The sequence below is a fragment of the Mixophyes fleayi genome, chromosome 5 (assembly GCF_038048845.1).
Source record: "Mixophyes fleayi isolate aMixFle1 chromosome 5, aMixFle1.hap1, whole genome shotgun sequence".
NCBI classification, from domain to species: domain Eukaryota; kingdom Metazoa; phylum Chordata; class Amphibia; order Anura; family Limnodynastidae; genus Mixophyes; species Mixophyes fleayi.
In genome coordinates this window covers 103,867,109-104,150,959 of record NC_134406.1, presented here as the reverse complement: position 1 = coordinate 104,150,959, position 283,851 = coordinate 103,867,109, and the positions used below count along the sequence as shown (strand labels likewise).

Here is a 283,851-nt window from a genome sequence, read left to right as displayed (position 1 = left end):
CTCCTGAGTTTTAAAAATCAGATACAACAAGCTGCTTGCTAGCAGTGTGTACAGTAAACACGTCACTGTTACACTGTCTGACTATATAGCTGCAGGACCCCGTGGCTGTCAAAAGTTTATAAACAGATAAAAGTTGTTGTTTTTTTTTAAAAAAAAGCGTGGGGTTTCCCCATCCGAGCACTATTAACCCTAGTGCTGCCAACCTACAACTGGTTGTGTGAAAATCGGGAAAAAATTTGCTTGGGGTCCCCCCGATTTTCATTCAACCAGCACTAGGCAAACCAGCCTGGGGTGGGTGGCACTATAGCAGGGGGACATGCAGCAGTGGTCCCTCTGCCATAATGACAACCAACCCCAGGCTGTTCAGCACTGGGCTGGATTCCCTATGGAGTGGGGTCTGCTGAAAGAAACGAGCGGGCCCCCCCTCTAGGAATAACCAGCCCAGTGCTAAAAGCACTAGGGCACTCCCTACCCCTGTGTGCTGTGAGTAGTAGGGTAATAACAGCGTAATTTATGTGAAAAAAAAACGGACGTAATTTTATTTTGTGGATGCTGATGCTGTCTATAGGGAATACCCATGAGAGTGTGGGAAATCCCCATAGATTATAAATAGACCTCGCGGCTGGATTCTATACATTAGCGTCGGTCTGCATGCACACTGTACAAGCAGAAGTTTGCGTTGTCTGTAAACTGGGTTTATTTATTTTTCAAGCATGTTCCAGATTTGGATTACAAATATGGGGTCTCTCCTGGGCTGAAGAAAAGAAAACTGTAAGCAACAAAGGGCCTTTTTGGCCAAGAAGAACAGAAGATATTTACATGGGACTTTGGAATTACAAATTATTTTGGGCTTTATAAGCAGGGACTTTGGTTTGGTCATGGTTCAAACATTTTGGGATTAAAAACCGCTGACAAAAAAGGAAGAAATCAGATTGGTAAATATTTTGGGGTTTATTATTTTTAATAAATGTATGTTGTATGAATGAGGGTGTTTAGTGTATTTATTGGGGTTTTATTATTTTTATTAAAAGTGTGTGGTTGTAAACAGGGTGTTGTGGTTTTGTAAACATTTTGTATTGTGGAACTACAGGTCTCAGCCAGACATGGGTGTCAGGGCATGATGGCACTTGTGGTTTTCCAAGTGCCAGCATGCCATGGGTATGCTGATGCTTGTAGTTATACAAGCATCAGCATGCCCAGAGTGTTTAGGGCACCCTGGCATGGCTGAGAATTGCGGTTCCACAACCCTACTACCCATAGCCCACGGGGGTAGGTAGAGCCGTAGTGCTTTCAGCACTGGGTTGATTATTCCTAGAGGGGGGGCAAGTTCGTTTTTTCGGCAGACTCCACCACTGCCGCATGTCCCCCTTCTATGGTGCCACGCACCCCAAGCTGGTTTGCCTAGTGCTGGTTGAGTGAAAATTGGGGGGACCCCACTAAAATTTTTCCCCGATTTTCACTCATCCAGCAGTAAGCTGGCAGCACTAGGGTTAATAGTGCTTGGATAGGTGGACCCCACGCTTTTTTTAAAAAAAAACTTTTATCTGTTTTTAAACTTTTAACATCTGCGGGAACCTGCGGCTGTACAGACAGGCAGTGTAACCGTGATGGGTTTACTATACACGCTGCTAGCAAGCAGCGTGTTGTTTCTGGGATTTTTAATCTAAACACAGGAGAGTTAGCTAAACACAGGAGTGTTTGACATTGCAGCAAATCGCCAGAGGTGACCAGCGACTTTTAAGATCAGAGTAAAAATCGCAGTTTAATACATCTGGCACTTCAGGGACTAAAATCTCGGGTTATCACCTGTGATTTGCCGCGATTTTAACTTGCTGAAAAAATCGGACCTTGATACATTTACCCCCAGGAGGCAAACAAAAACCTGTTTTGTTGCCTAATACATGGCATTTTTTTTAAATGTTACTATTTTTGAGTATTTTAAATTTTAGTCATTTACATAAAATGTGATGTCGTACATGTTTCAAGTAACAATTGTTTTTCTATTTATTTTAACACTGACAAAAATATTTTGATTATGCTAAAACTAGTTGATGCTAATGTAACAATGTAAACTTCATAAAAATAAATGCTGAAAAAACAAAATTGAGAAATTTTGAGCTGTTTTTGTTCCAACATTAACGTTTATATAATTTACACACATTTAAGTCTATTTTACAATGACCACCTCAGACTTAACAACATTGGGCCTGATTTATAGAAGAACACAAGTGATAAGCGTAGCTTGCTAATGAAAGCCACACTCAAGTGTGTGCATGCATACCCCATATTTAGGGTTGAACATACGTCCAAGTCTGAATGAGTAGCAGTTGCATCTGCTTCAGAGCAGACAAACCTCCCACACACTTACGTCCAACTTGCTAACATGCACAAGAATGTTTTATGTTATGCAATTGCTGAGCATAAGTTAAGCTTAAGTAAGCTAGATTTACAGCAGGAATAATTTGTCTAGATGCGAACAAAAAAAATCTCTATATTTTTGTTTTATCTTTGCTTCAACACACTTGGCAAATTCTAATCTATGACGGAGCAACTACTAAAGTCTCAATCAGTGGCTGTGAATCATTTGCAAACCTCTGATAATAAGTGGCTCACTAGGTTGGGTGTTCGTCGTTATGATCATTTGCTACCTACACCTGCCCCTAACCACCTGATAAAGCCCTATTTAGGGGTATCTGTGACTACGTCCCAGTCAGAATCCATACACCCTCTTGACCTCACTACACTACCCTAATTACCACCTGTTATACAACTACCCCTTGACCAACATTGTTGTGTGACAGGATCATTTAGCTTATGAGTCACTTTTACCTTTGCAGGCTGGCTGGGCCGACTGCAAATGTAGACTTAACCTCATGTGTCAAACTCCCATTGTCCAATAGATTGTAAGCTTGCGAGCAGGGCCTTCTCACCTCTTTGTCTGTTTTACCCAGTTTGTTTATTAGTTTACTATGTTTATCCCCAATTGTAAAGCGCTACGGAATATGTTGGCGCTATATAAATAAATGATGATGATGATGATGGTGATACACATTTGCTCGAACACGCCCTTACTGTACATTGCCTATGATAGAAGATTCCTTCCCTCTTCAAACATAAGGAATTATAAGTGTCAAAAAGTCACAGGTCTGAAAAGCTGTAATTACATATGTTCATTTTCTCAGCGTGCACAGTGCGACAAAATGTAAGATACGTTACGCAAATTGGCACATGCCTCACACTGAATCAGGCCCATTGTGAGCAACATTGATCAAAGGCTGCAAAGACCTGGCTGAAAATACTGCCCCCACCACCACTATTAAATGGAGGTGGGGGCAGGTGGATAGAAAAGAGCTTGTTCTCTCCTTTACCAAATATCTAGCTTCAAGGCAGTGTTATGTCTTTCTCTTTGCTAACCATGCTTCATACAACTGCTTTATAATTATGTTCTTTCCTTTATTTTGTTGTTTGTGATCTCACCTTCAACCCATACTTTCCCATGTATGCTCCTTTCATCATCAACATTTATTTATATAGCACCAGCAAATTCCATAGCACTTTACAATTAGGAACAACTACACTACAGGGTAATACATACAGACAGAGGTGAGGGGCCTGCTCGCAAGCTTACAATCGATGGAACAATGGGAGTTTGATACACAAGAGTAAGTGCTACATCAGATTGCATATTTTTCAGCTAGGTTGCAAAGGTAAAAAGTAATGAGTGGGCTGTATGATCAGTCATATGGCAATGTTAGTCAGAGGTTTCTCTTCTTGTGTTAGCTGTGTAGAAGGTGGTAATAGGATAACCTAGGGAGATTAAGATGGTGGTTGAGGAATATCATAAGCTTGTCTGAAGAGATGGATTTTCAGAGAACGCTTGAAGGTTTGAAGACTAGAGGAAAGTCTTATTGTGAGAAGGAGGGAATTCCACAAAGTGGGTGCAGCCCGAAAAAAGTTCTGTAAACGGGAATGGGAGGATGTGATGAGAGTGGAAGAGAGACGCAGATGTTGTGCAGAACGGAGGTGTCGAGTTGGGAGATATTTTGAGACAAACTAGGAGATGTATTCGGTGCAATGTTGTTGGTGGCCTTATATGTTAGTAGAAGAATTTTATATTGGATTTCTTGAAAACTGACAATGGCTCAGCAGAGGAAGAACAATTTGCAAGGAAGATCAATCTAGCTGCTGCATGCAAAATAGATTATAGGGGTTTGAGTCTGATTTTTGGAAGACCACTAAGGAGGGAATTGCAATAGTCAATGGGGGAGATGATGAGTGCATGAATTACAGTTTTTGCAGTGTCTTGCATGAGATATGTACATATTCTCGAAATTTCTTTTCGATGTATGTAACATGATTTAGATATAGAGTTGATGTGGGGAACAAAAGACAGTTCTGAGTCAAGGATTACATCTAGGCAGCGAGCTTGCAGGGTGGGATTTATGGTCATGTTATCAACAGAAATAGAGATGTCAGGCAGGAAGCTTCTGTTTTTGGGTGGGAATATTATTAATTCTATTTTTGAAAGATTGAGTTTGAGTTAGTGAGAGGACATCCAAGACGAAATGACAGAAAGACAGTCAGTAACACGATTCAACACAGATGGTGAGAGATCAGGAGAGGATAGATAAATTTTTGTATCATCCACATAGATATGATACTGAAATCCAAAGGAGCTTATTAGCTTTCCAAGAGAAGTGGTGTAGATAGAGAATAGTAGAGGACCTAAGACTGAACCTTGTGGTATTCCAACTGAAAAAGGAAGCGGAGTGAAGGAGGACCCAGAGAAATTAACAGAGCAATTAGATAGTTAGAATTAGAACCAGAATAGGACAGTGCCTTCAAGACCTAGGGATTGTAGTGTTTGTATGAGGAGAGAGTGGTCAACAGTGTAAAATGCAGCAGAGAGATTCAGGAGAATTAGAAGAGAGTAATGGCCTGTAGTTTATGCTGTGATCAAATCATTGACAACCATGGTCAGCACAGTCTCTGTGGAGTGTTGAGAGTGAAAGCCTAATTGAAGAGGATCCAATAGGTTGTTTGCTGTAAGAAAGTGTGTAAGGCGAGAGTAGGCAATTCTCACAAGCAGCCTGGAGGGGCATGTGAGCCGAGAGATGGGGCAATAATTTGAGAGAGCATTTGGGTCAGAATTTTGTTTTTTCAGAATAGGACTAATCACTGTGTGCTTGAATATTGATGTAAAGATACCAGTAGAGAGAGAGAGAGAGAGAGAGAGAGAGAGATTACAGATTTTAGTTAGAGGTGGAATGAGCACAGGAGACAGAGACTTATCAATTTATGAGGGTATGTGATCAAGGGGACAGGAGGTAGAGTAGGAAGATGAGAAGAGAGTAGAAACTTCCTCTTCATTTCTGGGATTGAATGAAGAGAGGGTGTCAGAGCTTGCTACAAAGGAATTAAGCTGATTGCTTGACGAGGGAGAAGATACCATTTCAAGTCCGATCTTCTCAATCTTGTCCTTTAAATAGGAAGCAAGATCCTGGGCACTGATGGTAGCCAGAGGGTTTGGGGTGGGAGGGTTTAGAAGAGACTAAAATGTGGCATGTGGGGTTAGAAGCCTGAGCATTATTGAGAGATTAGAAGTATGTTTTGTTTTGCAGTTGTGGAGGGCTTACGTGTCTGGGGCCGTCGTCGTTCCTCGGGCGGCGGCAGTCCCCTCGGTTCAGCCGGGACGGTGAACCGATCAGGGCTCACATCCCGGCCATTTGAAAGTGAAGAACGGCGGCGGGCCAATCCGGACCCGCCACGTCATCGCATGGCGTCACGTCGACGCTACGTGATGACGTTAGCGCGGGGCTGACTATTTAAGTCAGCGCGCGCGCCGCCATCTTTAGTTCGTCGGCGGAGAGAGAAGCAGCAGGACGTGTCGCGGAGAGCTGCGGGATCAAGATCAGAAGAGAAGAAGCCAGCGGAGACCAGCAGTGGAAGCAGAGAGCCCTTGTCAGGGCTAAGAGCACCTCTGCTGCCTGAAGACCGGCGTGATCAAGACCAGAAGCCGGCGGCAGAGCGTGAAGGCAGCGGCAGAAGGGGAAGGAGTCCAGGAGAAGCTCCCCGAAGACAGCACCAGGTAAGGCCCTTGCCAGGCAACCTCTCTCCCGGGCCCACGCCCGCAGCACACCTGATAGAGTCGGGCACTAGGCCCGTGGCCACGGTCGGGCACAAGGCCCGTGCAGCATTGTATTAGGGGCACAAGGCCCAGGGAACTGGGCAATAGGCCCTTGTTGAGTAGTGGGCCAGTAGGCCATAATAGTTGATAAAGGGGCACAGGGCCCTGTTAGTTAAAGAAGGGGGGCGCAGAGCCCCAAAGTGTAAAAGGGCACAAGGCCCTTAGATAGTTAGATAGGAGGGGCCACAGGGCCTGGTTAGGGGGTTGATAACCCATAAGTTGTAGAAGGGCACAAGGCCCTAGGTGGTGTGTTAAAGGCGTGAGAGCCTTGTGAGCAAAGGCGCGGTCCTGTGTGAGGTGAGCACACGGAGTTAGGAGGTACAGTAGAGCGGAGGCTCCTGTGGTGCTGTAGCAACCGGCTGGTGGGCTAACAGCGGTGTGCTCTGGTGAGTAGCGTGTAAAGTACTGTATACTGTATTTATTCTGTCTGTGCGGCGAGTATTGTTTGTATTACGGTATTTTGGGGTGTGCTACATAATTGTGTCCAGGGGAAAGACGTCAGGCCCCCATTAAAGGTAGGCTCTTGTTCCTGTGTTTTCCTGTACTAACCCGTGCTGTGGGGACAAGTGTAGTTACCAGTGTACACATAGTCAGGGAAGAACACACATAGCTTTCCCGTCCCTTAGGTCCCTGGGGTCGCACTGGTTTCCAGAAGGGGTGACTGAGTGAGTCAGTAGCAGTGCAGCACAGCTCAACGCAGTTCCAGGGGGCTTCCCGTGGTTCAGGTTGAGAGTCCAAGTCCTCAGTTCCGTGCAGGTTACCTGGCGGTTCCGGAGTGGGATGCGTGTTCGATATCTGGGTGCAGGCAGTCTGGCGGTTCAGTTTGATCGGCTGTTCCGGGCGGCAGTTTGTACGCAGGTTAGTACGCTCTTCCAGTGAGCCTCAGTCGGGCCTCGTGCAGCCGGTCCTTAGGATCCGTGGGTGACCCCATAGCAAGAAGGCAGCTTCTTGGTACGGCCTGGGTGAGGAGGTTAGGAACCGCCCTCCGGTATAGTCCGTGAACACCGGCTGGTGTTCCCCGTAGTGTGTAGCGAGCAGTTCCGTTAGTGCACCACACCTAGTTAGTCATAGTTGTTTGACTTAGTTGCGTTGCCGGCCATTAGAGTGTTGTTAGGGTCGGGTCGCTGTTGTAGTCAGTTTAGCGTTTGTGGGTGTACACCTGGTTAAGTGCGTATTGTCGCTAACCAATAACGATTGTCGAACCTCGATTTGTGTTTCCAAGATTTATTCGCAAAAAGTAGTATATGTTCAAGCGAAGCGATAATAAAAACAGCCATTACTTATCGCAGGCGCTCTGGATCCAGTGTGCAGTCATTCATTCCTCAATGTCTGCACACTAGATGAGAAGCTGCTGCTTATATGCACACAGAAATACAGTAATACAATGGAGATGGTATAGCTTGCTTCTATTGGTCCAGGTTTCAGGAAGGTCCAAGGGGTTGTCATCATTGGCTAGTTCATACTAAAGAATCCAAAGGAGGGGGTCATCTCTCCAGGGGGTATGCTCTGCTCTTCCCGCCAAGATTCCTTAGTCTTAAGTAGTTCATAATTCCCTATCATTCATAACTTGTGTATGCACTCTGCGATTCCTTCGCAGAGTGAACCAAACAGTAGCAAATGTTAAGAGGTTTATTATGATACCACACATGATATGATTCCTTCAACCTGTTCCATATATTTCACTAATGTGCATATAACGTATAATATATAACATAAATACTACTATATTTCGACATAAATGACTATGTGTTGCAACTACCATTAATGTGTACTATTTTACAAGTATGCGTGTTTGTGCGAATGTATGGTAAAAGACCAAATACTGCTGCTGCCACGTGTTGCAGCTGCGTACCCCCTTCCACGCCGTAGCGTGCCCTTATACATCGTAGCGTACCGTAAGCATCTTTTCAGACAAAGACAACCAAGTTTGCTCGTTTTTAATTGAAATTACTTTATCCAATTTGCTGACTTCGACAGCTCCACCCTTTGATAGTGTAATAAACTATCACCCAATCACCGTTTCAAGTTCAGGATTATACAATACTTCTTCACAGACCATGATCTCGGTATCTGGTACCACCCTTTCAGTCTCTTACTCTGTGTTACTCCTATGAGACCATTTTCCACACTTCAACACAGTAGGAACACATTTGACAAATAAACCAATTGCTAAGATGACACCCAGTATAAGGAGAAGGAGCTTATCTACACTAGCAACCATTTCCTGTACCCACTCCCCCAGACCAGAGAACCATTTCACAGGGTTCAACCATGAGAACCAACCTGCCACCTTTTCCCCAACCTCATATAACGAAGAATTATGGTTCTTTCGAAATTCCCATTTCAGTTGCAAAATTTCATCCATCTTCCGGTCTATAACCTCTTTAGGGTCATCCGTATAATTGGTGATGTACATGCAACATTTGACACCGGACTGGGTGGCCAGTGTCACACAGTACCCACCAGTAATAGAGGTGAGATAATTTAGTACCAGTCTATGTTGCACCAACTCCTTCTTGTACGCTTGTAGCTCCCTTCCAGTATACCTGAAAGTGTCATCATACATCTCGGTGATATTATCTATTAATTTAGCTAGGTCTTGGATATATTTAAAGTTTAATGTTCCCCGAGCGGTCCTGGTGAGATCTAGGGCTACCATAACTTGGAAACCAGCAGTTTCACTAATCAATTTTGTAGCTATGGGTTCCTCACCAGGAATCATATTTCTCTTGCCACGGTGTTCATACTGTGTGTGTGTGTACGTATGATGGTGATGTAGTCTTGTGAATACCAACCATTTCTTCATGAGTAATAGTCATGATTTCAGGAACTAGTTTAGCTAAGAAACACAAGCCCTTGGAACTCGGAGTCACCCAGGAATAAGATTTCCTTCCACAAACAAAGTACACATCATCAGGGAGAACATAAGGAACAGTATGCCCATTAATTATATCACACAGAGTTTTGATAAAACTACCCATGCCTAGTGTCTCCATTTGCTCCAGACACGTGTCGGCATGGATGACATTCTTACAATTATCTATAGAGACTTTTCCAATGGCTACTTTCTTATGTTTGGTTATACGCCCTAGTTTGTGACTTCCATCAACATTCCTGCCTATTGGTGAACTTGTGAGTCTCCCTCTAAAATGAGTGTGGCGAGCCATTGTCTGATCTGATGGGTCAGCTTCCCAATTCTCCAGACGTTTTGCATGAGAGATATTTAGGCACAGCAAAGATCTGTCTATGGAGTATTGTCGAAGCGTCAGACTAGGGGACCTAGTGTTATTGTACCTCCCATCTATGGGCCTCCCACCCCTCAATTCGAGTACTTCGGATATGTTTAGAGGGAATGGCACTAGTCCTATATTATGCTGCCCTTGCGGCACGTGAGAGCACACCCAACACTCGGTTTGGTTTAGCACCTTACCCACCAGGGAGTGATAATCCTCCAAAGGATGCCCGCCTATATTCAGAGTACTGGGGGACTGGCATCGTTGGATGCATCTCTCTTCAACTAGGGAGTCGCAAAACTTGCAGATACAATACTTATCAGACAATAGCCCCTCACACTGCCTCCGAGTTCCTGAGCTAGCAGACCTTTTCATAACCCCCGGACCAAGCTTGATAATGGGCTGCTCTGAGTATTCTAATAACTTTTCCTCTGCCTCCATTTCATCCGCATCACTACCAGAACTCTCCTCCGTCCTCCATCCTCCTTCACAAAAATAGAATGTCCTAGAAAGAGTAAAAACAAGGAAACTCCTGGAACAAAAGAAAAACAAAAACCGCCACTCCATCACTGGAAAGATAGTTCTGGGGCAACGTCTCTGGTTCAGGTGTCTCGACTGCAGGCTTTAGGTCTCCCGGAACAGACTCACAAGTGACAGATCTATGTTGTCGGTCTCAGTTTTATCTTGCACTTTCTCCGGATTATGGACTCTCCTGCAGTGGGTGGAATGGACCCAAGTGTCTCTCTCTGCAACCTTCAGTGATGTAGTACTGGTCAGCAGCACTTGGTACGGGCCTTCCCAACGGTCTGTTAAACAACCTGAACGTAAGAAATTGCGGATCATAACATAGTCTCCAGGTTCAACATCATGACAGTTCGTTTCTGGCATACCAGGTGACAGCATTTTTAGTTTTTGCTGCTTTAGCTGTCTACTCATTCTTATAAGATATTGTACAGTCACTTCATTATTACACTTCAAGTCGTCTTGTGGACTCACGATCAAATGAGGTTGTCGTCCGAACAGTATCTCAAAGGGGGACAGATTAAGAGGAGGTCTAGGAGTGGTCCGAATGCTATGGAGGACCAATGGCAAAGCCTCAGGCCATGCCAACCCAGTTTCAGCCTTTACCTTACCAAGCTTGTTCTTTATAGTACCATTTACTCTTACCACTGGCTTGTGGTCGGTAAGGGGTGTGAAGTCTGCTACCGATTCCCATGAGTTCACATATTGAATTAGAACAGACCCATTGTGGGGTTGAAAGGATTGCAAACAGTCATGTAAGGCTTAGGAGAAAATACTGGGGCTGTCAATGAACCCCTGGGGTAGTCTGGTCCATGTGTATTGCATTACCCGGTAGGAGAATGCAAAAAGGTATTGGCAGTCAGGGTGAAGAGGGACTGAGAAGAAAGCAGAACATAGATCAATGACAGTAAAGTGACTAGCAGACGGTGGAATCTGCATGAGGATGACAGCTGGATTCGGCACTACGGGGAATTGGCTCTCAACAACTTTATTAATTCCCCTTAAGTCCTGGACTAATCTATAGCCCCTCCCCCCACTCTTCTTCACAGGGAAAATGGGACTATTTGCAGTACTGGCTGTACGAATTAAAATCCCTTGTTGTAACAGCCTCTCAATAACAGGATATACCCCTAGTTCCACCTCCGGTTTTAATGGATACTGTAGGATTTTTGGAGCTATCCTACCACTTTTTAGATTGACCATGACAGGGGCTACGTTTGCCATCATTCCAGTGTCCTGTCCATCTCTGGTCCATAGTGAACCTGGTATTTCCAGCAACATCCCCTTTACCTGAGATGGACTTTGTTCTATACCAGGAGAGTGTAACATTAACCTTTGAGGGGTGTCCAATATATCCTGCACCTCATGTGCGATCTTCTCCGGTATATCTAAGAACACACCATCTGAAGTACAGTATATGACACATCCCATTTTACATAACAAGTCTCTTCCCAGCAAGTTAGTAGGAGCCGCCGCAGCCAAGAGAAACTAATGCTTGGTATGCAGGGGCCCGATAGTAACTTCAGCGGGTTTAGTTAGTGGATAATGCAACACTTTTCCCATTACCCCCATGGCTGGAATAGTTTTATTGGTCACCTGTAGATTGAAAGGAGAGTTTATCACAGATCGGGCCGCCCCTGTATCTACAAGAAAGGTTTGTTTCCTACCAGCTACGTCAACTATCATTGTTGGTTCTTTCATCTGACTCTCAGTTAACCTCACTGGCTGTATACTACAGGTATTACCTGACCCCTAGCGCTGACTATTGCTTTCCCGCGCAGCATTTGCTGCTATAACATGCGCAGGTAACTGTGTGTTCTCCTGCCTATGTGTGGTTCTCCGTGGAGGATACCTATATGATTCCCTAACCATATGTGTATCATGTCTGGCTTTTTTACAATCTCTTGTGAAATGGCCTTCTTCGTTACACTTGAAACATCTGATTATTCTATATTTCTTATTGTATGCTGGTGGTTGTGTATGCATCCCCTCTAGAGCCTGTATACTTACCGTCATTAACCTATCACTTTTCTCTTCCTTTTTCCTAAAAAGGTTTTTGTCATGCTCCACAGCAGACTCCCTAAGAGAATCTACTGTGATGCCTCTCCAATTAGGTAATGTGGTTTGTACTCTCGTCTTTAAATTTTCTCTAAGGCCATCCATTAATACTCCTACAGCTACCTCTCTGTGATGTGGGTCCTCACCTATGTTGGATATCCCAGTAAACCGTGTTATCGCTGCTATAGCTCTAGCAAAGTAATCTGAGGCTGTTTCACTATCCTTTTGTTTTATGGTGAAAATCTTACTCCAATTTACTACTACTGGAAAATAGATGGCTAAATGTTTGACAATTTGTTCTATATTTTCTTGGTTAATCTCACCAGTCAAGGTATCATCTTCATCCAACAAACAATCTTTAATAAATTTTTGTATGTCAGTATGGGGAGGAAGACACGCCCTCAACACTACACGCCAATCCTTATCGGTTGGTTCGTGTGCATTTCCTAAGTCTTTAACAAATTTCTGACACTTTGCGAACTCTTTTCTAGGATCTGGGAATTCAGTCATAATGGAACGTAATTCTGATCTAGTCCAGGGACAATGCATTGTAACATTTCTTAAAGGAACTACACCATCCTTATCCGGTTTCCCATTGGGAACTGATATTGTGCGGACTGGGTATGCACCCACTGGTTCACTGGTTTCAGAAGTCACTACCGGATCTGCTGTTTCAAGATTTAGAACGCTATCACTCCTAGTGATTACACTACTCTCACCTATCTCAGCCATTGCTCCTTTCCCATACTTACGCTGAACCTCTAGCATATTAACAGCATGACCATTGGCCGAAATCACAGTGGGTTCATCTTCATCTTCTGATACACTTGTTTTAAACTAGCTTAAAACAGGATACAACTTAGCAATTTTCCTTTTTTCAGTTTTAATAACGGCTGTACTTATCGCTCCCGTCACATAAGGTGGCGGGGGCGCGCTTGCGCTGCGTTCGCCACGCTTCTCAACGGCTACTTCCGCCGTGCGCGTGCTTTTCGCCACGCCTACTTCCGCTGTGCGTTCGCTGCTCTGCCACGTGTTACCTTACATTTGCCACAATTTTAAACAATCATTATTTCTATTTCTCTTTTTCCTTAACTTAATCAACCATACTTTATCTTTTACAGTATTTAGTACCTCTGCATTAAAACTCCCTATTGTTGGGAAAGGCCTATCACAATCTTTGGTCATCTTTACCCACGTGTCGCAATACGCAGTTGCGTATGCACCATATTTCTTACACATGAGAAATGTCGCTGAACCAATAGGCCCTTCCTTAGGCAGTACACTGGCCATCTCTAGCGTATGCTTAGCACCCATGTTGAACAACACCAATCTACACGGAACACAGACACACCGCAATGCTCTGTTCCTTCCGGCCAACAATACTCTTCTATGTGGAACACAGACACACCGCAATGCTCTGTTCTTTCCACCCAACAATTTCAAACCTGTTGCTACAATCACCGCTAGAGATCTCTAATGCCCGGTGAACGTATTTCCAAATAGCCGCGTCCACTCGCTTACTCTTGTTCCGAACAAGAATCCCTAGCACAGAAATAGTTCCTCGATAGCCCGGCTATCTCAAATTCCTATTGAGTTTATTATCGCTGGGAGCGCAAGTTGATAAAATCAACCTGCCTTTCCAGTATAATTCCTCCTAGCTGCTTCACCAATTCGCACTAACGGTGCGGTTAGATCACACTGCCTACCAAACCTTGCGATCTATTGGTAGCGCTTTGCGAAAATCCAGTTTTCGCATTCGGTATACCTGCCCTGTATACCGTCCTTCAGTTGGGCAATCCGCCTCGTCAGACAGCAACTGAGCACAATGAATAGTAAAACAGTGTATCTACGTTACAAAATCACACACTATACACCTTTTCTGCGCAGAAAATCAAAAGTTCCCAACAACAGTAATAATGTCTCAGAGGTTTTCACAAGTAATTATACTATACACATATAATAACTATCAAAACGGTTGTTTAACCACGTGGCAAATCTTCCGGAAGTTCGCGTACGCACAGCAGGAAATACACATACGCTAAGCAATGCAATACAGTTAAAACGCACAATGACAGTAAAGAGAAACAGTTTTCTCTTTTGTCCCTAGGTTCTAGTTAGCGTGCCCTAGACAATGCAAAATGGACATTCGGTTTCACAACACAGAGTAAAATTCAGGTTTTGAACACATTGCGTTCTTACCCGTTTATGACGCGTCTCCACCCTTTGTTGAGGAACCGAAATCCGTTGGTCTTGCGTATCATCGGCAACAAAACCTCCAAAGCTGACGAGCCCCCAAATTGTTAAGTGCGTATTGTCGCTAACCAATAACGATTGTCGAACCTCGATTTGTGTTTCCAACGCACAAAGATTTATTTGCAAAAAGTAGTATAATATGTTCAAGCGAAGCGATAATAAATACAGCCGTTACTTATCGCAGGCACTCTGGATCCAGTATGCAGTCATTCAATCCTGAAGTCTGGGGACAAGATGTCTGCACACTAGATGAGAAGCTGCTGCTTATATGCACACAGAAATACAGTAATACAATGGAGATGGTATAGCTTGCTTCTATTGGTCCAGGTTTCAGGAAGGTACAAGGGGTTGTCATCATTGGCTAGTTCATACTAAAGAATCCAAAGGAGGGGGTCATCTCTCCAGGGGGTATGCTCTGCTCTTCCCGCCAAGATTCCTTAGTCTTAAGTAGTTCATAATTCCCTATCATTCATAACTTGTGTATGCACTCTGCGATTCCTTCGCAGAGTGAACCAAAGCAAATGTTAAGAGGTTTATTATGATACCACACATGATATGATTCCTTCAACCTGTTCCATATATTTCACTAATGTGCATATAACTTATAATATATAACATAAATACTACTATATTTCGACATAAATGACTATGAGTTGCAACTACCATTAATGTGTACTATTTTACAAGTATGCGTGTTTGTGCGAATGTATGGTAAAAGACCAAATACTGCTGCTGCCACGTGTTGCAGCTGCGTACGCCCTTCCACGCCGTAGCATGCCCTTATACGTCGTAGCGTACCGTACGCATCTTTTCAGACAAAGACAACCAAGTTTGCTCGATTTTAATTGAAATGACTTTATACAATTTTAGCGCAAAGGGAGGCTGTGTGTTCCTTGTCATCTGCAGGTGTCGGGAAGGTGCAGGAGAGCAGGATCGGAAGCGAGAGTGTCCCGGTGAGTATCACGCTCGATTCCCCTTTCGGTTAGGCCCTCACCAGACATTTTGGCGTAGTCGGCAGGATTCGCGTTCGTAATGACTGATCCAAGCCAACCACGCCTCGCGCCAAGCGCAGTCAGCCTAATGTGCTGGCTGTGGGTGCCGCGTTGTCCCACCTATCAAAGTTCGATGAAAAGAATCTTGCTTTCGCTGACTGGCAGGAACGGCTACATGCCACTGCCCGGTTGTATCATATTACCGGCGCCATGAAGGTGGAGCTGGCACTGAATGCCCTGGAAGGAGACGCCAGGAGGACGGTTCTTCTACGACCCAAACCCAATAGGGACACCTTGGACGCGATCTTCAAAATCTTGGAAGAATTGTATGGCGACACCTCCTCTGTGGCAGTGCTGAGAAAGAGGTTCTTCGGGCGTGTGCAGAGGGAGGACGAAAGTCTGACCCAGTTTGGCAACGCTCTCCTAGAACTGGTGAGAGAGCTCTGGAAGAGAGACCCACTGGGGTCGGGCACCATGGGAGACGCGGATGTTCTACTGCGAGACCAATTTGCCATGGGGCTCTGGAACGTGCCGCTCCGGCACATTCTTCTGGACAAAGTGCGGGATAAACCTGGCCTGACGTTCCAGGAAATACAAGCGGAGGCTGTGTCCCGGAATAGGGATAATCATTATGGGCCTTATGCAGTAGCCCCACAGCAGGTCCTTCTCGCCAGTAATCCGTCCGGAGCAGAGGCCCACCCGTTGGAGAGTTGTGTGAAAGACCTAAAGGAAGCTCTGTTGGCCATGAAGGAGGAGGTTGCACAATTGCGGCAGGAAGTCCGCCGGCCGCGGGATCGCCGAGGTGAAGGGGGACCTACAGAAGAACGAAGAAGCGCCCCCAGGTCACAGCAAGGCCCAAGACCAACTGTTCGCTGCTGGAGATGCCAACGCGTTGGACATTATGCCCGTAATTGTCCAGAACCTCCGAACCGGGAACCGTTAAACTAGAGTCCCTCGCGGTGAAGGGGCCACATGCGGGGGAGATGGAGGCAAACCCTAACTTCACCAATTCGGCTGACTTGGTGGGGGAGTGCCCTACGGTAGTAGCCACGTTAGGGGAAAACCACAACAGTGCCTGCTAGACACGGGGTCTCAGGTGACCACTATGTCAGAGCGGTGTTTTCTGGAGAATTATGCTCACTTACAGAAGAGCCGGGCCCAAACGTGGATTAAGCTGACCGCTGCCAACAATCTGCCCATCCCTGTTGTGGGAGTAGTCTGGTTGGACATCTAAGTCTGCGGACAGACCTTGGGAAGAAAGGGCATTCTGGTGGTCGGTGGAAAGGAGCTCCGTCACGGCCCGGTGATTCTGGGAATAACCGCCCTACAGAATTTGGATCAGGCCTTATTCCATGCCAGAGGGCATCGATACTGGAGAGAGTTGGACGTACCCCGGCCTGTGCAGCGGGTTTTCCAGAGGATGGTGCGCCAGTGTGATGAAGAACCGACTGAGACGGGACTGGAGCTCCATGGGTACTTACGGACCAACTACCGACAGACGGTGGAAGTACCCCCTGGTCAGGAGATGCTGCAATATTTGGAGGTGAGGACAAACAGGAGATTGGAGGGAAGAGTGCTGGTGGAACCGGCCGGTTCGGGACTAACGGCGGAAAGACCGCTTGTGGCTCGTGCGCTGGCCAGGGTACATCGAGGAAGGGTACCTGTGCGATTATGCAATGTGCAGGACCATGTCCAGACGATGGGTACAACTGTCGCTCAAGTTATCGCCGTTGAAGCAGAGCAGATTGGAGGTGACCGGCAAATACTTCTCAAACCCGCACCAGAACAGCAAGGGGGCCTGGCGGTGCAGGTGGAATGTGACGATAGCCTGTCCTGCGAGTGGAACGGCAGCACCATTTTGGAACAAATGGATGCCTCCTTGGAAGGGATAGAGCCCGGGGATGTTACCCGGCTACGGCAGATACTATGGGCCAGACAGAAAGTTTTCTCCCGAAGTGAGGAGGATTTTGGGTATACGGAGGAACTGTAGCATAATATCCATACCGGAGACAGTCTGCCCATTAGGAAGAGATATCGGCCGATCCCGCCCAAGTTGTACCAGGAGGTCAAGCTGATGATCAGGCAGATGCTGATAGCTACGTGATTACCGAAAGTAAGAGCTCGTGGGCAGCTTCTATCGTCTTAGTACGGATGAAAGATGGTGCCATCAGGTTCTGTGTGGACTATCGGCGGTTGAATAGTTGTACTGTCCGCGATGCGTATCCGTTGCCCCGGATTGAGGAATCACTAGCTGCGCTAGAGAAGGCAAGATATTTCTCCACTCTGGATCTTGCCAGTGGATACTGGCAAGTGCCAGTGGCTGCAGAGGACCGGCCGAAGACGGCCTTCATCACTCCAATGGGTCTGTTTGAGTTCTGTAGGATGCCTTTTGGTCTCACTAATGCTCCCGCTACCTTCCAACGGTTAATGGAGAGATGTCTGGGAAACCTGAATTTCGACGCTCTTCTGATCTACTTGGATGATATCATCATCTTCGCTTCCACGGTCAAAGAACATCTAGATCGACTCGACGTCGTCCTACAGCGCTTAGAGAAATTCGGCCTGAAGTTGAAGCCGCGAAAGTGTCATCTTCTGAAATCTCGGTTGGAATACCTGGGACATGTCGTGTCCCAGCATGGAGTGAGCCCCACTCCAGACAAGGTGTCTGCGGTGTTGGGCTGGAAGATCCCTCAGACGGTGACGGAATTGAGAGAATTTCTGGGGTTAGTGGGCTACTATCGGAGATTCATCAAAGACTTCGCGAAGGTGGCTGGCCGGCTGCACGACTTGTTGAGGGGAGTTGCCACTACGGCTAAGAATCAAGCCATAGCCTGGGGAGCTGCTCAGGAAAAGGCATTCACACAGCTCAAATAAGACCTGACGACGGCTCCGGTGTTGGTGTACGCTGACTTCGAAAAGCCCTTCATCCTGTATACCAATGGCAGTCTCAAGGGACTGGGGGCCGTGCTAGCACAAGTCCAAGACGGCAGAGAACGGGTCATTGCCTACGGAAGCCAGAGTCTGCGGGATTCAGAGAGGAATCCCGATAATTACAGTTCCTTCAAGCTGGAGTTGCTAGCGGTAGTTTGGGCAGTAACCGAGAAGTTCACGGAATACTTGACCGGCGCTGAGTTCGAAATAGTGACCGACAACAATCCGTTGGATTATCTGGCCACGGCAAAGTTAGGGGCACTGGAACAGCGCTGGATGGCTCGGTTGGCCAAGTTCCGATATAAGATCCGGTATCGACCCGGAAAGGCTAATGGAAATGCGGATGCGTTGTCCCGTTATCCCCTGCAAGGGCCCGAGGGGCCCAGTGAGGAGGACAGGGAAGGGGAAGAGATCCCGGATCTGACCCAGTTGACATCTCCTGTTTGTGCTCTGAGTGTGCCCAAGACGACCGTAGATTGGGCCGAACAACAGGCTCAGGATGCTCCATTGCGGTGTGTCCGCCAATGGAAGCAACATGGACATTGGCCCTCTAGCGAGGAACGGCGTCGACTGTCTGTAGCCGGACGAAGATTATTGCACAGATGGGATCAACTGGCTGTGAGAGAGGGGGTACTAGTCCGTCGAGCCTACCTGGAGCAGGAGCTCCGTCCTGTATGGCAGGTGGTGGTGCCTGAGGCCATGGCGCGAGTCTTGGTACTGGAGGCTCATGAACAAGGTGCCCATCTAGGGGCGGCCAAGACCCATCAATGGCTACGCAGGCAGTACTTCGTACCAGGCGCTAAGGCGTTGGCAGAAGAGGTCTGCCGAGCCTGTCCACGATGTGGGGTAAGTAAGGCTGGTGAGCAGCATGCGCCCGTTCAAACCATCCAAACGGGGCGACCCTTAGAGCTTCTTATGATTGATTACGTCCTGATAGGAGAGTCAAATAGTGGTCATAACTACGCGCTGGTCATGACAGACCACTTTACTAAGTTCACCATCGTCGTGCTCACACAAAACCAGACAGGGGAGGCGGCTACCCACGCCATTGTGGAGCACTTCATTCAGAGATATGGGTGCCCGGAGCGGATTCACTCGGATCAGGGAGCCTGCTTTCAGGGACGCCTCATGGGAGGTCTGTGTGACACCTATGGGGTGCAGCAGTCCCGGACCACTCCTTACCACCCTCAGGGTAATGGCGCCTGTGAAAGGTTCAATCGGACCTTGCGGAAAATGCTCAGAGCATTGGAAGATGGACAGTAAAAACGCTGGCCAGAGTTTGTACAAGACGGTGTAGGTATACAATACCCGGGTACATAGTACCACTGGTTATACCCCATACTTCCTTCTGTTCGGGCGGCCTTGAAGAGAGTGGCGTGATTTGGAGTTGTCTGTCCCGGAAGAAGAGGACAGTTGGACTCCCAGCGGCTGGGTGACAGAGCAGAAGAGGAGGCTGAGGATTGCCGGGGATGTGGTTAGAGGGCAGCTACGGTCCGAAGTCCATCACGGACCAACCAACAGCACGGCTCCTCCCTTCACTGTGGGTCAGCGAGTACTGGTCAGAATAAAGAGGCCAGGGAAGAAGCTCAGCGATCACTGGGAAGTCTTACCATATGTGGTGCAACGGCGGATGGCTCCTGATCTCCCAGTGTATGAAGTGGTTCCTGTGGAAGGGACTGGAAGAGCGTGGGTGCTGCATCGGTATATGTTACGTCCCTGTGGTTTCCTGGATTTGGCTTCCGATGTCCCGGGGAGAAGCGAGTCAGATCCCATCCCTGCCCCGACGGAGGTGGATTGGTGGACGCCAACGATCACAGAGGACTTGATGTTCCGGATTCCACTCCGGTGAACGTGGACCTTCCAACACCGCCGCTTCTACCTAGAAGATCGCAGCGACCGAACTTGGGCCAGCCGGGAGAACGTTATACTGACCCCAATTTCGTGTGGACCAGGGTTTTGTCGGCAGGGACTGCCGAAAATAAACCGGGGGGAAATGTGGAGGGCTTACTTGTCCGTGGCCGTCGTCGTTCCTCGGGCAGAGGCGGTCCCCTCGGTTCAGCCGGGACGGTGAGCCAATCAGGGCTCACCTCCCGTCCATTTGAAAGTGAAGAACGGCGGCGGGCCAATCCGGACCCGCCACGTCATCACGTGGCGTCACGTCGATGCTACGTGATGACGTTAGCGCGGCGCCAACTATTTAAGTCGGCGCACGCCACCATATTTAGTTCGTCGGCGGAGAGAGAAGCAGCAGGACGTGTCGCGGAGAGCTGCGGGATCAAGATCAGAAGAGAAGAAGCCAGCGGAGACCAGCAGTGGAAGCAGAGAGCCCTTGTCAGGGCTAAGAGCACCTCTGCTGCCTGAAGACCGGCGTGATCAAGACCAGAAGCCGGCGGCAGAGCGTGGAAGCAGCAGCAGAAGGGGAAGGAGTCCAGGAGAAGCTCCCCGAAGACAGCACCAGGTAAGGCCCTTGCCAGGCAACCTCTCTCCCGGGCCCACGCCCGCAGCACACCTGATAGAGTCGGGCACTAGGCCCGTGGCCACGGTCGGGCACAAGGCCCGTGCAGCATTGTATTAGGGGCACAAGGCCCAGGAAACTGGGCAATAGGCCCTTGTTGAGTAGTGGGCCAGTAGGCCATAATAGTTGATAAAGGGGCACAGGGCCCTGTTAGTTAAAGAAGGGGGGCGCAGAGCCCCAAAGTGTAAAAGGGCACAAGGCCCTTAGATAGTTAGATAGGAGGGGCCACAGGGCCTGGTTAGGGGGTTGATAACCCATAAGTTGTAGAAGGGCACAAGGCCCTAGGTGGTGTGTTAAAGGCGTGAGAGCCTTGTGAGCAAAGGCGCGGTCCTGTGTGAGTTGAGCACACGGAGTTAGGAGGTACAGTAGAGCGGAGGCTCCTGTGGTGCTGTAGCAACCGGCTGGTGGGCTAACAGTGGTGTGCTCTGGTGAGTAGCGTGTAAAGTACTGTATACTGTATTTATTCTGTCTGTGCGGCGAGTATTGTTTGTATTACGGTATTTTGGGGTGTGCTACATAATTGTGTCCAGGGGAAAGACGTCAGGCCCCCATTAAAGGTAGGCTCTTGTTCCTGTGTTTTCCTGTACTAACCCGTGCTGTGGGGACAAGTGTAGTTACCAGCGTTTAGCGTTTGTGGGTGTACACCTTTAGTCCCATCATTAGCGCAGAGGGAGGCTGTGTGTTCCTAGTCATCTGCAGGTGTCGGGAAGGTGTAGGAGAGCAGGATCGGAAGCGGGAGTATCCCGGTGAGCATCACGCTCAATTCCCCTTTCGGTTAGGCCCTCACCGGAAGGTGTGCCAGGTACTTGAGGCGGGGCTGTTCCTGGTCTCAAGTGCCTGTAGTCCCCCGCTACTTGGCAAGAGCAAAGCGAGGAGGCGCAAGTGAGCTTGGACTGAGAGTGTCCTCGTTCTTTGCCGTTTTCTCGGACAGCTCTTTCCTGATAGGCTCAGGTTAACTCTCCGTTTCTCTTCCTAGGCGATACCAGTGGGTGTACGGAGAACCGAGGTAGGATCCAGTCATCCACGCGAATCGTGGTAGGTTTTCTTAGGTACTAGGAGTTAGTCGCCCTGTGAGGCACATCTCCTCTTCGGACCTTACACAGTGCAGATAGCAGTATATGTGATGAAATCATTAGAAGTGCAAGATTTACGCCAGTGACATTCAATACATTTTTTGTAAATTTTGTGTTACTTACTTCTACGCTGCGTATGAAGAGTCGCTGGAGCCACTTGATCAAAGGCAGTTGCCAGGGTGTGGTGAAAATGAGGAATGAGGAGGAGAATGTAAAAAGTGTGGAGAGCAGGAGATGAAGATAGGTAGAAAGCTGTTGGAAATCAATAGAATAGAATTCAAATTCTTGCGGGTATGAAGAGGCTTGTAAGAGTTTGACAGTGGGGAGGGTAAAGAAGCGAGTAACTAATAAGGTGATGATTTGAGAAGGGGAAAGGAGTGTTAAGAAAATCAGAAATTGCATAGTCTAGAGAAAACAAGAATAAGACAGTGGCCATCCCGATAAGTAGCGGATTCAATCCACTGAGAGAGGTAAAGTTTGGAGGTTAGAATAGAGTAGCATTGGAACGTGGACTAGCAATAGGGATGTTGAAATCACCCATGATGATGGTGGGGATGTCAGAGGATAAAAAAATGAGAGAACCATGTGGAGAAATGTTCAAGAAATTTTTGGTGTGATCCAAGGGGGCGACAGATGACAGCAACATGCATAGAGAATGGGTTAAAAAGTCTCCTCTAAACTGTACTGGCTGATTTAGCTACCCTTATTTTACTCCTTTACTACCATCCCTCTAATATCACATCTATTCCTTCTCACCATCCTACCATGTGTGGGGTGGTAAGCTGCATGGACATGCATGCAGCTTACCAGTATGTATCTGCTTTGTGCTAATAATAGAGGTACTACATGAATGTGTAGTACATAGTACTCCCTGAGACAACCTGCTTAATTCAAGTATCTGTATCCACAAGGTATGCATGGTATATATCCTATATTCTGCATACAATATACTTCTCTGTATCCTGTTATAAATAAACAAACATTACCTAACATCCTTCTCACATCCTGCTGATACCTAGCTTCTGCCAATACCATGCACACATTTTTCAGCCTTCCTCTATCTCCCCCTCTCTCTAACATATTGGCTCTTCACCTACGCTTCACATAATTACTTTTCCTGACTCCTGACTTCAAATGCTCTGTTACTGCACCCTTATTACTGACTAACCTATACAAGTTGGAACTACCTTCTTATTCATATCTCTCTCCCTGGTCATCTCTCTCATCCAGCAACACAATGGGCTTTTATACAATGTACACAAAGATCTTCAAGCTCCCACCACTGAAGTATTCAAATATACTTGGGAATCATACACTTTGCTAATATATTATCGACTAATATTAAACTAACTTAAATATAAACATCCTAACAAAGTGACATGATGCTACCAGGCCGCAATATGGCCATCTAAAACCGCTACTTAAAGTAATTTGGATATAGGAAACAACCTCGAACAGCAATATTGGGTAAAGAAATTGACCTTGTAGATTCGTTGTTGATCATATTTTTTACTTAAACACATCCAATCCCATGCCATTACTGAAACCTGCCTCCCTCTGACACTGCTTCCCCTGCAGCTCTCTCCTATGGATCTCTTTTTCATCCACACTGCTCAAGAAGATGACAATGTGCTACAGTAGGCTTTCACTGTTCCCTGGCTGCACCTTCCATGCCATCCCAACAGAACCCTCTCTCTCCATCTTTAAAGTCCTTACAATATGTCTCCTTTCTCTACTCCCTTTCAGTATTGCTGTCATCTATCTCCCCCAACCCCAATTTCCCAATTCCTCAACAACTTTGCCACCTGGCTGTCTCAGTTCCTTTCCACTAACCTACCCACTCTTACTCTAGAGATTTCAAAATGCCTACTGACAATCTTACTGGCAGAGCTGCCTCTAAACTTAACACACTCACCTCCTACTGTAGTTTCTCCCAGTGGGCGTCATCTCCCTCCCTGGACCCCATGTTTTCCCATCTGAACACCATCTTCAGCTTCTCCAACTCTGCTTCCAACTATCTGAGCATAACCTCATACCTTTTAATCTCACCTTGCCTTCTGCACCCACATCTGTGTGCATACAGCATTAACTAAACACTCTTGACCTGGTCCTCTTCTCACCCCTTACACATTCTCTCATTATCTCCCACCTTAACTACTAACATCCTAAAAAAGCGACATGATGCTATAGGTAGCAAAGTCTCCATAGGTAGAAAACTCTTTCTTTATATACTTACGTGGGAGTTGGCATTTCTTGAATTCCTGTGTCCATACCTTCAGGCTCCCACCTCTGAAATGTTCAAACATACTTGCTAATCATACACCTTACTACTATTTTATCGACTAATATTAAGTAGAGATGTTCACTGACCCCCATGTTCTGGTTTTGGATCTGGATTAACTTCGTGTTTTGGTTTTGGCAAAACCGCCCTTGTGTGGTTTGGTTTTGGTTCCCTATTTTTTTCTAAAATTCCTTTTTTTATTTGCTAAAATCACATAATTTTGCTTTTTGTCTCTACATTATTATTAACCTCAATAACACTAATTTCAAGTCATTTGCAGTCAATTTGGACCATCTGACAGGTCACAATATTATTTACATACACTTTCAAACAAAGACTGCAGTGACCTGGCTGGATGCTAAGCGACAGAGCAGTGACTCAAACACACGGTAGTTCCTAGCCCATCTAGGAAATATTGCCACACAGCAATGTCAGTAAAGAAAAGTGGTGCAAGATGGAAATGTCCTTGGATCATGAAATCAGTTATGGTTCATTTGATCGCTCCACCCGTTCCTTGAATAACTGTGGTAATTCTGCAGCTAATATATGGCGACGAGCGCTGATTTCCCCCCCCCCCCCTTGGATGTGTGCTTTTATCAGACCCAGACCAATCCAAGGTGCCAGACAATGCACTAAAAAGAGCCATTGTAGTTCACAGCATAAAGCAGGTTTAATACATAATGAAATCACGTCACATAATAAATAAACAGGCTGTTTTTCTACCTAATGACAATAAATATACAATAAAAGGTTTCATAAATTGTAACACTATCAGATTCCTTAAAAAGTTCATTTTTTTAGAACACAGACGTAATATAATGAAAGGATCAATTTCTCACAGTGTGTCGTGACATTTTTTGGATAAACATAATTCAGATCCAAATGCTTACACACCCCTTATTACATCTGCGCTATTGATCAATTTTAAAAATTGATATTTTATCATTATACTTTTATATAATTATTTTATCATTTAATTAGACCTACCGAGCACCAATTAGATCTTTTTCTTTGCAGTCTATTCTATAAAAATGTTTGCTAGGAAGTTGCCCACTCTCTAAGATGTTTTCATTTACTTGACCCTGTGAAGCTCAAGGTTGATGGACCTCCATCATAACATTTTGCATAACGCTCACTGATTTTGTAGTGTAATTTTACATTTATTGCAAAAATAGAATCCACTTTTCTTGTCATTCAACCATGGTTCATTGGGGATCATTTCCTCTAATGGGATTGCATTTTTTTTTATAAGACTGTTCTTAATCTTATGGTCTTTTTTTTAAAAAAAAACAAAAAAAAAAACCCAGCAGTTGATTTCTGTGCAGATTTTTAATTTCCTCAAATTTCTTGTTTGCTATTTAAGATTCATAGTTTTTCTCTAGGAATCGTAAACTTAAACTGACTGATTTTCATATATAATCTGATAGTTTAGAGCAATTCCTCTTAATCCATTCCAATTGTCCACTTGGCATGTTGTGTAACCAGTTGTTATGGTAGTTACTCTATGCAGGAATGTGATTATTGCCATCCACCTCCTTCATGAAAGTTTAGTCTTTAATTTACCATTTTCTATATGTATATTTCAAGGTCTAAAATCACAACTTTCAGGTTACTGCTGGTTGCAGTAAATGTTAAATTTAGGTTGTTGTTAATGTAGACTATGAAGGCCTCAAAGTCTTTCCGACGCCCTGTCCAAATGCAAATGCGATATCAATATATTTTTGCTATTTTAGAATATAGCCTAAAAATGGGTTGTTGTCCGAGATCAACAGGTTTGCATAACAGGATGCAAAACGTGTTTCCATCGCAGTCCCTGGCTGTAGCACCTACCTTTGAACCAAAAAATTGAGAATTATACTCGCCATTAATTAATACCTTGATCAGCTTAGTGTAGACAGGAAAAGGTTTGCCCCACCTGGACCCTCTATAAGGCAGCTCCTTCTCTTCCTCAGTGTCTTTTGTGACTTCCCAAGCCATCTTAGAACTTAACTATTAGAACAAGGGTGGAAAAATATAGGACTGTCATGGAATATGTCAAGGAAAGGAAATTAACTGTGAGTATTATTCTCAATTTTCCTTTCCCTACTCCATGGAAGCCCTTACAATGGGATATACCAAAACAGTACAATAGTCGGGAAGGCAATAAAAACTAATACCTTAATGACAGTCAAACAAATAATTTATTTACACTGTTTGCTGGAGAATCTCTCTCCCAAACTGTGTCTCCGTAGAGGCTGAAACATCAAGCAGATAATGCTTAGAAAAGGTGTGCATCAATGACCATCATGCTACCTTACAGATGTCGGTTGCTGATACATGGGTTCTATGCGCCCAGGTGGTCGCTACCACCCTAGTTGAATGTGCCTTCATTATCTCGGGTACCTCACGTCCTTTCCCCTGGTAGGCTTGTGCAATCACTTCTGTAACCCACTTCGCTAACGTGGGTATGGATGGGGCAAGCCCATTGCGAGGACCTTCAGGAAATACAAATAGTTGCTTTATCTTCCTAAGCTTTTCTGTCTTGACAATGTAGGTAGAAATAGCTCTCACCACATCTAGAGTATGAAGTTGTCTCTCCTCACTATTAGTGGGATGAAGGTAGAGAGTAGGTAGTACCAATTCTTGATTGATGTGGAAGGAAGAGACAACCTTGGGTAGATACTCCGGATTCATCCTCAAAATCACTTTATCTTCATATATGTTCAGGAAGGGTTTTTCACACCATAATGCATGTATGTCCCCTAGCCGACGAGCCGATGTGATTGCCACTAGAAAGAGCACTTTCAGAGTGAGCCATTTAAGAGAAATATCCTGCAATGGTTCGAAGGGGTAAGCGCTTAAGGCATCCAGGACAGTATTAAGGTCCTAAGGTGCTAAGAATGGTTTCACTCTTGGTCGTAACCTCTTCAGTGCCTGGAAGAATTGGAAGACAAGATCCTGAGATCAAAGCTTGATATCAAGAAGGATGTTAAGAGCAGATATTTGCACCTTCAATGTAGACAGTGCTAGTCCTTTCAGGAAACCATCTTTAAGAAACTCTAACACATTTGGTACACTAGCGGACATGGGATCTTTTGCAATGTTCTTCGCCCAACAAATTAATTTTTTCCAAATCCTGTAATAATTATAGCGGAATTCTTTTTCCTTGCCTGAATTAGAATGTCTAGTACCTCGTCTGAAACAACTTTGGATTTAAATAGTCGCCTCTCAATCTCCACACCATCAAACCAAGGGAGCCCGGATTTGGTTGCAGAACCGGACCCTGATGTATGAGGTCTGGTCTGACCGGCAACGGCCATGGACGTTCCAGCAGCATCCTCCGTGCTACCATGAACCAAGGGCGACGCGGCCATCCGGGAGGACTGCTATCACCTCTACCCTTTCCTTCCTTATCTTCCTGAGTACCTGAAGGATGACTGGAAAGGGAGGAAACACGTACCCCAGCTTGAAGTTCCACTGTATCAACAGAGCATCTATTCCTAGGGCCGTGTTGTCTCTGTGATGGGAGTAGAAAAGGGGTACCTTGGCATTGCTTCCTGTGGCCATCAGGTCTCTTTCTAGTGCTCCAAATCTGTGTTGTAAGACCTTTGTGCAACTCCCATTCCCCTGGGTGGACTTGGTGTCTGCTTAAATGGTTCGCCACGTGAAAGGCTGAGAGAGATCTCAAATTCGCCTGTGCCCATGTCATCAGAGTGGTTATTTTGGCCAGCATTGCTCTGCTCTTGATGCCACCCTGCTTGTTTATAAAAGCTACTACAATCCTGTTGTCGGAGAATACTCGCAGATGTTTGGCTTGTAAGTAGGACTAGAAGTACTGGACTGTATCCCAGACCGATCTTATCTCCAAGATGTTGGAGAGGTCTCTCTTCATCTAGACAGATGCCCTGTGTGTGTTGCCGACCTTGAGAGGTTGATTTTTGAATCTAGCGACCCCACTGTACAATCCCATTTTGATAAAAGAGCTTTGATTGAAGATCTCTTATATGCCATCTTGCCCATGGAAGGATTCCTATTATTGAGGAAAACATCCCTAGGAGGCAAAGACATGTTCATGCAGAAACTAGACGTTGAATCTGAATTTGATGTGCTAAGGACTGAATTTTGTCCACTCTTTCTTGAGAGAGACAGACCTTGTCCGTTTTTATATTTATTTGTACTCCTAGGAACACAAACTGTTGTGACGGTTTCAGATGGCTTTTTGATACATTAATTAACCAACCGTGCTGTTGCAGAAACTGGATTCCTTGGGATGTAACCTCCAGGGCTGATTCTTCTGACTTTGCCGCAATCAGGATATCATCCAGATACTGCCACAAAGAGACTCTTCTCTCCCTGAGTGCCGCTATGAGGACTATAATGTTCTTGGAGATGTGGAAAGGCCAAAAGGAAGACAAGTAAACTGGACGTGGCATCCTTGAATGCAAAACCTCAGGAATTGCTGGTGATGAATCGTGACCGGGATATGAAAATATGCATCCTTTAAGTCTATCGCCGTCAGAAAATCTCCTGTCTCTACTGCTTTGAGGATTGAGTTGATAGACTTCATCTGAAAGAGTTTTGCTTGCACATAGCAATTCAGAGCTCGTACATCTAGTACCATTCTTAAGTTCTTAAGGCACCCAACGCTTTCTAGACGAGGAACAGTCTGGAATAGAACCCCATGTTTTCCTGATTTGTTGGCACCGACACAATAGCTTCTATCTTGACCAGGCGTTCTAGGCCTTCGTCCAATGCTTGCTGTTCTAAGAAGGACGGGGGACTTCTTGACTGGAAAAATCGGTTTCCTTTTGGCCAGGTATGGAATTCTATGGCATATCCTATGGTGACTATCTCCTGGACCCACCTGTCTTGTGAGGTCCGATTACAAATTTCTACATAGAGTGATATCCTGCCGCCCACTGGGTGTTAGTGGAGACTGGATCAGCAGATAGTCATTGGGTTCTTTGCTGTCCTTGTTTCCCCCTTTTCGGTCTAAAGGGCCAAAAGGACTGTCTTGATGTCTGGAAAATTGTCTGCCAGGCCTATAGGCACGGGCTTCTGTTGCCTTGGAGAGTAAGTGAGGAAACGCCTCCCCTTTTCTGTTCTGTGTTAAACGATTAGCACTACCACTTGCTAGCCTCTGCATCAGATTATCCAGCTTTTCTCCAAACAAGAAATTACCTTCGTATGGAAGCGTTGTCAGATGGCTTTGGATTGGTGATCTGCCGCCCAGGGAAGTAACCAAAGCGCTCTTTTTGCTCAACTGCCAAGGCCATGCTTTTGGAAGACAACACAATCGTATCCAGTGAGGCTTCGCACAATAAATCAATGCTCTTCTGCATAACCTCTTAGGACTTAAGAAGGTACAATCTATTTATTCTATCTTCAAAGTCGGTATGCAACGTGCTGGCCCACAATATTAGGGCTCTTGCTACCAAAGCCATGGCTATCCCAAACTTTAGAGTTATGCCTGAGGAGATGTGTAATTTCCTGAAGGAAGTCTCCATTCTCCTATTCATGGCGCCTTTGAATGGTCCCCCATCATCCCATGGGAGAGTGGTCCTTGAGGATAAGCCGGCTGTGGCTGAATCCACTTTAGGTACTGAACACCATCTCAGCATATCCTCATCCTGGAAAGGGTACATGCGGTTCAGTCTCCCCATGTTAGGATGACTTTTGTCTAAGGCTTGTCATTCCTTAGAGATCAAGGGCTAGATTTACTAAGCTGCGGGTTTGAAAAAGTGGGGATGTTGCCTATGGCAACCAATCAGATTCTAGCTTTCATTTATTTAGTACCTTCTACAAAATGACAGCTAGAATCTGATTGGTTGCTATAGGAAATATCCCCACTTTTTCAAACCCGCAGCTTAGTAAATCTAGCCCCAAGTCTTTAATCACCTTATGTGTATGCAATACTTTAGATTTCACTTGGTGTTCTAAAAACAGTGCATCCTGTGGTTTGACCGAAACTGTAGGTTCCTCAATGCCTAGAGATTTGTTAATATGCTTGAGTAGAACATTTACAGTATCCAAATTAAACATTCTGGGATCCTGTTTCACGTCAGCCTCACCATCTGACTCGGAATCCCAGTCCTGAAGGGAACCGAATGTTTCAGAGGATGGACCTGGCCTCACATCCTCCATCTCTTCTGCTATTGGAATCCTGTCCATCTTTGCCCCCTGCTGTGGGGCCTGAAAATCCTGCATGGCCTTCACCATCCATGAAAAGAACTGTTTGAATTGTTCTGGGCAGCCAGGCTCTTCTATCGTTTCAGGGGTACGTGACACACATAATGGATCAATGCAATCTTTCAGCAATTGGCCATCACAGGCTGCACACACTCGATTCTTAACTTTACATTTTCTTTTTCCCTGCACAAACTCCACAAAGGTACTGTAAACAAATTGAACAAAAGGTACTAAGTAAGCTATTCTAAAAGTACACAAACACCCACTTCTAAGGGCTTACCTTGGGGTGTCCTTCAGCTTTTATGGGACGGGCTCCTGGTCCATAGTGCACTGTATCCAGATAGCTGCATACAACCACCTATACCAAACAATGAGCCTCATATAATGGGAGTCAGCCGCTTTAAAAAGGTGTCTGTCCTGACATCAGAGTGTGTCCATCGCAGGATAATGCTTTCATCTGTAAAGCTTTTCACCTGTCCCCTCAACAGGTGAACAGTTGAATGGGAGTAGCGCTGCACAGCAACCCGGCAACGCACTGTGCATGTGCGCGCGTCCTCCCTGTGTGCACGCCCGACTCGGAAGTCCCAGGCAGCATCCAGACTTCAAAACAGCCCAGCTGAGAACAAACGATACAGTTCCAGCCCATGCCCCGCTGGACTGCACATACAGCCAGCCTCATGAGCAAGGCCACAAACCTCAGGTAAGCTCTCTGAAATAAAATAATAAAATAAAGCAAAGAATTCTACACTGCACTACACTTCTACATACACTTGCTGACACAGAAAAAGAAGACACTGAGAAAGAGGAGGCGCTACCTTATATAGGGTCCAGTAGGGGGGCGAATCTTTTCCTGTCTACACTAAGCTGATCATGGTATTAACCCATTGTAAGGGCTACCATGGAGTAGGGAAATGAAATAATGGTGTTACTGCATATAACTTAATGGCTTACACAAAGAAATCAATTTGTAGGTCATCAAAGTTTTATTCAGTTTTTAGGATTTTCTCTATGCACTCAAACCCCTTTTTGTGATCAATAAACACTTTATAGGGAGGTGACATCACACTCGACAATGGATTTCACTCTAGATGCTAAGGACTTTGGGGTGTATATTATAAATAACTTTTTTGTTTCATAAGTATAGGTTGCAAGAAGAGATCAATATACTCAGATAAGTTTGACACAATAGACACTGGGCTTGATTTATTAAGGATATAAAAGAAAGAAAAATATGTAACACCCCCCTAGTGGTGTTCTAGTAAAACCCTGCACTTCAGTAAATACGGGAGGGGTCACCTTGAGGGTAAGCTAGAAGTTTATAAAAAGTTACATAAACTGGTTAACATGGTGATAACCCAGCCCAGCCTGTGAGACTGAGTGAGAGGAAGGAGGGGCTGTCATTAAGGGAGGATAGAGAAGAGAGCAGGACTGGCCATCTGGCACTTCTGGCAAATGCCAGAAGGGCCGATGGCTATATGGGCCGGCCCGACTCCCTCTGTCTTCTTGGTGGCTGGAGGAACCAGCCACCTCTGCTGCGCGCTCCCCAGTTCCCTCCCCCGTTATACTGTGCAGCCAGTTACACTGGTGAGTTTCCTGTCTTTTTTAATTTGTTTTTTTTTTTTACTGAAGAGGGAAGGGGTGCCGCGATTCTTGGGGGGTGGGGGGGGTAGCGGGGGTGCCGCGATTTTCGGGGGGGGGGGTGCTGCGATTTTCGGGCGGGGTGCCCGCGATTTGCAGGCGGGGGGGTCGCGGGGGTGCCCGCGATTTTCATGGGGGGGGGGGTTCGCGGGGGTGCCGCGATTCTCGGGGGGGAGTCGCGGGGGTGCCGCGATTTTCGGGCGGGGGTGCCCGCGATTTTCAGGGGGGGGGTCGCGGGGGTGCCGCAATTTTCGGGGGTGAGAGCCAAGGGGTGCTGGGAAAGGGGGTGAGAGCCAGGGGGTGCTGGGAAAGGGGGTGAGAGCCAGGGGGTGCTGGGAAAGGGGGTGAGAGCCAGGGGGTGCTTGGAGAGGGGGTGAGAGAGCCGGAGGGGGTGCTGGGAAAGGGGATGAGAGCCAGGGGGTGCTGGGAGAGGGGGTGAGAGAGCTGAAGGGGGTGCTAGGAGAGGGGGTGAGAGAGCTGGAGGGGGTGCTGGGAAAGGGGGTGAGAGCCAGGGGGTGCTGGGAGAGGGGGTGAGAGAGCCGAAGGGGGTGCTGGGAAAGGGGGTGAGAGCCAGGGGGTGCTGGGAGAGGGGGTGAGAGAGCCGAAGGGGGTGCTGGGAAAGGGGGCGAGAGCCAGGGGGTGCTGGGAGAGGGGGTGAGAGAGCCCAAGGGGGTGCTGGGAAAGGGGGTGAGAGAGCTGAAGGGGGTGCTGGGAGAGGGGGTGAGAGAGCGGAAGGGGGTGCTGGGAAAGGGGGTGAGAGCCAGGGGGTGCTGGGAGAGGGGGTGAGAGAGCCGAAGGGGGTGCTGGGAAAGGAGGTGAGAGAGCCAAAGGGGGTGAGAGAGCCAGGGTGGTAGGGGGTGCAGGAAGAGGAGTGAGAGAGCCGGGGGGTAGAGGGTGCAGGAAGACGTGTGAGAGAGCCAGGGGAGTAGGTGGTACAGGAAGATGTGTGAGAGCCAGCGGAGAAGGTGGTGCAGGGGGTTTAGTGAGAGGGACAAAGGAGAAGATGGTGCAGGGGCATAGGTAAAAGAAAGTGTAAAGGGAGAGACATCTTAAGAATGGGAATGTCAGGGATGCAGCCATCATAAAACACAAGTAGTAATGAAGAATGGAAATGCACAGAGGGGACAAGTGTTAAAAAAAATAAAAAATCAAGCCTTCATACTCCATTCACTTATATTTTCTATACCCCCACTCCTAAATTTCTGCTTCGACCACTGCCCTCTATTCCTGCTCCCGACTGCCTGTGTGAGCTGACAGCTGCTGATCCCTCCTCGCCCAGCGCGCCCACTAGGAGAACAGAACACAGGATGCCATAGTCAGGTAAGTTCATATATTTTCTCGTGTGCAATATGTTTTTAACCATCCTTTCTTGAACTGGGGACACTACAGCGTATCCAATAATGTTTAACACTATGTATTGCTCATTATTGCGCTGTAATGTTTTTAGCATATTTATCTGTACAGAGATTTTTAATTAAGAGGAAAAAACATTGCTTGTCATAAATTTTATCTGTAATTGTGTCAATATATCTATTTTTGTTTGCATTGTAAATGATGTATTAACCTGCTCTTGGGACTCACACTCAGTATCTGATATGCTGTAGCAATTTTTATTTGTGAATGAGTTTTTATCTGAGCTTTACTAATGATTTGGGGGCACTACTATGCCATAATATGATTTGTGGGCACTTCTGCATGACCAAATATGAATTGAGGGTAATACTATGTGGCATAATATCACCTTGGGGCACTACGATGTGGCATAATATGAACTGGGCACACTACGGTGTGGCATCATATGAACTTCTGCCAAAGGCAAGTCTTTCATTGTTGAATATGATGGGAGCCCAAAGAAGTTGCTGTATCGGGGCCCAAAATTCCTCTTGTCCGCCCTGCCTGTGAGTCAAGGGGGTAGACGCCTCCAGGTAAATAATCTAAATGTTTCCTATCTAATCAAACTGATGGATCACATCCAATTATTTCTCACCCACCTCCTCTATCCCCCTTAATTTATATACTGTGTTATTTAAAATGAATAGAAAAGACGCATATCCAATTACTGTAGTAAAACAAAAATATTTTTCTCTGACATTTTGCTGTAGATGGAAATACTTTTAATGCGGCCGTGTGGGTTCAACTGATCATTCAATAGTTATGTTTTTTTTAGATATATGTTAGTTTTATTTCATGTGGAATGATTCATGAAAATTCTCCATTACTATTTAATTGAGGGAAAAGGGTACCTGTTACCTATATGTGTGTGTAAGTACTCTGTTCGTTGTTGCTATTTTGTGGGAGATTTGAAAAAAGCAAAACATTGTTTCCTACAGTGGCGTCTGTATAATTGGTGGTATTGCTGTAGTATGGGGTGGCGTGCTGGTGGCAATGTTGTAGTGTGTTTGGTGCTTAGTATTGCTAATAAGTAGGAGAGGGTATTGCTATAATGTGGGGGGTGATGCCAGTTGATGTAATGTGGGGGTTGGTGCCAGTTGCTGTAATGTGGGGGGTGATGCTGGATGCTGTAATGTGGGGGGGGGGGGATGCTGGACGCTGTAATGTGGGGGGTGATGCCGGTTGCTGTAATGTGGGGATGATTGATGTAGTATGAGTGTGTGTGGGGGGTTATTTATTGCTGTAATTTGGGTACTAATAATGTATTGCCATGGTGTTTATTGATGTAATTGGGGTGCTAATAATGTAATGTTGAGGGTCATTAGGTGAAATAAATACACCCCCCACCCCCACACACACACTCATACTACATCATGTTGTACTGCGTCACCATCAGTGTGCAACAATATAGTGCATGGAGCCCACAACACGTGGGCCTGTGTGCTTTAAATGCCAGGGCTGATTTTTAGTCCCAGTCCGGCCCTGGAAGAGAGACACAGGAGTAGAGAGAGAGAGGAGACACAGGAGAGGAGAGATGGTAGCTGGGGATCTGGGGGAGAAAGGGGTGGAAGCTCCAGGATCCCCCAGCATTCCCTGGAAGTCTGAGCGTGGTGACTGAGCCAGGGCAAGGAATGTGTGCCCTGGATGAGGGGGAGAACTCCATGTCACTATAGAGAACCCAAGGAAGAGGGGGACACTTCGCATGGAATAGACCCTGGAGGAGGTAGCTGTAGTGTCAGATCCTGAGGCTGAGAGTACACAGAGTAACGTGTCAGAGCACAGGAGACATCATCCCCGCAGAGGAGGGATGAGCTGCAGTTGAGAGGTACACAGAGTGTGTCAGAGCTGCATGGAGGAGAAGCTGCCTGCCTATTAGCATCCATGTGAGTGCCCTTGCAGAGGAGGGTGATCTGCAGTGAGTATGGAGTGCAAGAGACATGTAAATTATGTTATTTAACATCTGAATAACATTAAGAACTGTGCTGGAGAGAGTGAGGAGCTGTATATATTTTTCTTTATTGCTGTAACCATTATGATTATCGTGCTGGAGAAAGAGGAGTGTAAATAAAGAGTTCAGTTTATCATAGAGATGGTCTGGCGCCCAAATGATTGTGACTTTTATTACACTGCATCAAAGTGACATTACCTGTGTCCCACTAACTACAGAGAAACACCTGCATGTGCAGGGACCCCCTGATCATTTACACCCATGCCCATCAGCTAGCCAGGGCTTGAGAAGGAGGTGCACTGTGTACCCATTGCACCTCATACTACACACAGTGACAGGGGGTTACATAATGGCGCCCAACGTGGGGCTCAAGCACAACAGATGGAGCAAGTGCTTTCAGGACACAGGGACTGAGTGCAGTGTGCCCAGCCGGAGTAACACCCTTGGGACACCATGTCTGACCGTCTCTAGGTGCCAACAGAGACCAAGGGTAATAAGGAGGAGGTGAAGCAAGTTGTTTGCTGAGTAGTTCTGTCCGGGACAGTATATGGAGCAGCAGTGTGCTTGTTGCTGGGACTTGTAGTGCCACTTATCCCAGCTGAGTGGGGAAGCAAAGAGAGGCAGGCTGTGCAAGTGACGTCTGTATATTGCCCTTCCAGAGGATTAGGGGGAGCAAAGAAAGGCAGATCATCCACGTTGGAGAGAAAGGGGGGAAAGGCAACTCCGCTGGTCAAATGCCACCCCTGCATATATTGCTGAGAAGTATTTGTTGGGAGGGGCCCACGAGAGCCACCTGTCTCTTTTTGACCCAGGAGGGGGGAGATATGGGCAAGCCCGGGCAGGTGCTACATTGCTTTGGCATTAAGCCACATTTGAAGGTACATTGGGAAAAAAACAGGACACCTGTGACTCACATGTTTACATCCATTGGGGGTGTTGTGGGGTATGCAATGTGAAATGTGTTTATATTCATACTGCTCTTGTATTGCTATGCTGTGTTCACTTTACATTGTGATTTTGCATGCAAAAGTGATGTAGAAATTGTTTACATGTGTGTGTTTATATGTGAGTTAGGTGTGAGTGAGATTAGCTAGGCAGCCCCACTAGGTGTAGTTTAGGGTGCCCAGCTAATCGGGGGAGAATGTAACACCCCCCTAGTGGTGTTCTAGTAAAACCCTGCACTTCAGTAAATACGGGAGGGGTCACATAGACGGTAAGCTAGAAGTTTATAAAAAGTTACATAAACTGGTTACCATGGTGATAACCCAGCCCAGCCTGTGAGACTGAGTGAGAGGAAGGAGGGGCTGTCATTAAGGGGGATAGAGAAGAGAGACACAGGAGTAGAGAGAGAGAGGAGACACAGGAGAGGAGAGATGGTAGCTGGGGACCTGGGGGAGAAAGGGGTGGAAGCTCCAGGATCCCCCAGCATTCCCTGGAAGTCTGAGCGTGGTGACTGAGCCAGGGCAAGGAATGTGTGCCCTGAATAAGGGGAGAACTCCATGTCACTATAGAGAACCCAAGGAAGAAGGGGACACTTTGCATGGAATAGACCCTGGAGGAGGGCTGCTACAAGAGGCAAGGTAGCTGTAGTGTCAGATCCTGAGGCTGAGAGTACACAGAGTAACGTGTCAGAGCACAGGAGACATCATCCCCGCAGAGGAGGGATGAGCTGCAGTTGAGAGGTACACAGAGTGTGTCAGAGCTGCATGGAGGAGAATCTGCCTGCCTATTAGCATCCATGTGAGTGCCCTTGCAGAGGAGGGTGATCTGCAGTGAGTATGGAGTGCAAGAGACATGTAAATTATTTTATTTAACATCTGAATAACATTAAGAACTGTGCTGGAGAGAGTGAGGAGCTGTATATATTTTTCTTTATTGCTGCAACCATTATGATTATCGTGCTGGAGGAAGAGGAGTGTAAATAAAGAGTTCAGTTTATCATAGAGATAGTCTGGCGCCCAAATGATTGTGACTTTTATTACACTGCATCACAAAGTGACATTACCTGTGTCCCACTAACTACAGAGAAACACCTGCATGTGCAGGGACCCCCTGATCATTTACACCCATGCCATCAGCTAGCCAGGGCTTGAGAAGGAGGTGCACTGTGTACCCTTTGCACCTCATACTACACACAGTGACAGGGGGTTACAAATAGAAAAGAAAAAAAATACTAACTTTGCACCTGGGCAAAACTATGTTACATTAGAGGGGGATCTAAATTTAAAATGTGATGACAGATTTATAGTTGGGGTAGGGAATGTCCTAGATCAACTTTATATTTCAGTGTAAAAAGTATTTGTGAGCTAGAAAAAACAGCCAGTATTTAACTTATGTGCAAAATAAAAAACTAAATTGCACCCCCTGCATTGTTACATGGTTTTACCCAGGAGAAAACTTACTAATTTTTTTCCCCCTACTTTCCTTAATGAATCAGGACCACTATCTCTGACACGATCCATCCTCTAGTGGATTTCTCAGACTTTTATGTATCTTGGGTAAGAAGTAGAAGACAGGTAGTCTTGGATTCCTTATGTAAAAGGTATTCATATTTTGCTTGATTTGAACCCTCTATTTAGGACACAAGCTTTTTTTTTTTTTTTTTTTTTTTTATAAATTTGTCTTTATTAACGGTCATAAAACAGAAATCAGACTGAATTGAGGAATGTTGATACAATGAAAATCAGCACACACATGAAAAAGCAACAACAAACAGTACTTAAAAAAACAAATTAAAAACAAATTTGAACGTGCAGTAGTCAGAGTAAAGCACAAATCATTGATGAGCAGAGGAGTTTTGGGTGCTGATAGAGAATGTGGAAAAAGCAGCATTGGAGAGAAGAGAAGATATAGGAATTCAAGTCAAAGAAGAGAAAAGGACTAAGATCATAGAGAGAGAATAAGCGAGAAGGGAGAAAGAAAAAGGAAAGGGAGGATGGTTTGGCAAGAACTGCCTTGGGAAAGAAGGGGAGAGGGGATGGTAAAGGAGCAGGAGTGGTATGTGCATTGGGAAAAGGTGGAGTGGTATTGGAAATAGGACTTGTTAATGAGGTAAATTCCATGTGGTGAACATGCCATATTCTGGTCATGACAGCATTAAGGAGGAAGGGGGGGGGGGTGGGCTATGCGCTTCCAATCGGCAGCAGCTTGACACATGGTAGCCAAAATAATATGGCAGCTTGCTCTTGTCTGGTAGCCAAGGGAAATCCCAGAGGCTGAAGGAAAAATGTCGGTTCCAATGGGAAGGGAATCTGAGTTATAGCCTCTAACAGGGTTTTAATGTCTTGTCCAAACGAGTTCAATTTTGTGTAGTCCCTCCATATATGAACAAACGTGACCACACCAGCATCTGTCAGAAGACTAGTGGGAACACAGTTCCAATGAAAGAGGAGATTGTAGATATTTTCCTTTACATTGACACAAATTGAGCTACAGTGGCAGTTCCTGGATTTCAGTCCAATCTTAATCGTCGAGAGATTCATCCAGGTCACGCTTCCAAGCTAGTTCATGTGGGTCATGGAGGGAGGGCGGTCGGAGACGTCATTTCAGCATACATAGTGGAGATAAGACCGGGCGTGGAATAGGCATCTTGGCATAGGCACAATGTCTCAATGGTGGTGAAAGGATGGGAAGTCAAACAGGATTTAATCATAGTGTGCAGATTGCATATCTGTAGGTACGGATAGAATGAGTGGGTGGGAAGGCCGAGTGCTGTTTGAATGTCAGAAATTGAGGAAATGTGAGGTTGCGAGAGATTATTTAGGTACCTGACACCTTGGGTGTGCCAAGGAGAGAAGGCAGCCACTAGCAAGCATGGTGGGAACTTGGGGGAATTAAAGGAGGGAACTACTGGGGTTGGATGCAGGGAAAGGCCAACCTGTCTGGAGGTTGAGTCCCAGATAGCCTAGGAGTGTGAGACCATGGGGTGTGCCAAGACTCATGGGACGTTGAGTCTTGGCACATGACTCACTCTTGGGACGTTGAGCCTTTGGGAGTCAGAGAAGGGAAGCAGGAGAGAGCAAGCCAAGATCCTCTGCCTCAAGGGAGATCCAAACCCTAGAGGAAATAAGACCGTTCCACACGACACAGAGCAAGTTGGGCCAAGAAACAGTATTGTGTAAAATTTGAGATACTGAGGCCACCACCCGGGAACACCTTTAAAGAACCCGGAGCCAAAATGCATGGTTGGCGGCCCGCCCAAATAAATTTGGCTGTTTCATGCCGGAGAAATTTGATAACATAGGGAGGAATGCAGATAGGTAAAGGTGCGACTATTTTTGATAAGGTGTGGGGGAAGTTGGCCTGGAAGAGCTGGTGGTGATTTTTTGTGAGGTAAACACCCAAATATCTAAGCTTCTGAGACCACCAGGTAAAAAGGAATCTATGTTCTAGGAGGGAATTTTTGAGTTGCGGAATGTAGAAAGCTAGAGTCTGCAAACTAGATTTCTGTTTTGCACATAAGTTAAATACTGACTGTTTTTTCATGTAGCACACAAATACGTGATAGCTTATCTGTACACTGAAATTTAAAGTTGATATTTGTGTGCTACATGAAAAAAACACTCATTATTTAACTTATGCGCAAAACAGAAATCGAGTTTGCACCCCTTTCATTGTAACATGGTTTTCTCCAGGAGAGTGACATAAGATACATCTTCTTTAAGATCCTTAATGAATCAGGCCCCAGGTGTCTATCTGACACCCTGGCCCAGAGCTGGATTAAGACGCTGGGAGGCCTGGGGCACTTTAGACAGGGGGCCCATATGATATAACATGGTTATCATTTTAGACAAATACACAGGCATTACTGTGTGCACTACAGTTAGGTGCATGCAGCTCTGCCTTCACGAGCAGCACACTGTGAAGCAGGACATACCTCCCAACTGTCGAGACAGTGACCTAAATTCGGGACTGTCCCTCCAGATACAGGACAGTTGGCAGACTGTCCTGTTCTCTCCTACCTGTTCTTGTCACTTTCACCACTTGTGAGTACAAGTTTCTTAACTCACTTGTCTGGATCCTGGAACGTTGACGTTGGATGCCCTATTTGGAAAAATAAATGGGTACATAAAATTTATAAAACTCCAAACAGTCCCGGTGTTAAATAGCACCAATAGATCTATTTCCCTCCAACCAACCCTAACACTAAATAGGTTTATATATTAAATGTGTTTGCCATTTCCCTCCCTCCAAACAGCCTCACCAATAAATGAAGTTACCCCACCACCAACCCACAAATAAAATAGCACCCATTAAATAACTAGCCCCCTCCTGCACTCCCCCATTAAATAGCCTACCTTGCACACTAAATAAAGGGGTGGGGTATGGAATAATGATGGTGATTATTCAGATAAGACTTACCTCAACATCTTCACACCGAAGGACTCCTTCCCGTCAAGCCTATATGAAGACTGGTGTGGCAACCGTCTGGAAGCAATCGCGATGAATGAAGAAGCCGGCGAGAATTTATGACGTCACTGTTATTGCTGCTAAGGGGGTAATGTAAGTATGCGCCTAACAGCAACTAACAGTGTCGCGGATCGGTTGCCACATCAGTCATGGAGCCTCGTCGGGAAGGAGCCCTTCGGTGTGAAGATGTCGGGGCAAGTGTTAGTCAGCATCGATATGCTACCGAAATTAAGACCCCCTTCCCTCACACACTATATTGAAATGCTCCATACACACACACCCCCGCTATATTGACATCTCACACACTCACCCACTATATTGACATCTCTCACACACACACACACACGTAGACACCCGCTATATTCACAGCACACCCGCTATATTGACAGCAGACACACACGCTATATTGACAGCAGACACACACGCTATATTGACAGCAGACACACACGCTATATGGACAGCAGACACACACCACTTACCTTGTTCCGTTGGCGCGTGCTGATCTTCACACCTGGGACTACACCTGTCAAGTGGTGCGTGTCCCATGTGACATCAGGTCATATGATTGGCCACACAAGGGGAGGGAGGGGACGCGGATTCGCAGCCCATGATGGAAGATGGCGGGTCCCAGAGGAGGGACCAGCCACAAAGTATTAGACTTACTGGCCCAAAATAGCCTTTTTTGTGTCCGGCCAAGGTGGTATATGCCCACCGACCCAGTTCGCCCCTGCTAAGAGGACATCATTTACAACCTCTGGCTCCATTATCTAGTTTCTTGTCCCCAATTAAGTACAGGTTCTGACCAAACTGCAGTGCCTTACTGAGGCAGCACAACATCTGTCTCCCATCCAGGGTGCCTACTATCGACATCACGATAACGGGACGCACATATGCTCTTTCATCCAGGCACTACAAAGTCTAGCTATGGTTTGTTACATGTACGAAATGGACAAAGACTTTCTGTACAATTTATGTAAATAAATTTCTTTACAACACCATCATATAAAAAAGCTTTAAAAAAATAAGTATATGAGTACCTCTAATAATTCTTTTAAAGTAGATTCATTCACATTGATTGTTAGCACTTTATGTAATTAATCCCCCTTGTCTCTTGATTGAAGTTCCAGCACCATTTCAGCTCTCAATTTAATATGGAACCATTGTGACTCTTATTGTCATTCCATTGTCACAAGTTATAAATCAGGTTAATAGTGTTTTAAATGCAAAGCAATGAATATACCTACTTACTTGTAACACAGCACAAGACAAGTTTAACAGATATCAGGTTGATTTGTTTTTGGAAAAACAAAACAGGAAGGGACTGGAAATAAACTGAGAAGCTTCATGCACTAGTAACAGGGATTAAGCCAGTATGGCTGCTAAACATTATTTGGGGGAAATGACTATTACATCTTTTTATAGACTAAGTAATTAAGTAAGGCTAGTAGATTGTACAATAAAAATTGAAAAACTAAATAAAATAAATTGTATTACCCAGCTCCAGATAGGGAACATGTCCTTCCTTACACAGTCAAAGTCTGAGTGACAAAAAATCTTGAGCTCCCTCTTGTGGTCATAGTCCATAATTTCTAAATTTGGTTTGTATTACTTTATAACCCTATTGTAAGTCAAAGCACACTTTCTACAGCAGAGGTGTCCAAAACAAGTCATTAAATTCCAGAATTTCTTTAGTCATGCTCAGGTGAATTAGGAGAATTACTGACTCAAGAAAATAGATTAACTCACCTGTACATGATTAAATAAATCCTGTAAACATGAACTGTCAGTCACTTTTGTCAACTGGGTTTGAACACAGATGTTCTACAGGGTTTGCATAAGCATCCCATTTGTTGAAGCGGTGGTAGCATTTTAAATGACCAAAGAGACGGACACAAAACTAATCCCTTGTACAGTTTTAACCACAGCTGTTTTCTCAATTATTTGAACTTCTCTGTTTTCCCAATACCGAACTCCAGTAGAGTGTTCCCTTTACCTCTACGCCATACCACAGCTTGTCAGTGGAGATCAGACAGTGTAAGCCCTCAGCAAGTAGGATATGGTTTCAGTGAAGAGTCAGTATATCTCACTTAAAATTGGTGTTCGTAAGACCTGAAGAAAGTTTAAACTTAGGGGCTCACTGTATGTGAGAGATCACAACTTTATCTAAAATCTTTATTTCCATGATTTTAGAGTGGTGTTTCAACAAAATAAAACACTAAGAAGAATTGTGTCTGCCTGCCTGCCTCATTCCACCATCAAAAATAGCTAAAGGAGGAAATTGGCATCGAAATGCTAATCGTTAAAATTCTTATTATACAAGTTGAAATTTCATGCTCATTTCTCAAACGGAAGCAAGCAATTACTAACAATCATTTGGCACAACCATTAGGATGAGCTGAGATAAAAGAAAGTCCACCAAAGTAAAAACACAGTAAAATACTTCTTAAAAACAGGAGGAATTCTGATGAATCTGCTATAAAAACATTAAATAATCAGTTATGTGCCAATAATTGTTTAAGTGAAGATAACCGATATGCAGCTTTATATGAGAGTTGTGTAGATGGTTATACTTGCCTGGTTCTGTGTGTGCTATTAAAGGATGATGATCATCTTTTATTTATAAGGTGACACAAAAGCTCCACAGTGTTGTATAGAAAGCAAAGTATGAAAACCATATACAGCATCCAGGGCAAAACAAAGCAAATAAAGAGAGGAGAGAAGCGAGATAGGAACAGGGAAGGCCAGTAAGGAGGAGGTTGCAGTATCCAAGGTGGGAAATGATGAGAGAATAGCAGAGAGTTTTGGTGGCATAAAAAGAGAGGAACAGATGTGAGCTATGTTGTAGAGATGAAAGCATGACAATTGGATATGGGGGGTTGAAGTAGAGGAACCAGGAGAGGACAGTGTTAGAAAGACCATTGGTGCGTAGAGTGTACATTTGAAGATGGTGGCCAACTGTGTCAAAGACTGAAGATAGGTCCAGGAGGATAAGTAGGGAGTAATGGCCTTCACACTTGGCAGATAGAATATTGTTCTTTACTGTGGTGTGGACAGTTTCTGTGAAGTGGAGGGGGTGGAATCCTGATTGAGAAGGGAGTTGTCAGAGATATAACTAGCAAGATGGCTGTAGACAAGCTGTTCAAGCAATTTAGAAGTGAAAGGGAAGCGATAGATAAGGCGGTAGCTGGACAGTGTGGTGGGGTAAAAATTAGGTCTTTAAGATAGGCAAGACGAGCAGTTTTGAAGGATGAGGGGAAAATACCAGTGGAGAGGGATAAGTTGAAATAGTGGGCAAGGTGGAAGTAGGCAGTAGCAGAGAAGGATCTAAGGAGGTGGGAGGGATTAGGATGACAGATATTAGAAGAGACTTGAAGGATTGTTTTGCTAGGAAGAGGGCAGAGCTTTCGGAGGAAAGGATGAACTCGAAGTGGAGAAAAACGGTCAGTGAAAGAAATTTCCTCCAGTGGCATTCAGCAGTACATGAACATTTTTTCAGGAACTGTGTAAGTTTAGAGTGCCAAGGTTGGGTGTTGGAGTGATACTGAGGTGAAGGGGCAGGCAAAGTCAAGGGCAGAAGAGACAGATTGGTTGTAGAGGGAGGTTACCAGGTTGGGAGAGGTCAGAGTAGTTAGTGGGGTGAGAAGAGTTTCCACAGAGTAGGAAAATACAGTAGTGTCAAGGGTGTCATGGTTGTGCAGAGTGAGGGAGTGTTTAGGTGACGGAAGAGGTGTGGGAAATGAGATGATGGTCAGAAAGAGGAAATGGAGATGACAGAGAGCAAAGGTGGGAGAAGAAAAGGGCAAGGGAGTGGCTAAGACAAAGGGTGGGGGAGGAGGTCCATTGTGAAAGGTCAAAAAAAAAAAAAAGATTAAAGCACCAGAACCTTGATGGAACCTGGCTCAGAGAGGTTATGAATGGAGAAGTTTAAGCCACCCAGGATGATGGAAAGGAGATTTGGCAAGAGATAGTGGAGGAGCTAGGCCACAAAGTTGACTGAATTGGGAAATGGGGACAGGGGGACCGTAAACAATTGCAGCATGAAGATTAAAAGGGTAGAAGAGCCGGATGGAGTGGACCTTACACATGAGGAATGTGAGGGAAGGCTCAGGATTGATGACATGGTAGGTACACGTAAGGGAAAGGTGGATGCCCACGCTGGTATAAGAACGATCGCCAGGCCTGTCGGTATGAGTGAAGGAAAGACCCCCATAGGAAATCGCAGCAGGGGAAGTGGTGTCAGGAGAGCCAGGTTTCACTGATAGCAAGGAGATTTAGAGAGTTGGATAAGATGAGGTCAGGGACAGCAGGCAATTTTTTGCAAATGGATTCGGCATTCCAAAGGCCACAGGAGAAGATGAGTTTGGCAGGGTTACAGGTGCAAATTGGTGTACATGGTCTGGGACACTGAATGGGGTGGGGTAGAGTATGGGTATTGGACATGAGCAAGGAGGCATGATATGAGGAAAAGGGAACAAGGGGAAGTGGGAGAAGAGAGAAAGAATTAAAGAGGAGACTCTAGCAAGAGAGAAAGGGATGTAATGTAGTGAGCCCTAGGGGCAGGGAGGCAGTAAGGCATAGGGAGGGGAAGTGAGATGTGAAGACAGGTAGCAAAGGAGACAGTGGAATATATCCAACATCAATAAATGGGATGCTTAGCAAACAGTCTGCAGAGAAAGATTTTAGAACAGAGTATCAGAGCAGAGTGGTGAAGCTAAGATACAGCATACATTATTTTATATGGTGCAACACAGGATATAATACCAGATACAGCAAACAGTAACTTATTGTGCAACAATGTGTATGGTACCAGATAGCATACAGTAACTCCTGATGCAACAATGGTATGGGTACTGTACTAGCAAAAAGGATGTAAATAGTCCATGAGGAAATGGGTCGGAGGATGACTAGAACCTAAGAACGGAGGGTGGGGGATTGTCAGTGAGGCAAGATCAAGTCCATGAGGAGTTAGTTTGTAAGGCGAGACCAAGGGTAAGTTTAGGAGGTCCAGGAGAAGCATTGGGATGAGACTAGGTCTCAGAGGTATGAGAGAGGGTAATCCAGGGACATCAGACGAGAATGAAGTCTTGAGAGGGCAGAGGGAATCAGTGAAAGGCTCAGGAGAGGGATGAAGGAAGGAGCCGCAGGAGCTAGCGTCAGGCGAAGGCCATAGGATAAAGGCTGAAGAGTGGCAGAAGGAGTAGGCTAGCAGCAGGAGGATAAAGGAACCTACAGACAACATGGGACCGAAGACTGGCATCAGGAAGTGGCAGCAGCACGGTCTAGGAGGATGGCCTCACAAGGATGTCAGAGAATAGATGCAGGAGGAGGAAAGCATCAATGGAAACCAAGTGCTGGATGCCAACGGAGGCACAGACCATCAGTGAAGGTGCTGCAGAAATCGTAGGTCACCTTTTCAGCATACGGACAGGAGTGGACCCACAGGGACATCTTGAAGTTGCAGGTGGATGAACTGGGCCTGAGCTGCGGCTTCAAGCAGAGAAGGAGGGCCAGGTCATGGATGGGAAAAGTGGCACCAGTGTGACCAGTGAGAACTCCAGGGGACAGACAGAGGGAGGACAAGCAGGTATCAAGTGCAGCCAGCTCGATACAGACAGGAGCAGCTAATACATTACTCACTGACTTCAAAATATATGCTTTTACTAGCAACACTAATAAAATCATGTAAACTGTAAAAGAGTAGCTATTTTGGTGCTACTTCAGAGAGTCTGCTATTGCTCTCCAATAGCAGGAGGGTCCAATAATGAGGCATATATAATAATGTCAATAGGTAGGTTCTAGTTTAAACCCAGTTCTTAGAAAGATAATTGTATTCCAATTTCTACTCTATTTACTCTTGTTCCCACAGTATAATACAGGGAATAATGCAGATCATATTAAAAAAGGATTTCCACCAAGTAATTTAAGATATGTATTCTTATTAATAGGTATTTTTTAGTAACAGTCTTCACATATAAAAGTGTAGAATGCATAATTTTACACGATACATGCATTGCCTGCTTCAGCTGTTTTAGCTATGTTTATATGTGCCTTTCCTATCTATGTATTACTGTATGTGTCTCAAATTTCAGTGTGTTTGTGGGTGTGTGTGTATATACACGTTAATAGTAAGACAGCATGCACGATGTAGGATAGATCACATTACATAAGATGAACAGACAAAGACAACCTTACAAAAATGGAGACCAGACCACATGGCTCTGTTGGCTAATCTTTGTACAGTACATAACTGTCCTATATAACCAGCATATAACCCAATACAAACCATATTAAACTACCAGTATTTAGCAATATTAACACTGAACTCCAACATAATGCAATCTTTGTAAATATCACTTTGCTCCCATATTACAATAAACAGTGTTACAAGTACCATGTATTAACCAACTTACATTGCAAGAAACATCTAATCACTTTCTAAGTACAATAATATGCTTAAACCAACAGTCTATGCAAAACTTTACAGTGAACAACCTAATCACTTTCTGTAAAACATTCCCAAATACATCAATGTAAGTTATTTTACCCAGGTACCATCCAAACCATTTCTCCAGGTTGCCTTACACTGCAGATTCTATATACAATCCATAAATACTTACTTATCCATGGAGTCTCCAAAACAGATGCATCTTTCTGTGTTCAGCAAGTGAAGAGACAAAGAAGCATGTGTTTCTCCTAGTTCACCGGCAAAGGTGGACAGAGTCTCAATACAGGAAGCCTTGGACTAAATACATGTTAATTAAAAATTGACCTAATTAGCTCATATTTCTACAACAGAGTAAGAAGGGGGGGATGAGTACAGATTTGCTGGCCCACTATAGATTTGCGATCACTATTACCACGCCGGTAATACTGCACAGGTACAGTCCATGTCCAAAACCGCAGTGGCCATCATGAGATTAGCTACTGCATGTAATGGAATAAATTATGGTACAAATATAAGTTGGATAAAATATTATTAATGTATCATATGTGTTTAAATTAAGTAGTTCAACTCTTTGCCTTTCTATGTATTCTTTGCAAGGGTTAAATTTTTTCTGTGTGTTTCACAATGAATAGGGGCCTCAATGATCCACAGGATGTTCCAATTGATGGCAGAAGTACTATGTGGACATAAGCTTAGGAAGAGGTCACATATCCCCCTTGACCTTTTGGATATAGGTTTTCTGTTTGATGAAATATCTGTCAAAAGCATTTATAATTGATTTCTTTACTTATATGGTATATTATTTCAAAGTATGTGAAGTGATTAGTGACGTCTGTTAAGAGGGGTGGACTTTTCTGCATATAATCTGTGTGTTTTGTATAGGGTCGGGCAGTCTTATTCTATTGTTAAACTAAGGCTCAATGCATTGCATTATGGAAGAATAAAAGAATTTAGCATTTTTTACACTTACTATTTTTGAATCATTACTACTCTATTATTTTTGGAGGTCCCACCAAGATTATCTGTAAATATCGATCAGCCAACACATCTGGAGGGATACGAACTATATATTCAACTGTGGCCACAAAGGTAATATATTTTTTATCTTTCTGACTATATACTTCTGTCTCCTACTCTCTGGGTTTGCTGAAAAGGTATTTATAGTTATCTCTGTAAGTGTGAAATTGCAAACGTATTTTTTGAATTGTTTATATGTTTGTATAGATGTAGAAGTATAGATTTGGAACCAATTAGAATTTCCGTTTGCTGTTTATTGCTCAGAGACTGTTTTACCTTGTTAACTATCATATGAAAGGTTGCATGTATGTGAGTGTGAAAGGGGTTTTCTTTACGAAACCGTCCGGACAGTTACTAAATTCAAGTATTACTTCTGGTTAACGCTTGAAGGAGGTAAAGATAGCTCCAAGTCACATACTGTAAAACACACAAAAAAAAGTACACTATAAGGGCTTAGATAGCAGTGTGTGTAGCATGTGTGTGATAAGACCAGCATTTATCTGATGAGATAAAGTGTGGTTTCCCTAATAAGGGTTGTAGCCGGTAAACGGGGTGATACATATTAATAGTGGTTGTAGCCCTATTACCATAACGCAGATTGGCTGGAGTATAAAAGAAAAGAATAAGCTGTGTGATGGGACAATATGTAGCCACACAGAAAAAGCCTAATAGGTTGGATATTTCCCATGGAACTCCAGTAGCCATTATGTTCCATAAATATGGAAAAAAGTCTGTTCAATATGTGCACAGTGGGAACTTGCAATGGCAAAATTTAAAGAAATGTTTCCCCTGAAAGTGGATTGGTCCAAAGTTTTTATGATTAAACAGGGTGCAACTGAAGGAGTAAGGGAATATAATGCTAGATTCAGAAGAGAAGTTGTAAATTATTCAGGTGTTTCTGATGTGTTTGCAAAAGCTGATTTTAAAATTAGTTTGACTAGTGATTTTGTGGAGGAGTTAAAAATTAATTTAAAGGTTAGAATTCAAATTCACGACCCTCTCTGGGCTATAAAAGGTATTTATGCTTTAGCTACAATTGCTGCATATCATGAAGATAATATGGTAATTAAAAAGGTTCAAGCAGAAATAAAATTGATGAATTTGCAAATGGAGGCAGCTAAAGCTACAATTCAGGGAGTTAGACCCAAAGCAATGGTGAATGCATATCCTAACAGGAGTAACAGATCACAAGTGATTTGCTATAATTGCCAGGAGAGGGGGCATTTGCTAAGTATTGCAGGAAGCCTAGAAAGGAAAGAGATAATCAGGGGTGGCCAGATCAAATAATCACTTCTCAAGATAATATTGATTGACGGTCTCCAGCAGCTCCTGTGCACATATGTCTAGTATTAAGGACAGATGTAAAGGACCCCACTGTACACATGACAGTTAATGGTAATAAGCATGAATTTCTGATTGATATGGGAGCTGCAAGATCAGTGTTAAAAAATTAAATTGCATTACCAATTACTGACGGAATTGTAAATGCAATAGAAGTCGCTGGACAAGTAATTTCTTTAAAAGAAACAGAGCCAGTTAAAGTCACTTTAGGTCTTATCACAGATAAACATTCTTTTTATTGGCAGCAAATGTTCCTTCTAATTTATTGGGTAGAGATTTGTTGTGTAAATTAGGGTGTTCAATATTTTGTACTCCTGATGGAGTGTTTTTAGACATTCCTAAGAGAAATAGACATGAAGTGCAGATAGCTCTTGACATGGATGCTAATATGCTTTATCATGACACATATGACATTCAGCCCATATGGTGCTACCAACCAGGGCTAAATAAAACGGTAGACAACATGCTAGAAAATATACCTAGTCAGTTATGGACTACAGATGCAAATGAGACTGGAAATGAAGGATAGTCCAATCTCTGTTAAATTGAAACCAAATGTAAGACTTCCCTCATTACCTCAATACCCATTAAGGCCAGAAGCTGGGCAGGGTGTTTTCCCTGTAATACAATCATTATTGCAGCAAAGAGTTTTGATTAAAACCCAAAGTTCTTGTAACAGTCCGATCTATCCGATAAAGAAACGCGGGGGGCAGGCTTTTAGACTAATTCAAGATCTACAGGCCATTAATGCTATAGTTGAACCCCTACATCCAGTTGTTCCAAATCCTGTAACAATTCTTATGCAAATACCAGCAGAACCCCAGGTTTTTTCAGTCATTGATTTAGGTTCTGCCTACTTTTCTATTCCTATACATAGTCAATATCTGTTTGCATTTACTTATCAGGATGAACAGTATACTTGGACTAGAATTCCCCAGGGTTTTGTAAACAGTGGTACTATATTCAGCCAAGCCTTAGCAGCTGATTTAAAGACTTTCAGATTATGCTTATGCACTATGTAGATGATTTGTTGTTATGTTCTGATTCTTTTGAAGCATCGCTTTCAGACACTGGTGAGTTGTTAACTCATTTGGCATATTCAGGGTATAATGTGTCAAAGGGTAAAATGCAGTTGTGCAGTCCACAGGTCCTATACACAGGACACTGTTTAACTAAAGGGAAAATACATTTATCCGCAGATCGCATACAAGCCATTCATAATTTAACTTTGCCATTAAATAAAAGGAAGTTACGTGGGTTTCTTGGATGTTGCGGATTTTGTAGGCATTTTATATCAAACTATTCAAGTTTAACTGCCCCTTTGTATGAACTTACAACTGATGGTGTTAAAGAACCTCTCATTCATACGGATATTACCAAAAGTTGTTTTGAGCAGCTTAAACAAAAACTCTTGATGGCCCCTGAATTGGGTATACCGAATTATGAGTTACCATTCACTTTGTTTTGTCATGAACATTCAGGTCATGCTGCTGGTGTTTTAACACAGCCCCATGGGAATATCTCCAGACCTGTTACATACTGTTGGGGCAGCACGGTGGCTCAGTGGTTAGCACTTCTGCCTCACATGCTGGGGTCATGAGCTGACCCTAGTCTCTCCCTCTCTGTCTGTGTGTGTATGTTAGGGAATTTAGACTGTAAGCTCCAATGGGGCAGGGACTGATGTGAATGAGTTCTATGTACAGTGCTGCGGAATCAGTGGCGCTATATAAATAAATAATGATGATGATGATACTACAGTTAGCAACTTGATCCCATGGCTAGAGGGCTTCCAAATTGTTTAAAATCTGTTGCAGTCACTGCTTTGTTAGTAGACAAATGTGCTGATATAGTTTTGGGAAATCTACTAACAGTACAAGTCCCATATGCAGTGGCTGCACTTTTAAATTGTCATATGACTAGACATGTTACAAATGCCAGACTAACAAAATGGGAATTGATTCTTATGGCACCAAATATTACACTCATCAAGATGCAATGTTTTAAATTCTGCTACTCTGTTGTCTATTGCTTCTGATATTTAATCTTATCAGATTCAAAGGGAGTGGAAGTTATATTTGAATACAGATGGTAATGATTTGGCATTTAGTGAATCAGATGGAGAATACACATAAAAGTGAATGTCAGAATTTTACACATTTTGCTCATGAACCACATGATTGTTTGTATACATGCAGCAAACTACTGTATCACGACCAGATTTAAAAGAAACACCATTGCAAAATCCTGATTTGATTTTCTATGTAGATGGGAATTGTCATAGGAAAAATGACACAGGAGCATTACAGTCAGGATTTGTAATAGTGGATGATATGATTATATATTCTGAAAGTTTATCATCTCCACATTCTGCTCAGATTGCCAATTGACAAGCTTTAATTAATGCTTTTAATTCGGCAGAGGGTAAAACAGTAACTATTTACACAGATAGTAAATATGGGTTTGGTGTTGTTCATGATTATGCTGAAATATGACGACAAAGAAATTTCATCACAGCTAATGGTACACCAGTTGCTCATCATGAAATTGTAAATGAATTACTGCATGCTATTCAGTTACCAAAACAAGTAGCAGTTATTAAATGTCAAGCGCATATGACAGGACATAGTGAGGTAATAAAAGGAAATCACAGAGCTGACTTAGCTGCTAAGAAAACAGCAGAAAGAGACATTGCACAGATCGTTGAAAATACTGAAATTCGAAATGTTGTAATACCTGATCAAACTGAACTAATTGAGATGCAAAAAGGTTATGTTTCACAGGAAAAGGCCCAATGGGACATGGCAGGATGTCAAATTGATAAAGATGGACTGTGGTGCGGGAAGGGAGGTAAGCCTGTAGCTCCCAAAGCACTCTTGCCAGCACTGGCACAAATGAGTCATGGATTAACCCATGCAGGTAAGACCGCTATGAAGAATATAGTTCAAATGTATTGGTATGCACCTGGATTTTCAGTCATAGCTGCCAGATACTGTGCTTCATGTAGTATCTGTCTCCAGAGTAATGCAGGGCAGTAAAAAACCAGTACCTAATCACCTGCCACCAACTGACAGCCAGTTTCAAATAATTCAAATTGATTTTATCCAACTTCCTAAGTGTAGAATGTTAGAATATTTATTAGTATGTGTTGATCAATTTTCTGGTTGGGTTGAAGGTTACACATTTGCAAAAGCCACCGATAATGTTACAGCTAAAAAGATTGTACAAAAATTTGTATGTAGATATGGCATACCACAGGTAATTTCTTCAGATCGAGGTCCTCATTTTATTGGATTTGTTTTTAAGCAAGTGTGTGAATTGCTAGGTATAAAACAACAGCTTCATGTACCGTATCATTCACAAAGTAGTGGGAAAGTTGAGAGATACAATGGAATTATTAAAAATAAACTGTCTAAGATATTCAAGGAAACAGGAATGCAATGGCCTGAAGCATTACCAATAGTTTTACATGCTATCAGATTAACCCCTCGAGGTCCTCTCAATTTATCACCATATGAAATTTTGTTTGGAAAAATTCCTAATTTCACTCTAAACTGCAATACCAGTTAAAGCCAAGTTAATGATGTGACTGATAACTACATTCTATCGTTTACTAACCAGTTGAGACAGATTCAAGCTGCTGTAATAGGCACACAACCAATTCCGATTGACGAAGCCTGTCAATTTGAATCCAGGAGATTGGGTGATAAGAAGTTTCTTAAGATCCGGTTCGTTGACTGATGGGTGGGAGGGTCCATATCTCGTGCTATTAACGACACCAACAGCGATAAAGGTCAAAGAGAAAAGCACTTGGATACACGCTTCCCATTGTAAAAAGCAGTCGATCCGGATCAAGTAAGATAATTATCACCTTTATTCTATAAGTAAGGGATTTTTCTGAGACCATAATAATGTATCAGCCCTTACAAAGGCAAGATGCTCTCCTCTTGATGAAGTCAGGGGATGAAAGTCTTGTGAAGAGGAGAAGACCAGAGAGACTGAAAGAAACTGGTATTCAGAGTTGACTGGTCCTCAACCAAATTTGAAATTATGGTCATTGCTATTTGTTTTAACATTTACCATGTTTGCAATTGGCATTTTTCTTGAACTATATGTTTACAGCCCTGTAAATGGACAACAGAACAATAATGTAACGATTTCTGAAAGGAGAGGTAAAAGAGATACATTACATGTCCGTTGCAAAGATTTATCTCCAACACAAGCATGTATTTGTAAATATTGTGAGCGTCATTTAGAAAAACAATGCATACAATGGTGCTTAGATGATCTAAATTTTTTTTTGTGATCAATATCCAATAGATGTGCTTCATCAATTGATAGGGAAAAAAAACTTAATACCAGTGAGTGCTGGGTTTGTACTCAAGTACCTCGTAGACATCATAATGTTGGTCTTATACCATTTCCCATAAAAGTAAATTAGGTGAAAAGAAATGTGGTAACAAGACAAAAGGAGAGTATAGTACTACCATGCCACCACATATAAAGTTGATAAAATATTATAATGTGATACATGAAAATATAACATGTTATAATAAAACTGCTAATCCTATAGTTCAACAGAAAGGAGTGAATTATAATGTACTGAAAATATATTTAGGAGCAATAAAAGAATGGTTGAGGATTGTACAGTTTAGTTCTTCAATTAAATTTAAGTTGTTAATCAATGTGACATTGAGTGGAAATGTAACTAGGTGGACAATGCATTCTGTTAATCGGACCACTTGTGAATTGGGCTATGAGGCAGCTCATAGTTTAAGGTTTGATATACCATATACACTTCCTGAGAATTTGAATGGAAATAGTTTGCTTTATGCAGTTTAATGTACATGCATAGAAAGTGATGGATTAGGAAGTGGTTGGCTGTGTTGGTTTATGCATAGAAAGTGCAGGAAGTGATCAGATTGTTTAGAGCAGATTGTCCTGGTTGTAACCATGTGTTTAAAAATGGCCGTTGAACTTGAGTGAGGTGTGCAATGCTGTGTCTGTATGGATTCTCCCCTCCCCCTTTACTACACAATGCATTCACATATACATAGCTTAAACATATACACACACACTACACCTTTAGACAATAGTTAGTCAAAACACACAATTACTTATATATGTATATTACAGGCAATAAGAATGATGTATGGCACAAAATCTATATTTTGTGTAAAATATTGTTACGCTGTTTATTGTTCTATAATATAATATAACACTCTAAATGAAGTTATATCTTGTTGTTGTCGTTATTCTTGAAGTCTGTCGATATAAGGGAATATAAGTGATATTTCTTGGGTTAATTTAGAAATACCTTTTGCGAGGAGCTGGTTGACGGTTAAAGTCATATATATATAACGGTATTAAATGGTCATACATACATTTGCCAGAATATTAAGGAGATTGAAACCCAAAAGGAGGTAAAAATCCTTTAACAATTAGTGACGTCTGTTAAGAGGGGTGGACTTTTCTGGATATAATCTGTGTTTTGTATAAGGTTGGACAGTCTTATTCTATTGTTGAACTAAGGCTCAATGCATTGCATTATGGAAGAATAAAATAACTTTGCATTTCTTACACTTACTATTTTTGAATCATTACTACTCTATCACTGCCCAGGTACCAATCACCGCATCTGCAGTCTGCATTTAAAGACACACACATCCATAACGCACTGTTTGCAGTAGTATTTGGTTGGGAGTGCTTGTGCTGTGGCAGCGTTTCCGATGTTGCCGTCTCAAATTCCATTGACCCAAATTCATTCACCAAATATAGTGTTTTACATTGTTAGTACCCATTAACCACTTCATGTCAAATTATCACATTTGCCATGCAGTGTCACTGGTATTTAAAGAAGTGTCAGTAAGGGCTCAAACCAGCAAATTTTGGATGCAAAGGTTTATCTTAGAGCTCATCAGTGCAATATGCAGGTTGTTGGATTTGTAGAGAACCCATAAAAATAAATGCATTAAGTGGCCAGTTGGTGTAAAAAGGATCTAAAATGCCATCTACTAGAAATAAAAACACAAGGTTATGTATCTCCAGTAACAAATAATTTGCAAAGCATTTTCTCACTAACTAGGAGACATGGAGCTCAATTTATTATGTTCTAAAATTTGCCATCAAAGCAATATGTGAATTGCTTTGATGGCTATATACATACACTTTATGAAATTGCCCCATTTTTATAAAAGTTTTTTATGTATAAATACTTTTAGTATGTCTTAAGCTTGATATTATGTTTCAATTGCAATCAATTTATATTTGCACTTTATGTGAAATATTCTGTACCCCCTCTTGTGTATGGTTGTATGATATGGTACATAGTGCAGTACAATTAGTAGGACAATTGTCTATTGTTCCAAATTGGAATAATAACTTTTTTTTTTTTTACTTTTGAAGTTCTGCACATGCGCAAAACTGAGGACATTCATATTGGTGTCCATGGGTAATAAAGTTTTGGATAATCCACGCTTGCGCACCTGATGGAGGTGGATGCGCAAGCGCTATAATGGCGGGATATATAAAAACCAGCATCAGCACACTTCATCAGAATACTGTAGATATGTTTAAGTCTCATGATTGTAAGACGAAATGCATTCAGATTTATTACTTTTTCAAAGGCGCAGGGTTCGGCTCCTTGAAGACTTTCGTTATGGTGAGAACATCGTGGTGCATCATAGCTATGGAGTAGACAGAAAAGCCCTTTTATGTTTTCTACTGTGCAAGTGCATATATTGCATTGTATCTAATAAATTAACTGTTATGTATTAAAAAAGAACAGTAGATACCATGGTGTATGTATCAAATGGAATAAAATGGAGCCAAGTGAAACTGTGCCTATGAGGACATCTGCGGAACGGTGCCAGATAAGTGCTATATGTTTTTATATTTGGTACGCTTATACCATTGGAAGTTGCAGACGCACAATTATCTGTGGAAAATCTTTCACTGGTTTGGTGGTTGTAAGCAGACCTGTCACACTTACTCTCCTTTGTCACCGGGTGTGATATTGAATTACTACACTATATTGGCTTTCCTACATATTTGTTTTTTCATATGACGAGGAGATCAGAAAAGAGTACTCTGCTATAAAGGAGTTACAACTTGATATGTCTGTTGCAAGTGTATATATGGTACACAACTATTTTTATGTAGATCACTATAATATCTACAGTAACACACTGAGGTACCCTGCTATTCCATTGTTATATATACATAACCACATTAAAGACTACCTGCCTAACATTGTGTATGTCCCCCTCATGCTGCCAAATCCACTGACCAGTCGAGACACACTCTCCACAAGACCTCTGAAGGTGTCCTGTGGTATCTGGCAGCAATCCGTTAGCTGGAGATATTTTAAGTCCTATAAGTTGTGAGATGGGGCCTCCATGGGTCATACTGTCTTTTCCAGCACATCCAACAGATCAATCCGATAGAGATCCGAGGAATTTGGAGGCAAAGTCAACACCTTAAACTCTGTCATGTTCCACAAAACACTCCTTAATATTTTAATGTATAGAGATGAAAAAAACCATCCGCGCTAAATAGGATAGCTGCTGCTAATTATACTAAAGATAGAATCCACCTGATTTCTATAATATACTTTACTTTGCTATACGTTATAACATACGGCGCTAAACTTTTGCTCATAAAAACATATATAATGTAAAAGTTCCAAAGTTATCTAGAGTCCATACCATAAATTAATCCAGGAATTGATCAAATAATCCACCTAGATATATTTCCATTGGATTCTCAAGTTCTTCTCCCATATACTGAAAATAAATACCAGAACTTGTAGGGATAAAGTCCTGTCAGGACCATGACCCTGTCGCCTTTTCACTGGTCGTCCTTTATTGAATCACTTCTGGTAGGTACCAACCACTGCATACCGGGAACACCCAACAAGACCTGCTGTTTTGGAGATGCTCTGATTCAGTCTGGTTATCACAATTTGGTTCTTGTCAAAGTCACTCAGATTCTTACACTTGCCCATTGCCTGTTTCCAAAACATCACCTTCAAAAACTGGACTGTTCACTTGTTACCCAATATATCCCACACCTTGTTGAGTACCATTGTAACGAGATAATCAATGTTATTCACTTATCAGTGGTTTTAATGTTGTAGCTGAGCTAAACACTTTTGTTGTGTAAAGTATGCCAGTCATGCAAAAAGTGGTAAGCATTATATACAATAAAGACAAAATAGTGGATATTGCCCTTTGCAACATTTCAAGTCATTTCTGATACCTCCTGTGTGCTATTCCTAACTTTTGATAGAGGTCTGTTGATTTTAGTATTGCACTTTTTAATTTTTCCCACCTCTCCTGCACTTACACATTCACCCATCTCTACGAAATCAGCCTTTTTAAAATCTTTGTATTTGTGTGGTATAAGTCAGTCTTTGTACTAAACCATACTGCTTGATAGAGAATTCTTACAAATGGTTCTGGCACATTTACAGATATTTTGTCACCTAGGATCCAGTGACCAATATTGCATCTTGGTGAAGGAGCTGAAGGGATGCTCCCTGCAAGCAGTTTAGAATGTCCCTACTTCTAGTAGAACTTGCAAAAGACCCTCCCAGTTCACATCAATTAGATTAAAGTCTCCCATGAATATTGCTTCTTCTTTTAATTGCCATTTAAATGACGTCCTGCAGTAGGTTCCTGTCCAGTCCCTCTTTTTGACCTGGTGTTCAATAGATCACCCCAGTACAAATAGCCTTCTCTCCTGTTTCTATGGTCACCCAAAGTATTTTCAGCAATTCTTTGTTTTAAAATATAGTATATGCGCTTTTTTCCCCCCATCACACACTTTGCTACCACTCCTCCAATCTCTTGAGATAATCTTTTTGCAGGCTAAACCTGAATTCCACTGTGTTGGTGGAAAATTGGTATCTTTCTGTAAAGTGCACCAAGAACATATTCGGACCTGTATATACAATTATTTTTAGCCTTGCTAAGGGCAGCAGCTGCACCATTTTAAAACACGCAAAGAACCACTGCTACAAACATAAAATACAACATGTTTATTTCTAAAATTACAAGAAACAGAATCCGTCCCTTATTTGTACAAAAATACCTGAATTACAATTATGGGATAACGCCAGCAAGTTATTTACAGTATTTAGCAATGTATGAATTAAAACGTTCAACACCTTTTGCATTCCCCGATAGCTTATTCCCCATTTTACAGTCCAAAGTTTACATTAGAACATTCATGAGATTAATAACCAGAAATTGAACAGAAGCATCAAGCATACTTCACAGCTCTGTCCCAATAATCACTGGGTTGAAATCACATGAGACTTATTACAAATCTGCAACACTGCTAAATAGTTGCCTACTCTTAGAATTTTCCTTAGAAAATGCCCAAAATTAAAACAAATCGAAGGCTCAGTCAATTCACAAGGCTTGCAATGAACAGGTCGTCTTAAACCCAATACCACTACAAGATTGGTTATAATATATCAAGCAAAAATGATACCACTGAAATCTCATTGGTTCAAACGCCGGGGTATTTAGTGCATAAAGGGTGGGAGTAACAAGCACATTTAAATGGTCAAACAAAATATTCAACACTTAAGACTACTTAAATCATACAGATTTAATTTCCTATTTACCATATTAAAATGCAGTTAAAATGGTTATTTAACTGGACATATTCATTGAATGCTACATGACATTAAGAAACAACTTATTTTAATTTGCTTTTTTAAAAAACATGTCAATCCTGAGCATTTCCATACATTCATTTAAATATAAAAACAGATTAAAGTGACCCATCATGCCATGCTTTCTGGCTGGTAAATAGCTGTGTACTCCCACACCGATAAAATTCACATAACAAAAAATGCCAGCAACAGAGTCCATGCATACTTTTGCACATTTTAAATTAAGAAATAAAATCTGATGAAAATATTGCACAGTACTTACTTTCTAATAAGGAATCAAAACGTTTTCAACATCACTTTATTCATTGAAGAAATGTAATCCCAAATTTTCTGTTTAATCTACGCTAGGAATGATCCCGCCTTTGTTAAATGTTAGTCAATTAGAGTTAATCTGTACCTTTGGCCTGCTTGACATAAAAAAACAAACTAAAATCTGTGCTATAAATATTAGTTTACTTTCGTGTAACATGAAACTATGTATTTACTATATGGTAGCAAATCAGACTCTTCAGGAAGACCCTTAAGACTAACATTTGACCTGTGCTACAAGGCAAGCTGCTGGGAGGGGCATATGAAAATTAACATGATTGGAACCTGAGGAAACGACTAGTATGATAAAAGAATTATAAAACAAAACCAAAAAAAAAAAAGCAATGTCCATATTCCTGGGTGAAAATTTTAGTCCTAACGTCAAATATGCCCCTTTGACCAACCTTCTTAGGAGTAGGCACGATGACGCAATTTATTATGAAAACGACCCCACCAACCGCTGTGCAAAAAGATGCAAGTTGCGTTATCGCAGAGCAGAGGACAGTACCATGACTGCACATTTCAAAGCAAGTCACATAAGGCCCTCCCCACTTCACAAGATCATACATTTAAGTTACCATTTCCAGGGATTTTACGTTTGTCCCTTCCTGGATTACATTTCTGGGTTTCATTTTTCTGACAAACGCTGAAGGATCAATGGCTTTTTGGGCTGCAGAAACAGTCTGAGGCATCAGCAAAGGCAAAACTACAACTACCTTTGTGGTCAACTTGCATGAAAAGTATTTACACAAACACATTGCACAAATTTGCCTCAATACATTAGCGATGTATTGCTTTGAATACAAAATGCAAACAAAACAGACTTTCCCTTACTTGAGGACCACCTATAAAAGCATGGGTCATCCTAATCATGCAAATAGGTTGCTATAAAAAAAAATAATAATCTGGATATATGCATCATTTAAAATGTTTTTATAAGCCAGCCACAATGTAATATGTAATTTAGCCAATAAAATAATCTAAGGCACAGACTGGCTATAATGGCAAACACTGATCCAAGTGCAAAAAAACACCTGCTTCAAAAAAAAGGGACTAAAAATCCATTGGAGGTAATGAAATATTTAAAGTACATATTCCACACTTATTTGCTTAAGCTTCTATTTTTATGGATGAATCTATAGTAAATTAACATTGCCTAATATTTTAATGCAAACAGTTAATATGTTTTAAGATTCACATTTGCATGAGACTCTGCAATATATTAGGACTCCTCCATATGACGTGCTGTAACACATAGCAGCCAGATTGTTTGCTAGCAGTTTAGAAAATAAAAATTAAGTTACCAGTCAATTGGATTCTATGGGCTGCAGCACATTTGTGCACATAGGAGTAAAACAATTGTAGAAAGATATTTTTCTATTTAATGTATTTCAACAGCATTTCACTTTAATCCAGTACTGGCAAAACACTAGTATATAATTAGCAAGAGTTAATAGCTTGCAATAAAGTGTAGAATGGCTTGCAGTTTTACATACATGGAATTTAAAAAAGGACATTAGAAACACTGTGCTAGGACTTAGCACGTGGTCTTACCGAGAATGGTAGAATAGCTATATGTGACATTGACATCATGCTTCTGATGTAAGGTTTCAATAAAAAGTCTGTCTGCCCTATTTAATCAGTCATAACTAAAATACCTTTTTTAACCATATCTCAATCAATTGGCACATTTTAACAATGTGATACTGCATGATTTCTTTGTTCTTTAAAGTGTAGGATTTACTTTGAAATGAAGTGTATGGAATCCATTCAGGGTGGTACATGTATTGAAGATAAAATTGTTGAGTGCTTCAAAATAATTGATTAGAAGAAAAACACATATGGTATGTGGCTAATAATCCTCCTCTTAACTCTGCCCTGTATACTATGAGAGCAAGAAATCCAATACAGGTGCTGTTGAGGCTAAATGAACAGGGCTTGATATATTCCATGGGGTGTAATAATGTTTATAGAAAATATGCTATGAACTGCCCTGGGGAGAAAAAAAAAAAAAAAAAAAAGTCTAGGTAATCTAGTGAGTGGATGAATACAATTTTAATCACTATGAAAATGCATCTTATACCATGCACACATTTTTCCTTTACAATTTTCATCTATGTATCCACTAGTACCTTCTTTATTAACAGGGTACATACAACAGTGGTTATTACTTCACCCTTATGTTGAAAAACCACACCACTTGATATCACAGCTTACAGCTCAGGTTCTGGTACCAGCTAAAGATCTATTCATGCACAGACAGAGCAACACAGCTTCAGAACAAGAATATATATGTTTACACACACACTGGGTTTTACAGAGCTGAAAAAAAATATACATGAAATAACTGGAGTGTTTATACTCCAAGTCCTCCATGCTATATTTCGTTTCTCTGCAGCAGGCTGCCATAACAGCACGAAGGTGCTTAGCGAACAGATTGCACAAAGTGATTTGGGCGACTTGCTTTGTGTGAATTGGTTGATTTACAGGGCCAGAAAGGTCACATCAGCTTCTGTTGTCTCTAGTGGAGTAGCGAGGTAGTACTTCATTTCACATTCCCTCTGCAGGTCTATTAAGTAAACACTATTTTACCTTCATGGCTCATACCAGAGAATTAAAATGTTTGCGTTTAGTGGCCCTTATCCTCCATTCATCTGATCTGATGGAGAGATAACAGTTTGCAAAACATTGTGTGCTACTATATGGTCTGCTAAATATTAAAGGGCATATTCAACTAGGGTTCCAATCCACGTTACCACGGAAAATGCGCACTATTGCCGGTAGTACGGTAGCGCAATAACAGATTTTTGTACGCAACCCTATGGACTGCGAACGAAAACCCACATTGCGGTACCGTGGATTAAGTTAGCGGCCCGTTCCGACGCGATCCCGCGGACCGGAATCGTAATTGAATATGCCACTAAATGTTAATCATCAAGCTGTGTTGCCCTTTATTTAGCTGTTCACTAAACCACCAAATGTTTAGTTTTTTTATTTTCTGTGATTTTTTTTGTAAATATATATTTTGGGTGGTTGATGCTTGACGTTTACTAGCATGTGTTTATACAAATGTATAGTTTCCTGGAGAATAGATCACACTCTGTTTGCAATTGTATGTTCTACATACATTTCAAAGGTTCTGTTAACCACATCAGAATTCAAGTCGCTCCTTGTTGTGTTCTTCAGTGGGTTTACAGGTAGAAATCTTCAGTCAGCTCTAAAGCCAGCAACAGGCCACACAATTCTGTCTGACCACTAGTATCCTTTTCCAATTTGGCTACACAGATCAGGCTGTTAGAACTCTGTTACAAGTCCGCACAGTCTGTGAGCCAGTTAGTGGGGTCAAGAGATGACCGAACGCACAGGGCCAATAGTGGACACTTGCAAACTATTTACAACTAATTTTCACCATCATTCTGAGACATTGCACTCGTTTTGCAGATCTCCATAGGATTCCAGTCTAAATTTCCTGAAATCTACAAATGATTTAAAATGAACTTCTTTGTATGTATATAACTGTTTGGGAAGCTTGAATTTCTTGAAAAGGGTAAGCAAACAGAAATGGTTATTTAAACACATTACATAAGTGTTCCAGAGCCAATATACCAGAAATAAAAGGATTTAAAAGAAGCGTTCCATCCAGTGTCCAGCAAGTCATTTCCACAGACAGCAGACAATTCAAACTCTTTACCGGGGTGTATGTTTTTTTTTTTTTACTATTTGTAATTGGAATTGAGAAAGGCAGGGTCTTAAGACTTCTGGAGCTTTAGTCATCAGATTAAAGAATGTTTGTAGTCTCCGATAATGCAAATGTACAAATTTGTTGGGAGCAGAGACAGCAACATAAGTATTATCTTAATCTATATCCCCCTTAATTTTTACATTTTGAGTGCTTTTTTGATACATGCCAAAAGCCATCTAATTTGATACAAGTTATGGGGGGTACTGTCACCATTTATGGCGATACATTTTATCTACATATTTAATTTATGAAGTGTCAATTTATAGAAAGTATTTGGGCATGACCAAACACTTTTGTACAAAGTTGCTCAAACATATGCACCTGACCAACATTCTGTATATAAGCCTCATATCCAATGTTTTGTCATATTACAATAGTTGGAGGCATAATGTCAAAATCAGACCAAATATCTGTGAAATAGAATCTAAAAATCAACCTAATGATTGAGTATTGGAACAATTCTCTTAAATTGCAACTACAAAATGCAAGTTGCCGAGATTAAAACTTTTAGGGGGAGATTCAATTCAGTGGGAGTTGTCTTCCATGTATTTTACCCACATCTTATGCTGGGAGAGCTATTCAATTATGTGACCTGCGAATCTCGTTGTCCCTGAAAGTAGGACTGGATTTCGTAAATTTTTGCTTGCACCCACCCTAGGAGGCATTAGACAATGATGAATGATATATGAGACAGCTTACCGAATTGAATCGCATCCTTAGTATATAAAGATTGCCAGGATTCCAACATGATTACCAAAATGAGACCTAGCTTTCAGAGCCAGATTACAGGGTGTCAGACAGTTACTTGCCTTTTTAAATGCATGCTTCTAAACCAACGACTTCCCCAGAGCGTTCAGAGGAGACGTCAGGCAGCTCCACAATCCAGTGCTCAGATAGGAAATGTATTCACTTCCTGTGAGCAGCAAAGAGCGCATAGTGGAGCTGTAGAACGAGGTTAGATGTCTCAACAACGAAAGGTAAGCAACATGCTATTGGGAGAGTGCAGTGAGAGAGATACAAGGGTAACTTTTTCAACTTCATGAATGAGGAGTCATTTTAGATTATGGGTCCCTGCTGTTTTAAGCACCCCAGGCCCCCTCAAAGCTTTAATCCAGCTCTGCTAGTTGCCTACATGTACAGCACTGCTCTAAGACACTGAAAATATTCACTTCCCTTATTTCATCTTTGATCTTGTTCAGAAGAATATAGTTTTAATACATTTAGAACTACTAGTCCCTATGAAATAAATTGATTATATGCTTGGCAATCACTAACAGTCACAGCATGCTCATGATCTAGTGCATAATAGAGGCCAACAGCTAAAAAGTACAGTTGCATGAATTAGAATGCCACACTAGTTTTAAAATGCTTAAAGTAAAAATAAAAAATAAGATAAAAATGCATGTTATCTGTTCGCATCCCAAAATACTGGTAACAGATAAGATTAGTTCAATAAACACCTGCTCGTGTTATTTTATACTTTTGTTTGATTTTTTTTTTCCAATGTGCATTACTAAAAAGACAAAAAACACCATTCCCAGACACCACACGAGTCTGTATTTCACATATACATCAAGAAAACGGTGCAACCACTGGAGTCCCAGAATTCATTTTGGAACGTTTTACCCTCTACCCTCAATGACTGTAAAGGAAATTCTACTTATGAGGTCAGATCATAAAAATGGCATTTCATTACAAAATCTAAAAAAAACAAATACATGAAAAATTGTAGCTATGCCGCAAACCTAGTCACAGGAGCTAGTTTAATCCTGGTTGTCTCATCATTCGTTTGATATATTTTTTTACTTCTTAGACTAAACTAAGACAAATGGCATTAACCTGAATCTGTAAGAAATAGCTGATAATGTATTGTAGGCCTTCTCAGCCAAGTGCATAGATGTCTATTCTGTGACCACATTTATAAAGAACACTGTCAGTGTTCAACAAGGCATCACTTCCATCTTACAAAATACTGTATACTACAAATGAATAAAACAAACATAAAATCAAGTTTCTTCATTTTATATGAGGCAAATACATGGAATAAAGAAATGACAATGTGTTCCATAATCTAAAATACAGTGTTTCCAAACTGTAGTTGCATGGTACAGACGATATGTTTCACTGAAGCTTTTTATGGTCGTGAGTGATTCCCAAGTAAATATGCAGCCTTGTATTGTATTCTTCTGTAGCTCTTCTATCAATAGGACATAAAGTGAGAATCCTATAAACCGGTCACTTGTTACATTAAATTCCCATTTCCATCAGATCGTTGTTATAATTTAATATTCCTTTATGGTCTACTCTCCTTAGAGGTGCCTGAAAAACTACATAAAATAAATTGGGGGGGAGAAGTAAACAAAACCCCCAAAATTGTTACTTTATGCAGACATTCTCTGCCCTCCAGCACTAGGCATGTTCTAAAAGAGTATGGCCATTTAGCCTTGTACTGTATTATAAACAGTGACATTTCCTGACAGGCAAGATAGGCTGACTAAGGTAGAGAGAAACTGTAGTTCAAACATTTATGCATAGTTATCACTTACAGACTCAAGCTTATTAGGACAGACATTTAATATCCATTTTGCTTATTGGAGAGTGTGGAAAGAGAAATAGGTCTGCTTCAATCTCCTGATGAGCTTTCCAAAATATGCATGCAGATGACAGGTGCACAAGTCTTGTCAGAAAATTCTTGATTGTTTTCTTCCCCCATAATCCTTTTAAGTTGTAGCATTTCATACTTTCCAGCATACCAAAATGTTGCATGAATTAAAATGCCACACTAGCTTTTTAAAATGCTGTAATCCATATTAAAAAAAAAACAAAAAAAAACAAAAAACAAACAAACACAGGAGTGCAAAAATGTATTAAAAAATATATAAAGTAAACGAACGAGTCTTAATTGTCAAGATTACTCCAGGGCAACAGTCCATATTCCCACCCTCCCGCTTGCTAAACTACATCCAATTCCTACCCAACCTATCCCAGGATTATTGTTCAGGGCTTGTTTCTGGTGAGCAGCCCAGCCCCAAAATAAAACCCGTGGCTGTTTTGCATTTTTATTTCTCAATCTACATACCACCCTATTCCAATTGGAGATGCTAGAACATGGTGGTGCTTGGCAGATCTACAAGAAACTAGCCAAATGTGATGAATTGGCACCAGTTGATTAATCCAGTCAGAAGGTGCTTGTTTAAAAACAAAAAGTCTTTCCCACCCAATATAACCAGGCCCACCCCCATAGTCAATGTTTCCACTTTATCCAAACAGTCTTTTGTCGGAGGTCATAAGGCCACTCTGATGCAGTGGTGTTTAAGCTTGGACGGCAGAACTCCTTTGTTTAGCTGATGGAACTCAACAAGTTGAATTAAATCTGTAAATTTGGTATTTCCATCATCTAGGCTAAAGAACATCTGCCCATCGTCTTCACACTGGAAAGTAAATAAAAATGGATACATTTTAATGTATAGTATATACAATTTTTAATTTATACATCTAACTGGTTTGAATATTTAGTTATGTCAGACATGTGTTTTAGTAAAGTGATGCAGGAAGATTTTGGTCTCAGAGCCTCAAAATCACAAATATGTACTATTGGAGATCCTTAGTCATCTATTACCCAGTTCTCTGCCAGTAACTTTGCTCCATCCCATTCCTCATAAGATGGCACTTTGTTAGTGAGGACAGGATTGCATATGTCAATCACAAGTTGTTTGGTTGCTACCTCCAATAAAATCAGCACACTTTTTTGAAATAGTCTGCTACTGTAAACATTTCAATGAGTTGCTTTGAAGATTGTTTTAGCCCCTCCCACTCCAAAACTATGGGCATTCTGCATGAGTAGGGAATGATTGATTAGAATCAGAGCCTATTGTATTCAAACAAACCTTAAAGGGAAACCCATTACATCAGAACCAATATTAATGTGTAAAGGGAAAAAACAAAACGGATTTACCAACAAATCCCTTTCTTCAAGAGACTGCATGGCAGACAAATATGGGTAATTTTCTTTTCTTGGTTAGGTAGAGACAGGTGTAAAAAAAAAAAAATATATATATATATATATTTTTTTTTTTTAAAAAAAACCACCCCTTGGATGGTATACAAGGTAGCTCCTCTACTTCCTGTGTGTATGTGTGACTTCCAAAGCTTACTTCTGATGAATATACACACACGACAATACAAGCATAAATGGGAAATTGGGCTCCCATGTGCCATGGCGTCTCAAAGAAATTCACAGTAAAAAAAAACAACAGATAGCAGATATGCTACAAATTAAAGATTTATTTGGAAGCTGAACCAAGAACATCTTTTTCATGCAAGTACACAGCCTGTTTCTCCATCTTTGCAGCCTATGAAAACTGACAGATCCCCACATGCGCTGATCATTGGGATTCGCAATCTGACTCCAAAATAAAAATTACTGTAAGAGCATTTCCTAAGGCAGCAATCTGATGTGCCCCAGGTAGGCAGCCCTTCCACAGCTTGCAGCATTACTGTTTCGTCACCAGGATCGCCAAGTTAGAGGCAGGAAAATACACAGGGCAAGAGGAGGCTCTACCGTATATATCCCATCCCAAGGAGGGGGGAAAAAAAATGATCCATCAAGACAATCCTAATACACTGAACAAAGACTGAGTAGCAGGACTGCAATGTTTCTTAAAAAAAAAAAAAAAAAAGTAAGAATTGTGTTCCAGACCACTGTACCATACAATCCATAACAGACTGGTTTAACAGAAGGAAACAGTCACTCTGATACATCAGTGGCAAATAACATAATTCACCAGTTTTCAATGACATTTTGGGATAAAGCCATCCTGATAGGATTGTAATTTTAAACAATTGTTTAGCTACAAAGAAAACTCCATACAGTGAAACAAGCAAGGTTTACAAATGCTGCGCAAAAAAAATATATAAAAAAAATGGAATTTGGATACGGTACAGCTCCAAACCCCCCCACAAAAAAAAAATGCCTACATAGTTTAAACAGTCATAACCAAGACTCAAGCTTGGAGAACTCCAAAACAAGGACTCATGTGATAAGTAGTTTAAGTGAAAGTGTTCGAATTAATCATGTTTATTTGTGCTATTGTGATAAATACTGTACTGTAGGCATTTTGTAGTTTAATACACTCCCTGTCTCTAAGTGGCATTGTTGTTTAAAATGAATGTTTAAAATAAAATTTTAATCATTAAGTATATTCTGCTAACATCTTACAAACAAAAATTGTTGACAGAAGACTAAAAATTGCACTAGAATTCCTTATAGCTGTTTTTCATTAATTAGATTTGACTTTAAAAAATAAATAGAAGTTTATACTCCATGTACAAATTTAAAGAATTTTCTGAAGACAGTGTTTTAAAGCAAACTTTCCTTCTGTAAACATTCGTCACTCATAGGATCTAAAAAGTAGTGCCATCTGTATTAGTAACACAGTTGGACATAACACTCTCCCCGGCCCCTCAGTGTCTGTTCTCGCACCAATCTACAATCAGAACAGAGCTTCTCTGGTCTACACCATTGGAAAATTTCTTACGAAAACGTAATAGCCAGAGGTTCAACCTTACAAACTGTTATACATTTTTGCAATAGCAGATTTTACAGGAATGTTTACTTACTGGTAAAATCTGGAAATGCTTTATTTTCTGGTGGTGACATAGTGTAAGTACAAATGTCTTTGGGTTACTCTGACTGTCTCGAAGTAGAAAAAGGCTGCAAGAGAACAAAGAAAGAAAAGATTCCAGTAATTTAATTGTGTGCCATTACTTACATGCCTCTACACCTACATCTATACACACATTTTTGATGCCAGACATGGTACTAATTGATTGTAATACTATATAAATATATGTGGGTCTACTTACCCATCCACAAGCCCTTGCTGTTTAATGATTGTTTGCGACTCTTCTCTTGATATTCTACCATGGAACCAAGGTTGCGTCCTATGAATTACTAAAGTAAAAAAAATATTAATACTAATAGCAGTAAAATACCTCATATGAAACTTAAAAATGGAAGTCTGCTGTGGATACCTGTGCTAAGCATGGAAGGATGAAGTGGACTTTGGCTACCCAACACATTCATGCGAGAACTGCGCTTCTGTAAGATAAAAGCCAGAAGTCACTTTAGCATTCACTGTATAAAGACAATTCATAAATTGCATTACACTTTAAATTTTGTACTTCTTGACCTTTTAAGAAAATACTACAACATCCTAATATGCAAAAAAATACATGAATACACACTGAAGACTGAATATTTTATAATTAAAAATTGGTCAAATTGGCTTATAAGCCAATGCCTAAGGTTTTGTTGATCTTTGAAGTTTCTGTTAAGATCTTCAAAAAGGAGTAGATCAATCTTGAACCTTGCTCTATTGTTGCTCACATGTCCAATTCTGTCTCCTACCTTGATATCTACCGTAGAGTGGGTCTCTATGGTAGCACTATTGTGCAGGGCTCTGTAGTTCTTTGATGGAGAAACAAAAAAAAAAAAAATCAAACACAAAAAACCCTTGAAGTAAGTAGGCCGATAGCACCTTGTGTAAAGCCCATCCAGGCTTGCATCCTTATATAGCCTCCATGTGGACTAGCAGCATCTGATCACCTTTTTTACCAGGCATATACTGGGGTAGCCAACTTGTTTTACCAGAAATTAGATGCCATAATTTCAAGATCAGGAGGAAAAAAAATCAAGTCATCTGTTTTAGACAACCTTAAGTTCAATCTAATCCATCCCGTATACATTTTTCTAAATTACCCCATATATGCAATGTTCTGGCTATTGCAGCTGTAGGCCTTAATTTTGCCTGTTATATATAGCTTTTTAACTCCTCCAATTGTTCCTGTCCATACCATCCTTAATGGAATTAACATTCTCAAGAGGAATGGTAGGTTTTTTTTTGACAATCTAGCTACTGCTGTCCAGCTTTGTTGAAAGTACTCATTTCCTCCATAGGTCACCAGGGTTTGTGATACACTCCCCAAAGTCTTTTCATGTTAGCGAAATGCTTATCTGAGTACTTCCATTCCCGAAATTATTGATAACTTTATTCAGTGGAAAGATACCTTTTTTCTTACGCCCCTGGAATAAGGTTTCTTGTAAAGACTGACTTAAGAAACATCTTCAATTTCCATAACTGTGAATAGCTTTCAACCAATGCTCCAATAAATCCAGACTAAAATTAAATTCCTCTGAAGAAACAGCTGAGCCTTAATCAGATAAATCAGATGTCTGACGCCACCTGCTGCACACCTGACTCAAATCTCCATGCAACACTAATAAAAGATGTTATCAGATCTGGACTTTGCAGCAAGTGTGTTAGCCAGTGCAGCCTTCATCCAGTTTAACATTTCAAATTATATGAAGGGGAGGCTGCATTCTGCACACTCTTTCAGCAGAACCTTCAGCCAGCTTTTTATCATAGATTTTATCATAGATTCCACTGCCAGTCTGAGTCCGACCTAAAACACTGCTATTTTCCTACGACTGTACTTGGGCTTATACACATACAAATATATATTGCAGCCTCTGTGGAACCGCTTTTCCTCCATGTCCACTTTGTTGCAGAAAAAATAAAATAAAATACAGCCTTCCAATAAACAAAACAGAACTGCTGTGTTCACAAGTGTATTCCTTCCACTGTCAGCATTTGGGTTTCAGTACGGTGAGCTTTTATTCTTGCTCCCACAATGTACCAATCTTAAAAGGTGCAGAGGTGAGGAACTGCAGTCGCCATGTTACAAGAGAAGGCAACACTGAATAATCGGCTGGATGTAATCCTAATGCAGCTTTGTGGCTGCAGGTCCCTAATGGAGTGCAAGGCTTTCCTATTCCTCCTGGCAACAAAGTAAAGCAGATAGGCCCTAGAGGGGTTAGGAGGGGAAAGGAAGAGGAGAAGCCCATTTTATGCAAGACTAATCCATACTGAACTGTATTTTTTGGGAAAGCTACTTCTGAATGAAATACTACTTCTGGAACACAATTTCTGTGGACAGATGAGACGATAGTTGAGTTGTTTGGTCTTGATGTTCAACACCACGTTTAGCTTTTGCCAAACACAGGATATCACCACATCCATCAAGTGCAGGTTCCTTATTTATGTTTAATAAATGACAAATTAAAAGCGGTTATTTTATTTGTCACATTAGATTTTAGGAATTTTTACAGATTTTAAAAAGGAATGCTCTTTCACGATGGCATATATACACTTTTTTCAGTATTTGCATTCAGGACAAAAGTATTGCTAGTGAGATGTAGACCCAATAATCTTGACTAATTTTTCCTTTGGCTTTAACAGACCCCCTTCCCCCCAAATGATTTGTTTGGGCAGAACATGCTCAACAAAACAGGATTCATTTAATGAACAATTTAGAGATTGTGTTAATTTGCGTAACTTACACTCCTAATATTTTGAATGGCAAGTAGTGTGAAGATGTAATGTAACATTTACCCTCCATGCATGACCTTCTTCCACTGCAGCACTTTGTGCTTCCAACGGATTTTCGATAACCCTTCCTGTTTGTCCAGAGAAATCCATGGCAACCAAGCAATTTTCTGAAACACTTCTCTGAAAGAAAATCGCAGGACTTTAAAAAGGTAAATATCTTAGAGTTTTGTTTCTAACTTCTGTACATACATTTTTATTTTATTAGTGTATGGTGTAGCTGCCAGATTAAAACTAAAAATGTCCCACAAAGAGCATAAAAAACAGTAATCAAGTTATGATAAAAGCTGCTGCTTACAATGTCAAAGCAATAACTCATAAGCCATGGATCACTCTTGGTAATCTTTTCAGTATCATACTTTTGCTTTTAACAAACAATAATAATTGATAGAAGAAAATTGAGAACATTGTTACATACAGAGGCCAATTACACATATGTTCTAGTCGCCTATATGGCATAGGTATGAGAGTGCTATGTGAAAAGGTGGACAAAGAAAAACTTAAATTAAACCAGTCTGATCACTGCATCAAGAGTGGCCGTGCACTTAGTTTTGCTGTTCAGCTGAAATAAATAAAAACAGACATTTTTCAACAATGAAGACATAAGTAGTAGTAAGGGGCTATTTGGGGTTCATTCTCCAACATTTACTCCAAACTGTACAAACTGAGGACTGTTTTATTTTGCATAAAGCATAAAATAAAATAGAAAATGCCAAAGCTACTTTTTTGATCACTTTTAAACATGTAAAAAGCATGAAAAGCAGCTGTAACAAATTTTAATTAAAAAAATAAATCTGTTGCATCGGTCACTATGCACAAAGGGGGCGATTCCATTCAGCGTGGTGCGTCTCTGGACACCTCGCACTAGTGTACTGGCTTGAATCTCTGACCATTTATCCCCCACAGGGGTGCAAGGAAAAATGAGTGGAGACTTACTGTAATGGCCAGAAATGTAAGCAGTCAGACATCACAGTGATGTCTAGTGACACATCTTCTGCAACTAAATTCTACCCTATCAAAGGGTCAGCAATATATTGAAAATGGAAAGGAGGCAATTGGAACTCATTACATGGAACACAGTGATGTAACAATTAAATCTTTGTGGACTTACTGGTGCAGAGAAGTTTGTGTGCAAGCTTTTCTGCTGAGGAATTCGATAATTCTGATAAAGAAGCATGCCATACTGTAAAGGGAAAAGATACAATTTAAGTTTAGTGAAAAATAAAAACAAATCATTCTCCTCAACATCTATTCTGGCTTAAATCCATCATAAATGCAGCAGTAAAACTGATCTTCCTCTCACTCCACATCTGCTGCACCTCTCTGCAAATCCCTACACTTCCCGTGTCCTCCAAAATCCAATTCAAATTACTTATCCTTATCTACGAAGCCCAGAACTCCGCCTATTCATATATCTACTTTCAAAGTATTTGTGTGTTACAAGTAGTGTAATAACTCAGTGTTGGTGTGTATACAGGCTAATCGCATATAACAAAAGTGTTTAAGATTTACTTTGCTATCAAGTTTTAAGACTGGCTTCTAGATTCTAAAAGTGTTTTGGCCCTTGCTTTATAAAACTGACTATATGAAAAGTATTATTCACATAAATACCAAGACTTTGTATTCTAACCTAGCTTCTGCAGCTTTGTCAACCCTGGGCTCTAAACAGCATGTTGGATTCAAATAAAAATGCACCAACAGACATTTAGAAATTAAAGTTAATTTTATTAATTGTGCATATTTTACTATAACAAAACCTTTATAAAAAAAATTTGAACATTCAGTACTATAACTCGCTAACTTAAGCTGCTAAGAGGACAGTAACAGGTGGGAAGTTTGGCTGGGGCAGTACACCTGTCAGACAGTTACGCAGGTATCCTAATCCTCCATGGAGCAAATGGGCAAAAGCTTGCTTGATATTGATTTTCAACATGATTAGGACCTCCTGATCCTTCAGGCTGTTTTCTTAAGCAGGTGTTGACAGCAAAGTTACCACAGGATAACAAAGGATGAGGGGAGAGAAAAAATCCAAAAGCTGGGTTACAATGGTGTAAAGACAGAGGATTGACCGATTGAGAGATGGTCAGATTGAATAGGAGCCATCAGTGTCCAGGCGGGTTTCCCTTTTGAGCCAAATTAAGCCGCAGGCTCCACTCCTGGAGGTGGCCTTCCATCAATTAATTTAAGTTTCAGCTTTGCAACTTTACAGCACGTGAAACCTAAAGTGTTGGATTTTCTGGAAGTGGAGGCTTCAAGTACTTTCAGATTTGAGCAGTAAGTATTAAAATTATACACTAAACAAAATATGCTTTGCTTTACCAAATTATACATGCATTGATAACCCCTTTTTAAAATACTAGTTTTATAATATACCATTTTAGGGAGAGAAGGCTGCCAATACCTTGTACATTAATTTCAGCAATGCACTTTAGGTGGGTATTACATGGTTTTAGTGTGACCACCATAAAGCTAATGATTACTTTTAAAAAGTCCTAGTTGCCAATCCAGTATAACTGACAGAGGGTTCAGACCAAGAGAAAAGATGGAGAAGCAAGCACTAGTAACACGTTTGGTTAATTTATTGCACTTAAACCAAATAAAACAAAATGTAATAAAAGGAACATTCTAAGAAACTGAATAGCACAAATAGTCTATTTTAGCAATATTGATCTTTAGGTATTATGGCTATAGAGCATTGTCAAATATCACGATGCTATAATGCAGTTCACAAAAAAGAGCGATGTTAAGGGTGCACTCCCCATTAAACATTAGTTTAACCGAGATGCCACATTACCTTAATGAAGCCCCTCTGCCAGTGCTGTGCTACAGCAGTGCTGGAGCCCTAAGGAACACTGAGCAGTTGCACAGAATTTACCTTTAAATCAGACCAATAGGTAAGCAAGTTTACTCAACCATCCTTTGGACATACTAGCATGGTTAACACAACTAGCCAAAGTTAGGAGCCAATTTACAGAAATGGAGGAGCCCAGGAAAAAACAACTTCAGCGTGCAATCCCTGGGGCTCCATTAAAATGAACGTTTAATGCAGAGTGCGCCTTTAAATATCTAAGCAATGGCAAATTTTTCTGTCAGTATCACAGCAGAATAAATCACATTGACAGGCTCCCACTTACTGCAATAATTTTGAACCATTTTTACACATTTCACCACTTATTTCTATAGTACGCCAACGTACTATAGTATACGTTCAAGTACCTTTAACAGTCTGAATGCAGTCATCCAACATGTCCGGCTTTGTTCATCTTCTGCACATAGAAATCGCAGCTCCTTAACATCTGTTCTGACTCTGTTGGGCTACAGAAATAACAAAAAAACCAAAAGACACAAGATAATTTTTTTCACCCCAACATGAGTATCAGACAATGTTACATACCATTAAAAAAATATTTGTATGTTATATTAAATCCTGTTAACAAACAAGACAAACAATATAGCAATACATTAGACTGTGCTTAAAAAAAACAAAGTGTTTAGATTTGGCCTATATGTTCGGCATCTGCACAGAGATGCTGTACAGAACGATGTCAACAATACTAATGTGCAAGGACCAAGCTGAAGACGCATTGCCAAATAAAACCTAAATGGCACAGCTGCATACTCATGTTCTCTTAGTGCTAAATCTCAACACATCAAAGTAATGATCTTAACAAAACCAAAATTTCTACAGAATAGAAATAATCCAATAGAACACTTGTCTCTTCCTTGTTAATCAGTCTAATCATAATGGAAGAGTCCGAGACAAGAGACCCAGTCAGCTTTACACTGAGATATATTGCATGGAACACGGGCGTGAGAATTCCTCATGTTAGAGATCTCAACAGCTATCTAAATGTTAGGACTATTTTATTACAGTTATGACCATGCTCTACGTCTGTTTACTTTTGACCTGCAACTGAACAGATTTGTGTTAATGTTACATACTTCTAGTAGAGAAAACACCTTATGTGTTTTAGGGGCACTCGAGGATAATGGAAATATATAAAACTTAATCAAATTTTATTAGTATAAATTAAAATAGTATAACTTGAGTTATACTATTTTAATTTATACTATCATAGATTGATTAAGTTTTATATATTTCCATTATCCTCGAGTGCCCCTAAAACACATAAGGTGTTTTCTAGTTGTTTTCTCTACGTATTTGAATTTGTGTAGGGTGCACCTATCTCCAGATGTGAAGCCATTATATTTAAAATTTGAGATTGAGAAACAAGTGATTTCCATCTGGAATTTATAGGATTTTCCTGGTGCGATAGGGAGGTTTGTTGGTATACTTCTAGGAGATACTGCTGCTTTGTTACTGGCACACTGTACTTAAGTCATTTTGCTTGATAAATGTGTTATAGGACTGCCAGTGAAATGGATGAAACGTCATTGGAATACTACATCAGAATTTTTTTTTTTTTTTAATGAATTAGCTTCATTGTTAATTTTTACATGGCATGCCATATTTTGGTGTGCAATGTTTTTCAAACTTTAGAAAGCAAAAACATGAACTATTGAAGAACAGATATTTTAACATGTGCAACTTGGTATATAGCAAGTTACTTATAAGGTAATTTACACGAGAGTTTGATGGTCAGATGTACAGAATTTTTTTTGTTAAAAGACTTCATTGCACTCGAAACATTCAAAATCTTGAAAGGTATGCATGGATTTGTTCTTTACCTTGACACAAAATCCAAAGTCTGTTGGTGAATTATACAGCTTCTTACAAGTTATCAATGAATAAATATTGCTATCTTCTAAGTCTGATATTCCCTGCAAGTGTCTTGGTTCCTGTATAAAACAAATATTCTATATTGAAAAGAGTTTAAGAAACAAAATCACAAGATATTTTCAAAAAGAATCAAAATACATGTAAAATGGCATTGATTAAAATTCTGGCCGAACTACTTGATTTGTTAAGTGGCAACCTATATGCCAGAACTGTAATAGCGTTGTAATTAAAGACTGCTATTAGAACATTATAATATCCTTGATTAAAATGCATTTACTCATTATTACTCCGTTCCAGCTAGGTGGATGATTTCTTGTGGTTGGAGCTGGGAAGGAGCAGCCAATTTAATAAAAAAAAAACAAAAAAAAACATCCTGCACAACAGTGCAACTTCACTGCACAGCATGGTGCCTATCTGGGGATCTGTCTAACCTAGTAAATGCTAAAATCACACAAAACAGAAAATTATCCTTTAAAAGGTCTTTAAGATGGCCAGAATAACCTCAAAGAATGGTTCTATTCCTCCCAGTCATCTTTGTTTTGGATGTTATCCGTTCTGTTTTTCCCCTTGTATGGTTTCTTTGTAGTCTTTAAGTTTGATTACTGAAAGAGCTATATAATGGAACAAAGTGACTCAAATTCAATATATCCAATCAAAAATAAGGAGAAACTATTCCTGCATTGCACCTCTATCCACCTATGGGCACCATATCCAGCCACCCACACCTCACTCAACATTTTGGACAGCATATTTCACTCCATAAGCCAGGATATTGAGCATTAATTGCATATTACAGGAGTGTTACAGCAAGGTGTACATGAATAACGAGCTGTAGATTTTGGGTTATCTAGTCACATATTCACTAAATGTTTGTACATTTTCAGGGCTTCCATTATTAATCTAGTATGTGGTTTTATACAAGAGTACAGGGGTGGACATTACCTTCACTATACAAGCCTAAAAACTGGTACTTCCTTATGTAATATACCTGATCAAAGAAGCAAAGCTACACCATACATTTTTAACAGACACTAAACACACTTTTCCAGCATTAACTAGACTTCATCCTACAAGTCCTCATCAAGTGAAGTCTAGGATCTCCCATCTATTTACACCTAGAAAGCTCCCTCAGCATTGAATGGTGTACAATACGGTTAAACGGATATTGCCATTTAGTGATCTTCCCCAATAAGTAATTTTAGTTCTGAAGGATACCTGAACAGCATTTTGTTGCACAACTTCTACTTCTGGTTGACTTCTCCAAATGTAAAAAGCTGGATGTTTTGCAAAATAAAAAATAAAAAAAAAATAAAAGTCCTCCAGTATTTTAATATCATACACTATCCACACCTTAGGACATCTAATGATTCTGCCAAGTGAGCAAACCTTTAATTTTGTTAAATTTATTTTACCCATAATGGTCAGAACAAACAAGGTGGTCATTTTACTTGAAGAATTAGGACTATTTACACAGCAAGTTGAGACATCTCTATGTACGTGCTGCTCCCCCCTCCATATCCTATCACACCCTCTTCTAGGGATGCTTTTTCCACCCCCTGCTCACTAGCACACACACACCCTCTCCTCTATCACTCCAGTATCTGTGAATGAAGTCAAGGAGGCCCCTCCACATGCCTCCTTGACACCCTTCCACCTTCTTATGTCCGACACTCCCTCTCTGTCAAGGCCTGTTCCCACCTCCTCAACCTATCCCTATCTTCTGATACCTTCCCATCGTCCAAACATGCTCTCATCTCCCCCATAACAAAAATAAAACACAAAACTGTCCCTTGACCCTGCCTTTATCTCCCTCCTTCCCTTTTCAAATTAGAGTGAGAGTGGTAATTAGTCTCTCCTTTCCAATGCCTCAGACTTGAAGACATTTTTAAAGGCACTCATCATCCCACCTCCTAATACCTTATCCTCTACTATAACCGCCACTGGCCCATACGATACCACCCTATGTGTGTCTCTCTCTTCCTTTTAGGAAGCTTTTATGAGCATGACTCTGGTATCCTAATATCACATCACCCTCTGTACCTCTAGACCTGCCTTCCCAACCCAGGCCTACTTCATGCTGGACATTACCTTCACTCTAACCCACTGTCCCATAAATAGCTTGATCAGCATTACTATGTTATCTGCGAGGTCTGATCTTTGTATTATCATGTTTAGTCTAATGTATTTCGTAGTATGGATCGTTGCCATCTATGTATTGTATACTACTGTATGTTTCAAGTACGGCACTGAAGACCATTTGTGGCGCCTTATAAAAATTAATAGTACTTGGGAATCTGTGACTAGATAGAACAGGAACTTCTCAATTTACCCTCAAAAGCTTACCCCAGGATAAGTTTTACACCATGAACCTCCATAAACATGCCCATTCGAACGAGTTGTAGGCTTTACTCTAAAATCTTGCTAGACCCCAACTTTGCCAACATTCAGGTTAAACAGGCAGAATTCTGGAATGAATATGGATAATATCCATGTTAGGTACCAGTTTGTCATGTCTGCTATTGTCTTTATTGGCAAATATGTATCAGATTTAAATCTTCTGTCTCAGCAATAAGATTCAGTCTAGTTTAGAGGTGATATGGGCCAGTCTGATGAAGCTAGTGTAGGTCTTTGCTCATATAGTTCTAACTGCAAAGTACATGAAGGGAGGGAGAACATCACAGATTTCAGGAAAGTAATCTACAAGTACCCCAACCCTTTTCCAATTTCCTCAGTGTTTGCTTTATACTATTTAGAGGGCATCCTATCCAGAGCCTATGTCCTGCAATTATGGAACAGTTTTGCAGACTGGTTAATTTCATCACCATATTACAGATGTGTTCTGGGATGTGTTTAAATCAAATATATTGTGCAGAGACCATTCTAATTTCAGTGGGGTGTATCACCATGCATCCTTACAGGTCCTGTATCCAGGGAATACTTCATTGTTAAGGTTTCTAGCCAACATGCACAGAAACTGCTGTTCCTGTCACAGTGCTTCAACTCCAACTGTCCAGTAGAACTCTCTGCCCTAAAAAGGTCAAGAGTACAATTTAAAGCAATTGCGAGAACATCTCAGCCATAAAAGGGGAAAAAGCCTTAGTTTGAGCCCCAATAATATTAAAATCATGAGGCTTTTCCAGAATATAGCTGGTAGTTTAATCTCAAAGGCTTATTGGGAAAGCAGGAGGAGACTGGAGTCTGGGAAGGTAAGAGGCAGAAAGTCAGCAAAGTGTTCAAGGGATGTCAATTTAAAAAAAGAATTTAAAAAGGATTTGTACCTGTGCCCTCAGCAACTAATTTCTAAAAATTAAAGACCCCCAGGATCTGAAGCGATATAGACAATAGACCATGGTTGGGAGTTCTCTCAAAGACTGAGATGCCTCTAGCATATATGAATATGCCTGGAACAACTGGTTGACCTACTCCTTCTACAGAGCAAGTACAAACTACCAAATGCATCTCTTGCAACAAGATACATGGCTTACAGGAAAAGGCATCTTGTAACATTACAGCACTTTTAAAACTTTTAGATCTTGAAAACGCAAATATTAGTGTCATGGTCAAAAGTTGAAACTACCATCATAAAAACTGAGGCAGCAGATTTTGTGAAAAATATTTCAATTTGCATATACTCCAGAATGTCGTGAAGAGTGATCAGATGAATTGCAATTAATTTCAAAATCCCTCTTTGCCATAACAATGAACTTTATCCCAAAAATATTTCAACTGCATTTCAGCCCTGCCACAAAGGACCAGCTGACATCAGGTCAGTAAGTCTCATTAACACCGGTGAGTGTTGAAGACAAGGCTGGAGATTACTCTCATACTGATTGAGTTAGCACGACAGACTAGAAGCTTTAAAAGAAGGGTGGTGCTTGAAATCATTGTTCTTCCTCTGATAACTAACCATGGTTATCTGCAAGGAAACATGTGCAGTCATTACTTTGTACAAAAAGTGCATCACAGACAAGGATATTGCTGCTAGTAACATTGCACCTAAATCGAATCAAGAACTTTAATGAGAGAGGTTTAATAGTTGTGAGGGAGGCTTCATGGTGCCTAAGAACATCCAGAAAGTGCTAGGACCGTCCTCTAAAGTTTATCACTCATTCGCTTTTTGAATGAACCATGGCAATCTGGGTCAACAGAGCTCAATATAATGGGCCAATTACCAATAAGAAATCAACAAGCCTCCATAGGGCTATCAAGTGATGATCACTACATTAAGCTATGGGATTCCAGGCGTGAAGTAGCTTCATTATGTGAGGTAACAAATCAAGTGGATTCTCACTCTTGCACCATAAACCTGCATGTATAGCCAATATCTTTATCTGAGGCTTTAATGGATATTGTTAAAAAGGTGAGCCTGTTTGATTTCTTGAAAAAAAATCTGTAATGGATGTTTCCAATGAAACCGCTAAAAATAAAATACAAAATTCCGACCTCAAACGAGATTAGCTCTTGATTCCAAAAGCATGTCAATCATTGATTGTTGCAAACTGAGGATATAAGATGTATAATATTTGTTCATCTGGCCCTGGTGTACACCACTTTTACAACAAAGATATGCAGCTGTGAGACGTGTACAGTTGGGTCTACTTTTTCTCTTATTACCATTCCTGGAGATTGAGTTAGGAATTACATGGCTGTTTTCATGCCCACCCTTCCAGAAGTAGGCCCACTTTGTCTGCTGAATCATTCTGATAGTGGACTAATCCTAAGTACATCACAAGTCTGCTCTCCATCATAGTTATGACCTGCCAGGAAAAGTATTTGAAAATATTTAAAAATAAAGAATGGTATTGTATGCATCCGAACCATGACATTAAAGATAGTCTACGAAAAACTGGATCAGTTAGTGCTACAGAAAGTATCACTCCAAGTTGTATGATTTACTGGGGATGGTGCGCACTCCTGCAAAACCTCAAATATACTTTCATAAACTGGTCTTCTAGCTCAGCATTGGAGGTGGGAAAAAAAATTAAATCCTAATGCACCAAATTGGTTTGATTTTAAATGGTATATGTAATTTCAGATATAAGGTATTACAAGATCATTGACATTAATATGCTTACGGAGTAGTTCCAACATGCAATAGGAACAGATTCACATGAAAGTTATACCTTTGATGTTCCTTTTGTGGAACAATAAAGCCCAGATCGTCTCAGACACACAAATAGTTTCTTCCAGGACTTCTTTCCAAGTTCTTTAACATACAAGAAGCCTTGTATTTCTGGACAGCTGCTGGTGTTCAAAAAATTCTAAAAACATAAGATTGAAATTATATACACAAATAGTAACCCGTAATCTAATTCATAAAAGATAAATCACAGAACATTCAAAATAAAGTTTAAAAAATGGGGAATATGACCAGGGTTGTGTGTCTAGTCTTCCTGCTGCCAGAGGTGCCTAGAGATGATGTCCTTAAATTTTATGAACTGCAAGACATTTATAAGTCAATTTACACTACCAAAGATATTGACACTTTAAGTCAGTTAACACTACAAAACATTTATTTAGTTATGACAAACCATTTCATAACACTTCTGAAGAACACTAGCATTTTTAAATACCTTGATTTTTTTATGCTGAAGCTTCAATTTAACATGTATTTTTTTTTTACAAAAATACTTTTCTTCTGCATCTAAGCAAGAAAGGACAAACATTAAAATGCAGGGTACAGGTCAGATATTATAGATATAATCTCCAAATGAGATAAAAAAACTATGGAAATAAACGCAAGCTCATTTACCCAAGCACTGATCCCTTTCCAGCAGGGATTTAAAAACAAAAAATAAAAAAAACTGCAGGAAAGGCTTTTTTTTTGTAACACCCCCCCTGTTAGTCCATAGACAGGCTGGTCAACACTGATTAACATTGGGTGCAAGTCAGTGGCAGATTGGGTGGTTTCCCAGGACCAATTACATACAAGTTGCAATTAGGTATTGCTAGCCAATACTTAGTATTTGTTAAAAAATTAAGCTTTGTGTACAAGAACTAGGAAAGAACCAGCTTGCTTGATGGCTTTCAAATGTAATCTACTTTCCCTGTCTCAGCAACTATGGGGCAGTACCATTATTGACTGAATTCTCCTGTACTGCTGCTATTGAGAGCCCTACCCATCAAAATATATGCAAGACAGGAGCAAGAGGGTGCGTGGTGAGGCACATGGAGGAACCATGCAGCCACTTCTGCAATAAACTTACATGCTGTACATGGTATTATTCTGCCATATACTGTACATTAAATACTTAAACTTTTAATGTACATAGTTTAGTGTAAAATTTTCAAATAGTAAAATTGTTTTTGCTAAATCATGCCTATAGTTATCTTTTTTCCACTGCAATAAAATGCTTTCTGGTTTTAGATTTTACCATGACTATGTAAAATTTGAGATTAAATTTTGCAGTGCAGTCACGGTAACAGTACGTTCAATTAATGGTTTGGCACCAAATATATTAATTTCACGGCACGCTTCAGGAGAAGCTATAGTGACCTCTGTTGACAAAAAAATGGATTTGATACTAGAGATTTCAGAACTTGAGAAAATACAATTCTGAATGGGTGTACGAGTCAGAAGGGGAGACCCCCCCCCCCCCCCCTCAGACTAAGGGGTCCATTTATTGTCCACTGCATATTGCTCACGGTAATCATCTTCTTTTACTAAGGTATTAAATTACATGGATATTTCTTAAAATTGATTAGCTGGAACAGTGGCTTTCATAGGAGCCTGTCCCTGCAATCTATAGTAAAGTGACTGAAATGGCAATCATTTTACAGACAGGTTCTTATGGCCTTGGACAATTTGTGATGGGTAGGAGCACAAAGCCTGCCAGGGAGGGATCCAAAGATCCCTCTCCTGCTCTGCTCTCCCCACAGAATCGAAATGCCAACACCATTCTAAGCAAGGTCACAAGATCAGTACCAATGCACCCCATCATACACAATCAAGGGAAGCTGTTTAATGAGAATATTGAAATTTTCACGTTCTTTCTGGGTCATTAAAATTGCAAGAATTCTGCAGAATTTGTGACTTTCTACATTTGGGATAGTAATTTCATGTGTCTCCAGTGGAATTTGGCTTCAATAAATCACAGTTATCCTACCCCAACCACAACATTAAACAGAGAAGGGTCAGTCTTCTCTGCTCTATTTAAACACTATAAATTGCACAAATTGAATTCCACTGCAATGTATTTGTAAAAACTGCAAAGGTTGTATGGCTGCCTATTCTCGTAACCAATTTGGACATTGGACCCTGCCAAATCTACAACCATTTACAGAAAGTCAATGGAGAAATTCCATGGGCCTGTATTAAGTGTATACAATACACAATAAACAGACATCAGAACATGCCAGTTATATAGTTTACTTTCCTTAGCACATACTTTCTAGTTCTTCCTACGGTCGAGTTGATGTGCCATGGCTCTGAATAGTGTAAGCTACTCCGAGGAATTGGCAGAGGTGTGCAAGCATTTTACATGCCTCAGAATGCTCAGCATCTCTCCAATAACTATAGGATATGTGAAAGCTTGCACACTGCCAGGCCCAGCAAGGAGAGCACATCAAGTTACATGATCATTAGCAAACGCTACCAGAGAATAGATATTTTTAAAAAAATTATTTTAGTGAGTTAGCAATGTGCTGCTTTTCTTATGTGCATTATTACTTTAACATTAAAAGGAACAATGTACCTTGACAGTAAAATATAGCAAATATTCAAAGTCTCCTTACTATTTTACAACCTATATAAAAGCACTTCTTGCAGCCTTATGCTTTTAAAAGTTATCATGAACACCCAGTGCCGGATTAAAGGAAAGGAGGCCCCTGGGCTAAGGGGGCCTCCATTCCCCCGTGAGGGCCCCTCACCCCGTGATCCGAGCTGCACCCCCCTGGCACTTACCTTCTTCCCTGGCGCGCTGTACGCTCTTTACTGAGGAGATCTCGTGAGAGTGAGACTCACGTGATCTCCTCAGTAAGGAGACTACAGATCGCCGGGGAAGTACTGCAATGAAAGTGCTCAGCAGCACTGATCGCGCCGGGGGCGCCCCCGCCCCATCAATACTGCTGCTGAGCACTTTCAAGGGCCCCCTGGATGCCATAGGCCACTGGGCTGTAGCCCAGTTAGCTCTATGGTTAATCCGGTCCTGTGAACACCTCGGTTGCGGTCAGTATAATTTACTGTAGGACTTGCATCATCTCATACATAGATCACTTGTAGTATACCTCCCCACTGACATTTAGATGATTTGGTGGCCAGACCTACCAAGTTTCTTTCTATTCTGCCTTCTTGCTTATTACTCTTTAGGCTACAACACTGAATATATAAAGGCTTGCAACACTGACCTAAAATGTTGTGTTTTAACTATGTAAGCCTGGGCAAATGCCTATCAGGATGAATGTACACATAACCGCAAAGCAATTTGCTTTTCGTTCTAAGAATATTTTGCTGTGAAAAAAAAAGCAATCGACAGGGGATCGGCTGCTAAAATACTGTTCAGATGGTATTAAGCCACCACACAGAAGCAATCTGCCAGTCCTGCAGTTGCTTTATCCAAGTAGGGAGAAAGATAAGATGAAGTAAAAGGGATGTCACTGACAGATTATTGACCTGTTACATTTGTTACATTAACCACTTATTTCCAGACATGTAACTTACACTTTTGTTTGAGAGTCACTATTTAGAAGGCATCATGCAAAAATAAAATCAGACATTTAAATTTGCACAGATAACAGAATTTTAGGTTCTGGTTAAGGTTAACCAATATATATTTTTTTTTACACTTACCTGAGTCCACCCAGATGTTGGGGCTAGGTCCTATTGTTATCTGTATCTCTCATCTGATGTGAAGCCTTGTTGTTCACTTTTCTGCCCTTTCCTATACTACACAATCAACCTATAGCAAGATTTGGATTGGATGATCCCTACAAACTAGCCCACCATTATAGTCTGCAGGGGCTCATACCATTTCAAAATAAGACCATAATGCATAGGATTTAAAAGCCAAGTTGAATGATGACACCCATCGCTATGTGGGGGTCCATCCTTCATCCTGGCAGTGGAGGCTGAAACAATTGGTCATTTACTGTGAATGTTACCGTTCCAGGTTTAGTGGTGACCAACCACATCTGCATGGGTAAAACTGACCAACAAAGAATCAGAACAGTGAACAGATTGTTCACTTAGATTGAAACTTTCAAATCTAAAGCTTTTTAAATTCCAACATTCACATGCTCTAGTTTTCAAAGCCAGAATAAGTCAGTAGCCAGCAGAATGTTCAATGACTAGGGAGAAGACTTAGCTTATGCTCAAACTCAAAAAAGGAAAAAAAAGTGCTAAATGACTGCAAGAAAATATGCATGTAGTGTTGTCAGTGTTGAAATATAGATACGTATGGAACTGGGCAATGCATAGGAATCCCAACTCCGTGCTGAGTTGGGATTTTAAAAATGTGAAAACCTGACAGATAAAGGCAGGATGTATTGTGGCACAGTGTTTAGCATTGCTGTCTCACAGAGCCAGGGTTTGTGGATTCCAACCAAGGCCCTACCTGTGTGGAGTTTGTATGTTCACCCGTAGGAAACCATGCAAAGTCGAACAACATTTGTAGATTAATTGGCGTCTGTCAAAATTTCTAAATTCTTTACCACACACATTTAGTAGGATTAAGCTGCAATTGAACCAGGACTGATGGGAAGGAATCAATACTGTACTGAGCTGCATAGTAGAAATGGCGCTCTACCAACATTTACTGAAATCAAACCTTACCCACAGACAACACATTCTCTCCAAATATTTCTAAATTCTGCTAAGTATGGATACAAATTTGTTGCTGCAACTCAATGTTTGTAGTGGAGCAATACAACTGACCAGTATCATATTATATGGTAACTATTACTTTCTTCTCAAAAAGGATTTAAACTTAAAATGTTAATTGCAAACAGCAAATATTTAAATTAAAAAAACAAAAACAAAAACCCATCTATCATTTTAGCAGAGAGCAAGATGTGCTGTTATCTGCCTCTGTAACCTAGTTATTTTTTTAGACCTCCAGACATTAATAGTGCTATAGCAGCAATTTATCCGCACATAATCACAGCCTTCAAATCTTGATCCCCCTCCCTTTAAATACTTTTAACTGTTACTACAAGCTGTGTCATAGAAAGCAGCCACTGTGTTTAAGTGCTCGCTAAACCTAAAAAATACAACAACTGTACCATTATTTCTTGCACTTAGGTCTACAAATACATTGGACTAAGTTTTGTTACCTGCAATAACTCAGACTGTGGAATGCTACCATTTGATTGTTGACACCAAGCAACCATCTGTTCCGGAAAGAAATTCTGAAAGAAAATACAGTATATTAAAGTCCACAATTGAAGGATGTAAACCTCCATTTACCTGCAGATACACAAGAAAAAAAAAAATTGAGTACAAAATAAAACAGACGTTTAAAAGGAATCTTGGCATATGCGGCATCAGCCTGCAGTTTTAACTTTTTTTTTTTCAACCGGTAACAGCCTATCACCAGAAGATGGTAAATGGACCTTATATTGCAGTAAAACCATCTTTTAATTTGTATTTGCTTGTATGTACCCTTGTTTGCATAAGTGTGCACTTACTTGCTCCTTAAACAGCATGCACTCAAACTTGATTGTTTGAATCACCAGCTTTCTTAGAAATATCAAGATTTTATAAAAAGCAGAACCAGGCTTTGTTTACATAAAGGCAGTAAATACATTAATAGAAAACCCAATTTAGAATAGATTTCTTGATCAAGCCAGGTGGTTTATAAAAACACATTGAATAACTGAAGACAATTATGTTTTTTTTTTTTAAATGGTTAAAAGTGTAAAAATCCACATTAATCCAAAGTCTGGTATAATGGTTTAGGAAAGAGCACACTTTTACAGAATTCATCCTCACCATTCCTCTTTCTATTGGCTCAAATTGTGCTGCACCCTCCACCTTTTAGCCCTGTAGTTTCTGGGCTGTTTGAGATCAGGGACACCAGCTGGTATTGGAAAGTGTTGCTCAATGTACAATCCCTAGTAATATAAATTTGCTCCTGAAAATATTCTTCTTTTCCAAAACTATAAATATACAGAAAAATCCCACCCTGCAAGCTGGATGCCTAGGTTTGATCTTTGACTCGCAACTATTATTTGTAAGATCTGTAATTTGATTTAGATATAGTTGATGTGGGGAACAAACATTCCAGAATATGCACACAAGACACTGCAAAAGCTAATTCATGCACTCCTCTCCAGCATTGACTATTGTAATTCCCTGCTTACTGGTCTTCCCCTAAACAGACTCAAACCCCTATGATCTATTTTGCATGCCTTAGCCAGACGGATTTTCCTTGCAAATCTCTGCTGAGCCACTGTCAGTCTCTACATTGGTTGCCTGTTTTTTCCAAGAACCAATATAAAATACTTCTAACCTACAAAGCCATCAACAAAATGGCACCAACATACATCTCACTTGTCTCAAAATATCTCAACTTGACAGCTCTTTGTTCGGCACAAGATCTACATCTCTTCCACTCATTACTTCCTCCTATTCCCATTTACAGGACTTTTCAAGGTGCACCCTCATACAAGACTTTCCTCTGCTCTACAAACTTGCAAGCGTTCTCTGAAAACCCACCTCTTCAGGGAAGCTTATAATATTCCTCAGCCACCCTTTAAACCTTACTAGGCTACACTATTAACACCCTTTACACAATTCACACAAGACAACAACCCTCTGACCCCAGACCAACATTGCCGTGTGACTGGATAGGGTAACATACAAATCACTTTTTATCTTTGCAATCTGGCTGGACCAATATGCAGTATGTAGATTTAGCCTCATGTATTAGACTCCCATTGTCCCATGGATTGTAAGCTTGCGAGCAGGGTGCTGTTACCTTTGTTTTACCCAGTATTGTATATTACTGTGTATACAACTAGAATTTGGCCTTGTGCCCTACCCCAGCCACACAACTATTGTTCCAGTTTGATTTAGACTGTAAATTCACAATTAGCGCACTTTTATCTATCTTGTTGAGCTACATTCAGCGTAATGGTGAAACAAAGTGAAAATTGCATCTTTGGAACTCTCCTGTGTTTAAAAAGTTAAGCTCCTAATGATCTCCAGAATCACTAGCAAGATCAATACAGACACAGACAGTAATGGTCATTTACAGTATCAGGGAACTGCAGAAGTGCTAGTGTTTCAGAGCAGTAACGGCCATGTTCTGATTTGGACACTACAAATGTTGGGCGGTACATCAAGAGATTTTATTTTGCACTACAAGATATTCTAATGAACGTCAAGGAGCAGAGCCTATGCATTGAAGGATGTTCTCACCATTCTGTTAAACTAGAGTTTTTTTTCATCATTTTCTAAAGTAATGATGGGACGCCCACCATCACTTCCAATACCTTGTGCCCTCTACGTGCAGTTTATTTGGTTTAAAACAATTTTACTTAAAAAAACACTAGAAACGAGCAATTATGACATAAGACTTGTCCATTGACTCCCTCCCCCTTGCCTTATATACATTTCATTAGGGATTTGAGGTAAGAGGAAGAAAATTCATGAGTATAGAACATTTAGGTGACTCATTTGCTCCTGCACGCATGCAAAGTTTCAGGCCAAGTGTGAGTACAAGCATCAAAAAGTTAAAAAAAAAAAAGCGGTCGACAATAGATAGGACTGCTTTCCTTTTCATTCTTGCGGCGATTTTATCAATTTATAACCACTACAGCGTCCTTTTTTTCTTAAACAATCCTTTATTAACTAAAAGTTAAGCCAACCACACATGTCTTTTTGCAATTCAGTTTAGGTAAAAGAATTACATGTAAGTGGCTGAATAATTAAGTTTTCAATGCTTCGCCAAGCAGTCAGATTACAACACGGGCTTGATAAAGCAGTTAGCAGACGACCTCACAGGTTAACCAGATTCAAAGATATGTTTGATTGGAGAGACAGGAAAGAGGCATCCACCAAGGAGCATCTACCACACTAGACTATCAAATATATAAAAAATGTTCACACAGTTCGAGAGTCGCTTATCTAAAAACTCTAGTATCCGTTCTCTCTATTTAATCAGGACAGTGGTGCTTCAAAATCCTCCCAGGTGGTTTATGGTGTCGAATTTACAGACGTGGAAGGTTATGCTGTAGGTAAACAACCACATACAAAACACATCTTTTATTTTGGTGTATTTAGGTGAATATAGTTGAACATATCTAAATCCACTTACCACAGGATTCTTAAAGAACTCATATTTTGCATAATTTTTCCGGAACAGAAACTTGCTTTCATTTGACATCATGGACTGGACATTCACTATGAGTTCATGGTCTTCAAGACATCGCTCTAACAAATAATAAAAAAAAAAAAGTTACCCAGTGTCTGCTGAAGAGTCAGAGCAAAACCTATAAAACATCTGTGTAGGGTACAGTATGAAAGAAGGAAAGCTTGTTGTTGGTGCAAGGTGAAGACATTGCCTGTAGTTGCCAACAATTGATGAAATGTGACATTACAAATTGTACGTTGATTCCTTAAATCTAGCTCTCAACTCTATACCCTCATCACTAAAGGGACACCTTCTAATCAAAAAGGAAAAAGGGTACTTGCACTTAATTTATACTGCACTATACCAAACTATATAAAAAAAAAAAAAAAAGGCCATATCACTGTTCCTACAGAGAGGACCAGACTCATTAAGGAACACAAGTGCCGATACATGCCGTATTTTGCTTAAAATTGCACTACGTGTCCAAAAATGGACCATATGCCAGTGAAAGCAACAATCAATTCAGCTTTGAGCGCAAAAATAATCTTACATCAGCCTACGATTTTAGGAGCAGAACAGGGAGTGGACTGGGTGTATGCATGTAGTCAATAGAGGTGTATTTTATCAAAATATGAACCAAAACCTCATGTTTTAATTTTTCTAACTACATAAAGATATGCAGTGCTACGGACATCTGTCTTTATTTTGTATATACTAAGGGCGTTCCAAGCTCGAGTGCACGCAGCAGCATCCGGATCTAGCTTTAGACATTTCAAAGTAATGCAATTTTCAATCTCATTACTTGCTCAAGCTACAGGTCTGGTGTAAGTGCAGATTACTAGTGATGACTGATGTGTATACATGCTACAACATGTGTTTGCATTCAGGAGCAACTGTAAAAATGCATTTTATGTACAGTGGACAATAAATTGATAAAGTTTTTTCCAACAAAAACAAATTACTTAACAGGTGACCATCATTGAATGCTTACATTTTTCTAGCTGTTTCTTGGGACTTTATATTCCACATATACATTGAACGTATCCTGCAGTGTACTGTCTGTTAGAGCAGAGAGTAGCTAGACCCGTATTTAACAAGACTTCAAGTCTACTTCTAGTTGAAGACGTGTGCATGCCTGATTTACACAAGTTTTTTTTATTTTTTTTAAACAAAAATAAAAACCCCCACAAAAACAGTCATGGCATTAACTGCTGAACATGTTAAAATGTTCTCAGTATTTTTTTTTTTTTTTTATTACAAATAGTAAATGTGTGATCCAGATGTGCAAAAAAGAGTTTACTTTGTCACCATCATTTGCTCAGAAAAACCTGCCCAAAATAGTGTATGCAATATGCAAAATCATTCAGGTTTCTGGTTTGAACTGGGCAGTGCTCCCAACTATCCTCTGTCAACTACCTCTACTCAGTCCAAGTGCTGGAATATCACACAAGCTTTGTACACTAGCACAGTGAACTGTAAAAGGAGATATCCCTTTGTCATACACAAATATTACAAGAAATAGGAGGACTTCTCTCTCCACTGCCCTTCTACACTACAGAAGAGCACTGTTCAGCACAGTTTTCTTTTGAAAAACAATTCAAACAAGATTACTACATCTTTTAATATTTACATTACAGAAACAAAAGGAAAAATAAAGCAATGTGACCTCAAAAACACAGGACAAATGTATCTTCAAACTTAGAGCCAGGGCCATGTTATTATCTAGCAATTTTGTAACCATGTTCTTTCTGCTGGGGTTTTTTTTGTGTGCACACCGATGCATGGTAGGCAACAGCATCATTCCTAATTATAGACAGCATATAAAAGCACAATATGCTAGAATGCCCAAATGACCAACATATTAAAGTAAAGTAGTCTATGCCCCTGCAAACCATGTCACGTTAAACTATTCATGAGATTTCCAATGTACTCACCAAATTGCATAGCATTAATGGTTTATCCAATTCAAGCTGTACTCTAACAGGTAGACTCTCAGAATGTCTGGGAGACTCCTGAATTTCAGGTAGTTCTCCCAAACCCCCTTGGAGAACAAGCCTCTCTTGGATCTTACCCACTTCAATGATGCGAGTTGCATCATTTTAGTCCCACTCACATGGTGAGATTATACGATAGCAGCATTTAGCTGCAGGGTGCAAGACCAAAGTGTCGCACACTGCACTTGTCACTTTACCTCCCTTTCAGAAGAGGTTCTTAAAGCTGGCAAGTGTGTTATAAAACACATTAGAATACATGTTAAGCTAACCAACTCATGCCAAAGTCCTCTCCTCCTGCAATCTCAACGTGATCATTGCTATGCTTTTTAACTGGACTGACTAGGTATCCAATAGTTGCTCTTGCCTGGGCGAGGACTTGCCTTTAAAAGCTGTGTGCAGGTAAGACCAACCGAGTTACAAATCATAGCAATGATAATGTTATTATCAGGTCAGGCTGGTCTGAAATGATCAAATGAACAAAACATAATGACAGCTTAAATGGTATTTGCATGAAGGTGCTTTCTTAAGTCTTTCTTCTAGTTTTATTTTAACACCATTTAATTTTAGTCTGAGGTTCTCCTTAGAATATTCTTAAATTTTAGTTTTTTCGTTGCATGACTAATCTTTTCCCTGCAAATTTCCCACGACCATTCAGTCTATGTTGTAAAAAAAAATAAAAAATTAAAAGTTTAAATGAAATGGGAGAACAAAGTTTAAAAAATATGGATGCAATTCTTTCAATGTTAATACCTTTCATACATTCATAAAAAACACCTGTCAAACTCTAAACGTGCTGTGATATATAAACAGTCTTCTCTTTATACACAAGCAACTCTGCGCACAGCCACAAGCCTGAATCAAATTATCTTTCCAATAAACCTTCCTGACAATCTAGTTAAACACTAAAAAAAAAAAAAATGAAAAACAACTTATGCTGTAGATCTGGTAAGCAGTTGATAGCCCTATTTTCTTTCAAATGGTCATTTTCCTAGTTCTTCTGATGCTACATAGAAATCATAACTATCCTGTGCAAGTCAGTCCATGATTGGATAATATTGTCTACCTATCAGTCTGACATGACATCCATTCTTTAAACTCTAACATGTGTGGAGCCTTCATGCTGGTGATCAGATATAAAAGTGATGAATGTGTCACTGTAAACTTAAAGGTTATCCCCTCTCGTGAACAGACACTCATGAAGCCCCTCAAAAAACACCATGTCACTCATCACTGTTGCATGCAAACAGACAGGCTTACACTATTACATTCAAACAATAGTGGTGGTTAAGAGCAACTACTTATATATGGTCAACGCTTGACATAGAAAATTAAACTGGCACAATAGAGCGAAGGGAAAAAAAAAAAAAACTGATCAAGAATTGTTATACAAATATATTGCAACTTGAATACTGTACTACTGACTGTGTAATGCAGCAGCTGTGGTGACAAATGTCACAATCCTAAAAATGGAACCATGTCAGTAAATTAAAGTATTCTAGATCTTGGTCTTTAGGAGTTTGGTGGCAACGATGGATAACAATCGTTGGCTCAACCAAGTACTAAGATTAAGTAAATACGGATTTAAATGTCAAACATTTTATTATGCAATGTTCACCTTTACTCATCCTGACAATGCCACACAATGCACAGAACCATCTAACACCAGTGGTCAGGGAACAGGGGTAAATTACCCCAAATGGGGTAAAAATTAAATTCCTGGGGGTAATGCTGCCAGTTGGATTATCGACCCCTTTAAATGTGAAATTGCTGTTGTATCAGAAGAGCCTCAAAGGTTGGCAGAGGAACTTCTTGAGTTTCGATGCAATAATGAAGCACGTATTGCATTTGAAAACAAAGCAGATCTGTCATATTTTTGGATGTCAACAGCTGCAAAGGCATTCAAAATTGCACATGAGGAGGCAGTCAAAAAGTTGCTGCCTTTTGTAACAACCTATCTTTGCGAACAAGGATTTTCCACTCTAATGAACATAAAAACAAAGGAGAAATAGATTGGACGCTAGAGACTGTATCCAAATTGTTCTGACCTCAAAATGTCCCAATATTGATGCTCTCGTATAAAAATGAAGCAACATCATTTCTCCAAAACCGGAAGTTTTGAAGTTGAAGCTTTCAAAGAAATTTTTAATAGATTCATTAGAATTTTGAATTCCAATAATATATGATTTCTTTCCTTTCAAATCAAGGGGTAACATCGGCATATCTAAATATATTTTGGGGTAAAAGGTAATAGAGTTCCCTGACCCCTGATCTACACAATATCCCAAGTTATGTGATTCTACATAAATACATAACCCTTCTTAAGATGATTGCTAGTAGATTATTCATACTTGAGTTATATAAATCAGGAGCTCACTTTCCATAAAGTGTTAGAAACCTTGTCATCCCAACCACCGTATTTTTCAGGCCTCTACCAGAGCCCTGAAATTTTTCAAACATGGAACAGATTCTTTGATTCTGTATGCAAGCAGCAATGCTTGCCACAGATTGGATGTTTTTGTATCTCAATCCAGTGGTAGAGGCTCAAGGAGCATCCCATAATTAATTATGGGAACTAAAATATCTACAAACTACAGTAGCTCAGTGCAAAAGCTTATTTTAAACATAGGCAAGTAAAGCGATTCAATTGTCCAAAATGCTGACAATTTCAATGGATAGTGTCAATTTAAGACTATTTTGCTATGGTTATATCCTTCGTATACAGATGGAATCAAAGCAAGTCAGAACGTAAAGAGTGCCTGCCACTAGATTGGATGGTGACTTTAGCTTAACTGGTGCACACTTCATTTTGGGCGATTTCTTTTTATGCTATAGGTCCAATTTAAATTTGCTCCATCTGTACATGTGTCATTTTTGAGTATGTTTTTTTTTTTATAATTCTTTATTTTGAATGGTCAAGCTTTACAAGGCATACAAAATACGAAATCTGAAAGTTACAGTGTGTACATAAAAAGACATTTGCATTGTGACGAAATCCAGGAAAGAAGTCCACAGGGGAACTCGAGATGTAAGCTGACCAATTTTTTAAGTTATTTCTTGCTTTACCTTACATAAAACAGACATTATAAACATAGTTTGGGGGGGGGGGGGGGGGGGGAGGGAAGAAGGAAGACCACAAAAGCTAGGCAGGAGTGCGGTCAGAAAGAAGATAATGAGAATGTGTTAGAAGGTCAAGGGCTGGTAGAGCAGGAACAGGGTTCCGCTCGCCAAACATGGGTCACCACGAGGATATTAAGTGTCAGAGGGGAACGCGCTCTCCGCCATTTGCCATGGAGCCCAAACTTGGCTGAAAGCGTGACCTCTGTCGTGTAAGTGGTAAGTAATCTCTTCCATTGCTGCCACATGCCAGATTAAGGGCCGAAAAAGACGGAGAAGAACTACGCTTCCAGTTGAGGGCAATAAGGGATTTGGCGGCTGTGAGGATGTGTGCTGTCAATTTTTTAGAGAATTTATCAAGATCCGGGGGACGGTAGCAAAGGAGAAAGATCCAAGGGTCCCTCGCAACGGGAGTCTCAAATAAGGTATTGATAAAGCCATGGTTTGAGTTTAGGTTTTGTTTTGGTGACGCATATGTTAATGTCTGCAAAACGGTCCATTTTTCCAGTAATGTTGGAGGAAAGGTTGGAAGTATAAATCCTCTGAAAAAGAGGTTAGTATTTGGACATAAATTAGCAAAATGTTGGTTTAAGGATGCAATACTAGGCCTGGGAATATTCCTGGTGTCAGGCCTGTTGCTAGGCCTTGGTGCATGAGGAGCCAAGCCTGGACCGCTAGTGCCATGAACATACTACTCACACATTCCATCAAATTGCTAAGCCAGGCAGACAATTGGGTGGTATGTGTTTATTAAGAAACAAAATTTGGCCATTAAAATCTATAAATTAGAACATTTAGACATGGGATAAACCCCAATTTCTTGCAAATGCAGCCCATAACCTGAAATCCTGTGATCGGGCTGAATGAGATGTTCTAATATTGAAGAACTGTTTGGTTCAGGTTAGTGAAGTTCATTAGTGACTGGCCAAATGCTGTAATACTATGTGTGTGCAGAGTGGTGAATGTTGGGTATTTTACACATATGGCCAAATTGAACATCGCTCCATTGATCAGAGTGAGCAGTTGGTTTTGACCATGTATAGGCATCTTACAAAAACTTGCGAAAGAATGTAATACACGACAGATATGAAGCCACCATACCAGCTCCAAGAATAGGGGCAGGTGGACTGGGTTGGTATACCTCTCAAACAGGTGTCCTAAGGTGAGCTCAGCAAGGACAGAAGCCTCCAGTGATACACAAAGGGGAATTCAGAGGATTCTCAGTGAAACAGTAATTATACCTCATGCTGTGTAACAGATATCCTATTACCAATTATAAGATACTACACACAGATAGGACTCTTGGATTTAAACAGTCTCATTGTGTATAGTGTGTATAATTTATACACACACATACACAAACATTGTTTTAATATCAATGGCATTGAGTATATTCACACAATTTCAAACGACACATTCATATTCAACAATTTCTGAAAATTAACAATTCAAAAAGTTAAACTTCATTTGCAAAATAAAGCATACCGAATGTATTAGTGGTGGTTAAAACCAAATAATATTAGACTTCTAAATGTATGTCAAGCCAAGGTGTCTGGATACCTTGTGAAAAGCACAATGGTTAGTTAGCGTGAATAGGATGTTGAGCAAAATGTTATGTTCCCTTTTTTAAATTATGCCCCTTATGGTCCAAAAACCAGAGTTTTTCACCTCATCATTTTAAGTTTTCTGGCGAGAAAACAAGATATTTAAATGTATACTGTACAAGTTTCCCCTCCACCGCAATTTTTTTTTTTTTTCCCCCTTTAGTTAGATGTTTTTTTTTGTTTTTTTTTAGCCATTAATTTATGTTTCAACATATTTGCAGATTAGATTATTGGTAGATGTGAAATTATAAAGTTTACCATAATCTCCAGAGGCCGATAGTTGAAGTATGGAAACATGATCACAAAAGAAAACCATTCTAAGGGGGGTATTCAATTGTTAGCGAGAACTGCTAAAATCCCGCGCTCGAAAAATATTACTGTTAATATGGTAATTTACGGAGCTGCGAGCTGAAATCCAGTGAGCTATTATCGTATTAACGGTAATATTTTTCGAGCGCGGGATTTTAGCGGCTCTAGCTAACAATTGAATACCCCCCTAAATCTATTACAGACACTTTAAACAATCACTGAAATCTTCAGCTCAAAAAAAACAAAACAAAAACGCATCTGTGATCATTTTAAATTTTTAACGAGGCAGCACAGCCATGCAAGATTATATAAAATATATGATGTAGTTTGATCTCTAGCAAACAGCAGACTCAATACTGCTTAAAGTGTTATACTGTAGATGTCCTCAATACCTCAGATCAGGGGACTGGCTGGCAGGTTTTAGCTGGGGTGGGGGTGTGAGACTTGGCTCAGCAGCCCAATCAGAACAATCTCATGGAGGGGGTCAGGAAACAATGTAGCCCAGTTACCCAGTCCAGTTTAGCGCACTATGTAACCAGCCCAGGGGGCAGATGCTCCACAGCCCCTGCCTCAGATGATGTAATTATAGGCTTTAAAGCACACCAATTCGATTTAAATACATGGAAAGTTTCAGTATCCACACCTTCATCTATGATGTGAAAATATATAAAGTACAGAACCACTGTGTTCATGGATGTGTGTGTGCTGGAGATAAACAAAAAAGTAGGATTCCACTATATAAATTTCTGTATTGGTACACGGCACAAGTAGGTGACAATTACTAACTTATGGTAACAATTTACATGCAGAATATCTACTGTAATCTAAAATGGCAATAAAAAATATATTATGCCCATACAAAATTGGCATAACAGGCTTCTCTAGGTCATCACTATAATAATCCTGGGCTTTCAGAGAAGCATTTACAAAATCACAAGTGTGGTGTCTAGATAGATCTTTGAAAGTGTTCATCATGGTCACCTACAAGTGTAATCAGTGTCTGACATTTGAAGATAAAATGTGCAGCAACATTACAAAAAAACTACAATATAAAGTAGGCCTAGCAATTGATATAAAATGTAAATGGCAATTAATAAAGCGGTTTCATATGGCTTGATCACCTTCCTTGACAGTTCCCTACCTAATCCTAGGAGAGGGTGGTGCTCCACCAGCGTCCAGCTGTTATCATCCAAACAATGACTTTTGTAAATCAGCAGCTGGCAGAAGTCCCTGGCTGTCATGTCTGCTAGAATCTCCACCATTTTGCTTGTCCCATCTTCACTAAAGACTTTTACAACCTGTAACAAAGGACACACTTAATAGCCTTAAGTTCCATCACAATGCATTAACAATTCTGCCGCTTTGCCTTCTGCCTTACTGATGTCATCATGCAAGGAATATAAAATCACTCCAACAGAATGACTTTAGTTCACAGAATTCTAAAGTTTCAATCACTTCTTTCTGAATCAATTGTTAACTTTTTTTTCCCCCAAATGTTGAATGTTTAAAAGGTTGAATCACAGGTGCCAATATATTTATGGGCAGTTTTTCCGTTTAAACACTTGAATATAAAAAGGTCATAATATTTACATAAGGCTTCAGTGATAGATGGACATTAGTGTAGCCATAGCTATTAGGACATCCATCTCAGTATATAATTGTTAAAATTAGAGAATTTTACAAAAGTGGCAAGTGCAACAATGTTATGTTAGAACACTTACATTTTTATATACAAAACTGTTTAGAATACATGCATTCTAGACACCTGAATAGGGTTAAAATGCAGTATTTAAATGTGCTTTACCCTACATCGACAAAACGGATACTGCTGCAATTTAGTTTATTTTAATCAAGTGTTAGATTTCCCTTTTAACACAAAAATGATACAAGTGCATGACCCGCATGCATTAATGGCACACACAATCCTAGATCACCACTACAGGATTCTACAGTATATCTATTATAACACTGTACATTTACATATATTCACATTTAGGAGCAGGTTGCCTATGTTATGAGAAACCTGCATGCACACATTAAATGCATTCAAATTTTTTGTTTATTTATTTTTAAATATTTTATCATGTACACAAGGATGAATGCACAGATGAGTTTATAAATACTAAAGATGATATCTATGCCATACATAGACAAAATATTCACAGGTGAACATACAAGTGCATAAACCATTTACTCATGCACTCAGGAGTGAAACACAAACTAATGAGGATATCATTAGAATTACTGAATAAGAAAAATCTTACCTCTACTGCACGTAACAGGCAGCAGTCAGGAGAACAAGATGGCATTTTTAAGTCTATATTGCCTCTTGAAATAGTTTTTTTTTCCTTTCTGCCTTCCAAGTCCCTCTTGCAGAATAAAATCTGCACACTCAGGGTAGCCTACACAGTATCAACGGATTACTGTACTGTACCTGTCACGTAGCCAGTCTTACATGGCACTGTTCCTGGGGAAAGGCAGGCAACTCTTCCAGAGCTCCTCTCAAAGGGTTACACAGTCAATCTTTTAGGTAGTGAATCAAACCACATTTTGCAGACCAATCGTAGTTCTCCTCTGACTGATGTAATCATTTCCCACACACTCTTGCAGACTTCCAATTTTTTTTTTTTTCTGAAGCATTTATATAAGAAAAATCCCACCCTAGAGAAAAATCTGTTTTATGACCACCCACATATGTTAATATCCAAAACCCCCCAAGAAAATAAAAAAGTTCAAAGTAGGGAAAAAAAAAAAGCTAAAAAAGGAGGAGGGGAGATTCTCTGCCAAAAGCATGCGTGTACTCTGAATTCTGATTGCTGTGCCAAACTGCTCAAACAATAGCCCTGCCTGGAAGCAGCTGATGTCATCCACATGCAACTTGAGCATTTGAACTTCTGATCTGCTTGATAACTCTTTCCGTTCCTATATAGGATCAGAACACATTCACTGATTTTGCTACAGATTAGGACTTCATACAAGGATGACAAAAGCACTGTAGCTTTCCCCTGCCGTTTCATTATGGACCAGAGCAGGTAGATTAATTTGCCTTCACTGCTTCAAACTGTATATGCATGTGATGTGTTTAACCATTGAGTGCCAGGTTATTCTAGGTTTCTGAAATGTTCATTAAAGCATAATTGACAGAGTAACCTAAAATAAAGATATAACAATGTTAGCAGAAGGTATAGTTGCTATGTCAAGACTTTGAAAAAGGGCACACCACACATCAACTGTAGCAATTAACTGAAACTAGATCATAGGTTTAGTTCTAATGGCCTCCAGTTTCTTTCTGTACAATTTTAGGGAATAGTTCATAGTATAATGCTTTGAATTCTATAAACTTATATTAAGAAAAGATCTTTCTATGGTCCTAAAATCACAAGAATAAAAATGACATCATTCAACTATAGAAATGGATTTGATGTAGGAATCTATTCTGCATTCCCCGTGCAGCTGTATTTCCTGGGGATCTGTAATAGAGAAAAGAAACCCCAATAAAGCTTACGATCTTTAGGAGGCAATGGGAAGTGAGAGGGTGTATCAATCACAAGCTGCAATCTCCTCTATGCCCCTTGTGATTGGTGCTCCTGACTGATTGACACAGATCAGGTTACCTGTCCATCATAAACAAGCTTTTAGAGCTTAAACAAAATGCTTCTTGTGGGGAGACTCTTGCAGTGGCAGCAATATCATTTCCACACAGACTTTGGAAAGTGAAGAGACTGAAACGTACAAGCAGCAATACAAAAGGACTAAGGCATATTATGCTTTATGTTTGACCAGTATGTGTTATTTAGTTCATAAAATGTAGTTGAAAAGCAAACAAAATACTGAACAATTTAACACTATAGGGTGCAATGGAATCTAAAACTATTAAAAGATAACAGCATGTGTATTAGAGTGATGTTAAAATAAAATAAAAAATAAATATGCTAGTGGGCCGGTACTATAATTAGGAGAACTGAGGTGGCAGCCACTGGTTGGGGGCAGCTAAAAATACTGCCATCGAGTGCCATAATGTCACTCGGTCATGGCCAGTGTTGGCACTTCCAGACAAGGCGTCTGCATCATTCTCCTGCACCAAGGCACCTCGTCTGTGCAGCGCATTTACATGAGACGCTGGTCATCTGAAGCAGTCAGTTGTTGCTCCTGAATGTCAATTATGGGCTTTGAGAGTGGCGCTGGGCTACTATGTCACTGCCCAGCGTAATACTCAGACTGAAAAGAGGAGATGCACCACTGTCTAGGGTGGAGGGGGTGTTTCCTAGTGGGTGAGGGGTGCTTACTTGCCATTTAGAAATAAAGTTGCCTTCTCATTAAGGCAAAATGCAGTGTCCATTCTTTGACAACATTATTCAGCATGTTGGAATAGTCTTACAGGCTGAACACTTCGTTTTTTTATTTTCTCTGTAGAAATAAATAGCAAGAGAGACCATGACAAACTATAAAGCGATCGTAAATAAGAGGGTTGTCCATAATAAGTGAATGCTATGGTAAGCAATAATGAAAATCTACCAAAAAGTAAAATAAAAGGTCAAGAAAATAACCTCATCACCTATCACCCCTTCACAAACCATAACTCAGCAGTAGTTTTTTTGCCTAGAACATGCAGAAACAGACATATTTGTTTTGTCACCTCTTGTTGTTAGTCTGGGATAAGCTTTTTAATGGTTTTAGTTCCCAAAGAGCTTGTATATTTTAGTAGTTGTGATAGATTTTTGGATTGCTAAAAAAAAACTGCATACTCAGCAGACCAACTATGTCTGCCTAGTGTGCACTTCATAAAGTGATTTTGTGCTTGGATGTACCTACTTGGCAGCGTTTCTGGAAACTATACTCAAATATTGGCACTTGTGATTGGTAGTACATAAAAAAATTTAAAGTTTGGTTTAATGATACAATGTAAGTGTATACAGACACTTAAACTGCAAGGCAACATTTGAGGTGGATCTGTCAAAGACTGATCAGATCCCTACACCATTATACTGCTGCCATGTCAGGCAGACTATTTGGTATAAGGTTGCGCTACAGAAAGTGGTAGGGCAGTTTTCAAACTGCCTGGCAAGAACTAGTAATGCAGGCGCTTGTTTATAATTATAAATATTGCACAGCTTCAGTGTATGTTACAGTAGTAAGTCAAACTCATTTACATCCAATTTTTAGTAAACCGTGTTTCAACCTCTTTCTTACCACACCCCTTTTGCCATCCTCCTTTATCTAAATATCCTCTGAAAGGTTTTTAAGAGACACCATATCTTTGTAAATATTTAGCATATTTTGTTTTTGTTATATTATTCAGAAATGCAGGAAATTCACTCCACATAAATCGTGCTAGCTCAAGTATCATTGGGAGCACATGCACCAGGCTGTACCAATATCCCTCATTCTCAGAATTTGTTTTGGTTTTGAATCTATTTAGGGGAAAAAAAAAACCCAAAAAAACCACATCATTTTGCACTTTTTTTTGATCCTACAATCTCAACACCGCTAATTCCATGTCATTTGCAGTCAATTTTGACCACCTCACAGGTCACATTATTATTTTCATCCACTTTTGGACAAATACTGCAGCGACCTGGCTGGATGCCAAGAGACAGAGCAATGACTCAAACACACAGCAGTTTCTAGCACATCTAGGACTCATTGGCAAACAACCGTGGCAGAAAAGTGGCTCAAGATTGAGTTGTCCTTGGGCCCTCCCATGCACCCTTATGTTGTATCTTAAAACGGTCATGCACACTTTTAGAAACAAAGCACTTCAGCCACAAGGAGTGGCACTTTTGTGGCTGATGTGCTTGGTTTGTTTGGGCCCCCACAAAACAAGGTAACAATGGCCTTATGGCACCTAAGGTAACAGTGCTGTTAATTAACCCTTATGTAGCAAGATGTCATCATCCTCAGCCTCAACATCCTCATTAGCGACCTCGTCAGCTAGGCAAATATTCCCCTCATCCTGTTGCAATTCCAAAGTGGCATCCTCAATTGGTGCATCAGCGGCTACACTCGGGCTGTTCAGGCACACATCTGCAGAAATGCTGAAAGGGGCCTTTATGGGTACACTATCAGAATGATCACGATTACACATAGAACTCATGGATGGACTCTCCTCCGGGATGTGTCATTTCTGAATCTGAACATACATTTTCCTCTAATGCCTTACTGTTTTCTTCCAGCTCGGCTTTTACACGTAAAGGCACCACTTTGACTTCGAATGACAAGGCCTTGCTTGGTCACGACTGACCTTACAAGAAGATGCCTCAGTGACAGTTGCAGAGCTCGCATTCAGAGAAAGGCGAAGGCCTCATTCTTTCTTTGCCACTGCGTGTGTATGTTGGCAATTTTCTTTTTTTTCTGCAGATAACTGCCTGGCTTACAGCTCTTTTTTTCTTGACCAAGGTAAAAAGGTGTTTTTTTTACATTTTTGTTTCCCCGATTTAAAAACCACTATGTACTTTTACATCGTCTTTACCAGATGTACAGGAATTGCATCATGACTGGTGGCAGCAGCTGCTTGGTGCTCCTGCTCTGTACTGCTGTGAATCCATTTTGATAACACCGTACACTTTGACTGCAAATTTAGAAGAAAAGCCTGCAAGGACTGGTATATTTCTATTTCAGCATTGACAATTAGCAATGGAGCCTTCTTTAACACTGCTACCACCCTCCTCTTTCAATTCTCTAAGTTTGCCTGCCCAACTGTTCTACACTATCCTACCCCTTCTGTATCCCTCTCTCAAATGGCGCTCGATCGCTTTGGAGGGCGGTATTTATAGATTCCAAAACTTGCAAGATCCGACAACATCACAAAGATGTTTTGCCTCATTTTGGAATCCGAAAAAGCGCGAAAATACGGAGCCGACTCGGCTCCCTAACTTCGACTGTGTTTGGTTGCCGAGGAACAGAGCCTGAGCATCTAATTAAAACCCACTTATTGCACAAAACACTAGAAGCTATAAACAGTTTAACAAGAGTATAACCATTATCTTAGACCAATGAGTCAAAGGTTATACCCCGGGTAATTCTGAACATCCTGCCGCATTAAGAGTCTAAGGATTCCTTTCCCTAGCTTTCCAAGAGCTCCTACAATCACCCTTCGCTCCACAGGGCCCTACAAACTGGAAACCCCCTTTTTATATTATAAAATAATTCCTGTGCATCTTCCCTACATTTGATAATTATATGCTGACATAAGTGCACAATGGTGTTCAGGGCACATAAAGCAAACAAATAGTAACTATACATTATAAAAGAAGAAAAAAAAAAAAAAAAAAAAAAAGGAGTGAAATGCAAGCAGAGAACAAGCTGCCTGCATGTGTAACCCAACAGGATCAGAGCAGACCCTCCACCGACAGCCACAAGAACAGCTTCTAGGAATAGTAGAACCAGTCATGTGGATGCATTGAAAGCTGATAACAGAGGAGCCACAAAGGAAAAGAGCGGAAGGGGTGAGTAAACTATCAAGAGGAATAGACAAGGGAGAAAGATGAAGGAACAGAATGGTGGCAGATAGAGGGAATTTAAAGATCTAAAACCAAAGCAAAACCAACAGTGAAAAACTGATGAGTACAGTAAATACATAAAGTCGTGAGAAGAAAACTACAAATTAATAGAGAAAAGTGTTTGGCTGAAGGGACAGGGGCAAGCAAAATTTTAGTTCTGGGGGTCTTAAACTAAACTTTGGCAGTCCTCAATTCCCCCGATCAGGGGCTGACAAATTTTAGCCTGGGGTGGAGAGACTTTGCTCAGCAGCCTATTTGGAACATCTTAAAATAAAATGCAGTTCCCTCAGTGACCCAGCTCAATGTAGGCCCCTATGTGACCAACCCAGGTGGCCACACAACCCCCTAGCCCCTGTGAAGAGATATTTAGGGTCCAATTTAGGAAAGGGAGAAGGGCAATCCTCATCTATTGAAGGATTACTGCCGGCAGTAGACCCTGCTGGAGAAAACTTTTGCAGTGCTTCTCTGCCAAAAATATCCTTATGCAAAGCATGGTGAGGCCCATTTAACAGGGGCAGTGGCAATACAAGTAACAATAGTCTTCCTATTGGAATCTCAAAACACCAAATAGAAGCAGACAGACGACCTCACAGCACTGGGGTCATGTGTTAGATTCCCAAACCAGGCCTTATGTGTCAGGAGTTTGTATTCTCTCCCCATGTTTGCATGGGGTGGGTTTCCTCTAGTTTCTTCCCACACTCCATAAACGTAGGTTGATTGGTTTCTGAAAAAGTTAATCCTAGTCTGTGTGCGTTAGGGAGTTTAGACCAAGATCCATTGAGGCACGGAATAATGTTAAATTCTCTGTACAGTACAACAGATGTTAGGTCTATATAAATAAATGGTGATCATGACAAAGATGATGAACTTAATAGCTAAGGGACTAGGTACTAATAGTGAAACTGAACCTTGCAAATTCTGCACTACAATAGGCCCTAGGGACCCAAACTGAAAATAGGTTTTGTTTGACTAGAAACTACTTTTATTAAATAGCAAGATATTCAATAACATATTGTATAACCCAATTGATTCCCTGTGATCACTACTAGGATCCAGTTGAAGGAATTTGATGGGATTAATGTAGGGACAAAGATCATTCCTTTTAAACGTGTCCAGTACATTTGCTCTGGTTGAAGGGTCTTGTCACTCTCCCATTAAGAGCACCACATACAAAGTCTTATGCAGAGTCACAATCACTTCTCTGCATTATACATTCTGGATATAAAACAATCTCATTGGTCATGAGCAATTAAATATTTTTGGTTCTTTAAATCCAGGCAGAAGGTAAACAACTTGTGCTCCGTTTCTTACCTTGCCCTTGTTTATCAGTCCTGATATATGAACCTACTGATCAATACATCCAAAGACTCCAAAAAGAGCCTCTAAGTGAAAGGCATGTGAAATGTTGCTACAAATAAACTGCTGAAATATAACAAGTTGATTGTAGTGTTAAAGCACTTTCATACAGCAGTTTGATAGAAACTTCACTACCTGTGTACACGCATACCTGCCAGCAGTCCAGATGTTTTGGGGGCCACAAAAACTTACATGGTTTGCTGAGTGGGCGTGGTGTCTGAAGACAGACTGGTATGGATGGGGTCACTCTTGGTTTTAGTAGGTTAGGGCACACTACAATGTTCTGGTTTCCCAAGAGTTATCTTGGCAGGTAGGTTGTTGCAGTGACTATGCACTATCAAAATCTCAGTCTGTGGCTTTATTTGCCTCCACCTGCCCCTCACTTACACAACTCGCACAAATGGGCAGGTTACTGCCCCCACCAAATCAGCACACATCTTGCAATGTTCTGTTCTGCCATGAACATTCCGTTGATTGGCTGCTCTTCAAAAACAGGAGCACATAAGATAGAAAAAGGGTGCAAAAGTTGCGGAAAACTAAGTGAAAGTATAGATTAAAGACAATTGAAAGACAAATTGATTAAAGGGCAGCAAAGTTAAAAAGGTTCAGCAGAAAAAAAAACAACCAACCAAAACCCTCCACAAAACTTAGAATTTTCAATCTGTGGGTGTATATCAGTATACACTTTCCCAAGGTTTTTAGAATGAAGTCTGATTGACATATCACATAACAAAATTGTGTGACTATTGCTCTAGTTATTAAACTTGTCCTACCATGCATGCCACTGTTCCAGAGTTTGGTAGGGGAGATTGTTGGAGTGGTCTGACCTCTTCAACCTTAAGTCTGTGATCTCCAGCATCCTGTATTAAGAAAAGGATTGGCCAATTTTTAAGAGACACTGGAGAACCCAAACATAAAACGGCAGGGACATTAAAATCTGTGCATACATCCTATGAAGACATTGCAAAATAACATGCATAATTTTAAAGCCTTTAGCTTAGGTTCTCAAATCCTGTTAAAGGCACTTTAATAATCTAAAAAGTAAAATTATATTGATCTTTACACTTGTATTCACTTATCAATTTTAGTCTGTAGCCTTCCTTAGCAAAATACAATAAGTTGTGGGAACGCTCATTTTAGCACATAGTAACTTAATACACTATGCTACAGGAAAGGTTTGAGACCAAACACCAAGTTTGGTATTGACTGACCATTGCACTTTTGTCCTCTTTAAGTATTGCTATACAAGTATATGCACACCCGTGTGCATGAGCCTCAACTATAATACGAACTATACAATACAAAATGCATATTAAAACTTACAAATTGATTACAATAGAATGTCAAAGTTGTATGCAATATTTAAACCAGTGGTGGGCAACAAACAGCCCTCACCTGCAGCCCAAGCCCATTCCCGCTTTATGGTCATTTTTGTTATAGCTTGTAACACTTGTTTAAAATGCCCGTTAAATCTTATTTTAAATGTATTTTAACTAATTACTGAAATTAACGTTCAAAAGGGCCTTCCACATATTGACCTTAGAGGGGTGCTCCATGAGGCCCCCACAGTATATCAGATTGCTCATTAACGATTTAAACTCTGTTGCATCAGTGACCATCCCAATAAAAAGCAGCAGTAATCCATGCATACAAAAAAAATAAAAAATCCCCAAACAAGTTTATGCTTTGCAGAGATTGGGGCCAACATAAGGGTATACCATTTTATACAATAACGACATTGAAGGCTGTGTGGTCACTCCGTGATAAGGGAAGAGCTTACCTACCAATCAAACACTAGGATATTACGGTATGACAGAATAGATGGGTTTTTATAGCATACTTCTGAAAACCAAACCAAAAAAAATTTGACCAACTGGCCATGGTAGTGCACACTTCAGACTAGTTGTATTACAGATGTAGTCTGACATGGAAAAGGGAGGAGATTATACAACATGTCTGGGTATAGGTGATTAACAGAGGTATGCATGGATTACAGGAGAAAAATGGTTGAACATTGTGGAGGGCTTTGTAGGCAAGATTTTGCATTTTAAAAATATTCTAGCCTCAAATTCTTTGCTTAAATCAATGTTGCCAAGAAGAAATTAAATACTAGACCATTTAAAGCTCTTTGTGCAGGTTTTGAAAAAAAACTTAAATTGTCTGATCCTTTTGCCTGCTCCTTGTTACAGCCACTTAATTAAGAATATGGCAAACAGATGGAGCCATCACTAAAACAGAAAGTTTTGCCCATTTCTCACATTTGAAGCCCTTATATGAAAATATATTTTATCAGGAGCTATACTCAATTCATCCAAAAACACTGTGAAGGGGATCTCGGAGTGTGCATGGATGACCCTAAGACGCCAGGGGTGATGACATCACCACCCCTGGCCCACACACACACACAAGGTCCACATGTGTGTGGTGAACCACCACACACGTTGCCGCTGGGGTGGCCGGGAGTTTCCGGGTTTGGACTATAAAAGCCAGACCCGGGACTCTCCCCTCAAACTGCTTGCTACTGGACAACGAGTATTATACTACACTAGGGACCTACTACATTAGTATAATCTGTAGTGCAGTGTATCTCTATATGATATATATTTTCTGTAGACAGCCTACACTAAGCTACAGGAAAATATTCTATACTACAGAAACGTTCCCTACACTGCAGATGAAGAATTGCATCCAGGATACAAGAACTTGATAAGTATCATTGATAATATATAGATCTATAAAGCTATGTGTGTCTCTTTGTAATGTGGATTTAACTATTTATATAGAGATGACTGTAGCTATTGTCTGATATCTGTGATCGTCAAATCAATATTATAAATACTGATTCTTATCAAGAATACATATGTAAAGCAAGGATAGCATAAGGAAAAAAGGTGATGAACCTAGGGTTAATTTTATATTGATGTACTATGTTATGTTGAACAACATTCTGATATATGTGTGAACTGTGAATGCAAGCTTTTCTGTGTCAACAGTAAAATACTTTGATTTAAATAGATATGTTGTGAGTATTGGCTATTTATAATGAATATATACTGTGAGATACTTTGTCTAGATACAGTGGTTATTGGATAAATAATTCTGTAAAGTTTGTGTTTAGTGTCATCAAAAGACTGAGTAAGGCAACATTGTGTAAGGAAAAGTGCATAAAAGTTTTATAAACGAGAGCATCAGAGAACAAAATAAGAGGATAGCGTGTGCATGTGAGGCGCAACCACAGGTCCTTTAACAAATACACCTAAGCAAGCGAGCCAGTTTTGTATCCATGTCCAGACTTATTGGCAGATCATGTATCTCGTTGATTTCTCTATATATTATTGGCTGGCCATAGGCATATCTGTGCAATGCTAAAATAGGACCATCTACAACTGCCATGGACAGGGCTCCCATATGCTCCAGTTTTTCCAGGTCCATCATACTGAAAACCTAATTCCTAATCCTTATTTTCCATTAGTTGATATTTCTGATCAGTATTTTTGGAAACTTTACTGCAAACAAAAGCTTGCTCTGTTTCTACTTGAACAGAAAGTGATAGTTTAGTGAAATGATGAACACTTAATTTTTCAACAAATGCATTCAACCTCCTTACAAAACGTAGTTATGTATTCTTGATAACACAATACAACTGTCCCTGTTGGATAAAGTATACTTTGTTCAAAGAGCAGCATTAGATACTATGACTGGTATTGTAGTTTACAGAATCTGTTCAAAGACCCTAAAAGCTTTACCCCTACATTAAAGTGTTGACATTGCATTGCCCCCACCCCCAAAAAAAAAAAAAGTGCTTACAACCATAAACATTTCTTAAAAAAAAACCCAAAAAAAACAAAAAAAAAACCACAATCTTCAGTTTTTGCATCACCAAAAAAAGCGGCGTGGCACTTGGCTGATATTTTACTAAATTATGTAAACTTAGACATTAATGTTAAAAAGTCCTCTATTTGGATACTTTATTAATTGTTGCAATCATTCAAAAGTAGAATTTTTCAGTTTCACTGTACAGCAAACATTTTCCTAGCTTATGGTGGCAAAATCTCAGTCTAAAATGTCAGGCTATTATTTCATGCCCTACAGAAATATCAACATAGAGATGAAAAATAGATGAACACATAAAACAGTGTCCGCTATATGACTTCGATAAACACATTTGCTTTATATTTTAGGCTTCCATGATTAGACACAAAGCATCAGTCATCATATTAAATTATAAATGTCCAACTTATTGGAGCTGTTACTCCATTCCTCTCCCACACTGACTGAACTATGACCGTCTCTCCACCAGGTCCTCACAACAAAGGACCCAATGTGTAAATGGTGCCCTATTTTGGCCCACCTTGCGCTCCTATTACACCAGTTTAGGGGAGGATGTGGCATGGAAGGAGGAATCCAATTTTTATTCTGCTCCACTTGTACATTATGTCCACTTGATTAGTATTTGTACAATCATCTCTCTTCAATCTTCATTCATTTGTACCCGAAACTTCAAATCATTCTAGCGTTCATTTTATTAATTAGGCTGTTTGGGCAATAACCTCTAATGTTTCATGAATGTAGTGGCATTTTTTCTGCTGTGCAATAAAAAAAACCTACAAATATACAAAAGGCTTTTTATGCATTAGATGTGCAAAAATATATATATATATATATATATATTTTATAATATGTGGAAGACTTCTCCACTACAAAAATCACATAAGATATGTTTTTTTTGTTTTAAAGCTGGCTGTAATATTTTAAATGAACCCTGTCTTTACATCGGTGAAATGGTCAAGTAGTGCCTAATTTTATTTGGACAGTCTTTTATTGGTCTCATATGAGGTTGTAGATCTTGAGATACAGGGCAAACATCACATTTTCAAGATTAGAATTGGAATTAGATTATAATTAGAATGAGTGGCGTGAATACCCGTATAAACAGCTGGGGAAGAGTAGTTATGGTAAGACATTCCTGATCTATGCCAGAATGACATAATAAACTTCACATTTGTTCATACCTTTCAATTTAATACTTTTCCCTTCAAACTTCAGACATTAAACTTTAAACACAACTGAACCCTGCACCTTGCCTTTGCATCCTGTCACATCCTTCAATTGTGGGTCAAGAAGCAGACCACTTTCATCTCAAACAAAATAGGATAGATATTACCCTAATTTGCACAGAAGCATAGGAATATATTTAACCAGCGGCCGTTCCTACAAACCGCCGATTCTAGTTTTTCCATCATTTTAAAATGTAATTTTATTAAAGACAAATCCCATCAGATTTGGTCTTCTCCGTTTACAAAAACAAGCCGCTGAGAATCGTCAGTTTGCTGTCTTTGATATATATAAGCCATAATACGTGAGGCTACAACAGAAGCTCAAGGCCAAATGAACAGCCCCCCCAAGTATGCTAAAAAGAAAACTTAAAAAACCAAAACAAAAAAAACACATACTACAATCTACTACTTCTAGGGATATTAGGAGTCACTGAGGCATTCAACTTCTACATATTTCACATTAGGGAGTGAATTATCCATTATATTATGGACCAATCAATGCATAGAATAATTTATACTGAAACAATAAATTGTATGCTGCATGAGTATGCATATTTCAGGATCTTGAAAGCTATACAACAGAAAGTTATAATGAAGTTTTAAATTAATAAATTAAACCTTAAAAAAGTTATAGAAGTGATATGCGAATAAGAGGGTTGAACGTGGACACCACATTTTATGGAATTTAGCCAAATTCCCCTATAATTCAGTGTTTATTAATCGGTCTAGTATGGCGAGGTATCTTGGCAGATGAGACTGCCAAGTGTATGCTAGGTGTCGCAGTCTGCACAGATAAATATAAGCATGTGATTTGCATCTCAATTATTTAGACCACATTCTAAGCAGAGCATGGCATTACCAGTACAAGATAGAAGTTCATAGGACAACTGCACAACTTTAGTCCATATTTTGGATACTTTAGGTCTCAAACCCTTTGGACATGCTCAGCGTGCTCTAGAAACAGGGAACCTATAACAAAAAAAAAAAAATTCCAAACAATCCTCAAGCGAGTTGGCTTTCAAACACCATGGGGCATATTCAATTAGCTTTCCGCTTCGCGGGAGCGCGCCGGAACGGCCCGCGAAGTCAATCCACGGTACTGAAATAACGTGGATTTTCATTCGCAGCCCATAGGGTTGCGCACGAAGTCCTGAAAAGAACTGGGTGGCCACGTGACCTCGGAAGGGAAAGAAGCATTCTGGATACTTGTGGTCAGCAACATAGAGCCCGAGTGCACCCCCAAATACCAGATCAACAGTCCTAGGTAAGCCCTTAAATTAGGGGTGCTTTGTTTTTGGATCATTAGTAAAGTAGTCATTTAGTAATATTTTCCATTGAGCAAGTGAAAGGGAAGAAAGATAATGAGGTCCAGCATCAGGCCTGTGGACTATTCTCTTGTACATCCCCTCACTGAACTCTACCAATTAGCAGAGACCTTTTCTTAAGATCACCATTTGCAGGATGGACGCTGGTTGTACGAATTGCAACATCTTTAAATAGAGGATGCAAGGGAGCTCCAGGGGTGTGTGTCAGTGCTTCTAAAAGCTACTGCCATTGGAGTCACGGCTTCTGGATTACAAGTTTTTCTTGGGATTGCATACTTGTTTGCTCTGCCTGGCTTATTCTATAATCGTAGACTTGCAAACATGTTGGCTCTGATAAACAGCAACTCAGACTCCCGTGGTCCTACACAACCATATCACATTTGGATCGGTTAGGCATTAATCATGGACAGTATTGGAAAGTTTAGCGGTAAACTGGTCTTTATTGGGATCTGTTGGTCTGGCTTATATTCAAATATTTTTATCCTCTTGCCGATTTAGAGAACTTGTATTAGGCAAATCTCTAATAAAGATACTGTTGTATCTTTCCCTGTTTCCTGTCTGCGTGACTTGAGCTAGAAGTCCCAGGGTACACCCTGTGAGTTTAGGATCCAACAACCCGGGTCTTAGCATAGAGCGCTGAGACCTATTGGGAGAAATTCTTCATATGGATGTTCAAGAGAAAATGAGTAGTTGATACTTGTTTATAAGCACTGAGGTTATGCAGAGAAGAATACAATTATTTTGTGTGGATTCTTGGGATACCACTGTCTTTCCAGACTGTCAGGATTCACTAGGATGAGTGGGGTCCTTCTGTTCTGCCTGGGACTTATGGTACTTCACCCAGAGGCACGGAATCTAACAAAGTGGAAGGTTTTCACCAGAGGTTCCCATTTGGGCTTGGCAGCTTCCACCCTGCAGGTCACGGCCCTCTAAGGGAGTTCCCTGTGAGTGGTGATAGAGAACCTAGTACAGAGAAGAATGAAGGCACTAGATAGCCACAAATTAGTAGGATTATTGAGTAATGCTCAGTGATGGTCCACAGAGAGATAGTAGGTGATTTGCAGCAATACGCTTGGAGAGATAGTAGCAATGATCTGCAGTAGTTACCACTAACGAGTGGAGCCGGTAATAGGTGATTGCAGCAGCATGCTTGGAGAGATGACAGCGATAAACTGCAGGAGTTGCCACTAACAAGTGGAGCAGGAAATAGGTGATCTCAGCAACAGAGTGCATTCGGGTTACTGGGTGACAGACACAACTATGATTTCAGCGGCAGAAGAGCTCTGGTGACGTTCTCAGGCAGCAGATACTAACTCTAAGAATAGTCTAGCTGCTTTGTTGCCATCTTGTAACAAGCCAGGTGCCTTGATTCAGAAAATATCGGGGGGAGGGGGGGGGGGGGGGGGGGGGGGAAGGATCCAACAGTCTGCTGCAAGATTGAAGGGTTAAGTGTTTCCCTTCCTACTCATCCTGTTAATACTTTAAGGATATAATGAGCTACAAACCAGGAACAAATTAGGATACATTAGGCAAAGTAATGCTAGTTAATCTAAACAGCCCTTTTGGGTATTCAGGCTTAAAGATAGGAGCTTTATTAATATATATATATATATATATATATATATATATATATATATATATATATATATATATATATATATATATATATATATATAAAGATCAGGATCGTGTGAACCACAATTATCAACGTGACTACGGACATAGCTTGTTAACTCAGGTGATTAATGATTAGTGATTAAGGGTTTGACTAGTTAACAGCTCCCATGTGAATTACGCACTATATAAAGATAGACCATCAAGAGGACAATGCTGAACTTGAGAAAGTTTCATAGATGTATAGTATAATTTTCCTTAGCTCAATGCGTTTTGTTCTCTAAGTCTTGACATTTGATTATAGTCTTTTGCATGTCCTAATTATTTGTCATTTTAATATGTTTTAATTGTGAGCTGATGGGCATCTAAGCAAGCGGACAGGATCCACTACAGCTGTGCACAGACACACTGCTACCACACTATCTAGATCCTATCGAGTTGTGTATGTACACAATACCAAGGAGGACATACAATCTACTTATCAATCATCAGTCAGAAATCTGGAGACCTGCAAGACAAAGGAACCACAAGTTTCCAGTTAACCTAATTTTAAGTGCACAATGTGCCTATTTTATAGTTTATTTATTAGCAAGTCAGAATATACACGAATACTGGTTTCACACTTTTTTTCTACATGTATACCCCATGAAACTATATTTGGACTGTACAGAGTCAATGGGGATTCAATATACGACAGAATCAAGTGGACCTGAGTCACTGAAAGTTATACAAGGGTCAGAATCACAAGAAAGACTCTGTTTCAAAGAATCAAATTGTTGGCGTCATTCTATTTGTGTGATTTTCATGACATGTATTATTGAGACCAACAACAGAATATCATTTAATTTAATTTCATATTAGAAGTATATGTGTATATGTGTATATATATATATATATATATATATATATATATATATATATATATATATATATATATGAGATACGTGCTCAGGCTATTGCGGTACCGTATTACTGGCAATACTGCGCATGTTTTATGGTAACACGCATTACCGCGAACCGGAAAGCTAATTGAATATGCCCCCATAAGTTATATATTTTAGAGATGGGGTAGCAGTTATCAACTGTTCATTCAGCCTGTATACCGGTCAGTTAAGCATGCAGAGCTATACTTAATGCGTTCTATGGGGCATATTCAATTAGCTTTTCAGATCGCGGTAACGCACGTTACCGCGAAACATGCACAGTATTGCCGGTAATACGGTACCGCAATAACAGATTTTTGTACGCAACCCTATGGGCTGCGAACGAAAATCCACATTATTGCGGTGCTGTGGATTGACTTCACGGGCTGTTCCGGCACAATTCCACGAACCAGAAAGCCAATTGAATATGCCCCTATGTGTTCTCTATCCAGCAGGTGAAGTGTAGAGTGTACTTATCCCCTGCCCATTCTATTATATGTCCCTAACCTAGAAATAAGACCAGAGCAGAGCTGCATGGAGTTGAAGCCATTAAAATATTTATAATTTCCAGTTATATGTATGGCACCATCATGTTACACAGAGCTTTCAGAGAATACCGAATCCCTCACATTACTCCCATCCACGGTAACTTGCCCCCTTCTCACAATATGAATTTGTGTGGGGGGGGGGGGGGGGGGGGGGAGACAATTAACCGACCAATAAGTTCTTGGACTGGGGGAGGAAGCCTGAGCACCCCAATGAGCATCTCATAACATGGAAAAATGCTACAAACCCCACAGATGGTGCCCTGGTTGGAATCAAACCCATGGCTGTGCTGTCGTGCAGTGATTCTAACCACTGTGCTGCACACAGTTTGGTCTATTACAACTTTACCCCATAAATACTCTTTGCTATTAAATTCAAGCGGTGAAATGTTCTCATTTGTGTATGAGGGAAAAAGAGGTGGGTCACAAGTGTGCATTTAGCTAGGAATAATATGGACAGCTTGTGTGGTACAAAGTTTTGCTCCAGTACATAGATGTGGTATTAATCCATTTTGTAAGGGGTTGATCTATGCACATCTCAGAAATAATGTGTTGTAGTATTGGCTGCACACTTCTAACATTGCAAACAAATGCAACATTTTATGCAAAACTGACACAATTTTTGCATTTTGGGTACACCAGTTACCTGTAGCTGCACACTGCATGATATAAAGTCAGCAGCATGGCGCATCTATAAAGTGCAGCTACATATTGACTGGTGGATAGTTCCAGCCACTAATTGCCTAGAGTGGAGAATGTTTACACGACAGTACAGCACACTGAGGGACCACAGGATAGGCAAGTTAATTTAAATGGATTGCCCCAGAAGGCTGAGGTCTAATTTTAAGGGCAGGGGATATCATTCTCTGTAGCAATAAAGATTATATTACATTTAACCTGGTGTCTAACTTATTACAACAGATGAGTGGACTGCATTATAAATCCACTAGAGATCTAACGTCTTTTTTTTTTTTGTTGTTTTTTTTTAAATCAGATTACAGTGGGAGGGTTTCTGTATCATCAAGCTACCAGAGATCTGGGGTCTGCTTTCTGCCCTAATCTAAGCTTCCTCTCTAAAGTCCTCATGATATAACCCTACTAGACCACTCCATCTCACACCTTCGCCTCTCACCCCCAACTTATAACTGCCTCACATCCCCACCTTAAAAGACTTCTTCTCCTGCACAGCACCTCACCTCTGGAGTTCTTTACCTAGCAGGCTATCGCCAACTTTAGAGGTAAATACTTCAAATGCTCCCTCAAAACGCACCTCTTGCTTGCCCACCCTTCCTAAACCACCCTCCCACCTCCATTCTAACCTGTTCTTCCTTAACCCATGCCTGTATACTCCTGTTGTCTCACTTTCCTTCCCTCTAGAATGTAAGCCCTCATGAGCAGGGTCCTCTATACCCTATGATTTTTGTCCATCGTTCTATCTTGTATATCCCTGTTATACATTACGCTGAATAGTCTTGTTGTGCCTGCTGCTTGGACCATATGCAGTTATCCTGTATATTGTATACCCGTTTTGATATAGAATTTCATTCTGCTCTTATGTCCAATTTGTACCCATTGTGTGTTGATCTAGGAATACTGCTAAGGGAATATCAATACAAGACTACATTCTTGTACTTTTCACTTGCACTTTTGCCTGTATGGTGCTACATAATCTGACTCCATATAAAACTTTGAATAGGATATTAATTGAATACAATAGTGCTGTTACCTATACATTACTACTTGTATATAAACCATACTTGCCGACTCTCAAGTCTGTGTCCGAGAGCTGCCTGGGGAGGTGGGCGTGTTAGAGATGGGGCTATGCAAATTTTGGCCTTGTGATGCAAGAACGCAAATGCATCATTTTACAGCAGGGTGGGGCCAAATGCCGTTTTGGATCTATTCTGCCCACTTCCTAGTGAAGTGGGCAGATCCAGGAGGCTGCAATACTCTCCCGGGAGACCAACCTGGAATCTGGGAGTCTCCCGGACATTCCAGGAAATCTGACTATAGTATTATGAATGCATACTAGTTTGAGACTGCTTGATTGTTGGGTGAATAGTGCAAACATTAGCCCCTTAGCAGCATCAGACGCGCATGAAAGTCTTCCACCAAGCAAGTTTTATTAGCCGGCTTCAGATGCAGGCCATTCGATATGGAGTAGAGTAGTGTTTCTCAGGGAGCGCCAACAGTGCACGTTTTCCATCTCTGCTGAAGCAGTTTTTCATTACACATTTGAAACAAATGTCACAGGTGCTACTAATTTCACTTGTGAGCTGAAAAACCTGCACTGTTGGGGCTCCCTGAGATCTGGGTTTGTATAACCCTGGTGTAGAGTATACATTCAAGAGGGAAAGATTTGTATTAAAAAATGCTAATATGAGGATTGCAATGTAGGCAGATTAATAACCTCAATAAAATGCTCTGCGATTCTATTGTACACTTTACAATTCAGCCTTTCGCACATATTATATTAGAATACTCTATTAAATATAGGTCACTATAATGGCTACATTGTATAGAGGTCACTATAATATGCTCTACATTCTGTAGGAGTCCCTAGAATGATGTGTATTGTATATAGGTATGGACCATGTTCTGTGTATTGTTTAGAGGTCACTAGAATAGCCTGTGCTTTGTAAAATGGGGCTGGTAGGTGCTGTATTTGATTACAGCTCTGACAAGTTTTTATTTTATTGGCTATATAGAACACAGTAAAAAAAAAAAAAACACGCCTACACTGTAGGTCATGCCCATTTTTCTGTTAGAGCATGCTTGTAGAAAAGTGTGGGGCACTTGATTGAGTTTGCCCCCCAGACTGACAGTTGCCAGCACTTGACTAAATCTAAAAATTAATCCAGGATGGGTGGGATAGGAGGACTATAAGTGCAGTTAATGATTGTTCTAGACCAATCCATAAGCATTCTATCCAGCATAGAGTAAACAGATTTCTAAATATCAATATACACATAAGGTTCCTGTCCTGTTAAATTTATCTTACTCCTTTGGTGTAGACTAAATGCAAGCTTCAGAAAACTACATGTCACAATCAGTGCTATTTTATCCCATAAAAGCAGAAAATTTGGACTAATTATATATGTATATATATATTAATTATAGTCTCCGTTATACAAGATTATACACTGCTTTTTACATAGTGCATGAGTCTTATACCATAGCTAGGATATCTATTTTTACTGTAGTACTGTAGCAAGTTTGGTCCCTTTGTAATTAATTTCAGGTCACTGGCCTGTGTCCCCACTTTTGAAATGCACATAGGAAGGTTTGTCATTTCATTCACAATATATATATATATATATATCACATGTATTCTTTATCTGCTCAGCCAGACTGCACTCTGAATTTGAAGTCCTGAGAATGCCTTTCTCCCCAGCAATATTTCCCAGACCCCCCCCCCACCGCAAAACCTCCATTACTGAATAAGCCAAAACTCCAGAATGTGCCTGTAGATTATATACGCTATGTTGATTATCTTTATGTGAACTTCTTGCAGTATAGCTGATCTGATGGCTTTCACTACATTTTCAATGTGATCTAATACATCTGGCTCATTAAGGTCACATGTCTTTCCCATGCTGCCTGTGTTTTTGATCAATTTGTCTTGATATTAATTTGGCATTTACTTGAGCCAATATATAAAGATATTTGTGTAAAGTTCTGTGATTGATTCATCTGGAGCTTTTAAAGTGGATTTAGTTTGTGTTCCATTAGAAATGGTGCATTTGCAACATAATTTTGGTTGGGATTCAAAACTTCATTTAATTTTAATTATTGAAAGCTATATATCATGACTCTGGGATCAAAGACGAACTGGGGAAATAGAAAACCCCTCTTAGAAATTGCTGCAATAAAGTTTAAGACACGAGTAAAATCAGGATTTTCCAATGTTCTATCTTGTGAATTTTGGATCAGTTTTGATATTTTATGCATATGGGTCCATGCCTTACGTGTCATTAAATGGGACGTTTTGCATTAATTGTATTGGAACGTGGAATTTTGGAAGGTGTGGTAAAGCAGTTGCTAAGAAGGGAGCAAAGTAAATAAATTTGAATGCAATTTTTTTTTTTCAGTATTCTTATACACACACAAAAAAAAAAAAAAAAAAAAACGACAAAATCTGCCAAGAAATGAAGAAAGGGTTCCTCTGTGCCAGACTTTACTTGCCAAAAATATTGTGTGGCAATTAGGGTACTGTACTTCCCAATTTCATGCACCAAGATCTTCAACACAAGAATGACCTCAGCATCTTTATTGAACTCAGTCATTCCACTGCTTCACATCACCCAAGAGCATAAATCAACGGCACAAGAGGGTTTTTCCAGGGAAATCTAGGTCAACACAGCCACCCAGATTGGATCTCCACGTGGGTAGAACTGGCTGAAAGTCAGAAGTGCACATCTTGCCAATTGCTCCAACGAGGGTAATTGTTCATTAGCAAAAAATAAAATGCCCCAGAGCTACATTGACTCTTAAAAAAGGAGTCCAACTTTGCTGATGCCATGATATGCAAATGTTTGGTGTTGGGCACAAAGCTAAACTAATTCCCTTATATGCTATCCTGAAGTCAGCAAACAAAGGGCACTGCATTTAGAAGAAAAGTTCTGACGAGGAACTGGTGCACACACAGAACTAAACAGTTTAGTGCCATCCTTAAAGATACATGAGTGTTGTACAGCCCAGCTTTAAGGGGCTTCAGTATATTCTGTTGTAGAAATTAGATATTAAGTTTAAACCGTGTGTATAATATATAATGGATATGGCTAGATATATAATTTATTATACTTGGCAGTACAAACACACAAAAATTGAATATGAACATGTATTCATTTACAGCAATGTTTCTTATCCTTTGATTCATTGACAATTGACTTAAGCAATTAATGACCACCACATACACCATCTTTGTAAAATCCCAACTCGCATATCAAAGACTACTTAGCAAAAAGCATGTATTTAATACTATCTTCCGCTTACAAGTGTTCCGAAAAACGTCCACATCATTTTCGTGTGTTTTTTAGGGAAGACAATACATGGACATTTGAGTAGCTTTTGACAGAAAGTGTGATGGTCTGGGAGAGTTATTTCCCCTTTTAATGGGTATAGACTTCAAACTGTTTGTATATAATCTGTTAGGTGTAATCCCTACATGTTTTGATAGGCAATAGACTATGGGAAGTGCTATACAGATTACAATGAACTAGAGACTATAGTAAAAAGCAGTAGATAAAAGGATGTTCATTTGGGAAACACTACTATCCTAATGCAGGTCTGACATCAGCACAAGTTAGAGTTCTGAACATTTCCATTATGCCCTTCAAACTGTTGCACACTATTTACAGGATTTGTACCAAATGTGCATCTACTACCCTGCCTTGTGTACATTAGGCATGTACATGCCTTGTGTATCTACTACTGACTGAAGTTAAGGGTCATAATGTACACAAGGCAGTGAGTATGACCATATGGATTTGTATCAAGAATACCCCATTTTCGCTTTGTGGATGTGAGGGGCAGCAAAATAGCCTATATATTTCAATATTCTATATTCAACCTAATACAGAGATACATTTGTGTTACCCCATAAGAGGAAGTGTTACATTATGAAATGAAGAGTATGAATTTAATAAAAGCAGCCCTCTGCAGAACACTCACTCAGCCATGGGGCATTTCAACAAACTCAGTTCTCAATGAGAAACCAGACTAAAAATATTTTCACAGACCAGTAGTGCTTGGTATGAGTAAACTTAAGATTTACCACGTTATTCAGGGTATAAATATGTATATATTTCATACATGACATCTCTCCCGGAATGCCTGGGACACTCAAAAAATTTCAGGTAGGTCTCCCATAATGCCGAGAGCTGGGGGTTCTCCTACATCTGCCCACATCACTAAATTAGAGCTGGCATGTACAGGTGGAGTGGGCGGGGCGTCATGATTTGCGTCATTTTGGCGCCGCCCCCCGTGATTTAATGCTTGTTTGGGGCCTTTTACCACTGTAAAAAAGCCCAAAAACAGGCATTACGACAGCCCCTACACCCCTCCAGTATCTTCCGGCCAACATAAGGTTAACAAGTATGATATTTTTTTGTTATTTTTAATTACACAAAGCACAAACTATGAAAATATTCGCAACAGTCTGAACCCTTTCAATTTGTTGGATGCCTTCTTGAAACGTTAACGGCTATTACTAACCACCCGCAACATGCTGAAGACGGCGAGGAGTTATCTAGTACAGACTTCCATATTGTTTTACCCATAGCTACCTGCGTACTGACAAATACCTCCATCCAAAATTACTAGAAACAGAGGAATGACTCTAATGTAGCTTTAAACTTAAAACATACAGCTACATAAAACAATTACTCTAAGCATATAAAATTTGCCATTTTGATAGGAAATCCAGCAGTGATCACAAGCAACAGTTTCACAAGCAAAGTATATTTATTGCGCAACCTCTGAAAGTTTACCGCATCCCCATTAAGCCCTAAACTGTGCTTTTCTTTTATGTACATCATGAAACAAGTCCTTCAGAAGTTACACAACTAAATACGAAGATGATCAGACCACTACAGAGATGTATGTAGCTCAGAAACAGCCGAGATAGAGACTATACTACAGCATGCATCTCAACTTTCATCAGATTACTATTGTGATCACTCCTGGATAGAAGTACTCAAGGAAAATGTATCCGCAATGGAACATATAACTTATGGTCAACAGACGTATACCACGCTATATTAAAAGTATTCAGGTAAGTGCAAGCTTTCATTCATTACAATATTCATATTTTAATGGCAAATTGATTAAAACTACCAATTACCACCAATTTCAAAATAGTCTCAAATAACCTATATTCATTTTACGTTCTGCAGTCTAACACCTGAAGAATGGGCTTTGATCACTTCAGTCAATTTGATTTATTTATTTCTTTCATATAACAATCTAGTCCTTACAGATTTTAAAAAGGTGCTCTTTCACAATAGCATATATACATTTTTTCAATCGTTGCATTCAGGAAATGCTAGTGAAATGTAGACCTAATAATCTTGACTAGTACAGGAAATTGTACTAAAAGTACCCACAAGCTATAAAACTGAAAATCATAGTTACATGGTCTATCATGGGACACTTCATTTAAAATAAGCTAGACACCAATACATATGCAACGTTATGGTAAACTGGTGATACTTACACACTTTTTGCCGACAGGCTGATTTTGAGGTAAGGATCCCGGTGCAAGTACTGGGGAACCCGCAGGAGTGCAAAGTTCTGGAAATGGATTTGGAATTGCTGGCAAAGATGACGTGCGTGGCTGTTCCTCTTGGAGACGTCTGAAGATAAAGGAAAGACATCGTTTTTAATTATGAAATAAGTGTGTAGTGACCGCTGGCAAGTAATAGTCTAAGCCATTTATACAAATCAAATAAGATATGCATTTATAATTTAAGTGTTCAAGTCTATAAAATGCACTTCTATGTACAAAACTGCCCTCTACATACAATTTGGTTCACAGTTCTGGCAACACTTGAGCACCAATGGTAATGTTAAAGTCATCACAGATTACCATACGCAACCTTGCAAATAACAGTTTTAGAAGTATGGTCATTGCAAGAGTAACAAATTGTAGCGTTACATTTACAACCCAGTCTTGCTCAAGGATTTAATGGTTGCATGCAATCAGGCATTTCTTATCAAGCAGAAAAGAAATGCTAAAATGTTCTGGCTTTATGTCGGAGTTAATCTTGATGAGATGTAAGGGTGGGCAAACTAGCAATAGCAATGAGAAAGATGAACACAACCATGTCAGATATATTAGTTAATTTTTGTCCAAGTAGGTTATTAGGATTATTTATTTTAAGGTTTTTCAACTAGAGTCTGACCACCTAACTTGATTTAATCTTTACCTCCTGCTCATATGTGTTGACTTAGTAGCTAAACACATCTGTTTCCAGAAGATCTTGGTCAAGGCAAAGACTTATCCATCCATGTTATTGTGTAGAGGGTGAGTCTACATGCGACTATCATGATGCCAGAAGAGAAAGACAAGCAGAACACCACAGACCGATAGTGGAAGGAACATGAGCTCCAATTATTAATTGACTTTTATTTATGCAATAAAGTACAGAGAAATGATGCAAGGATCCCATCACACTAATGCAGGAAGACTGATGGCACCTGATCTTTAAACACTGTATACATCAAGCGGGTTTTAATTTGAGAATGGATCTTTGTCACTTGTACCTAAAGGTCTTTTAAAGGAAAGACACATGCTGACCCAAATCTATAAGAACAAGTGCTGGGAACAAAGATGGGTACATAAAGGCACTAAAACCACATTCTGGCTTAGTTAAAACTTCCAAGTACTATGTTATTTTTAAACAAGTCTGCCACTGAAAATCGTTGACCCAGAATGATTTCTATTCAAAGGCTATAGTAAGCATACTTGGCCACTCTTCAGGAATGTCCAGGAGATTCCGAATTCCAGGTAGGTATCCCAGAGTTCTAGGAGAGCAGGCCTTTTGTAGCATCCTGCCACTTCCTAGAGCAATGTGTGATGGTCCAAAAACAGTCCTTTATCTAAAAAAAAACCCGTTTGTTGCCATGTGCACCTGCTCTTTTTACACATGGCAACAACTATGCACGTACCAGCAGTGCAGATCTGGACAATTAAGAGGTATACACACCAGTATCCATGCAAAATTCTTAGCTTTTTCAAAGACAATGTGAAGCAGTTTGCTAAGCAACCTATAGTGTTAATTATTCTGTCTAAAAAAAGGTTGAATGCAGCATCCTTCATGAAAGACACATGTTCTATATATTAAAATCCACATTTCTAAGAAGTTCCTGAAAAGTTTACATATTTATATGAAGATTACTGATGGCTGTTACATGAATCATGTTTTAGTTTTGAAGGTAGTCTCCCTGCCAAGCAGTTTCAGATGATTTTTGGTTTAACTTGTGTGATTAAGATGTGGCGGCAAGTTAACAGTAAACTAACTTTACCGTCAGCGACACTCTTAAATCAGCTGGCATCTGCTTCCACAGCTTAGAATGTCTGTAAGAAGGCACTTTGAACAAAATCTTGCTGCCTTCAAACAAAATTTAGCAGCAGAACAGACTGTTCACCAGGTGAAGTTCCAATGATGGCCTTTGAGATCTGCTTTTGCCAGCCATTCCACAAAATGCAAAGAGCCTTGACTATCAGTCACTTTATTATGCTGTGGGCATGATTTGAGTACTATTTTGATCACTTGAGGCCACAGTCTGCCAGTGAAACATGCAAGATTTTACAGCTAAACGTGGAATAAGGCATCTATAAGTAAATAGTCCAGAAGGATATCAGTATGTCTGACACTGCGTACTCTGAGACTACAGGAAACAGCTCAGACCATCAATGGTGTTTTCTAGATGAAAACTGATGCAAATCTAGAATTTGAATGCTCTTAGGTGCTGACAGATTGAAGCAAAAAGCGAAGGGCACTAGGACGCCACCGAAAAATCTAAAGGCCACACCACTCAGACAGATAGGGGTCAGTTTGCGACACTTATTACAACAAATGTATTACACATCATAGAGACGGTTTAATTCAGTTCTACCAGTCTGTACACCATTGGAGCTAAACTCAAATTTACAACAAGTGGCTGGATGCCTTGCGCCTGTTTCAAATGGTAACGCTCCTAAAAGTCTCACCAAAATGTCAGTAATCCACTATTAGCCTACCTTAGTGTTGTACTTAGATCTGATTCCTAGATGTGATACAATGTCAGTTTGCAATAACTTGGCGAATATATGCTTGGGGGCAGCAAGTACAACATAGCGGGACCCTGGACTGCCTGTGCAGTGGGAAAAGTCACCAACCTCATGTGGCTCCTCCCCCTTGCTACAGAAGTTTGGCTTATTCGAATTGGTTTAAAGCTCTTATATGTATTACCTAGCATGAGTGTAAAACCAGTTGGATAATTATAAATTCCATAAATGCAAATGAGCAGGATAAAAATCATTTGATTGTAAGCTCTGTTTTAGCAGGGTTGAAAGGGACACTTACCCTCTGGTATTGTGCCTTGAAATGGTATACATTATAAATAGCAAATAAGTATCTGTATAGAAGAGTCATTGTAAGCCCCGACAAAAAAGTTTTCCCCCTGAGAAAGGGGTGAAATATCTCCAGAGGGTTTCTTCATCTTCCTCTGGAACTATAGATCAGTAACTCAAATAAGATCACAGGGACCCTAAACATGATCAGAACTATGGCTATTACAGAAATACTGTTCAATTAGCCAGAAATAACTGCACTTAAATATGTGGGGTTCCCTATGCAATGACTTCTTTAATAAATTAAATTTGCCGAGATGCAACTAAAATATTGCTCATCGAATAAAGAGATTTGAAAATTAACTAAGTAAGCAAAATCTTTTAAACAAGTCACAAATACAGTTATCAAGTTAGGTATAACTAGATAACTGATTGGTGAGCAATGTAGTTCAACCAGAGGAGGTGGTGGTGAATACTTGTGGTCGGAAGAAAGATCGATTATAGACAGGCGAGAGTGACTGCAAGAGCCAATTTCTTAGTGGTTTGCATTGTCACTCCCCATAAGCCAAGGATGGGCCATAAACAGCACATGCATCAGGGTCCTAGAATGTTGGCAGACCCGAGTGGGACTCAGCCATTTAAAATTACCTAGGCTGCTTATTTTGCATTGGTGCCTAGTAGAGATACTCTATCAATAGACCCAGATTCTAATTTGTGGCTTTCACATGTGTTATGTTTAATTTAAAAAAACAAAACTTTTTTTTTTTTTTTTAAATAAGCCTCACACTAATGTGCTCTATGTTCACCACTAAAAAAAAAAATTGTGGCAAACTTTAGAAGTTTGAAACACATTCATCTAACAGGTTCAAGAATCTATAGGTTGAGAATTGTAAGAGCACCGAAGAGAAGCCATAATCTCAAAGTTATGTCAAACACAGTTTGAAAAGTTCAATATAAATATACTCAAGACAAACTTTGGTAGCCAGTAATGTAGTGCATCCAAAGATGACAAGTTGAGTTTTGTTTTTCTAAAATCAAGAGCACTTGTAAAGTTTTAATTTTATGAAATGCAGGATTGGGGCCCTTCCTACCTTACTGCTTGAATTTGCATTGGTTGAGAGCGCTGCATCTTCTGTCTTTGTGGCATGGACGGAAGAGTGTTTGTTCCTGAGTTTGATAGCTTGCTTCGGTTTAGCTGACCATTTTTAATGAGTGGCACAGATTCCGACACCCTGCTGCATGTAGAGTATAAGCTGTCCAGCGAAGAATTCATATTATTAACCAGTGCCTCTAGATCAACATCATCATCTAGGAAATGAAATATAAGAACTACGTTACATTTTATGAAATTACTGAAGTGTAAACATGGTGGTTCTATATTACAAATCCATGAAATATGAAGTTTGATGTATTTCTGGAAACTTACACTCAAAGTGCACCTGTAAGCCCCCCATGTGGATGCAGCCATTTTGTTGGCTGAACAAATATCCATGAGAAAGCAGACCCAATGCTGTAATTCACATATAGGCAAACCCAAGTGGTCGCTAAAGGTTAGAATGACAATGTCATACATTCACTGTTTTTAATGGCTCCATAGTGTCCCTACATGGAGCGCCAGCCGGAGACTGAGAATCAGCTGTCAGCTTCTTACCTGTGAGGCTGCTCGCTTTATGTCTGATGTCCCAGTGTGGCACCAAGCTATGATGTCACAACCAAGCACCACACCAACAAATGAGCAGAGGCTGCCGCCCCAACCTTCTACTTTAAGAATTAGTGGAAACTGGGGCGCAACATCTGTACAGGGGGTTTGCACGGAGGCACAGTAGTCATAAAAGGTACAGATTCCAGAATTGGTAGGCTAGATTCTCATGAAATTTTCTTCAGTCCACAAAATGGCTACCTTCACTGTGGCAGGTACACCAAAATGAACTACAACTACTTCTATCCTAGCACTTTGCACATAACTACTCCATTTAAAGGCACTAGAAATGCAATTGGCATTTCTAGGTTAATAGAGTAAAAAATACAGAAGAAGTTTTATCAGTTGAGACTGAACTTATAACTTGCACTCTAAAATGTATGTATGATCTTTTATATTATGGCAAACTCGTTGACATCTGTCAACATGTTTAACCAGTGCCATCTCTAGGGCTGTGCAGGAGCAGCAACAGCAAAGGGTGCAAAACTGAAACAGGACACATGATAATATTTTTGGTTAAGTTAAGGGCTAAGGGGTGTCTGTTTTCCTTCTTGTCCCAGATAAGGAAAACATGTTATAGCTCCGAAAGTTGGGCGGCATGTCCAGATTGCTGCAGCTCTGCATAGCAGAGCAGTGGTGAATGGGTGCCTCACAGCACTGAATGGGTGATTTGGAGGTGGCTGAAGCAGGTCTGCGTTTGTAAGCCATGAACATGGAATGATGGGACACCATCATGCAGACATTGTCCCGATTCCCCAACTTCAAAGGATGAAGGATCATACATGTATTTTTATATTGTTCTACACTATACCATGTGCGTTTTATATTGTACCAATGACATTCGTAATTACTATACACTAACTACCTCCACACATAAAACTGTGATGCAATTACTTAAGTTCATACCTTGAAACACATTTCAAAGAGACACTTGGTGCCTATTTACCAAGCTTTAAACCAGGCCTGTCCAACCTGCGGCCCTCCAGGTGTTGTGAAACTACAAGCCCCAGCATGCTTTGCCAGTAGACAACCTGTTAATAGCTGGAAGGGCATGCTGGGACTTGTAGTTTCACAAACATCTGGAGGGCCGCAGGTTGGACAGGCCTGCTTTAAATCATGTGGCAATAGCTGTTTCTGCATATTTAAGTCAGCTACTTTATAAAAGCCTAACGCAGGCGATAGCATATCTTATCGCATTAAACCGCAGTCCCCTTAATTCTCAATGGGTACTGTGGTCTGGGCCAATCCAGCTCTGAAAATCCCTAGCTTTTCAGAGCTTGACACCGATGGTCAACGTCATCTGAAGATGGCACTGGCCGTTTGGCCCTATGGGAAGAGCATCGTAGGAAAGGGATCTTCAGATCCCTCTAAGACAGCCCTCGTGCTCTCCCCTCCATCTGAAAATAATGCATTAAGGTCACCCATTTGCATTTCAAAATATGGGTCGCTCCCGGAGTTAATGCTACAGTAAAGTCATAGCCGGAACAGACTTATCAAATGTGCTGTCCTGGGATTATTTTCTAATAAATGGCCACGAAATATCATCTGTTATTGTTGCAATAAGGGGTAATGGGGGGAGGATGGGGAGAATGCAGCCATTCATAAATAGGCCCCTATACGAGCCATATTGTTTATGACTGGGGGGGAGGGAATAGCTCAGTTTTCCCAATATATATCCCCTTTTTTTTTTTATATTATTTTTTACATTTATGAGTTGGAGGTTCATAAACTCCTTGGATTAGAATGTTTAGCTAGTTTGTTTGTATCCAGTGCACTCCATTTTCATTTGGGTTAAGTTTCTGTAATATGACCAATCCTGTCCTGATGCATAAATTCACACAGCACTTGTGTAGGTCAAGCTTAGACAGAGCACTCATGGATGGACTCTGCTCAGAGATTCGTAATTTCTGAACATGGTTTCTTCTACTGCCTTACATGTGTAAAAGCAGAACTGGAAAAAACAGTAACTTTTTTCTGTGTGAATAATGGCACTGGAGAGTGACAAGAACACTGCTAGCCTTCCTGTGTCTGTCTGAGAAATGGCGCCAGATCTCCAGGGAGGAAGGTATTTATGGAATACAAAACACGCGTAAGACGGCGATTACTTTTTGCCTCTATTTTAGTTGAGTACCGAGCCGACTCTCCCACATCCTCTGATGTGGGATGTTTGGGGGTGGGGGCTCAGTTTTCAGAAAACCTAACTGGAGCATTCCTAGTTTTCATACTACTGTTCTGTATTATAGGATTTGATGTCTTGTATCACAGATGATCATGCTCTTCCTCCCACATCCCCACCTGCCCATGTGCACTATGAGCTGGAGCAGACTTCATGCAAACAATTCAAATATAAAAAATACCACTGACTGAGAACTGAGCAGGTGTGATGCTATAGTACCCGATACCTTTGTAAGTTCCACCTTGTCTACAACTGGTGCTGTAATTTCAAGTGCGTAGAAGAAAAATGTGGCAAGATTCACATCAAACAAACACTTTGTGTGGTGGCTTATTTTAATAGCTGTAAAATGTAGGTCTCTGTTACTGGTGCAAGGAAAGGGGATTAGGTGGAAGGAGGAATATGCAGATTTTCTCAATTAAATTAACCACTATTAATGCAAATAAGAGCTGCTGTACGGCAAGCAGGAAGTTATGCATAGGAAAAGTGACTAGCTTACTCCACTTCTATATAGGGAATAAGATCTCCCTTGCAATTTGTCAGAAATGGAGCTAAATTGGAGACTTTTATAGAACTCAACATCATCATTACTATGTTGTAGCATACCTGATTAATGGATTTCTTAGGAAACCTTTTATTATTAATTTTGTCTAGTATGCCACCATAACTCTTGCATTGTGCATTTACAAGGCAGCAATGCTAATCATTGCAATGCACCTAGTGTTGGCCAGTCCATCCAATTTTCATGGAAGACATAGTGCAGCTTTAATTGCAAATTCTAGCAGACCACCACCTCATTGGTACATTGCCTACTTTAAAACTGGCTATGGGGGGTTATTTTTCAAAATACCTGGGAGTTCATCTTATAGCAGAACTATAGTCCCCATTCTACTCATTCTGCAAAAGGACAATACAGCAGGTGAAATAAGTATTGAACACCAATAGTTTTCTCAGTAAATATATTTAATGTGGCTAATGTAATATTCACACAAACTGTCAGCAACAACCCTTGCAGTCCACCCATGCAAAGAAATCAAACTATAGATGTCCATAATTTAAGTTTTGTGTAATGTGAAATGACACGGAGGGGGGAGGGAAGGGGGGTAGTATTGAACACACAAAGAAAGGGAGGTGCAAAAAGGCATGGAAAGCCAAAACACCAGCTGAAATCTATCCGTAATTAGAAAGCAATCCTGCCCGCTGATTGAGCCACAGTGATGGCCTATAAAAAGGTGTAATTACGAAGGTTTCTCACAAACCTCTCATTATGGGTAAAAGCAAAGAGCTCTTTTGACCTTCGCCACCTTTTTGTTGTAAAACATACTGATGGCATTGGTTACAGAAGGATCTCTAAACTCCTGAATGTTCCAGTTTATGGCCCCAACAGTGTTTACTGGAAGTGGAAAGAACATTTCGCCATAAACCGGCCACAATCGGGTGCGCCTCAATTTCTGTGTTTAAAAACAACTGATTTTTTTTTTTTTCAACCAGGGACCATGTGGAAAGCTTCAGAAAGACCTGGAATTAGCAGGTACAATTGTTTCAAAGAAAACAATAAGTAATGCACTCAACCGCCATGGCCTGTATGCACGCTCACCACGCAAGACTCCTTTGCTGAAGAAAAAAACATGTTGAAGCTTGATTAAAGTTTGCTGCACAACATTTGGACAAGCCTGTGAAATATTGGGAGAATATATTGTGGTCAGATGAGAGCAAACTTGAACTCTTTGGATGCCATAATACACACCATGTTTGGAGGGGAAATGGCACTGCACATCACCCCAAAAACACCATACCAACAGTGAAGTTTGGAGGTGAGCGCATCATGGTGTGGGGATGTTCTGTACACAGTACTCACATACTGCATGTGATTGAAGGATGAATGGAAAAATGTACATACATTCTTGATTAAAAATCTACTGCCATCTACCAATGCTGAAGATGAAATGAGGGTGGACATTTCAGCAAGACAATGATACCAAACACACAGTTAACGGGACACACTATTGGTTTCAGAGAGCGAAAATAGAGCTGCTAGAATGGCCCAGCCAATCGCCTAACTTGACTTCAATTGAAAGTTTATTTAAAGAGCTAAAGATCAGAGTTCACATAAGAAGCGCACGGAACCTTCAAGATCTAAAGAGTGTTTGCGTTGAAGAATGGGGCAAAATCACACCTGAGCAATGCATGCGAATAGTTTCTCCATACAGGAGCCGTCTTGCAGCTGTCATTGCCAACAAAGTCTATTGTACAAAGTATAACATTTCTGGAAGCTTGTTAAATAATTTTTTTCCTGTATAATTTTCACATTACACAACGTAAATTATGGACATCTATGGTTTCATTTCTTTGCATGTGTGGATTGCAAGGGTTGTTGACATTCGGTGTAAATTTCATTACAATAGCCACATTAAATATATATTTACTGAGAAAAATGTTGAAGTGTTCAATAATTTTCACCCTCTGTATATAATTGGGGTGGATCTGCAAAGCAAAAGTGGAACTGAAAGATTGTATCGCCTGAACTTTGCAGTTGTGCAAAATGGACTGTTCTGCCTCAAAACTGAAATGTCAATCAGTTTTGCTTATTTTAAACCCTTTAATGGCAGAGAACAAGTTACAGAAGTCTAGAGGTATATAAACTATTCTTGGTCTATGTGTACCGCCACTCAGCTATACAGGTCAGTAGGTTGTATTGTTTTTTATTTAGCAGTTTAGGTTGCAGTGAATGCTGCGCCTGTGGATTGCACATGGCATCGGGCTGACTTAATAGATTAAAAGTTCACCGACAGGTTGGGCTTACTTGGTCACCTTATATTGTGCAGATGGTTTTACAAACTTGTCTTGAGTTTTCTTTCAGTAACCTTCAACCTGGCTCTTTCACTGGCACATGCTTTCTTAATGGTGATGTGTAGCTATAGGTTCCTCCCTGTTCACTTTGGATTACAACCACAGTAGTGGGATGCTGAGTTCATCATGGCACAACTAGCTGGCAGATTAGAATGGTTTCTGAATTCCTGCAACATACAGGTAAGAGCTGGTATGGGCAACAGTGGCTTAGTGGTTAGCAATTCTGCCTCTCAGCATTGGAGTTAGGAGTTTGATTCCTGATCATGCCCTTATCTGTGTGGAACTTGTGTGCTCTTCCTGTTTTGCATGAGTCACCTCTGGGTGCTCCTCCCACACTCCGAAAACTAAGGTCAATTTAATAGCAGCAGATTGACCTACTAGTCACTCTGTGTTAGGGAATTTACACTAAGCCCCAATGGGGCAGGGACTGACGTGAGCGAGTTCTCTGTACAACACTGTGTGGAATTGGTGACACTATATAAATAGCAGATATGTTCTATACCTGCAAGATATGATGCAATCTATAAATAGAATATAATACCATTTTATTTATATAGCGCCACTAATTCCACAGCGCTGTACAGAGAACTCGCTCACATCGGTCCCTGCCCCATTGGGGCCTAGTCTAAATTCCCTAACACAGAGACACGCACACACACACACACACACGGGTCAATTTGTTAGCAGCCAACTAACCTACCAGTATGTTTTTGGAGTGTGGGAGGAAACCAGAGCACCCGGAGGAGACCCACACAAACACGGGGAGAACATACAAACTCCACTACTTTAATTATTCTTAAGAGTTGTTACACACCATTAAATGGTGGCGATTGACACTAACACAGTTGGAATGCACCATCTATATAGCACCACAAATCCCACAGCACTGTACAGAGAATATTGTCATTCACATCATTCCCTGCCCCATTGGAGCTTGCCGTCTAAATTTCCTAACACATACTAGTGTCGATTTTATCAATTACCAATTACCCTACCAGTATATTTTGGAGTGTGTGTTCTCCCTGTGTTTGCGTAGGTGTCCTCTCAAACTCCACACAGATAAGGCCCTGGTCAGGAAGTATGACCCCAGTGTTGTGAGCCAGAAGTGCTAACTACTAAGCCACTGTGCTGGCCGCTATACATGGTTCCCCTATGCCACCCTGTCAAATGCAGTCCTCACTGGACCACCAAGGTGAGTGAGTGTTTTAAAATACATTTTTACTTTTTACATTTTATTTTAACCCTTACTCTATTGACTTAGTGTAACCCATACCCTTAGGCATGTTGTAAAAAAAAGAGGACCCTTTCACATTTTTAAAATGAGCACTAGCTGCAGTGTTCGACTACATAGCCTAAGGGGCCTATTTAATTACCAGGGTTTTGCCCCTGTCAATGTCATTGCAACAATGAGGTTTTTTTTAAAGAATTTTATTTAAAAAAATCATCCGTGGACAGCTTCTGATGGGAAGCTGTCCTGGTGATGACTTGCCTTTCAAATCCGGTTACTAGCAAAGCCACTCTGTAGGTAAGCTGCAGTGAGAAACTTGATAAAATTGCCCACTCTCCTCCGGGTTACTATCCCAAACCACAGTACCTCTTGACTATTATGGGGACTGGTTAATGCGGTAGTTTACCTAATGCAGGAGATCTCCATCTCCTGAGTTAGGAATTTAGTAAATATTTTACTTGCATAAAAAGCAGTTTCTGAATGGTTTAGGGCTTCATAAATGGATCCCTAAATTTGTAAGTGTTCTTGGTTTTAGTTTCATTAAGGTGCCCCTTGGAACCCCTGCAGATTCAATAATACCACTCAAAGTTAGACCTTGGCATCCTAAAATCATCTGTACTAAGGAATATAGCAAGTATATCCACTTTGATCTAGGAGGAAGACTTGCAAATCCATGGATCCATACCACTTACAATAGATTTTCATTTTATCTGGTAAACAAAGCTTTCACTAGTATTAAATGTGGTCCTAGAACATCTCTTACTACATGAAGTTGTAAATCTCATGTTTACTTTTTTTAATTCAACTATGTGCTGCTTTATATTCTGTTCTGTATAAGCAACATTTCCTTTACTTCTAGGCTGTTGAATGTGGAGTTCTTATAACATTCATTACTGCTTTTTAAGCCCGAGTAGATTGGCTTTTCTGGCACTAAAATCTGCTGAAATGTAGACTAGGCTGAGCTAGTTATGTACAACACTCATATACTATTTATCCATTCCTGGTAGACACAGGTCCCTTTGTGGAGCAAGGTAAATGACTATATTGTTTAAATTTACCTTTAGAGCAGAGAGGATGTGTAGACCACTACTGATGAAGTGATTGTGGTTTCATTGAAACCATTGCTAATTCGGAAGTTTAAAAGACTGCATAAATAAGGCTTCCCCCATGCTGTCTTTTCCCAGTTGGTTTGGTGCCAGCCCATTTCTTTTTCAGTAAATTCACAGGCTATGTACAGTTGAACAAAACACTAATTGTTATGAAGGTGACCTTCAAGATAACGGATCTTCTTTTCAATCTTCTGCATAAAGTGGGGTGATGTAATTTTGCGTGTTCAGTCAAAAAGCTGGATTGTCTGCATTTGCAGCATGTTAGTCCTCTGTTTGGCTTACATATTTAGGGCCAGGAAGCTTTAAATCTATTTGTCATGACCTATTTAATGGCAAATGCTGGCTTTTAGCTTATACTTGGCTGATGTGTATTGCAACAGGTGGGCTGCACATTTAAACACTATCTGACTTAAACTGAAACCAATTTGGATTTTCAGTCACTTGATCACTCATGGCTGTACACAATTGAGACCACTGATTTTATACTGTTTTCTTCAAGTTCATAGTAAACGTTATTTTCCCATCAACTACTCTATATTCCAAAAGTGATATGAGTAAGGAATTCTACAAATCAACTGACTAACAAGATTATTTTTTTTAACATTTTGAAGAGATGGGTACTTTTGCCATGGTCAGAAAATCTGTACATATACACAATTGGCACTCCAAGATATGAAATATATTAAATTTTGATAGCAGCTACTTCAGCTCAACAACAAGCAAAAGAGCAAATCTAAAAATGAAAAAAAAAAAAAAATGATTACTGCACCGAGTGCTCTCTGGCTCTTTAACACCGAATAGATGCATATGATTCTAATGAACTGCATACAATATAGCAATAAATGTTTCCTTATATGTAATCCTTTTAAAACAACCCCAGGTTAAAACTCCAATACAAAGACAATGATGAATTCCTAAGGAATATAAAAGAGCCACACGTGTAGAAATGTTTCCAAGTATTCTCAAACCGTTAAACACTTAGGGGCATATTCAATTCCAATCCCGATTCGCGCCGGAACGGCCGCAAACCTAATCCGCGTTACCGCAATAACGTGGATTTTTGTTCGCAGGGCTGCGTACGAAAATCCACGTTATTGCGATACCGTATTACCGGTAGTTGTGCGCATTTTCTGCGGTAACGCGCGTTACCGCGAATCGGATCGCAATTGAATATGCCCCTTAGGGGCGTATTCAATTGTTGGCGGAAACGCCAAAAATCCCACAGTCCGCGCACGATTACCGTTATTATGGTAATCGTGCGCGGAAAAACAGTTAATACAGTAATTTACTCGCTGGATTTCAGCTCGCAGCTCCCTGAGCCGCGAGCTGAAATCCAGCTACAAGTTACCGTATTGACTAATAGTTTTTCTGCGGCGCAGAACAACAATTGAATATGCCCCTTGGACCCTATTTTTTTACTACTTGTTGATTCAGATACATCTCATAAACAGTGTTGTCACAGGTCCGGAACAAGCAGCAACACACACATATAGTATGTGACAACCATCCAACGCGATTCATGCAGAGCACTTAATCAGATGTAGAAGGTTTGGCTGCAAATGGACTACTTAATAGACTTTCTTGTGAACTAAACGCACATGAGGAGGGCACCTAATGATATCAGTTTTCACCACAGAGAAACAGATGTCTGAAAATCACGAGAACAAAATCCAAGTGTATGCCACCAATAAAAAGGCTAACACCACTGGGGTATCTAAATTTTATCCCACCAACAAAATGGCTCACACCATTAAGCAGTCAGAAAATAAAATCTGTTTTTAGCAAATTATAAAATCATTTAAAATGTGAGTACATTGTCTCAATGCTTAGGTAAATATTGTCCAAAACCATATAATCGAATGAGAGAAACTCATCCCAATGATGGTCTGTTTTAGGAATACTGATCGATGTTCTTCTGTGGAATACGTAAACATCTAGAAATTGTTCCATACATCCGTCTGTGAGATGACATTTAACAGCTGTCCTGACCTTCACTTGAAAGAAAAATTGTTGTCCATGGAGAAGGCTTTAAATATCATTGAATAAAGTGTAAAGGGGTGGGGGAATAGATGAACAGAATAGTTATCCTGAGTGAGACTCTCCTAGTAGTCTTCAGAAAATTCCTCAGGTGTATGCTCATAGGGCAGGAACTACAGATGTAGTTCATGATTAAATCTGGCAGGTTAAGAACCCCTGATACAGATTAATAAACTAGCAGGCTAAATGGTTCTTATCGTCTCCATAAATCAAGGCTCTATGGTGGTCTATTTTAATTTCTAACCTATGGATTTATGAAGTCCGTATAGCCCCTAGGGCTATTCTGACTTCAAATAACTTTGTTTCTTTTCATAGAATGTAATTTACTATTTTAGTTTTTTTCCCTTTTTAAGATGAGAATGGCAGAGCATAAATTGTGCATTGTACTTGTCATGCCTTGTGACAGTACCCAAAGTACTAAATACAAATGACTGCTACAGGCGTGGTAATCAAGTGCCCATTGCTCATCAGCCAGCCATCCAATACGGCCAACTTATTTGAGTTCATAACATGCATGAACTTCCCAATTTAATATTAAATAGGGTGAATAGGAATCCCCTCCCACAAAAGTAAACTCCTTTAAAAAAAAAATAAAAAAAAATAAAAAATGAAATAATGCACTCTAAAAAGGAACATATTCAACTGCACCACTACACATTTATGTTGTACTTGAGGGCTTACTCAAATAACACATATTGTAAGTCTGTAGCATTCTCTTACTCTTTTCTTGCATCTGCTTTTGATTTGAAACGAGCACTCACTTGTCTGCACTAGTTCAAACTTGTATTGAAGACCGTTGCATACAAAACAAAATGAGTTTAGCCTTATAGAGAACCTCTTTCCAGACACATAACAGGTACTGTGCATGCAAAACAAAAATGGTTTTGTATAGCTGTCCATGTGAATTAAAATTAAGCATAAGAATGTTATTGCTATATACAAAGCAGATGTGCTACTGTGTAATTGGGCAATAGTCAGCAGCTATGTTCTCCTAATTCACTTGTGCAAATGGTGCCTTAATCATAGAAGGCAGGGCTTGAACATTGTTAACGGGTAAAAGAAATTGCTATTTTGATATCTAATCTAAAGTAAAATTACAGCTAGATCTCCATCTCTAAATTTAGTGACCATGGTAATACAAAGGCTTTTAAAGTGGTTTAGATTTAACAAAATGTCCATAATGCCCTTTCTGCAGCAGGTTGCCATGTCTTGGTGGGTGGTGCTTATCTAGCAGAGACACTGGCAAGCTTGACCTTTCTGTGTGGATGAGCAGCCCAAGTGTAGCTAGTGATATAGAATCTAAGGATGCCACTTTGGATTTGCAACAGGATGACAGGGATATTTGTGCAGCCGATGGTGGCGCTAATGAGGATGTTTGTGTAAGTCCTGCACCAGTGGAAGCAGTTCTTGTCAGTAATAAGACTGTATTGGTATGCCAGTGATCATGCCTGGGCATAATACCAAAAAATCCACCTCATGTGGAATTTTTACCCAAATTCTGTAGCATTTGCAAAGCCACAGTCACTAGAGGTAGGGACCTTAACCATCTAGGAACTTCATCCATGTTGCGTCGTTTGAAGAGTTCATGGGAAGCTTTTGGGAAAATCAGAAACCTTATAAAAAAAACACAAAAAAAACTCCAGACAATCCATCAGCCAGCTGCCTTCTCAGCCATATTCCAGCACCTGCAAACACCTTCATCAATATTCTCACTAGCGATCAGAGTTAGTCCTGCATCCAAGTTGCTATGGCTAGAAGACTCCTTCCCTATTAACTGTTAAACAATACTTTTCCTGAGAAAAGGTATGAAAGCGTCCACCCAGTTGCAAAGCAGATCACAGACACCATGGTGACTATGCTAGTATAAGAACTGTGCCAAATACCTACAATGCAGCTGGTTTTAGACAGTTACTTGAGGTCCTGTGTCCCAGTTACCAAATTCCATCTCCCCATTTTACAAGCAATTCCTCACCTGTACCAGAAGAAAATTATTGGGCTACAAAATGCCACTCTGCTCAGTTCCACATATCTGTAGTTAAGTGTACATTGGGCAATCTAAAGATCACATTATTATTATTATTATCCTTTATTAGGCGCCACAAGAGTTCCGCAGCGCCGTACACAGCACAAACAGACTAAACAAGGTAACACATCACAAACGGTTAACAAAAAATATCAAAACTTCAGAGACTCCAGGCAGGCTAATGCAGTAAAGACGGAGCAGAAGAGCAGGTATGGAGAACAGAGGGAAGAGGGCCCTGCTCAAATGAGCTTACATCCTAAGGGAGGGTAGACAGAACACAGGCACACAGGGAGCAAGTTGAAGAAGTGGGGAGAGAACAGGGGGCAGGAGGAGAGAGGAGAAGAACAGGTGGAGGAGAGGTTAGGTGGAAGGTTGGTAAGCCTTTAGGAACAGGTAAGTTTTGAGTGCCCTCTTGGAGGACAGATTGGGAGAAAGACGGATGGAGCGAGGGAGGTCGTTCCAATGAAGGGGGGCAGCACGGGAGAAGTCTTGGATTCTGGAGTGGGAAGAGGTGATCAGAGTGGAGGAGAGGCGACGGTCATTGGCCGAGCGCAGGGAACGGGCAGGGGTGTGAATGGAGAGGAGGTTAGAGATATAGGGAGCAGTAGACTGGGAGAGCGCCTTGTAAGTGACGGTCAGGAGTTTGAAGAGGATTCTGTAAGGAATGGGGATCCAGTGTAGGGCAAGGCAGAGAGGGGAGGCAGACGAGGAGCGGCGAGAAAGGAAGATGAGTCTTGCAGCCGCATTGAGTATAGAGCGGAGGGGGGCGAGATGGGAATGGGGGAGGCCGGTAAGAAGGAGGTTGCAATAATCAAGGCGGGAGATGAGTGCGTGGATGATAGTTTTGGTGGCATCCTGGGAGAGGAAGGGCCGGATGCGGGCAATGTTGCGTAGCTGGTAGCGACAGGCTTGGGCGAAGGATTGGATGTGGGGGGCGAAGGAGAGAGAGGAGTCGAGGGTAACGCCCAGGCAGCGGAGTTGGGTGACAGAGGAGACCGACAGCCCACTGGATTGGTGAATCGCCTGCAGCAGCACTACCAAACAATGCTAGATTTTTCAGAGGCAGGCTACTCTATCATTGGCTTCACTGAGAGGCATACCACTGACATCCTGTTAGATAAACTAAGGGATGTCATTGCAACATGACTTTCCCACTTGGACACTCAGTGGTTTTATTAGAAATCACACATCTTAATATTGTGAGATCATTACAGCTGGGATTACAGAATGTGATGGAATGATTTCCATCACATTCAATGTTTTGATCATACAATCAACTTGGTGGTACCAAGCACTTCAGCAAAAAGGACTAACCACTTTCGTGGCTGAAGTTGTTTATTAAACTGTACATTTTAACATAGTTCCAAGGACAAATCCATCTTGCACTATGACATTTAGGTCTTGGTCCATCAGCTTGCGTAACAGTTGACAATTCAGGTGTGGAGAGTGATTAGGAGACTATTCACATGGTGGACAGTATAGGTTTAGGGATAATACTTTCTACATTTCAATTGTTGTCCCAATACTGCCGATGTCATAATGTCGACTTTATAACCTTGTCTAGTTTGCTGCCCAATCATATTATGTCAGACATAAGGGTGGGTCGGAGGGCCCAAGGACAATTCCATCTTGCGCCACTTTTCTGCCACTGTGTGGCAATGTTTCCTAGATGTGCTATGAACTACCGTGTGTTTGTGCCATTGCTCTGTTGCTTAGCATCCAGCCAGATTGCTGCAGTCTTTGGCCAAAAGTGGATGCAAATATTGTGATCTGTGAGGTGGTCAATATTATCCGCAAATTAGTGTTGAGGTTAATGTAGGAACAAAAAAAACAAACGAAAAAAAAAATACCCAAAACATGCGAGGACAGTTTTGCCATCTTCGCGTGTTTGCACAAAGTTAATACAGGTCCAAAATACTGGGGTCAGTGAACATCTCTAATAAAACCATCAACACAAAGCGGCATTCAATGCAGTTTATTACATGTCTTGAGACATCACCTGGGGGCTGTTTCCTTTCCAGTCCTGGTTATCATCTTAGCAATGGTACCACAATAGCAGTTGAGGTTGTTTGGGGTGGGAGAGGTGGTTCTACTTATGGATGCCATGTGTTTGACAGCTCAGTGTTGGCACTGGCCTGCAGAGTTGGGGTGCTGTATGGAAACATTATGTGGGTATATGAAGAGAAGAGCTGAGTATTTTGATAGTAAATGCAAGTAACACACCCTCTGACTAAATACCATGGTACAAGCTGTCCCTCTAGAAATTTTGGGGGTCCATGCAAAATGTTGCTATGGGGCCCACAAAGCTCTAGTTACACTGCTGATCAGAAGAAAAGGCTTTGATGCATTTGGAGTTCTAGCTAAACAGGGTAGTACTTGTAGAAACTGCAAAACAATCACCCCCACTCACAAACAAAAAAATTAATAAAAATAGCTTACAGCACCACTGCAAAGTATGAATTCTCCAGTTTAGTAAATAGAAATCTCAGAATGTTATGTATGCATAATACCATGTTTGCCCTTTTATAGTTCTCCATAATGGATTTTATTCTGTATTCTCAAGTTAAAGTACAGCAAGCATATTAAATGTCCAGTGGTGAGCCATATATATACTCTTTATAGGGAGTCAAGATTTCTGCAGTGCCGTACAGAATACAGGCAGTGGATCATACAGGGAAGACAGAATAATCATCATAATACCATGATTCCAAAGCTCCAAACATAGCTAGTAGAGTGAAGTTGGAGCAGGAGACTAGGTAGAGACAGGAGGGAAGAGGGCCCTGCTGGTAAGCTTACATCCTAAAGGGAAGGCAAACCAACAGGAGGCACAAAGGGAGCAAGAGGGGATCAAGTGCAAGAGAATCAAGTAGCAGGACATGGGAAGAGCGAAGTGAGGTCAAGAATGGAGAGAAGGTTAGGTGGATGGCTGGTAGGCTTTGAGGAATAGAGGAGTTTTGAGTGCCTGTTTCAAAGAGCACAAATTAGGGGACAGTTGGATGGAGCATGGGAGGTCATTCCAGTGGAGGGGGGCAGCCTGGGAGAAATGCTAATAAAAATGCTAGAAAAGCAGTAGGCACCAATTAGTATTGTTTTTGGCAAGAATTAATAAAAAGCACTGCCTGTCCAAGGTTTTATTTTATGAATGTGAATCCATAATACACATACTAAAAAGGTGAATACAGATCACGTCAAGTGCATGGCTCTGGATTGTGCAATTCACTGAAAGCTAGTATGTACTTCACCCTCCCCTGTGGATATCCCTGACTATATGTCCTGTCAAAAGCAAGCACAGGATTCTAATCATATTCACTCATGTCCGTATTCTGTGCATGCTTTGCAGATCGTAAACATACTGCTCTGGAAGTACCTATACAGTTCTAGGGAAAAAAAAAAAAAAAAAAGTGAATATTTTTTCTTCATATTTAAAAACAAACACCAACACTATAATTCGGGTCTTATAAGCGTGCATTCCTTGTAATAGCAATCCACCAATGTCAAGGAGATCGAGTAGTCATCTGTAGGGCTCATTCACACCCTCAGCAGTTAATACAATTTTCAGGCATTACTGGCTGCAAAGTGGATTAATATAGGATTGTTTATTGTGGCATTTGAATGATGTTCATATTCCACCAAGCAGCCCAACCTACTTCTCATGCAATATCAGTAAATATTGCACTTGCCAAAACAATGCATCAAATCTACACAGTAATGTAAAAGTTTGCATCTAAAAAGGCCTATTCATTTTCATGTGCTTTACCCAATCACGTGTACTTAAGAATTGCATTTTAGTACACAGGAAAAATACACATGAATTTGTTTAGATGCCAAGCATTTGGCCATGAAGTTTGATAAAAAGTAGTAAGTGCACAGCTTGCTGTTACAAATAGTTAGCCTGTCTGGTTGTTGATAAATAACTTGAAACCTTTCTACAGGTAATAAATACTGGATTTTGAAGAGTGACATTTCAAACCTGTCTTGCAAAATATTCATCTCATTCCACAGACTCCCAGACCTATGTTAATTTTTCAATGTTTCAGGGGTTGGCCAAAAATATTTACAATAAATATTTTTAATATTACCAATTAGCACAATAGCGGTTTGAAAAATGTAATATTTTAAGATTAACAACTATCTTTGAGGGGCACATTTATCAATATTCACATAAAGTGAAAAGTAGTTTTCAATCCTTATCGCAATGATAAGGATTGAACTACCTCACATTTATGTACAGCCCTGCACAGAAACAGCAGTTCCGAAAAACTGCTGTTTCAGTGATAAAAAAAAATAAAAAAATCATACTTACCCCCCCCTCTTCGGAAGCGCTGTCTTCTTCACTCTTCAGCTGGCATACATTAACATGACAAGTTCCCGAAAAAAATGTTTTTTTCGGGACTTGTTAGATTTCGGCCAGGAGCAGTCACCATTCTGTTGAATGGTGACTGCTCCCAAAAACGAAGAGGAATGCAAAGCAGCAGATAGCCATGATATCTGCTGCGATGCCCCCTTAATAAATTTGCGGAGGACTCTGTGGGACCTTATTGACCCGTTAAAAGCACTATCGTGCTTTATTAAATATGCCCCGAAGTCTTTTACCTAGTTTTTATTCAGATTTCATTAGCAGCCTAATCTTATTTGCTTGGGAGTATTTTAAATCTATAGTCACTGCCTCACTGGTTATGGTATGTACTATAAGTTTAAATTGCTATCTCATGTTTGTTACTGGATGCGCCACACAAAATTCAGTGTAAAAGTAAATAGCTAGCTACTCATCAGTTTATTTATTAAATGTTTATGAAAAGGAACAGTTTTTTGAATAAATTCAATTAAATCTATACTAAAGGCAATCTATATTTAAAAACATTTGGTAGTTATATTAAGACAATTTATAATTTAAAAAAAGTCTCAAGTTTAGAACATACCAGGTCTTCAGAAAGTAGCATGAACGTTTGTGTAGAAGTTAATGGGAGGGCAAAACAGTCTGCCCACCCAACAGAAATCATGGGGGGGGCACAACTGCCCCTCTGGTTCCTACACCCCTGCCTACTACTATTTGTAGAGTTTATATGAGCTTCCGCCCACACTCCAATATACATACTTAGGTTAATTGACTTCTGAATTGTAACCCTAGTGTGTATTGTATGGAATATAGATTTTAAACTCTACTGGGATAGGCACTGATGTGAATGATTACATATTATGCAGCATTTTAGAGACAATTTACACCAAAAATATGGCATTTCAATGACATAAAATAGAAACTGTCACTTGCCTGTGATGGCCAGCAGATGGGGCAATATACCTTTTAAACAAAAGTACCAGACTGCACAGCAAGTGTGTTAAAAAATGGTATCACGCCAATCTGTACCAAAGAAACCTTGCAGAGTTGCAAGGGTTAATAACCAGTAACTGACTGCGCCTAGTACATCTCATAAGTTTAGTTAATCACTGTCAGACAACACTAGTCTAAAAAAAACAAAAAAAAAAACAGAAGAAGTCACTTTAAAAAAGTATGTAGTTTTAAGATAGTGAAATTTTAAATCTACACACTCTGGGCCATTAACAAAAATAGGGCTCCACACGATGGGCATTTGTGTATTGAACACCACAACAAAGAAATAAATCTATTCTGTATTCCCTGGTTGCAAGGGGTTACCAGGGCCAGCGGCATCCAATTTTGCATACTCATCCACCTTAATGGACCATATTATTATAGTATTTAAGGTCTGGGGGTCCTCCCTCTACAGGTCACTGCTGCCACTCTTCTAAATTACGTTAGGACATGGGAAACTTACTGTGTGCCAATATGATGGAGGAAAGTTCTAATGGGAGCTGGAAGCTGCATAGGACACAACTATACACTGTCCCTGTATCTCCTGCCAATCCTTCTGATGGAAGGCAAGAAAGGAGAAGGAAAGGAGTGTTACACCACAGACAAAATCAAAGCCTGTTTGTGAATTTAAAAATTAATGCTCAATTTAAATACAACATTCTAGTATATACCGAAATGAAATTCAGAGGTGCAGCTTTGTGTTTTTCCTCTTCTGCCAAAACCCCAATGGAAATTACATGTAGGCCAAAACTACTACTGTAATTCTGGAGAAACGGTCACATCTGACCTTTAGTCATTGGGAGGGGGGGCAGAATTCACTTTCACTTGGATTTACAGCCCTGCTTATTTTCACAAGAGAGATCTGATCAAAGCATCACATGAGTTTTGCGGTCACTGTCTGCGAGCTACTTTACACTCCAAGGACTGGTAAGAAGGGTGATTAAATGAATTTTCAGGACAAAGATGGCTTCATTATAGCTCATCAGGAATTACACAATTGTCCGTAGCGATCTGAGTCACTGTTCCAGTGTAGTCTTTCCATAATTTTTATCTCAATATATTTACTGCTTTGCAGTGTTTTAAGTACATAAATGGATGAATACCTTAAACAGCAAAAATAGAGATTCTCTATAGGTTCTACCACTGTTCATGAACATGTAAATGCTCTATGGCTACAGTTCAGAAAGATTTTTGTATACTTAAACCATAAGCTGCTAAGAATTTATGTTCAAATCTTTTACTAAACAATTAGACTGAGTTTGAAGAGGAGCTCATTTTGAGGCTTTTCAGCTTGTTAGCTAATGTCCTTCGGTAAGCAGAATTTGGTCTCCAGTGTCTTCAGGCCTGCCTCAACCATACCACACAGCAGAATGAGTTGAAAGTCATTGTCAATTCTATCCAAACTTGTTGCCGCAGTATACTCCCCCAGCCACTAGCAGCAATGTTAAGGGTCTGAAGCCAGTGGTGGCAGCATTGTAAGCCCCTCATAGTGCGGCAGGAGGGCACACATGGGATAACGAAAGGGAACAGTGGCAAAGTAAGCCCAGCCAGTTCTCAGCAGCAACAGACAGGATGGCATAGGTGGTCCATCCAGTCACAGAACTGTTTTCCACAATTTCAAGCTATATTTTTAAATTTGCGTTTTGCGGATGACTTCTACCTCTGGATCAGGTATTTTTCAGAGTTGTATGGGCAAAATCATGAGCTAGCTCCAGCCTGCGACTCTCCAGGTATTGTAAACCTGTAAGTCCCTACATGCTTTGCCAGTAGTCAGCCAATAGGCATGGTATTAACTTGCAAGGTATGCTGGAATTGTAGTTTAACAGCTGGAAAGCCACAGGTTGGCCAGGGCTGCCCTAGCCATTATCAAACATAAAATGGAATACTTGTTCAAGTTTATGCCTGTTATTAATAATGTTAAGTAAATACATTACAATAACACCCACAAAACAGACCACTTTCAAAAAGTGGCCTTGTGACTACAAACTGACATTTCTATAGCAAAACCTAGCATTTACCAGAAAAGACTGCTTTCTGTATTTAAACATTTTGGTGAAAGCTCCTACCTGGATTCAAAGACATTCGTTTAGATGTGTACCTGGTGTCCACCAACCCTCTCTGTGAGCAAGCAGCTGTCTGGTCCACATTCTCCTGAAATTATACAATGCAAAATGAACACTTAATAATTATCCAATATACACACACACATATACACACACACACACACACACCTGACTGTAGCAAATCTTTCCTAAACAAGACCTTACTTACAGCATAACCACACTCAGCGCATGTCAAAACACGAGTTTGAAAACACTACTAATGTCCATTGGAAGGAGCCCCCAATAGATTAGATTAGTATATTGAATCTTAATCTATTCAATAAAATCGATCAGAGGAAAAAATAAAATATTTGTGTATGCTTTACCGCTAGAAATATTACAGTAAATATGCACCTGATTTATAATAATCATCCCTCTACTAACACCTATTAAAAATGTCCTCTGGCAGGCATTGATCAGAAGCTTAGAGTTCCCTCCACCATTCACTCTAAAGTCCTTGTGGTCCTTCACAATTATAACATGTCATTGATATGGATGAATTTGAGCAATTATTGCAAATACAGAGTTTGGCTCATCCCTCATGCAAGATTGGGTTTTATCCATTGCAGCATACATACAGTTTATATAAGCTGTTATGTATATCAGCAAACTGTCAGAACTAAAGTCTTACAACTACAGAACAGTAAGGCCTCATTGAAACATCCCTAACTATAAGCGCATAAATAGACAATTAAAAAGCACTTCACATTTTGGTTTTACTTTAGAAAAAAAATGCTACATCTAGTGGATTAATATCAAAATATGGAGAATAGAAAACATTGTTATATTCAATTAATCCTTATATTTTTAATCATAAAAATCATGAACTATTTACAGGGCTTCTTAATCAGTCACAGAAAGTAAACAAATCTTGGATAGACATCCATCAGATAAAGACCATACCAATATCCAAAATATCCTTGAAAGTAAACAAAAACATCCAAGTATGATTAACAGTAAGATGTTCAAATTTTGTCTCATATTAAGCTGTTTTAGAGATTACCATAATAGTTTGTGAGCTTAATGAAAATTCAATCTGATATTTTTCATAAAACAGATGAGAATCATTCAGCCATACTCAAAACGGTTTCACAGACCTCTATCTAGTTAGAAAGTGACTGGGTGTATTATTTGAGCCATGTGGTAAATATCTGACAAACACAAAGATAATTTAAATGCTCCCTATAAAGAATGAGGAGGATATCTGGCCCTCTAATATACGAACTGAAAATTAAATTGTGATTGTTGTGAGTCATGTCAGAAGGTTCTAGACATACCCCTGTAGACCATGACCATACCCCAGTCCCAAATCTGAGAATTAGAGTATTGGGAGATATGAGGGAAGTGTAGTGCAATTCTCTGCTTTGACAACTTTCATCCTATCAACTGATTTCATCAGGGATGCTCCTTTTTATGGATTGGGAAAATAGATATGGACATTTACATAACTCCTGATGAGGATCAGCCAACCAAGGTATACTATCAGTCCACTTTAGGGCAGTGATTGTGCTGTCATTTTAGTTTGTTCTAATGTATATATGGAAGAGATGGAATTCCTGAAGATTCTTCACAGTAAATTGATGTTCCTAAAAAAAAAAAAAAAAAAAAAACACCTTTGCCAAGCACAAGTTAGCAGTTTGGCAAAATTAGATTGCACCTCTTTGCTGGTGACAGGTTAAGTCTGGAAGAACCAGCCAAAGGTCATTCAAGTTGCTGGATTCAAAACAGGACAGCTGGGAACTGATTAGAGTGCAAGCTCTTCTGTAGGGCACAGGAATCTGCAGATAATAGGTGCAGGATCTGCCAGAAAGTGTTTATTGCTCACATATAGCCCTTAAAAAAGGACTGTTACATACTACTACGGGGTAATGATACACCCAGGAGTACAAGGACACACTACATAGGACTCCGCTGCCCATTTTATACTGTCCAATCACAAGTTGCAGGTGGTAATGCTACCCTCAGCCCTTTCAACCATTCCAGATTGATTCACATATCTTGCATGCGAACCAGCCCTAACACTTTACTTACACTTAACACTGCTTACATAGGAAAAACTGCCATGACGGAGGGCAAAGTCGATTTAATCTTTAAATCTCCTAGCAAATATATTTACAGTAGATCTCAAAGCCAGATTACAGGTGGCCAGATCCCAGGGAAGCAGTCAGCCTACTGAATGCATCTACTGGATTCATTTGAACCCAGGAAGCCCATATTTGCACGAACACTTCATTCCAGATTAGCTGCATTCATAAATCTAATCAGGCTGCAAAGATTATTAAAAGTTGAATAACAGTCAAACATTACATGTCATTGGCTTTTACTTTTCTAATAAAATGTTAATTAATCCATAACAAAAAATGATAGTTGATATAAAAAGTATGTTTGCATAGATCTTTAATAGCACATTTATAGTATCACTATATGCAAGTCAAACATTACTCTTTAGGAACAAAAGTTTTAGTTGTAGACAGTTGATAATAAAATCAGTCAGAAATTCTCCATTCAGGAGAATAGACGCAAAGCCTGATTAAGACCCCATGGAGGCCTAGACAAGACGTTGGTCAAAAACAGACTGGGATTAGGTAATCTGGGCCCCACACAGGACACTAGGTTGACAAATGGATGATCTAGCTCTCAGAAGGCCATCACAATCTAAAAGTTAAATTATACAACATTTATATATTGTGTATTATCTCAATTAGACCAAAATAGTCTTGTACCTTAGCAGTATGATATGATACCCTCAAGCATTGTGACAGTATTGCATCAGATATTAAACAGATGATCATAGGCATACTGCACTCACAATGGATTTAACAATGGGCTTAATAAATTAAAGTATACTGCAATCAACAGTCTGTACTTGTGCCTTTCACATTTAAAGCCTCCACAGTATCAGACTTTGTATGCTCTGTCAATTATAAGTTTGACTTGTCCATAAAACAAATATTTAACTATGAGACACATTAGAAAGGCTAATCTTTTATTATGAAATCTTTCTGCATTGTTTGTATATGCGATCTTAAACTTTTTGAAATAGTTTGGAGCAGCTGAAAAAAAAAAAAAAAAAAAAGGTGTCCTGATTGGAGATATGGAGTTTAGCTCAATTGTGTTTCTCCACAAATGTGGTTTCAGAGATTTGTTCAGTATCTAGAGTGTTAGTGACTGTTAAACTAAAGTTAAAAGCCTAAACCAAACTTCTAAGTTTGATTTTTAAGAAGCAACAAGAAACCAGATGTATCTCAGCTATAGGAGCTGCATCTGTGGCCTGACAAGCTGAATCACATTTACTCATCCTGCTATTATACTGCTGGACAGAGTGAAGGGAGGTCTATGTTCCTAAAAATAGATAACCAATTGTAGAATTTAATACTCTTAATTGCCTCTCCAATAGAGGGTCTTTAAAAGTATGAACAGCATAACATACATAACATTAATCTCTTTAGCAATTAAAGATCTCTGCTAACAGTTCTGTCATTTTATTTCCCCATCTAATAAAGCACTAGCATGTAACATAAGAGTATCATTGATTTATAAGGTAACAGTGTTTTGCAGTGATGGACAGGAAGAAAAAAAAAATATTGCATCCAAAGAAAACATACAGCCAGTAGTATATATGGAAGTAGTCGTTTTCCAGGCATTCAAAGATTTTAAGGCTGGGGCAGAGTCTGATTAGGAATGGTAGACAATCTCATAAGTGGGAGAAAGGTGCAGGTCAGAGGTAGCTCTAAGGGCATGATGAAAAAAGTATTTGGAGATTAGGTTTGAGATTTATAAAAGTGAGGTGCTTAGGTCTTTGCAGGCAAGGGTGAATATTTTGAATTGGAATTAAGATAAAGCCAGTGTAGGGGAATGGTTGATGATGGCAATGCCACATTAAAAAGACAATGCAGTAGTATAGACTGGAGACTAGAGAATGGATAAGTTGTGTATATTGGGTAAAACATGTGTTTTTCTAATATTTTGAAGGTGGTGGCAGCACGACTGCTAGAGATACTGGATGTGAGGTGCAACACAGGGAATGGAGTACATGACCCCAAGGCAGCAGGTTTAGGAGACAGAGGAAGTTGGTGGATTATTTTTTTTACAGTGAGGAACATTGAGAGGTTTCAACTCTGGAAAGAGGTAAATATTTTGGGATATGTTGTGATTTAGGTAGTGCTGGTACATGAGATCATAGAGCAGTGGAGGAGAGATATATCTGGACAGTCAGAGGTGGTACAGGAGGCTGAAAGTGAATTCAATTAGAGGTCTGCAGCAGAGGGACGAGATGCCAGATACCAGGAATGGAGGAGAGGTTATGCGAAAGGTAGACCCACTGATGGAGCAATGGTATAGGTCGTAAATAGAGGGGGGAGTGAGGACATGTCACGAAAGCCAATATAGTGAATGGTGCGCAGAAGATCAATGGTGTCAAAAGCAGCAACATGTAGTATTACTGCTGTACAAGAGGATCAAGCTTTAGCCGCATATTTGGGTGATCAAAAGCATTATGCCACTAACCCGTGGACAAAAAAAAAAGTTAAATCTAAGGGTGACACTAGACGAGCACATATACAAGCTAGAGAGCGATCACAGGCCACACTAGATGGGTATCCTTAGTGGATATCAACTCATTTTGATCAGAAGTACATAAGACATTTTTGGCATGAACTCATGAGAATGATGTATATGATGAAAACTTGGATGCAAGCACAGGAAAAAAAAACAAAAAAAAAAAAAAAAAAAAACACAAGCCTTGTTCATGTGCAGCTGCATTACAGATCACAAAAAAAAAAAAAAAGATTTAAGCCAAAATGGAAAAAAAAATAAAAATAAAAATCATACATTTACAATGCCTGCCAACCAGGTCTTTCTATATAAAGCCTGCAATGCACACAGAAGCAATAAAAATTAATCACGACAAATCTAACCCCACTGCACACAGATTTTTGTAAATAAAGCAAAGTGCTTAATTTAATTAACATTTTAAAACCTGAAAGATATAAGCTTTTAAACCTACAGTCTTGAATACAAAGTAGTGACAGAAACAAAGTATAAAACCACTACCATGTATAAGCCTTATGAATTCACAAATTACCCAGTCTTCCCAAACACTTCTTACCATCTTGCTCCCCTACCTTCTCTGTGGCTTGTACGCTTATCATATATGTTGAATTTTAAATGTTTCAATATAAACCAAAATATTTTGATGGCACTAGATTAGTGTTGACTAACCTGTGACACTCCAGGTGTTGTAGTTTCACAAGTCCCAGCATACCGCTCCAGCAATATTTTGCTATATATTGGCAAAGGATGCTGGGACTTGTAGTTTCACAACACCTGGAGTGTCACAGGTTAGCCAACACTGCACTAGATGTTAGAAAGGACAATGAACCAGGGCAACAAACCCAATAAAGTTCATGTATCCAAGGCACAAACTGATAATGCAGCTCCCTTTTCCATTGGTATCTGACCAGGCACTGATTGAATCTGAGGCATGTGCCCTAATCTCAGCCTTTAAAGCCCATTTCTCATCCTAATGTTCCATCTCTTCCTTCTCTTGTTATCTAAGTGGAATAATGAAAACTAAGTCTGCAACATTTTATAAAGTAGACAGGCCAAACGCTTTAGTTGCTTTAACTACTGTACTTTCACATGTATAGATTGTCTTCTGCTTAAAGTCTTGGCAGTTACTTTCCCTACAGAAAACAAAGAACACCAAAGAATAACACTCAATACCACAAAACTGATTATCCTGGAAGTATGTTAATGTTACTTGGAAACCAGTGATCCCTTAAAATATAATTTGCAGACTATTTTCTTCTACTTTGTCACTATGCTGTATACTTCTACGTAAGGTGACAATTAAAAATGATCAGTGAAATATACCCCCAAATAAGTTTGAAATGTCCATGGGTCATAAAGAAGAGGGGGGGGGGGGGGGGAAGAGGATGTGAACCAATATACAAGCAGCCAAAAGTATTTAGTGCAGGCCTGTCCAACCTGCGGCCCTCCAGATGTTGTGAAACTACAAGCCCCAGCATGCTTTGCCAGTAGACAACCTGTTGATAGCTGGAAGGGCATGCTGGGACTTGTAGTTTAACATCTGGAGGGCCGCAGGTTGGACAGGCCTGATTTAGTGGGTCAAAGTTATAAGCACTAAGATTTACTGTACATGTAGCAGACTCATTCAATTTCCACCACCTGAAGCAAGTGGGTGTGAGCTCAGGGTACTGGTTCATCACAGCGAGAGTGAGGTCATCTATCGACATGTAGAAGTCAATATGTGCAAATCACTGATTAGAGGAAGGACAGGATATTTCCAGTGCACTGAGCGGGGTGTCTTGGACGGCATTTAAGCCATTAATAGGCTGATCTCAAAATACAAGACTAGGGCCCAAGCAGCCAAAAGCCAGGATCAGCCGGCATATTGCTCCAACTATTGCCCAATTCAATCATTTCCTGTCAGTTGTAAGAAGTCCTGTTACATTCCTTCCAACATGCCACTAACACAGAGTGCGTGTAAAACGTCAGAGCATCTACAAAACCTGGACATTGAACACAGATACTTATGAGAGCACATGTGTATGATTACTCCTAGAACATGTGTTCAGTTTTGCCTATGACCCCATGGATTTCTCTATTGCCTATTGGAGGAGGCTTGGAGACAAATCGGTCTTGTAGAATTAGTTTGTATACATTTGCCATGGCATGTTTTGGCACTCAAGTAAGTGTATGTAGTGTCTCAATGGGAAACATCTATACCTAGAGCCCTAGTAAGCAGACAATGAATGGAGCAGTTTTTAAGGCAACATAAGGAAATGTTTACACCTGTAGCACTTAAACATTGTAACATCCTGTAAAAAGATAAGCTTTAAAGTGAGATGCAGTATGTGCACTAGAAACCAATACATTTGTAGGTAACCCATAAATTCAATATTTCAGGAATGGCACCATTCATAACATGAGTATTCTACCAAATTACCACCAGTATTATCCAAGCACAACCCAACATCCCAAATCAATTAGATCCATTAGCATACTTTGTCAGGTGCATTCAAACATTTGACTGGCACCATAGGTTTATCATTTAAAATATATTTTGACCTAAAAGGTTTATGCTTAATATCCAACTAGTGACATTTATACATATGTATTAATTTCTTTTCAAAAACAAAGATTTTAATGGAACAAAACAAAAATGTCAAATGCAGCCCTATATCATAAGTGGCCATCTTCTCTGGCTTTAGTAATCTATATGGCAAGAACAGCTCAACTTAGTAAAGATGAACAGTAAATCAGTACTAATGAAGGACATTCAATCTGGAAAATTGTAACAACTTTTCCTTCTTCCCCAGGTGCAATGGCAAAAACCATAAAGCGCTATGACTAATCAGGCTATCATAAGGATCGCTACAGGAAAGGCAAACCAACGTTTATCTGTGCTACACAGGATAAGTTCAACAGAACCACCAGCCTCAGAAATCACCTATTAACAGAGCCTTCGATTAGAGGATAAATAAATGCTTCACAGAGTTCAAACGGCAGAAACGGTTGCCAATCTGTTCAGTATTAAACACGCTTAACCAGTATGGCTACCACAGAAATCTGCAGAGACACTTGATCTATTCTGGTTTGTGCTTTGTCCTGTTTGGGGGGGGGGGGGGGGGATGTAAAAATTAGCATGACCCAAAACAAACCTCCATCTGCATAAGCACTATTTGACAGAGGGGAGTGATTGAGTGCTGCATCAGACGACCTGGCCTCCAACTCACCGGACCTAGACCTAATAGAGATGCTTTGGGATGGGTAGGACTGTAGAAAGCAAAAAATCAGCCAAGTGTTCAGCATATGTGAACTTCTTCAAAACTGTTGGAAAAGCATCCCACATGGCCCAGGAAGCTGGTTGATGGAATGGTTACAGTGAAGTGTGCACAGAGCAGTTACCAAGACAAAGGGAAGCTACTTTCAAGAATCTTAATTATAAGAGGTTTTGAATTGTTCAACTTTTTTGGTTGCCACATAATTCCATGCGTCATTTTACACTTTTGATAACTACTTTTCTCACATTTTAGGAAAATATTCTATGAGTAGATGTGTCCAATCTGGTACTGTACACAAAAAAAAAAAAAGCAAAGAAATTAGCTTTAGTTCAAATGTTTTATAGACTGTTCCGAGTGAATACTTCAGTGTAAAAGAAATGTCCTTGTGGAATGCTAATGTAAGTAGCCTACAATATTGGTCTAAAAGTAACAAATTGAGTACATACAAATTAAAGCCCAGAGCACTAGTAGACAGAAGGTTATTCATAGTTTCTGATATACAGTTATAAGCTTATGAAGGTGGGTGTACCCATGTATGCATTGTACCACACAATATAAATTTAGCTAAAAATGTAACCTAAATATCTCATGTATGAGAATTCTTGGAGGTTGAATATGCCCCCTCTCTCACATTAAGAAACTTTTAAATGGAGTTTTTTTAAAACTATCAAATCTGTAAATTTGACATTTTAGCTTGCACATGAAATTGAGGTTGTATGGGATTCTCTTAATGGCAGACTGTGCACTTTCACCAAAACATTGTCAAGAGGATGCAAGAAAAGTATTTTAAATTGTGTCAAAGTTAAAGACTTGTCAAATATAAAAGGCCTGCCAGAAAGTGTTTACATATTCTATTACCTTTGCGATAGAATGCTCAACATTTTCACATGCTGGGGTCAAAGAAGGACTTTCCTTTGAGGCTTTAGCTGACAAGTCATTAGTTGTTGACTCTTCTGCTGGCTGTTCACTGCGTTTATTGACATCAGATTCCTAAATGCAAAACACAGCCAGCATGGGTCTTAGTGTAGAGTCTTATGCAGGCTTAACGAATAGTCTTAATGTTATAATTTCATAAGGTGAATACTTAACTTTAAGATTAAAATATTATTTGCAAATAGGTCTCAACATTTCATTGTAGGTATTGGAAGTTGCGCCTTCAGACACAAATGTACATACAATAGGGAATTTCTTACTCATTAAAGAAGTTTCCCCACATATTTTCATGACCGAACTTCCTTTCCAAAGTATTTTAACAAGACAAGAATCATACTTCGATTAATACAGCATTTGCCAGTTATAAGACTCTGAACAGTGTTTTGTCCACTACTGATCATTGAAAGGCCAACGTATCAAGCTTCTAGCTCTCACCACTGCAGATAACGTGCCAAACCAGAACACCTTATAATAAGATGTATACTATAATATCCTAAAATGGTATATTGTGCTAAAACAGATGTAGACTGCAATTAGTTGACAGGAGTGCAAATATGATATTTGGGTACTCCCACTGTTGCAAGTATAATAGATTACAGCCAGGACTGGGCACAGTGCAGGATGGACCACAGTTATTAGGAAAGTATTGGTAGCATTATATTAAAGTGAACTATATGGGGCATATCATATGCACATATGATGGTCAATGCTTAACAGTGAATGAGGAACTGTCTGTATGGGAGGCTCTCGCCTTTATTATGCTTGGGATTATCCGTGTAACTTCTGTGGCTTTAAGGAATGGCGCTACAAATATGGGCATAAATGTTATTAGAAATAACCCAAACTCCCCACATTGACACCCCCCAGCATTCCCTTCATTAACATGATAGAAGCTCTGCTTTCAGTGACCATAGGAAGAGGAGCTTTGTGGTAGTCTGTATATAACCACAAGACATTCTGCAGAAAAAAATAAAAACACCTACACATTTATTTTTGGAGTATGGTCTATGAAATTGTAGAAATTATAGGGCAACCTTTTTTATGGTATCAAACCATCGGTCAGATTTGCTGCTCAACATATAAAAGGTTCTGTGTATATCAAGAATATTTGTATATAGCCCTGGTAAAGCTGCATTTAACTTCACAACTTTAAAATTAAAAACCAAAAGCTTTTGAGTTTTTAAACAAAATAAGATTTTCTGGGCCAATACAAAAAGTTCTTAGAACATAATCTATATGAAACTTACTGTATAAGTAGCATGAAGATTTTACCTTCTTATTTTTCATTGCTTTTTCTTTAGATTACAGCTCTAAGCACAGCAATCTCACCTTAAAAATAACTACACCTAGTTAAGAATTAGACATGTACGTATTGGTAATTTGAGGCATGCAGTGTGCAAAATTACTAATGTGTTATTCGCAGTGGCTTAAGTGTGAACAAGCCATTACACTTCATGTTACTTTAACTGGAAACCTGATTACCGCAAAGATGCAGCTGTTGAAAATTTAAAGTACGAAAAAGTGCAGTCTTGCCAAAGAGCAGTCTGCAAAAAAGTAAAAAAAATAAATAAAATCAAGCTCCTTTTAAAACCAAATTCTGTTCACTGAAAAAAACCAGGGTTAGATGCACAAGTCTCAGCAAATAATTGCTATTAAATACCTGGTCTTGAAATTACAATTTTTAATACAGTAGTACTGCAAAAGCAAGCCAAAATATCACATTAATTACTTGATACTTTCATTTGCATTAACTCATTTGCACGCAGATTCTGCAGAGAAAGCAGTTATAATTGCACTCCAGCTCTGGATGCAATTCTAAATTCCATTCTGTACCCTACACACTGGCATTCTGTTTATCATAGAAATTAACCCCTTTGCTGCTGTGCCTATTTTGGCCCTTTTGGGCTGGTCACATTCCAAAATAGTGTGTTATGCACATAAATTATACTTTTTTCAGAACTCAGAAAGTATTAGCTTACTTATGCCTCCTGTCACAGCAAAACAAGCCTACTCAGAAAAAAAAAAAGTTACACACATTACCTTTCAGTTCATTTAATTGTAGTTCCTATAAACAGCAAGGTAATAGGTTGTGTTCCTTGTTTTTTGCGTTGGTAGTCATTACAATGTAATGTACCCCACCTGTTTTGGGTCAATCCACCTTCCCCTACAGCAAAAACCAGGACTCTATATATAGTTTCCAATAAAATCTGCACTTTTGCTCTTTGCATGGTCTTGACTGAAATACATAAAATGTGCAGGAACAATACAGGTAGCCCTTCAAGGCATACCAATTTGAAAGCTAGATCGCCTAGTGCATAAATTGTGTGAACCCCTGAGATTATTGAAGCCAGAAAAGGGGGAGGGGGCACCTAATTTAACACCCCACCTGTCTAGACTTAACGTTTTCTGTAGTACAAGTTATTAGTGTGTGATCTCCAGACAATGTCTTCAGGGTACATCTTATTTGAAAGAGCGGATATAAGTCAATGTCTTTATAACATGCACTTCCAGGACATTGATATTTAGTGTATTGACACAACTCATTTATGAAGTGATTGATATTCTCCACTAACAGGCAGCACTGAGTACCAGGAGAAACAGAACACTCCAGCGTGCACAAGGCTGGCTCTTAACATTTATCACTATGTTGCAATGTTCTGTTAGTTTATTTTGGTACACTGGAATTATTGCGGTCTACTCAATAGTCTGGCTCATCTTTCTAACAGATTTACCACAGATTTGCCCACTCCAAAAATGAAAGTTTGTCTCGAGTATGACAACCTTTGTGCTCCATTCATAGTTTTAGCACACGATTTAAAAAAAAACAAAAAAAAAACCCCCAAAAAAAAAACCACACCACAACCTCAAAATATCTTGAGATCTGTAAACTAGAGGATCAATGGTTTCAGTTGCTGGCAAGACCCAATTTGCCAAAACTTGATATAAAGTAATGAAGGGTTGCTGTATTTAAATTAAACATAAAATATTGACAAAAAACAGATATGCACATTTCACAATTTCTTGTATGCAAAGATTTCAACTTGGATTCTTCACAACTTTTCCTGATTGCACAAGAACAGAACCATGCTGTAAATCCTACCATTTTCTGAGAAATCAAAAATAAGCAGAACTTCCATTAACAAAACTGCACCTCTGCCAAACAAAAGGACCACAAGGCAGGACAAAGTTGCATGACTGCAATGTAAAGCAACTCATGATTTTAAAAAGATAGCCTAGCTAGAACTGAATTTCTTGTGCCTGAAAAGTCCTTAAAAAAAATAAATTACATACACACACACACACACACACACACACACATATACATATCTCTATAATATAAATGTCTAGTGGCGTGTGTTAGTCTGTCTGTGGAAAAAAACAAACAAAGCTGCAGCGCCACCTGCTGGGCAGAGTTATACACTGACCTATATATTTCTTGAAGGAGAAGTGATAGTTGGGAGTGGTTGGTGGTTGCCGGGGGTGACAGTGGGGAGTTTTTAACACCTTAAGTAGCTTGATTTGACTAGAATGCATGAGTATCATGCACGGGTTAACTGACCTACTAAATTCTTAGTGTGTGTGGAAAAAAAAAATCAAAAAGGGCTGAAATTTGGTATACTGACATTATTGACAAGTTGAGGGGTCAAACTCATTTTCATGAGGTAATTTTACCTCATGGACACACGTGTACAGTGGCGGATCCAGGGGGTGTGATCGGGGCAATTGCCCCCCCTAGCAGGGGTTTGCTGCCAACGGCTGCACAGTATGTGCAGGTCCGTTTGGCATTGAGTGTGCTGCCCGGCTGCTCTGATTGTGTTTTAAACACAATCAGAGCAGCCGGGCAGCACACTGTCCCTGCCTGTCACTGCCGAGCGGACCTGCACATACTGTGCAGCCCCACAAGTCGAAAAGGGGATGGGGCCTAAATCGCCCCGCCCTAACATCCCCCCGGGGAACAAACATTTTCTAGATCCGCCCCTGCATGTGTAGTGGCGTGTGTTAGTTTTTCCCACAGACACACACACTCTATTTTCTCAGAAAGGGCTCATCCGAATGATCTGAAATTTGGTATACTGACATTATTTGACCAAAAAATGCACGAGTATCATGCACGGGTTAAAATTATATATATATATATAATCTCATTACATTACATATATAGCTTTACCCTTTATTTCAATGGTAAAACACTAAGGGTTATACTTACTAAACTGTGGGTTCGAAAAAGTGGAGATGTTGCCTATAGCAACCAGATTCTAGCTGTCATTTTATAGAATGTACTAAACTAGAATCTGATTGGTTGCTAAAGGCAACATCTCCACTTTTTCAAACTCGCAGTTTAGTAAATATACATGTTTTACCAAATGTCCCCAAATTGTCTTTTTCCGCCATGCTAAGAGTAAAGAAGTTCTAGTCCAGTTTGTGTGCGATTTCCCAGCTAACAAAGTGTTTAGTCAGTCATTTATATAGCCCCTACATATGCAGTTATTTACAGAAAATCCTTCACATCAGTCCCTGCCACAGTGAGATTTACAATATACTCTACCATACACAAACACCAGTATTAATTTCATCAGTAGCTAATAAACCTACTAGAATGTCTTTGGAGCACAGGAGGCTATGCAAGACAGCAATGCAAACCACTGCCACTGTGTGCCCTTGAGAAATAGGGCAAGAAATAAAAAGGCTAAATAGAGTTGCCCTTTCCATTTTCTATGCACCATTTACACTTTTTATATTGAAGTGTTATACGGATTTGTAAAGTTGACACAGACAATTGTTTGTCTGCTTAAGAAATGCTTCTAATAAGGATTGTTTGGTAAAGCCAAGTATTGAACCATCCTACTGTAATTGTATTACTTTAAGTGAACGCAACTAAAGATTAGCAGTCTGCTCCTCTGACATTGGAATGACATCTAGTACCACACTGAGAATTTCTTTACAGATGCAATGTTTAAGAAAAAAACAAAAAAAAAACCCAAAACACAATAGCCAGAAAATGCAATTTCTTAAGTCCAGTTTAGTTTGTCTATTTGCAAGCCAGGAAACAAGGCATTGCAAGTTTAAGCTTACCTAGCTCTTTTAGATTGTGCCCAGACCAGAAACGTAAAGTCCTAAAGTCTCTAAGGAGTTTGAGGATTAGGAATTTCATTTGGTAGACCCAGTGTCAAGTTTAGAAACAAAAAACCACGATATTAAGCCATCCAATTTGACCCAAGAGATGAAACAGTAGATTCCTTCTTTACTAGTGCACTACAAAATACTGTTTTGCAAGAAACCGTATTTTCTTACAATGATTAAAGGTTTCCCAAAGGTTCTAGCTTCTGCCAATTCTAGTTACAGTCAGTACAATCCACAGTTTCACTACCCTAAAAGATCTTTACTGCTGTTAAATATTTGTTTGCCCATATTATAGCAAGACAGATTTTGTTTGGATCACATGTGTACAAGTAGTTATTAATGGTTTCTTAATAGATTAAATAAATAAGTCTAGTAGAGTATCTATTTCCTCATAAATGAGCTCTTTCAGGCTCCTTGGCAAATTGTTCTCTGCACTTCATTTCAGTGACTAAACGATGCTCAAAATTGGTATTCATATACAAAATATCACTAAATACTTTATAAAATGGACACTATACTGTTCTATTACATGCTGCTTACTACAAGATAATATCCGATCCGGTAACATTGGAGTCTATTCTTTGCATTAATTTCAGTGGGCTAGACAGCTTTTTGCTCTGCCAACTTTATTTACAATTTTGTTAGGGGTGGTCTTGCAGATATGGAGTTCAACTGCCACAATATTCAGATATATCAGGATCTATTGTGGCAAGATTCCGTTGGGGGTTTCTGCTGAGTGTCCAAGTGAACTACGATGGCAAAACTCCCCATACTTAAATCTCATGATTAGCTGGAGGCATTCTTTGAAGCCATCAACCTCCCCAAAGTACAGCTGCCAGACTGTCTCAACTTCTGAGTTACAGGTGTCTGTCCTGCCTTTCAGCTGAGAATAGAGCACAGCACTCAAATATACAGATGAAGGCACTGCTCTACAGCTACTTTGGATGAGAAGAGTGACCTGGGTTTCCTCTACTTCAAGTTTCTTCTAGTTATCTTTACATATTTCAGTCTTTTGGCCTTTTTCAGTTAACTTGTCCAAGTCTGGACAATTATGCACATGACAGTTATTCTTACTGGTTGTTGACAACTGTTTCATGTTCCATTTTTCTATTCATGACATATGCTGGTATTAGGCCCAGGTCCCTTGCTTTGTGACAGGTCTCACATCTTATTAACATAGCTAGCTTGCCCCATTTGTTGATTTGGGAGTCTGGCCCATTGCACAGCTCAGTTTATATCATAAGAAATAAAGCAAAATCATGTAAATTTACAGCAATATATATACACATACATACACATACACCATTTTCAATGTCCATGTTAATTTTCTCACATTTCTCTCCACCCTCTCCTTTCCCTTCCCTGTCGGTGTCTCCCCTTTTCATAGAACCAAGAGACCCCAGAAAGGAGCAAAGGCTTTCACAATAGATTCAGGACCAAGCAGCATCTGCAAAGTTTGTCCCCAAGCAGATAAAATGGATGAGTTGAAGTTTATTAACTGCTATTTCTCTACCTGCTTTTTCAATAACTATAAAACTGGTAAAGCCAGGGGGTAGAAATCCTCCCTCCCCCAAAAACTTGGTCTCAGAGTTCCTAGTGTATTATGTTAGGGTCCTCTTAGTGAACACCCAAAAATTCTGACCAACTATTTAAGCTAGTTAACTTCTATGCTCCGATGGTACCAACCAGCGTTCTTGACAAAGGCACTGGAACAAATCAAATAGACGCTCGAGAGCAGTGATGATCCTAAGGGAAGAGGAGCAGCAACCTTAATTGGGCTTTCACCTCCCAGATTGATACCTCAGACACCCTGGAAGAACCAACTGAAAGACTCTTGTAGAATGGACATGAGCTCTATGGCGACCAGTTGGCTGATGCCTAGAGGATACAACACCTGCACAGATTACACATTTTACTCCCATTCTCTAGTTATTCATGGATCGATTAAATATCAACCATAGACATCTGTACCTAGTGGTAGAATCATTGTTTTGCCAGACCACCTACTCAGATCATACACCCATCTACATAATAGATTTCGTCAACACCCCCCTGCAGAACTGCTCTTGTAGGATTCTTATTGTAAGTAGCATTTGGGGTTAGTTCTTTACAAGCCCTCTGAATGACAATGGGGAAACAGCAAAGTTAAATTTTTGGGAGGCACAGCTAGAGACATTGTGTTGTCCATATCTGCTCCTGAACACAATAATGGGTCCCCATGCCGCCTGCCCATTCAAATGACAAACCTCCCACATCAGATATCTTGAGATCTCAATTGCCAGGGACAATGCTCATTTATTCCAGCTAAATTACTCCCCACTTCTGGCTAGAATTTAGAGAACTGGGGATGTGATTTTCTCAGAAATAATACTGGTTTGGCAGAATTTATGTCATAAAGGAAAACACTCCCCAAAGTCCTTTACATTCTACAAACCGTGCCAAATAGAATCTCTCTGCAGTTCTTTAACAGCCTACAGAGATCTACTTTGCACCTAAGCAAGATAATTTTCAACTGTGGTCTATGCTCACAAGTTACCACCACAGTGTCCTTTACTAGCATTCTAGCATGGAAGCGATGGGCTAAGGTGGAAAACTCCATGCCTCCCAGACCTCCACACATTATATCTGGCATCTACAACATTCTCTTACAAGGGCTTTAAGCCCAAAGCCTTCTTTATTGGTAGTCCAGTTACTCTGGCCTAAAATCCTCCAGGCCACCCATGGGTGATCCTTAAGCGCATCAGATGTAAAGACTCAATGCAAGCCATTAACTAGATTGAATATGTGCCCCTCCCCACTATACAAATTCCAACCACAAGTTTCAGCGACCTGCTGGATATGTAAACATATGCTGGTTGACATATGATGGGAACATACACATTTCAGTCTGGAGGAAAGCAATTGGATTTTCAGAAATGATAGCTGGCCACAGGATTTCCAGATACTAGAAGGTGTCATTCCAGTGCACTGCTTCTTGACGTCACCCCCTCCAATAAGGGAATGGTTCCTCTGGGTCGACTTTTATTCTGTCAGCCACAAATAAATATTTGGTTTTCATGTCCACGGGATTTAGTTGGTTGGAGTTCAAGGAATCAAATTACTACATGGTTGCCTTCTCCCCAACAAGTCCCAGCTAGAACAACTCACAACCAATAACTCCCATCCCACAGTTCCCTAGGGATTTCCTTTCTCTGGCACATTTGTCCTGGATTTTGCTCAATCTCTTTATCTCCTTGGCCCTCAAGATCCTGGGCTTTCTGTTTTGTATATAGAGGAGGTGAAGGGTGGTGCACAGAGGTGTTTTGGTTCTGATTAGGTTTTGCAATGTGGGTCATTGCCTGTTGATCTTTTATATTTTTTGAATAATCAATTTCTATGTTGCACAGTTTTACTCGTTATCCAGAGCATTTCATAAAAAAGGAATTCCCACTGAACAGATCACTGATATTGTGATTCATTTATAGCATGTGTACAATTTACTTGTTCAATATAGCAGCTGCAAATACACAGTATACCAGCAATGAAGTGCATATTAGACACTGATCACAACTGCAGCTATAAATATGCAGCATTTGATAAGCTGCCATATACATTCAGTGCATTGCTTGCTGATCTCCTGTTTAAAAATTTACGGTCTAAAATTTGATATGGGGAACACACCCCATTCACAAGATCACACTAAGCCAGACGACAGACAGCAAACCCTGCGCCAGCGATGCTTTGTCGAGGCAATAAATTAATATTCCTAGCAGGATGCAGTGAAGACAAATAAAAACAAAAATAAATAAATCATATTTACAATTGAGGGATACACAAAATATAGTGGTTGAAAATTGAGGCAAGGGTTGCACTTGAGTTTTTTTTTTTTAAACAAATCTACAACCAAAGTAAGTTACATTCCCTGACCACACACTTTCATGGTTGCTAAACATTCTATATCACTTGGTGTGGCAACAGGGTTTATGAACCACAAGAAAAGACAACACATTTTGGATTCACACATTACAAGCAAGCAGTCCTAAAGTGTCTGAACCTGGATTATGATGTATGCTTGTTTAGTCTAATGACTTGGATATTAAAGGTTTAGATATTGCACAAAACACATTGCAATATACATTTAATGTTTACAATACTTCATCTTGTATAGCAATTAACCTACAAAATATGTATTTTATGTTGGCAAGACCTCATCTTGAACAGAGTACAGTTCTGGGCACCACTCAAATTTGAAACTAGAAAGGATTCAGAAAAGGGTGACAAAGTTGATAGAGTATGGAGTCATTGAGTTATGGAAAATAGCTAATTTAGTTTAGTATGTACAAATACATTAAGGGTCAATTGAGAGCTTTCATGGGAACTTTTTAGGTCAACGTCTACACAGGACATGTATTCACCCCCTAAGGTTAGAAGAGCAATTTTTACAACCAGCAAAGAAAGGGGTTCTTTACAGTAAGGACAGTCAACATATGGAATTGACTGCCAGGGAAGGTTGTGATGGCAGATTCCATTGATATGTTCAAGAAAGGGTTAGACAAATCTTTAGCAGAAAGGGGTAACCAGGGTTAAGACAATTAAAATGAAGGATAGTAGTGGAACCAGGGAGAAATTGGACTGCATAATATTGGGTCAGGAGGGATTTTTCTTAATTGATCCAAATGAAGCAACCACCAATATGTTTCAATTTCAAATATAAAATAAAGGTTTGCAGGAGATCCTGAATAAGTTGAATTTCATGCACTGGTGTCTTTTCAACCTCATCAGCTATGTTACTATATGACTGCATGTAAAGTGTACCCATCTGTATTTAAATAGCCCAACTGCTTGCGTACGTTTATACTGCTGTTCAGCAACAGGCCAAGGGCTTCTGAAACATTGCACCTCATCTTTCGTTAGAGGTTTGTTTATATTTTTAGCACCACTATTTCATTTAATTGTATTTGTTACATTAGATACATGCAGTGACGCCTAGCATGGCACTTTAACGGTGTACCAACACATTACACTGCAAATGGCCACACAGCAATACTCTGTAGACTGTGGTTTATATAGGGTTATGTTCCAGAGTACAGAGTGCAAAAGCATTTTCTCCTCACACGTCATAAGCAGCATTGCAACATCAGTCTGAAATTAACTTACTTCCTCTAATGCAAGAGCAGTCACTAAAATTGCAAAGGCCAGGTCAATACATTTCTGAAGCCCTAGTTTTACGGTTCGAATATTGTGCCAGACATCAAATACTGCACACGGTACATATATGTTGGTGCGCTAGCAATGTACTATCCCAAGCCCTATTATAGACATTATAAATGGTGAGTATAGTACAGTATGAGGCTCTAATATGGAATTAGAGGGGAGTATTCAATTGTCAGCAAGTTTGCTTTTTTACAGCGTTAAAATAACAACGCTGTTTTTCTCATCATTCGAGCGGGTTAACCGCAATTAAATTCCAAATTTAATGCTACTTTTTCATGAAACTGTCCTCTCGCGCTCCAGTAGAAGGTCTATTGAAAGTATAGGGTGTGCGAGAGTCATCCGCATTAAAAGCTATTCACTTGTTTAATGCGGTGGGTTAAACAGGAAAATATGCTGTTTTATCTTGCACCTCTATGCGGTGTGAAAAATCAAAAACCTCTGAAAAGTTAAACTTCTGTTTATCACTAATGCCTAACTTGTGTAAGTTGATTTTCTTGTGAAAAATATAATAAAAATCACTAATTATATTTATGTATTTTTTTGGTACAAATATGAATGTAGTAATGTGTTTTGACATAGTATAGATGATTGTATATAAAAAAATAGTTCAATTAAAAAAATATGCTAAAGTACTGTAATGTAATCATCAATATGTAATGCAATCTTATGTATGCAAAACTTTTTTTGTGTTATATATGACCGCGTTAAAACTCCTTCACTCCCCTAAAATCCTGCAAACACAATTTTTAATGCACGGGGGCAGCGTTCCCTCAACTGAATTGCACGAGTTTTCCCGCTGCGCTAACTCAAAACTGTTGTTATTGCCATCAAAAGCCCACAGGATTTTTTTTCTACGCTGCCGGGGAAAAAAAAAAAAAAAAAAAAAAGAGCCACCCTTGCTGACAACTGAATACCCCCCATAGTGTGTACAATGTTACACAAGCATTTATAGCAAGTACTTTTTAATTTGAGCAAGAAAAGAAAAAAAGACAGCATGGGACATTCAATTAGGATTTGTGCCTGTGATTATGCACAGCTACAAGGGTCCTGGTACTGCAACATCGCAATGTTGCAGTACTGTAATGACACTTTACACGAGCAGCCAGCACGTTATCACGGGTGCGAATCCTAATTGAATATGCCACCATGAGCTTAAAATGTATCCTTGCCATAGCATTTTAAAATAAAAGTATCTTATTAAATAGTTAAAGTAAGACTGCTCCTATTTCTGATGTCCAAGTAGGATAAAGAATCTATTTCCAGCAATACTATTGTTTAAAAACGTACCTGGTAATAGGGATGTAAAAAAGCATCTGGGCATCCAGATAAAGCCATCTGTTCGTTATAGTTTCACAACCTTTGCAGACACCTGTAAAGAGCATAGGAGCATTTTAATGGAGACCCTCTTTTGGTTGACAATTCTATTTATAATAAAAAAAAATCCTGAGTGAGTAACCTTGATAGAGAGATCAGTATGTATGAGGGTGGTGAACCACATACTACAACAGAACAGTGACTGGTGTTGATGTACTTTATTCTACATTTAAAAACTGTTCTCCAGCCAATTCTTGAAAACTCAGATTTGTTTCTTAGAAATGTTCGAGACCCAAGCCAAGAATACAAGTTTGGAAAGCAGAACACTTAGTCAAAATATCTCAAAGACATCTGAAGCAAAGTTAATCTTTAAACATGAAAAAGGAAACCTTATAGCAACAGTTTATGATTATATAGATTTGAATAACGGACTCATTAGCAGCTCTCCTGTAAATATCAAACGTCTGGAAAGTTATTGAAGGTCAAGCACTGTAAATGTTGAGACACATGCACATAAACAGGGAAAACTCACATGCATTCCACATCATACACCAGTGGCTACATGTTTTATCAACATGATCATAAAAACCTCACCTCTTGTCTTCCAAAGACACCAGGGGATTGGGAGAACATATGTTAGGGCCTCACTTATCCAGACACCATTACTGGCATGTCTAATGGTGGCCTGTGGCAATCCAACCCCCTATTAAAAACTGCTCTGAATATCATCCAATCATATTGAGTTACACTACCGCATTTGTAGAAGTGTGGTTTAATTAGGCTTAGGCTATTATAAGTAAAATCAAAATCATTGTTTAAACAGACAAAACCAGGAACTGTTCTATGCTGTGAGAACACTACATTCACAAGAGATTATAGTTATGCAATATACTTTTTATAAACATGGTTTGGGGCATACTAGAAGAGATTAGCAAGATAAGGACATGTAGGGGGCATTTTTTGGTTGAGAGATGTGTCTCATTCCCTCCCTATTTAAAAGGGAGAAACCTCAGACATTTGCTAAATTTACTACATTGAAGTGTACGAGACCCAGTTAGGAGGCTAGGCTCCTTTCCCATTTGTTTTTGTAGTTTATTGTTACTGGCTATAACACAGTCTTAAGTATATGGGGCATAACCGATTTGGTATATTCCTTCTCATCTCGCATTCCTTCTATTAACAGAAGGAAATAATTAAGCATCTTCCAATTTCAGCAACCTTGCTAAACTTGAATAGACACACCATAGACAACATTTTATCATTATGCATTTACATGTTATCACCAGCAATTCTCAACTTCAAATATAAGAGCACAAGCTACATATTTCATAAGGTGTATCTGTACAATTAATCCTGAAGCAAATCCAATACTTTAGTAATTTTGAACTGACAACACAAACCATCTGGGATTTTGTTAGCCATTGCCTTGTCATTGTTTGGTCATTGATTCAGCTGCAATAAAAATGGTGACCGAATACAGCAGTTCTCAAAAGTGTTTTCTTTACAGTGAAGTAGATTTTCCTGCAGCCCCTTGATAATTGGGCAAATTATATATGAGTGGCTCAAAAGAATGGTCCTTGCAGAAGCAATTTGCTACATGTAGCCTGGAATAGATAGTGTACAATGCAGAATTCTAGCTACCCAAGATCAGGGCACAATCTGGAAACTTTGCCAATGAATAGCTTTATAAATCCCTTAAAGCAGATTATATTATCTTATTACAGGTTGTTAAATATTTTAGTCTTCGGCCAATATTCATCTATTAACCCTTGTTGCTAACTTTATGTATCATTTGTTGCACACTGTTCACTGCAAGTCTTTTTTTTACAGCAAAACCAACTTTCAGTGGGAAGCCGTGTCGGACAGGCCCACTGGGGAACTGGGCTAATACCTGGTGGGCCCTGATGCTTTGTTATTCCGCCCTCACACCTCTCACAGGGTCCAGCCACATTATCACGTTCCTCCCACATTGATAGTCCCTCCCCTTCCTGCTCCTCATTTCTCCTGTGCACTGCATCTGATGAGTGCACCAAGTGGAGAACATGGTGTGCCTACTTGCTGCCACATAAGGCTTCACAACCAAGTTAGCTCCAGCTCCAACCTAAGACTCGAAGTGTGTGGGGGGGGTGTCCCATAAGAACACAGCTTGACTATTTGCAACATAGGGCGCACCAGTATCAGACAATGGACAGGACCACCAAGAGAAATTTCCCAGTACAGTGAACTTTTGGGATCCCCCTCCATATACGAGTAGGAAATAAACTGTACCGCTGTGCAGTGTTGCAAAAGTGCCCCCCAATTCTTATGGCACAACAGTGCCCCTAGATCACATTATGCCACAATAGTGTCCCCAAATCATATTATGCTATACAGTAGTGCCACTAAATCACATTATAGCACAGAATAGTGCCCTAAGTCCAAGAAAGGATGGTTAAAAAGCAATTAAAAATACATTGCAGCTCGAGAAAATATATCAAACATACCCGATTATGATGTCTATTAACCTGCGTTCTGTCCTCCTACTGGATGTGGGTCGAGGAGGGGGTCACAGCTGTCAGTTCAGACAGGCAGTCTGATGCGAGATATGCACATCTACAAGGAGCAAGGGAGGTGGGGATCAGGATGGGAGGGTGATTAAGCAGAGCTGGGCAGATCTGTGTGGCATATTTAATAAGGTGGCTGGTTCCTGGGGAGGAGCCAGCCACCAGGAAGCCACTGTTAGGCTAGGTCCAGCCCCATTAGCTTGTGACTGCATTGCCGGGACAAAAGAAATAGCCAATCTACCCATGCTTCAGCCAGTCCCTGCAGCGGCTCATCTAGCCATCGGCCCTTCTGGCATTTGCCAGAAATGCCTGATGGCCAGTCCACCTCTGCTCCTATCACAGCTCTGCCCAGAGGTACCTGGCTTCAGGATGGATCAATAAAGAAAAACTGAAAACTGCTTCTACAGTGCAGGGTGGAAGAAAGTGGGAAGAGTGGGTGATGTAATGTAGGGGTATAATATTTGGATATTCAGACTAAATGATGGTTCTGCCACTAGGACACATTGATATGTTAGAAGCTTAGAAAACATGGAAAAGACTGAAGGGTCTTGAACTTAATACTGAGGTTGAAGGGTAAGAATTTAATAGTGGGTGGTATATATTTGTTGGTGGGGCATTTAATGCTGTGGTAGTTTGTAGGCTAATAAATGAATGTGGGTGTGAGTTTGGGGGAATCAGGTCTATTTATTAAATGTAAATACTATTAGTTTGAAGTCAGGGCTGGTTTGCAGGAAGAGAACTTACTATAAATAGATTTCTCTGATTTAATCTGGGGGTCACTGCTTAATCACGGTGGTTGAGTAGGGTAGGGAGGCGTTTAGCATCTAAAGATTTAATTTCCAAGCTGCCAATAGGCCCCTCCCCCTGCCAAACCGCACAACTCCGTTTGATTTAAAAGCCCCAAGAAGATAGGCCAATCAACCAAGAACGAACAGAAGAAAGCAGAAGGGAGGGATCGCAGTGTCCCCCAGATGGAATCAGAGAAATTGATCGTAAAGTATAAATCCTCTTTTCTCCTTCATCCATCTGGGGGACACTGCTTAACCATGGGGATCTACTAAAGCAGCCACCTTGAAGGGTGGGACTGCTCTGATAGACCAGCACGTAGAGCACTACAGCCAAATGAGGCGTCAGACGAGACGATTGGTAAAATTTTGTGAACGTATGGACCGAGGACCAGGTGGCTGCTTTGTATAACTGATCCACTGAGGCCCCATTCCACACAGCCCAAGACGCCCCCACAGAATGGGTAGAATGGGCAACAATACGCTCTGGCACAGAACAGTTAGTACCGACATAAGCTTGCTTAATAGTCAGGGTAAGCCAAACAGGATAAACAAAGAATCTGTCCTACAAATATTTTCAGTTGTTTTGACATAAATTTGTAGAGCCCTGACCACATCCAAAATTCTCATGTTCCCTGTTCCAGTTCCAGATCCCTGAGGATCCTCTGAACACAGAAACAACAATCCCCTGGTTTACATGTAAACCAGACACCACCTTAGGATGGAATGATGGAATTTTTAGAACAGCTTTATGAAAGACCAGATAAGGTTGACGACAAGACAAAGCCCCCAGCTCAGACACCCTCCGAGCTGAGGCAATAGCAAATAGGAAAACCACCTTCCAAATGTAGAACCATAACTCTGCTAACTACCCGTTCGAACAGAGGCTCCTGCAGCATATTAAGAACCAAATTAAGATCCCAAGGAGCCATTGGTGGAACATAGGGAGGTTGGGTATGAAGAACTCCCTGTAATAAAGTCTTAACATCTGGAATATCAGCTAAACGTCTGAAAATACACAGACAGTGCAGACACCTGAACCTTTAGAGATCCTAATCGACGACCTCCATCCAAGCCATCTTGTAGGAAAGAAAGAAACCTAGCAGGATGAAATGACTCTGAATTGCAGACTTTATTCCTACACCATTTTATACATGTACACCAGACACGGTGGTAAATTAGAGCTGAAACTGGCTTCCTAGCTTTGATGAGTATCAATTACCCTCGAAGAGAACCCTCTGGATTTCCACAAACTGGCCTCAAAAGCCATGCCGTTAAATTCAGCCAGGCTAGATCCTGATGCAAGGGTCCCTGAATTAGCAGATCTTTCAGAAAAGGTAACCGAAGACCCAGACCTACTGAATGACTGGCCAACCTCCCTGCTTGACTCTCCGAAGGACCCTGGGAATCATAGATTTGTGAGGAAACTAGTAACCTAACCTGAAGTCCCATGAAATTGTCAACACATCCACTACCAGAGGATTTCTTGCCTGTGCGAAAAAATGTGGTCCTTCCTGTTGAGACGCGACTCCATCAGATTGTGATCCGGAAGTCCCCACTTGTCTAACAACTGAAAAACTTCCTGATGAAGAGTGCATTCTCCTGGCAGAACTTTGTGCCGGCTTAGATAGCCAGTTCTGAATTCCTGGAATAAAGACTGCCGACAGCACAGGAACGTATCTTTTGGCCCAAGCTAAAATCTGAAATGTTACTTCCATTGCTCCTGCACTCTTGATACCTCCTTGCCTATTTATGTGCGACACTGCCATGGCATTGTCAGACTCTGTGTCCTGCAGGGACTGCAGATTCATACTCTGTGCTCCCTGCAATGCCCTCAACATGGCCATAAGTTCTAGAACATTTATGTGAAGAGCACACTCCTGCACTGAACAAAGTACCTGTAGGTAAAGGGCCATTGCTCCCCACCCTCTGAGACTGGCGTCCGTGGATACTAAGATCCAAGACCACGGAGCAAAAGACCTGCCTCCCATCAGATTTTCTCTCACTAGCCACCATCTGAGAGACTGTCTCGCCTCTGAGGATAACAATACCAGCCGACGATCAACTTCAGATGGGACCCTGTCCATTTCTTAAACATGTCCCATTGAGAACACAGTGGATTCTGCTGTAAAGGAGTCTCGAAAGACGCCAGCATCTTTCCTAACAGTTTCATGCACAGAAGGACCGACGGCCTTCTGCAGGACAGAACCCTGTTCGTCACTGACTGGATTCCATAAATATTTTATGGTATCAATTTATTTAAGGGAAATAGTGCAGAGCGCTTATATAAATTGCCAATGCCTTTATTTTTAATATTGTATATATTTTGAGATAGGAAATTGTTATTTCCGAGACCAGGGTAGAAACTCGTTTTTCTCCAATTTAACCTTGCTTAGGATCTGCCGATTTCTGATGTATATATCAGATACAATGAGCCTTTGTTTACAAAGCCTTTTGTGTATTATGATGTGGGAAACTGGAATTCACACAGAACAAAAATAAGCAAAACGATCTGAAGAAATTGGCACAAGGCCAATAAGATCTTTTGATGTGTGAAGGTCCAACATTGAAGGAAACATTCTCTGCATCTGAAAACCAGATGCAGGACATCACAGCGTTTCTAGAATGTCCAAATAAGTATAAATATTGTTAGGTTTCCAATGCATGTAAATCCATGTTTGTGTAAATGGAGTACATCCTGATGCTAAAAATTGCTTGTGTCTTAACTGTATAAAAGGCACTAGCTTGTATTTGAAACTTGTTCGGATTTCAACATCTGACTTGATCACTGGTACCTCTAACCAGTGAAGAGCAAATAAGCATCTTGCTTCAAAGACCTGCTTGAAAACATCTTCAATATTGCTGTATTCCTGTGATCTGCAGATTAGACCCAAAATCGAATCTGTTTTCCGGCTGTCTGAGGTTTGGACCAAAGCTTTTCCTGTACCACTGCTCTGCTTGCTAGCCATGCAGCCCTGGTCAGTGTGATGGCCAGGGGGGATCCATCCACAGCTTCCCTGATCCATAGCAAGAGATCAGGAGTATCAGCCCAGGTACACCAGCAACGAGATACGCTAGCAGCTTCAGTTACCCAGAAGAAACCCGGTTCTTGATGCCGGCAAGGAGTCGTGGGGGCAGCTTGTCTAAGCCCCTCCTACTGCAGCAAGAGGGCACATTTGGGATAACAAAAGGGAACAGTGGCAAAGCAAGCCCAGCCCAGCTGGTTCCCAGCAACAGTGGCATAGGTGGTCCATCCCATCAGTCACCTCTTGCAGAGAGCTTATCTTGTCCTCTGGAAGAAAAACCCTCTGACATGCAATGTCCATTAGTCCCAGGAATGACATCCTTTGACAAGGTATCAACTGTGACTTCGAGCGGTTCAGGAGTCAACCATGTCTCTCCAGAACCTGAATGGTAAATTGAAGATGCTGTTCCAACAATTGCGCTGACGCAGCTTTTATTAACAAACCGTCCAGATAGAGCACTATTTACACTCCTCTGGCATGAAAAAAAGCCACCATTAATCGCCATAATCTCTGTAAACACCCTTGGGGTTGTTGCAAGCCCGAATGGAAGAGCCTTGAACTAATAGTGAGTCGATCCCACCGTGAATCGAAGAGGCTGATGCCCCTTCCAGATTGGAACATGGAGGTAGGCATCCTTTATATGTATCAACGCCATAAATTGTCCCGCCTCCAGACAGTTGACGACCAGTTGAAAAGAAACTACCTGCAGTTGATGATTTAACTGCTTGAGGTTAAATACTGGCCTGAACAGCGATCTGGCTTTTGTACCAAAAAGAGGTTGCATAAAACTCTTGCTTCCTTTGATCCTCTGGAACTCTACAATACTTCCCTGTGAAAGAAGCGAATCGACACAGTGGAGCATTGCCTGTCTTGTGTGGATGGCACGGCAAACTGGTTACAGAAAACCTGTGAGGAGCTGGCCCCACCAAATCAAGTAACCTCTTGTCATGATTCCCTGAATGCATCTGTCCCGATTACTCTGCCCACTGGTCTCTGAACAGTAGCAGACGTCCTTCCACCCCCTACTTCATCAAGTAGAATCGCCTGTGCACCGTTTTCCTGGTGCCCCTTGCAGCACTGTGCTCTGTCCTGCCAATTACCAAGTCCCCCCTCTTCCTTCACCGAGGAGGGGACTTGGTATCTTCCCCCTCCTTCAACATGGCCCCCAAGACAGACAGGGCTACCGGAGCTCCTATGCCTGTGTATGGCAGTGTGACAGCAGTCTGTACAGACTGCTCGTCACACTGAGAAGCACACAGTATCTGAAGCTGCAGCCGCTTCTCCAGACATGTGCTCTTTTACTACAGAGCACACTTGTCTGTTGCTATAAAGTGAAAAAAAAAAGTTTGAAAATAAAAATAAAGTCCTAAATACAGTGAATAATTTCACTGTTCAGCAGCTCTTGATCTTCAGCCCAACTCTTTGTGCACCTACAGAAAACGGAGTTCCTGTGGGGGTTGGCAGGGGGAGGGGCCTGTCAGCTTGGAAATTAACTATTTAGATGCCAAACTCCTCCCTACCCCCATGGTTAAGCAGTGTTTCCCAGATGGATGAGCGAGAAATAGGTGTATTTCTCATATGTGAGTACTATTTTATGTCTGTACTGGTTCCAGGGAGGAAATCCATATTAAACATGTGTGCTGTTGATTTAGAGAGTTCACTAATTGCTAGGCATTTCATATTCCTATCCCTTCTCCAAACAGGACCCCAATATTCCAAGATCCAGACAAGATGCTACTGGGCTTAAGACACCAGCAGCAACAGGAAGTGAAAGCTGCAACAAGTAGGAGAACATGACAGTCTGCTAACTTGTTTGATTCTGATGGGGCAGTCCCAATTTTGGTGACTGTTCTGCTCTGTCCCTATGTAGGGGGTGGGGCCAGATTGCACTCTTTATATACACTGCATTTTTTATATATCACATTATGGAGCTAGCCATGTCCTCCGAGTTGACCACACCCACTCCAGCGGCTGGTCAAGCCTCTGATTGCCGGCCACACCCCCTCTTTCGGGCTCTCCCAGTTACATTCCCCCGTGGGCCCTTCAAGCCCCAGTCCGACACTGGTGGGAAGCACATTTAAATTAAGTGACATTTTATTAACCTTTGACTTGAGCAGACCTGGGATTTGCTTTCCAGTAAACGGTGGGCAGCAATTAGGAATTACTGTAAATTGCTCTTTGCAAAGCTTTAATCTATGAACATCTTGCGACACAAATGTCTGAATATGTGCACACCAAAGTAAGGGAGAGCAGAGTGCCTGAATGACTGCTTCTGCCAAATACTTGTGGAACACAGGATTTACAGTACAATATGGAATGTTTCCAACACTTACTCTATAGCCTCAGTGTTAAACACTCATGGTAAAAAAAAAAAAAATTCTGCCAGCAACTAAATACATAGTGTACATCTTCTGCTTAAATGTGTAACAGAGAATGGAGGTATAATTATAAAACAGACATTACCTAAAAGAATAAAGTAATTAAGGGTTGTTTCAGAGATTTGTTAGGCAAGATGTATATTTGCAGTCATAACCTTGCAAATATGGATGATTTCAGGGCCTCCTCTAGTTCACTAGATACAAGTTACAAAACCATGATCCCTGTGTAGTACCACTAAGGGTTACTGCTTCTGTTAAAGTGTAAAGATTTAGTAAAAAGTCCACTGGGAAATTTTTAATTGCATGAAGTCTGAGCTCCATACACAAGGTAGCAACTTCATCAAGTATCAGATCAATAGTCCTCTGCTCATGATTAGCTGACAACGCAGCTCACATCAGTTAGGTAATAGGTTCCAGAGTCTTCCATATTCAACATAAACTGCATGATTTCAGAGTACGGAGTTCAGGAAAGTACAAGCCTGTATTTTTCTAAGTGCAAAGAACAAGTCAAATTGCAATATTGTAACATTTGGAACTTGGTATCCTATTTGCATAATTAGAAGTACCTAATGTGGGTGGGCTTCTTCAGGAAATCCACAGAAACCACCCCCAGGCTGCAGGTCCATTGTTGCAGATGCTAGTACCCACGAGGCGAGGGGCTGGAATTGCAGCCGACGGCCAATTTTCTTACTAAAAAGGCATTTTGCCAGCAATTTGCATGGTTGCTCTGCTTGCTCAGGCACATTAATTGATAAAGCTTAATGTTTTTTGTTTACACATCTAATTCTTGTAAAATAACCCACCCACCTGCTGGTCTATTGTCTTTTCTTTCCAACAAAACTTCTTTGTGTGTACATGGTGAATTACACCTGCAGCCTCAGTACTGGACATATTACTGGTGGGGAAGGAAGATACCAAAGCATCTTTCTTCATGCATCAGGTGGTCTCATAATAGTACAATTCTCATTACCTAGGTGGTCAACCACAAGGGTCTGCTACTAGCATGTATAAAGACAACATCCATGCTCTATGGCATTCTTCCCATTCCCACAACAGTGCTATTATCCCAAAGAGCAGAATCAAACAGTTCAGTTGTCTTAATCATGTGAATTCTTCGAGATGACAGATTTAATTTCCTTACAGCTTCTGACAAGGAAAAGTATTTGTCAGACATTGGTTTGTAGGGACTGAAACGGAAAGGGGGGGGGGTTGGCCTGGGAGAGATATTATGCACAACACACTACATGCAACTTATTTCTGTCAATTGGCTACATCTGATAATGAAGATTCTATTCCTGGAGTTAATCCTTTGTATTCAGATTTTCAAAATGTAGGATACAAACATTTCAACAGAACTGTCACAGTAACTTCCACCAATCCCATATTGTGTAATTATCCTTTACCATCTTGCCAAACATTACCTATTCGGCCCAAAGATGCATTTCGTAAACTAAAAGGGTCAGACAATCTATTCTGTTGTACCTAAAAGTAGAGGGTGATTGCTGTACAGCAGAAGTTTCTAAAGTTCATAAAAATCCTAGAAAGTGTGGTGGAAAATAAGTCACCCTAGCCAGTGTCCTTCACTTCAGCCCTAGGCACTACTCTATCCAGCAGTTTGAGGCTGTAAGGTTAGTCTAGCCTAAAATTGGGGCTGCATGATTCTGCAGGTGAATCTTTGCAGGCCAATAAAAAGCTGCAGTCAGGAGATTATGCTCTTTTCTCTGTCATTTTAAGTGGACTGAAATTAAGGCCATCAATAATATACTCAAAGGGTACACATAAGCCCATGCATTGATGGTATATTATAATGTAATGTGCTTATGTCGTCATAGGAAGAAATATTGTAAATAGGCGACTTTTCTTTTAGTGAACAAATATCCACATTTCTGAAAACACTTACACCTTCCATTTTTTTACCACAAGTGATATGCAGCAATTCTCTATTTAACAAACTGTAACCAAGCATTACATTGTAGCTTAAGCATGGTACCTTATAGCTCAACACAAAAAGATTCCACATTAGCACATGTTGTGTTTCCAAACGGTAGCGCTAGGTCAATGACCAGACAAGTGGAGATGCCTGCTGGAGTGTTCATTCTCTGCAGGCTTAATATAGCATAGTTATTTTTAGATCCAGTACAGCAAGTATCTAAATAGTGATCGGGACCACAGAAGGCAGAGCATTACAAACTGCTGCTGGAATTTTAATATTTACATGAATGTAAGCTCAACACATCTGACTCCACCACTCTTAAGGCCTCCCTACAGATTGTGGACTCAAATTGCAGTGTACTGTGTTACAAACTAGACTCATGCACAACATGTGACAAACATTTTGTAAATTCATGAAGACTTAAATGTAGGATGAGGGGGGAGTAAAAGGGTTAAATGGTTATTAATACAAAGAACTGACCGAGTATTTGTGGTCAGCATGACATGCAGCAACATATTACATTCATCTTACAAAGAGAAACTGAATTGTTTAAGTGCAATTTCTCTACCTTGTATATCCAAGATTAAATTCTTACACAGCTAAATGTGTACATTTTCAAAAATAAGATTAGAACTCTCAACTTTGGCGATGTGTAGAGTTTGGCTGCTACCTAGGACCCATGTAGCATAGATGCCAGTATTAGATGACCAAGAGTGACATGGGGCACTGCTACAGCAGTTTAAAGACATTTTGATTATCGTTGGGAGAACTGTTAAGTCAGAGATTCTAGAACTCCACTGTTCCTTATTCAGATTGAGATTCAGATTGTGAGTAGCACAGAGTAGTGTTTTAACAATGACTCATGGGCACCATCTTGCGTGATCAGAAGTGAATAGGCGAATACACCGGAGCAGATTGTCTCGTGTCCCAAGGTTTGCAATACATCCTCCACTCCACATTAGTGGAGTAATGCAAAGATGTTATTCTGCATGTCTGAAATATTTATGCCCAAAGCTTCACAGCTGTTGCTGAATTGGAGTCCTGTGACCAAGACAGATTGATCTTTGGTTATTGATAAGAGAGAAACTAGGAGACAATAGGTTTTCAGACTATCAAAAACAATTTAAAAACTCTTCAGAAACCTGGGAGTTTGTTTTTAAAAACAAAATTGAAAGTGTACCTAGAATTGTTTGCTTAGTTTTGGAAAATCTCTAAAGAACTGTTTCTCCTTCCCAGTTACCTGAAGCTAGATTGCACCGTAGCTTGGCAATTTTTGATGAAGCTCATAGTCCTGTACTACAATCCAGACAACTTCAATAGAGCTCTATTAGAGAGGCTCGAAGACCTCCAGCACCATGTGTTGCATAGCTAGATTCTTGAAAAGGTTTATCACTTGAATAAAGTGCATGGTCAGATCTGGCCTCTTGGCTCATGCTAAGTGACCAGATGTATATTTAATATAGCTATACATTGATCCTATTGGGCATAGCTAGCTAGATCAGTTGATTATCACAGTATATGTACATTTTGCCCCTAGTAATAAATACAGGCAGTGGGAAATCTGAAATCTACTAGTTAAGAACCCCATATCCAACAGCTTTTGGACACATTTAACTAAATAGGTCACACAAACAATATGGGCAGCCCAACAAATACAAGGCAAGTTAGTGTATTTTAGGATTTTATTTCTGTGCTCTGCCATTTTGTAGGAGTATGTCATTGTTTCTATGAGGCCAAAAGCTGCATTTAACAAGATAATTTTGGTGTCTAAGTGGTGTTACATGGCAGCACTTTAATGCAGCACTACTCAGGTATAAAACGGTGTCCATAAGCACACTGTTGCTACTGTGGCGATAAGTTGAAGCGAATGTTGGAACATTAGAGCAATTAAGCTCCGAATATATTGTATGCAGCTGACATTTTATGGTTTTTCTGCTAGTCCTCACCCCAAGAAAATGTATTCAATGCGCCATGACCTGAAGCTTTGTCTAGTTTGCATCACAGACAGCTTTGTATAAAGTGGTTAGGGAAGGGGCAAAAGTAAAAAACAATTAAAAATAAATGAGTAATTAGATTACTCCGCAAAAAAAAAAAAAAAAAAAAAAAAAAAAAAAAAATGAAAGCCTTAGGCTGGGTACACACACTACAGGTTTTTCACCCGATTATCAGGTCAATCACACTATAAACGACTGGTGGATTCGATATTGCATTGGTGTGAACGTTCCCACAATAGAGTTTTATCATTGCAAAGCACATAGTATTGTTTGATTTTATAAAACGGACTAAAAATCTCTATAAACAATGAAATGATATCGGGCAAATTCTGAAGTGTGTATGCACTCACGACCAGCAGTGTAAGTAGATTTACATAGCGTTTACAGAGTCAATCTTTTCAGCTGATGATTATGATAGATGAAGAGCAGATCTGAAGGTAAATCGTGTAAAACATGTACAGTGCATACACATGAAATCAGCTTGCCGATTGCGACTAGTCATTGGTATAATCTTTAATATCCTCATCAGGAGAAATTTTCTGTAGTGTGTAGCCAGCCTTAGGCTGCTAAATGCTGAAGGCCTGAAACACACAGCATCATTAGCAAAGGCAAACAAAAACCACCACATCAAAATAGCAGTAAAGGTATCTGGAAACAAATAAAAAATGCATTTACACAACATTTTTTGAACAGTTGATTACACAGGAGTGTGACTAATTAGGGCTAATGCTTGCCTCACAAAGCAATTCTGCACAGCATTACATGCTGTTCAATTTGGCAACAAATGGATGATCAGATTGGAAGAGGCAGACCACTTCTACATCTGTTGGACATTACCCATTAAAAAGCATCCAGATTCATTATCACCAATTACCAGTACAAGCATAAAAATAAATCAAAGACATGCAGAGCAACCCAACTGGAATAACTGTAGAAGTGTGGGTTCTGGTAAGCTTGAACATAAGAGTAAAGCACTGGTGCTTAAACATCTAGATCTAAAATTATAAATCAAATATTGCAATAAAAACAGCTAAACCCAACCCCAACAAAAAAAATTGAGGAAAAAAAAAAAAAAAAAAAATGTTGAGTCCAGTCAATCATGACTACAAATTTGTAATGAGTGATCGTGAATAGAGTCTACGATTTTAAGAACTTTGTTGTTTTGTAGGGGGGAGGGTGGGTGTAGAGGATGAATTTTCTCCTAGGGAGAAATATTGATTAAAGTTTCAGTATTTTGTGTGTACTGCTATGCAATAGTAGATGGGATACATTAAGGTTAGCCATTCGGAACTTGGCTACATTGCAGATGTGGCGTGTCAACTAATCCAAGTGTTTGTTTATTCATCTAAACAGATTACACCAATCGGTGGGTCTTTGGGTGATTGAATTTCAGTGATGTGGTTTAATGGAACCTCCCAATGATTGCTGGGCAGTCCAAGGTGGTGTGCATAAAGGTCTTATTTGCCCTAAGTTTCTCCAAAGGTTAAACGTTTGAGGATACATATTTTGTATTCTTCTGGAGACCATACACCCTCTGGTGTAGATTTTATAAGGGTTCTCCATTATGACCATGTTTGAGAATGTGGCTGCGCATTGAATTGTGCAGGGGCGCACGAAGGATTTGTGAGGGGGGGGGGGGTTTCCTCCGCCCCCGGGGGAAAAAAAAAAATCCTAGAGAAGCGTCCGCGGCGGTGCTGTATACTACAGTGCCGACATGTAGGGCACTTTTTAGCGGAGGGGGGGGGGGTTCTGGAGACCCAGAAACCCCCCCTGCGTGCGCCACTGTTGTGAGCAATCATCCTGATTGAGAGAGAACATGTGAAGCCATTTGAGCTATCCTGGGAGTGGGACTCAAGCCAAGGAGATGATCTCTGTTGTATGGTACAATTTTTGTCCATGGCACACCTCCCTGGGTTGTAGGTGCACCAATCGTGTTTACTCGCCAATGTTTTCAACAATAGTTGTGTGACTATACAATATGTTAAATCAGTAGGATATGAATCTTAAATATTTGATCTTGACAGCAGCATAACAATCAGATGCTGCCACCAACTGACCACACCCCAACACATTTGTAAGTTACCCAAGTATGGATGCTTGAATATTATATTGTGTCAGCATTTGCTGTGCAACTGCAGGCAGGTTGTGGAGGGAACTCCTGCAAGTCAATCGGGGGAAGAGGATAACTCAAGATCACTTAAATACATAAACATTACCATGTAAACCCAGTTTAGTCATGGAGTTTAGATTTTAAAAAGTATTGCTTTATGACAGGATGCAGGTTCTTTGAGTCACAGGAAAGCTGTGAAGTCTCCAAGTATTCTGAATAGATTCCATACACTTCAAAACGTGGACACTCAAAATAAAATAAAAAAAAATGTGCAGAAGTAACAAACCTGGATTAATGAAATCTATACCCGAGCCTGTTCAGGTGTTATTCTTTGTATCTGTTAAGTAGGCAGATTTAGAGTAAGACATGAAGCCTTGCAGACAGGATTTTATTTTTGAATCATAAACCTACAGTAAACTTAATGTCCCAGCATATCAGAATTTAGCAAGAGTGAGCTACCCTTCCACAATCTCTGCCAACATGTTAGTAGTTACTGTGGCTCAATGCCTCTAGCAACCAAATGATTATGTATTACAAGGGGACAAGATAATGTACTATTCAGCAGCCAACATCATGTTTTAAAGCGAAGATACAAATCCATTGCCATCAATAGAAGCTGCTCCCAAATATGCCAGCAGTAATTCACGTCAATTAGCTCCTGAGATTTGTCCAGCCCTGGATAAGTATTTCATAAAATGCTTTCTTAAATACATTTCTAAAGCTATGCATACATGGATGATCCTATTGTGTGGCCCAAGCACCATATACATCCCTACATCACTGAAAATACAAAATGCTTCCATAGTATAGAAAGTTTAACACATTAACAGTTTAACCTCAAAAAAAAAAAAAAAAAAAAATAGAGTAATCCAAAAACAAACGTATCACAGCATAAGCTATGTGATAAAGCTGTCCTTCCACTGCTGAAATGTACGTGGAGCCAGACAATTTCAAAAATTTGCTCTAAGCCATCAGATAACAGGTGTGGCTTGACACATTGTTTAAATAGGATGCTTGATTTGTAGACGTGTGTAGGATAATATTCAATTGGCATAGTACATAAAATAAAACAGTACAATTTATGCACTCCTATTACATGTTTATTTTGTAACAATCTATTTTTATTTATTAACAAGAGAAAGGGTAGGATATCAAGCCATTTTAGGCTCATTGCATTTAGCATTGCCAGGGTAACAATTTAAGCTGGGTACACACTACAGAATTTTCCACCAACTTTTTATGCCGATCGATTTTACATGCGATCGATGGTCTGATAGCTCGTTCCATGGACTGTATACACACAAGCCTTGTTTTAGATGATAAAGGGAAGAGCGGACGTCCCTTAAGCTACTTTTTACAGCCATGTTGTCGTGAGCAACGATTGCAATCTTGTTGTGGATTGGTCGGAAGTTTATACACACTACACAACGGAAACGAGATTGGAGCGAAAATATTTAATGGTACGACCAACCAAATGAGGCGACAATTGTCCATTTGGGCAGACTTTCGACCATCGTGTCACTACACACACTGACCCGACTTTTGAACGAGCGGTCGTATGTTGGCTGATTGAGCCCATTATTGGACAAAAACCCTATAGTGTGTACCTAGCTTTAGACAAATATTATAAAGCAGACAAGTGAGAATCACCATAAAAGATAACTCTTAGCCTTTCCATTCTACCAATATCTAAAAAAAAAAGCAAAGTTAATTTAGATATGAAAAAAGGATTTAAAAAAAAAAAAAAAAAAGGTGTCACAGAAAAATAAAAAAAAGGCACAAGTTTAGGTAAGCAATAAAGCTCTCATTGCTTCTCATGTTATTGCCATCCTGAGAGAGAACTAAAAAAGGATTGCATATGTACTTGCAAAATAGAGTTTCCACAGGCTTTGAAGAAAGCCAGTAGAGGTTACTCTTTTAAAGTATAGGGCAAAGCCCTACCGATGCAGGGAAAAAAACAAAACAACCTTTCGCCCTATAACAAATATGCCCCTTAATTACTTAAAGCAATCCCTAAAGCAAGTAGTTACACAAGTGATTTCTTAACTGCATCTCATTATTGAACAAAGATTTAAAAAAATATTTGTTACTGTTGCAACAAATCTTTCCCTACTTGTTCCAGAGTACGCAAACTGGATTTACTTGAGGCAGACACTGTTCGGCTGGGTACACAGTAGTGTTTTCAGCTGATTTCTGGGCCAAACAGTGACAGTTTGGCCCGATATCACATTAGTGTATACGCTGTAACGAACGATTGTTGTTCCAAAGAACATTGTATCATTTGATTTTTTAAACTGAACTAAAAATGACATTCAATGATGGAACGATGTCATTCCAATTCTGCAGTGTGTATGCACTTAACCAGCACTGTCCATAGATCTGAGTGTGCAGAGTCATTATCTTTTCAGCTGATGGTTATGACAGATGAAGAGCACAGATCTGAAGGTAAAACGTGTACACATGAATCAGGATGCTGATAGGCATGCTTTCTATTGTTTGTAAAATAGTTAAAGATGTTGCATTGGGAAAATTCTCTGTAGTGTGTACCCTGCTTTATAAACATTTAAAAAGTCATCACTGTCAGAGCCCATACAAGTTTAAGTGAAGCCCTAAGCTGAGGGCAATTCAAATTTCGTGCTATACTTCATCTGCACTGACATTAGGGGTTAAACAATTTGTGACAGCCAGCCTATCACTCTCAGGGGGAGTGGTTTTCCAAGAGGACATAAATTACCTTGGAGCTGTGGGCTGGCTCTTAGTCCCTGGATGTCAGAAACCTCCCTCCCACCCGGCATAAGCTGGTTATATTAAATTTAAGTCCTTGTCTTATGACAAGGCGCAGTGGGTAGGAGAGCAATGCAGTCAGCGACTAATTGAAGGTACTACCGTTTAATTGGCCGCACGACACTGCCCCTTTTGCAGTAACCTGACTCTTGGCAAAGATAGCATATGTCATTTTGTAAATCTCCATTTTAAAGCTTTATCCACCTAGCTACAACCTTTCCAAAACCATTTTATTACACTCAAATGCTACCACTATCCTTTCCCACAGGAAATTACTTTCTCCACCCAAGTAGGCATTTTAAATAGTATAAGTTTGGTTAACAACCATGGGCTTGCAAAGATCCACCTTGCATGACAGCCTAAAGCTTCTTTGCAAAATATAAAAATATGGCATCTGTCTGATCCAGTCTATGGCACATTACTATAAAAGTAACTTTACATCATTAAGGAAGCCGCATCAGCCACCCAAACACACGGGAGTATTACTACATACAAAAAAACAAAACCCAAAGCACTAGAAATAAGAGAATGCTTCTGAAATGTGGCATGTAATCAATACTATAGAAACAAAATAAGTTCTCCATTCTTGCCATTTGTAACCCATGCTTCCAAAATGGACACTGCATTTAATAGAGTGTCACAAACAGGTTTACACAATAAAATGGTCAATCCCATCTTCCCATATTTAATGCAAAAGCAATGGTAATTACATTATCTCCTTTACAAGACAGATTGGAAAAAAAAAACCTTGACCTTACAGATCCAACAAACTCACTTTTCAGTGCAATATCAGTCCTTAAAATCAATGAAAAATCTGATGTCTAAACAGTTATACCACTTAAATTCTACAAAACCACAAATCTAGTCCATACTTGCCAACTCTCCCGGAATGTCCGGGAGACTCCCGCATTTTGCGAGAGTCTCCCAGGCGAGTGTGGCAATCTCCTGCATCTGGATAATTCTGCCCACTTTCTAGTGAAGTGGGCAGAATTAAGTCCCAAACGCCGCGATTCCTGGTGAATCGCAGTGTTTGGCCCTGCCCCCCCGCTGTCAAATGACGCGCTTTGCATCACCACTTCATGGGGGCGGGTCCAAAATGATGCCATTTTGAAGCTCCCCCCATTACGCCCACCTCCTCCGCAGGCTCCCGAATTTGAAGAACAGAAAGTTGGTAAAGTATGATCTAGTTTTACCTTAAACACTGGTTTCTAGTAGTTTTGTTCAATGTAGTATTTTGAAATTAATTTCCAACATTTATTTAGCTAAACTGTCAGGCTAGTGAATGCACAAAATGAACTCAGGCAGATATAGCACTGTTGCTGGTTATGTTAGATTAGACTTGGGTTACCATTCTGAACTACCACATTGGTCTAAGTGGCAGTATGAACGTGAATGGAATTTGAAAGCAGTAGGGAAGTAGTGGTATGGTAAAATAGCTTTCAAGATTCTTTAAAAGTAAACATTTGGTAATAAAATGTTCGTTGAAAGTTATTCTTCCTTTGACTTGCCCATCACATATGGACAAAAGATTTAATTCAAAGTAATTACAAAAGTGATCTTTTATATATTACTGTATAAGGGGGAGAATCACCCTAATGATTTATCTCCAGTAAGGAGTAGGAAGATCTTATGGGTTTTTTTTAAGTGTTTAATTAGTAAGAAACTTAGGAATTCTATTTTGAGACTTAAATATAAGCCAATTGTGGCACAGCTGGGATAGGTTCTATATCAGATCTATTATATATAATTGATGGATTTGCACTGATGTTTCTCACATGTAAAAAGTTCCTCATTTTCCTATGTTACATCACAAAAAGAGACAGAGACAGAATGTATATACAGTTTATTGTTGTGTCGATTTACATGTTTATTCTACTAGTGCAAATTACACTTTTGATTGTCGACACTGACGATCTTTGTTTTATTTGTGGATGTAAACCTAAAGCTAGGTACACACTACAGGGTTTTTGTCCAATAATCGGCTCAACCAGCTGACATACGACTGCTCGTTCAAAAGTCGGGTCAGTGTGTGCAGTGACACGATGGTCGAAAGTCTGCCCAAATGGACGATTGTCTCCTCATTTGGTTGGTCGTACCGTTTAATATTTTTGTTCCAATCTCGTTTCCATTGTGTAGTGTGTATAAACTTCCGACCGATCCACAACAGTGAGTACGAAATTACAGTAATTGCTCACAACAACATGGCTGTAAAAAGTTGCCAAGGGGACAGCTGCTCTTCCCTTTATCGTCTAAAACAGGGCTAGTGTGTATGCAGTCCATGGACTGAGTGATCGGACCATCGATCGCATTTAAAAATCGGCATAAAAAGTTGGTGAAAAATTATATAGTGTGTACCCAGCTTAAGGTGCACACTGTCACATGGTAGAGGGAGTGCATATAATCTAGAAAAATTTGTTTTAACAGATACACACTTCAAAAAGGCATCTATCCTTCACAAGGGCCACACATTACCTTTAATCTCAGCAAAACATTTAATCAGAGACCCCATTCTTAAAAAAACAAAACAAGATCAGCTGGCATTTTAATGCACACCAAGTTACACAGGTTACAACAGACAAAACTGACAATTTAATTTGATTTCTGGATAACCAGATTTTCTACCAGCTTTTGAAAGTTAGGTGTATGGCTGCAGAAGTGTTTCCAACCATCAACCTGTTTTTAATGGGCCCCATGACAGAAAACAAATGATCACACGTGTAAGTAGAGCCAAAATAGATAACTTTGCAGCATTCTTGTACACAACAAGCCTGCCTAAAAATTCCTTACTTTGCCAAATTAGAGTAAGCAGGAATCATGCAGCGCTTTCCTGCAGATGGAGGGAGACCATAAGGTGCAGATTGCACCCCCCTCTGATGCCAGATGTGCCACTTGCTTTGCGTGACCTCCCTGCATCACAAGCAGGGCATGTGATGCAGAAGTCTACAGCTTTGGGTAAAGAATATGATCAAGTTTAGACTTTGACATGTTGAGTTTTACCAACTGTCCTAGATGTGGGTGAGACCAAGTGGTGTATGAAGCAGAGAACAACTGAGGTCGAAGCATAACTGCTGATAAAGGGCCAAAGGGGCATGAAGAAAAGAGCTGGTGAAGACTAACTGAAGAATGAAGCCAGTGTATTAAGCATATTTGGTTAGGTGGATGTGAATCCTTTTCTTAAATTGCATAAGGTACATAGAGACTCTGCAGTAATCTTGTTATCAGACTGTTGCATGCGACAGCTGCATGACATTGCATTTGTTATCACTACTGCTGAAAACAGGTTTAATAATGAACATTTAAAGTTAGGGAAAGTACCATCATTTAAAACTATGCGTAGTTTAAAAATGCATCAATTGACAATTGAGCTTAGAGAACATATGCTGGACATTTGCCAGCTTCCCTGCACCAAACACTGCATTCAAGGTGCAATTAATTTAAAAATTTTAAATGTGCACTTTCTTCTTACTAACTCAAGGCCAATACAGCAGACTTTAAGCAAGACAGAAAAATTGGGAAATTCATACCAAACAGATATTACATTTGTCTTGATATGCAATGTTTGTACAGCTACATGCAAGTTAGGTTGACATTCATTTTTCCAGGAATGTTATGAACACTGACAAGACTGCACTCCAGGAGGCCAATAATTTCTCTGCAAGTTTGCCAGAATTTCACTTATTCACGTCTCCAGCAGATCATTTTCATTGGGGAGGGGGGCAGCTTATGCTGGTACTATGGGAGAGTACTTCCCATAGAAAAAAAGTCACTATTGGACGTTGTGCATATTGTAGTTTATTTGTATATCACCACTAAACTTTAGTTTTAAACACTATATATAGCAGCTGTTAGTATGCAGAACCACAGACTTCATATAATGCATATCCATGTTTATCCTAGCCACACTGTGGCAGAGGCCCATCTTTCATGCAGGAATGACCAGTAAAGTCACCTGTGAGCCATTGTGATGCATCTCATTTCTTTTTAGAGATTTTTTTTTTTTATAATGCATATAAGAATTAAAAAGGGATACAGAAAAGGGGTATATAATAATTTATGTAACTATATACTTGCCATGAATAGAAATTATACATTTCAGAAGGGTCAGATCTTATTGCAACCATCCTAAAATGAATACATGTGGAGAGCAGGGGAGGAAGTATATGGGGTCATAACATATAGCCAGTCAGTTATAAATCAGTTAAAGTATTTAGGCTCAGGTAACAAGTCCACTTGTGTGAGTGGAAAGGCCAACATGTAGCCACACTGAGCATCTAAGCATTTAAAGCATGTTAATGATGCAAGACTACTGTTAAACTGGTCATATTCGTATCATTTATATACGCAACCACACTTAAAAAAAAAAAAAAAAAAAAATTGTACCTCTATAAAACCAAGAAGATGCAATCAATATGTTATTCCTGCTCAATTTAAGAGCAGTCATTTTAAAATTTGGAGCACCAGTCAGGTACCAAAACTAGTGTAGCCATAAACCATTTGCAAGTTTCAAAGTGTTCTAGGCCTTTCAGCCCAGAGGATGCCCTCCTATTGGTTACGACATGTGTTTTTTTTCTATCAGACCAATTTGTACTTGCCCCAATGAAAGTTAAGCTGACCAGATGCGACTAATTTACCATCCAATTTAAACCAATCTGAGCCAAAAGCACCCCCATGTACAAGTAGGTGTGGTCATTAGCAAAGTTCAAAATAGACTTATCCATGTTTGAACATATCTGGTACAATTCTGGGCATTGAGCAATCAGGACAGAGATCTGGATCTTAATGCATGTTGCCACTTTACGTTATTCTTTCCTCCAGCCCCCAACTCAATCTCATTGAACACGTTTCTGCTCACACAAATTTAAAATACTTTCCTGGACACCATTTCATACAGAGTAGTTTCTGCACTCGACTCAGGCTAAATGCCTCACTATTAGCACCAGATAACCCTATCCTCAAACCTGCAATTAGGCTCACTGGAACTAGCAGCTTTATCCCCTAGCCCAGTGGTTCCCAAACGTTTGCAGTTCGTGGCACCCTTAGAGTGTCCGTAATTTTTTCAAGGCACCCCTCCAAAGTAATTACTAAGCAGTCCTGTTTTAGAAGTAGTTGGGTCAAAAAAAATGTAAGTATTTAGGTCAGGACAGAAATACTTTGGTTGCATGCAAAAATGCCCCCTCTACATCCAGTCACTCTGCCGCCTCTCCTCTGTCACGCTCCCTCTCACTCTGTCCCCTCTGCCATGGGAAAGCCAGAGAAACACACACAAAACATAAAAACTTACCAATCCGCGTGGTGCCGGGGCCCAGCATTCTCCCTCAAGCTGTGTGAGGAGGATGCTGGGTCCCGGCACCGCGTGGATTGGTAAGTTTATGTTTTGTTAGTTTTTTTTTCTGCCTCTCGCGGCACCCGTGACAGCGCCGCAGCACCCCTGGGAGCCGCGGCACACACTTTGGCTAGGGCAGTGGTTCCCAATCTAGTATCAGAACAGGGAGCCACAAAGAAATATAAATTAAAAAACAAACACACCTTACCCCAGTACTGTAAACATTATGCGTAATACAAACTTATTGTATGTCACCTATTACAAACAGATCAGTTAGAAGGCATTTTCTTTATTCTAACATTCTTTCAACTGCTGTAAATTATGCACTGTACTCCCTTTAAATACTGTATTCATTGACAAGCATCCCAGGGCTGTCAGACAGACTGTGGTAGCCAGCACTATAGATTAGATTTTATAGCATGCTGCTCTGGCTCCCTCAGATGAGCACACAGCACAGGACAGGCAGGCAAGAGAATCAATTGTCAATGATATGGGTGCTTACATGATTCAGAGCAGTTTTATCGAGCCACCTTTAAAAAGGTTCCCATACATAAGAAATTGATAGGCTGTTTTAGACGGATAGACGGATATGCCACAAATCAATGTACCTATCCGTCCCTTGGTTAGGCAATTGAAGCCGTCCATTTAAGTGTACTGTTTGAGTCAGAAGTATGGCACACCGTCATAGTCATCATTTATTTATATAGCGCCACTGATTCCGCAGCGCTGTACAGAGAACTCATTCACATCAGTCCCTGCCCCATTGCAGCTTACAGTCTAAATTTCCTAATGCACAGACATAGAAAGAGAGAGACTAGGGTCAATTTGATAGCAGCCAATTAACCTACTAGTATGTTTTTGGAGTGTGGGAAGAAACCAGAGCACCCGGAGGAAACCCACGCAAACACTGGGAGAACATACAAACTCCATACAGATAAGGTCATGGTCGGGAATCAAACTCATGACCCCAGTGCTGTGAGGCAGAAGTGCTAATCACCAAGCCCCCGTGCTGCCCATGCCAGACAGCCGTCAGCGACAGTGGGGGTCTGGATTTGTTTATAAACATCAGTTTAGGGCATCCACTTTCCTGGTACAGATATACACAGCAGGCAGGCATGAAAGTTAGTTAAACTGGCTCAACACTCCCATCCAAATAATTAAAGGATCATTTCACTCAACTACAACGAGAACTTAAATTTATATTATTTATTTGGCGACACAGATTCTGTAGTGTCAGATACAGAAGTAACAAATAGATTATGCAATACATGTCAGTAGCAGATTAGTACGAGTAATGCTATGGGGACTCAGAGTGCAGAAAGATGCGATAGGACGTACAAGGGACAGTAGACAGATGTGGGACAAGTAGAGAACCCTGTCTGAGTGCTTACATTCAAAACTTCCAGTCAATATCTGTACTATTCCATTTCTAAACACACTTCTGCATGGCTGGCAGTCTTCCTCCAGGAAATGCATGACGACATGCGACAACTGTTGACAAAGGTCATCCCTGAGTAACATCATGCAGCTCTTCCATGTGCCAGGAGGAGAGGACATCAAACTCCATAACATCCATGTCCTTGTCAGAATCAGGGACACCCAAGTCTGGAAGGTGGGCACATGAAAGGAGCAGCTACATGGCGGTTTTTTCCACGCTTGTACACCACATCAAGATGGTACCTTTGGAGCATGAGCTGTTGGATACATGCTGAAGCAGTGTGCATAGTTTTCTGGAGAACAGTGGTCAGTGGTTGGTGATCTGTTTCAACCACCACCGGACGTCCATAAATGAACTCCTTAAACTTTTGACAGGCAAAGACAAGGGCAAGCAGTTCCTTTTCAATCTGAGTGTATTGTGACTGTCTGTAAGGGCTCTGGATGCAAAACTGATGGTGCCGTCTGTTTACAGCCCAACACCATGCTGGGACGTATCAGCAGAGATGACCACGGGAACATGTACATCAAAGAACTGGAGCACTGAGCTACAAGTGATCATACCATTGAGAGCAATCGCATCAGTCCAACCAACACCATTCAATGTTATTGTGTAAAAGCTGGTGGAGCGGAGCTGTGACATCACTGTAGTGAGGTAGAAGACGTTTTGAAAGGTAATTTGTCATACCTAGAAATCGTTGCAAACTCAGCTTGTCTGTGGGGTTGGGCATTTGCTGGATAGCCCGTGTCTTGGCTGGATCTGCTTCGACACCCTCCGAGGTTAGAAGGTGGCCAACTTATGGGATCTCAGTAACTCTGTACAGACACTTGTCAGTGTTTAACTGCATGTTGATTTCACAAATCCTGTGGAAGACTTGAGGTGTATGTCATGTTCCTCCATGGTGTGACCCCACATGTGAAATCATCATTGATGACCTCAAGGGTATCCCCTCAAACTGGTGTTCTAGGCTGTGTTTGAACACTTCATTGCCAGTACAGATGTCATAGGGCATTTGGAGGAATGCATGTTTGCCCAGAAGTGTCAGATATAGTGACCAAGGATGACTCCTTGTTCAATGCGATTGGCCAGAACCTGCACTTGGAATCCAGAGTGGTGAATATCTTTACATTTGGCATGGACTTGCTCCACAGTTATGAGGGGGTGATAAGGTCTCATAGCTTTATTCAGATGCAGAGTCAACGCAGAGGTGTACTGAACCACACTTTTTAACTGCAGCAATCAAGGCCAACACCCATGGGGTGGCTTCTACCACTGGAGCAATGACACCTAATGCTATCATAGAAATTATTTCTGCTGTCACCTCATCTGTCAAGGCCAAAGGCACCTTCTGGCAACACCGTAGGTGGAACAGTCTCATCAAGACGCATATGATGTGACAGGGTGTTTCCAAAGGTCTTGCAACTGAACAGATCAGCAAAGTCTTATAATTCTGGAATATCCTGTTGCAACATGTGTATGTCAGAACTTAAACCTTTGGTAATTCTGCCAGACTGTATAAACCTGGGGTTGACAATCATCCACAATATGAAACTGCAGTGGGACATCTGTGGACTGAAACAAGGCCATACCCCCAGTCTTGATTACCTGGCCACCGTAAGCAATTAAATTAGGTGTCTTGGGGTTTGTGCACTGGAGTTCATGCGACATATTGCATTTGACGCCAGTGTCAATTTTAATTGTTTTATTTACTTCCATAGTTGATGAGACAAATATTTTACCCTTTTCATCCCGGAGGTCAACACTCACAGTCAACAGTGCTGTAAGGATTGTTTTCTGGCGGTGTATCTACTGTAGGGACTTGGTGAGGCGGGCTGCTGGAATTTGCACTGTAGTGTTGTCCATCATCAGCTTTGGGCTTGGACCTGCACCAGCGAGCAAAGCGATTTGTTTTCCACAGGCATTGCAGCGTTTATTGAAAGCAGGACATTTGTGACATGCATAGGAATGGCGACCACCGCAATTCACACAGCAGGTTTGTTGCTACTCATGTTGCTGGAGGTCATATCAGTATGATAGACATCGTAAGTCCCACACACAATTCTGTCCCAGATGAGCGCACTTGATAAGTCATCATATTTGCATTTCTTTGCTAAAAGTTTCAATCAGGCAGCATATGACTGATGCTTTCAGATGGGCTCTGCACAGTAGTGTTAAATGTATGTCTGCCCATTTGACATTTTCCACTGGTAAGCTTCTCAAGTTTTTATTTAGGCTGTCTGGATACTCCTCATCTGAATAGACAAACATGTCCGCTTTATCTACAGCTTCAGCTAAATTGAGCAGTGTGTACGTCTGTACCTTTTTTGATTTGTCCGAGTCCAGCACAGCAGTATACACGCCATTCCTTCTTGAATTTGAGCCATGCATCCGTGCGATGGTGTCATCAAAACAAGTGGATCTATGCATCAGAGACCTTGTGCCATCACAGCCAACCTTTTGACACCATGTAAAATATGTTTTTACTGTGTGGTATATACTGAGAACTGAAGATGCCCGTCAGCCAGCACTTCCTGAATGGCAAGTGGTTGACAGTGATGTCACTTTCACCAAACACATAGCACACATCTACAACCCTCATTTATAAAATTATTTTGACAAGGGGAGTTAATGTAAACAATTATGTCTTTACTGTAAATTAAGCCAACAAGCTTTATATAGCGAGCCAGGCACTGATCAGTTTATCCAAACAAGTAACATGTTGCACAAAAAAAAAAACCAAAAAAAAAAACCACGATTTTACTGTACATTGGGAAGAGTTACCAATGCAAACAACCATATTCAAGCATCCCATGTTTTTTTAATCTTTTCATAACACTATACAGATAATTTGACACCCGCTTCAGTGGCGCTTACAAATTTTCCTTACCCAAAATATGCACTGGGTCAAATTCCATAGAAAGCAGATGTTTCTGGATTGCAATAGGAAACCTACGCACTCACAGGAAACCCAGACATACACTGGGTGAATATAAAAACTCCATGCAGACAGTGCCTTGGTCAAAATAAAACCTTAGGGCCCAGGTCAGCAGTGCCAACCACTGAAGATTAGTCACAGCAACATGAATTGCTAAACTTGCACACTGCTTACTATGCATGTTTGACTATAGTAAACTGATCCTCACAATATTCCTAAAAACTGAAGCTCTTACATTTGATTCTTATTTATACATGAATTGCTAAAATGTACTTTAGTATAAGCAAGGTTCCAAGAGATGTTTACAAGGGTCTCTGAACATTTCCAAATGGGCTAGGTTATATTTAACCAGGGTTCAGAGTCATTTCTAGTCTTAATACCAAAACACCATTCATTGATAAATTCTAAATTTAGCCACTGAAAATTTGTTTTACTATTGTGATATAGCATGTTATAGCATGCATTTGTCTTCACATTGTGATCAAGGGACAAGTTTGCATCATTAGAGTTTAAGCGCAAGTGTAGGCAGCTCTTGTGAATCAGAATTCTCCAATGTATAAACAAAAAAAACAAAACTGTGGTGTGGCAGGGAGTATATGTGCAAAACAGACATGAGGGCCCATTTTGTTAACACCTATCCTACAGTATATATCCTAAATAAGCTATTCTTAAGCACAGTACCCAACTTGCTCACCAAGCAATTTTTTTTTAATTTTTCTTGTAATAGGTAGGTGGCTGGGTGTATGTAGCCCTCTGACCATGCCCTGTTCTCAGCAGCAACCCAAGGTCTGCAAGTTTGAATAGAAACATGAATAGCTTTTCGTGTTTGGATCGGTCCAATGTGTAGGCTGGGTTTTCATGCCTGCGTCTGGGATCTGACCGGTAGGTAGTCCTCCACAGGTTGGCACAGCAAGTGAGGTAGGACCAATTACATTCCTATATTAGAGTGCACCAGTCATGCAGCCTTGAAAAATCTGACCATAGATAGTAAAGCATCCATAAAATCCTACAACCCTAGAAATGGCTGTTGGAGGGGGACGGAGGTGATTTAAAAATACAAATAAGACTGTTTACATAGCATTTCTTACTGTGGCTGGATCACTTAGAAATGTATACAAATAGTTATTTCTATCAGTGGTGCAGGTCTACCACTGTATATCATTGCAAGTGAATTGAAAACGTATTGATTTCCAAGTCATTATACCATGGAATTTATTTTTGTAACTTTTCTAAAAAGGAAGTCCCACACTAGTTAAGCCTTTTCGTCTTTGAGTGACCAACATCTTTTTAGCCTGAATGAACAGCAGGGAGTTATGCTGTACATCATGTTACAGAGATAGTGGAACAATCGGAATGATGTAAAAGCAAGTAATTTGGGAAATCACAGATTTATGTCAATTGTGTTAAATTCAAGCTTAGAGATTACATCCTTATGCTAAACATTGAATGTAATGTTTCAAAAGTTATGGTGCCAAGTATGGAGAGGGTGTGGGGGTTATCCCCTGTCAACATATCAGAAACTATTAAAAAAAAAAAGTACACTTGGTATACTACAGTCAAAATACAATCTGTACTTCTGGATGATCACTAGTACTTTCAACGGGTGTTTAAATGTCCTTACAAGGACCTTTGAGCAATAACTATGTGTGTGAAGATTCTGCCCGATGCCTATTGCCTGCTGTATCCTGTGATCAACAGATAAGAGCTTACACTAATCCGTTCACCAATTGTCTAGTGCTGAACCCAGCATCTGTCAATGCTCTGCCCACTACCAAGCATTTCTGATCCATAGTAAGCAGTCAGGAGGTACCAGCCAGCCCCAGTAAAGAGATGCTGCAGCGACTACACCAGCCATCCTGAAGTAAGCAGTTACAGGTGCCGAGGAAAGCCTGGTTGTGGCAGTTGAATCCTCAACTACTGCACAGTTGGCAAATGTCTGGTCGCAGGCGACTCCAGTAGGAACGGTCAGTAACACAGTTACTGGCAGTGAGAAAGCAGTCCAGATAAATCATAGCATTTGTTCTCCCCGACTCCCCCACAGAGCTGAATGGGCTTGCTTTGCCATCAGTCACACCAACTAATTGAAGGTTCTGTGGCAGATTGACCACTGTTGTATAAGTTAATATGCTGCATGAGCATTCTAAAAGCCACAATTCATAAATCAGATTACATTCCCAGTCAAACAAAAAAAAAAAAGTTACCCAAGTTCCTAGCAAAGCACCTTCCTGCTTTTTTTTAGCTCCTCATTCATCCCGTAAGTGTACCTTAGAAAAACAACAAATGAAAGATATGCCAGTGCAGCAGAGAAACTGCACAGCACATGGTCACTAAAGCTGCTGAGAAAGACTGAAAGCAGTCTGGCGACTTGAAATTCACCATACTTGGACAGCATAGGAGAGCTTTTACCAGTTGGGTGGGAGATAAAGTCAATCTACTGAAGCGCAGCTAGAGCATTGCTTGATGTGCTCTCCTGGTTATTACAGTAAAGGAATCTACTCACTACTGTGAGCAAAAATGAGCAGATATTTCAAGCTGGATATCACCAAGGCGTTTAATTGTGCAAGGCTTCAGTGGCACTTACAGGGGAATTCAATTAACCGCACAGACAGCAAGATGAGACTCACTGCAGACGTTCAGTTTCAGAGCAATTGCCATAGCAAAAGCCTCTACTCGAACAGACAAGGTTACAAGACTGGTGAAATAGGCTGTTTGTCTGTCAAGGCTGCAAGACTATTAAGAAAAGAGGCACTCCACGACAGATTGGGCAGACTTATATCGGCTCCTTAACACTAACTGCAAGACAATCAAATGGAGTGCCAATCCCATAGAGGAATCTGCTACTTGTCCTGACCACCAATATTCTACGTCCCTGCCGCTGGTATTTTGGTTGCTTAGTTCATATTGCCATATGGTGAGGACATTCCAGATTTTGATTTGTGCCAAGCAAAACATCTTTCCAGAATTGTTCAGCATCTGCTGCATGTACCCTGCCCAATACTGCATTACATCTAAAGCCATTTAAACATGGGGAAGTCTGAGACAGAAGTACTGTCTTGTATTTCCACACACTTCTGGTACTACTTTTGCCCTCACCTAAAACCAACACACAGTACTGACCAACTATGGAGAGGACTACTACACCCTTAATTACTACACCTTTTGTCAGGATTTGAACTCTGGACTCCTGTCTGATGTCTGCTGCTCCTTGATATTGCCCTCTATCAAAGTTTCATCTCACTGCTTCCCTGATTTTCTTGATCCTGACTTCCTATATAAGCCAGGCCATGTTCTTTCCTCCCTACAAGACTGCTCATGTGAGTGATCTAGATGCTGTTCTGACATTCTCATCTTATCCTAGACTTTACCTCTGCAGAAACGCTTTGGTTTTATCTGCTCTATCTTTGTACTGATCCAGCTGCCTCTGACTATTCTTGATTAAAGCAAGCCTCTCGCTCAGCTTTCATTCCCAACCACTGGACTCCAATTCTGGTTTGTTAGAACACAAATGTAGAGGAACCGTATTCTTACAGTATGCCGAGTATTCTGTTACCTCACACTTTGCATATACTATGTGCCATTACAGACCATAGGTAATTAGACCTTTATCCTGATAAAGGTGTCAAGTGGCATAATCCCTTTACTTGCAAGTGTATTCCTGCATGTGGTTTTTAAGGAGTGGAGTTGAGGGACCCTGCTGGTCCCTGAAGGACCCAAGACCTCAAAAGTGAAAGAGATGAAGAAACAGGTGAAGACAGGTAAGAACACAAAATTAGGAAGGGTGCAAGCCAATTGTGATGTGTACCTCAAGGTATAGGCTGGCATCCAGACACAGGGTCTGCAAGTGTCAAAATTTTATTTGAACACAAAAAAAAAAAAAAAAAGTATAGCACGTCAAATCCAGTCCATGCTGTTGAAGGGGGGCAGAAGAATGCAGAATGATGATGCATTTTAATGAATATTTGGTAACTCCCTATTCCCCCCCCCCCCCTCCCTCAGATGAAAATAGATGTCATTGCTTTAAGAGCTGTGGCACTGGAAACAGGAACACTGGTTTCCACATAAAAAGCTGTGTCAGTCCGTAGGCAAACTGAAAGGGGGGAGGGTCCTAGTGCCTGGAAACCCCCCCCCCCCCCCCTCCAAGCCTAGGGCACCATATAATTGAGGTGGCTGGACCCTGCTCCACACAGCTGTTTGAAAAGGGAGCGCTGTGTGCACCTAACAGTAGTGCATGCAGCATTGCCCATGTATATGAGGATAGGAAGTGTTGGAGAGCAGCCAAGCACGGTCTGAAATTATAGCCATGCCCCCATGCATGCTGGTCATGCCCACTGGTGGCGTGGTGTGGAAACCCCCCTCTACAAATCCTGTGTTTGTCCCTGCAGTCATTATAAGTGCAACAGTTTTTGTAGTTAGCTATGCACACAATATATAAACAGAAATCTATATCATACATGCAACAATGGTTAGACGTATCATCCAATACCATAAGTGTGCCTTACAAATAAAAACAGTGCATTTCATCCCATGTCCACTTTTGCTAGTGCATCAAATGTTCTCAAACAGTTGCCTGGATTGAATGGGCTTTTACTCCAAGTTCAAATATGTGCCAAAGCTCTTGACATCAGCACAGGATATGTCTCTAGGACCAATTCCCAACAGGAGAATTATTAACCCAAAATGAGCACAAACTGCCCAAACTAGCAGCTTACACACTCAAGTCTGTAGCCATTTTAGTTAATCATGACCTCACAAAATCATCTACACTTATTCAAGCAAAAATATGCATTTTTTTAAAGATCAATTTAGCTCACACTAGGCCTAGAAGAAATAGTTACAGCGAATCTAGTTTAAAATTTAAAGTTTCTTGGATACTCGCCCTGTGAGCGTTTGTAAGAAACGCGGATTCACTTTTCAAGGTTGCAGTGAGTATGAATTTTATTACCATTGAGAAGTTGTCAGCAAATCGTATGTTTAACCCAGTGATACCCAATTACACATCTGCTGAAAATTTATGGCCAACACTTTTAGAACAGGCATATACACATGATACGCTGTGTTTTAACAGGAGAACTGTTTTCAACAAAAAAAAAAAAAAAAAAAACTAAACGTCTCCAAATGTTAGCTAAATTGGTACATGCTTATGAAGATAGGATTTGGACATCTGAACACGTTTAGATGTTGTCAGTGATGTATTCAAAAGGTTAAAAAAGTGTTCCCATACTTGAAGCACGATTGGAAGACAAAGATATGGCCAATATAAAAAATGGGAAGGCAGATTTGTATGCTCAATTCCCAAATATTAAAAGAAAAATATTACACAGATGTTAAGGAATTGGCAGAGCTGTATACAGAAGTCAATGTATTCAGAGATAAGGTAGCATCTAATGAGGTTCTAATTGCTGAATTACAAATGTGATTTAATCAATAGAGCACAGATGATAACACATTGATTTTTTGCATATTGGTTATCACCCTTCTCCACAACACAATACATCCATGCCTAGAAAGCAGGTATGTATAACAGATAAGCAGTGAAACGGATTATAGGACATAATATGCCCATACTTCCTCCTGTGATAGATCAGAGAAATCTAATAGCCTAAGTGGATGACCCTATAGAACGCACATTAACTTACTCCCCAACACCCATGAGGAATGGATCTAATGGTCGTGCACAATTTTTGTATGAACAAGTTTTTGGCCTAGGCAGTGGTTGGAAAACTGTACATACCGCTCCTACACCACAAACATGTCACGGTAATAGCACAGGATTGCATGTTCCCCAACGAAATTATAGTATGGAGAAGATTCAATTTCTGTTGAAAATTCATAAGGAAATTCCAAAGTATGATCCCATTATAGACCCTTTTACCTCCTGCGATATTTTTTGAGGGACATTGTGACAAATTTAGTGTCGCACCAGAACATCGCATGGACTTGTTGAAATTGTGGTTATCCACTCACCTCAAATCAGGAGGTATGCAGCAACTGGAAAAACTGCTCCCAAAAATGGTCAATTTCATGATGAGGAAGACACTTTCTGTCCTCATGAAGTTGGCAACTGGTCATTGGGAAGTTACCCTAGAGATCCTATCTAACTTTAAACCAACCATTCACGATGAGCCATTGTCTCTATATGGTAGGTTTGAAGCAATGTATGCCTTGTGGTACAGACGTTCCACAAGGCATGATACGCATGTTTGAGGAAAATTTCCTTACGTTGACACAGCAACTCGCTTAAGTGCGGCTAAAGAACCAACGCTTGCAGACGCAGCAATGGTTATAGGAGAGTATACACAAGATTTGATTGAAAAATAGGAAGTCACTGAAGATCAAGGAATATGTTGTGGTAAATGGCAGATCACAAGATGACCCTTACACAACATATGGCAATGTTGTGCTCAAACAGACACATTATCCCTACTGCTCCTCCACAGGAGAAATGGGTGAATGTGCAATGTTATGCATGCCTAAAGTTTGGCCATGTATGACGTAACTGTCCACAAGGTGTTCACTAAGAGTTCCTTATACACTCTCTGCGAACAGGTAAACAATTGTGGCTTACAGTAAGCACAAGTAGCAGTTTGCACAGCAGTTGGCCCTACTGGGAATCTGGTGCAACTAGATTGAAGGTTAGGGACCCCTAAGGATCTGGCACCAATATGCAATATCATATTGGATTCCTCAGGGAGACCACACAATGGGCAGAAAAAAAAATAATGAATTTCTGAAAATTAGGCTTGATAGCGGGGCAGAAATTTCAATCACTAATGTAGAACATGACTTACTACCAGACAGTCCTCAGTGTGTGGTGACTGAATTTGATCAACAAGGGGAGCGCCCAAAGAATTGAGGAAGTCACTGGCAATCAATGATTTCACCTTAAAAATTCTTATGTGGTATTATTAAGGTTATGATAACATTATCAGGACTGATGTAATGAAACAGAATGGCTGGATCTTAGACCTAGCCAACTGTTTGCTATGGAAGGGCCCACGAAACTCAAAAGGTCTGTGTGATAAAGAAACATCACTTAGGACCACCCATACATGAAATTGTTGGAACAGTTAACATGGTTATACACAAATGGCCAGAGGTCTCGCATAACAGACCTTGAACCTATTGTATACAAATTCCCAAAGCTATGGGCTCAAGGGAAGAATGACTGTGGAAAGATGATGATCAGGTGGACAAACAAGGACCAGATCCCCCACCTCAACACCAATATTGTTTCCCCCCTGAAGCTATGGAACCAGTGATAGAAGCTGTGACTGACTTAGAAGCAAGGGGGAGGTCAAAAAGGGAAATTCCAAGTGTAATAATCCCTTATGGCCTGTCAAGAAGGAGACTAACACCTAGAGGCTCACAATTGATCTCAGGGTTTTGAATAAATATACCCCCATGTCAGCAGAGGTGGTAGCAGAGACACCAGACATATTGGAAAGAATAAACGGCAAAAGCAAGGTATTCTCCATCATTGATGTAGCCAGTGTTTTCTTTTCGATACCATTGACAGAAAATTATTATTATTAAGTATTTTCACACCCAGAATGCCTGCTGCAATATGTGGATGATCTACTACTCCATACAGAGACTATGGAGGAACATTTGACACTCCTACAGGAATGGTTAGCCCTCCTTGTACATGCAGGGCTCCAACTGAGTCCTCACAAAGCAAAGCTGGCTAGGTCAGAGGTCATTTTTTGGAGTCAAGATCGCTCATGGGACAAAAAGCTATAATTGCTGCCCAAGTTGAGGCAATATTCCAGTTACCTAGACCAAATACCCTACAAGATTTGCGAAAATTCCTTGGGTGTTACAAACTTCATGAGGGAGTTCATAGAGGATTTTGCTACAAAAGCGAAACCTCTGTATGAGTTGCTTAGGGGTGAGGAACCTTCATTGAAAGGATGGGCAGACGCACAGGAAGAGGCATTTTCTACTCTAAAAAGAGATCTCTCTTCTGCCCCAGTTTTGGCCACTCCACACACAGAGGGTGAGCTGGCAATTCAGGCTCACGCTGGCCCAGAGTCCATATCATTCTTGCTACAAGAAAGGATCTGTGACTAGACCACTAGGGTATTTCTCAAGACTACTTTCTCCTGTGGAAAGGGGTTTTGATGAATGTGAAAAACAACTGGCTGCAATACATTATGATGTCAAAGTGACATAACATATTGTGGGCTTTAGACCCCTTACCAGTGCCGTAACGAGGGCGGTGCTGTTGCCCCGGGCGCAAGGTCAAGGGGGCGCAGCAGTCGCCCGCTACCTGCCTCCATAGCTTCATCCCTAAGAGAGAGAGATACTTACAACAGTTGGATGCTTCAGCCCTTAAGTCTGTCCCGCATTGGAACGCATATGTGTTCCACTGACAGGAAGTTCGGCATTTGGAACGCATATGCGTTCCACTGCGGGACAGACTTAAGGGCTGAAGCATCCAACTGTTGTAAGTATCTCTCTCTCTCGACGTTATCAAATATGCCACAAGCTGTCAGAGGTGCACGCTGCACAGTAAGCATGGTCCAGTTCAGAATACTTCACTGCATGCTTAACCCCAACTGGAGTCTACTCTGCAATCTGTACTGTGCTTGGAGCAGTCTGGTCAGTACATTTTTTTGTTGCACACAACTGTTCTTTATTCTGTCAATTATTAATGAGCTAAGCAGTGGCACAAGAGGTCCAGCCTTATTTTTCAAAAAATAGAGGGGGACTAGTACATCAATGAGGAAGTATAGGAAGGGTTACAAAATGGGAAATGGACACAATATTAATACAGATACATTAAAATACGTAATAATTGATCAAAAATGGTCATAGATTTAAGTTGTTCCTAGCCATATTATGTAGATGCTGTATGTTGAGGTTCCATTAAATTGAAATGTGTGGGGTCTCAGTATTTGCCAACATTTCTTGTTTACCTATTACACTCTGAATTAGTGGTGAACACCTGGAGTTTACATGAATATTGTAAAAACTAATTTTTATATACTCTGTACATTATTTAGGTCTTGTGAGTGCTTCATATCCTGTGTGTCTCTCTGCGTGCGTGTATGTGTGTATATATATATATATATATATATATTTCTTTCCGTAAAGTGCTAGCCACACCCACATTAGGTTGACCACACCCACTTGTCACATGCCACTCCCACTTAGATGGGGGGCACCCTGTCTCGCCCAGGGCACCAAAATTTCTAGTTACGGCACTGCCCCTTACTATACAGACCCCACACTCTCCATTAACCCTCCTACTCCGGGACATGCTGCCTGGTGTCTCAGATGTTTGGTAGATGGATAATGGGTTTGAATGGGTGCAATCTCAAAGTCACAAGGCCAAATATATATTGTCTCACCTGCTAAACAGCAGGGATGGAACACAACTGTGGACAAATGCCATATGATGAAACAATGACTTTGTTTAGACAAACGCATCGGGATGACTGAGTCATCTTTGTTGATGGGTCTCTCATGGATGGGAAATATGTGACAGGTTATGCAGTCTCAGATAAGACTAAAGGACTTCAGAGTTGTTAAGTTAACTGGTCACCTGTCAGCACAAAGGGCAGAATTGGAGGCAGTAAAGGAAGCCCTAGCAACAGCTCATATGTAGTTCGGTCCCTGACGTTACACTTGGATACCTGGCACAGGCACGGCTTTGGGGACTGCCAGAAACCCCCCCTCCCCCCCCTTTCCAGACCCAGATTACAAAGTATCATATTATAAGGTGACGATACAAGACTCTGGAAGAAGGCCCAGTGTCATATGAAGAGGAACAAATGAAGGATCCTCTTCCACCCCACATTACCGCACGGTCCCTGGTCAATTAAACAGGGCATTCTGTGTCGCACAAACAATGAGGGTTCAGAACCCCTGCCAGTTGTCCCTGCACATCTTAGAGGAGCTGGTGGTTGAGTTTTGTCAGCTCTACCTGGACAACTGGCCGAGAAAAATGTATATCCCTCTTAAAGGACAAATTATACTAGTTGGGAAAGTCAAAGACAGTTGAAATTGTCAGTGTCTTGTGTGTGCACACAAGTGAACCCCAGAGCTCCAGCTCATGCCAGTTCTACAGTGTGTGCCCCCTGCAGAAGGACCATGGGCTGCCCATCAGATAGATTTTATTGGACCACAACCAGCTGGCAGTCACAATTGTAGGTATGCCTTGGTAGTTGTAGATGTATTTTCAAAAAGGGTGGAGGCCATTACAAATATAAATGACTGCTACTACCACAGCAAGGGTCTTATGGGAAATAGAACCTGTCACATTGGGGAGTTACCAGGATCATTGAATCTGATCAGGGAACACTTTACTGGCAAGGTCATAAAAGCGCTTTGTGAACTACTGGACATAAAACAGCGATTTCATGTACCTTATCCCCAGTCAGCAGGATTAGTAGAACGAAGCAAACAATTAAATCTCGTTTGACTAAGACACTGTTAGAGAAGGGCCCCTCTTGGGTGACCGCTCTGCCTGCAATACTGATGGCTATTTGGGCAACTGAGGCAACTACAACCAAGATCACTCCATTTGAGCTCATCATTGTCACAAAATGCCACTTTGCTTCCCCAATGAACCCCATCAAACAGGCAATTGCCAGAGATGTGTTCTTACAACAGGTGCAAAATAACCTGAAAGAACTGCTGCCATACGCAACCATCTGGCTGAACAAACCCTACCTACAGGTGGAGACTCCCATGCATCCAGTAGATAGTCTGGTAATTATCAAGACATTCCGAAAGGCAGGTCCCCGAGATGCAAACTGGGAGGGACCATATCAGGTCCTTGAAATCCTGGGTGATACAATGCTAAAAGTACAAAGGCCACAAAGAAAGAATCTCAGAGAAGATGTAAAGTTCTCTGGGTCCACGTTGATCAAGTGTAAACCACGCAAGCCTCCTTAACTCAATAGAGTGCTTCTGTGCTCATCGAGACGGGTAGATTAAGAAATCATACCCCTTCCAAACATTATTTAAAAAAAAAAAAAAAAAAAAGTTTTAACTGATCATTGAGAACCATAATGTAAGAAAAGGAAAATACTAGAGCCCTACCCCGATTACATCTTGTACTCTATACGCAACCAACAGCGCTCAAAGAGGGACACTCCTCCGAGGAGCATATTGTACTCTCGCTCTAGGCGTTGATGTAGCAGAGGAGATGGGAAGAAATCAGAGAAGCAACTAGGTACCCATCCAGATACTCCTGTGAGGCTTCAGAAAATTCCGCTTGATTTTGGTTCAGAACCAAATTGGCTGCTCGACTTCGGGAACAAAGACGACATACTGCAGAAACTTTCTGGGAATCAACCTACAATCAAGCTGGAACATGATGCCAAAGTATCCTCTTCACATTCATCCTGTAAAAGTTATCATACTGAACATATGAAGACTAAAAAACAAATGATGAACTATTAAGGGAAGGCGGGGTGGGGGGGGGTTGGGTGCGGGTATTACGGACTTTGCAGTAACAGAAATTACTTTACAGGAATGTCTTAACACCCTCGGGGAAAGGGTGTTTTTTCCCATTATGGTTCCCCCTTTAGGAGGTGCTTTCCTGTTGTGTGCCAATAACACAAGGTTTTTTTTATCTCCTCCATAGTTGGAGATAAATCAGGGTTTCTCTCCTTTATTTTTTAGTTCACACCAAATCTAGGGACAGGTAATTTTTACTTGTAGTGTCGGGCTTCCAACAGGGGGACTGAAGGGGGAGCCGCGCTGTGCGCATGTACAGAATACACCTGCGCATGTGCAGTTGCATAGCAGATCCACCACTGTGTGTGCGGACTCAAGTCGGCCCATACACAGTGGGGAGAACTGCCAGGGGTGATGACATCACCACCCCTGGACACAAAGCTCCATGTGTGCAGTGAGCCACCACACGTTGCAGCTGGGAGTTTTTGGGTCTGGACTAAAAAAGCCAGACCCGGGACCACCCCCTCGGTCTCGTCCTGCCTGCCCCTGGACAACGAACACTACAAGAAAGGGTTAACAGGAACACTACAGAAAATATATTACACTATAGGAAAGGCAGCATACTATTCTATAGGGATACACTACAGAAATGATATACTACAGCAAAGGATAGGAATACACTATACTACAACAAAAACGACTATACTACAGGAACGTTCCCCACACTGCAGATCAAAAATTGGATCAAGGATACAAGGATTTGATAAGTATCATTGATAAATTATAATAAATATAATATATAAAGTTGTGTTAATATTGATTTGACTTGTTTATCTGTGATAGTTAAATTATAAATAATTTTTATCAAGGATACATATGTAAGGCGAGGATAGTGTAAGGAATAACAGTGGTGAACCTAGGGTTAATTTTATATGGATATACTGTTATGTTGAACAACATTATATATGTGTGAACTGTGAATGCAAGCTTTAGTGTTAACAGTAAAATACTTTGATTTAAATACACATGTTGTGAGTATTGGTTATTTATAATGAATATATACTGTGAAGTACTGCTGAGAGTGGTTATTGGATAAATAATTCTGTAAAGCTTAAGTGTTATTTAGTGTGGTCAAAAGACTGAGTAAGGCAACAGTGTAAGGATAAGTGCATAAAAGTGCGAATTTTATAACAAGTGTATCCAAGAACAGAATAAGAGGATAGCGTGCGCATGAGAGGCGCAACCACAGGTTCTTTAACAATTAGCATTTGCTCACCCTACCACGACCCTGTCCATTCACCAGACAGATGCACATAGAGGTTTTTGTCAAAACACTACAGACTTAATGTTGTGGCTGATCCAGTGCCAAAGGTTTGTACTTCACATTATGCTTAGGACAGCTCTTGACCCCAAACCACAGCTATACAAGTTCAGAACCATGAATATGCTACTGGGAGAATACAGTTACCAATCATGATCAAGTTCACACCCATGTATATGTAGTATGACACTGCCAGATAGGATTATAGTCATCAGTGTGCATGATGGTGTTAAGCTTTGGTATGCTTAGCTTTGTATTCCTTACAATCCTTACAGCATGCTTAAATTTTGGGTCAACCATGTCTACATAGAGGTTTATGAACAGAAAGCCTCTATGTAAAGGTTGTACCTTTCACAAACAATGATCTATCTGCAATTAAAAGTTTCCTGTGCCCCATTCTTTAACGTATACATTCTTAAAAAATTACTTTGTTAATTTTATGGCCCCTTCTCAATCTAAGCCATGTTATCTTACCTAGTAAGTCACTATTTTATTTATACCAGTTTTCCACATTTGTATAAATTCTCAAAGTACATTGCCAACATATGTATATTGCTGGATCATTTCCTGCATAACTGACCTGCTTATTGGAAGACAAATATCAGTGACATGTGGCCATCTTACAGCTGTATTTACCAACATGGCAAAAAAAAGGGTCTGATTTCATTTATTACCTGGAAGCAGTAATTTTGGAACAGCACTGCAATATTTGGCCAGTCTACCAATATTGGCTGTGATATTACAGAATGATGGTCACACATGCTGCGATATTGCGATGTGTACATGTAGCCCAAAAGTACATGATAACTACAAGATTCAAAACAATTGTATGTTTATCAGGCATGTTTGCGTACATCATCATCAATTTATATAGCACCACTAATTCCGCAGCACTGTACAGAGAACTCACATCAGTCCCTGCCCCATTGTGGCCTACATTCTAAATTCCCCAACATACACACACTAGGGTCAATTTGATAGCAGCCAATTAACCTACCAGTATGTTTTATTGGAGAGTGGGAGGAAACCAGAGCACCTGGAGGAAACCCACGCAAACATGGGGTGAACATACAAACTACACACAGATAAGGCCATGGTCTGGGAATTGAACTCATGACCTCAGTGCTGAAAGGCAGAAATGCTAACCACTACACCATCGTGCTGCCCACTGTCAGAAAATGGACAGCCATCATCCTGTGTGTAGTCATCTTCATACAGCACCATCATGTCCCCACCACACTAGAACACAAGAGTTAAATCAGTACTTAAAATGCTTAATTTGCAAAAATGATTCATCAGACCTATGTAGCTTTCAGCAGCTACCACAGTTCAGGAAATACACAAGTGCTGATACAAATATAGTGGCCTCACATAAGATTGGTTCTGTCTCCATGGTGAAATTGTCAAAAGATCATTTGAAGACACTATTGGATTATTTGCAGATGATTGGAAGGAGACCCATTGGCCTTAATGGAGAGTGCACTTAATATTAGTACTCACTTCAGCAAGCATTCTGGCTCATGAAATAAATCCAACATTCTCCTCATCGCCTCCATTGCCCCCCCCCCCCCCCCTCAAATTTTATATCTAGTTCAGAAATAAAAAAAAATATGAGCGTAAAGTTGTCTCATAACTCACAGGATTTCTATACCCTCATCTCAGCAATTTACCTGTAGATTTGACAGGCTGCTTCTGCCACTCCACAATCCTTTGCTGTTCAGACAGGAACTGAACACTTCCACTCAGAGCCTAAGATAATGGGGTGTTCTGTCTGGCATCTTTTCAGATCACTCAGCTGTGTGGAGTCTTCTGTCAGATTAATTTGAACGTGCACAAGGCTAATAACTGTTTGCTGGTCCCATAGAGAGTACCACTGACATAGGAATCGCTAACAGTTATGCGATTTGTGGTCCCACATGTCACTATAGGTAGTAACAGTTATGACAAGTTATCAGAATCCCCTTTTCCAGAATTGTCAGTACTAGATTTTATCAAAACACTATAATGCGTTATACACCAGTTTTAAACTCCATTATAATCTGTGCAAGTACTAAGTGGATTTGCACCATATAGGAGGCAGTTTTGGAAAGTATGGATTATAATTATTGGGAGGAAGCATTGGAGAATGCATATCCCCTTGACACACAAAGCACCCGTTTTCATTATAGATTGCATAGGGCCTAGTATTCCATGATACAATATTCATCATCATCTATTTATATAGCGCCACTAATTCCACAGCGCTGTACAGAGAACTCACATCAGTCCCTGCCCCATTGGGGCTTACAGCCTAAGTTCCCTAATACATCAACACATACTAGGGTAAATTTGATAGCAGCCAATTAACCTACCAGTATGTTTTTGGAGTGTGGGAGGAAACCCATGCAAACACGGGGAGAACATACAAACTCCTCACAGATAAGGCCATGGTCATATTACTTGATCAGTGCATGTAAATGCCTTACGCATGGCATATCACTTACCAAATATTTGCACATGATATGAACTTGTCTGGTGGCAAATACATTTTGGATAAACTACCCATTTACTTAAATATTATCCTGTTTAACACTAGAAATATTCAGGAGGGAAAGGGTTGACTTATACTGCACCCATATATAAAAGGATGTAATAACCTCTATGGTCTCCTCCACTACCCAATTCCATCATTAGATGGAATGGTGTGGATTGCATTTAACACTGCAACCCACACCATTAGGTAACATGAAACCACTGGTATGTTCCCCTAATTTGTTTTATTCTTCTTATGCTCAATACAAATAAGGGTATTTTTTTTAAATGTCAATTTAAAACCTCAATCTGTACTTCTGATAAACGCCACAAAGTTGCTTCTATTCTATAGTGTTCATTGTTTTTAAACTAATAGGCATGTCAGGCTTAGTGGGTGTTTGAAGTGCTCACATCAGCCATAAACTCACATGACAAATCCAGACTACTGTTGTGACATGTAGTTATAGACTTCCATAAAGTGAAGTTGTGGAAGAGGTTTACTCCTGTAGTTTGTACAGACTGCTGAAGCAGGGATTCCCACTCTTAGGTAAGAAAATATGGAATGACATATCTAAACATCGAGAGGCCCCTTTAGTAACTCGCTATGAAATACATTAAAAAAAAAGCAAAAAAAAAAGCTGTAAGTATTGCAAGCTTTATACTTTTACAAATAAGCATATATAATATGATTAAAAAGGATATGTACCAAGTCCAAGTATACCACCAATACAAAAACACACATTCACTGGTCTATGGTTAAAGCTCAATTAATGGCCAGTTTGAGAAATCCCACAAAACAATGTTTTTTTGCCTCTGGTTGTTAGGCCCTCACAAAATAAACTTGGTAGTTTAGTTTGCTACTTTTAATATATATTGAAGCACAGGAATTGTAGACTGTATTGTGCCTTTAAAAAGAATGATGCAATATTTTTGGGTAGGTTTAACAATGCCTAGGGCCAAGTAACGAAACTATGTATGTTCTTCTCTTTAAGAATGCAGCAATAAATGTTGTATTAATTGCGTCTGGAATACAGTGCTGTGCCCAATTTCTTCTCCACCTATTGTGTGTCAAAACAATGGAGGAAAGAACACATTTACCCATATTACTTAAAATACTTTTACAGATAAACAAGTACACAATAGATAATAAATCAAATTAGTATTGCAATGGTTTTAGGAGCATAGATTACACATTTGAAATACATGATATGCAACTACTCAGTGTAGGGCAGGCACAAAAACAAAACAAAAAACACATGTGGAGCACGAGTTCATTTTCTACTAGTTTGTCGTTACTTTATTGGTTAAAAATCATGCATCAAGCGTCATTTTATAATTCCATAGTCCCAATTAAGGAAATGACCTGAGGGAAAACATTTTACCCTTGTTTTATATATAAAGCCCAGTAAGATCCATTCATTGCAAACTTTAAACTTCAAATTTGAAGTCTTTTGATTGCATGTTGCCAAGGGATACAAGTGACAGTTAATAGCAATGAATAAAGTCTGTACTGCTCAATTCTTCCATAAAACATTTGTTGTAACAATTGTGGCTGTCTCACCTGTCCATAAAATACCTGCGACATCCCCTTAGTCAGCAATAATAAAAGAGGACCTGTCACTAAATGTTTGAACAACACTGCAGAATAAAAACACAATATTAGTGTTCTAGTTCTATGCCGAATGAAGACTAAAATCACGTCAGCTTGTCCTTATGCAGACCCAATATGTGCATACTATGATTGACAGAGTGCGAGCGTCTATCAATGAAACATCAGCACAGATTTAAACAACTGCTACATATGGGTGTGCTGTACAATATGCAATTAAAATGCATCAGTAATACACTCTTAAAGGATTATTACACACTTCCCCACCCTCTGTTATAAATGTGAACACGCTGCAGCAATTATTGTTGTGTAAAGCGATCACCTGAGGCGGCTATATGGAGATGGAGATGAACTTACGAGGTTCAAACTATTCCCTGTAGCAAACACGACACGTTTGTTTTGAGCCTCGCCTTTCACGTGGTTCTCTATCAGCTCTCCGCTGCCAGCACCCTCCTCTCACCCCTCCCATCTCCAGGGCTGCTGGAGAATACTTGGCAGTCGGGAAAATCATTGAATTTGCTTAAAATAAATCACTCGCTGAGAGGTGGGAGACTCCTACTCCCCTCCCCAATAAAAGTATAAGGGGGGGAAAAAAAAAAACCCTCTCCCAGCCCACTTGTGAAGTGAAGTGAAGGGGAGGCAGGAACATATGGGAGGAGAATTTAACGTGAGAGGGGTTGGTGGGTCAGTAACAGCCAGAGTGTAAACAAGTGAACTTCATTCTCCTCTCCACCCCCAAAGTCTAGTGACACAGCCACAGCTAGTGACACCAACGTCTCCTCCCCATTCCTCGGTCTCACATTGCAGGAGTGTAGCGGTGGGGGAGTGTGCAGCTCTGGGAATTTAAACCAAGACTGTTACAAATGGCAAGGAAGGAACACACATGTTGCTACAAACGTCGCAGCACTGGAAGAGCAGCGATTTTAATCAAACTAATCGCACACTGTGCACACTGCAGCCGAGACCTCACACGTGGAAGAGATTAACATATTGTAGGAGTCGTTACCATCTGGTAACATCTCTGTAGAGTGTTCCTAAAGATACTTCACTTGCGAGTTCAGTAAAGTTTTCAGTGATGAGGGTTACTTAGAATTAGTGTAATACAGTGACATGTCGTCCAATTAGGCTTCCATTAACACAAAACTATGGACAGCAATACTAATTAATTAGGAATATAAATAAACAGGACTTGCACTGCAGCGTGGGCTCCAGACACTTGTGCATATCAGTCCCCCGTTTACTAAGGCTTCTCGTGTCTGAATGGAGAGAGCACTGGGGTAGCGGGTGCGAGAATAGCACGTCCCAATTCGGGTCCAGCCCCTGCACTGGCCTATGCACTGGAGCGCAAGGAAACTCCACCACGCGTGATTATTAGTTTGGGGTTTGGATAGTTCTCGCTCTCTAGTACCTCATCCCCCTGACTGCACTTCCCCCCCCCCAAAGCTCAAGAGTGAAGATGCCCCATTCCGCAGCCAAGTGGAATCTGAATGCCAAAAAGAAAACGTATAAATGTAAATGTACACCAATAATACTACAACTAATCCAGATTGTATAGGGTTACAGTACCTGCTAGATGTCTTGTGTCCAATGGGCCTGTATGACAAATATACCAGAGTAAGCTGGAAATGATCAAGAAGATCCCGAGTTCCCTTGCCCAGTTCTTCTGTGCCTCTTACTTCCCAGCACTTTTTTTTCTTCTTGTGTTAAACTCCAGTTAGTAGCAAAAAACAAAAAAACAAAACAAAAACAATCCACATAACAATCAAAATCCCAGCGTTTGTCAAAATTGAACAATGTTTAAAGAAAGCTAAAAACTTGATTGTGGGAACTTGTGGAGTCTTGAGAGAAACAAGGCTCATTTGTATCCTCTATGCTTAGCGGTTCTTTATATGTCCCATGAATTCCTAAAGCTCTCTGCTGCAGTATTCTCTCCTTGTGCTTCTGCACTGCTAGGCTCAGCTGACTCCTTTACTCAGGATGCAATACTGCCACCTCCCCCTGTTCTCAGCCCCGGGTCTTTTAAACCCTCCCCTATCAGCTCACTACTAGTCGGGAGCGAGCAAGGGGGTGGGAATGTCAGTGCACAAGACAGGGTAAGGAGAGAGGGAGAAAGAAAAAGACACTGCAATCGCGAGGAGAGAAAGAGAGATAGAAACAAACACACAGAGAGAAAAACACATTGGTAAAAGATGTCATAGAGCAAATAGGTTAAATAAGCAACATTGAACAGGTGAGAGAAAGTAACTACGTTGGAAATCATGTACAAACATGACAGAGCAAGATGTATACGTAGCTATCAATAGCAACATGCATTAACTTGCAGCAGCCAATGCAGTACTTTACACAGACACTTCTACATATAAGGCATAAGAAAAGGTAAAAACGGTTCTAATTTGGGGAAATTGCCTTTACTTGTAATATTTTTACGTGGATCGTTGTAGGCACGTATAATACTGACATAAAAGTCAGCACTATTCAACTATCACTGTAAAATTGCAATTAATTAAGAATTCAAATGAACAGCATAATACCAAGCTTTCTGAATACATGAAACGAATTATATACTCTGGTTATCTCTTATTCCAGGATTTCTGCCACAGATTAAATATACTTCCCTGGATTATCTACTTCTGTCATAAGTATCACAAACTAATGGTGCCTTATATTGGGAGTCCCAAACTATTAGCCATGTTTCAACAATAACATTAGATATATTATTAACTACAGTTTTAATGTTTTATCATATATACAGTATGTGAAATAATTCTAGAATGCAGAACTGGGGGTCTCTTGGGTCTGATTGTGACCAAGGTGCTAGATCTGTGGAGCTTGCATATTCTCCCCGTGAAGGGTTCCACACTTTAGAGTTGTGGGAATGCAGAACAGTTTGCATCTGACACCCGTGTCTTGTTACGTCTGGAGAGTTGGAACAGGAGAAGGAAGCAAATGCAGCTCCAATACAGTAAGGACATGTTCATGCAAATGCCGCTCATGCAGACCATTTTTTTATTTTTCCCCAAGGAATTTAAAAGCTGGAATCAAGAAAAGAATCACCCCAAAGATTTAGTTTAGAAATAAAGTGGTGAACAAGGGTGTGTGGGGGTGTTTATATTTGTACTATTGTATATGTTTTTTATGGAAGACTGGTAAAACCAGTCTTCATCATTTATTTATTTATATAGCACCACTAATTCCACAGCGCTGTACAGAGAACTCACTCACATCAGTCCCTTCCCCATAGGAGCATACAGTCTAAATTCCCTTATATACACATACACACCGAGAGAGGCTAAGGGCAATGCAAAAACAGCCAATTAACTACTAGTATGATTTTAGAGTGTGGTAGGAAACCGGAGCACCCAGAGGAAACCCACATAAACAAAGGGAGAAAATAGAAATTCCCCACAGATAAAGCCATGGACAGTAATCAAACTCATGACCCCAGTGCTGAGAGGCAGAAGTGCTAACTGCTAAGCCACTGTGCTACCCACCATCAAGATGATGATGATGATGATGATGAATAGTATATCATCATGCCTAACTCATACACACGTATTTATACCTATATGCTGATTTGCATGTGGCTCAGAATATAGGCATAGATACGGTATAATTCTGTGTGACTTGTGTTGTAAATTATACCCATTTGGCGGCCTACTCTGCATCAGGCCCATTCTGAGTACCAGCGTCTATGAGCCTAGGGACTCACATTTATGTTCTCCTTATGCCTACACATAGCAGGAAATGTAGATATCAGGTACCTGTCACATCAGTGCCTATTAGATCCAAAAACGCTGCCAACAGCATTCATAGATCGCATAAGTGCTTGTTTAATAGGGACCCATTATTTACATTGCCTGCAGTAACAGAATGCAGGCATAAGAAGCAAATAAACACCAGGGGCTAGATTTACTAAACTGCGGGTTTGAAAAAGAGGAGATGTTGCCTATAGCAACCAATCAGATTCTAGCTGTCATTTATTTAGTACATTCTACAAAATGACAGCTAGAATCTGATTGGTTGCTATAGGCAACATCTCTTTTTCAAACCCGCCGTTTAGTAAATGTACCCCTAGGTTGCTTTGGCTAACATATAATTGTGCTCAAGTGTGCCACTTAGTCATTCAAAGCTTTCAAAACAAATTAGAGATTCCTTAGCTCTCTATAATATGTATCTGTATAATATTGTAATTATTTTACATTTGCCATGTTTGCTAAAAGTAAAAGAATCATTTTTATTTGAATTGTAATTTTTTAGCTCATATCTCTCAATTCATAATAATATATTTTGCAAATAATTGCATTAACTTTTTTTCTACCTTCTTCTGAAAAATAAACTAAAATTGTTTCTAACCTGTCTATTTATGGTCTACAGTTTTCAGCTGCTTTGTATCAAGTGACTTTGGAAAGATACTGTGTAGTTATCTGTTCCCTCTCTTTTCAATTCAATAAAATAAGGCATGCTCCATATTACTGTTGCTTTTATACTTAGTTGAAACAATTGTACTGCAGTCTGCAAACACAGTTAACCCTTAGAGGACCTGATAAGATTAAATGTTGTCTTTCAACATTGGGGGATATGTTTTAATGCTAGCAAGAGCGCATATCACACGTGTTCAAATTGCATTTGCTTCGCATTTTTACTAGTGCCTGTTTGCTTTCCAATGCGTTGACATACAGACACACACGCAAGTGGAACAGTGACATTATCAAAAACACTAGTGCAATGGTATGTGGTCCATGTAAAAAATGCAAATGGGTATGGTAACACTAGCAACAATGTTTTTTGTTTTTTTCACAAACATTAACATGAGTGAAAAACACACTCTAAAAACACCAGTGGGTATGCAAAGCAGGTCTGTCACATACACATTAAGCATTCAACTTAAAAAAGTAAAAATAAATAAAAAGAGTAAGAACTGGCAGGAGCATGCTTATTTGTGTCAGTGTCAAACAGTAGGAATATCAAGTAATCTCACTGATCACATTAGCATACTTGCCAACATAATGAAGCTCCCATCAGTGAGATCACATAGGGGAGATCCAGGTGACAGTCTTTGGGGTACGTGATGCATCGGTATCACGGCCCTGCACCACATTCATTATGCATAAAGCAAAACACTAAGGGGTATATTTACTAAACTGCGGGTTTGAAAAAGTGGAGATGTTGCCTATAGCTACCAATCAGATTTTAGCTGTCATTTTGTAGAATGTACTAAATAAATGACAGCTGGGGGTAAATGCCTTTCCTTTACAAGGCAGCGCCGCTTTAAATTTAAGCGCTGAAGACGCCGATCTTGCCGGAGTTGAAGAATCCGGACATTGATACATTTACCCCCTAGAATCTGATTGGTTGCTATAGGCAACATCTCCACTTTTTCAAACCCGCAGTTTAGTAAATCTAGCCCTAAGGGGCATATTCAATTGACGGCGGGATCGCCGAAAACCCAGCGCTCAAAAAATATTACCGTTAATATGGTAATCCTGCATGGGAAAACCGTTAACACGGTAATTTACTCGCTGGGAGCTGCGAGCTTAAATCCAGTGAGTAAATTACCGTAATAACGGTAATATTTTTTGAGCGCGGGATTTTCGGCAATGCCGCCGTCAATTGAATATGCCCCTAAGTGTGACAGTATCTATGTTAGCAACTGTACTATGCCATTAGCTTTATTCAGGCTTTACTATTAATCTTAGATTTTTCAAAACTGCATGGCCATGTAAATTTACTATTAGGTAAATTTCAAAAAGGATTAAGCTGGGTACACGCTACAGACAATTTCTCACAATGTGATATCTTTGAACATTTTACCAACAACTGAAAGTTCCGATCAGCATGCCGATTCATGTGTAGACACTTACACTATTTTACATGATTTACCTTCAGATCTGTGCTCTTCATCTGTCATAACCGTCGGCTGAAAAGATTGTGACTCTGTAAACTCTATAGAGATCTGCCTACACTGCTGGTCGTGAGGGCATACACACTTCAGAATTTACCCGATATCGTTTATAGAGATTTTTAGCCCAGTTATAAAATCAAATCAAATAATATGATGTGCTTTGGAACAATAAAACATGATCGTTGGAACGTTCACACTAATACGATATCAGACCTAATAGTCGTTTATCATGTAATTGGCCTGATAATTGGGTGAACAACTTGTAGCGGGTACCCAGCCTTTTGTTTTAGGAATGGGAATTGGGTGCAGGTTGAGATCAATAGTTGTATGGCTACCGTCATTTTAAAATAGAAAACCAAGATGGATAACGTGAAGTTTACCCAGACAATCAAAACACCCTTTATCTGGTCTCCAAATGCACTACAAATGTTATATAAAATCTATTCTGACTAATCCTGATAATACATGTCAACATGAATTGGAATTCTTTGAAAGATTAGCATTTAAATATATAGATTTGTTTAAATGAAACCTACACTGGAACACATATGATCCCTAGGTCAAAGGAGATGGACAATAATGTTTGTTCTTTGCATTTCCCATCTAATAATACATTTTTTTTTTAATTTGCATTATGAATTAAAAACAAAACTAAAGATGTTTCGACCTTAAAATAAAACAAGTTTATGAATTTATTTATGTCCTCCTGCGACTTTTACTTCATGCAGTGCTTTTCCCTTTGTCTGTGCTTTTCAGCCATGTCTTTATATGAGCACGCAGAATAGTATATTTTCACAGCCCAACACAAAGAATTGTAAGCTTGTGAGAAGGGCTCTCTTACCTCTCTGTCTGTCTGTATTACCCAGTATTGTTTCATTACTACGGTGGTTTAGTGGTTAGCACTTCTGCCTCACAGCACTGGGGTCATGAGTTCGATTCCCGACCTTGGCCTTATGTGTGTGGAGTTTGTATGTTCTTCCTGTGTTTGCATGGATTTCCTCCTGGTGCTCCGGTTTCCTCCCACACTCCAAAAACATATTGGTAGGTTAATTGGCTGCTATCAAATTGACCCTTGTCTCTGTGTGTGTGTGTGTGTGTGTGTGTGTGTGTGTGTGTTTGTGTATGATAAGGAATTTAAGCTCCAATGAGACAGGGACTGATGTGAGTGATTTCTTTGTACAGCGCTGCGGAATTAGTGGCGCTATATAAATAGATGATGATGATACTGTGCTTGTTCCCCATTATAAAGCTTTACAGATTTTGCTAGTGCTATATAAATAATTGAAGATGTTAAAAGAAATAGCAACTGGAATTGAAGTGTCTCTTAGTTCACAGGCCACTTGTCTCTTTGGGCTCCGATTGAAGGGGAAAGTTAATAAACTCACAAAAATGTACATTTCACAGTTATTGATGTTGGCTAAGGTCTGTATAGCGAGGCTGTGGTTGGCCCCGACGAGTCCCACGGTTAAAAATTGGAAGGCACTGGTCAATACCACCATAAGGCACGAGAGATTTGTTTATACTAGCAGACAGGCTCTGAAGGAATTTGAGAATATATGGTACAGATGGTTAGAGTCTCCATTCTATCCTATGTCATCTAGTACAGATGCTCTATCTACTTAAATGTATGGCTACCGCAGTTCTTATAATAAGTATCTGAGTCCATGTAATAAACCCTGCATGTGTAACATACTTATGTATAAGCATTTACGATGTATGATCCTGAATGAATATAGCACATTTATTATTATTATGCTTTAATGTAATCTTGTAAATTCCGTCATTTAATTCCGATATGTATGCGATTGTTTTTCTTTTCTTTTTGTTGTTTAGTATGTTTATATCTTAAAAAATTTCAATAAAAATACTGGATTTAAAAAAACAAGAAATAGCAATACATTTAGTAGAAATGACAGAAGGCTATATAGGAACTATTAACATCTTAGATTTTACAACTCAATTAAAGCTGTTTAATTGTCTGCAGTACTAATTTAACAGATTAGTGCTGCAACACTATTTCAACAACAAATATGTATCTGCCTGTCAAGACTATTGTATTGTTTCAGAGTCACGGGCTTCGTGTTGGTATGATGTTGGGAAAAGGGGTTGTGGCATAAAAGTTTGCTGTCATATCAAAATGTGATTTTACAGAGATATATGATGTGTTGGTTATAGCCAAGAGGAGCCAGCAAATGTCCCTTCCATCTAAATTCAGCATGGACAGTTAACCCTTCTGTGTCACACATATACTGTATTCTCCAATTAGAAAAGCATGGTAATTAGAAGCTCCCATTGTCTCCCTACCACACAAGTGATACTTCAGAGTGCTTCAGCCTCTAAAACATTGCAGTCCGATACATCCGTGTAGCTCCAGCTTTAAAAATAAGGATTGTTATCTATACACATGAAACCTTTATCAAAAATCTGATAAGCCTTAAATTTAGGCAGTTAAATTTTTGGTTCAACTTTATATAAAAGTTATGTAAGTAGTTACTGTCCACATATGGATGAATGATCCATATTATAAATGCCATATTTGCTCTGGTCATCATGCGACAAACAGTTCTAAATTACAATGCACCATGGGTAGGAATAAACCACCCATGCAGTAGTGGAACTACCATTGGTGCAGCAGGTGCGGTGCATGGGGCCAATGGAGATAATGGTGCCCGCTGCACCATTATCCGATACAGATGCAGAGGGTCAGAACTAGCGAGCTGTGGGTCCTGGTTCCCTCCTCCCTGCTTCCCTGCACCGGGGCCCACAGCTCGCTAGTTCTGCCACTGCGCCCATGTGTACTTTGGTCAAATGTTTTTCTAGGTGTAAAATAGTTTTTGTCATCTGGACTGATGGCTTTTACTCGGCTCATTCTTGGCTACTCTTCTGTTAACCCAATTGTTGTTTGGCTTTGACATTTCTTTGCTCCTGACCTCTCTAATTTGCTTATTAAACAGATCCTGACTTGTTTATAGTTCCATTTATTATAGTCCTTGTTATTGGTTTATAATTTGCCTGAACTGTTATTTGTTTATAATTTACCTGATCTGTGCCCCAGTATCCCATGATCCCACTATCTTAGTATTGGACCCACATTTTTGAATTGTATTCAAGCATTGTACTATATTGAACTGATGACTCCTGGGATTATGGGAGTCATCAACCAATTTGATTTCCCATCCAGCAGGATAAAATCCAATGCAATTGAATTAGCTCCAATAAAAAATTTGATAATGTGGGGCGAGACAGATTTCTCAGTTTTATTGAAATGAACAAATTGTTCAACCAAAATTTTGTTGTGTGTGGGCAGCTTAAGTGCAGGTGGTCAAGGATTGTCGTTGGTGCCAAACTGCAAGGAAAAGTTGGATCTACTTCAGAACTCCGTTTTAATTATGATGCAAACACATGTAAGAATTCAATGAAATTTAACTTTCATTAAATATAACTTTTTAAAACTAATCTTTACATTGATTTCAGTGATTTGTACAGACAGAATGATTTCTGATCTATCATTTCGATTTAAAATCGTTTTAATGTGCCAAAGATTTAATGATAATTGTAAAATTTCATCTGACATTATCACATTGTGATAACAATAAATCAGTGTGTGTAGGCATCTTAAGAACTGTACAGCTTGCATGGTTTCTTATTTTGTATTTTTGATGTAAAAATCTGCCCCTGCATTCTATGTGATTGGCTGCATACACAAATAATGTCCAACCTATAGCAGAAAAATGGTAAGAACCCTAGGAAAAGAGTTCACACATATGACATACATGAATTTATCAAAGATGTTGTGATTAGCATTTTCTAAAGAAATGGTTTTCAAACCTGCCATCAGGCCTCACCAAAATTTCATCAAACGAAAAATTAGGTGTTATGGATCACTAGTAAATAGTATGAACTGTTGGACCGCAGCTCCCTAAGATGGGTTTCTGAATCCACCAAAACCAAACAGGTAAAATAAATGTTAAAGGGGCGCAGTGTCCAGAAGGAAATAAAAAATAAAATTACAAGTAATTCACCTGAATATTAATAAATTTATTGATATTGTTGTATCACATTAAAAACAATAAACATATGTGAGTCACAGATGACTAGACAACCAGCTATTATGTAAAATCACCTTAGCCTCTAGCATATAACCATCACAATCAACATTAATCGTACAAACAGTGGTCCGGACCACATAAAAAGTTGGAAAGTATAATCTGTGATGTTGTGAATCACGAGGCTTGTGTTTGTGGGTAAATTATAGTATAAACTCCCGGACTAGAATGGTACAGCTCCTTAGGATTGTGAGTGCTCCTCGCTCTTATAAGTACATATACCGGTTTATAGACCTTTTAATTAAGATATTGACAAACACGCTAGTTTGTCTGGCTGAAGTCCCGTATCAATAGACACACTCAGGTGTATATTATAGCGTCCAGTTTATATTATAATTGGACAAACGGATTTAAACACCTTAATGTTCTGTTGTCTTCATAGGGAACATCCAAGTACATATGGGCGTTGTTAAATAGTAAGCCTCATTCAGATGGATCCTAGTACAGCGGTGTTCAAATGCCTTCAATCCTCCCATAGAATGTTCATATGGGTATATAGCTCACTAGCGGAGCGTAAACAGGAATTAGGCAAACAGGCAGATGGAATACGTATCACTTATAAAAGTGTACAGTACTTAGCTTTGCAGGTCGTTCTTGCACCGGAATAAACCGTTGTGCGGTAATCCTCGTGGAGATGATCCAAACAGTCCTCAAACATTACCCCGGGGTAGAGTGGGTGGAGTCAGCTAGTCAGCTGATGTGAGAATAACCAAATCCTGACGCGTTTCTCCGTGACTAACACGGTTTCATCAGAGGGATAATAGTGTTGTATTTGATACATACTATTTGAAGCCACTCAACAGGTCACACGATGACCTTGGGCCAATAGAAGTGTGATCCCGATCGTGCCGATGAGTAAAAACATTGTGTAAATAAATTTGTCACGGGCACTAGGAGTCTTTACCCAGGGATCACCAGGTGATAAGCTTACCAGAGCAGTATAGGTGGTAATATGGTACTCTGGTAGCGGGGTGATCACGAAACAGGAGACAGCAGCTGATAGAGATGCTCGGGAAAGTTTATGACTAGCAGCACTGGTAATATATATGTAGTAATACACGAGGAACTGAATGGACAAAGGACACGTGAGGGTAGTCAGTGGTCTGCGGTAGCAAGTTGTACCACTGCTATAGTGAGGAGGAATGTCCAACAGAAACGAGGAGGTGATGAGAGTCAGCGGTCTGCGTTTAGCAAGTTGTACCGCTGTCTGGGTGAAGGAATGGGATCCAGGTGAAGGTATCCGGGAAGTCAGTGGTCTGCGTTAGCAAGTTGTACCACTGCTATGTGAGAGGACACTGGAACAGGTGACACTGGAAACAGGAATCAGTGGTCTGCCTCTAGCAAGTTGTACCACTGAATATATATGTGAGGAGGAGCACGGGGAGAGACTGCAATACAGAGGATACACGGGCACCTTGAACTTGATCCACAATGACATGCACAATATAGTAATGACTGAACAGCACTGCAACAATACAAAGTCATAGAAACTATCCGGGCAAAAGATAACACAGTCAATGATGGCAAAAGTCTCAGCGGATAGTAAGCTCCAGAGGAGAACAACTCAGTCCAGCAAGATATGCAATACACCAGCACAGTCAATGAGAAGTATGCATACCGTGGTTCAGGAGCAGGCTGTCAGACAGGAGTGCAGAGATACCTGAACGGCTGAAGGCCGGCAGGATGCGAAGTCCCTGGAGAGTGAAGCGGTAATCAAGTAGGTGCAGCGCACAGGTAGGTAGACCAGCAGGGGAACAAATACTCAGGAAGCAGTAGTATGTAGAACTGGACTCCTGGAGGACCCTGAAGAGTAGCGATGGTCTAGACGAGATGAAAGCAGTGAAGCGCAGATCCGATGCAGACTGGCGAGTAGAGACCAGCAGGAACACTGAGAAGCACGGAGAGCGGATCAGCTGCTGCAGACACGAGTAGAACTGAGGAGTAGCAGCCAGCAGGACTCTGCAGGTACACGGAGGTAGCGGATAGCAACCAGCAGGTGCAGCCACGATGAAACACGGGAGAGTAGAGCTGAGCTGGAACAGTTGAGCACGGAGAGCAGCGGATAGGAATCCGTTGTAGCAGTCTCGAGGAAACACAGGAGAGTTGAGATGAGCTGAAGACTGTAGCGCACGGAGGCAGCAGATAGGAATCAGCCAAACAGTCACGATGAAACACAGGAGAGTTGAAGTGGTCAGAGGACTGTAGTGCACGGAGGCAGCGGATAGGAATCAGCTAACAGTCACGATGAAACACAGCAGAGTTGAAGTGGTCTGAAGACTGTAGTGCACGGAGGCAGCGGATAGGAATCAGCTAACAGTCACGATGAAACACAGCAGAGTTGAAGTGGTCTGAAGACTGTAGTGCACGGAGGCAGCGGATAGGAATCAGCTAACAGTCACGATGAAACACAGCAGAGTTGAAGTGGTCTGAAGATTGTAGTGCACGGAGGCAGCGGATAGGAATCAGCTAACAGTCACGATGAAACAGCAGAGTTGAAGTGGTCTGAAGACTGTAGTGCACGGAGGCAGCGGATAGGAATCAGCTAACAGTCACGATGAAACACAGCAGAGTTGAAGTGGTCTGGAAACCACAGGAGTAGAAGTGGTCTGGAAACCACAGGAATCAGCAGCGCTGAATACACGAGGAAACACAGGAACACCTTCAGAGGCTCATGGGGAATGAGACTCCAAGATCAGGCAACGAGGAGTGGACAGCAGGTGCTTTAAATAGGGAGTGTTGCCTGATCAGCCAATTAAGTTAAAGGAACAGGTACTGAAGGTTTTGAAAGGGCTGCGCATGCGCAGACCCTCAGGATGGTGGACGACCACGGTTCCTAAACACACGGGAAGAAGCACTCACAGTCTGGTGAGTGACAAAATTCTAATCCGGACAGGCTTGATGGTTAATGAATGTTAATATCCATATGGGTAATGGAATTCCTCCAGGTGAAATAAACGGATTAGAATTATTGCAGCTTAATCAGATCATCCGAACAGTTACATATATAAAACAATAATTACATTTGTAGATGCATCTTAAACAATAAACGCATGACAAATCTAAAAAAGAAATTTGAGCTACGTAGTTCCTAATTAGACAGCCAATAAGGCTGACAACATGACCTCATTAAAAAAAATAAAATATATATATATATAAAAAATTACAAAAAATTAAAATATAAATATAATTGGACGCAAACAGATTGAATTGTATTGAACTGTTTGAAGCTTTCAGAACAGGTGAATGTATCAAATTGTATGAAGTCAGTGATCAATTAAATTGTGCTCCTAATATATAATACACACAAAAGTCATCTTCTGAATTCGACTATCTGGTATGATTTTTATTCAGAGCATCCAAAAGTTTTATTTAGTTATACCATGGCCTTATCTGTGTGGAGTTTGTATGTTCTCCCTGTGTTTGCGTGGGTTTCCTCCGGGTGCTCCGGTTTCCACCCACATTCCAAAAACATACTAGTAGGTTAATTGGCTGCTATCAAAATTGACCCTAGTCTGTGTGTGTGTTAGGGAATTTAGACTGTAAGCCCCAATGGGGCAGGGACTGATGTGAGTGAGTTCTCTGTACTGCGCTGCGGAATCAGTGGCGCTATATAAATAAATGGTGATGATGATGATGATGTTTGAAAAAGTGGGGATGTTGCCTATAGCAACCAATCAGATTCTAGCTGTCATTTTGCACAAGCTACTAAATAAAGGAAAGCTAGAATCTCATTGGTTGCTATAGGCAACATCCCCACTTTTTCAAACCCGCAGCTTAGTAAATCTAGCCCTAAGTCTTAACTGAGCTCTCTAACTCACAACTCAACATTCCTTCCAAGTCCTGCCTTCAGACTGCAACATGCTTGCTCAGAGGCAAGCTTTCTGTATACCTCACAGTTCTCTTGAAGTGTGGGATAGAGGAAGTTTGCACGGGAGAGAGCGTAGTGTGCTGAATAAAATGCTCTTTCTGTTTGTTTGTTTTTAAAAATGAATAAGATAATTTAATATATCTTGGTGACTGATACTCTTTAAGAGTTCATTACACATGTAAAATACATCTATCTATAATCATTAATAGTTGTTATTAATTTCTTATCCATGTATTCCTAATTCTATATCCAGGATTTGAAAGGTACCAAAAGTAATCTTTGATAAAATTCATGTAGATCTGGTTTTTAGTCTGTATTACCGGGATCTTAGCTTTTATATCTAGCTCCCAGCATTTCTCGGCCATAATTAAAATAGAGCCCGCCCATACCCACAATGACATACTAACTAAACTATCAGAATTACCTACTACAAAGAGCAAATGCACAGGGTTGAATCATCCGCCAGATGACATACCCATTTTCTTTTCAATATTGTTGAGTACTGAGGCTCTCACTAATTCTGAATGGTCCTAGGGTTAAGGGGACATGGGGTTTAGGCAGCTGGACTGCTTTTCTTGTGTTTCCTAATGGCTGACCAGCCAACTATGAGTTGTGCCGCAGAACAGTGATCTGCCCCTCTTCACCTATCTGCTGTCCTCTCCTACTTAATCTTCTCTGTACTGTTCTTTCCACTCTTGACACACTGTCTGGCTCCCATAGTTTAGGGAATAGGTTAGTATCTTGCAGTGTATTAATGTTATGTGAGGGGTTATTAATGTTATGGGAAGGGGTAATAATGTTATGTGGGGTCTATTTTATGTGAATGGTGTCTTTAATGTTATTTGGGGGCTGGTGTGTGTGAGCTATTATTGTTATGTGTGGGTTGGGTATTAAGTGGAGGCTACTGCATGGATGGTGCTGGGTTGTGCTCCGACCGCATGCCTGAAGTGAAGTGAATCCATGTTCGGTGCTCCACAGTGAATGCACGGAAGCGCCTTCACTGTGCATACATTGCTCACCCCTATCCCCACCTTTCCTCTGATGCCTCTGCTTTGCTTTCCACTCGGAAGATGGAATGACCATTGACCTGCCCACACCGAAAAAAATATTTATATTTCCTCCAGCTGCAAGCCTTGGAATACATCAGGTGTTGAGCCATTAGGGTGAATATCTCCCAAACACCTGAGTTTTACTAGGGGCGGGGTAGAAAGGGACTTTTAAGAAAAACATTACTTTTACTTATTTTATGATACTAATGTAGCTTTATATTAGCATTACAGGTGCATTTAATATACTTTTGCTATTGTATTGTTGTTTTAAAGTATGCAAAATGTAGGTGTTTTAAATATTTTATGGATTCCATAGTTAGCTTTTTAATGCAGACATGATTAGCTTAGTGCAGAAGTTGTGGGGAAAAGTCTGAGCTGAACAGATGGGGTTTTCATGTTATAGATACCAAACAGTTCCACTCGACTTTGTGTTTGCCATAAATACAACCGTAACTGTTTGTTTATTTTGGTCTATTTGCTAGTTAATTTATTTTCTTTGTAAGCTTGTATATCTTGAAAGCTGAAACTGTCTGTGTTACATGTAGTACTGATTAGCAATCAAAGGGGGATAATTCAAAATACTCCTTTTAATATGACCCATTTTACCCACTACACAATGTTCTGCTCTCATCAGTGCCACATTTTCTTACAGAATTAATAGTTAATTGATTTATGTTAAAAAGTATTAAACTAATCACTTCAGTACATGTTAGTGTGTGTTTTATTATTGTACAGACATAAAACTTGTACATTTACACTTGATGTCAACACCTATTGTAATTGTTTTCAACCCACATTTCAATATCATACAGGCGTAGGAAAAATATTGTCACTCTTGCACTTTTTCAAATAACACAATTACCTCTAAATGTAACAAGCCTCAGCGATCAGCTGCTTGCTTTCTCCTCCAGCGTCCCGGCTGCTATGGCAAAAGCCGGGACGTCATTTCCGGTTCCCCTCGTCCCGACTGTTGCAAAGGAGGCGGTCGGGATGCTTTCTGAATCAGCGCCGCATCCCGGCAACGCTGACAGCCGGACGCGTGCGCAGAGTAAAAGAAACAGTCTGCGGGCCAATTAATCACTTTAGAATGAATTAGGCAGGTCATGGGGATACTTTCAGGGTTAAGCCCTGATTGGCTTCCATTAGTATTTAAGGCAGGGAGGGCCTAGCCTCCCTGCCTGTTATAGCGTTCTGTTAATAGTTTGCTGACCTGCCCCTGTGCTGTCTTTGGTGAAAACCTTTGGATTGACTTCTGTGTATGACCTGTGCCTGTTTCCTGCATCCTGATACCTGCTAGTTGCCCCGACCTTCTGCCTGTTACCTGGACTTTGAGCCATCGCTTGTTGCCCTGACCTTCTGCCTGTTACCTGGACTTGAAACATCGCTTGTTGCCCTGACCTTCTGCCTGTTACCCAGATTTGTATCGTTGCCTGTGTCCCTGACACTGCTTGTATCTGACGTTCCCGTCTGTGCTCTGTTAGACCAGTCAGATATTACCATCTCTGTTCCAGACTGTAGACTTCTGGCCTGTCCCTACTCCGTGTATTACCTCCCACTCCTGAGTGCTGCTGTGTGACCATAAACTTGTGCTACACTGAGTGTAAGACCTGGGGGCATCCGAGTACCTGTGAGCATAACCAGTCTCCAGGGGAAAGGCGGCTGCTATAGGTGAAGACCTCTTTCGCTAGTTCTACAAGTTTATGACGCACTGGTGGCCATAACACTAAACATAAGTTAAAATCATCAATAGTATTTGGTCTCCACTATTCTTTCTCTATTAATATAAAAGTACCTCTGTTTTTGAATCTTATACTCTATGGGCCTGATTCATTAGTGATCGGATCTTGTGCTTAAGTTGCGATGAGTATTTTAAGAACAAATGGGGAGATAAGAAATTAGTAATTCACTAAGGAACGGAAAGTTCAAAAACACGCCCACTTTCAGTCCTTTACTCAATGGAATATAAGAAGAAACAGATCTTAAGCATCTTCTTAGCTTCCGCTTTTTAATTTAAGATAAGAAAGTGTGTTACGTAATGGCAAATGTGGGAGGTGCTAAGAGTTTGTTTACAAATGTAAAAACACACTCAGGAGTGTATTATGCTGCACAGATGTAATCTAATTATTAGTTGTAACACTTACATGTTTATAGCACCTGTGTCACACTTCGGGTATCCCAAATGGAACCCAATAGCCAGGTAGTTCTTTAGTAAACAGGATTTATTTTGATATATATATATAAATCTCAATAATCTCACATTATTAGGAACGCCATCCAATAAAAAACTTCTTTTATAAGTAAGTCGGCTGTTTCTTTTGCTTTAGGAATATAATTTATAAAAATATAAAGTCAGCCATCTTTGCCAGTCTGTCGATTACCACAAAGATATTGGTCATATTCTTAGATCTTGGAAGGTCTACAATAAAGTCCATGGAAATGAAATCCCATGGATGTGTAGGTATTGGCAAAGGTTGTAATAGTCTGAAAGGAGAAGCACAAGGAGTCTTAAATCTGGCACACGTTGTACAATAGGATACACCAGAATGAACGGCTTAACAGTTCTTGAGTTTTCTGGAGTCCTTTATGGCCTGCTAATTTAGAGTCATGGAATAGTTGCATGACCTTTAACCGTGCTCTTTCTGGAACGTATAGTCGATGTGCCATATTCCAGACTCTGTTGTCATAAATTAATTTAACATTTTTTGGAGGATTCATGAGGGTAGAATCCATATCATATTCATTCTTGATCTCTGTTAATAACTTAGTTGTACAAATAACCCCCCAAAAAATTGAATCAGGAATTAATATTTGAACAGGCTTTACCTGTTGAGGATTCTCCACATAGGCTTGTGAAAGAGCATCAGCTTATCCATTCTTCGATCCAGGTCTATAGGAAATTAGGAAATCAAAACGGCTTAAAAAGAGAGCCCATCAAGCTTGTCGGGGAGATAATCTTTTTGCTGATTTAAGGAATTCCAAATTCCGATGATCGGTGAGGACTATCACTTGATGCTTTGCACCTTCTAAAATATGTCTTCATTTAGCTATAATGGCAAGAAGTTCTTTATTTCCCACATCATAGTTTCTTTCAGGAGCAGTCATTTGCCTTGAATAAAAAGCATAGGGGTGAAGTAACATCTTTTCTCCTACTTATTGTGAAATTACAGCTCCTATAGCTGAATTCGATGCATCAGTTTCCAAAACAAATGGGAGTGTATTATCAGGATAAATTAATATAGAAGCGGACGTGAACTTTACTTTCAAAATGGAAAAAGCTTTATCAGCTGCTTGTGACCGCTGAAAGGAAGAACCCTTTTTTGTGAGCTGAGTAATGGGGGCAGCAATTCCAGAAAAGTTCTTTATAAAGCGTAGATGAAAATTATCAAAGCCCATAAATCGTTGTACATCTTTGACATTTTTAGGTATGGGCCAATCTACCACAGCATGTACTTTACAGGGATCCATACACAGTCCTTGAGGGGATTTAATGTAACCCAAAATTTTTATTTGAGTGTGATTGAATTCAAATTATTTTTTAAATCTGCTGACAGATAGTACTTTTGACAACCAGAAATATTAATGCAAAAGAATGGGGGACACCCCAAAAGCACTTGGGAGTGCTAAAAATAATTTTTTAAATTTGCTGACAGATAGTACTTTTGACAGCCAGAAATATTAATGCAAAAGAATGGGAGACACCCCAAAGCACTTGTAGTGCCAAATATTGAAAAAAAAAAAAGACTCCTCTATCCTCCTCTCTTCTCTATCGAATTGTTAGCAGAATTGGAATCAGAATTGTATTGTCTGTCCCTGCTCTAATCAGCCTGTGACTACACCCTGCTCTCTCCCTCTGTCAAATGGCGATGGATTGCTGTGGAGGCAGGTATTTATAATTTTCAAGTATCACGAGAACCGAGCCCCGAGATCCGACGACGTCACGATGATGTTCGGCCTCAATTTGGATTCCGAGCGTGCGGGAGAGTACCGAGCCTGCTCGGTTCGGTACTCGGATAGCCTAAGTTCGGGTGGGTTCGGTTCTCGGGGAACCGAGCCCGCCCATCTCTAAATAAAACATACTTTTTGTACATCAGTCAAAAAATAAGTAGGATGTAAATCGAAATGCATATTACATTGATTAAAAAAACCTCTGTATCTTCTACGATCACCTGAAAATCGAGCCGGAGGTAATGGGAGTGTGGGCTGATGTACTGCAGCCAAAGGTGCTACATCATTAACTTCTTGAAGTCGCGTCTGTAGTTCTGTAATAACTCCATTTTGGAGCGCTATTTGATCTTTAAGTTCTTGAACATTTATTTGCAACTCAGTTACATGTTGGTTTTGCAGTTGAAAATTATTTGTAAACTAGGTCTCAAGTCCTTTTAATTTTGCATGAAATTTCTGTAGCTGTTTTGAGGCAGAATGCATGTGGGAACTCAGATCTGAAAGTCGCTATAAAGCAGTTGGTTCTGTACCTGCGGGGTCTATCATTTTGGGCTTGAGTATCCTGTCACACTTCCAGTATCACAAACGGCCAGGTAGTTCTGTAGTAAACAGGATTTATTTTGATATATATATAAATCTCTAGTATCCAACAAGGGAAATTCACAGTCTCAAGACAGATAAAGGTCTGGTTGAAATATCAAGCAATTGTATTCCAAATCACAAGAGGGAGCAAGGTTCTGTGGAAGCATCTAGTTTAGATACAAACACAATACTCACGCAAAGGCTTCAAAACAGGAACTGCCTTTTCTAGGCCCAAACAGGAAATGAGATCCAAGATGGAATCTTCATGACACAGTCCTGGCCATCTTGGATAAGGGCTATTGTAAGGGCAAGTTCATAACAGAGATCCAAGATGGAATCTTCATGGGACAGTCCTGGCCATCTTGGATAAGGGCAATTCTAAGGGCAAGTTCATAACAGGCAAGTACATAACAATCTGGGAGAAATATTTTTGAATTCTTTTAAATGAGCTAAATTAACACGTCTTCTTAATCCCCTACATGAAATATCGTGTAAAGAGTTTGCTAATAACTAAAAAAGTGGATGCAGATTAATCTCATAATATTTTCCAAGCATAAATAAACATGCATATTAAAATAAACTAATGTATGCGAAAAATGTATATAATTTACGTTACAAAAAATGCATAGCCTACTCTTACATAAGCGATACATAGCAAAGTACATAACGATTAAGGGCATGAGTCAGGAATTGAACTCATGACTCCATTGTTAGGAGGGGGGTTGGCTAACCACTAAGGCAATGTACATTTGGAAATAGCAATACATTCTAGAGACTAGCGTGAGAAGTATAACAATGCAGCATGTGTGCAACAAAAGTAAGAGCTACATAATTGTACTCTTCCTTATTACCCAAAAATATATGGCAGTTACAATCTGAACAGGTACCTTACTGGTTAGCACTTTGGTCTCATGACACTGGCGTCATGAGTTCAAATACCAAACATGGCCTTAGTATCTGTGTGCAGCTTGCAGCCGTGAATCGTTAAGAAAATGAGCACAACAGGAGCTTTGGCCAAACCAGGCTTTTTTTTTAAAAAGCCTGGTTTGCAAGGTGTACAATTTGGATACTATTTAGTAATGGTTTGTTTTTAGGTAACACACAAACACTTGTTAGCTTGATTTTTACTCTGTTATTCAAATGTGATCTACTACACGCTCTACCACAATGAGAAATCTGTCCTCCTATTTTAGATGTATCTCACCCTTCAATGCAACTTTGTTAGGCCACGGTGCATTTTGATTTTATTACAATGTTTTACTTTCAAAATGGAAGATGCCCTACAGGTCAAATTTACATTATTATGTGCATCCATATGAATGGCCTAAGACTCAGAGGGGGTGGGTTGATTTTTAAGGCTCTTTCTTGGACTAAAATGCAACATTGTCTTGAATCCTTATTTTTTTTATCCATCTATGGCTTGTATGTGTTATGTTATGTACTAAGCTTTAAAAAACACCAATGCAGATCACAGTCGAGCAGCACAGTGGTTTAGTCGCTCAGACTACTGCCTTCCTGCACTGTGGTCATGAGTTCAATTCACAACCATTCTCTTATATGTGTGGACTTTGTATGTTCTCTTCCATGTTTGTCTGGGTTTACTTTAAAGTTGATGTATGCTATGTTTTTGTCAAATGTTAATCTGAACTCATATTTAGCATTTACTTAACCCTTCAATGCCAGATGGTTTTGTGAAGGTGTTAATTTGGTTTGTCATTTGGCATATACCTTCCTTAATGATTCCGGGCCCAAGGGCACCTTATGTGTATGTTATTACTATGAATGGACTTCCTTTGGGGGGGGGGGGGGGCGGTTGTTGTGAAATGCAATTAGCATCTGCCAACCTTACCTAGTTTTCTTCATCTCCTGCTTGTATGCCTTCTGTGTAAAGTTAGTGTTCTCCCCACGGTTTTTTTAATGTCCTCCCTCAACTCTGTTTAACTTCATCAATCAAAGTGTGTGTGTGTGTTGTTAGACTGTAAGCTCTATTGGCCCAGGGACTGTGTTCTCTGTACAGTGCCTCAGAGTTGCTGGTTCCATCATAAATAAATAATGAAATAAAGTACGATATAGTGCAAAGGGACCAATGTAAATGAAATATTAAGGTTTGTTCTAAATGTCCAGCCATTATTGGCTAAAATAACCTTGACACATTTCTTGTAATTAAATTACAAAAGACACACACAATTATTATTTTTTTCAAATAATTGTTAAGACAGTAATTTAAAAAAAAACAACAGAAATATTTGAATTAACTATCTTGGCTCAAAAGATTATTTATTTTTTTAAACAATTTTGAATATTTTTTTTCATTTTCTTCTATATTTTAATATATCCTGGATGATGGCCTCGTTTGATTGAGTGTTTTCATCCACAGCCTGGGTGTCTTCTTGAGCTGTTGATAAAAAAAGAAAAAAAACATGTTTTGGTAATTGTTCAAACATATATTACTTCAAAAGGGTGGACTTTGTTTGTCTCATTTGCCGGGATCACCAGAGGCATGAAGTGTTACATAACTTTATATTGTTGGAAAAGGTTAATTGCATGCTAAACACAGTAGTAGGCAGAGGATTACTACTTTTGGGTGGAAGATGTATTTATAGATACACATTTGTGTGGTTGCTGGGGTTTACTTGAAACCACAAAAATTATTCTTATGGCTATCATGGTTGAAAACTGTGGAATGGCTAACTAGCTATTTGGAAAAGGGCATGTGGTTATTAATGGTTTTTGCTCAACTACAATGTGACTCAAAAGGAATACATTTTGGTAAAGTGTTTAATTTCCATACTTACATTCACCCCTCGCCCCCTCCAACACTGCCTTTGTGGCAGGCACCTCCTCCTCCAGGTTCACCTCCACTACCTCTGCCATCTTCTCTGGTACCTCCTCCACCTCCTCCTCCTCCTCCACCACTGCCACAACCTTTTCATCCTCCTCTGCCTCCACCAGTGGTGCAACCTCCTCCTCCTCTGCCTCCACCACCAGCACCACCTTCTCCTCCACCTCCGCCTCCAGCCGCCTGGCTCGATGTCTACGGTCTGTTAAAATAAATATAACATATAAGTGTATTTTGTCAAAAATCAACCTGGTTAACAGTTATATAGATGTAGTTAGATAATAATGTGATCAGACATTGTGAAATATTTAGCTAAAGACAATCTTTACAAAAAGAATATAAACATGACAGACACACACCACTTCTCTCATGGCCTGGAACAATGTTTGCTGTAGGGTTACGGATGTGAAAATCTCAGTTTTAGAGTGTAATTTTTATTTGTTAAGTTTTTTTGGGGGGTCCATCATAATTAAATCAACCAAATAATTACTGACTGATTAGGGACATATAATACAGGAGGTATTTGTGCTTGGCTTGCTAATGTGTCGGCCAACTATGAGCATTGTTTACAAAGATGGTGTTCAACTCTAATGCAAATAAAACACATCTGCCACTTTAATATCACAAATGCCTGGAAGGTAATGTAAGCACGTTGCCTTAGTGGGTAGCACTGCTGCCTCACAGCACTGGGGTCATGAGTTTGAATCCAAAATATGGCTTATTGGTCTGGAGTTTGGCCTTTAATCATTAAGGAAAGAAAATGTTCCACCATAAAATTATGAAACAGGGGCCGAAGTATGTGGCTTGGGGGGGGGGGAGTTACATTTGTAATCAAGAGGCAGATTAATATTTTGGGTAGGGCACCTCCTTTGACAATAAAGTTTGAAACTATTCCTAAAGATAAAGCAAATTTTTTATCCGATTAATAGAGAACTCTCATCTTACTATCTCCTCCCTGAGCTCCGCCACAAGCTGGGGCTGACGGCAGCGCAGATCACTTCAGCGCCTCTGGAGCTGCACAATGCTCTGCCTGCAGTGAAAATGGCGGCAGATGTAGCAGCGCACCCTCTGGTACGCACCCAATTTATGTTCATTAGAGATGTACTGACCAGAGGGCATGCTGTCCATGCCTTCGGTCAGCACCCTCAGTTCTCTCCGTGCGAATGTGGAGGACCTAATTTTCTCCACAATATACTCCAATATTCTGCTATCTCATTGGTTCTCTGAGCAGGTGTGGGCAAGCTCACATGACACGCGGATCTTTTCTACACCTGTGTGCAAAATGTCTGCCTGTCATTCATTCATCGTATCCTAGCAAAGTGGGGGCGGATCGATGGAAATTGTACTCCACTATTCGCAATTACTGGCACTTTATAACAGGATCCTTTATTTGCAGGCACCTGATAACAGGCACTAGATTTATAAGTGCGAAATTTTTTAGCATAACTGAGTTTTCAATGTAAGTGTAGAAATAAAGTGTAATGTTTTGAGGTAACTACCACAGAAGCAGACAGTAATTTACTTATGATTTAAAATATACCTATTTTTGTGATATGGTTTTGACAGGATTCAAAGTAATACATTTTTGGTACTCGAATATACCTCATGAATCTGATCCTCCTATCCTCCACACAAACTTACTGAGGAATTAAATTTTAGGCAACACAGAGGGTATAGTGGTGTTATCGACCGTGAGTGAGATTGGAGGCCAGTTGGTGACTCTGGGATGAGGGACAAGAATGAGCTCTGTCTAGAACATGATTTGCTTTAGCTATCGTTATGATATCCATGGGGTAAATGCAGAAAGACAGTGTTTTTCAACAGCTAGTGCAGAAAGAAATAGGTCAGGGAAAGCAATGTACATTTGGGTGTCCTTAGCATAGAAGTGGTATTGGAGGGCAAATGACCAAATTAGTACCCCAGGACAAGAGATGCACAATATTAAAGTACACAGTTTAGCACTAAAAGGAGCCTTGTGGCACATCAATAGAGAGTGAGTAAGAATGGAAGGGAGAATGTGCCAGAGGTGGTTACACTACAGGAGCGTTTAGAGAGGTAGGAAGTGACCCAGAAGAGAACTGTGTCTAGATGGACAATGGAGTGAAGGTTGTGTAGGAGAAGAGGGTGTTAAACAGTGTCCAAAGCAGCAGAGAGTTACAGGAGAATGCATATGTAGAGTATTGCAAAAATAAAATATTTATTTATAAACACAATTGAAGTAATCAAATGAAACACAACATGAAAACAAACTGAAAATACAAACTCCTTTGTAAAATAAAAAATATAAACACATGCATGTTTATTTAATCCCATTGTGAAGAAGTGTTGCAAAGCAGGTCATTCTGGAACCCATAATGCCTGTCTTCTTTTTCTGTTTAAAATAAAATAGAAAAAGCAATCAAACTTAGGCCATTTTGAAAAACATATTAGTTGACTGTGCACTTTGTGCACACCTGTACTTTCAAGCAGTAAAATCTAATAGTTGTTGCATTAACTGTAACGCAGGTCCCCAAAACCCTAAAAGGAATAACATTGTTAACTAGATACTTACATACTGCAAAAGGCAACTCCTCCATGTCTTGATCCTCCTGCATGAAATGAACCCTGCAAAACCTCCTTGATTACTCAATATTTTTCAGGTGAGGCAGACATGTTCCAGCTAAGGCATAGTAGTACATAAATGAAAGCCTTTAGTTTGGTCTATTTTAAACAAAGCTCTACCAATCAATCTTCATCATTAATTTTTTATGACTATAAAAGTCACATCTGATAATCTCAGCAGGGGCGGAGGCAGCCCTTACAGCACAATTTCAAATTTGCAGATTTCAAAGGTAAACATTTGTTTAAGTCCAAACTATCTGGTGCCTGCATTGTATATGTTTATAAAAATGAAACAGGCCTTTACTTTCATCACAAAACAATTGTTTTATAGGATGTCGAGAATTTAAAAAGTGTGATATAAACCATATTTGAATTTAATTTTACCTTGCAAATCACATGAAAAAGTTCAAAAACCACTTAAGAATTATATTAATAGATATTAGATTGAAAAGCTTTACAAGTGTTCTTTTCAAAACAACTTCTGATTTCTAATTCCATAAAATTGATACATAAATTAATCTGTTGATGGCAGAATCTTATAAATTAACACACCTTGGAGATCTCTCTGATTTATGTATCAACTGTATGTGAGCAAATAGAGTACCACCAAATACTAGCTATCTGAATTTTCATATAGTTATTTAGGGGTTCATTACAGCGCTGTGTTTTTGGGGGCACAAATTGAAGAATTGTGGTGCTGCTCCTTTAGACAGCAGCAAATCCTGATTAACATTTTTCATTCCTCCCCTCCCTTTGTCTCCTCTTGTAATATATTTGGTTATATAGCGTCTGAAATTAGGTTGTAAGCTCTTGTGAGCAGTGCCCCCTCCCTCCTGTCCTCCTCCTCTCATAACCGTTGTCTTCTGCACAATCTTTATTTTGCATCTACTTCTTGGGCTCTTTGCCCTTAGTCTCCACATCTCCCTTTTCTTCTCACCTCAATCACTGGCCCTGATTCTGTTAGTTGCTCCAATGCTCCTGTGCACGGATTCAGCTGGCTTTGGTTCATTCCCCCACCTCTCCTTTCTCCTGTTTCTAATTTTATAGTGTTTTGGCATACCTTTGCACCTTATTGTCATGTGCTGCTATTAATAGCTGTGTTTTTTTATATTGTCCTGTAATGCTATGTATTATGTTTTAGGCTCTCTATATGGTACTGTGGACCCTTTGTGATGCCCTAAAATACAGGCTAATAATTATAAAATAACTGCAATCAACTGATTCCTATAGCCATGCATGAGCTTCTTGCATCTCTCAGCAGGCAGCTTCTACTTCTCCCAACTGCTCTTTCCAGGTCTTTCCACAGGTGTTCTATGGTATTTAGATCTAGGCGTAAATGTATGAAGCTCCGATTTCTGCAAGTCGCTGAAAATTGGCGACTCTGAAGGGAAAATTTAAAGTGGCGATGCCTTGTAAAGGCAAACTTGCCTTTACAAGCCATCGCTGCTTTAAATTTCTCCTGCAAAGCCTCTGATTTCCAGCAACTTGCAGAAATTGGAGCTTCATACATTTAGCCCCTACACTCATTCGCTTTTTTGCTGAATAGTACAGCGTCTTGACTTGAACCATCTCTGGGTTCTTTTTGAAGTGTGTTTGTCCTGCTGGAAGACCTATAACATTCGACAGAGACACAGCTTTCTGACATTGAGTTCAACTTCACTCTCCAAAATGGCCTGGTAATCTCCAAATTTCATAATGCCATGCACATGATTAAAGCACCCAGTACCAGATGCAGCACAGCAACCCCAAAACATCACTGAACCTCCTCCATGTTTGACTGTGAAGAAGGTGTTCTTTTCTTTAAAAGCCTAATTTGCTCTAAGATGTGTTTTGGCAAACTCCAGTCAGGCCTTTACCATATAACTGAATTTTATTGAGTTGCAAAGAATTGTGTGGGATGAAATTTTTATACCTTGTGTCTGAAAGTCATCTTGAATCTGGCAGTTGGTCAAGGTGCTTTATTACCTATTCGAACAATCCTATGGAGCAATCTTTGATCAAGTTTTCCATTGTGGCCACATCTATGGAGGTTGACTACAGTGCCATGGGCCTTAAAATTCCTAATAACATTATGTACGGTGGAAATGGGAACATCAAGGTCTCTGGAGATTTACTTGCAGCATTGAGGTTATCCATGCTTGGCTACAATCTTCTGCCTGATCTCTTCAGACAATTCTCTTACTTTTTTTTCTCTTTGCTCATTGTAGTTCACACAACAACACAAAACACGAGAATGAGTATTTTAATCTATTTAAGCTCTTTAATTAGTGATTTTTATATTGCAGAGACATGCTACTCACCATAGGTCAGAATCACTTGCTTGAAATCTAATTATTTCTAACTACTTCTGAAAGGTGCCAATAATTGTGTTCAGCCCATTTAAGAATTTCTGTAAGGAATAACCTACAGCTTAGTAAATTATTTTGCTTTTTGTGTTTTTTTCCACTGTAAAACAAAGTACAAAACTAGAAACTAAAATATTTTTTCATTTCAACAATTTTCTGGACGAAATGGTGCATTATAAGAAATAGCTGCAAGGGTTCCAATATTTTGGCTACAACTTTGTGCATATATAACATTTGTTCCAATCTATATATGGTGTGTGTTCCAATCTAATTTGTTGTGCAGGGATGTGTGTTTGTAAGGCTAGGTACACACTGGCCCGATGATTGCACGAGAAACATCCAATCAGCCAAACATTTGTTCAGATATCGTGTGAGTGTGTATACCCACACAATGATCTACAGTTGTCCCAAAGTGCCGATCATTATTTCATTTTTTTGGTCATACTGTTTAATATTTTCCGACCAATATTTTCCGACTTTTTTTCTTTTGGTAAAATTGGTGAAACTATTGCATCAGGAGAATTTTTTTGCAGTGTGTTCCTAGCTTAAGCTTTCCACAAGATTTCATTCAACTGACTGAATTGAATCATGCTTAGCACATCAAAAGCACACTTAACTTTTTATGCTCTTTAGATGAGTTATGATTCATTCATTCATTCATTCATTTAAAGTAAACCAACGCCCCCCTTTCTTTACTTGGCAGTCTGTGAACTTTGTATATATAGGATTAAAATACATGTCTATCTATCAAACTCTTTATGAAAACAAAGTTCATACCTCAAACTCATCATAAGTAGTTTTCAGAGACAGTTTAAGCTATTGTCCAACAGACTAACATTGAGTAACAGCTCCAAATTCTGTGGTTGGTTTGAACCACCAGGAAACAAGATATATGTTCTATATAAGCCATTAATATCATCCATGAAAATACTAAATCTGTTTGCAGTTTAATGGAAATGTTTCTTGTATTGTCTCAAACAAGAGATAAATCCCATTATTATTGACATTTTAATAATATATGCTCTTCAGCTAGGCCAGTTTTTGGGTGTCCTGACTAGGACTAGGTTCTTTTGGAGACAAACCACTAAGAGTTCTCTATCACTGTTTATACTTTTTGTACATGTATAGCAGTGCTGCCAAGTTAACACAGCTTGTGTTAGCTGCCATGCATGAGATCTTCAACAGTCTTTGGGTTCTGTCATGGCTTTTAAATTCAAGGCATATGACATGTTTATGTCTCACTATATGCACAAATTTTGTGATAGATTGTAAGCTCTCACAAGCAGGGCCCTGTCTCATTACCGGACCTTCTTTGTCTACTTCTAATGGGCATGTTATGTCTTTATGTTTGTTTTTTCTATGTGTGATTGTTTTGATATTTCCATTTAACATGTACTTGTTTATTTATATGTATTTGTACTTGTGTCTACTCCCATGTTCCGTAATTATGTTATTTTGTTTTTCTGTTTATATGTGTATTTGTATCCTTATGATTTATATGCTGACTGTCTGGCATTGTGAAATATGTGGAGCCTTACTTATAAATGATATTGATAATGATATGAACTAAAACCTTTTTTTTCACACTGTAAGCATTCAATATATAGTGGATCTTTATAAATGACAAGTTAACCCGTGCATGATACTCATGCATTCTAGTCAAATCAAGCTACTTAAGGTGTTAAAAAGGTTCTTGTCATGCATTTGGGCCTAGCCCAGGCCTCCTCAAGGGAAGAGCGTTACTTCGAGACGCAAGCGCCCTTTTTTAACGTGGTTTTGTCCACATGTCACCACCTCATCATTTTTCTCCATCACCTCATGCTTCATCTTCATCGCCACATCCTTCATCAAGCTACTTAAGGTGTTAAAAACTCCCCAATCACTCCCCCGGCAACCACCAACCACTCCCAACTGTCACCTCTCCTTCAAGAAATATATAGGTCAGTGTATAACTCTGCCCAGCAGGAGGCGCTGCAGCTTGTTTTTTTTTTATTACACACACGCCACTAGGCATTTATATAGTAGATGATAATATAATGATAACTGACACACTAACAAGATTAGATAGCAAGAAGGGATATCAGTGATGTCAGTTAATGATAAAGGAGCAAAGCCTTAGTCCATTGACAACACTTAATAAATCAATCAATGCTCTTAACTCATGACACCACCACTACATAGACTGTAAAACAAACAATGCCCACTATTAAAGCTTGTTACCATCACTATATGGACTGTAAAGTTAATGGCCATTTATAAAGCATGTCACCATTACTGAAATGTGGAAAGAATATGGACAATGGAAGCCACTCTATGATTATGATTGAAATTCAAATGTAATATACATGTGTGCATCATGAACCATACAATCCTGGCTGAAAGCATGCAAACTTCATTAATCTCTAAAAATCTTGTTTTTGCAAAAAAATATAGATTTTTAGCCATACCTATATAGCATTTGTTCTAATTTGTTGTTTGAATGATATTTTGCAAAAACATTTTATTGGCAGTAGCAGTGACATGATGTAAGGTTTAGAATCTACTGTCTTCAATAGAGTGAGTGAAGGCAAAGCAAGATTAATATGGGGGCACATGCCTCCATTGGTGTCATGTGTGGGGAAAGGGGTGGAGTGGCTGGTGTAATGTGTGTAGGTATGTGTGATTGTGCTATTGGTATAATGTGTGGGAAAAGGATTGGGATGGGGCTGGGGGTAGTATTGGTGTAATGAGGAGTGGCTGAGGCTGGTATTTCTGTAATGTGGAGGGGTTAAAATGGTATCGGTGTTATGTTGCAGAGCTGAGGGTGATTTTGTTGTAATGTGGAGGGGCTTAGGAGTAATGCTGTAATGTTGGAGGCATTGCTGTCTGTTGTAGTGTCTAATGTAATGGGAGTGCCAATAATTCAATATTGGAGGTCATTAGGGGAAATGGTTCTATTTTTTAAATGTGAATGAAACCTGTCAAGTAATCCAATAAGGCTAATTGGATTACTTGACAGGTTGTTCCCACCACAGGATAAGGAGGAGGTCCATTCAGTGTATCCTGGAACTTTAAACATCTTGCATGCTGACCTCTACACTTCTCTCTAGTAGGAGTGTACTTGCTTCCCTGATATGAGGATTTTTAACATTTTATTGTTTTGTGATATATTAAATTATTGAAGGTATTTTGCCAGATTTTTTCTTGTCTTTTATATTTCCATATTTTATGGTAATTCGCGAGGAGACTTAGTGATATGCATATCCTTTAGTGACACTTCAATAAGACATTTTCTCCTAGGTCCTAGGAGTAAGTATTATTTAAGGGGCGTTAGCACCATGACATTTTTATATACATTAATCACGTGGTGATCTATCAGTATCCATTTACCTCACCCCATTTATGGATTTATATCCTTTAGGTGATGGCTTGTTAAAGTGGGTATATCATTGATTGAAGATTACTACACATGTGATCTTTTTCTTTCTTTTTGTATAGACCACCGTTTGGTCATGTATGGTGAAACATCATTGAAAAAGATGGTGATAAAGAAAATAATTGGAATTCACTAGAGACTTTATATCAAAGAAGGATTTGACTTTATTCCATTTAATGTTTCTATAATCTATGTATGAACACTATACATGAACTTTTTGGTATGCGCCCTCCATATATACTTTTTTTCTAATTTGGTGTTATCAGGATTTTGTGGTGTCCTTTGTATATTGGTAGCAACCAAAAGGGAGCACTGTAAAGAAGTCCTTTTCCTCTTTTTTCTCTGCTGGAGTTAACAAAGCAGACTTGATGTGTCACTGTCTATCATCTGTGTAAAGCTTAAGCAGCAGAAGTCTGTAAAGATTTGACAATTTTTTTTAATATACAAATAAATATTCCTTTTGTGACGGAATTGGTCTGACTACATCTGTAATATTTATCATTGTGCTCAATTTAAAACTTGACAAATGGGTGATTTGGAATACATGATGACTGAATAATTTCAAAGCAATGGCAGCAGCGCCAGTACTTATTCCCGATAACACTATTCACACTAATGCACCCTAACAACGGTAATGGTGCGCGTTTCCGCCGACAATTGAATATGCCCATTAGAATGTAACTTCTAGAATGAGCAGGGTACTTCATACCCTTTGTTTTCATGTCTGCATTTTTTTTGTCTACCTTGTATGTCCTTGTTTTATGTATTTACTGTTTTCCCTACTGTACGGCGCTGTGATAATAATAATAGTTACATTTTGGAGCACATACATTAAAAAAACATGAGGAAACAGTTAAAATCTAGTAAGCATACTTTGCTGTTTGCATATTTTTTTCTTACATTTTAATAATTTCATCACATATAGAGTAAAACAGAGCAAATGTAAAATCTATAAACACAGTTTACCACCAGGGGGAGTGAAAAGTAAATAGACACAAATTGCAACGTGTGTATTCAGTGGTTGAAGTGACTGAGACATTTGTTAACAATCATCAGTCAATGAATAGGTTGGTTTTTATACCATGTCTGATATTGTTTACAGAAAAATATTAACAAAAATAACATTTTGTTTAGCTTTATCTTACCTTTCACTTTATAAATCTATAGTTGCTGTTTTGATGTGTTTGTGCCAAAAATAAAGATACCTAATTTTAAGTCAATTGTTTCAGATTACTAAATTTCCCAACTATAAGGCAAATTGTCATGAATGCTTCTGTAGCAGCATAGTGAGAATATTTCACATGTACTATACCTAGGGATGCCAGGTCTACCGTTTAAAAATATTTGCCAACATTTGTTAACAATTTCCAAGGACAGTTTGTTGTGATGCAGAAGTAGAGGCATGTAGAACACTATACAAATATTGGACCCCCTCCCTCCTGGCATGATATGGCCACTAAACATTACCACAATACAATTGTAATGCAGTTAGTTCAGATGCACACTACATACCTACAATTATTATTGTACAATGCAGTCATGTACAGTAGCATATTTTTTTATGATTCCAGTTTTAGTTGGCTGACCTGGAAACTCCATTACATGGGCAAAAGTATGAGGACACCCATTCGAACAAGTGTGTTTGGCGATTTCAGCCACACCCATTACTAACAGGTGCATAACAGCAGCTACAGCTGTCACGGTCAAATGTCCTGTTGTTGTGAAGTGGTAGGCCACACAAGGTCACAAGCTGAAACGTGTACTGCATAAAAATCATCTGTCCTCAATTGCAACACAATCCACAGATATCCAAACTACCTTAGGAAGCAATGTCAACACAACAATTGTTCGTTTGGAGCAGGGGCGGATCCAGAACTTAATTGTACCGGGGGCGATTTAGGGGGGGGGGGGCGATTTATCTCCACCCCCTTTTTGACACCTAAGGCTGCCGACGGCTGCTCTGATTGTGTCAATCAGAGCAGTTGGGCAGGACTCTCTCCCTAACTCTCTCTGCCGAACGGACCTGCACATAGTGTGCAGCCGCCGGCAGCAAGCCCCTGCTAGGGGGGGGGGGGGGGGGGGGCGAGCACCCCCCCCCCTGGATCCGCCACTGGTTTGGAGCTTCATGGTTGGTATTTCATGAGCTCACAAGCACCAAATCACCATGTGAATTTCTAACTGTCAACTGGAGTGGTCTAAAGTCAATAGTGGTCAATAGTCCCTAGAGTAATGGAAATGCGTTCTCTGGAGTGATAAATCATGCTTCACTCTCTGGCAGTCTAAAGGACGCATCTGGGTTTGGTGAATGCCAGGAGAACACTTCCTACTTGAATGCACACCAATTGGTAAGTTCATTGGAATAGTTATAAGGGTCTGGGACTGTTGCTCATGATTTGGCCTGCACCCCTAACTTTCACTAAAGGGAAACGTTAATGCTATAGCATACAATGACATTCTAGAGAATTGCGTGTTTATAACTTTGTGGCAATAGTTTGGGGAACAACCTTTTCTGTTTCAGCATGACAATGCCTCTGTGCACAAAGCAAGGTCCATCAAAAAATGTATTCCTGAATTTGGGGTGGAAGAACTTTACTGGTGTGCACAGAGACCTGATCTCAATTCCAGGTGATGCCATCAGTGATCCAGGCCTTATAGCCCAATATCAGTTCCCTACCTCACTAATGCTCTTGTGGCAGATTGTATGCAAATCTCTGTAGCCATGTTCCAAAAGCCTTCCCAGAAGAGTGGAGGTTGTTATAACAGCAAAAGGGGGACCAACTCCATCGTAATTCCCATGGTTTTGAAATTAATTATTCAACAAACACATAAGTATGTGAGATTCGAATGTCCACATAATTGTGAGCATGTAGTTTTTCTGTAATACAGAGAAACAATTTATATATTAAAAGGTGTTGCCCACTTTTGTGCAAAACACCCTTACTGAAACATGACCCCACATATAGCAAATAGAGGATGTCCACTCAATATCAGAAACTGCCCCCTCACTTAAATAAAAGAGTTACAGGACTTAAGGCTCATTTCACTTTATTTGCTGGAGGCACATATATTTAGGCTAAGAAATGTTACACCACGTCAATGGTATTTTCATCATGTTATTAAATAAACAAATTGATTATGTTATATCAGCACTAGTGACAAGGTTTTATTGGAATGATTACTTGTTAAGCCACAGTAAACATCAAGACAACCCCAACTACAAGAGGTCAGATAGTAAGAGGCATTTACAGCAGGTAAATAGGTGGGATGGTTTCACCTAGAGATTTGCACAATTTATTACACTGGCAGATTAGAGGCAGAGATTAACATCAAAATAACAACACACATAATTGGGGTAGTGCTTATCATGATAGGTATTGAATGTTTCAATACCCATCACCTTAATATCTATTGAAACAATTTGTACTTTAGGCTTAATAGGCATTTAGCAAACTTTAAAATAGGTATATATAGGCTCGTAAGCTCCAATGGGGCAGGGACTGATGTGAATGAGTTCTCTGTACAGCGCTGCGGAATTAGTGGCACTATATAAATAGTTGACTGAATTGTACACACACTCTTGAACTAAACTTTTACGTTTCCAGAGCAGGGCAAGCACAGAATGTTTGAAGGGATTTTTCCAAATGTTGTTATAGTGGAACAGTCACAGGGGCAAAAATAAAATTTTCATGGTCGCCAACCCACCCTTGCATCATACGGATAGCATACATATAACATATAATATACACAAAATTATTATATATTTGAATCCAGACAATCAAATGTGAAGAGATGTACCTCTAGCCCGCCCCCCCCCCCCCCCCTCCCCAAGCCTCTGACTAGCAGGAGACCTCAAAATTTTCCATTTTTTTTTATTTTTTTGTTATAGTTATCCATTTGCTAATTTGGCAATTTCCAAGTAATACAAGTTCAAGCATTGCACCTAAACATGTTAATTTATTAAATTGGCACAATGCGCATAGCTCATATGCTTATTTCTGTCTCTGTGCATGATGCATCTATCCACACAGACACATGTCAACATCACTTGTCCTTGAGATTTGCCAGAGTGTGTGACTTGTAACTTCACAAGGGAATAGTTTGTTTATAATTAGTGAACTGGACAGGATAGTTTGATGTTCAACGTTTACTCGAGGAATTGCAGAATTGGCGCGTTGGGTAAGTTCATTTCATCAATTTTTTATTATTCCAATGCTCATGCTTGTATAGGTTCAATAGGTTTTGTTTTTATGAATACATTTTAAAACATCACTTTTTTTATGCGAACAAATGAGCACTTTTAGAGGTAAATAGCATAAATTATGTAACAGGGCGGTGCGGCTGGTGTCCTAGCACAGAGTGCAGGCTGTCCTGGTGGCGGAACCAGCCACGCAATGTCCATTTGCTGGGCGCCTGCTGCAAAGTTTTTATAAGTGTTGCGCCCGGCTCACGCTCTGCAATCTCTTCCGGCTCCCACAGGGAACTTGAGGAGAGGGAGGGAGAGTGACGTCTGAGCATGGGGGTGTGGGGCTACATGGACTGAGCAGCAGTTGCCAGACTCACAGGGAGGAGGAGGAGAAGACTCACAGTTTTCTGAAGTAAGTGCATGTGTGTGATTGCTGAGGTAGAATTAGGGTAAGTGTATGGGTAATTGAGATGCTGGGATAAATTAAGTTAGTGGGAGAAATGATTTGGAGTGCTGGAAAAGGTCAAGGACATCAGGAGAGCAGTTTGAAGTGTCAGTGGAACAGTATGAGCAATGAAGGGAGCAGTGTGAACGTGTGATGGGGCAGTGTGAGTTGTGGAGGTGGTAGCAGGTGTGACATAAAGCCTTTAACCCCCTTGCCCCCATGCATATGTGTATTTGACTTCCAGGAATATATAACTGCAATTTCGATAACAAATAATAATCATTTTTATACAATTGATGTTTCAGAATATTACAAGAAACCATACAATGTTGTTGACGAAACTTTCTATGCATAGTCGAGCTTATTAGCCTTTATGACCCAAATTTATCCAGGCATGTTAAACTTGTACATGAAATGCAAGAGACCCAAAAACGCCTGAAAGTTATTTACCTATCAACATGTATACAAAACAAGTTTATTTAGGTGTGGGTCATTCATACAAGAAACAATTTTTGATGAAGCTAGAAACGCAAAATACTTTTTCTATCTTAGTTGATGGCACTCCTGATAGTTCTCACAAGGAACAGACCACTCTGGTGATTCGTTATGTAAAGATTGTAGAATGCTCAAGTTTCAATTGAAAAACGGTTTGTCATGCTTGATAATTTCACAAAAAAAATTGGTAGGATTAAGGGTGGATTTTCAAGCATGCATTGGCCAAGCCTATGACATTGAATCTAATATGGCTGGGAAATACAATGGAGTTAAAGCAATTCTGCTTCAGCAAAACTCATACTGTATTTTCTCCAGGTATGGAAACCACACACTAAACCTTGCGGGTGTTGATTGCACTGAATCCTAAAAGGAGACAATTGCTTCCTTTGGAATTGTGTAACAAATGTACAATATTTTCAGTTCCTCACCTACATAGGTGGTAAATTCTGAAAGAGCATCCCCCTGCTTCACTTCATAATATATCCACAATTAAATGGTCTGCACTCATTGATTGTTTTAAACCAGTTGCACATTATTTGCATTCTTTCAGAATGGCTTTATCAAATATTGACATTCTCAATCTCGTTACACAAACTCAACAAAAGATGCAGTCCATTAGGAAGTACTTGTCAAAATTTGAATTTGCTGTAATGTCATCTTTGTTAGCGGCTGAAGCACAACTGGAATTAGCAGGCAGTAGACAGGATGGTAGTGGGTAGTCAGAACTAGCCGAGGTCAGGGGTCCGTAGCAGGCACCGTTGTCAGAAACAGGCAAGGCTCAGGGCTGGCAAAGAGCAAGAGTATCTGAGTAACAAGTAAACAGTGATACAATCAGAAGTCAGGAGACAAAGAAAGCAGGTCAGCATACACAACTGAGAGCTATAACTGGCAAAGAGGTGTCGAAATTGTATAATTGGATGAACGAAAGTATATTGGTTAATATTGTTTTACCGTGCAATTGCGATCAGTATGCCATGTAACACGTGGCAAGGCGCGATCACTTGGTAAAATACGCACGCACACACTCGCACTCTCATATTTAGTTATTTATATATTTCATATAATAATGGTTCCATTCCACAATGTTTTATGAGCAGATGGTATTTAGTTTATAGTTATATGTATATTTTAAGGTTATATGTGCACTTTAGTGATATTTAAGGTTCAAGTTGTACGAAACATGTCATGTTTAGTATCATTCTAATCCCCTATTCATCAGCAGTTGTCCGGTTTATTCGCCGAAGAGATCACATATTGCATACTCTAGTTAGCAATGTTAGGGAATAAATGTTTAAACTGTTACTGACTGAATTGCTAATAGACTAGCTTAAACTGGTTTCTGTGGGGGAGAATCATCTGGAATATTGACCCTCACCCGTGGAGAGGGTTGTTTGAACTAGCCTATGACCTGTTTACACTGGACCCTCCTGAAGCCTGGACCTCTAGAAGCAAGATACATCATCTGCATTGCTGTCTCTGTAACACTGAGTGTATATAATATAGCTGTGCTGGCACTGGCTTCAGTCATTTCTCTGACCACAGTATTCTGGAGTGAAGTACTGTAAGCTGGTACCAGTGAGCGCAGCGGTATGTATGTATTTATTTGGTATCGGCTGTACTGTATTATAATTATGTATTGAACTGCTAAATTTTGCATCTGCTAAATAAATTGCTTGTGCTTTGGAAACACAAATCGCTTAGACAATGCTTATTGGAAAATGATAGAATTAGTTTAATAGAGGCTAATCACTCCCTGCATTATATACATGGGGGAGTCAATCATACTGCAGGGAGCGCAGCATAACAATCAGCCTTAGGGGCTGTTTAATTAATTAAAGATGGTTGTGCACACGTTCCGCTGCCTCTCATGCTGAGATGCAGCATTTCATGGCCAGGGCGTCCCCTTGATTGTCTTGACAATGGCAGGGACAAAGGGGAAGTGACGTCCCGATCATCACGGAACGTGGACCCGCAGATGGCAGTAAGTCGCCGCAGTGGCTTATAACACATCGCTGATTTACTTCATTGAAAGTAATTTGTAACTTGTTTAAGTTTCTTTGGGAATTCAATAAAATGACTAATGAAAACATGTGCTCTGCAGTTGAACTTTCAGCAACAATACAAGAAAGATATTGCCTAAGATTCCAGTGACGAACTAATTTTCCTGAAGCAAATTTATAGAAAGCAATCCAAAGGCACTTCTTACAGAAATCCTAGAACTAGGACTTTTTGGGGTGTATCCCAACATCACAATTGCTTTTGCGCATTTTCCTCAGTTTCTCAGCATCTATTGCTTCTGGGGAACAGTGTACTGAAGAATGTACAAAACCATCATTGCTCAACTATGGGGCAAGACCCATTGAATGGGTTCTACATGCTCAATACTAACTGTGAAACTTGGATTTTTCCAAATTGATTGCTGCATTTGCAGAAAAAAAGCTAGAAAAGCACTTCTAATTTGAAATCTCCAATAATCCAATACATCAGTATATGTATACAGTATTTTATTTGTAAATTGCAATAAAGTTAAGCATTAAAATCAATTTAAAATACATTTTAAATGCATTTTTAATGTTTTTTTTTTTTTTTTTTAAGAAAGAAGGGATGGGGGTTGGCTCTTAATTTGGGTTTCCCCCGGGTGTCTATGAACCTCTGAAAGGGCCTGCGTATAACCACATGGTGGTCACAAGTAGGACAACAGCTTTTCTTTCTTCTAATATCTTACTATGTGTTGGACAATAGTTTCTCTGCTTGGGTGTTTCCAGGAAACTGGAATCCCTCATTAAAAAAATTCTGCAGAAGGTTGATGTGTAGGCTACATTGGCCTGTGCTGTGTTACCTTGTTCTGTACTGCAGTGACATGAGCTAAAGGAGCTGGGATTACTGGTCTATCTCATGAAAAATTCTCAACTTATCCTTCTTACCAAAAGTTTTAAAAAACAAAACAAAAAACAGTCAGCAGCAATGAGCTTGCTTCATCATTGTTTATTTATATAGCGCCACCAGTTCCACAGAGCTGTACAGAGAATATTTATCATCCAAATAAGTCCCTAACTCATTGGGGTTTCTAGTCTAAATTCACTAACACATACTAGAATTAATTTTGTTAGCCGCCAATTAACCTATCAGTATGTTTTTGGAGTGTTGATGGCAACCCATGCAAACTCAGAAGTGCTAGCCAGATTTTTATGTAATCTCTTTTGTTGTGCTGTAACTATGTTAAAATAAATATTTGTTATGCATTTTGTAGAGTAGTCAAACATGATGTACATTATCATCAGCATCATTGTTTATTTGAAGGATGTCACAAAGCTCTGCAGGATGGGACTGTGAGGAAAACAAGTAGACATAAACTACAGGGATAAACAAGGCTTAATAAAAAAGGTGTGCATGTAAGGACAAAAGGGAGGGAGTGTAGAATCAGTAGAAGGTGGTTCCCAGTGAGAGTGGTAACAGGTAGCAGACTAGGCTTTATTAAATTGAGGAGCAGCACAGGAGAAGTTTTGAAGGTAATCACTGAGGATGTGTAAAATGCTGTAGCTATGTTTATGCAGAATTGACGAAAAAAAGTAATCCTATCTAAACAGGTGATAGGATATTAAATGAATTACAATAATTCCAAATATTATTTTTGGAAGTTTGAAAACAGCAGAGTCCTTGCTTTCACTGTAAGGTCACTCACTGTAATGTGGTAAATGGTGTATAATTTAAGCTTTGCTACTTGTGACCGGACTATTGACACTGGACCTCCTAAGCAGTTGGAAGGTTAATACACTACGGAGTAGAGGACATTTAATTACTCCGATCTCCACCTGTGAATGAACCCTAGAGACTCTAAGGATGCAAGCATATACCTCCTAATTTAAAGAGACTTTTAAGGACAGTGCTATGATGCCAAATCCCCGAGTCGGATCTCGCAAGACCCGGTTTGTATAAATTCCCCGCTTGCGGCCGCCATCTTCAGTCGGGCTCAGATCAGGGAAGAGGGAGGTTGTATTGTAGTGGTGCTGCTGTGTCCTGTCACTCTGTCCTGCTTAATCCAGTGGTGCTTTTGTCCTGTGCTCTGTCCTGCTGAGTCCAGTGGTGCTTTGCCCAGTGCTCTGTCCTGCTGAGTCCAGTGGTGCTGTGTCCTGTGCTTTGTTCTGCTGAGTCCAGTGGTGCTGTGTCCTGTGCTTTGTTCTGAAAAGTCCATTGTTATTTTAAAATTATTAAAAAATCATAAAAAAATTAAAAATAAATGAAAAAAAAAAAATTATACAAAAATAATTAAAAAAAATTATACAAAAATATTTTAAAAAAAATAATTAAAAAAAGTATAAAAAAATTTCTACTGCAATATATAAATATGTTCACTGTTCCTGCAGTCCAGAAATATTAGTACTGCAATATATAAATATGTTCACTGTTCCTGCAGTCCAGAAATATTAGTACTGCAATATATAAATATGTTCACTGTTCCTGCAGTCCAGAAATATTAGTACTGCAATATTTTACTACGTTCACTGTTCCTGCAGTCCAGAAATATTAGTACTGCAATATATAAATACGTTCACTGTCACTGCAGTCCAGAAATATTAGTACTGCCATATTTTACTACGTTCACTGTTCCTGCAGTCCAAAAATATTAGTACCAGAGATTAAACTCCGTTCACTGTTCCTGCAGTCCAGAAATATTAGTACCAGAGATTAAACTACGTTCACTGTTCCTGCAGTCCAGAAATATTAGTACCAGAGATTAAACTATGTTCACTGTTCCTGATTGGTTTGTTAAAGTGCGAATGTCCTATTTCAACAACATCAGGGTGGGTGGGAGGGCCCAAGGACAATTCCATCTTGCACCTCTAGCAAACTCTTGCAAACTGCCATCCTGTCTGCCACTGCAGTGTCACTCCTAGATGGGCCACGTGTTTGTGCCGCCCACTTGTGTCGCTTAGCTTAGACATCCAGCTACCTCGGTGCAACCTTTTGGACTAAAAACAATATTGTGAGGTGTTCAGAATAGACTGGAAATTAGTGGAAATGAATGTTATTGAGGTTAATAATAGTGTAGGAGGGAAAAAAAAACAAAAATATGGATTTTAGCACTTTTTATGCTTTTTTTTTAAAAAAGTCAGAAACCAAAACCCAAAATCAGAACCAAAACCTTTCGTGGGGTGTTTTGGCAAAACCAATCAGAACCCAAAACCCCAAAAGTGGCCGGTGCACACCCCTAATTAAAACCCCAAATAGAAGAAGCAGGCTTTTGCAGACTAACTGTTGTTAATTTATTTGTATTGATATTTTTTTATATATACCTGTATTTACTATATGCGGATATAAGATTAATTTTTGTGAATGGTTTATATAATAGCTTAGTGATATCTATATATTCATAGTATAAGTACAACTTTTATGAGTGACTTATTTCTAAAATGCCGTTGTCTGAGTAGGGCACATCATATACCAAATTAAAGGTCTTGGGGCCTGATTCATTAAGGATCTTAACTTGAGAAACTTCTTATTTCAGTCTCCTGGACAAAACCATGTTACAATGCAAGGGGTGCAAATTAGCATTCTGTTGTGTTTTTTCATGCAGCACACAAATACTTGATAGCTTATTTGTACTCTGAAATTTAAAGTTGATATTTGTGTGCTACATGAAAAAACAGTCAGTATTTAACTTATGTGCAAAACAGAATGCTAATTTGCACCCCTTGCATTGTAACATGGTTTTGTCCAGGAGACTGAAATAAGAAGTTTCTCAAGTTAAGATCCTTTATGAATTAGGCCCTTGGTCTGTAGATTTGCAGAAAAATACTGGTTGCATTATTTTGCAAAATGTCTGCATGCAATTTACAACAATGCATTACCATTGTCCTCTGGAAAATGTAACAATTGGCAATACACCTGTTCACCTGCTAGTTGCCCTGGAAACTGTGACAGTAAGTAAACTCTCTATGTGCACCTGCTGGGTGACCTGGAACTTGTGACCTGCTGGGTGGTCTGGAAACTGTGACAGTTATTTTCAGCTTCATACATCAGTGCATCTTGTTGGGACCACAATCATGGATTGCTGTGTTATATCATTATTCACTTATCCTCACTTTGCTTACAGTAAACATGCCAAGAGGCCGCCCTTGAGGACATCAACATGGTGGAACCCTTGCAGGTCGCCCAGAGTGCGCAGTTCAAAGATCTTGCAGTCAAGAATATTATCATCACAATCAACATATAGCAAAAACAGCTGATACGGCGCTTGCATTGGACATGACGTGTTCGCCACAATACTACTCTTTGAGTCATATGGACTTGCAATGTGTGAAATGTGGTGCCCTACAATTTTTGGTAGAGAAGATTAATGGCCATTTTTCAGACTGCTGTCACAATGGAAAGGTTTTGTTGCCTAATGTGGTTATTTCGCCATATTTAGCAGAACTGTTTTAGCAGTTATTTATTCATTATACTCTGTTGGTAACATTTCTACATGTAATGTTATATATTAAAAAGTTATTGAATTCTGTTAATAAGTAATTTAGTCATTACATTTCAGTTTAATTTAAGGCAGTTTTCGTTGGGTTTCCCTAGTTTAGTTTATTTTTTATTAGATTCGCACCTGATTAGAACCCCTAGGGTTTGGTGTCTTGTATTTAACCCACAACACTTTACCCCTTGGATGACATTATTAGGAGTTACTATAAAAAATGTTAGCAAAAATCAAAATTGCCATATAAAGCATATATGGCACATCAGTACAGTATGTTTCAAAATTGTTTGATCTTTTTTTAACAAAATATATACAAATTAGAAATTTACACAGATTTATAGATTTATACACTGATTTTGATGCTATTTGGGCTGCTTAGAAAAACATTAATTCTAGGAGTGCTTAATATTCAACTTGCACCATATGCCTAATGTCCTGCAATCTTCGCTATACTTGATCATACAGAACTTCTTTGGAAGACGTTATATATATTTATTTTCTGAACTTACTCCTTTATTAAAAATCTGTAGTCCTATATATTTTATTTGTTGTATCATTTGTTAAAAGATGAAATGAAATACAATCTAAGCCCCTTATTGTTTACATTCTAAATATATATGAAGTCACCTTGGGGTTCCGTGACCTGTAAAAAGGCACATCCTCAGGCTTTTTATCTTTCAATTATTTATTATTAACTTTTATTTATATAGCACCTGCATATTACGCAGAGAGAATATTTAGTCATTCACATCTGCCCCTGCCACAGTCAGTTACTTACCCTTTTTTCTGTTTTTTTTGAGAAATCTGGATATCTCTGAGAAATTGTGAAATACGGGTAATTCTAGCTTATTGTAATGGTTTACATGTAAATAAAAAACACAAATACGACCACTGCCGGGCTTCTGGAACTTTTGGAAGTGCATGCCCATTGGACAGGAGGAGAGGTCTCATGACCACCTGACCTGGCTTGACCAATCGTAGCAGTGGGAGCCCCAAAATATCTCGCACACACCTTAATTTTCTATGGTCTGAGAACTCCATGGTGACTGTATGTATAGCCATATAATCTGCAGTGTAACATGCTTTGCCTATAATGATTTGATTAATCAGTTGAACCATTAAACTGCATATTATCATTAAATATACATCTGTAATTTAATTTTGTGAAAGCTTTTGAATTTACAGTAGGGGGTGCAATGAGTCATATATGTGGAAAATTAACTAATAAATGCTGTGAAGAATTAAGGCTGGTTGAGCTGTGTTAGACTCATGTTGGTTGTTATTGTATGTAAAATAGTATATAAATTCATATTGTGAGTTTTATTATTGCTAAAATAAACATAATGGGGCTTTGTAGATTATATGGTATCTATACGCTTTTATTAGATTACTATATCTCAAAAAAATTTTTTTTCGAAAAACATTTTTATTGTGCCTATCAGTATTACAAGAAATACAGAAATAGGTTTGTATGATGTGCAACATTCTAGCTCAAAGTATTTTGTTTATAAACTTAAGTCCAGTGTTTAAGAGCATTGTCCATTTGTGATGTTGTTTAACAAGACAGTTGCATTAAGAGCCACATATATTTTTTTAAAAAAATATAAAACAATATAAAGTGGAATAGCCCCAACACTAGGATTACACGGTGGAAAATACGTTAAATTCCAGTAGAGTGCAACGATAACAATATCTAAAAACAACAATAACATCAATAACAGTAGTAAGTATAATTGTATTATTAATTGCTCACCCAAGCTCTAAGAAGTCAGCGGTCCATTCATGGAATTTGATTTTTGGCGTGAGAAACCCATGGTGTTATGTGAAGTTGGCACTAAAATTGCACTTGTATCAAATGTTCTTGGCTAAATTTTTAGTTCCAACCAATAGATGTTAATTAGAAAATGCAGCCATTTTCTAGTATTGGTTGTGCAATATGCATCTTTTAATGAATGTTTTTGTCCACTCTGAGGATTTTCGGTTGGTCAGTCAGGTAACCAAAAACCATTGTGGTGTATTAGTGAAAGGGATGCCCAATATGTTTCCATATCTGGCTATATCTGTGCAGAAAGTTGTTATATGTTGGCATTGAAACAAGTCTGCATCACTGGCATTATATTTTTGCCATTTCCTGTCAGGGGAGAGGCCAATGACATATCTCCTCCTTGGGGATAGGTATGCCTGATGTATGCTGTTGTATGCCATCTCTTGGTAGTTACTGACAGGGTTATGGTTTTTTTTTTTTATCCGTAGTTAGGGAATTTTGTTTCCCATTTCTGAATACCTATGATGTCAGTGTCTGGGTTGATTTCAGGCTTAGTTCTTGCTTATATGACTGAGAAATAAAGTGTTTTTAAATCTTTATTTCTGTCAGGTTACACTATTTCATTCTTTGTGGCTGTAAAGGAAGAAGTAAAGTCAGATAGAAAGCTAACGGATTTTTAAAACAAAACACTAGTTCATAGTTATATGTAGGAGATGTGAACTGATAAAAGGTGTGAAATAAGTGAATGTGCCAATATACATTATGATTCTCACAGCTGTTTCTGTATTTTAATGGAATTTTTTTTATTTCAATAAAATGTTATTATAAAAAATAAAGTGTACCTGAGTATTCCTACCTTCCGGCATCAAACAACAGATTCAAGTCATGCCCCACTACTCTTAGACAAAGGGCTGGATCAATTAAAGGGCGGTTTGCTGAAACCAACACTTTTTGGCTATTTTTCTGGCGGTTTACTAAACCCCAAACCGCTGTTAAAATGGCCAGAATTGACATTTTTCAAAACCACCACTTTACAACTCAACATCCCTATTTTAATAATGATGAACATACAAACAGCCGGATTTACTAACCTAGGGGGATATTTACTAAACTGCTGGTTTGAAACAGTGGAGATGTTGCCTATAGCAACCAATCAGATTCTAGTTATCATTTATTTAGTACAGTCTACAAAATGACAGCTAGAACCTGATTGGTTGCTATAGGGAACATCTCCACTTTTTCGCAGCTTAGTAAATCTACCCCCTAGGGTTTGCAAAACCGCCACCAAACCGCCATTCAAATGGTCAAAATAAGCGAGGTGGTTGTAAATGGCGAGATTGATCAAACAGAATACTGTTTGAGCTATTTTGCAATTCAGAACGTAAGAGAAAGCACCATTGACTTTTAAATTATTTGGGCAATCATAATTTTTTGATTAAGGGGCAAAATTAATTTAATATGAACTTATGAGGGAATTTTTTAAAAATGTTTTTTTAAGGGGGCATTATATTATGTGGGAAATGTAAATATATAATAAAAATAACTGATCATTAATGGTGGATATAAGTATTTATATTGCACAATTTGGCATTACATAGTGCCTGAATAATATAATGATAATTTATTTTTGTCCCCTTAATATAATGAAATATATCCCCCGGAAGCTAATATTAAATTAATTTTGCCCCTTAATCAATAAATAATGATTGCCCAAATAATTTTAATGTCAATGGTGCTTCCTCTTATGTTCTCTAGAAGTTTCAACAGCATGTTTAAGCTATCAAGCCATTCATTAGCAGGTATTAAAAACTGTCCTGTCCTGTCTTTTGGATGGCGGTTTTCATGGCGGTTTTAACCAAACTGCCAGCGGTTTAGCTTTTTCAATCTGCCATTCAAACCGTCTTATAGTAAATGCGGTAGTTTGGACCACTAAACCACCGGTGGTTTGTGGCAGTTTCAAACCGCCACCAAACTTGATTCTTTGTAAATCTAGCCTTAGTCTAGTCTAGTCTTATTTGTAAGCAAGCATGACCAAACATAGCTTGTTAATTATGCTTGCTGTGAATCCTCCAAGTTACAGTATGTATACTAACCAGGAAGGTTCAAGCTAGCCATTGAGACTGATTTTCTCACTGCTTCAGATGATGTAAGATAAAGAAGCACAGTTCCCAAAGTGAAGGATAACCACTTCAGGTGTTTCAGATATATTTTTTTTGCTCAATAATTCACATATCCTCATTTACTAAGCACATTTATTAGGCTCCTCTTTGGTGGTGCTGTATACTTCAGTTTGTGCAGGTACACTTAGATTTTTGCTCTGTAATCCCAACCAAAGTGGGATTACAGAGCAAAATGGTGGCATTAGTGGAAGAACAGAAGTTTTTACTGACTGATGCTAGTTGTGTGGATTGACGGTATTTTTTTCATAGTGGGAAGTAGGCAAACCAATGCACATAGCTTTGTGACAATACACAGTTCTCTTGGTTTTGGTTTCATCAGCTCTGAGCTGGCATAGATTTAGTCTCTTCCTATACTTTTAATGGGATGTAATTTGCTCTTTGCAGAGAGCACATTTCTAAGTGCACTTTGCACAATGTAAACCAAATATAAGACAAATTATTCAAATGCTCCCTCAGACTTGTAATTAATTTAAGCCATAAATGAACTGAAGAGAGAGAAAACCTAAAACATTTTATTAAATAAAGCATGGTTCCTAAAGTGGTAACAGGTTGGACATCTGCAGAGTGTCTGTTTTTTAATATTTTTCCTTTTGTCCACAAACCAAGATGCACTTCTAGTTGGTGGAGGCATCTACCGAGAGTGGAGTGTGCCTTGATTAGTGATGGGAAAACCATTTAGACACACATGGCAAAACCAAGGCATTTTGTGCTCACATCCTCTGCTTTTTGTAAATGAGGTCCGTAGGCTTTGACATATGTTAATATACCATTATCTAATAGAGGCTTCACTTGCTCTTTAAAATAAGAAAAATAAAAAAAAGCAGAAACAAGGAGGATGTTTTATTACTATAAATTCACTGGGGGAACATAATGAGCTGACATTCCTGCTGCTACACCTATTTCCCTCACAATGGAACTAGAACTTTCCCCATTCCTTTTTTTATATCAACATGCATGCACATCCTATAAATGTTCACGGATACCGAATACAGACGGGGCAGGGCATGAAGGAAGGAATTGCTCAGTAGACAGGAACTTATGGCCAAATCTTTCTGCGTGAATATTTTTGTCTCTATATTTATAGGACTCTTTATTTCAATGCATTACATTATTTTGCCATTTAAAATGGAAGAAAGGTCACAATGTTAATAGCAAAGCCACTATTTTTCATTAATATTTATATCTAATGTGTATTATTGAGCTGAGTACAATACCTGAAATAAATGGAGTGTATATATAATTATATTAGGGATGTGCACCGGCGACTTTTGAGGTCTCGTGTTTTGTGTTTTGGATCCGGATTTTCGTTATTTTTGGGGTTCGGATTTGTCTCGCAAAACACTTGACGAAAGGTCTCGGTTCGGATTTAAGGTTTTGGATTCGGATTTTTTTTGAAAAAAACATAAAAAGTTTAAAAATCAAGTTTTTGGGCTTATTTTCACTCCTAGGCTATTATTAACCTCAATAACATTCAATAACAAGCATTTCCACTAATTTACAGTGTATTCTGAACACCTCACAATATAGTTATTAGTCCAAAACGTTGCAACAAGGTATCTTTCTGGACTGCGTAGAGGAGTGGGTCACCACAATATATATTAAAAACCCTGAACTTTTATGATTCGCACCAATAAATGTACCTGGACTGCGTAGAGGAGTGGGTCACCACAATATATATTAAAAACCCTGAACTTTTATGAATCGCACCAATAAATGTACCTGGACTGCGTAGAGGAGTGGGTCACCACAATATATATTAAAAACCCTGAACTTTTATGATTCGCACCAATAAATGTACCTGGACTGCCTAGAGGAGTGGGTCACCACAATATATATTAAAAACCCTGAACTTTTATGAATCGCACCAATAAATGTACCTGGACTGCGTAGAGGAGTGGGTCACCACAATATATATAATAAGAAAACCATCAACTTTTATGAATCGCATCAATAAATGTACCTGGACTGCGTAGAGGAGTGGGTCACCACAATATATTAAAAACCCTGAACTTTTATGAATCGCACCAATAAATGTACCTGGACTGCGTAGAGGAGTGGGTCACCACAATATATTAAAAACCCTGAACTTTTATGAATTGCACCAATAAATGTACCTGGACTGCGTAGAGGAGTGGGTCACCACAATATATTAAAAACCCTGAACTTTTATGAATCGCACCAATAAATGTACCTGGACTGCGTAGAGGAGTGGGTCACCACAATATATTAAAAACCCTGAACTTTTATGAATCGCACCAATAAATGTACCTGGACTGCGTAGAGGAGTGGGTCACCACAATATATATTAAAAACCCTGAACTTTTATGATTCGCACCAATAAATGTACCTGGACTGCGTAGAGGAGTGGGTCACCACAATATATATTAAAAACCCTGAACTTTTATGATTCGCACCAATAAATGTACCTGGACTGCATAGAGGAGTGGGTCACCACAATATATTAAAAACCCTTAACTTTTATGAATCGCACCAATAAATGTACCTGGACTGCGTAGAGGAGTGGGTCACCACAATATATATAATAAGAAAACCATCAACTTGTTTGATTCGCACCAATAAATGTACCTGGACTGCGTAGAGGGGTGGGTCACCACAATATATTAAAAACCCTGAACTTTTATGAATCGCACCAATAAATGTACCTGGACTGCCTAGAGGAGTGGGCACTGGGCACCACAATAAAATATATAAAAAACCTTCAACAGGTCTGCATTACACTACACATACGGCTGCTCCTCCATCCTCTCCATCATATACATGTTGGAGTTTTAGCGTGTGACAACCTCTTGTTTTTGATAATGTCAGTGCATTTTGAATATTTTTCAATTTGCCCCACACCACTGAATGTACTTTATCTATGATACGCATCTATCTATCTTGACTGCGTAGTGGGGTGGCCCCGGTACCCAATTTGATACCGGGGCCACAATACCTCCTCCAAACATGGTACAGACAATTCGTCATTGAGATCCCATCAAGTATGTTAAAGACAGACAGGGTCCAAGTGTTATTGGTTGACTTTGTAAACCAAAAAACTGTCCCTGTTGCACATAGTCGTGCAATGAAGACTGACTTTTTCATTTAAAGGCACCATCTTTCAAGTGTAGTGTTTGTAAGTCTAAGTCATATTATACTTTTGGTAAAATTGGTTTATTTTGTTCCTCTTTATGGTAACTACTAATAGAATTAAAGTATTAAATAGAAGCGGCAGTTCCTCTTTATGGTAATTAGTAATAGAATTAAAGTATTAAATAGAATTAAAGTATGAAATAGAATTAAAGTATTAAATAGAATTAAAGTATGAAATAGAATTAAAGTATTAAATAGAATTAAAGTATTAAATAGAGTGGTATAGAGTTGTAGTGTGGTATAGATAGAGTGGTCCCCACAATATAATAATAAAACCCTCAACTGGTCTGAATTCCACCAAACAAGTATCTGGACTGCGTAGTGTGGTGGCCCTGGTACACAATTTGGTACCGAGGCCACAATATAATTAAAAAATTGGGCATCAACTGTCACCGTTGTTTAATATCTGATACACCTAAATATGGACTGCACAGTGGAGTGGCCCCGGTAGTAAATTTGGTACCAGGGACACAATACCTCCATCAACCCTCTAAATCCCACTCCACTGATGGCGGACACCGGGCGCACGTTTAACACCAACATTGCAGTTACAGCCGCAGTTATACGCTTTGCAATAGGGTGACTACTATCGTATTTTGTGGTCATGGCAAACGACTGTTGGACGGTCAATTGTTTTGTGAAAGACTTAGCGGTCTTACGACTTCCCCTCTGGGAAGATGACCGACTAACAGCAGCAACAGCAGCAGTGGCAGTAGTAGGCGTACCGCTGCAGGATTCCTCGGATGAATCACGTATTGAGGAGGACTCAGTCTGGCTGCTGACTTGGGCTGCAGGACTGAATCTGATGGAGATTGTGGAGGAAGTTTACGAGGAGGGTGTTGCTGGTGTGTATCCAACTGGACCACGGGATTTAGGTGTCCCTGTACCGATGAGGGTCCTAGCCCCAGTTCCTGAACTAACCACTGAACTATGAAGGTTATTCAGGTGACGTATAAGGGAGGATGTTCCTAGGTGGGCAAGATCCTTACCCCTGCTTATTTGAGCTTTACATAAGCTACATATGGCCATACATTGGTTGTCTGGATTTGGATAAAAATAACTCCAGACCGAAGAGGTGCATTTTTTGGTCTTCTGACCAGGCATGACGATGGGCTTTTTCATCCCATGGACATCAGCTGTTTCCCCCCCTGGTGCCTCATTTACAATAACCACATCACCATCCTCATCATCAAGTTCCTCCACAGCGCCAGCTACATCATCAATAGCCTCCTCCCGAGCCACCTCTTCCCGTACAGTGATGGGAAGGTCAGGCTTGACAACCACCAACATCCTTGGACTCGCCTTGTGGATTTGTGATAATTTCTCTTTAGAAGGCAGAGTTGTTTGCTGTTTTGTTGCTGACAGCATAACTCTCTTCAATTTTTTGTAGGGGGGGGGAGGAGGAGGAGGGCTAAGATCCGTGGGTGAAGCTGAACCACTAGTCATGAACACGGGCCAGGGCCTAAGCCGTTCCTTGCCACTCCGTGTCGTAAATGGCATATTGGCAACTTTACGTTTCTCCTCAGATGATTTTAAGTTTCTCTTTTTGCTACTTTTTCTTAACTTGGGCTTTTTGGATTTTACATGCCCGGTACTACGAGATTGGGCATCGGGCTTGGAAGACGACGTTGATGGCATTTCATCGTCTATGTCATGACTAGTGGCAGCAGCTTCAGCATTAGGAGGAAGTGGGTCTTGATCTTTCCCTACTTTATCCTCCAAATTTTTGGTCTCCATTATATGTAGCACAAGATACTGCAGAATGTGTGAACTTGGTAATATTGCAGTACCAATGGACTTATACTGCTGGATTGGTTTTGCAAATTTGGTTATAATTATTATATATATTTTTTTTTTTAAATTTTTTTTTTTTTTTAAAAACTTGGGAATAGTGGGGAAATAACTATGCCCTTAGAAGCACAGAGCACAGGACACAGCACCACTGGACTGAACAGGACACGGCACAGGACCCAGCAGCACTACGGAACTCAGCAGGACAGAGCACAGGACACAGCACCACTGGACTGATACTGCAGAATGTGTGAACTTTGTAATATTGCAGTACCGATGGACTTTTACTGCTGAATGTGTGAACTTGGTAATATTGCAGTACCAATGGGCTTATACTGCAGGATTGGTTGTGCAAATTTTGTGGTAATTAAAAAAAATTAAAGTAGTTTTTGGTATTTTTTTAAAAAACTTTTTTTTATTTTTTTAAACACAGGGGAATATTGGGGAAATAACTATGCCCTTAGAAGCACAGAGCACAGGACACAGCACCACTGGACTGAACAGGACACGGCACAGGACCCAGCAGCACTACGGACCTCAGCAGGACAGAGCACAGGACACAGCACCACTGGACTGATACTGCAGAATGTGTGAACTTTGTAATATTGCAGTACCAATGGACTTATACTGCTGGATTGGTTTTGCAAATTTGGTTATAATTATTATATATATTTTTTTTTTTTTACTTTTTTTTTATTTTTTAAAAACTTGGGAATAATGGGGAAATAACTATGCCCTTAGAAGCACAGAGCACAGGACACAGCACCACTGGACTGAACAGGACACGGCACAGGACCCAGCAGCACTACGGAACTCAGCAGGACAGAGCACAGGACACAGCACCACTGGACTGATACTGCAGAATGTGTAAACTTTGTAATATTGCAGTACCACTGGACTTTTACTGCTGAATGTGTGAACTTGGTAATATTGCAGTACCAATGGGCTTATACTGCAGGATTGGTTGTGCAAATTTTGTGGTAATTAAAAAAAATTAAAGTAGTTTTTGGTATTTTTTTAAAAAACTTTTTTTTATTTTTTTAAACACAGGGGAATATTGGGGAAATAACTATGCCCTTAGAAGCACAGAGCACAGGACACAGCACCACTGGACTGAACAGGACACAGCACAGGACCCAGCAGCACCACTGACCTCAGAAGGACAGAGCACAGCACACAGCACCACTGGACTGATACTGCAGAACACAGCACAGCACAGCACAGCACAGCACAGAACTAAACAGCACAGCACAGAACTAAACAGCACAGCACAGAACTAAACAGCACAGCACGAGATCTACCAGGACAGAGGACCACCTAACACACCCTCCCTCTACCCTGATCAATGCCCGAGTGAAGATGGCGGCGACTAGCGGGGAATTTATAGGATCCGAGTATCGCGAGATCCGACAACGGGATTATGAGTCAGAGCCTCAGTTTCACATTTGAATTTGGCGCCAATACCCGGATCTGTCTCGGATCCGACTCGGATCCGCAACGTTCGGGTGGGCTCGGATTTCATAAATCCGAGTGCGCTCATCCCTAAATTATATACACTTATCAGTCACAACATTAAAACCACCTGCCTAATATTGTGTATGTCTCTCTTTTAACCCATCAAGGCATGAACTTCACAAGACCTCTGAAGGTGTCCTGTGATATCTGGCACCTAGACGTTAGCAGCAGATTCTTTAAGTCCTGTAAGTTGCGAGTTGGGGACTCCATGGCTCAGACTTATTTTTCCAGCACATCCCACAGATGCTTGAATGGATTGAGGTCTGGGGAATTTGGAGGCCATGTCAACACCTTTGTCATGTTCCTCAAACCATTCCCGAACAATTTTTGCAGTGTGACAGGGCTCATTATCCTGCTGAAAGAGGCCACTGCCATCAGGGTATACTGTTGCCCTGAAGGGATGTACTTGGTCTGCAACAATGTTTAGATAGGTGGTATGTGTCAAAGTAACATCCCCATGAATCCCAGGACCCAAGAGAACACCCTAGCAGAACATTGCCCAGAACATCACACATCCTCCGCCAGCTTGCCTTCTTCCAATAGTGCATCCTGGTGCTATCTCTTCCCCAGCTAAAAAGGCAAAAACATTCGGCCGTCCACATGATGTAAAAGGAAATGTGATTCATCAGACCAGGTCACCTTCTTCCACTGTTCCACGGTCCAGTTCTGGTGCTCGCATGCTGCCAAGAGGAATTCAGGGCCCCGGTATAACAACTTCATGGGGCCCTCCTTATAGTTGAGCATGTTAAAAAAATTGTGAAAAACTGTGAACTGGGTGTGTTCAAATGATTGGGGGCATGGCTTTGCATAATTGGGGGCGTAGCTAGCAGGTGAAAAGCGGTAGGCCACCCTCCTATAGAAAAAAACCCTGCATTGTTCTGCACTCGTGACTTTCAGGACATCTACCACCATAGTGTACTATATAGTGTACTATATAAATAATGCAGTGTGTATATAAAGAGTCAACAATCTTGGTCTGCTTATTACATTGGGCAGAACAGTCACCAAAACTTGGGATTGTCCCACTAGAATCACAACATTTCACAGACTGTCTTGCTCTCTCCTACCTGTTCTTGTCACTTTCACCCCCTGTGGCTGCTGATTTCTTTAGTTGTGGCTTGACTGGATCCCAGAATGTTGGGGGCCCTATTTGGAAAAAAAAATGGGTATATTTTGAAAATTCCAACCAGCCCAGGAGTTCTCCTGCAATCCGCAGATCATCACAGCTCCATACTGCTCTCCACTATTCCAGCGGTTATTCCTACAATCTGCAGACCACCACAGCTCCACGCTGTCCTCCGCTATCCCAGCGGTAATTACTGCATTCCGCAAATTTCTAATTCGCTGAACTCCTTGGGCCTCGCCTCACTCCCAGAGGGCCACGACCTGCGTAGCGGCTGCCGCGAAGTCCATACCACCTTGCGGGGGTTATTGGTGAAGACCAGCTGACCAGCCGATGCGTTAGACTCCGCGCCTCCGGTGAGTGTTAGTATTGGCAGGACAGGGGTCTAGTATTCCAGTTTACCGTGACACCCCCCTATTCATCACACTGTGCCTCCCCTCCTTTTCCATCACACTGTACCTCTCCCCCCCTTTTCCATCACACTATACCTTCTCCCCCCCATTTTCATCACACTGTACCTTCTCCCCCCTCCTTTATCATCACACTGTGCCCCCCAGTTTTTCATCACACTGTGCCTTTCCCCCCCTTTTTCATCACACTGTGCCTTTCCCCCCCTTTTTCATCACACTGTGCCCCCCCTGTTTCGTCACACTGTGCCCCCCCTTTTTCGGCACACTGCGCTTTTCTGTATTCTTCCCCTTGTCTCCATTCCTTTACTTACCTTTGTATTAGTTTCTTTCATCTCTTTTCTTCTCTTCTGTCTTCTTGCTTCTTCCTGGATCCTCCCTGTGCCGCTCCTCACTGAATGTCGGGCATGACTTGATGATGTCACGCCCGACATTCAGTGTGAACGGAGGATGGAAGAGACACGCCGGTGCTGTGATCACGTGAGTATATGTATTGTTTTTTTGTAAAATACCCTGTTCCCCCCCACCAACGAACGGGGCGGAGCCACCCCCCCCTTCCCCCACAGCAAGCAAAAAAGAAGAGAAAAGAAAAAAAAAGGTAACTTAAAAGAAATTAACAAAAAAAAAAAAGCGTTGGCATTCCCATTGTATGAGCACTGGACTGAGGTAAGCATGGCCATACGCAACAAGCTGCGATGGACTGTCTGTTCTGACACCTTTCTATTATAGCCAGCATTAACTTTTTCAGCAATTTAGGCTACAGTAGCTCTTCTGTGGGATTAGATCAAACGGGCTAGACTTCGCTCCCCATGCGCATACTCACCCTGTTGCCGATTTACCAGTTTTCCTTCCTTGGACCACTTTTGGTAGGTACTAACCATTGCATAGCGGGAACACCCCACAAGACCAGCCGTTTTGGAGATGCTCTGACCCAGTCATCTAGCCATCACAATTTGGCCCTTGTCAAAATAGCTTAGATCATTACATTTGTCCATTTTTCCTGCTTTCAACACCGGAACTTCAGGAAATGACTATTCACTTGCTGCTTAATATATCCCACCACTTGACAGATGCCATTGTAACAGGATAAAAAATGTTATTCTCTTCACTTGTCAGTGGTTTTAATGTTGTGGCTGATCAGTGTATGTCCATCATGCTTTCAGTCACATGCAGCAGGTATTCATGTTAGGAGGCAGACAGTGATAAGCTTGTAGAATTTAGTGCAGAAGGGTGATTTTATACTAAGGGACTTGACCAGTAAAGTCATAGTAGCTCAAATAACTGAGTTCCCAGTTTTTTGGTCTGTTTCAGATCTTATTAGGCTTGTTTCAGATCTTATTAGGTTAGTACACCCTTAACCCTAGTATTTATTAGTGGGGAGGTAAGACTTTAAATTTTAACAGACCTGTAGTTTAAAGTCAGGTTACAATCAACAACGTATTTTACCTTCATTGTCCGATCTAAAGTTTTAAATTTTATTTTAATGGTCCTTTATAGTGTATGAATGTACAAGCAACAATGTATTTTACCATCATGAACCAGGAAAAAAATGCATATTTCATTATTTACATAAGTGTAAAATACAAAATAGCAGGACTGGACTGGAACTAAAAATCAGCCCTGGCATTTACAGCTCACAGGCCCACCTGCTATGGGCTCCTTGCAGACATTGTAGCTGATGTGATGTCGCTGTTGCAGTGGAACATGAAGCACCGGCACAAACTTATGTATGATCTTCTTCCCACCTGACCATATCCTTTGCTCTGCAAAGCACCTGAAGGACCAGGAAAATGCAAAAAACATACTCTTATACTGCAACAATACCCCCCACATTACAACATCCAGCATCACCCCCACATTACAACATCCAGCATCACCCCCCACATTACAGCAGCCAGCATCACCCCCCACATTACAACATCCAGCATCAGCCCCACATTACAACATCCAGCATCACCCCCACATTACAACATCCAGCATCACCCCCACATTGCAGCAACCAGTGTCACCCCAATACAGCATCACCCCCCACATTGCAACAACAAGCATAACACCCCTCATTACAGCATCACCCCCCACATTACAGCAACCAGCATCACCCCCCACATTACAGCATCCAGCATCATGCCCCACATTACAGCAACCAGCATCACCCCCCACAATACAGCCTCACCCCCAACAATACTAGGGATGTGCACCGGCGACTTTGGTATCTCGTGTTTTGTGTTTTGGATTCGGATTTGCTTGAGGTTTTGGGTTCGGATTTGCTTCGCAAAACACCTGCCGAAAGGTTTTGATTCGGATTTAAGGTTTTGGATTCGGATTTTTTTTGAAAAAAGCATAAAAAGTTCAAAAATCAAGTTTTTGGGCTTATTTTCACTCCTACGCTATTATTAACCTCAATAATATTCAATAATCATTTCCACTAATTTACAGTGTATTCTGAACACCTCACAATATTGTTATTAGTCCAAAACGTTGCAACGAGGTATCTTTCTGGACTGCGTAGTGGAGTGGTCCCCACAATATAATAAGAAAACCATCAACTGGTCTTAATTACACCAAAAATTGTACCTGGACTGCGTAGAGGAGTGGTCACCACAATATAATAAGAAAACCGGCATCAACTGGTCTTAATTACACCAAAAATTGTACCTGGACTGCGTAGAGGAGTGGTCCCCACAATATAATAAGAAAACCGGCATCAACTGGTCTTAATTACACCAAAAATTGTATCTGGACTGCGTAGAGGAGTGGTCCCCACAATATAATAAGAAAACCGGCATCAACTGGTCTTAATTACACCAAAAATTGTATCTGGACTGCGTAGAGGAGTGGTCCCTACAATATTATAAGAAAACCATCAACTGGTCTTAATTACACCAAAAATTGTACCTGGACTGCATAGAGGAGTGGTCCCTACAATATAATAAGAAAACCATCAACTGGTCTTAATTACACCAAAAATTGTACCTGGACTGCGTAGAGGAGTGGTCACCACAATATAATTTAAAAACCCTCAAATGGTCTGAATCCCACCAAAAATTGTACCTGGACTGCGTAGAGGAGTGGTCACCACAATATAATTTAAAAACCCTCAAATGGTCTGAATCCCACCAAAAATTGTACCTGGACTGCGTAGACGAGTGGTCACCACAATATAATTTAAAAACCCTCAAATGGTCTGAATCCCACCAAACAAGTATCTGGACTGCGTAGTGGAGTGGCCCCGGTACCTGATTTCATACCGGGGCCACAATATAATAAAAAAACCCTCAACTGGTCTGAATTCTAGGGAACAGATGGCGGACACCGGATGGACGTCTAAAACCAACATAGCAGTTAAGGGCGCAGTTCCTCTTTTTTGTGACTGCACCGTCAATTAACGTAGTAATAGAAATGACAGGTTTTTTTTTTTGTTTTAAATATAGAAAGAAAGAAGGTAGTACTAGAAATGGCAGTTATTTAGTTTCTTTTAAATAGAGAAAGAAAGAAGGTAGTACTAGAAATGGCAGTTTTTGGTTTTTTTTTTTTAAATAGAGAAAGAAAGAAGGTAGTACTATATATATATATATATATATATATATATATAAATGTCAGTTTTTTGTTTTTTTTTAAATATAGAAAGAAAGTAGGTAGTACTAGAAATGGCATTTTTTTTGTTGTTTTAAATATAGAAAGAAAGAAGGTAGTACTAGAAATGGCAGTTTTTGTTTTTTTTTTTTAAATAGAGAAAGAAAGAAGGTAGTACTATATATATATATATATATATATAAATGTCAGTTTTTTGTTTTTTTTTTTAAATATAGAAAGAAGGTCGTACTAGAAATGGCAGTTATTTAGTTTATTTTAAATATAGAAAGAAAGAAAGTAGTACTAGAAATGGCAGTTTTTGGTTTTTTTTTAAATATAGAAAGAAGGTAGTACTATAAATGGCAGTTATTTAGTTTCTTTTAAATAGAGAAAGAAAGAAGGTAGTACTAGAAATGGTAGTAATAGTTGCTAGTCCCTGGGCGCATGAACAGTGATACCATGTAAAAAACAAAAACTATTTATTGGATAGTAGAGTGCAACTGTCATATAGAGCTGTACATATACACATATAACAGTTTTAAATTGCCTTAAGTGGTAAGTCGTTGGCAGCACAATACATACAACAGGCATATATAACAAGCATAGGTAAACAATAATTGGGGCCAAATGGCATAAATAGTCCTAATGGTGCTAGTAAAACACCTGATAGTAAATCTGATTGATCATGTATGCGACAAGTCTGGGTGATCAGCCCACAGGTCAAACACACACTATTGGATAATAACAAACAATGTCCAATGGTGAATCTCATGAATCCATTCCTCCTGGGTGAGGATATGCAGCAAATGGAATAGTGCAGACAGCTGAATGTCCCCAAATGTATAATGGATATGTTCCAAAGATAAATCCTAGTTTAAAAGTGGTGATTATTTGCAGACAGGTCCATCGGGTGAGCCCAATTGCGGAGACTGGTTAACGGACTTACCCTTAGTGAAGCGGAATGCAGTTCACATATACGTGGTTAGTCCATAACCTGAAACGCTCCCTTATGTTCTTGGGCCCGTTGCCGTGGAGATGTTCTCACGTCCTGCTGCCTGGCGGAAGTGTGCGTCTCTGGATAGATGGTATTGCGCATGCGCATGCGCATGCGACCGTGATGCTGCCGCTCGTATCGGCGGATTTGAATTGAGTTGTTCACAAAACAAACTTCAAAGAACTGTGTAGTATGTAGATGTGTGGATTCCAACCTACGCGTTTCACCTTGGGGCTTCCTCACGGTCGCATGCGCATGCGCAATACCATCTATCCAGAGACGGACACTTCCGCCAGGCAGCAGGACGTGAGAACATCTCCACGGCAACGGGCCCAAGAACACAAGGGAGCGTTTCAAGTTATGGACTAACCACGTATATGTGAACTGCATTCCGCTTCACTAAGGGTAAGTCCGTTAACCAGTCTCCGCAATTGGGCTCACCCGATGGACCTGTCTGCAAATAATCACCACTTTTAAACTAGGATTTATCTTTGGAACATATCCATTATACATTTGGGGACATTCAGCTGTCTGCACTATTCCATTTGCTGCATATCCTCACCCAGGAGGAATGGATTCATGAGATTCACCATTGGACATTGTTTGTTATTATTCAATAGTGTGTGTTTGACCTGTGGGCTGATCACCCAGACTTGTCGCACACATGATCAATCAGATTTACTATCAGGTGTTTTACTAGCACCATTAGGACTATTTATGCCATTTGGCCCCAATTATTGTTTACCTATGCTTGTTATATATGCCTGTTGTATGTATTGTGCTGCCAACGACTTACCACTCAAGGCAATTTAAAACTGTTATATGTGTATATGTACAGCTCTATATGACAGTTGCACTCTACTATCCAATAAATAGTTTTTGTTTTTTACATGGTATCACTGTTCATGCGCCCAGGGACTAGCAACTATTACTACTGTATCCAAGGGTTGAGCTACCCTTTAACCCACCCCCTCCTCCCTCCCTTTCCCCCTCCGGTCCCACGAGGCTGCAGTGTTCACATTTCACACCTGTAGGGAGCGCTGAATCACCATTCGTTCTAGTACTAGAAATGCCAGTTATTTTTTTTTTTTTAAATATAGAAAGAAAGAAGGTAGCAATAGAAATGGCAGTTACTCTTTTTTGGAACTGCACAAACAGCGATGAAAATGAAGGTGGAGCTGGTGGCATGTCACGGTCCTCTTCAGAGGACAATCTCCTGACCAGCAGGTCTTTGCATCGCTGTAGACTTGTGTCCACCGGAAACAGAGACACAACATACGCTATAAACTGAGGATCGAGAACGGTGGGCAGAATGTATTCCTCTGACTTTAAAAGACTGACCACCCTCGGATCCTGTCAAAGCGTACGAAGGGCTTCATCCACAAGAGCTATATGCTTGGTGGAATCGCAATGGTGTACCAGCTCCTCCCTCACTTTCTCCAGCTGCTTCTGCAAAAGCCTGATCAGGGGAATCACCTGACTCAAGCTGGCAGTGTCGGAACTGACTTCTCGTGTGGCAAGTTTAAATGGCTGCAGAACCTTGCACAACACGGAAATCATTCTCCAGTGCGCTTGACTCAGGCGCATCCCCACTCCTTTTCCTATGTCGTAGGTGGCTGTGTAGGCTTGAATGGCCTTTTGATGCTCCTCCATCCTCTGCAGCATATAGAGGGTGGAGTTCTAGCACGTCACTACCTCTAGTTAATTTAGATTGCAAAGCTTGTAAATACTTTGAAGATAAAAAAAGCAGGCTGCACAGACTGTGGAGCTAGAAAGTGAAATTAAATGGACCACGTTACTTTGGTGGCTATCTATGCCCCCCCCCCCCCCGCCATACACTTGTAGTTGAATATAAAAAAGCAGCCTGCATAGACTGTAGAACTAGAAATTCAAATATACAAAGAAATGGACAAAGGCTGTTTGGTATCTGTGTGCATCAGATCCCCTCTCCACTAGGAGTAAAATAGAAAACTATTCAGCTGTTATATAATCTAGAATATAAATAGAAATTGAGAAAGGCAATTTTGTATCTGTCTGCATCATAATCATCAACATCCTCCTCAGCGCCAGCTACATCAATATCCTCCTCCTGGTGTACAACATTCACACCTTCATTAGCCAAATCTGTAACTGGACTGTGGGTGATTCTTCCAGCATATGCAGAGGGCGTGCTGCAAATGCTGGATGGAGTCACCTCTTCCCGTACAGTGATGGGAAGGTCAGGCTTCACAACCACCAACACCCTTGGACTCGCCTTGGGGATTTGTGATGTCATCTGTTTAGAAGGCAGAGTTCTTTGCTGTTTTGTTGTTGTTGCTGACAGCATAACTTTCTTAATTTTTTTGTAGGGGGGGAGGAGGAGGGTTTAGATCCTTGGGTGAAGCTGGACCACTAGTCATGAACACGGGCCAGGGCCTAAGCCGTTCCTTGCCACTACGTGTCGTAAATGGCATATTGCCAACTTTACGTTTCTCCTCAGATGATTTTAAGTTTCTCTTTTTGCTATTTTTTGAGAACTTGGGCTTTTTGGATTTTACATGCCCTGTACTAGGAGATTGGGCATCGGGCTTGCCAGACGACGTTGATGGCATTTCATCGTCTATGTCATGACAAGTGGCAGCAGCTTCAGCATTAGGAGGAAGTGGGTCTTGATCGTTCCCTACTTTATCCTCCAAATTTTGGTTTTCCATTATATGTAGCACAAGAGAGCGTACCCCTAAGCCACACACACTCGGCAAAGCCTTTAAAAATTATATGCGGCACAGGAGAGTACCACTGGACTTATACTGCTGAATCAGTGAACTTTGTAATATATCAGTACCACTGGACTTATACTGCTGAATCAGTGAACTTTGTAATATATCAGTACCACTGGACCTATACTGCTGAATCAGTGAACTTTGTAATATATCAGTACCACTGGACTTATACTGCTGAATCAGTGAACTTTGTAATATATCAGTACCACGGGACTTATACTGCTGAATCAGTGAACTTTGTAATATATCAGTACCACTGGACTTATACTGCTGAATCAGTGAACTTTGTAATATATCAGCACCACTGGACTTATACTGCTGAATCAGTGAACTTTGTAATATATCAGTACCACTGGACTTATACTGCTGAATCAGTGAACTTTGTAATATATCAGTACCACTGGACTTATACTGCTGAATCAGTGAACTTTGTAATATATCAGTACCACTGGACTTATACTGCTGAATCAGTGAACTTTGTAATATATCAGTACCACTGGACTTATACTGCTGAATCAGTGAACTTTGTAATATAGCAGTACCACTGGACTTATACTGTAGAATCAGTGAACTTTGTAATATAGCAGTATACCAATGGACTTATACTGCAGGATTGTTTTGGGATATTTTTTTTTTTTTTTTTATAATTTCTTTTTTTGTAGTTTTTTTTATAACTTTTTTTGAATTTTTTTATAATTTGGGAATAATGGGGAAATAACAATGCCCTTAGAAGGACAGAGCACAGGACACAGCACCACTGGACTGAGCAGAACACAGCACAGCACAGCACAGCACAGCACAGCACGAGATATAGCAGGACAGAGGACCACCTAACACAACCTCCCTCTACCCTGATCAATGCCCGAGTGAAGATGGCGGCGACTAGCGGGGAATTTATAGGATCCGAGTATCGCGAGATCCGACAGTGGGATTATGACTCAGAGCCTCGGTTTCAGTTTTGCAATTGGCTGGAATACCCGGATCTGTCTCGGATCCGGCTCAGATCCGCAACGTTCGGGTGGGCTCGGATTTCAGATATCCGAGCCCACTCATCTCTAAACAATACAGCATCACCCCCAACAATACAGCATCACCCATCCCCACATTACAGCAGCCAGCATCACGCCCCACATTACAGCAACCAGCATCACCCCCCACAATACAGCATCACCCCCAACAATACAGCATCATCCCCAACAATACAGCATCACACCCCACATTACAGCAACCAGCATCAGCCCCCACATTACAGCATTACCACAACATTACAGCTACCAGCATCACCCCCACATTACAGCAGCCAGCATCACCTCCCATATTACAGCAACCAGCATCAGCCCCCACATTACAGCATTACCACAACATTACAGCTACCAGCATCACCCCCACATTACAGCAGCCAGCATCACCTCCCATATTACAGCAACCAGCATGACCACCCACATCACAGCAACCAGCATCACCAAGTTCAAATTATGCCACACAGTAGTACCCCAGGTTCAAATTATGCCACAGTATTTCCCTCAGGTTCAAATATGTCACAATATTGCCCCCAGGTTCAAATTATGCCAAAATGGTGCAAACATATTCAAAGTATGCCATACAGTAGTGCCCCCGGGTTCAATTTATGCCACAGTAGTGCCAACATGTTCAAATGATGCCAAAAGAGTGCCCCAGGTTCAAATTATGCCACACAGCATTGCCCCCAGGTTAAAATGCCACACAGAATACCCCAGGTTAAAATTATTTCAGGCAGCAGTGCCCCCCAGGTTCAAATTATGCCACACAGTAGTGCCCCAATGTTCAAATGATCCACAGTAGTTCCTCCATGTTCATACTGTTCCACAGTAGTGCCTCCAGGTTCAAATTGTGCCACAGTAGTGCGTCCATGTTCAAAATATGCCACACAGTAGTGCTCCCAGGTGTAATGTATGCCACACCAGTGCCAACATGTTTAAATGATGCCAAAATAGTGCCCCCAGGTTCAAATGATGTCAAAATAGTGTAGTAGTAGTAATCAAAAATACAGTGCACATAAGAAAATGTGTACATACTGGATCATAGTGCTGTTCTTGGCGCTGAGCAAGGAGGGAACTGCACCTGTCAGCTTCTGTGACACACAAGATGGGAGCACCCACCTGGGAGCAGGGGATAGAGGAGGCTCTGAGGATCTGGATGGGGGAGGGACGGAGCGGCCCTGGGCTGATCCACGCACGTGGCACTGTTAATAAGGTGGCTGGTTCCTGGGGAGGAGCCAGCCACCCAGAAGTCAGTCAATGTTAACATACACCACCTTGCCGGGACCTGGCATGGCAGTCAGGTCCTGGAAGACAGTAATGACAAATCCGCAGCGGACGAGCTAGCCATCAGCCCTTCTGGCATTTGCCAGAACTGCCAGATGGCCAGTCCGGCCCTGCAAAATAGGCATTATATTAGTTTGTTCATCATTAACCTATAATATGAACATTTCACTGACCATTTGTATGAAGTGTCTATCATCTAGAACTTAATGGGATATGTACTAAATATAGCCATAAAAGCATGATTCTCAAAATGTTTTACGCAGATTGTCAGAAACAAGTTAGCAACACCAGAGCAAGAGGGAGAATTACTGAGGCAAAGTGTGAGTCAAAACTGTTACATTGACACTAAAGCTTTCCATTACCAAGTTTTTGCAGCAAAATTAAATATATATATGCTTAAAATATCCTAACACATGACAGATGCCATTGTACCGATATAATAAATGTTATTCTCTTCACTTGCCAGTGGTTTTAATGTTGTGCTGCTCGGTACTCACTATAGTAAAAAGAAGGGCCATGTCACACTCCGCTCCCCAGGTATCTGCACCCGAGCCTCAAAGCACTGATTTTCATATTAACCTTCTTGGTACAGGCTGTCAGCAACGCTTGACATCTCTGATTACTCCACCTGTGGTTTTAATCATTCTACTATTGGCCAGTACTCCTTTATGAAGCTCCTCCTTTCATTTGTCATTTGCTGGTTCGTCTACACCTCGCCTGGTTCAGCTGCCTGTTCCCGTTATTGCTAGTCTTCTTATTCATTCCATTCATCTGTGATCAACGCCCGCTAAGCTATTCTGCTTCCACTGCTGACTGCTGCTATTCCTTCCACATCTCCGTGGTAAAGCCGTGGGTCATCATTGCTGCATATTCGGAGTTCGCTGATCCCTGCTCATCTGTTCGACTCACCTGTGGTAATCGCTGTGATCAACGCCCGCTAAGCTACTCTGCATATACTACTGACTGCTGCTACTTCTTCCACATCTCCGTAGTAAAGCCGTGGGTCATCATTGTTGCATATTCAGAGTTCACTGATCCCTGCTCATCTGTTCGACTCACCTGTGGTAATCGCTGTGATCAACGCACGCTAAGCTACTCTGCATACACCCCTGACTGCTGCTACTTTTTCCACATCTCTGTGGTAAAGCTGTGGGTCATCATTGCTTTGTTCATCTGATCCATGTCATCTGTGCTGGTGCTGCGGTCTAAGCTTGCTGCCTCTCCTACATGTATCGCTGCTTACAGCTGAATTGGTATACACTCTTGTGGTAAGCCATGGCTCATCTTGCAGTATTCCTGATTCCACTGATTTCTGCTATCAACACCTGCTAGCTACTCTGCATGGATCACTAACCCTTGCTGACCCGTTCCATATCTCAGTGGAGCCTGGGTCCTTTCTTCGTTGCTACATAAGTGGATATAGTTGAACTTACATTCTATTGACTTTTAGTGATACTCGTTGCTGATGTTCGCTTCTGTTCAGATGAATTATTGACTGTGTCTATTCTCCTGTATTATCAAGCTGTGCTCTTCAACCTATAGTAATCTCAGCACTTCAGTTAACTTAGTAGTTGTATCTCATTCCTTAGGAGGCATTGTTGTTGTCTACTACAGTTACTATATATCCTGCTCATATTTGTGGAACTTAGTGATTGGTGCCACTCTACTACTTTTGCCGTGGTTCATCATTATAGTGTATCTTGTTCCTCATTTGAACTTGTACTTACCTCCACTTCTAGTGGAGACAGTTTTTATTAAATTGATACTTGAATTGTATCCTCTCTGTATGCTGTTTGATTCTGTTCTCCCAACTGTTATACTGGGAACTTCCCTGGAGGGCCGCGACCTGCAGGGTGGGAGCAGCTAACTCCAAACTCCCTTGTGGGATTCCCTGGTGAAGACCTTCCACCCTGTTAGACTCCACACTTACAGGGGGGTTTAGCTATCCCAGTTAAAACAGCAGGATCTCACTCCTTCGTGTGCTAACCTGACAGGCCATGACTAAGGAAGTACGGTGTGTGTGACAGCCAAGAGCAGAGCCGTAACTAGAAATTTTAGTGCCCTGGGTGAGAGAGAACACTGTGGCGCAGACCCCCCCCCCCCCCATATCTTGGTCGGTGTAGGTTGTCTCTCCTAGCTGTGATGAAAGCTTGGCATTGCACTCTGGGAGGTCACGCTGCCCTAGTTACAAGCCCAATGTATATAATTAATAAAAACAAAAAAGTTTCTAGCAACTAATAATGTTAGCTATCACAAAGCAAGCCTGCACAACCAGCGGCTCATCTCTGTGATGACAGTTCCACAAGTGTATTATGTGGCTGGCTGTATACAGTGTGACCTGTGGCTCTCCAGCTTTTTTCTAACAACAAGTTACAGCTTGCCCCCTGGTAGGGCATGCTGTGCTTTGTAGTTCCATAACACTGAAGAGCCAGAGGCACTGATAAGCCATTGACTGAATGCCCACTTACCTTGCAGCTGGTATTCTGGTTTGTCTACTTCTCCTCTGTAGCTTCTCTAGAGCAGAGCAGGGGAGTGTAGTCCATCCATGTGGGAAGCTTGTATCACTATACAAAGTATATATGCTATGTAATCACAAATCTAATATTTTAAGGTCTCTCACTCTATTAAAAAATACTCTTGTCACAAGAACAACACTTAAAACAATGATATTGATTATTTGTGTTTTTAAATCAACATAATATTGATAAGTCTAAACTAGTATCATGAACATGCTCCCAGCTGCCATGACTTTGGGGTGTTTGCTATATGAAGTTGCACACGATTCCAGCCCGCAGTCTCTCTCCACCTATCACACAGGTTACAGACCTACTGAATCATCCCCAAACAGCGCTCACAACCCCAGGCACTTCAGGTTTGCCACCACCTATTGAATACGGGCAATCGTACCCCAATATACTGTCCCACACTGGCACACAAGACGTCTAGCTATCCACAGACTAGCAAGACCCACACCAGCAAGCACAGGGTTAACTCTTCACACCTCCAGACTGTTACACAAATGTAAATGCAAGCACACACACCTTGTTAATCAAATGTATCAACAAATCACACACTGGGTTAACTTGATAGGGCTATTTCTATTTAACAGGCTAATGGATTTGTTAGAGTATCAAGGATGCAACATATTAAATTATAGATTTAATGTACAAAAGTACCGGGCATACAGATATAAAAAATAATGAATAAACAATTAATAGATTGATATACACAAGCAAAACAATTTAAAATAAAAGGGGTTACCTTCAGAGTGTCACTTTCATGAATTGCATACTCTGTGCCATGGGGAATTTGGCAAGGAAGATGGACAGCTTATCAATGTGACTTGATTTCCCAAAATGTCTGACAATTTTCTGTGTCTCGTCTCAGCATTTTAAAGACCTGTCCCTGCCCCCAGGGGGTTGTGGCCTGTGACACATTTTTCAATCACCATTTGCATGTTGCCTGATTTACTAACCAATTCTACTTTGTGATCTAACTTTTCTGTAGAGCGTCACATCGATCCAATTTTATCATTAATAAATCCCCTATGACTCTGCCAATCTTTTGATACCAAACATGATGAAATTTTGACAATGTGACATACCTTTTCCAAAGATATGTGATTTTAGCTGTTCCCGGATACCACCCGTATCTGTCATTCATAACCCTGGTGTGATTTCTGCTCCTCAGTATGGAGTGACACCCGTATTTCCCAAAATATGAACTATGAAGGCATTTTACTTTGAAGCTCATATTTCTATATACCTGTATAGACCTGCAAAATGCTGCCTTGGGCTGCAAGAATGTCCAACTGTGAACAGCCCTATAAAGTCTATTCAGGAGTCCAAAAACTAACTTGTGTCAGGATATATCTCACAGTAAGAGCTCTTTTAAGGTGACACTCCTAGCTTCTTACACTGGAATGTGCAAAGCCCTACAATACATTTACATCAGACTTTCTGTCCTCACATTTTACATGTTTGTAGCTGAACTTATCAATGGATTCATTTGATATAACCTATTTACACTGCAGTTATGATTTGTCCCTTATAAGTAACTGTAAACTCTCTATGTTCACGACAACTAGCATTATCAAATAACCAGGGAACTTGAATTTTATTTCTGTAAAAAGCAATAAAAATCGAATTTAACCATATAGGGGCCTATTTACAATGAACAGCCCCTTTATGGTGATGAGTAAAGAAATTTTCAATGCCACTTATTACGGTGATAAAAAACATCCCTTATCACTAGCATGTATCAATACAGCAGCTGGTCTGCTAATCTAAAAAATTATGTAAAAAGCTGGCGCATCTTGCCATTGTCAGGTTTATCACTGGCAATAAACCTTTGATGTATATGGTGAAACGAAAAAAAAACCTATCACTGGCGAAAATTCCCATTTTCGCTGGTAATAGGGCTTTTCATCCTTTAACAAATCTGCCCTTTAGTACATGCAGCTTCAAGGAGGATTCCCTGTCTTAAAAGTGCATGTGCTAATGGGGTTATGAATAGGACCCTTAGCGGAAGATTCATTTAGCTGCCTGTTCCACAGAACATAGTGGCCGCGGAATTTATATAAGAAATCTCTGCTGATTTTTACTTGTGCCCCATTGAGGTGTAAGGAAAAGTCAGCGGAGAGTTTATTATATTAACAGTAAAAATGTGCAGCCACCATGTTCCTCAGTACATTGTGGGTAATTGAATCTGCCCCATAATGTATGAAATAATGATTAAAATAAGATAATTGTGCTTACCTGCCATACTCAAGTTTGTCTGCAGCTCTTCAAATCGGCAGCCAACAGGACTCCATTGACGGCAGCAAAAGAGGAGGAAGAAGGTAAGTGGGGAGAAGAAGGGGTAGCTGTGAAGGGCACAGGGGAAAAGTTGGTGTTGAGGGCAAATGGTAGAAGAAGGTAAGGAGAAAGATAGAAATGTAATAAAAACTATAGAAACAAAATGTAGACAAAGAAACACAGGGGAAGACAGAGTTGCACAAAATTAAAGACAGACACAAAGTGGGGGTAAGAGATGCACAGATACAGACAGATAAGACACAGATGCAAATACACACATACAAAATTGCAGACCGAGAGGAAAACACAACAGGGGAGAAGAGACAGGGCAGGGGATACACAGGGTTGCACAAAATTAAAGACAGACACAAAGTGGGGGTAAGAATGAGACAGACATAGAGAAGAAAGAGATGCACAGATACACAAGGGGGGCGTAGGCAGAGTCAGACATACAAAATTGCAGAGAGGAAAATACAACAGGGGAGAAAAGACAGGACTGGGGACAAAGAGTTGCACAAAATTAAAGACAGACACAAAGTGGGGGTAAGAAAGAGACAGATATGCACAGACACAGAAAGGGAGGAAGGCAGAGCCACACATACAAAATAGCAGACAGAGAAGAAAACACGAGAGGGGAAAAGAGACTGGGGGTGAGAGATAGAGACAGGCAGACAGAAACACAGTGGGCAGTGAAGGGGGTGTGGTGGAAGTCTGCTAACAACAGACAGCAGGTGAATCTGTGCAGGAACTTGCATAATTGGTTGAGGAGCAGAGAGGTTAGGGGGCGAGCCTATGCAGTGTGCACATGAAGAGGCCCCGTCCCCGTGTAATGTGAGTTTTTATATGCTGCCTCTATACAGGAACAGGCAGTATGCGGGCAATTTTACAGAGATACGGGAGGGGGGGGGTGATCTTGCTAGCAGGGCATATTATATATTTTTTTAATAGTATAAATTGCTGGCAGCCATGGCGCCCCCTTGGCTTTGCGCCCTGGGCGGTCGCACCGGCCACACTGCCCTCGTTACGGCTCTGGCCAAGAGTGCAAAGCTGATGGATGTGCCTGCACAGATTTGAGTGAGCAGTGACTCTAACCATCAAAGTGAGTATTGACAATGACAGTCAGAGTGGCTTTGAACTACTCCTAACTCAGATAATCACATTTCCCCTGGGCGCTGTATTATAGGGGTCCTGTATCATTTTTTGGTCTGCCATTCCTGTATTTCTGGTGGCTGGCGACTTGCACGGGACCAGCCATGTAAATCTATGTGCAGCAGATCAGTGATATCCCTTTCCTTTCTCTCCTCCTTTTGCATCCCTCGCCCCTTCCCTTCCCCTCTTTTGATCCACTCACCCTCCATAGACCAAAGTTAGCTTGTTTTGGAAGGCCTTGTACATGAATTGATCCACCAACCCAACTGGAGGGTGGGGGTAAGTGTTTTCTGGGGGTACTCATGTAATGCCTGGTAATTAAATTGGGTCTGGTGGGGATATTAATGTTAAGTGGGTAATTGTTTGCAGTTTTAATATAATGTTGAGGCAACTACATTAATGTAGGTTTCCATAGAGCTATTATTATATTATAGAGGCTATTAATGCAATGTGGTGTCTCTATTAAATGTTGGGTCTAATAAGTAATTGTTGTGGTTCTTTGTTCAGATTGTCCTACTTCACTTTGATCTGCTCAAGCAGAGGGAGCCGAGTGCACCTAACTGGTACGTGCTGCATTTCTGGTGTGTTTGAAGGGGAAAAGTAAGGGTTGTGGCTTTGCCTAGCATAGAGATCAATAAGAAGCCCTTCTATCCCATTACTACTGGTGGGCCACTCTCAGCTCAGGTATACTCAAATATGTTCAAACCTGTAGCGTCTGCGCTCAGCACAAAGTTCCTAGGTAACCTCCTTCTGGTTTACTCCTTCCACTTCCTGTGCCTGACTTTTCCTGGTCCAATATTACTAATGACTACATCAGCTCCTGAAGAGTCACCGTTTTGCTACCATCCAGGTTGTGGTGAATTGATTCACTAAATTGACCCACTTTGTCCCACTAAAGGGTCTACCATCTGCTTCCGAACTCTCCTCTCGCCTCTTCTCTCTTTTCTATTAACATCTTCTGCCTCCATGGGTGTCCACCTGAGATCATCTCGGATCGGGTGGTACAATTTTTTTCCAAGTTCAGGAGATCCTTCTGTAGAAACTTGGGAGTAAGTCTAAAATTCTTGTCTGGATACCACCCCCTGGGTCGAGTTTGCTCTTATCATTAGCACAAATCCACTGGAATTACACCACATTTTGCTGTCTTTGGTAGGCATCTTGTCTTATATACTATTTCTAATTTTCCTGATTCTTCCATTCCTGCAGCAGATACAATCGTATGTTACTTTTCCCAAATCTGGACTCAAACCAATAACAGGCTCTCTGAAGCGTCTTTACCGTATAAACTCCCCACTGATCATCGATAAAGGAATTTCCCTGTACTCCAAGTGGAGAACAGAGTGTTATTGTCCACTTATAACTTCAGGCTATGGGTACCCTTTATGAAGTTAGCCCCATGCTTTATCGGTCCCTTGCACATCTCCCAGGTTATCAACCCTATTTCCTATAATCTCCAGTTACCTCCATCACTCAAGGTCCATAATTCCTTTCACTCTTTAATAAAATCTTGGTTCTTAATGAATTTTTAAAACAACCATCTCGCCCTTCTCCTGGGGATGAATTCAAGGTTAAACAGATCTTGAGAGCCCGAATCTTACGAGAAAGACCTCAATATTTGGCTCATCTGAAGGGCTATGGCTCTGAAGAGCACTCCTGGATTTATAAGGAGGAGCTTCATGCTCCTTGACTCCTGGCTGTCATGGGCACTAGGAGTTCTACCCAGGATTCACCAGATGATAATGATTACCAGAGGGGCGGGGTTTACACAGCGATCCTCTGGGCAGTAGGGTGAATAGTAGGAACGTTATACAACAGCAGGTGGAGAGAGAATGTCAATGGAGTAAATAGGAGTAAGCGACTCGCAGCTATAATGTTAGGAAAGTCAGCGGCTTGCAACTATAGTGCAGAGGCAGGTATCAACCAAGATGAGGCGGGCGGACGTGAATAGGTGAAGGAAGGTAACGGGAGAGTCAGTGGACTGCGGATAGCAAGTTGTACCACTGCTGTGATGAGAAGACTTGTGCAGGTGCAGGTAGGTAGCGGGAGAGTCAGTAGTCTGCGGATAGCAAGTTGTACCACTGCTGTGATGGGAAGACTTGTCCGGGTGCAGGTAGGTAGCAGGGAAGTCAGTGGTCTGCGGATAGCAAGTTGTACCACTGCTGTGATGGGAAGACTTGTCCAGGTGCAGGTAGGTAGCGGAGGAGTCAGTGGTCTGCGGATAGCAAGTTGTACCACTGCTGTGATGGGAAGACTTGTCCAGGTGCAGGTAGGTAGCGGGGAAGTCAGTGGTCTGCGGATAGCAAGTTGTACCACTGCGAGGAGGTGAGGACTTGTCCAGGTGCGGATAAGTAGAGTAATAGTAATAGTCTATGGCTGTATGTATACAGCTGGAGAGCAGAGAAGCTTGTCCAAACAGATATGCAGGGTAACAGCTAATAGTCTTTAGCGGGTATGTATACCGCTGCTGAGTAGAGAGGCTTGTCCAAAGCAGATATGCAGGATAACAGCTAATAGTCTATAGCGGGTATGTATACCGCTGCTGAGTAGAGAAACTTGTCCAAGGCAGATATGCAGGATAACAGTTAATAGTCAATAACAAGTATGCATACCGCCGCTGAGTAGAGAGGCTTGTCCCGGTGCAGACACAGCAGCAGAGCTGGGAAGCTGTAGCGGGTATGGGAACCGCCGCATTAGTAGAGCAGGTAATCCAGCAGGAAACAGAAGACACGAGCAGGAGAGCTAGGAGTCTGAACCGCCGATGAGCAGAGCAGGTAATCCAGCAGGAAGCAGAAGACACGAGCAGGAGAGCTAGGAGTCTGTAGCGGGTATGGGAACCGCCAATGAGCAGAGCAGGTAATCCAGCAGGAAACTGAAGACACGAGCAGGACACAGGAAACACCTTCAAAAACTCACAGGGAGTGAGAATCAAGATCAGGCCACGATACAAAGGCCACAGGTGCCTTAAATAGGGAGAGGTGATTGATCCACTAATTAAGTTAAAAGCAAGGTCATAAGAGTTCAGGGATCCTGCACATGCGCGGTCCTATCAAGATGGCGGACGGCCGCGGCTCAGGACAGGCGCCGGCAGGAAGGAGAGAGAACCGCGCACAAGAGCAGAGGCACTCACGGTCCGGTGAGTGACAATACCCCACCTTTTAAAGGTGGGCACAGAACACTTGGAACCGGGTTTGCCCGGAAATTTGGAGTAAAATCTCTTTAGAAGAGCTGGAGCATTGAGATCATCTGCACGGATCCAAGAACGCTCCTCTGGACCAAAGCCCTTCCAATGCACTAGGAAGCGAAGAACTCCTCGCGAAATTTTGGCATCCAGAATATGGGTAATTTCGAACTCCTCCTCCTGATGAACTTGTACTGGCTGAGGTGCTGAAGGAGGAACAGAGAAACGGTTGATGATAAGAGGCTTGAGTAATGACACATGGAAGGCGTTGGAGATACGAAGGTTCTTAGGTAACAGTAATTTGAAGCACACCGGATTTATCACCTGAGTGATTTTATATGGGCCAATGAAACGGGGAGCGAACTTCATGGACGGAACCTTCAGGCGAATATTTTTGGTAGAAAGCCATACGCGGTCTCCAATTTTAAGTGGTGGAATAGCTTGCCTCTTTTTATCAGCAAAACACTTGTATCTGGCAGATGTCTTCTTCAGGGAGGATTTAACCTGAGACCAGATAGTTTTAAAACTCTGACATAAATTCTCCACCGCAGGAACTTGGGTGGGAGGGAGGGCAGGAAATTCTGGGAGAGACGGATGGTGACCGTATACCACAAAGAATGGAGTTTTTGAAGATGACTCGTGATACATATTGTTGTGGGCGAATTCAGCCCATGGAAGTAAATCTACCCAATTGTCTTGGTTGGCTGAGGAGAACATTCTCATGAAAGTCTCAAGATCTTGGTTGACTCTCTCGGTCTGTCCATTTGATTGAGGATGGTTGGAGGATGATAGTGACAGTCGGATACCCAGGGTCTTGCAAAGGGCTCGCCAGAATCTGGAGACGAACTGTACTCTTCTATCTGAAACAATCTCAGATGGACAGCCATGAATCCGAAAGATCTCCT

General features: G+C 40.4%; 1 protein-coding gene across 5 annotated transcripts; it reads right to left on the bottom strand.

Moving 5' to 3' along the window:
• Positions 1 to 65,142: 65,142 nt before the first annotated feature.
• Positions 65,143 to 212,024, bottom strand: GRB10 (growth factor receptor bound protein 10). 5 transcript variants are annotated; one of them, XM_075212633.1, is made up of 19 exons: positions 211,595 to 212,019; positions 165,906 to 165,987; positions 154,230 to 154,361; positions 145,528 to 145,612; positions 126,105 to 126,321; positions 122,173 to 122,311; positions 106,266 to 106,352; positions 97,779 to 97,935; positions 89,581 to 89,696; positions 86,594 to 86,668; positions 81,448 to 81,585; positions 76,273 to 76,383; positions 74,800 to 74,898; positions 72,695 to 72,766; positions 71,590 to 71,706; positions 69,170 to 69,236; positions 69,002 to 69,089; positions 68,756 to 68,849; positions 65,143 to 66,567 (listed from the first exon to the last, which is right to left on the bottom strand). In XM_075212633.1, the coding sequence occupies exons 2-19, from the start codon at positions 165,951 to 165,953 to the stop codon at positions 66,421 to 66,423; spliced, it is 1,989 nt and encodes a 662-aa protein (XP_075068734.1). In that variant the 5' UTR covers positions 165,954 to 165,987; positions 211,595 to 212,019; the 3' UTR covers positions 65,143 to 66,420. The 5 variants fall into 5 exon arrangements, with proteins under 5 accessions (XP_075068734.1, XP_075068735.1, XP_075068736.1 ...); XM_075212634.1 differs by lacking the exon at positions 211,595 to 212,019 and adding an exon at positions 210,386 to 210,519; XM_075212635.1 differs by lacking the exon at positions 106,266 to 106,352.
• Between the last annotated feature and the right edge of the window lie 71,827 nt (positions 212,025 to 283,851).

Excerpts from the sequence above, each read along its gene's own strand:
- GRB10 (XM_075212633.1), bottom strand. The coding sequence starts at position 165,953 with ATGGCTTTATCTGGATGCCCAGATGCTTTTTTACATCCCTATTACCAG. Across the intron at positions 106,353-122,172 it reads AGCCTGTCGGCAAAAAGTGT|GATGCTGGAGATCACAGACT; the intron begins GTAAGTATCACC and ends TTCTTAATACAG. Across the intron at positions 97,936-106,265 it reads CTGGAACAGTGGCATGCATG|GTTGTAAAAGTCTTTAGTGA; the intron begins GTAGGACAAGTT and ends CCTTTGTTACAG.